Genomic DNA, 275,203 nt, shown 5'->3' with positions numbered 1-275,203 from the left:
TTTCTCTCAGGTGACAATAGTGCCAAGTGACTTTTCAGTGCTGGTAATATATTGCACTCACCAGATAGCATTACCCTCCAGGGGTATTAGACATTCACAGTTTTAGCCACTGTGTAGCTCTCTGGAGCATGCTGGATGGTCTGCACATCAAAAGCTGGCTTTATATACAGTTCATTGAAAAGACATGGGGAAATGGTAAAAACAAATGCGGAGAATCCACGTGGGTTGAAAGAGTCCGCTTGGACATAAAGATGGACAAGCATGCAACCCAGAGCCGGCCACTGATTCACATCCACAAGAGACGAGACAAAGGAGTATTGCTGTCTTTCACTGTGCTGATAGAGGTGCAGACATCAGAGTGGCAGTCCTCAGCATGCTGGGACTGTGACGTCATAAGGGGCGTGGTCAACATCTCCCGCTGACCACGCCCCTTGTGATGTCACAGTCCCAGCATGCCCCGGGACTGTGACATCATAAGGGGCGGGGTCACTGCCTATATAAGTCATTGTGGAGCGCTCACACAGCGTTACAGCAGAAAACGTGGATTCCCCTGGAGCGGGATTTTAAAAGGCACTACCATACAATTGATACAATATAGGTAAAATGTATAATTTTATTACATAACCAAAAAAACTAAATATATACAAATCAGGACAAAAAATGCAAAATACACTCAAGGCATATGGATATGGATACAAATGGAAGTGTAATGGAAGGAAAACCGTAAATGGAAGTTGGTAAGTCTCACTGAAACAACGCGTTTCAGAGAATCCTTCATCAGGGTTCATAGTGTGAGAGTTAGCATCTGGGGGATTACAAAGTCAAAGGTTAGTATTACATACAAAGATCCCCCAAAAAAAGAAAAACGGATCAGAAAACATAAACATCACTTACTTCCAATATACTAATACTACATACATATCCATGACATTAAAAACAGTTTCACGGATGTCTCCCCGGCAGTGTGCACCTGAAAATTGGTTCAAGAATATTCCTTCCTGGGCTGTGTCTCGAAAGGTTTATGTACCAGAGAGGAAAAAGTCCCCCCGATGGTGCTGAGGGTGGTCGCACCAAAAAACCAGGTGCAGCGTCTGTGTGCAGGCTGGGGACCGGAAGGCTAAGGACCTGAGAACAGAGCCATGTAAAAGGTGGGGGGAGGGGGGGTATAAAGAGAAAAAAAACAGATTTGTTATATTTATGGTGTCTAATCCTGAAGGATACGTCAACATGAGACCCATGTGTGAAAGACAAAGAGGAGGACCTACCTATTGCAGATATTCAAAGAGAAGTCCTTTAACTGATCAAGTAAGAGGAAAACTGGGAGTCTGGACTTGGAACCAAAGAGCTGTAGAAAAATGGGGGGGGCCTAGTTATAAAAGGCATAATGGAGCCTGGTTGAGGCAGACAAAGTGCAGTAAGTAAGGGAGGAAAAAACAGGCAAACACCCCAAAAAGGCATAGATGATTGAAACGGTGAATAGTCTAAATACAACCCAGAGTGTGTAAAAACTTTACTTACTTGGGCAGCCGGATCAACAAGTACAGACTGTGTATTCCAATCCAACCTGAGAGTCAGACGGAATGAACTGGCTTGTTTATATCCCATGAGGCCAGGCTACCAGCTGATTCAATAAAGGAATCAGCTGGAGAGGGGGTATGTCCCGAGCCCATCCCAACCGCCATCAGCTGACTGGTAGTCAGCTCGATGGGGGTGTGTGTCAGTTCCATCCCGCCAATGGGCCCCCTGAGAGTCGGCTGTGCCCTGCCTCCCCGCGGCGCCAGCCCAGCGACGCACCGCGCACGCGCACCAGTCAAGTTGGAACGGAAACACGGATATACGTCACGACGCCGCGGAGTGACGCGCCGCAGCCCACTCCCGCCGGCACGGCAAACCCTCCCTGGAAACAGTCAGAGACCGATCCAGGGCCGGGATGGAGGAACGTCCAAAGGCTGCTCCTCCCACGATGTCCCCAGGGGAACATCTTTGCCATGCCGGGTCTGCACACAGAACACAGTGCCCACAGAGATAACATCTCACGATTGTGTGTCTCACAGGAAGAATGGAAAAGTAAAATCTGGGAAACAGAATAATGGTTAAACTGAATGCATACATGAAATGCATAATAATAATATATGTGTATAATCGAAAGCAATTTAAGCACAAGTGAATCACATGCGGTGGAGACACCCGTGAAACCGTTACACAGGAAGACCAATAATGGGACAGAGGATGTTATATACAGTCAAATGAATCACCTATGTTCAAATAGAGGGTCCCAGTTCTGCCAAAAGATACACCCACAATAACTGCATATAAAAAAAAGGAAAATAAATAAAGACCCCAAGGGGTCAAAAACTTGTATCCATATATTGCATTGTGTATGGGTAAGGCAGCAGAGACCAACATTTGTTACAAAGAGAAAGGAGGAACATAGGAACAAAGGTCAACCAAGGATGGCTATAGAGAAAATAAAGAAAGAGGATAAGAACAAAGGAAGAATTAGAAGAGACCCTATCTCTCCATGCCCCCGGAGTCAAAGCCCTCCAAGAATGGCTTAAAGCATACTGCATCGTTAAATCCAGGGGGCTTTGTAGCTCGCGGGTTGTAGATCCACCTCAGTTCGAGCTGGAGGAGATCCTTATTCCAGTCTCCCCCCCTCGTACCCGATCCAAAATCAAAAATTTTATTTTTGGAAAGATTCCCTGGTGAACCAAGGTGGTATGCCTGCCCAATGGTAAATCAGGATCACAAGTCTGCATGCTTCGGATGTGACGGTATGCTCTATGCCAAAACTCAAGTTTGGTCTTCCCGACATAGAAGCACCCACAGTCACACCGGAGCATGTACACAACACCCTTGGTCTTACAGTTAGCGAAATGTTTTGGCCTGAAGGTACTGCCATCAGGTAAAGTCAGGTTTTTGGTAATATACATGAATTTGCAGTACCCACAGGCCCGACACATGAAAGTACCCTTATACTTGTAATGCTCGGCAAAGTTGTTTCCCTTGAATTCACTCTTGACCAATCTGGAGGCCACTGACGTGGCCCTCCTGAAGGTGAAGAGAGGACTCTCGGGGAGGAGTCTACTCAAATTAGGGTCCATAGTTAGAACGTGCCAAAATTTGCACACAGTTCTTCTAACTTCTGTATGTTGGTTGCAGTACTTAGTAATGATACGCAGGGGATTGTCCTGATTCCTGTGCTTTTGTGAGTAAATAAGTGTATGTCGAGTGTGCATAGTGGCCCGTCTATATGCCTTTTTTAAGGAAGTGCGTGAGTAGCCTCTTAGGAGAAGTCTTTCCCGTAAATTGTCTGCTTCAGCTTTGAAAGTCGCTTCATCAGTACAGTTTCTGCGCACCCTGAGGTACTGACTATACGGTATAGATTTGATAAGACTTCGTGGATGGAAACTAGAGGCATGTAAGATGGTATTGCCTGCAGTGGCCTTCCGATAAAGGCCACTGCTCAGTCCACCATCCTTATTCCTAGAGACCATAACATCCAAAAAAGGAATCTAACTGCGACTCGATGACATCGTGAAGGTGAGATTAAAGGTTTTTGTTCATACATTCTAGACACGAATGTAAGAGCTCTAAGGGGCCATCCCAAATGGTGAAAATGTCATTGATGTATCGGAACCACAAAAGGAAGTGGTTTGTATACATCGATAAGTCCTCATCATTGCGAAATGTGGTCTCCCATTCCCCCAGGTACAGGTTTGCGTAGGATGGGGCACAGCAAGTCCCCATCGCCACTCCCTGCACCTGGAGGAAATGGGAGCCATCAAAGGTGAAAATATTGTGATACAGGATGTATTCCAACAACTGCAAGATAAATTCATTATATGCCCAGTCCCCAACCTCTGATAAATGGCATTCTTAACAGCTGAGAGCCCCCCAGCATGGGGATAGAGCTGTAAAGGGCTTCTACGTTAATGGTTACCAAGTATGCATGTTCTGGTATTTCAAGATTTTCAATGATTTTGAGAAAATGAATAGTGTCTTTGACAAAGGCACGTAGCTTGATGACATGGGGCTTTAAAAATTCATCAATTAAACGACTTGCGTTTTCACTGATGGACCCTCTGCCTGATATGATAGGTCTGCCTGTTGGGTTACGACTATCCTTGTGGATTTTAGGTAATGAATAAAAGGTTGGTACAACCGGGAATTTAACTCTGATGTATTCCCAGATGGTTTTGTTGATAACATTGTTATTGTATGCTGAATCCACCAATGAATAATATTCTTGGTGGAATCTATTGACCACTAGGGATGAGCCGAACACCCCCCTGTTCGGTTCGCACCAGAACATGCGAACAGGAAAAAAGTTCGTTCGAACATGCGAACACCGTTAAAGTCTATGGGACACGAACATGAATAATCAAAAGTGCTAATTTTCAAGGCTTATATGCAAGTTATTGTCATAAAAAGTGTTTGGGGACCTGGGTCCTGCCCCAGGGGACATGGATCAATGCAAAAAAAAGTTTTAAAAACGGCCGTTTTTTCAGGAGCAGTGATTTTAATAATGCTTAAAGTCAAACAATAAAAGTGTAATATCCCTTTAAATTTCGTACCTGGGGGGTGTCTATAGTGTGCCTGTAAAGGGGCGCATGTTTCCTGTGTTTAGAACAGTCTGACAGCAAAATGACATTTTGAAGGAAAAAACTCATTTAAAACTACCCGCGGCTATTGCATTGCCGACAATACACATAGAAGTTCATTGATAAAAACGGCATGGGAATTCCCCAAAGGGGAACCCCGGCCAAAATTTAAAAAAAAAAAAATGACGTGGGGTTCCCCCTAAATTCCGTACCAGACCCTTCAGGTCTGGTATGGATTTTAAGGGGAACCCCGCGCCAAAAAAAAAAAAAAAAACGGCGTGGGGTCCCCCCAAAAATCCATACCAGACCCTTATCCGAGCACGCAACCTGGCAGGCCGCAGGAAAAGAGGGGGGGACGAGAGTGCGGCCCCCCCTCCCTCCTGAACCGTACCAGGCCACATGCCCTCAACATTGGGAGGGTGCTTTGGGGTAGCCCCCCAAAACACCTTGTCCCCATGTTGATGAGGACAAGGGCCTCATCCCCACAACCCTGGCCGGTGGTTGTGGGGGTCTGCGGGCGGGGGGCTTATCGGAATCTGGAAGCCCCCTTTAACAAGGTGACCCCCAGATCCCGGCCCCCCCCCTGTGTGAAATGGTAAGGGGGTACATAAGTACCCCTACCATTTCACGAAAAAAGTGTCAAAAATGTTAAAAATGACAAGAGACAGTTTTTGACAATTCCTTTATTTAAATGCTTCTTCTTTCTTCTATCTTCCTTCATCTTCTGGTTCTTCTGGCTCTTCTGGTTCTTCTGGTTCTTCCTCCGGCGTTCTCGTCCAGCATCTCCTCCGCGGCGTCTTCTGTCTTCTTCTCCTCGGGCCGCTCCGCACCCATAGCATGGGGGGGAGGCTCCCGCTCTTCTCTTCTTCTTTTCTTCTTTTCTTCTCTTCTTCTTCATTTTCTTCTCCGGGCCGCTCCGCAATCCATGCTGGCATGGAGGGAGGCTCCCGCTGTGTGACGGCGCTCCTCGTCTGACAGTTCTTAAATAACGGGGGGGGCGGGGCCACCCGGTGACCCCGCCCCCTCTGACGCACGGTGACTTGACGGGACTTCCCTGTGACGTCACGGGGAATGCCACAGGGAAGTCCCGTCAAGTCACCGTGCGTCAGAGGGGGGCGGGGTCACCGGGTGGCCCCCCCCCCCCGTTATTTAAGAACTGTCAGACGAGGAGCGCCGTTACACAGCGGGAGCCTCCCTCCATGCCAGCATGGATTGCGGAGCGGCCCGGAGAAGAAAATGAAGAAGAAGAGAAGAAGAGAAGAAAAGAAGAAAAGAAGAAAAGAAGAAGAGAAGAAGAGAAGAGCGGGAGCCTCCCCCCCATGCCATGGGTGCGGAGCGGCCCGAGGAGAAGAAGACAGAAGACGCCGCGGAGGAGATGCTGGACGAGAACGCCGGAGGAAGAACCAGAAGAACCAGAAGAGCCAGAAGAACCAGAAGATGAAGGAAGATAGAAGAAAGAAGAAGCATTTAAATAAAGGAATTGTCAAAAACTGTCTCTTGTCATTTTTAACATTTTTGACACTTTTTTCGTGAAATGGTAGGGGTACTTATGTACCCCCTTACCATTTCACACAGGGGGGGGGCCGGGATCTGGGGGTCACCTTGTTAAAGGGGGCTTCCAGATTCCGATAAGCCCCCCGCCCGCAGACCCCCACAACCACCGGCCAGGGTTGTGGGGATGAGGCCCTTGTCCTCATCAACATGGGGACAAGGTGTTTTGGGGGGCTACCCCAAAGCACCCTCCCAATGTTGAGGGCATGTGGCCTGGTACGGTTCAGGAGGGAGGGGGGGCCGCACTCTTGTCCCCCCCTCTTTTCCTGCGGCCTGCCAGGTTGCGTGCTCGGATAAGGGTCTGGTATGGATTTTTGGGGGGACCCCACGCCGTTTTTTTTTTTTTTTTTTGGCGCGGGGTTCCCCTTAAAATCCATACCAGACCTGAAGGGTCTGGTATGGAATTTAGGGGGAACCCCCACGTCATTTTTTTTTTTTAATTTTGGCCGGGGTTCCCCTTAATATCCATACCAGACCTGAAGGGCCTGGTATGGAATTTAGGGGGACCCCCACGTCATTTTTTTTTTTTAATTTTGGTTCGGGGTTCCCCTTTGGGGAATTCCCATGCCGTTTTTATCAATGAACTTCTATGTGTATTGTCGGCAATGCAATAGCCGCGGGTAGTTTTAAATGAGTTTTTTCCTTCAAAATGTCATTTTGCTGTCAGACTGTTCTAAACACAGGAAACATGCGCCCCTTTACAGGCACACTATAGACACCCCCCAGGTACGAAATTTAAAGGGATATTACACTTTTATTGATTGACTTTAAGTATTATTAAAATCACTGCTCCTGAAAAAACGGCCGTTTTTAAAACTTTTTTTTGCATTGATCCATGTCCCCTGGGGCAGGACCCAGGTCCCCAAACACTTTTTATGACAATAACTTGCATATTAGCCTTTAAAATTAGCACTTTTGATTTCTCCCATAGACTTTTAAAGGGTGTTCCGCGGCATTCGAATTTGCCGCGAACACCCCAAATTGTTCGCTGTTCGGTGAACTTGCGAACAGCCAATGTTCGAGTCGAACATGAGTTTGACTCGAACTCGAAGCTCATCCCTATTGACCACATCCCTCATAATTTTTTTGTACAAATTTTTATTCATTAGAATTTTTAGACACATAGAGGTGTACTGAGCATTGTCCATCAGGACAATATTGCCCCCCTTGTCAGAAGGCTTGATAACTATCGACTTGTTGTCATTAAGCTCCTTTAGTGCATGTTTATCTGCCATGTTTGTATTTGTCATTTTAGGGGAACGAATACACAATTTGTCGATCTCCCTATAGACCAATTTCAAAAACGTTGAGATATTAGGGTTGGAACTGGGAGATGGAAACTGTACTGACGTTTTCTTAAGTTTGGACCCTTGTTTTTGCTCCTGTGCCGGCCTATCCTTGGTATCCAAGGGAAGGGATAACACCGTAGGCAAGTCAATACGATCAATGAGGTCAGTCGTATCACTCTCCTCCAGGAGCGACACCAACTGATCAATGGCTTGATTTTCTTGAGGTGTTAGATCAATAGATCCCTGGGGTTTTTGGTACATATATGTTTTAGCATAAGTTTGCGTGCAAACATTTCTAGATCTTTTACAACTTCAAACCTGTCCATGTTTTCATTCAGGCAGAATCCGGGGCCTTTTTGGAGTATGCAAGCTTTGCTATCGGTCAGAATGTGGGAAGAGGGATTGACAATGTTGAAGGACATCTCAGGTCCGTCAACATCCCCAATAGTCAACTTCTCCCCACATGTGGCTAAATTCTGTTGGTGAGTTTGTTTAAAAGTGTCTCTGCTAAAGGGACAGTCTCCTGTCTATCCCCACCCTGTTGGGTGGTTCTGGACCTCGTAACGGGAGGTGAGTTTGTATTACCTACCAACGATGGCATGGGGGCGGGAACTAGAGAACTTAATGCCCCAAAAGGTGCCCTACCTGGAGCCGAGGGCATACTATGGGAGCCATCTGATGTATTGATGTTGTGGGTCCTAGATCCCTGAGGTCTATTGTCACCTTGATTAGGACGGGGTGCCTTTTTGTTCTTGGAGGAGACCTGTGAAGAAACAGATGATACACTCGAAGAAGAATTAGACATGGCAGAGTAATGGTCCTTTCGATTCCTAAATTTGTTATAATTTTTAGGCTGTTGATTCCATTTGTAGGCTCGATTGTCTTCAAAGGCACATCGATCCCTGCTGAATTACACAGCATTACAGTGGGAGAGAGCCTTGTGCCAACATCGGAAGAAGAGAAGAGGGAAGAAGACGACGCAAAAGTCCGGGACACTGCTAGCAATAGAGCGGCAGAAGATATGGAGGAGCCGGTAGAAGAACCGGACACCGGGAGAAGAGGTCGAACACTGGGAGGAGAAGAGTCTGGAGAGCGGGAGAAGTACAGGACATGGGAGAAGAGGCTGGAGAGAGCGGCAAAGTCAGAAGAAGACCCCCGAAGTCGGAAGAAGACCCCCGGAGCTGTCCAATAAATTACTTTAAAATCCTGTGTAATGTGTTTTTTTATTGACACTTTTTTCCTAGGTGAATGGGTAGGGGTACGATGTAGGGGGGGCCAGGATCTGGGGGCCCCCTTATTAAAGGGGGCTCCCGAATTCCGATAAACACCCCTGCCCGCAGACCCCGACAACCAACGGCCAGGGTTGTCGGGAAGAGGCCCTTGTCATCATCAACATAGGGACAGGGTGCTTTGGGGTGGGGGGGCCGTAGGGCACCCCCCTCCCCCAAAACACCCACCCCCCATGTTGAGGGCATGTAGCCTGGTATGGTGCGGGGGGGCCCTCGCTCGTCCCAACCCCCTTTCCTGACTGGTCGGGCTGCGTGCTTGGATAAGGGTCTGGTATGGATTTTGGGGGGACACCACGCCGTTTTTTCGGCGTAGGGGGTTCCCCTTAAAATACATACCAGACCTAGGGGACATTGTCGCCTCTGCCTCGCCTCAATAGGAAAATATGTTTTTCCTATCGCAGCGAGCGCGAGATGTAGTACCCTGCCCTTGCGTCGTATCTGGTCCATCGGACCAGCATACAGATGAACGGGCTTTCCGTTAGGAACTGAGTCCAGCGGAGTTACGACGTAAAGATTTGAAGCAGGTCCATCGGAAAGTCTGCCCGTGCGTACGCTGAATAAGAGTTTCAATTTGTATGCAGTCAGGCAGGTCCTTGCACTCTGGTTCTTCTGCTGGGCTCCCCCGCTATCTTCTGCTCTTTTGCCGCTCTTTTGATAGCGGTGGCCCGGTCTTCTCCGTCATCTCCTTCCCTGTTCTCTTCTTCCGATGTTGACACAACACTCTCTCCCGCTGTAATGCCATGCGAGCGGTGCGCAACGACTTATATAGGCATGGGGCGGGGTCACCGGGTGATGTCACCCGGTGACCCCACCCCTTATGACATCACAGTCCCAGGTCATGATGGCACTGTGACGTCATAAGGGGCGGGGTCACCGGGTGACATCACCTGGTGACCACGCCCCATGCCTATTTAAGTCATTGCGCACCGCTTACACGGCATTACAGCGGGAGAGAGCGTCGTGTCAACATCGGAAGAAGACAAGAGGGAACAAGACGGCAGAGAAGACCAGGCCAATGCTAGCAAAAGAGCGGCAAAAGAACAGAGGTTTGCGGGGGAGCCCGGCAGAAGAACCGGAGAGAGGCAGAAGAACCGGAGAGCGGGAGAAGAACAGGAGATCGGGAGAAGAGGCCGGAGAGTGGAAGAAGAGGCCGGAGAGCGGGAGAAGAAGCAGGAGAAAGCGAAGGAGTCTGAAGAGACCCCTGGAGCTGCCTAATAAATTACTTTAAAAACTTGTCTAGTGTGTTTTTTTTATGAAAGGGGGCTCCCGGATTCCGATAAGCCCCCCGCCCACATGCCCCGACAACCAACGGCCAGGGTTGTCGGGAAGGGGCCCTTGTCCTCATCAACATGGGGACAAGGTGCTTTGGGGTGGAGGGCCGCAGGGCTCCCCCCTTCCCCAAAGCACCCACCCCCCATGTTGAGGGCATGCAGCCTGGTACGGTTCAGGGGGGGCTGCTCGCTCGTCCCCACCACCTTTCCTGGCCGGGCTGCGTGCTCGGATAAAGGTCTGGTATGGATTTTGGGGGGACCCCCATGCCGTTTTTTCAGGATAGGGGGTTCCCCTTAAAATCCATACCAGACCTAAGGGACATTGTCCCCTCTTTCTCGCGCTCGCTGCAATAGGAAAATGTGTTTATCCTGTTGCAGCGAACGCGAGATGTACAGTACCCTGTCGCCGAGAAAAACATGGAATGGAAACATTCTCGCGGGCAGGTGCTGTAGCTGACCTTGTGTCATATTTGGTCCGTCGGACCAGCATACAGTCGAACAGTTTTCCCAATAGGAACTGGTTCCAACGGAGTTCCGGCGGGAAGATTTGAAACATGTTTCAAATCTAAAGTCCTTCTAATTTTCGGCCGAAAAGGTCCATCGGAAGTCCGATGAAGCCCACACACAGTCGGAAGTCCGACGGATTCGTTCCGGCGGACAAGTTCGGTCGAAAAGTCCACCACTGTGTACATGGCATAAGTCCTTCACAAGACAGGAATAGAGGTTAGAAAGTATTTACTATATGTACAAATTACAGGACGTTCCAAATATTTGCATTGAGTTTGAACTATGGGAAGGCATAAAAAAACACATATTAATGCAGTTCTGTATTCATTGAGGCCTCATTCACATGGGCACTGAGGTCCATACACTGGGAATAGGCCATTTGTTTATGCAGCTGGAGCCCTCAAGTGTGTACAGGCAGCCTTTGTAAGTCTATGTGGATGCAGTGGCTGTATGGACACAGCTGTTCATCTTAATTTTAGAAATGTGCCAGTGAGTGGCCTTTATGCTAACAGTGCATGTTTGGGGCCACTCATCCCCACGGACATGTTTGTCAAATTAGGGTTCATATAGCTGCCGCAACACCATAAACTTACATAGGCTGTCTGTACACAGCGCCCAGAGGCTCCAGCTGCATCAACGTAAGGACGATTTACAGTGTGTGGTCTATGGCGCCTATGTGAATGAAGTCTATGAGATCATTACAGTCTGTCACCAAGGAGGAAAAAATGCTTCCTTGCACTGGGACCGTCCCCTGCACTGCAAGGATTAAATGCTCATTTAGGTCAAGGGGACCATAAAAAGCAATTTTACATACCTGATCCTCCACCTCCCTAGTCGATGCCACTCTCCTCTTCTCCCCTACACTTCAGCCATGGACTGTCCTTCAGCAACCTCACATCCAAGATACCTAACCACCGAAGCATAGGGGAGAAGAGTCTGTGGGGACTGGGCTTACAACCCAAATAAATGTTATTTTATATGGCCCCCTAGACGAGTATGTAACCCTTGCAGCTCCACTGCAAGAGAACAAGTTTGTTTTCCCAGGGTTTCAGCTTTAAATGTATATGTTTCACTGTAAAGAGTGTAAGTACTAGTTTTTTACTTGGTAGCAGCCTCCCTATACAGCAGAGCACAGAATAGGGGAGGGAGTAACAGCACAAGAAGTCAACGAGTGGTGCTGTAATGCAAGGAAAATGATGGGAGTAGAAAGAAAGAGATGAGCTCATTGGTCTACAGCTTCTTCTTTCACTGTCCAGCTGTAGAGAGAAGAGGAAAGCTTTAAGTATCACTGAACCACAATGGAGAAAAATAGAGCTGTGTAAATAGAGCTGTGTAAATCTCAGTGGTGGATGACCATAAAGACAAATCCTTTGGCAGGCAAATAAGCTCCCTTATGTGTGTTTCGTCTGTGCACTTACAGTGCTTTGAAAAAGTATTCATAGCCCCTTGACATTTTGTTATGTTACAACCAAAAACCTAAATGTATTTTATTGGGATTTTATGTGATAGACCAACACAAAGTGGCACATTATTGTGAAGTGGAAGGAAAATGAAATATGGTTTTCAACATTTTTTTTACAAATAAATATGTGAAAAGTGTGGCATGCATTTGTATTCAGCCCCCCTGAGTGAATACTTTGTAGAACCACCTTTCGCTGCAATTACAGCTGCAAGTCTTTTTGTGGATGTCTCTACCAGCTTTGCACATCTAGAGAGTGACATTTTTGCCCATTCTTCTTTGAAAAATAGCTCAAGCTCTGTCAGATTTGATGGAGAGCATCTTTGAACAGAAATTTTAAATCTTGCTACATATTCTCAATTGGATTTAGGTCTGGACTTTGACTGGGCCATTCTGACACATGAATATGCTTTGATCTAAACCATTCCATTGTAGCTCTGGCTGTATGTTTAGGGTTGTTGCCCTGCTGGAAGGTGAACCTCCGCCCCAATCATTTGCAGTGATTTGCAGTGTTAGTTGACCGCCACACATAGCATTTTACTTTTAGGCCACAAAGTTCCATTTTGGTCTCATCTGACCAGAGCACCTTCTTCCACATGTTTGCTGTGTCCCCCACATGGCTTCTCACAAACTGAAAATGGGACTATGGCTTTCTTTCAACAATGCCAGATTTGCACAACTAATAGCTGTCCTATGGACAGATTCTCCCACCTGAGCTGTGGATCTCTGCAGCTCCTCCAGAGTTACCATGGGCCTCTTGGCTGCTTCTGTGAATAATGCTCTCCTTGCCCGGCCTGTCAGTTTAAGTGTCTTGGTAGGTTTGCAGTTGTGCCATACTCTTTCCATTTTTGGATGATGGATTGAACAGTGCTCTGTGAGATGTTCAAAGCTTGGGATATTTTTTATAACCTAACCCTGCTTTAAACTTCTCAACAACTTTATCAATGACCTGCCTGGTGTATTCCTTGGCCTTCATGATGCTGCTTGTTCACTAAGGTTCTCTAACAAACCTCTGAGGGCTTTACAGAACAGCATTATTTATACTGAGATTAAATTACACACAGGTGGACTCTATTTACTAATTAGGTGACTTCTGATGGCACTAGATTTTAGCCGGGGTTATCAGAGTAAAGGGGGCTGAATACAAATGCACGCCACACTTTTCAGATATTTATTTGTAAAAAAAAATTGAAAACCATTTATCATTTTCCTTCCACTTCACAATTATGTGCCACTTTGTGTTGGTCTATCATTGTTATCGTTTTTGGTTGTAACCTGAGAAAATGTGGAAAATGTCAAGGGGTATGAATACTTTTTCAAGGGACTGTAGCTGTTTGCTTACAGTTTGACTACAAGAGAAATGTATAGCCCCAAAAAAAAGTTAATCAATCACTGTTTCCTGTGTAACACTGCAGGACTATGTAGGGGTTTAACTCTCCTATCTTTGGCTCAGGACAAACAATGTGGCCCCACTGTAACCCTTTTGCTTGAGGCTCCCCAGAGTTCCTGCTTCTGACAGGGGCAGAACATACAGACATCACCCTCATAGGATCTTCAGGCAAGCCCCAGCCTGGCCTAACTAGGATACAATCCCATTATTGAGCCCACACTCTAGCCCAGTATAAGTCCCACTGTCACTGCACACAGATTCATGATCGAGCAAAATTTACCCCTTCCCAAAAGGAATAATGACAGTCCAGGCCAGAATTACCTATTAGCAACATACTTCTCATTTACTTCTGTGGCACATGCTTTTGTAACATTTCAAATACAGTAACTAGCTCTAATGGGGCAGCCCATGTCCATACAGTAACTCAAGATTTCATTACGTATTCTTTTCAACGAAGGGGACTTAGTTCAGCTTCCCTCTGCACTCTTAGGGGTATAGTCCCAGTGCTCCCCTGAAGGGGGCTGCACCACCCAGTGTGTAAAAGCACTCACACTGTGTCCATTAGTATTTACCTTGTATGAGAAGGGTTTCTTCCCATGTTTTTAGGCCTTGTCACGCTACCCACCTGTGCTTCATGCCGGCAGCAGCTAATGCTTTAAATGAGCTCTGGCGCCCGAGGTTAGTAGTTGGCTGCACACTGGGGTTGATTTACTAAAACCGGAGTGTGCAAAATCTGGTGCAGCTCTGCATAGAAACCAATCAGCTTCCAGGTTTTTTTTGTCAATGCTTAATTGAACAAGCTGAAGATAGAAGCTGATTGCATACTATGCACAGCTGCACCAGATTTTGAACTCTCCAGTTTTAGTAAATCAACCCCACTGGCCTCCTGATCATCAATACGTGACCATGAGCTTCCAGTGACAGCCTAGTCAGCAATATATATCTGTAGTAGCTGGTCCTTAAGGCTCACCCACCCTTACACCGTAAATATGTATACAATGGCTGTAAACAAGTTAAAGTGATTGTAAATGATCACTTCGTAAAACAACCTATTCAGTTTAAAATAGAAATGAAAAGCAAAACATTTGTTTACAGATACAAAAAAAATATAAATACATTTCTCCCTTTTTTATAAGTGATCACATTCACTCTGTTCTCCGCTGCATAAGACCTTCCCAGCTTAGCTAGAGAACTGACTACGCTGCCTAGCGCATTGCACTGTATCTGCAATCCATTGTGATATCCACTTTACATACCTCAAAACTGCCCCTCATTTGGAGGGACTGTTCCTCTTTTGAATCTAAGTCCCTCTGCCCCTCTTTCTTCCTCAGTTGCCCCTTATTTTGGACAGATGTGTAGGTCTCTATAATAAATGCAATGTGATATTAAAGTTTTGTTTTTTTCTGTTTGTTTAACCACTTCAATACAGGGCATTTTCACCCCCTTCTTGCTCAGGCCAATTTTCAGTTTTCAGCGCTGTAACATTTTGAATGCAACACTGTACCAAAATGATTTTTTTCCCCACAAATAGAGCTTTCTTTTGGTGGTATTTGATCACCTCTGCGGTTTTTATTTTTTGCGCTATAAACAAAAAAATATCGACAAGTTTGAAAAAAAACAATATTTTTTACATTTTGCTATTATAAATATCCCAATTTTTTTTTCAAAAAATAAACAAATTCTTTCCTCAGTTAAGGCCGATATGTATTCTTCTACATAAAAATATGGAGAAAGAGACACTGCTCTCTCAACAAGTTGTGGGATTTTAAAGGGAGGTAATGTTTGTAATGTTTATAAGGTGAGCACCAACAACAATTAGTATAAAAAATATAAATTTATTGAAAAATATCAGATAAAAACAACACAGACAAGATACATGTTTTGGTATCCTGTCTGTGTTGTTTTTATCTGATATTTTTCAATAAATTTATATTAATTTATATTTTTTATACTAATTGTTGTTGGTGCTCACCTTATAAACAGACACATTACCTCCCTTTAAAATCCCACAACTTGTTGAGAGAGCAGTGTCTCTTTCTCCATATTTTTATCACAATTAGGGACTGGGAGGAATGGTCTGTTTCTGGAAACTATCCAACTACATACTCATATGTATTCTTCTACATATTTTTGGTAAAAAAAATAGCAATAAGCGTACATATTGATTGGTTTGCGCAAAAGTTATAGCGCCTACAAAATAAGGGATAGATTTATGGCATTTTTATTATTATTTTTTTTACTAGTAATGGCAGTGATCTGCGATTTTTATTGTGACTGTGACATTGCAGCGAACATATCGGACACTTTTGACACTATTTTGGGACCACTGACAGTTATACAGCGATCAGTGCTATAAATATTAGAGGTCGACCAATATGGGTTTTTCTCTGGCCGATGCTGATATTTAGAAATCGCGGTGGCCGATGGCCGATATATGATGCCGATTTTTTGGGGGCCGATAGGTTAGGCCGATTGTTTGTTTTTTTTTTTTTTACCTTCATCTCATAAAATCTAACAGTTAGACCCCTTTCACACTGGGGCGTTTTTCAGGCGCTTTTGGGCTAAAAATAGCGCCTGTAAAGTGCCTACAAAACGGCTCCCCTGCAGTCTCAGTGTGAAAGCCGAGTGCTTTCACACTGAGGCGATGCGCTGGCAGGATGTTAAAAAAAAAAGTCCTGCAAGCAGCATCTTTGGAGCATTGTATACCGCTGCTCCACCACTCCTGCTCATTAAAATGAATGCGCACCGCTGCCGAAGCGCCTGCAAAGCGTTTCGGCAGCGGCGCATTTAACCCCTTGCTCGGCCACTAGCTGGGTTATAAGCGCCCCGCTAGCAGCCGAACGGCGCCGCTAAAATGACGATAAAGCGCCGCTAAAACTAGCAGTGTTTTACCGTCAACGCATGCCCACTCCAGTGTGAAAGCAGCCTTAAGTAATAAGTGATACAGAAATTTTTTTACATTTAAACATTTATTAAACAAAACAAACCTCCAATCAGTACAATTGTATGTAAAATTTAGGTTAAAAAAAATAAACAAAAAAAAACTATATCTTAAATATTAAACACACAAAAACAGGTAATCAAAACTTTTGGACGAAAAAAAATGGACTAACTTTACTGCTTAGTTTTTTTTTTTAATTCATTAGTGTATTTTTTTTTTAAATTGCGTTTAAAATACCGCTGCGCAAATACCGTGTGACATAAAATATTGCAACAACCGCTATTTTATTCCCTAGGTTCTCTGCTAAAAGAAATATATATAATGTTTGGGGGTTTGAAGTGATTTTCTAGCAGAAAATACAGGATTTTTACTTGTAAGCAACAAGTGTCAGAAAAGATTTAGTCTTTAAATGGTTAAACTGAGAGCTTCTACACACAGAGTTCAGTCCATTGATAAGTGTAAACATTGTATCTCTTCAGGTTCTTTTTATCAGATTTGGCAGGCTGCCCAGAGGAGGAGAGAAGTCGCTTCACAGAAGACTTCAGGCAACTTGCATTGACTTCTATGTTACAGAAGTCATTTGCAAGTCGCTCTGAAGTTATATTCGGCCATTTTTATCAGCACAATCGGCCGATGCCGATTAAATAAAAAACGCCAAATATCGGCCGATATATCGGTCGACCTCTAATAAATATGCACTGATTACTGTATAAATGTCAATGGCAGGGAAGAAGTTAACACTAGGGGGCGATCAAGGGGTTAAATGTGTTACCTAGGGAGTGATTCTACCTGTAGGGGGAGGGGGCTGACTAGGGGAGGAGACCGATCGGTGTTCATACTTGGTATGAACAAATGATCTGTCTCCTCTCCCCTGACAGGACGTGGATCTGTGTGTTTACACACAGATCCACGGTCCTGCTCTGTAATGAGCGATTGTGAGTGCCTGGCAGACATTGTGGCCGCCAGGCATTAGCATCAGCTCCTTGGTGACGTGGCGGGCGTACATGTGCCCCATATACTGCCGGGAAGCCGAGGACTACATATGACGCCTGCCCAGGATGGGAAATCACATCTGCGGATGTCATATGACAATGGGCGGGTAGGGAAGTGGTTAAAAATAACAAATATGTTATACTTACCTGCTCTGTGCAGTGGTTTTGCACAGAGCAGCCCAGATCTTCTCTGGTCCCTTGCCGGTGCTCCTGGCCCCTCCCTCCTGCCAAATGCCCTCACAGCAAGCAGCTTGCTATGGTGGCACCCGAGAGGGCTCGCTCCTGATCCGCAGCTCTGTGTGTCCGATCAGACACAGAGCTTTGGCTCTGCCCTGCCCCCTCTCTCTCTTTATTGGCTCACTGACTTTGACAGCAGCAGGTGACAATGTCACCTACTGCTGTCTCAGCCAATGAGTGGGGGGGGGAGAGTCCCTGGGCAGCCGGGGCTCTCGTGCACATTGCTGGATCAAGATGGGGCTCAGGTAAATATTAGAGGGGGTAAAGGGGGGCTGCTGCACGGTAAAAAAACCTTTAGAACCATTTTAACTACCAAAAGCATTACTGTACATTAAACCTTTCACACAAATCTTTTTAATATCACATTATTGGTTTAAAAAGCTAGAATAAAGGAAACAGTGATGAAAAAGGCACTTTTGGATTTAGGCAATGGTTTATTGCTTTTTAATATTTAATGGGCCACATAACCAGGAATGTGACAGGAGGTGTATCCTTTGCCTACACACTTTATGCTAAAGGGTGTCCCTTTTTCCCATCTCAGAAAGTTGGGGGGTATGCACTTTACTTTCCATATTTGACTGTACTGCAAGGTATTATTTGAACTCATTTGTCCCTCTGAATCACACTGTACTCAGCCTTTGTTTAAAACTGTAGTATGGTCACAGCCTTGCACAAGGCATCTGTCCAACACCCTTTAGTTTAGTGTCCTCAACAGTAATCCACACCTGCAGCCAAATACAGAAGCTTTGAACAGTGTCTGCTCTGCTCTCCCATTTATTTGCCCTTGACACGTTAGAGTCTTGTTCTGTTTAGATTTATCAGATCTAATTCTGCACAATTTTTCCCTATTCACCAGTTCTAGACAGAATCGTTCATCCTCTTACCATCTCTCCCAACATTGCACAGAATAGCTAAAATGTTGTACTACTCTGCTATACAGCTCTTAGTTCAATGTTGTAAACTGATTTTAATAGCCTTGCAAGGTTTTGGGAATAACCTCAATGCCAATTAGCCTCGCCTGCAATCTGGCAATTGAATTCTAATTAAAAACTCTTTTTATTCTAGTTATAACTACAAAAAAATAAATCATCAATACACTGTAGTCACTGCATTTAGCTACAGTATAACACCAAAAAGGTAAACATTTTATACAACATAAGATTTAAAGCAAAACAATAATATTAAAATAAGCCAAAGACATGAAGGTAAGATTTTTGTTTTTATGAAATCCAATGCCAACCAGTCCACTGTCAGACAATAGCTATATACAATAGTTATATTTTACAACATGGGATTTAACAAAAATTCTAAACAAAAATCATTGCTCTTATTTTCTTCCAGGATTTAAGCATACTGGGAATCTGTTTCTGTTAAGATGAAAATCACGTTCAAATGAAGTTTCTTGCTTTCCATAGACTTTGTGATAACATATGTGATACATTAATAAGTAATAGTCTGGGTTTTATTGTTGGGAAAGAGACTTCGAGTTTGTCACAGTGGGCCAGATGGAAATAGAAACAGATGGAAGATCATGTTTGGCATTAGCTGGGAATTCCTAAGTGTTGCTGATAGTACCAGCTGTATGGGTGACCTGTATGACATGTGACTGACAAAGACAAAATAAATGTTTTAATATAAGACAAGTTCTTTAAAAATGCTAATTTAATTGCTTACTCCAGGGTATGTCTCGATAAATCCTGTCTTTTTTATTTTACTTGCTCTGTCCCAGAAATCTAGCTTGTACAAATGATATATATGCTTAGTTATCCTTCAGACATACTTGTAGAAACACAACATACAGTAGGCCAGATAAGAAGTAACTTTGAAATGGAATGTATAGTCATTTTAAAGTGTAAATAAGGTCACTTGTTAAGGAAACCCTAACACTATTTCAAATAGACAGTGACATCACTTTAAGCAACACACACTTGTTATTACTTCTGTATAAGACCCCTTTCACACGGTCAGACCGTTCAGGTCCGCGTGTCAGTTTTTCGTCCGATCTCTCCATAGTAACTAGCGGCGCTCGACAAGCCCCTCCCCGCTCAGCGAGCAGAGAGGGACCTGTCATCCGCCGGCTCAGCAGAGATCAACGGAGAGATCTCCTGCTGAGAGGCAGATTCCGAGGCAGCGGATCCGCCTCGTGAGAATGATGCCTAAAGGCATGCAAGAATGTACAATGTGTATTGCTTTTATAACAATATTAAAGATGTATCTTATGTTCTTCACAAAAAACTTCAGCGCTCAACCCAAGGAAGATCTTCTCATTCTTTTACAATGCCAAATAAGGGAGCAGCCCCCCACCGACCGGGAAGTCCTCCAAACGAACTGCAAAAAACACATAGGAAAAAAAAAAATCACATAGGAGGGTGCAACCACCTCGTGCATTACCAAACTGCAAAAAAAAAAAAACACACACAGGAGGGCGCAACCACCTCGTGCATTACCATTGATAAGTTTATTGAATCCACAAAAACAAATAGATGCTCACTAGTTGTTAAGAAACATCAAGCAAAACTAAACTGCTCAAGCTTGGACGCAATGTGTCCTAGCAACAAATGGTTGGATGGCTGACATGTTTCGGGCTCATGCCTCTTTCCTCAGAGCTCTGCATCCAAGCTGGAGCAGATCAGTTTTGTTTGATGTTTCTTAAGAACATGTGAGTATCTGTTTTTGTGAATTCACTAAACTTATCAATGGTAATAGAATTGCTAAAACAGAGTCTTTTCTGTTTTTGGTGGAGAAGAAGAGGATTTGATTCACTGTCTGTACTTTACAGCCTCTGGGGTCACTAGGTTGAGTCTCTTGTATAATGCATGGAGGATGTAAGACTCAGACATGTTGTTAAAGTACGACTAAAGGCAAAACTTTTTTTAGTTATGAACAGAGTGGAGATGGATTAGAATACCTGACAGGTTTTTATTGCTACCTCTGCCTCTGTTAGGGAGATTCACCCTCTCTATGTGTCCTGTTTATCATTATCATTGAATGTGAAAGCAAAAGAAAATCCCAAATTTTGGGTTGTCCCCAGATCAAATAAACTGTGTTTAAAACAAAAAAACAATCAGCGCAGTCCTATAGTCATACCAAAAAATATTGCTGCTAGAAATACCCATTTCTTTTAACTACACCTCTCAACAATTATGCAATACATAAAATGCAGCGCAATCACATAAATCAACATAATATAATTATAACAAAAAAAATCAAAGTCCCATCTACAATCTCCTCTTAAGCATCCATAAAAATACACCACCAATGTGCTGTAATAGTAATCTATTAATAACCTGTTAGTAATCTATTCAGTTCCTCCAAACTCTAGGTAATTCAACCTATAAGCATCCAATACACTCACCTTCCTTATTTGGCCTCAATATGAATCAAGGTCTCGATGCACTTATTGCCCCACCATGGGCTTTTAGTTATCTGTGGCACTAAGGGATGAAACTCCTGTTTTCCTCTGACTCTCCACCAGCTTTACTCCACCTCAGGTAGGTACAGTATGAATGTAAAATAAAACGGAACCAGAAATAGTGCTTTCTGTATTGACCAGTTATATTAAAAAAAAACTCCTCAATGAAAAAACTCACCCCAAGTGCTATGTGAATAGCATTATAAAGACTTAGGAAAAAATCCACCACCAATGTGCTGTAATGGCAATCTCTTCAGTTTCTTTAAAAACTCTAGGTGATACATGCATCCACCCCATGTGCATCCAATATGCTCACCTTCCTTATTTGACCTCAATATGAATCAAGGTCTCAATGCGCTGATTGCCCTACCATAGGCTATTTAGGCATCTGTGGCCTTAGGAAATGGAACTCCTGTTCTCCTCTGTCTCTTTACCAGCTTCACACCACCTAAGGTGTTTGAGTGTTCGGGCTGAACAGTGTGGTCAGAGAGATGAACAGTTTGGTCGGAGAGCACCTCTCCCATCCACTGCTATACAACCATGCTAAATGAAGGTAAGGCATATATAATTAACTCTGATTGATAGGAGAGGGGAAAGTGTAGGCAGTGCACACAAACCAGTAACTGAAAAAACTAGGCAAAGTTTAAAAGTTCATCAAACAATTTGTCATTTTATGTAGTGCAAGCAACTTAATTACTTTCCATCTACCAAAATTCCAGTACACTAGGCAAAATCAGGTTTAGGAACTAGGAAGTTTCTCAGTTAAGATTTTATAATATGTCTACTTTTACACTGGTGACTTAAGCCAGTGTGAATTGGAGCAGCAGGAATCTTCTGATTCCTGCTGTGGCTCTGATTGGCTAGGTGCAGCCGTCAGCCCTATTCATTATAATGACAGGTTGGCAGTGGCTGCAGCTTTTTGCGACTCTCCACACAGCCGGTAATTACCTGCGATGATAACTGCTGGATGCACTCTTGACAAAGTCGTCATAATGATTAAACACACTGGAGCAGATCCAAGACAGTGTGGGCAGAATTGTTCAGTACCAAAGTTCAGGTGTGTCTGCACATATGTATTTTCTGCTTAGAGTCTTAGCGAACCAACAGTGTTTTTGTTTTTAAACAATACTACACTATGTAAGATTTTTTTCTCTTTGTTGGTGGTGTATACCCCCTGGAGTCCCGAACAGCAATCCACACAGGCAGTGGAGGATTACTTCCCAAGGCTGTTTGAGCTCATCTGCCTATCTTGAGAGAGGCAGGCATGTTTTTCTGATGAGTTCAAGTCCTATTGTCTGGTGAAGGGGATCACTGTTGATTGGAGGTGGTCATCTTGCACTAAGGCTGGATTCACACCTATGCAGTTTTAGTGCTTTTTGCATTTTGCAGATTTGCACTACAGAACGTGTTCCATAGGAAACCATGTTAAATGGACTGTAGTGCAAATCTGCAAAATGCAAAAAGCACTAAAACTGCATAGGTGTGAATCCAGCCTAAGGGTGGATTCACAGGGTGGACTGATTCATTGTCTGCATGGAATATTGACTACACTGAAGAATAAAGTTAAGGGCTGCATTAAACACTTAGTCTAGGTATACATCTATGCGGGCTGCACTTGATGCATTTTTTTAGGGTTGTTGTGGTGCATTGGATTTTGAGGCGAACCCCATGCCAAAATAAAAAAAAATTGCCTGGGGTCCCCCTAAAATCCATACCAGACCCTTATCCAAGCATGCAGCCCGACAGGTCAGGATGGGGGGGGAACAAGCGAGCGCCCCCCCCCAGAATCATACTAGGCTACACCCCATGCCCCCCTGCCCCAAAGCACCTTGTCACCATATTGATGAGGACAAGGACCTCTTCCCCACAACCCTGGGCTGTGGTTGTGGGGGTCTGCGGGCGGAGGGCTTATCGGAATCTGGAAGCCCCCTTTAACAAGGAAACCCCCAGATCCTGCCCCCCATGTAAATGAGGAGCCCTACCAGCATGCACCAGTCGATGATGTCATGGGGGTGGTGCCACCAGGTGACATCGCTGAGTGGCCCCGCCCCATGGCTATTTAAGAAATGCCACATGGTGGGCCAGGCAGACTGCAGGAGCGTTCGTCTGGAGTGGAGATTTTTTTCTTTTTTCGGGTCTGGCAGTGGCGGTGGCAGCAGATCTACATTGGGGGGGAACGATGAGGGTATGTAGCTTGGTGTGGTTCAGGGGGGGGGCACTCGCTCATCCCCACCCTTTCCTGACCTGCCGGGTTGCATGCTTGAATAAGGGTCTGGTATGGATTTTGGAGAGGGGGCCCACTCTATTTTTTTTTATTTTGGCGTGGGGTTTCCCTCAAACCCGAAGGGCCTGGTATGGATTGGGAGGGGGGACCCCACGCTGTTTTTCTCCCGATTTTATTTTTTGCAACTTTTTTTCATATTCAGATGTTATCAGTTGTTAAGGACGTGGCGGCAAGCTTCCCGGCCCGCTCCTTAGCAACCAGGTATACACAATGTATTAAAGTAAAAAAAAATGCAAAACTCTTAAAAAAATGCAACACTTGCTTTTCTGGTGCAGCTCTATTGAAGTCTATTACACACCGAACACAATCTGCTGCGGGAAAAGAAAGCCCCTGACCCTTTCCAAAAACGCATCATGTGAACGTATACCATGGGAAACCCCATGTTAAATGGACTGTAGTGTGTTTCTGCAAAATGGAAAATGCACAAAAAACACATAAGTGTCAAATGTAGGGTCAATGGCTTTTTGAAGATCACTGAGAAACGTATTAATCTTGTGTGTGTATATGGACACAGGCTGCAATTAAAGCACTTATACCTTTGTGAACAGAAGTGGAAACTGATACATTTGAATTGAAACAAAGAGTAACTTTCATTTTTTTATTGCCTTGCTGTTTGAGTATATTTTGTTTGTTTACTTTGCACAGAATGATTTGATTATTGCGGTTGATGTTTTTATATATATTTATTTGGATTTTTAAGTATAGCAGCTAATCTTTCTTTCATGTTTATCTCATTTTATTTTATTTTGTTTATTTTATTTTCTTTACTTGATCTTATATTAATATTTCAGCGTGAAGTAGTTTAATTATTATTTTTATTGTTACACGTAACTTGCACTTACTTTAGGCTGACCCACATGGTTTTACAACCCCTTCCAACAGCAAGTGTAAACAAAGCCCAAGGTTGGGATATTGAAATACATTTGAGCCTTCAAGCAATTGCAGATTATGATAAGGGTGGTTCAGGCAGTTGGCCAGGACCCATGATTGCTAGAAGGCCTATAGCCGCCTGATTGTCTGGTAAACTTCTTATGCTGCTATTTAACTGTAATTATTCATGCTGCTTCAACGCCAACTTCCTTTTATGCTCCAAGCTATTTTTTTATTTTATTTTTTCCCATATTTACATATTTATTGTTGTAGCTACAACTTACTGAGCCCACTAACTTACTGTAAATCTCTATTGTGTAGATCAGAGCAATTTTCAGGGGTTCCCTACGATCACAAATTTTTTCAAGCAATCTTCAATAGTAGAAATGTTGGGAAATGATGATCTAAATTGTTATGTTGTGGCTATTAAAAAAAAGAACAATTTGTGTTGACTCTCTTTGTTATGTACATTTTGCCCTTGCAGGCCATTTGTAAAATGGTGCTATACATAAACTGGGCACAGGCTCAGAATATTATATGGCCACTTGATGGATTAACACTTGTCAAGTTCCATGTGTCATAATGGGCAGGAAAACTGGTTTTACAGTATCGCATTATAGTTTTGCTGCAAGTATTCATTTATTTGATTTAGTGCATATGTGCTTTTAAAACTGATTAAAACCTCTTAATTAGAATTTCAGAACACAGATTTAATATTTTGTCCAATGAGGGCTTTTATTTTAGCAAATATGACCCTAATCTGTGAAAATCAATTGTTGTCACACATTGGCAGCAGGATATATAATCAGTTCAAATCAAAAGATGTATTAAACAAGACCACTCTCCCTATTAGAAAAATAAATCTTATATAAAATATGCCAAAGGTATAAAATAAATTGTCAGAAATATGTGCATGGGTAATTGGCAATTTTATTTGTAATGAGAATATACAAACAATTCTTACAGCCTTGGGGTTCATCATTTAATGTATGAATAGCTATTTTTAGAAACTTCATAATAGAGGATTCAGTGCCTCTTGCAATTAGAGCTTCTAAATCTAAATTGCAAACTGTCATAGGGAAATATGGTGTTGATAACAATTGTCATTTTTTTATATTTAACTTTTCCCACTCACATTGTAGTATCATTTTTGATATAGTTAAACAGTTAACAGTTGCTATAGGAATAGATGTATCTACCATATACACGCTGGCTTATGCCACATAGGCTGTGAAGCACAGACCCAGCATTTCTCATTTTTAATACAGAAGAACAAGACACTGGAGGAACCCAAGTAGAGTTAAGATAGAACTATAGGCAAAATGTTTCTTTTGGATAGATTAAGGGAGGGTAATAACCCCTGTCAGTTTTTTTGTTGCCAACCTTTCTCATTGAAGATATTTCCCTTCACTTCCTGTCCCATAGCCAAAACAGGAAGTGAAAGTAAATTCCTGCAAATTAAGGGATTCCCTTGGGGACCCCCAGGTCATCAGAACTAGTGTGCAAATCCACCCTCTATTACTTTTCTGGGAACAACCTAAAATTTGGGATTTTCTTTTACTTTCACTTTTAATGATAATGGTAAACAGGACAAATTGAGACACTAACAAAATAAGTTTTGTCTTTAGTTCTACTTTAAAGCAGAGGTCCACACAAAAGGGGAAGCTACACTTATCTGCCTCCTCCCCCCTTCCTCTGCCACATTTGGCACCTTTTGGGGGGAGGGGGGAGCGGGTACCTGGTTTTGACAGGTACTCGTTCCCTCTTCCGGCTGAGTTTGCAGAGGCGAACTCAGCCAGAAGTTGGGCCCCCCTCCTCCTTCCTCTTCAGCTGGCCCAATCAGAGAGCACAAAGCACTTTGCGCATGCCCAGTAGGGAACCGGCTGTGAAGCCACTCACCTTCACTGACGGTTTCTCTTAGTGAAGATGGCGGCGGCAGCACCAGATAGCCGATTGAAAAATCGTCTCAAATGAAGTCACCACTGGATTCCTGGACAGGTAAATGTTCTAATATTAAAAGTCAGCAACTACAGTATTTGTAGCTGCTGACTTTTAATTTTTTTCTGCAGGAGCCTGGAGCTCCTAGTTAAAGTAGGACCTGTACTGAGAAAAATGTGGATGCTGCAGTTATGAGCTGTTCCATCTTAAAATGTTAGTAACCTGATTGTAAACCTGATCGTATCACTTCAGTTCCCAGTCATTGTATACATATGCAGATTGGGAGTTTTAACTTCACTGGCTGCAGAGGCAACCAGGTAACTAGAATTTTCAGGAGGCAGTCTCTATTGTTTTGTCAAAGCACAATGTTTCCATTAATAAAAGACATTGTAATAAGCTTCTAATTAACATTATCAAATGTCTATGAGTATCTTTAAGGGAAAGTATGGTGTATTTTCAGTAAACACATATCGCTCTGTATTTCACTGCAATTACTTTGCTGCCTTGTCTAACCAAATTTATTTGTGACTGCAGTACTGTTTTAATGGCTGTGTATGTCTTTCAGTCCTAGTGACAACCCCCTATTTCTTTATATAGGAACAAGAATTGAGAGAGAGTCTTCTCAATGGGGTTACCTACAGAAATAAAAATGAGACAGAAATTTTAGCTCTTCAACACTCTATCCAAAAAAAAAAATTCACAGAAACACTGTATCATGCTTGAACAGCAAATGAAAAAAGCTACCTTCACACCGCTATGCAGGGGTGCTGCAACTATTGTGAAAGACTTGGGCACTTGGAGCTGAGGAATTCCATGGCATTCAAGTGGTATCCTAACAGTTTGTATTTATAAAGGTCTACAATTTTAGTGCACAGGGCAGCTAAATAACCACTGAGGGTATTGCATACACGTGGGCTAGAGCAACAAGGGGATATTATTCTCTTCTCACTAAGAGATTGAACCACTTGCTTCCAGTCATTTAAATCTTTTCAGAAGGAGAGACAGCTGAACGATATGTCTGAACATTATAGGCAAACTTTAGAATTTTAACCTCAACTGATAAAAAAATAATTTAGGCATTCTGGCTATTTTAGAAAAGATCAGTCTGATCAACAGCCATTTCTCACATTGAAAAATCTTTACAAAATGATCTTTTAAAAATATGTGAGGTTAGTAAGATTTATTGTTATCTAATAATAACTGTGTGTGCTTTAGAACTTTAAATGTTCGACATCTTGAGCAATGAAGGGATTTGTTTATTATACATCTATACACAGTTCCCTTATTATTTACTGGGGAGCTGGTTTAATTATTTGCTCTAATAAAACATAAACCTCTACACTTGATTAATCACTAAAATGTTCTCTTAAGGTTCCCTGCTAGCACTGAATAATTTAAACAATTAAAAATCCCTTTCATATTGAAGGTTGTTGTGAAATTCACTAGGGAAGGAAAAAAGGCTCAACCACTTACTATTTACTAGCCCAAGCAGTTTGTTTTTGTTATACATTAGTGGCATCTAAAATAACTTATTGTTTTATAGTCCCTCTTAATAAATAAATGCAGCTTCATTGTTTAGACAGATAGGGCTTTCATTAAAAAGCAGATTGAATATTTTATTAAATAGATTTTAATTAGGAAGAAAATAATGAACATAAATTAATATTACTTCTTGTGATACTACACTTACATAAATAATAAAAAATAGCTGAAATCGAAAAGTAAATAATAAATATGGAAAATTAAAAGCTGTTTGTTTCTGCGTTTTGTTGTTGGATGCACTGATTGAAAGAATATTGAAACTTGATTTCATTATACTTACCATGTTTTCCTTTCCTGGTTCTTCACCATGACAGCACAAGGCTGGAAAATAGTGCTGCCATGATGAGGCCCCAGAAAAGGAAAATGATGGTAAGTAAGATGAAAACAATTTTCCATATTCCTAGCACCTCCCTATGGCAGCACACATGGCCACTAAGTAGCAGTAATAAAGGGTGGGTGCAAAAATATATAAAAAAAAATTACCAATGCGTTGAAGTAAGAACTAAAGAGACAAAACAAGAATCTGCTCTGGCTTCCACATCCAATTTGTAAAAATACACAAAGATATTCTGTGAAGACAACCTACTTTCCTTGCCAAGGTTCTCCAATGGAACCCAATCCACAGATGCCCAGAAGGTTGCCACACCTCTAGAGGAGTGCTCTGATAACTGTAGAGGGAGAGAAATGTTCTTGGTCCTTGATAGGACCCAGATCCAATATAAAATGGTTCTAAATGTAGCTGCCTTGCTCTTCCTTGACCCCCGCCAGAAGAATTAATAACCTGCCTGAGTGTATTATTAATGCTGACTGGAGACCAGGCAGATTGGTGACCAGGCAGACTAGCTCAAGATTCTACCAAAATTGTGCCTGCTCCATGAATGGATGCAGATAAAAAGCAGGCAGAGTCCATTTCATGTTATGATGAACTTTGCCAACAGCAACTCTTAGGATGGTCTCAGTGATAGGGAAATTGCATATTTCATATTCCCTATTAATGTTGGCCTCACAAATATCTAAGGAAGCCTCTAATATCTTGGTTTTCCTAATTACTTTTGATGACTCATACCAAAGGAATGTGTGATTGTAAACTGCCTATATGAACAAGCCAGCCCACTCTGTGCCATTTTCCTTAGAAGGTCATACTGCTCTGAGAATGGGCTTGACCATTTCCTATACACAAGACCTATATACCTTACCTAGAACTAGTAGGTTTAGTCTCACACAGAACTGCCATCAGGCATATGTGTCTGGACCTGGTCAACGTCCATGCTGCATGCGCAGATGGGACTTAATGGTGAAACAACATCTTTAGTTAAGTATTCATATTTTCTTTATCTTTATCTGTATCTGTCATTACTTTTAATAAATGTTATACTTTTAAGTATTTGTGTGATCTTTATTTGCACATATCGAACAAAATCCCAAAAACGTGACAAAACACTCAGTACCACGTTTTCTTGAAAAATCCTGCTAAATGCCCATGTCATCATCAGTACTTGAAGCTCTAAAACCCCTTTATCTAAAATAACAACCATTAAAAAAAAAACATTAAAAAAAGGTTACTAATTCTATAGGTTCAAAAAGAGGAAAAATTAGGTTTGAAGACCTAGAGGCAGAGGCCAGGGAGGAAAAACTGACCTATTTACATGGCTTAAGCTTCAGTAGTCCTAGGGAGTTAGGCTGCTAATGGAGCCAAGGTTCAACTGGTATCAGTGAGGGTTGAAAAGGTTGAAATCCCCATCTTGATAGTGTTGTATTTCAGACCTTCATCAACCCTCTTCTGGAGTATGTCCAAGACCTGACAAACCAATGGTTACATGGAATCAAATAAATTCTGCAAAGCAAATCAAGTAAATGCTTCCTATACTCTGCAATAGGATGCATTTAAAGACCTCTTCCCTGCCTGAAAGAGCATCTTGATTACTGGCTGTGAGATTCCCTTTTCCTCTGGACTCCTCCTTTCAATCTCCAGACTGCCAATTTCAACCTGGCTATGTCTGGATGGTTTAGATCCCCATGGAATACAAGATTCTTTTTCAGTGGAGGAAACCAGGGACAATGAGGCCAGAACAGAATGATCACTTTTGCTTCTATATTTTCCTCCTGTATCATTTAGAGCAGTGTTTCTCAACTCCAGTCCTCAAGGCGCCCCAACAGGTCATGTTTTCAGGCTTTCAATTATTTTGCACAGGTGATTTGATTAGTTTCACTGCCTTAGTCATTACCACAGCCGATTCATCTGAGGGAAATCCTGAAAACATGACCTGTTGGGGCGCCTTGAGGACTGGAGTTGAGAAGCACTGATTTAGAGAACATTGAGAATCAACGGGCATTGGGCAGGTGTCTGTCACCAACATCTAAGGATCTCAGTCTTTGAAGAGAGAGAGACAAGTATTCTGGTGAGAGCACACATGCAAGTATTGGCTCTGTTTGGAACACGTGTACTCCTTGGACAAAATTAATAGACATTTTATTTATCCTCACCTGGTTGCTGACTTTATATACATGAAAGTATTCTGATGAGAGGCCATCAGATCCACCACACAGAACTCTATTGCTGTCTGTGTCACAGCTAGGAAGTATTTGTTTTGATTACCATGTACCTCAAGACAAAAAGTGATGTGAAATCCAAATGTATAGATGGCACTAGAAAAAGACTTGAGGATAAATCTTTTCATAAAGATATCTGCTCAGGTAACAACTTTCCAAGAAGGAAATTCCCCTCACTTTGTTTTCTTCTCACTTCCTGTTGTGTCTATGGGACAGGAAGCTAAGGAAAAATTCCTGACCAGAAAACAAAAAAAAAGCAACAGGTTTTAACTATTCTTTACCTAATCCAAAACTAGAAAAAACACTTTGGCTTTATATACATTTTAGCCACTTGCAAACTGCCTACCCCAGATTTAGTGCTGCAGAGCGGCCCTGCTGTGTTGGATCATTATATCTTATATCCTGTGGGAAATCCAATGTGGAGGTTTCCTGTTAGAGTTGCTTGCTCTGTTCTTGCTCACCTTAGAATCTCACACATCCTTCTATAACATTACTGTCTCAGTAGTTCCTACACCCTGAATTACATCATTCAAAATACAGATTAAAATTTACAGGAAGGTCCATGTGTAATCAACACAACAGCTATCTACAACTTGGACCTCAGGCACAGAAATTCCACCACTGGAATCCATGGAAGAAACAAGGATGAAGGAACTGGCATTGTAACTTTCCGGCACTTACCAGAAATTGGGATAGCAGGCTTGGGTGGATAAACCTTTCAAATGCTAGGCTATATTTTGAGGGTTATTATTAACAGTACATTAGTTATAATTGTTAATTGTTACAGATACAAATTAAGACATATTCAAAGTTTGCAAACGACAGTAAATTAATAATGATAGCATAATAATTAGAAAGGGCTTTTGTAACAATTAAATTGAACTCTTAAAATCTCAGCTTGGAAGCATAAGTAATTAGGTGAAATGAATAAAAACACAATTCTAGAATGTTCTTTTGAGAATGGCATTATTTACTGGCGCAGAAAGTTGGATAGTTATAATCTGAGTCTGAAGAAATGATGAGGGGAAAATGTACCATGAAAGCAATTGGTGAAATAACTGACAGTGAAACTGATGCATCCTCTACATTCTAAAAACCTTGGAAAGTAATGATCATGGGAGTCCAGGTGAATAGCGACGCTAATGAAAAAATGAATTTGGTTAAACTGCAAGCAGCACAGAATCATAAACAGAAACTAAGCAAAAGTTAAATGTTATTTTAAGCAAGGAACAGCTTACATAAACAGTAGATAAAAGTGCAAGCAATGACAAGTTAAAGCAAAACTCCAGTATGTTTATTTTCATGTCATCAGTCTGCTGCAGGCAGGATTAGGCTTTTTCCCATTCTCCTCTTTCCGAAAGATCAGACTGCAACATTGTGACACTGGGGGCGATTTACTAAAACTGGGGAGTGCAAAATCTGGTGAAGCTGTGCATGGTAGCGTATCAGCTTCTAACTTCAGCTTGTTCAGTTAAGCTTTCCCAATAATCCCTTGTTCACACTGAACGTGGGTCTGAAATCGTGTGAGTTTAGCTGAACTTGCACAATTTCAAACCCGCATTTCAGTGTGAGTTTGGGGGTGATTTGAAAGACATCTGTGTATGTTTATGCACAGATGTCTATTGAAATCGCCCCCCGAAATTGCCAAAAGTAGTGCAAGAACGCCGCACTGATTGAGACAGTGCCATTGCCGGCAATAGGCTGCGATTTGGTATGCGATTTGACATGTCAATTCGCACCAATGTGAACGGAGGCTCAAACCTGGAAAGTGATTGGTTTCTATGCACAGCTGCACCACATTTTGCACTCTCAGATTTTAGTAAGTCAACCCCACTGTAGCAATTCACAAGGTGGAAGGCTACAGCAGTCGCTAACATTTGCCAAAAACTGCACAGGTATCAGAATTTACATGAATGTGTCATCTTTAAACTCGGTCCAAGAAGTAGATTGTGACCTTAGACATCCAACCTTTTGACCTAACTGGGCCACACATAAAATACACTAACAATAAGGTGTCAGGGCTTGGCTCAGCCCTTCCTGCTCTGAGCTGGCCGCTCAGCTGTCGGCTAATTGCCAGCTCCCATCTCTCGCCACAGTTACCCAGCTGTTGTTGATTCTGCTCGTCAGTCCTGCCTACTTTAAGCTGTCCAGCTCACTTGATCTCTGCTCTTGCCTTGGTCACATCACAAGAAACCATCTCCTGTGTTCCTGTTTAAAGACTGGCTTTGATGACATCCCTTCTGGCTCCTTATCCTGCTTGCTGTTCCTCTACTTGGATCCCTGCCTTCTGGCCTGGCCGATTACCCGATCTGGTTACTGAACTCTGGCTTGGCTGACTACCCGATCCGGTTACTGGACTCTGGCTATGCTTTGACTACGTTTACTCTATTTACCTTTTTATTTTTATTAATAAACAAGTGTGATTTTACTGTACTTCTGTCTCGGTCCGGTTGATGGTTTCTGACATAAGGATAGCCGATGAGCAGAAAAAGTTGGCAGATCACAAGTTAACGATCACTGATATAGGTAATAAAAGTTTTATGGTAATAGAACTTCACTATTTCTGTAATATTTCTTATTATAAAAGTAAAAGAGAACAACATAAAATTAGTGCGATATTTGAAATTGTTTTTGATAAACGAGTGCATCAGTCTCTGGTTTGATGGATGTAGTAGCAATTCTCAATGAATTCTCAAGGTGCTCATCAGATATTTTGGTTCTAATTTTGCCCATTTTGTGCTTCATCCTTGAAGATAGTTGCTCACAAATATAGCAGCTGCCAAAAACAGATGACATGAATAAGGCGTGATTGTGAAGAGTATGAGATGTTTCTTTGGGAAGAACTTAAAAAAAAAAAGAAATTTATAAAAGAATTTATAAAAGTCCAGTAAAGAGACACTTCCAAATTTTTCTTCGGCCACATGCATACAGGGCCGCTGATAGGGGGGGAACCACCAGTCCTCCTGTAGGGGGCCCGGCACACAGGGGGGCCCAAACAGCAGAGGGAATCGGTGCGATCGGACAGAGGGGAAATTTCAGGATGCCCTGTGTGGCTCTCTACAGCATCTGAAAACTGGTTTCTCTCCTTCCTGCTGACTTTCAGCTGCTGCAGGGAGAGACACAGACACAGCTGCCGGCTTCCCTGACCCATTAAAAAAAATAATAAATTGTAACCCTGTATTGTTTTAATCCCTTGTAAAACTCAATAAAATTCTTAGAAAAAAAAATCATTTGTAAAAATTGTAATATAAAATAATTTTAAAACATTTAAACATTTTTAAAAAAATGATAAAATGTTTTTGTTCAAAAATGTAAAAAACTATTAAAAAAGGGGCCAATTCACACAGCTTCTCTATCTTTGTGTCTGCTAAGAATGATTTTAGTATATTTTTAGTGAAAATTTGGTTTTGATATATTGGGGGGGGCCTGCCAGGTAGGCTGTACGGGGCCGCGTGATTTCTAACAGCAGCCCTGCATGCATAAATGCATTTTTACAAAAAAGTCCACCAAAAATTTACATTTTTAAGTAAGGTTACAATTTTGTGTTGGGCCGCATTTGTCTTGGGTCGCATGCAGCCCCTGAGCCGCAGGTTGGTCACCCCTGACTTAGATGATGTTTGAATAAAGATGGTGTCATTCTTCTGGAAAGAAAAGATGAAGGTATTGCCAGAAGGAATACTGTGATTTCTGTTAGCGGTAATAATTACCTGTAGGCCTAGTTTATACTTGCAGTCAGGGAGCAGTAAAAAACAAGTTATTGAGCTGTGGTTTTACTGCCCAACCACCCCCTTAATATAACATGTCATGTCATGCTTTGCTTTCGCAGATGCAGAAAAAATTATACTCACTGTCACATTCGACAGGCCATACCACTACCGAATGTGATTCTTTCAAGTAAATGGGGGGGGGGCCCAATCGCTCATGCAACCGCTTGCAAGACACATGGTTGTAGTGGTGTCTTGCGGGCCTTACAAGATTAAAACAGGCAATTAGTAGGCAGCATATCGCCTAAGCTCAGCTATGTTGTTTTTAATATGAGCACAAGAGATAGTAATTACATTTAATGAGAAACATCCCTTGTGCTAGTGTCAGTTGTCATAGCTGAAATCCAAAGTACTCTGCACCCCCCCCCCCCCATAAACTTCCAGTGCTGTGGGGGTTATTACAGCTGCTGGACCTGTCAAAGCCATTTGTCAAGAGTGCTGACTATGCCTGCCATTTCCCCCCCTCCTCCATTAATAGAACCTGTACTATAGCTTCCATGAATGAAAAGCAATCTATGAATGGAGGACAGGCAGGTAAGTAAAAGTGCTTCTACGGTGCCCTATACCTAAATGAGCATTTATCCTTGCAGTTCAGGGGCAGACCCACTGCAAGGGAGGACTTTTCTTTCTTTCTTTTCACTTGGTGCAGTGGTGGCTGGGGCTCTAACTTTTTTTTTGGGGGGGGGGTAGGTCAAACCCCCCCACCATCGCTCAGGCGGTCAAACTCCCCACCCCCCCATCGCTCAGTCGATCGTCCGTCCATCGGCCCTGCACTTACCCCATCCAGGCCGTGGGCAGCTTCTGCGGCTTTCCCCTGCGTCTCCTCCTCAGCACCTCCCCCCTGCTCCCTACTAATACGGTCGCTTCTCCTCTCAGCCAATCAGGTCTCAGGACCCGCTTCCTGATTGGCTGGGTGGAGAAGCAGGAAGACAATAGAAAATATTATTTTGCTATTGACACACAAGTGGGTGGGCTCGGGGCGAGGTGCTCTGCATCCCGAGCCCACCCTTTTTTGAAGCCAATTAGAGCCTCTGGCTCCAATCACATGCTTCAAACAAAAAAAAAATCCATAGAATCCATATGTCTGTCGCCCTGCATATGGATTAGGGGGCGGCGCTCCTACTCCCCATATGGAGCGGCCACCACTGGCCTGGTGATCTGGCTAGTAACACACTTCCTGTCTAAGGGTGTCTCCATTCTTGCTGGAAGAGCAAAGGAGACGACTTCAAACATTAGCATTGTCAATCTTGGAAGTGAGTAGTGTTAAATGCACTAGCAGATTAAGGCTGGGTTCACACTAATGCGATGCCAGACATCACATGTGATTCGCATTGCATTGCTGTGCACATCACATGCAATGTCTGTGCAATGATACCGTTTGTATGGCTGAAACTGCATTCGCACCAAAATGGTGCAAGACCCCTGCGAGTCAGATGCAATGTGGGAACCCGCACAGGAATCGCACTGGTTCCCGCAATGCACAAGTGTGAACCAAGACTGAAGATGAATGAATGAATAAAAGCTGACCATTGTAACCCTCCTGTCAGTGTTAAATGGTTTGTCTTATCCCTCTAACTGACACTTTTGCTGGTCAGCTTGGTCTGTTAAAGCGATTGTAAAGTCTCTTTTTTTTTGTATAAAAATAACAAACGTGTTATACTTACTTGCTCTGTTGCAGTGGATTTGCACAGAGTAGCACAAGTCCTCCTCTTCTCAGGTGCCTCTTCTGTGCTCCTGGCTCCTCCCTCCTATTGCATGCCCCCCCCCCCAGCAAGCAGCTTGCTATGAGGCTATGTGGTCATGTGACAACTGAAAAAAAAAATTATAAAAAAGGTAAATAACTTTTATTTTTTAAGAACGTAAATGTGATTACAATGATTATATACTATTTCCTGTGTTAACACAATCTTTTATTCTAGTGTGTTAACAAATACTTTAATTACACCAGTCAATTTCCGGGTAGTTAAAATCCCCATTATTATCATCGTTCCAGCCCTTGCAGCATTTTTTGCGCGTTCTTTTTTGCAAAATAGCTCAAGCTCTGTCAGATTGGATGGAGAGCGTCTGTGAACAGCAATTTTCAAGTCTTGCCACAGATTCTCAATTGGAATCAGGTCTGGACATTGACTGGGCCATTCTAACACATGAATATGCTTTGATCTAAACCATTCCATTGTAGCTCTGGCTGTATTAAGAAAGGAGGTATGACTAGAGAGGCTACACTATATACAGCACCTCATCCCGGATTATCAATTAGGAATTTGGGAGTATAGAGGCATTATAACGGTGCCAGAGAAAAGGAGAAATAAGTGTTCAGATAAAATTACAAAAATACTTTATTAACATATATTATCACATGTAGAAATACAGGTCATTAAAATGATGGTTGCAGTTCACAAATGAGTTGATATAGAACAAATATAATCGAGTAGGCCTGGTGAGGATGGCCTTCAGAACTGGGGCTCAATTCCTACATGTTTCGCCAAGACATTGGCTTCCTCAGGGAATGGTATGAGCCTGTAGCAACATTAAAGATCTCTACATAGAAACAAAAAAACACAATAAGGGACATAATAAAAAACAAGTAATATAATGCATAAAACATAGGGTGGGGTGTGTGGCGGAGCTAGATCCCCAAGGTGGCCAAAAGCCCCCCATCCAAGGACGTACCTGAAGGCCAGACACCCAGGGCGAGGCCAGGCGAGGGGCACCCCAAACACGGGCCAATTAGGTCACACCGTATCTATGACTGCAGAGGGCATACAAAAGACCTGGCGATCAAATATAATACTGTTAAATAGTGTATGTAGATAGGAAAAAGAAAAGGGATGGGAACATAGCCAGATGAGTGGGATAATTATCACCACATCAAATCAATAGGGCTAACATAGCCGCAGTAACTTACAATTTAAAATAAGTATAATCCAAGGGGAGCGCCTGAAGAGAGTTGGAGGGATATACTCGAAAACAGATTGGAAAATACAGGTATTTATCTAAAAAATAATAATAAGAGAACCAAACTAAGTAAAGATAAACCATGGGAAAATGATAAATACATATATGGATAATTACATACACACAGGTATGTAAAAAGCAGGGACAACGGTTAGAAGGTGGCTTACCCAGAGTGAAATTGCAGGTGGACCAGAGATGCCAAAGGCGGCTACCCTGTACGCATATAGAAGGCACGGGATAGGATTGTATTGGTTTAGACAGCAGCAAAGGTTGTCACATCCTATAATAGAACAAGTGGTGTAAGCTCGGGACCAAAAGAAAACAAAGACTGAGGTAGTCAGAGGGAGTGTGGAAAGGATCAAACATACCCGGTGAGTATTCCACAATAGTGACAGGCGTTCCTGGTGTCCAGCTGGAGCGAAGGACAGGCCGGCTTATGTACGCCCCCACACCTGATCAGAGCAGCTGATCAAGTGTGCGGACGCAAAGAGAGGCTTCTGCGCATGCGCCCGCAGCGGCATCCCCGGAGCCTACAAGGTCCAAGATACACCGCGGGCGAGTGCCCGAGTCACGTGACCCGCGTCAGTGCAGCCCGTACAGGACAATGGAAGTGCGCTGTCAATTAATAGAGAGGACAGCGATTCCATGTACTAGGGCCAGATGGTAGGCGCAGGGCAAAGTGGCACGAGCATAAGCACAGGAGCCTAAACTGGCAGACACTGAATAGTGCTGCCCTGGGCCTCCATACAGTCAACAACAATGCAAACCCAGAGGCCAGGGCAAAGAGGCCTCAGCCACACCAAGCAATGGAGGGAAAGGCAAACAGGCACAGCGGGGAGAAAGGGGCAGAAAGCCACCTGGGGAGAGATAGCGCAAGGGAAAGCGCCCGGGCACAGACCCCCCTGCCAGTTCCAGCACCCTGAGGGAGTGGAAGGAGAGTCCCAGGCACAGAGCCCCGCGTAGGTCCAGCCACACATCCCAACCAGTACATATAGAATAACTGGGACCCCATTATTAAACAAAGAAAATAGACCTTTCTTTAGGGAGTAGAGACAAAAAATGAAAAATATAAGATACTCAATACGTGTATAATTGTTGTTTAGGTGGCATAACAGAGTTAACAAATAATGCAAAATAAAACATAAATAGAAGCATCTTATTGGAAATAAATACAAGTTATCCATAGCACATACAAAGTAGTTGTATAAAGAGACCAAGATAACATTCCATGGCTAAAGGGAGAAGGGCGAAGAAAATGGGAAAAGAGAAGAACAAGGGGGGAAATTACAGACTGAGAATAAAGCAAGGAAGAAAAGAAGGATGAAGGGGGAAGGGGAAGAGAGAAAAGAAAAGAGAACCAAAGACTGACCCAAAGTAGGAAGGAATTTAAGTTAGAAACAAGAGTTGTATGTTTGGGTTACAAACTAAGATAGAAATTAACAACTATTCATAATTCGATCAGGAGGTGCAAGAACTCTATAAAAAGGGTTTAAAGCTAATATGTCCATTTAGCCCGGGAAATTTTGTAGCCTGTAGAATATGGATCCACTTGGTCTTAAGCTGTAGTAATTTGTTGTCAGTGCTCCATTCTCGGGCATGTAAAGGTACATGCTCAAGTGCGGAGAACCTGACAGCGTGTGGGTCAAAATTATGTTGTATAGCAATATGCCGGTTAATAGCTGTGGTGGTGGTACGTTTAAACAGGGGTTTGATGTGGTCCCTGATACGAACCTGGAAGGGTCGCTTGGTTTTGCCGATGTAGTAAGAACCACATCGGCACAGAGCTAAGTATACCACTTCCACGGTGGCACAGGTGACTCGATGTCTGATGGTATGAGTCGATCCATTGGGAAGGACAAGTTCCCTAGAATTAGAGACAAAGGCACAAACATCGCACTTGCCGCATTGAAAGGTCCCAGTAATTCTGATCGATGACTGGGTGTCAACGGAATGGTGACTTGTTATCAATCGATCTCTCAATGAGGGAGATCTACGATATGTTATGTCAGGATGTGATCTAACATATTTGGCGATGATAGGGTCTGTGGTTAATAGAGGCCAGAATTGGTTAAGAATGTCCTTGATTTGGGCATGTTGTTTGGAATATTGGGTGATCAGCCAAACAGGCTGCTGAGTGTCTGGAGGCTTGTCGGAGAAAATTAGGTCCTTCCTATCAAATTTTTTGGCTTTATTGAAGGCTTTCTTGAGAAGAGAATGACTGTATCCTCTATTTTTGAGTCTACAATACAAATCATGTGATGCTTGAAAAAAATCAGCCTCAAGGGTGCAATTTCTTTTGAGTCTTAAGTACTGACTGAAAGGAATGCTCTTAAGAAGAGGCTTAGGATGGGCACTGCTGGCATGAAGAATGGTGTTACCCGAAGAGGGTTTCCGATATAGGGCTGTTTGAATGTTGCCATTTGGGTCCAGACTAATTTGAAGATCAAGAAAGTGAATCCGAGATTGACTGCACTCCATGGTAAATTTGAGGTTGTAGGAATTCATGGTCAAAGAGTCAATGAACAGAGATAATTCTTCTCGAGTGCCAGACCAAAAAAATAGCACATCATCAATGTACCTGTGCCAAGATAGAACTTTGGACAGGAAATGGGATGAGTTAGACATGCCGAATAGTGCTCTCTCCCACCCCCCCAGGTACAGGTTGGCATATGAGGGGGCACAACTGGTCCCCATGGCCACACCCTGTACCTGGAGGAAGTGGGAGGAACCAAACATGAAGTGATTACGTGTCAGTATGAACTTTAGAAGTTCAAGAACAAAATCTCCATATGCATCAAAGTTAGGGCCTCTCTCACTGAGTTGTTTCTCTATAACCTCGAAGCCTCTATCGTGAGGAATGATGTTATATAAGCTCTCTACATCTAAAGCGACTAGCCAAACATCTTTAGGTAAGTGTTTCCCATCGAGGATGTGGAGAAGGTGAATGGTATCTTTCACATAAGAAGACAAGGAGGTAACACGGGGAGCTAAATACTTGTCTACCAATGCACTTGCATTTTCCGTAAGGCATTGGCATCTGGAAACAATAGGCCGACCCGGTGAGTGGGTCAGCGACTTATGAAGTTTGGGTAGGGAGTAAAATGTGGGGGTTTTTGGTTCCCTAACATTTAAGAAGTTCCACGTGCTGCAATCGATCGTACCCTTTTGATATGCTGAAAATATCAGTTGGTTATATTCAAGAGTGAAATAGTCTTTAAGTGACTTAGATATGGGTCTATACCAGTCACAATTGTCAAGAATGTCACGGCACATTTGTTCGTAAAAGGAAACATCCATAACTACCACGTTACCACCCTTACCGGCTGGTTTAATAACCAGCCCCTGGTGGTTTTGGAGAGATTTTAATGCTTTGCTAAGAGCAGGCGATAGATTGGATGGAGAAGAGGGTGTCTGGCCTTCAGGTACATCCTTGGATGGGGGCTTTTGGCCACCTTGGGGATCTAGCTCCACCACACACCCCACCCTATGTTTTATGTATTATATTACTTGTTTTTTATTATGTCCCTTATTGTGTTTTTTTGTTTCTATGTAGAGATCTTTAATGTTGCTACAGGCTCATACCATTCCCTGAGGAAGCCAAAGTCTTGGCGAAACATGTAGGAATTGAGCCCCAGTTCTGAAGGCCCTCCTCACCAGGCCTACTCGATTATATTTGTTCAATATCAACTTATTTGTGAACTGCAGCCATAATTTTAATGACCTGTTTTTCTACATGTGATAATATATGTTAATAAAGTACTTTTGTAATTTTATCTGAACACTTATTCCTCCTTTTCTCTGGCACCGTTATAATCCCTCTATACTCCCAAATTCCTAAGCTCTGGCTGTATGTATAGGGTCATTGTCCTGCTGGGAGGTGACCCCCCCCCCCCCCAGTCCCAAGTCTTTTGCAGACTCTAACAGGTTTTCTTCTAAGATTGCCCTGTATTTGGCTCCATCCATCTTCCCATCAACTCTGACCAGATTCCATGTCCCCGCTGAAGAAAAGCATCCCCACAATATGATGCTGCCACCACCATGTTTCACGGTGGGGATGGTATGTTCAGGGTGATGTGCAGTGTTAGTTTTCCACCACACATAGGGTTTTGCTTTTAGGCCAAAAAATTTAATTTTGATCTCATCTGACCAGAGCACTTTCTTCCACAAGTTTGCTGTGTCCCACATGGCTTCTTGTAAACTGCAAACGTGACTTCTTATGGCTGTCTTTCAACAATGGCTTTCTTCTTGCCACTCTTCCAGAAAGGCCAGATTTGTGGAGTGCATGACTAATAATTATCCTGTGGACAGATTCTCCCACCTGAGCTGTGGATCTCTGCAACTCCTACAGAGTTACCATGGGCATCTTGGCTGCTTCTTTGATTAATTGCTCTCCTTGCCTGCCCTGTCCGTTTAGGTGGACGGCCATGTCTTGGTAGGTTTGCAGTTGTGCCATACTCTTTCCATTTTCAGATGATGGATTGAACAGTGCTCCATGAGATGTTCAAAGCTTGTGATATTTTATTTATAACCTAACCCTGCTTCCACAACTTTATCCCTGACCTGGGATAGGGCTTCACAGAATCGCTGTATTTATACTGAGATTAAATTACACACAGGTGGACTCTATTTACTAATTAGGTGACTTCTGAAGGCAATTGGTTCCACTAGATTTTAGTTAGGGGTATCAGAGGGGGCTGAATACAAATGCATGCCACACTTTTCAGATATTTATTTGTAAATAAAAATGAAAGTCCATTTATCATTTTCCTTCCATTTCACAATTATTTGCCACTTTGTGTTGATCTATCACAGTCCCGGCACTTAAAGGCTCTTTTTCCGGCACTTGACTCCCTCCCCATCAGCAGACCAGTGCTGGGAAGAGTCAGCGAGACACTAATGCATTCCAATTTCAGAATTCCCCACACATTGTAAAAGATGGGAAACACTGGTTCTATAACTTTGCTGTAGCTGCGATCGTCAGCTTTTGTGATGGGGAAGAGATTGGGTGCAGTTCTGCTGGGGGGGGCGGCCCCTGTTTTCAGGAGGAGAAGGACTGTCTTAGCCACTGCTAAAGCCAATCATAGTCCTGCTAGCCCCGCCCACCATCTGGAGGAAGATGACTCACTTGGTTGCCAATACCAATCTCAGAAAGAAGGGATTTCACTGTAATTGAGAAAACCACAATCAGGTGACAGTTTGTGGAATTACTGTTGAGCTTCTGGGAACTTTGTTGAAATTATTCCTGAACCTTTGCGTCTCATGCTACTGAACTCTTGCACTCTGTGTCCCTTTAAGCCACAGCCAGTATTCAACACAATGAAAAATCACACCCAACCACTTTTTCTCAACTGCGGGAGCCCAACTTATGATCCTGCACACAGGCCCACTGCTTACAGGAAATGCCCCTGACCTGAGCTTATAATTGCGCATCCATTCCAGATGTTTGTATGTGATATCACATACATCACATACGTCACATATCACATACAAGCACGTGGGCTGTATGCGAGAGGTGGATCAGCAGAATGAGTGCACCAGGACAGGTAGATGTGTCTCATCTCTGCTTCCTTTCACCACTCTGCATATCATGCATATCATAGATGCGAGGAGAGTACAGCGATGGAGCAGATGAGCAGGAGGGTACAGCGGTGGGGAAAATGAGCAGGAGGGTACAGAGGTGGAACAGAAGAGCAGGAGGGTACAGCAGTGTGGCAGATGTGCAGGAAGGTACAGTGGTGGAAGAGATGAGAAGGGGGTTCAGCAGTGGGCCAGATGAGCAGGGGGGGTCAGTGTTGGGGCAGAAAAGCAGGGGGGTAGAGCCGTGGGGAAGATGTGAAAGGAGGTGTATTGGTGGGGCAGATGAGCAGGGGGTTACAGTGGTGGGGCAGAGATCAGGGGAACAGAGGTGGGGCAGAAGAGCAGGGGGGTACAGAGGTGAGACAGATGGGCAGGAGGTACATTGGTGGGGCAGATGAGAAAGCGGGTTACAGTGGTGTGGCAGATGAGCAGATGGGTTCAGTGTTAGGACAGATGAGAAGGTGATTCAGTAGAAAGACAGAAGTGCATTGGGATATGGCGGTGGAGCAGATGTGCAGGGAGGTACAGTGGTGGGGCAGATGAGAAAAGGGTTACATTGATGGGGCAGGCGAGCAGGGGGGTTACAGTGGTGGACCAGAAGAGCAAGGGGTCACAGTGGCGGGGCAGATGTGCAGGAGGTATAGTGGTGGGAGGGATGAGAAGGGGGTTCAGCGGTGGGACAGAAAAGCAGGGGGGTACAGTCATGGGGCAGATGAGCAGGGGATTACAGTGGTGGGACAGATGAGCAGGGGGGTTTAGTGTTGGGACAGAGGAGAAAGGAGGTACATTGGTGGGACAGATAAGCAGGGGGTTACAGCGGTGGGGCAGAGGAGCAGGGGGTACAGAGGTGGGGCAGATGTGCAGAGGAGTGCAGAGGAGAAAGGAGGTACATCGGTGGAATACATGAGCAGGGGGTTACAGTGGTGGAGCAGAAGAGCAGGGGGAACAGAGGTGGGACAAATGTGCAGGAGGTACAATCTCGTGGGGCAGATGAGAAAGGGAGTTACAGTGGTGAGGCAGATGAGCAGATAAGTTAAGTGTTAGGACAGATAAGAAGATGGTTCAGTGGTGGAGCAGATGTGCATGGAGGTACAGTGGTGGGGCAGATGAGAAAGGGGGAACATTGGTGAGGCAGATGAGCAGGGGGTTACAGTAGTGGGACAGATGAGCAGGGGGTACAGAGGTGGGGCAGATGTGCAGGGCAGTACAGTGGTGGGGCAGATGTGCAGGGGGTTACAGTGGTGGGGCAGATGAGAAAGGGGGTACATTGGTGGGGCAGATGTGCAGGGTGGTACAGTGGTGGGGCAGATGAGCAGGGTGGCACAGTGGTGGGGCAGATGTACAGGGGGTTACAGTGGTGGGGCAGATGAGCAGGGGGGTACAGTGGTGGGGCAGATGAGCAGGGGGGTACAGTGGTGGGGCAGATGAGCAGGGGGGTACAGTGGTGGGGCAGATTTGTAGGATGGACAGTGATCTGAGTTGTGAAGGTGCATGAATTGGGGCTGATATGAGTCAGGATGTTAAATTCTCTCTTCTAAAGTAGTTTACAGCATTTACTTTATAGAAAATCCTTTTCATGATTGAGAGTGTGAAGTTGACATTTTGTTGTTATAAAATCGGCTCGCTCAATTTCTTTGAAAACATTTTTCGGCACACTATGCTCAAAAGGTTGCCTACCCCTGGTCTAGCACATAAAATCCCAATAAAATATATTTACATTTTTATTTGTAACATGACAAAATGGGGTATGACAGGGGTATGAATATTTTTTCAAGGCACTGTACCTGTGCTCAAATCCTAATAATTTATACATGTACAGTATATAACCCATCAGGTGCGAAAGGAGTGTGACCACATGTTAAATGAAAATTCTGGATGAACCCTCTGCACACTGCTACAAATACTTTCTGACAAACTTTACACAAAAACAGGGACTTTTTGGTCACATACATTGCAATATATGATTAAGCTGGCCAACTGCATCAAAGTAATCCCCCCTCTGGCCAGACCCTACTCTGCTCTGCAAAATGGAAATGCTCTAGTGCAGTGGTTCTCAACCCCAAATGATGATTTGCCAGGGGTCACCGAATCCTGGGCTGTTCCTGAAGCCCGCGCCGCTCTCCCAAGCCTTTTTGCGTCTGCCCAGCTGGGCTGTTCCTGGAGCCTGCGGCCGCCCACTCAGCCTCTTCGCACCTGCCCATTCAGTTAACGACATGGCGGGGGGGGGGGGGGGGGCAGAGACCAAAGGTCAGCTGACTGGTGAGGAATGTGAAGTGGGAGGGGCTGGAGGAGACCCTATCTCCTGATTTCAGTATAGGTGTCACTGCTATGAGACACCACAAAATCTGAGACACAGTGAGTAACACTACCTGTGATTATAGTCGCTATTAAAAGTCCCCACTACAGTTCTCAGATTAGCAGATGACCTTGATCAAGAGCACCTAAGTTGGCTGATCAGAACCCCCCCAGCACTGCCACTGAGTAATTAAATGCATAAAAATGCTTGCAAAATGTGCACCGCCTTCCATTTATATGTGTTATGTGCATTATTATCTACATTGACACGTGTTTTTATGCGAGGTAAATTGCTTTGCAGATTGTTTCCTCTGACATCACATCCTTTTTATGTTTGTGGGTTGAGAGAAAGGTTGAGGAAAAAAATAGAAGAGACAGAGACAAACACATTTTTGTTTTGGAAAGGCATTGCAAACCGGATGTCTAGTGTAACAGCCCTATTCCATGTGATTGCGCTATCTACATTGAGGAGGAGGAGGCGGATGAGGATATTGGGGCAAGCTAAATGGTGCTATTGAGTGCATTCATTGCTCACACAACGTGAGAGTAAAGGGCAGTTTTGGACCTTATACCAGGATTTACGATGTCACTCATCTATTTCTGTAAACCCTTCCACTGAGACACCTCACTAGCGAGATTTGCACTGCACACGCTCTACTTCCCCTCTAAGATGGCTGTCGTGTTGGTCCTTGTAAGGGACGAAATAACAAAAAGCTTCCTTTTTCTCAATAGACTTGAATAGCATTGATGTGCATTTACATGTATTTATGTGTGTGTTATGTTGCATTATAATGCATACAGTACATGTAGCATTTTAATGCACTGCACATGACACCAGCGTTGTTTTCTGAACAGGAAACATAGAAAACAATAGTTTTATATGTGTCCTTGCGGTGACTTGCATTCTTCCTGTGTGGTAAAACGTAGGTCATTGCAGTATGTGTAAACAGGCCCTCACTGTCAGCAGCTTGTTTAAATAGGTCACGGTTGCGTCATTTCCGGGTCCCGAACTTCTGGTTTATTGTACTGCAGCGGTGGAAAACAGACCGGCCCATGAATCCAGGGCGCCCTACAATCCCTGCCAAAGTACTAAACGCAGGTGTCTCAGTGGCGGGAGAAAACACTTTTAAATGTAAGCAGCCAATTGCCACTTGTTATGCATGTTATTTTAACCACTTCAGCCCCGGAAGATTTGGCTGCTGAATCACCGGCCATTTTTTGCGATTCGGCACTGCCTCGCTTTAACTAACAATTGTGCGGTCGTGTGATGCTGCACCCAAACAAAATTGATGTCCTTTTTTTCCCACAAATAAAGTTTTCTTTTGGTGGTATTTGATCGCCTCTGCGGTTTTTATTTTTTGCGCTATAACACAGAGGATTTCCAAGATTTCATCCCTGTTGTCGGCTGACAATACAAGCCTATTTGACTCATAGAACATATGTTCTTTTGAGTTCAAATTATCCGGTAAGCCTGCATCTACCTCGGTGGTGGCTTTATCACATTGAGTTTCTTAGCTATTCATGTGGGGATCGAAACAATTTACTTTGCACCCATTTCAATTTTTTAATTTTAGTCACATATATGTTCTATATCACATATGGTATTTATATAATTTATATATAGGTTTATTGTGGTTCGTTTGGACTAAATTTTGACCTATTTGATTTATTTGTCCGTGCTTCTGGCAGGGCTGTATTAATTAAGCGCTACACTTATGCACTTTTTTAAATAATTGCATTTATTCATGATTTGTATATTGCTGTATATGAAATTCATTTGCACAGAGCACTTTATTATGTATATCAGGTTGATTATGGTATAATCATATGTTTTCTGATTGTTAGTTGATCAATTAACTCACTAGCGCCCCCTACCACTGTCACTGGTTAAATAGAGTAGATTAGCTTATTTGAAAAACCCGGTGCTCTATTTGGCCTGCAAAAAGGAGTAAAAAATGCTGAGTTTAGAAATGAGAATGAAAGTTCTGAAATGAGATGCATTGTTGTCTATGGGACATTGCAAACAGAATAAAGCTCAATAATACAGAGTTGAGTACAGAGCAGTAAAAGAAATATAGAACATTTTACATTTGAGGGCAGTAATTTACTCGCGTGTTTAATGTTTACGCAAGTATAAGTGAGTATAAGTAAGTATATTACAATCCTGGCAATGAAGCCTCAGTAGAATTAGCATACCGTGACTCCATTCAAATTACATCAAGCAGATCATAGAAAGTTTTTTTTCCAAATTCCTTATTTCTTCATTTAAAAAATGCAGCACCCATTGAAAGTTTTTTACTCCAAGACTTAGGCTGGCCATACACTATACAATTTTCTGATTCAATTTCCTTTAGATTTACCTTCAACTATGTAGTGCAAGGGCCTGTCTGATTGCATACAAATTGAAAGGGTTTAGGTTTGACCTCATATTATATGGTTTTGGTAAATCTAAAGGAAAGTTGAACAGGAAAATTGTATAGTGTATGGCCAGCTTTATGAAGATCATACAGATGAACATCAGATAGGTCAAAAAAATCCTAGTGTGTATAGCTTCAGCAGGATATAGTACATATGGAGAATGAAAATGGAGACTGAGCATGAAGAAGAAGAGAGGGAATAACTATATAGAATATACCCTAGCTAAAAAGGGAGGTAGGGACAAAATTATTTAAAGGGAGCTGAGGGATGGAGGTAGAAGCATTAGGGGTAAAGAATGGGGAAAACAATGAAAATGTGTCTTCTTCTGCCCCCCCCCCCCCTTTTCCCATTCCTAACCCCCTCATCAGATGCTGTTGTCCCTCTTTCTCCCACTGATCAACTCTTAATCAGAATGTCAGATATTAATGGCAGTGAGCCCTTGTAGATTGCCAATTCGGGGTTCCCCAGGGCGCGGAGTCTAAGCCCCAGCCTGCTTTTTCACAAGGGTCTCTGATGGTGGGGATGGATTTGCAGTAATCTGGAACCAGGTTTTACCAGGATTAAGCCCCATTCCCCAATCCTCTCCTCCCTCTTCTTCCTGCATTCCTTTGTCCTCTATGAGAACTCCTCCATCTTCTTCTTTCTGTGTGCATTCACCAAATTCTTTCTGTACTCCTCAAACCCTCAGAGATTTGTCAGAGAACCTTACTGAACAAGCAGCACCACGAAGGCCAAGGAACACAGCAGACAGGTCAGGAATAAAGTTGTGGGGAAGTTTAAAGCAGGGTTAGGTTGTAAAAAAATATCCGAAGCTTTGAACATCTCACAGAGCAATCCATCATCTGAAAATGGAAAGAGTATGGAACAACTGCAAACCTACCCAGAAATGGCCGTCCACCTAAACTGACAGGCCGGGCAAGGAGAGCATTATTCACAGAAGCAGCCAAGAGGCCCATGGAGGAGCTACAGAGATCCACATCTCTGGTAGGATAATCTGTCCAAAGGACAACTATTAGTCATGCACTCCACAAAGCTGGCCTGAACAAAGCCATTGTTGAACGAAACCCATAAGAAATCCCTTTTTTGCAGTTTACAGGAAGCCATGTGGGGGACACAGCAAACTTGTGGAAGAAAGTGCTCTGGTTAGATGAGACCAAAATGGAACTTTTTGGCCTAAAAGCAAAATGCTGAAACATGGTGGTGGCAGCATCATGTTGTGGGGATGCTTTTCTTCAGCAGGGACAGGGAAGCTGGTCAGAGTTGATATGAAGATGGATGGAGCCAAATACAGGGCAATCTTAGCCGCTTGCTGACCAGCCGCCGCAGTTATACTGCGGCAGGTTGGCAAGACTGCGCAAATCGCTGCAGCTTTATGTCGGCTCTTTAAGACGCTATAGCAGGCGCGCCCGCAGCGTGTCCCCAGAGCCGATGTGCATGCCCGGCGGGCGCGATGTCTGCCGGGCACCCGCAATTGCTCCTGACAGAACGAGAACGGGGATCTGTGTGTGTAGGAGGAGTAGAGACAGATTGTGTGTTCCTACTAAGTAGGAACAACGATATGTCTCCTCCCCAGTCACTCCCACCCCCCCACAATTAGAAACACACATAGGGAACACAGTTAACCCCCTTGATCGCCCCTAGTGTTAACCCCTTACCTGCCAATGACATTTATACAGTAATCAGTGGCTATTTTTAGCTCTGATCGCTGTATAAATGGTCCCCAAAAAGTGTCAAAAGTGTTCGATCTGTCAATGTTGTATCGATAAAAATTGCCGCCATTACTAGTAAAAAAGTATTATAATAAAAATAACATAAATCTTTCCCTTATTTTGCAACCATGAGCAACCTCTGGAGGAATCCTAGTTGAGAAACTCTGCCCTAGACTGTTTACTGGAGCCAGTATGAATGGTGTGTTTCTGTACTGAGCTTCTGTACTTATTGGGTCTGAACCAGTTAAAATCAGTGGCCCTTGCAGGGGTAGCCCTATACATAATGCAATAGTAAATAAAAAAAAATGAGATACCTATTGGTACATAGTAATTCCAAAGACTTGCCGCCACTTCTCTTACTAAAACCTAAAACAGTAAGTAACAGCATCTTTGAGATTTGTGTATCAGAAAATGATATAAATTTCCAGACACAACGTATGCAAAGATGAACTGAAGACTGACAAGATCAGCAATAAGCCTGAAAACTGGAATAGTATTCAGGAGTCACTTGGGATGAAAATCTCTGAAAACTATGAAAGTATTTCAGAAACAATCAACAATGTACAAAGAGAAGAAAAAACATTTAATATTTTACTGTTTTAGTTTTACTTAACACAATATTTTCGACTTTCTGTTATAAAACATATCCAATAACATTTTTTTTTTTTTAAATGAAAGAGTGCTAGAGTGCTACATGATATTTCCTTGTTCGTAACCAATGCCAACTGAGGGGAGGGAGAGACAACAAAAGTAGGGCACCATGAGATCAGAGGACTTATACTGCTGCCTGCAGTACACTGCACCCAAAGGTGACATCCTCATGTCTTTTTACATCCACCTGAGAATCTGGTAAATGTATGGATTGAAGACCAAGTTGCGGCCTTGCAGATTTGAGCCATGGAGGCTTAGTGATGCACTGCCCACAAAGCACTAACAGCCCTGGTGGAGTGCGCTTTGATTTGAGAGGGTGGAATCTACCTCTTTAAACCATAAGCTTGAACGATTACTTGTCGAATCCATTTAGAAATAGTAGATATCGATGCTGCCTGTCCTCTTTTAGGAGCTTCAGGCAACACAAACAAAATATCCGTTTTTCGAATCTGAGCAGTCGCCTTTAAGTAGACCTTGACCGCTCTCACCACATCAAGAGAATGTAGTGATGCTCCTGGCACTGGAGAAGGAGCTTGTTTAAATGAAATAAATTTACTCCTTTTCTTAAATAGCAAAGGGGTACTTTCCACTAGAAATTCTTTGAATGAATTATCCAAGATATCCCAAACAGCCGTTTCACCGCAGAAAGGAAAACTAGCCAGGAGTTTTTTGCACGACGCTTCAGCTGACCGATTTTTCAACGATAGTATTCTATACATATGTACCAACCCAGCGAAAGGCGCGAGGCCTAAAGGATAGAATCTCTCATAGTGTCTATTGCAAACATAAAGCTACTAGGAGCTTGCCAGATCAGATAACCTTGGGCCAGGGCCAGTACAAGGCAGGGGCGGAAGGGGCAAGTGCCCTGGGCAGTACCATTTGCTATAGGAGGGGGGCAGGTGAAGTTCTGCCACGGCCGCCAGTGTGTACAAGTACACCTGTGTCATAGCCAGCGGCACTGTACAATTGTGTGTGCCTCCCTTCCCTGTCAGCTTCACTGTTTACTCCCTCTACGGAGGAGTCTCGTAGTCCCTGCCAGTGGCGTGACGTCACTCACAGCCAGAAGTGGGATGGGAGGACTCAGAGGAGCGCAGGGAGCTGTGTCGGCGCTGTGACCTAGAGGAGCCGAGGAGCCTGGCTCTAGTTGGTAGCGAGAAGATGTGGAAACTAGAAAGCATTGTGTGAGACAGTGTGCTATGGACTGAACTTGTGTAAAGTAAGCAGAAGAGCATATTAATAAATGGCTGGGGGAGGGGAGGAGGCTGAGGCAAGGTTAATGACCACTGCTGTTTAATTTATGTAATATGCAGCATGGACAGGGGTCGGCGAGGTGTCCCCACACGGACACTGGTCCGTGTGCGGTCCTTGCAATATGCACTGCCGCCACTGACTTTTTTTACATTTTTTATAAGACTTCTTTCACACTGGGGTGGCGGATCCATTAGTGGTAAAGCGCCGCCAGTTTTAGCGGCACTTTACCACTATCTAAACGGTACTTTTCGGCAGCTAGCAGGGAACTTTTAACCCCCAAGAAGGGGTTAAAAGCACCCATGTTGCTAGCCGGAGGTGGCTGAAGGGACGTTAATTACAATGGTATTTAATTTCTGTAATATACAGCATGGAGGGGGGTTAATATGTTGCCACATTGGTGACTTATGCATTAGTGACCAGTGGCAGTTAATTAATCCCTTTGTGCTGCATTGGTGGCACCAGTGTTAGTGTTAATGCATCTGTGACCGGTGGCAATTAACCCCCCTCCCTTCATGCTGTATATTACAAATTGGGTCAAACACCAGTGATTAAAACAAAGTCCCAATGTGATAAAAAGGTTATTTGGTAACATCCTCTACCTTCAATTGAGTGATCCTGTGAAAGTCACCTCCACCATCGCTAAAGTGCTTGCTTGCCAGATTGCATGGGCCTTCTATCACATGTGATCGCATTAGGATCAAAACAACCAATCTTGAAACACCCAATACGAGGACAATATGTGACCGGTCTAAACTATGTGGCATGTTCACCAATGCCAGGAGCATGGCGGACAAGATGGGTGAACTAGAGATACTGTTGTACAAGGAGGATTTGGATTTTGTGGGAATTTCAGAGACCTGGTTCAACAGCTCTCATGATTGGCTGGCAAACATTCAAGGGTATACCCTATACCGCAAGGATAGAGAGGGTAAAAAAGGGGGAGGGGTATGCCTATATATCAAGAATAATGTACAAGTGAATGTGAGAGATGACATCACTGAGGGAGCTAGGGAGGAGGTGGAATCCTTATGGGTAGAGCTCCAAAGGGATGAAGCTAAGGGGAAAATAATACTGGGAGTATGCTATAGGCCCCCTAACCTGAGGGAGGAAGTGGAGACGGATCTCTTATCACAAATTGGATTAGCAGCAAGGATGGGAAGTGTTATCATAATGGGGGATTTTAATTATCCAGACATAGACTGGGTGGAGGGAACCGCGCATTCATTTAAGGCTCGCCAGTTCCTTAATGTCTTGCAGGACAATTTTATGGGTCAGATGGTAGACGCACCAACTAGAAATAAAACATTACTGGATCTACTGATTACCAACAATGCAGACCTGATCACAGATGTGGAAATACGGGGCAATTTAGGTAACAGCGATCACAAGTCAATTAGTTTCAGTATAAATCACACAAATAGGAAACATGAAGGGAACACAAAGACACTGAATTTCAAAAGAGCCAACTTCCCTAAACTACAAACCTTGCTAAAAGGCATAAATTGGGATAAAATATTAGGAACAAAGAATACGGAGGAGAGATGGGTTTGCTTTAAGAGCATATTAAATAAGGGCATTAGCCAATGTATCCCATTGGGTAATAAATTTAAAAGAGCGAACAAAAATCCTGGATGGCTTAACTCCAATGTAAAAATGCATATAAAAGCAAAGGAGAAGGCCTTCAAAAAATACAAGGTTGAGGGATCATCCTCAGCATTCAGACTTTATAAAGAATGCAATAAGAAATGTAAGGGTGCAATTAGGACGGCTAAGATAGAACATGAAAGACACATAGCGGAGGAGAGCAAAAAAAATCCCAAGAAATTCTTTAAGTATGTAAACAGTAAAAAAGGGAGGACAGACCATATTGGCCCCATAAAGAATGAGTAAGGACATCTGGTTACAAAGGATGGGGAGATGGCAAAGGTATTGAATTTATTCTTCTCCTCAGTATTCACGAGTGAATCGGGGGGCTTCAGTAACCAAAACTGCAGTGTTTATCCTCATGACACAACACAGGAAGCACCTACATGGTTAACAGAGGACGGAATTAAAATTAGACTTGAGAAACTTAACATTAATAAATTCTATTGACTGGAATGGTACCAGCTGATTGGAGAAAAGCCAATGTAACACCAATATTTAAAAAGGGCCCAAAAAACATCCCTGGGAATTACAGACCAGTTAGCCTAACATCAATAGTATGTAAACTCTTGGAGGGGATGATAAGGGACTATATACAAGATTTTAGTAATACGAATTATATCATTAGCAGTAATCAGCATGGATTCATGAAGAATCGTTCTTGCCAAACCAATCTATTAACCTTCTATGAGGAGGTGAGTTGCCATCTAGATAAAGGAAGGCCCGTAGACGTGGTGTATCTGGATTTTGCAAAAGCATTTGACACAGTTCCCCATAAACGTTTACTGTACAAAATAAGGTGCGTTGCCATGGACCATAGGGTGAGTACATGGATTGAAAACTGGCTACAAGGGCGTGTTCAGAGGGTGGTGATAAATGGGGAGTACTCAGAATGGTCAGGGGTGGGTAGTGGGGTTCCCCAGGGTTCTGTGCTGGGACCAATCCTATTTAATTTGTTCATAAACGATCTGGAGGATGGGATAAACAGTTCAATCTCTGTATTTGCAGACGATACTAAGCTAAGCAGGACAATAACTTCTCCGCAGGATGTGGAAATCTTGCAAAAAGACCTGAACAAATTAATGGGGTGGGGGACTACATGGCAAATGAGGTTCAGTGTAGAATAATGCATTTGGGTGGCAAAAATATGAATGCAATCTATACACTGGGGGGAGAACCTCTGGGGGAATCTAGGATGGAAAAGGACCTGGGGGTCCTAGTAGATGATAGGCTCAGCAATGGCATGCAATGCCAAGCTGCTGCTAATAAAGCAAACAGAATATTGGCATGCATTAAAAGGGGGATCAACTCCAGAGATAAAACGATAATTCTCCCGCTCTACAAGACTCTGGTCCGGCCGCACCTGGAGTATGCTGTCCAGTTCTGGGCACCAGTCCTCATGAGGGATGTGCTGGAAATGGAGCGAGTACAAAGAAGGGCAACAAAGCTAATAAAGGGTCTGGAGGATCTTAGTTATGAGGAAAGGTTGCGAGCTCTGAACTTATTCTCTCTGGAGAAGAGACGCTTGAGAGGGGATATGATTTCAATTTATAAATACTGTACTGGTGACCCCACAATAGGGATAAAACTTTTTCGCAGAAGAGAGTTTAATAAGACTCGTGGCCACTCATTACAATTAGAAGAAAAGAGGTTTAACCTTAAACTACGTAGAGGGTTCTTTACTGTAAGAGCGGCAAGGATGTGGAATTCCCTTCCACAGGCGGTGGTCTCAGCGGGGAGCATTGATAGCTTCAAGAAACTATTAGATAATCACCTGAATGACCGCAACATACAGGGATATGTAATGAATTACTGACACATAATCACACACATAGGTTGGACTTGATGGACTTGTGTCTTTTTTCAACCTCACCTACTATGTAACTATGTAACCAGCTGTCTAATCGCAGCTACCTGTCATTCCAGGATTCGAGAAGCTCAGTGACGTCAGGTGATGGAGCGATGTGCTGACGTCACTGCGCTTCTCAAATCCCGAAAGGACAGGTAGCTGCCATTAGCCAGCCGGCTTGTTTTGAACCTAAAGCGATTACTTGTTTTTGCTGTAAGTGCAATATTTTATACCTCAAATAAAGTTTTTAAAGATTTTTACAGTATGGCTAGCAAGCCTTTTGTATTTTGGGGACTATCTGTGATATAGTTTCCTGGATGGTGGGTCCATTTACCACAAGGGGTTCCTGGGACGGTTAAAGACCCTGGCTGGGTTTAGAGGCACAAGTGTCACTGACCTTCCTTGATAGGAGGTCTGTGCAATCTGGTAAGCAAGCACTTTATTTATGTTGGAGGTGACGTCACAGGATCACTCAATTGAAGGTGGTGGATGTTGCGGAGAAGAGGAGGATCTAGGATGCTCTGTGCAAAACCCTTGCGCAGAGCAGGTAAGTATAACATGTTTGTTATTTTTATTTGAAATATGTTTTTAAAACCCCTTTAAGGTTAGTTGGATAGCCCATCTTGTACTTAAAGCGGATCTTCATAAAAATCCATATAATTAAAATGTGTGAATGAACTCTGTTTCTATCACATTAAACCTAATTGCATTTGTATTGTTTTAAGTATATTCTTGTTTTGAAATTACATTGATTCTTTCTTAAAAACGGGGTGGGGGGCGCAGTTTGCCATCTCTGCCCTGGGCACCAAATGGCCTTGTCCCAGAACTGCCTTGGGCACCTGTTTAAACTGGTCCCTCAAGGATTGACATATACCAATTACTGTCAGCACAGGCTGAGACACTCAACCTGTCAGGGAAAACAATATATGTTTTTTTAATAGGAATTCCAACTCTCCGTTGGATCCCTAAGCATTTGAGTATTGTCTGCCGGACAAGTCAAACTTTTAGTCAGAAGATATAGCAGCGTCAATTGCTGGTATCTCCCACCTTTGGTAAACTTTTTCCTCCATAGGATAAAGTGTGAAAAACTTTTTAGGAGGGAAAAAATGCTTATATGGGTGATCCCACTCAGAATACATAAGTCTTTCCAGCAATGAATGGACAGGAAAGGCATGCGCAGCTTGAGGAGGCTTTAGCGAACCCAAACAAGAAGTGGACACTTAGCTAAGGGTAGCATAAATGTGGATCGGACCAATTCAGTAAGAAACTGCACTCACAATCTCAGATTGTGAAGCTGATCCTTCCACATTTGACCCCTCAGAAGAGGAGTCATCAGCCTCTTCACGGTCCCCTGAAAGAAAACATCTTCTCCCACCCCCAGAGCCTCAGTTTTTAGGGTCCTGGGTAATGGAAGGGAACCTGTTGCATTTTATTCCATTATGGGAATGCGATTAAAGCCGCTAACCTTTTTCCAATCCTATCATGGCTGAGGAAAAAAAACTTTTTTTTTTTTTTTTTTTTTAGTAATATAGACAGGAGCTGCAGTGTTGTAAACAGTTTTAAACATTTCATGGCCCCTGATGGCTCACTCTAACCAGCCACCCCCTCTCAGGGGAGAATGCCATTGCAGAGATGAGTTTTAAGCTTTCAGAGCTTGAGGGAGTCCCTTTTAGCCCTTTTTTGGGGTGTTTCCACCTCCCCTTCTGACCATAGCCCAATGCACAAATGCAGAGGTACTACCAGAAGTAATCGCATCCACTTCTTGAGCAATAATCCAGCAACAGCCGCTGCTATTAAAGCTCAGCCTGATGCTTTTAGTAAATGTGCCAAGGAAATGCCTGTGTCACCAACCTCTTATATGCCCCTTTTTGCTCTTGTGTCCCTCCGACATCTTCAGCCAGCAAAAATTGAGCTTATAAACATACTCCTGTGCTAAGTGTTGCTGCACGCCAATGCCGCGCTAAGCCCCGCCCCTTTCACACATCGCGCCCCCCTCTCTCTTTTCAAAAAAGAGTTTTCCTGCACAAGCGCGGGCCTCCGATCCGACGGGATTGGCGTGTGTGTGTGTGTGTGTGTGTGTGTGTGTGTGTGGGGGGGGGGGGGGGGGGGGGTGTGGCGAGGAGTAGACCTGGCGACCAGCCACCGTGCATGGGCGGTGCAAAAAACAGAGCGGCATTGCCGATCTTTTTGGCTTCCCCCTTTCCAGGGAGGGGGAGAGCTTTGTCCAGGTAGGGGGTGTTTAGTGAAAGAAAATCCTCCCCAATCTTACTGGAGGTCTGAGTTGCTAGCCGGAGGAAAAGCCTGCTGCTTCTGACAAAGCATCTCTGAAGAAGCATGGCAAGGTACATGCTCTATACAGCTCCCAGTGGTGACTCTTAGGCATGACAACATTTACTTTTTTAAAGGAGACATTTCATAAGAAAATTTAAAAATTCCTTAGAAAACCTCCACTTTCCTTACCCACTGCAGGGATTTCTGTGGTAAAACCAACAGACCCAATCTTCACCATTCATGGTGGGTTCCATTACAAACCTTCAGGAACCGGGGACCCTCGGGGAACCCACACTCCTGGACCCATAAAGCACCCCGCCAGTAAAAACTTTTATGGCTGAAAATACCAAAGTACTGGATCCCGGGGTCCAGCTCTCTAAAGAGAGAAGCATTACGGGCTAAACCTAGTTTCTTCCACCACGAGGCCCAGGTACCATTCAATTCAGCCTAAAAGACACTTTGAATGGATCCGGCTGCATAGCTAGCCCCAGCAAGGATTGCTCCAGTGGAACTCAGCACAGCACATCTTTAGACACTGGCGAAAAAACTGAGGTACTCCCAGTATGGGAGGGGTTATATAGGGAGGCAACTTCCTGTTTAGGGTGTGCCAGTGTCCAGCACCTGAAGGTGGCCTATAACCCATATAGTAATTACTATGGCTCTGGGTCCCGTGATGTACGATTAAAGAAATTGCAGCTTGAGGCAGCGCCAAAGTAAATCAATGAAATCCCTGTGATCTCTTTTACATCTATGGTCGAGAAGAAGGCATCTATGACAGTGTGGCTCCATACTTTTACCCATCCTATAGAGCCTGAGGGGAGTATAGTGAGATCTCAAGAAAATGTAGAGCTGAAAAACATGTATGCCCTGTACACACAATAGGATTTTCCAATGGAAAATGTGTGATAGGACCTTGTTGTCGGAAATTCTGACCGTGTGTACGCTCCATCACACAATTTCCATAGGAATTTTCGACACACAAAGTTTGAGATCTTGCTATAAAATTTTCCAACAACAAAATCTGTTGTCGGAGATTCCGATTGTGTGTACACAAATCCGACGCACAAAGTGCCATGCATGCTCAGAATAAATTAAGAGACGAAAGCTATTGGCTACTGCCCCGTTTATAGCCCCGATGCAGGGGCAGATCCAGAGTCTAGTTTCGTGAGGGGCACTGCCAGAAAATAAGGTGTACCTGTACGCCATTTTGTGAAATAGCCAGCAAAGGCACGCGTGCTGATTGGCCAGAGGGGGAGCCAATCCAGCGGGTCCGGCGGAAGTGATGTCCGCCGGCCACCTGCAATCGCTCCACACAGAGATGGAACAGCGGTCTGCTGATGTAAACAAGGCAGATCGCCGTTCTGTCAGAGATGAACAGAGTGATCTTGTGTTCCTGCTAACCAGGATCACGGATCACTCTGTTCAACTAGTCAGTCCATCCCCCACACAGTTAGCAAGCACCCCCTAGGGACACAGTTAACCCTTTGATCACCCCTGATGTTAACCCTTCCCAGCCAGTGTCATTAGTACAGTAACAGTGCATATTTTTAGCACTGGTCCCCAAAAAGTGTCAAAAGTGTCAGTTAGGTGTCCGATCTGTCCGCCACAATGTTGTAGTCCCACTAAAAAAACACTGATCACCGCCATTACTAGTAAAAAATAAATAAAAATGCCGTAAATCTATCCCCTATTTTCTATATTTTCTAGATGCGATAACTTTTGTGCAAACCTATCAATATATACTTATTGGGATTTTTTTTACCAAAAATTTGTAGCAGAATACACATTGGTCTAAATTGAGGAAGACTTTTTTTTATAGCAAAAAGTAAAAAATATTGCTTTTTTTTTTCAAAATTGTCAGTTTGTTTATATCACAAAAAATAAAATATCACCAAAAGAAAGTGCTATTAGTGGAAAAAAAGAGGACATCAATTTTACTTGGGTACAGCGTTGGGTGCAGTGTCAGTTACAGTAACGCAGCACAGTATCGCAAAAAATGGCCTGTTCATGGGGGGGTAAAACTTTCCGGAGCTAGAGGGGTTTAGATTGAACAAAACTTAAAGGGCAGCATTTGTTTTCCATAAATAATGGCAGTATGGCACACAAGATTTTTCGATTTTACACATTCGCTAATTCTTTTACTCACTTTTATATAATATTTTGGTGCTTTGGTCACTGGTGGGGGGGAGGGGCTCCCATGCAAGAGCAATGGAGATGAGCAGGATCCGTTAGCAGGTGCAGCCGGCAGCATCAGATGACAGTGACACACAGTCACTGCTTCTTCCTGTGTTCACGCCGTGCTGTGGAGGAGAAGATGGAGGGAGGAGGTGGGTGGAGCCAACAGTCTCACTCAGGGGTGGAGAATGAAGAAGGCTCCGCTCTAAATGCTGGGGCTCTCCTCCTCCTCAGCAGCGGCTCCAGCCTCCGATGTGACTGACGTCACTGGTTGCTACATGCCAGGCGGCACAGGCCTTAACAACCAGTGCAGGGAACACTAGCCAGCGGTGCAGCTCCACCCACCTCATCCCTCCAGCGTGGCGTAATGGACATAACACAGAGTCTTTCTCTCCGCGCCGCTGATCAGCTGATTATACTGGTGTGAGAGGGAGAGACTCGGTCGGGACTGCAGTCACTGATATTTTCGGGGGGGGTAATTGCCCCGTTGCCCCCCCCCCCCCCGGATCTGCCCCTGTCCCGACGTACGTGTTTTACATCACCGTGTTCAGAATGCTTGGATTTTCCGACAACTTTGTGCGACCGTGTGTATGCAAGACAAGTTTGAGCCAACATCCGTCGGAAAAAATCCATGGATTTTGTTGTCGGAATGTCCGACTGTGTGTACAGGGCATAAGTGTTAAGCTTAAAGTGGAGTTCCAGGCTTTTTTTGTTTATTAAAAGTCAGCAGCTAAAAAAAGTTTAGCTGCTGACTTTTAATAAACAGACACTTACCTGTTCCTCGGTCCAGCGATGCGGCCGCACGGAGCCCCGCTCCTTTCCCCCTCCTCTCCTCCCGTTGCGCTCTCCCAGTGGACAAGCAATCTTCTTGGACCTGTAACATGTCCCAGAAGATTGCCAAGAGGGAGGGGTCCCCTAGGGGGAGAGGAGGAGTCGCCTAGGTGGCCCGTAGGCAGAAGCAGGAAGTGGGACAGGAAGTCCCACTCAAAACTAAGCACCCACTCCCCCCCAAATGTGGCATGTAGGGGGGTGAGGAGTGCTTAAAGCAGAAGTTCCACTTTTTGGTGGAACTCCGTTTTAGTGTTAACATTAAGCTTCTGGTTAACATTAAAGAGGAGTTATATATTTAAAGTAAATTATACTGCGCTGTGTGTTAATATCTAAAAGACATTAATAATCAAATTAAACATATGCAATTCTAGTGAACATATATAACATGCCACAATTCTCTTAACCTGCATATTTACACTATGGATTCAAGTCTAATTGGTGGAGCGGGAGAAGGATATAAGTACACAGCGTCTACCAATAGAAATTCCCTTAAGGAAGTCCCATGACCCTGTGACATAATGCGTAGGGGAGGGGCAGATGGTTTGACAAGCTGCTGAGTTTTTCTTTGGAGGAGCACGGAGTTGTTGCAGTGCTGTGGATTCATGTACTATATGCTGTATATAGTTGGTGCACTGGAGCACCCATTAAATGTGAGTGTGATATATGCATTTTAATAAACGTATGGTTTTAAAGATGTAAGCACCATTTGGAGCTCCTCTTTTTCATATATTCACTGAGCAACGGCTGATAGACACTGACAGGACGGGAAGGAGAAAGATATGCTCTATTAGTCCTGGGAGACTAAAAAGCTGTTTTTGACCGAACTTAAATGTGAGGTCACATTATTTGAGGTGAGCACACACCTAATGGGGGGGGCACTGAGGTGAAACACCAAAAGCACATTAGAGATTCTGTGAAGATAAAAGGAAGTTTTAAGTCATTATTTTTTCCCTGAAGCACCTGTTCGTTCAGTGGATTGGAACTGTTTATAGATGAACACCAATCAGCTTGAAATTCAATTATTGGCACCTATGTAGCACTTTATTTGTTCACTTGAGCACTTATAATATAAATACGCAGGTTACGAGAATTGTGGCATGTTATGTATGTTCACTAGAATTACATGTGTTTAATCTGATTATTGATGTCTGATATTGATTTAGATACTTTAATATATTACTTTGCACATTTATTTTGGGAGTGTGTTTAATGTTGCCAGCTTAGTTTATTATATATTGGCATTTTGTATAGTTGATCGCAAGATTTGATCCAATAGTCTATTAAAGAGGCGTTCCAGTCTGTAAAAAAATAAAACATTACAAGTCAGCAACTACAAATACTGTAGCTGCTGACTTTTAATATAAGGACACTTACCTAACCAGGGATCCCACGATGTCAGCACCCCTAGCCGATTTGTCAATCGGCTTCGGGTGCAGGTGTCGGCATCTGTGCGGCTTCACAGCCTGTTCCCCACTGTGCATGCGCTAGTTGCACTGCACTTTCTGAATGGCCCTTTCTGGGACCTCTGTGTGTCCCAATAAGGGTACTTTCACACTGAGGCGTGCGAGCGCTGGCAGTACAGTGTCGCTCTGCAGCGGCGCTTTGCCGGCGGGTTTGTAGCACTGCCCCATTGTTTTCAATGGGAAGGGGCGCTTTAGGAGCGGTAAATACAGCACTCCTACAGGGCTCCAAATATGCGGCTTGCAGGACTTTTTTGACCGCCCTGCAAGCGCACCGATCCAGTGTGAAAGCCCTCGGAGCTTTCACATTGGAGTGCATTGAGCGGCTTTTAGGGAGCTTTGCAGGTATTATGTTTAGCACTTTAGCGCCTGCAAAGTGCCTCAGTGTGAAAGCAGCCTTAGGCAGCAAGGGGGGGGGGGGGGGGGGGAGTAAGGACCATAAATGTCGTAGATCGGCGTGAGGCAATCTTACCCTGAAGCGGGAACGGGTACCTGTACCCCCCGAGGGGTGCCTGAAACACCTCCTTCAATTGGTCACCCGTCAGCAGGCCCAAATCCCTCTCCCATTTTGCCACCACCTTTCTAGTAGGCCCTTTAAGAAATTTGGATAATAGCATATTGTAACATTGGGAGATGAATCCCTTAGAGCTGTCAGCTGACTGAATTAAAATAAAGATAGGTGTAGGAAACAAGTGCCACCTGCCCACATCACCTTGTGCCTTAACGGCATGTTGCAATTGTATGTAGTAGAAATGCATATGAGCATAGGCGTGCGCACAGGGTGTGCCAGGTGTGAGCAGATTCCCCCTGCTGCTTGGCTTCAGAGAAATGGAAATCTGTCCCAAGTCCCTTTCTTTGTCTGAAAAGTGAAACATCAGGGGCCTGTTTAGGCCCCTGATATTTCACCAAAGCCCCCAATGGGGCCCCTAAAAAAATTGTAAAAAACAATAATAAAAATGAAATGTAATAAAAAATAAATATACTACTGACATAGTCCACTGCTCTACCGATGCTGTCCATTGCCCTACTGCCCTATATATTTATACACACACACACGCAAGTGTGTTAGAGCTTTGGGGTGCACACTCTAATGCAATAGGCTGCGCACACCTATGCATATGAGAGGGCAATGAGTACAGTGGAGTGGTGGCAAAATGTAGCATAACACCATCTTTAAAATCTGTGACATATACTGTATCCCATATCCCTTCCAGCGGGCACCATGTTATAATTTAGCTGGCTCCACATTCGGAATAAATACTTGAATAGAATTTATTTTAACCAGAGTATAGTGTTTCGTGTTCACTTTAACCTTGGCATATATCTTACTACTGTCAAAAAACCTTGCAGGTTAAAACTATATAAAAACAGCTAAGCAATAATATATCATCCAATCTTCGTATTTTCCAAAAAGAGGACTCCATGCTTACTGTAAAGTAAACGATTGTCGTTTAATTTCAGAATAAAGAATAGAAACACAGAGTAATTAACAAGCTGAACACATGAGGACCAAAGGCAGTAAACTGCAAAAAGCTTTAGCTGGGACTTATTTTGTTATCTTTGAAGAGCTTTATCAAAAGTAGTAATTAGTGAACTTTCCTATTCATGCCTCAAAAACGAAACAATTCATTGCTAGAATACTTTTATGTTTCTAGATTGATTGCTATTTGTTTCAGATTCTTTGTCTTGAATGTAAGCACACTTTATGAATTGCTCAAGGACACACGGTAATCATTGTTGTGTTCACAAGTGCAGTACATAATTAAAGTGTATGCATTCAATTTATTGGTGTGTGTGAACAGTAGCTCAGTTTCCATCAACTTATTCCTTTGAAGTGTCGCTGGGCTAATTATTTTCACATGGCTATAGACTTAGTCTTATGGCTCCATCTGCTGGTTGATATTTCTGTGTGCAAGCACATAAAGCAACTTTAACCAAATATCCATTCCTATTATAATTTTTTAAAGGACAGATTTAATTGATTTTTAACACAATATACAATACACAAAGAAGCGCATAGGCAGGAAGCGAGCTCCCGGTCAGAATCTAAATATTGGGAACACATTACAAATATTTGAAGTAGTATATGTCATGGTAAGATGGTAGGCCATCAGAAGAGTATAGATCAGGCATTTGCGATCCTACAGGCAAATAGGAAGATGTTACTCCCCCTGTTATGAATCGGGAGACAATTGGGGACCTCACAAAACAGAAAAGACGAGAAGGTTGGAGAAGGGGGGGGGGGTAGAGGGGTGACTTCTATAATGCATGGTGAGGCCTCTGGCTCATGTGGTTAAAGAGGAATTCAACTTACGTTAAAAAAATTTGCATTTTGTAATTTAATATTATTAAAAAAATTATCTCAATTGAATCTGAAGCCACTGTCATTTTAAAATTGTCAAAAAAAATAAATGTAATGCAATGTGGCCCCCAGAAATGCTAGTTGCGGTTTGGGTGATTGTCTCACCGATTTTCTCAGACGAAGATACAAATCAAATTTTAGGCATCCCTGTAATAGGAATTACATTTTTTGTGCGATACTCCCTAAGGGTTAATTACTTATATAGCACACTGAAAGTACACCAGACGGTTATAATAAACACTCTCATTCAGGAGACATTCTGGAAAACACACAGCTTTTTCTTCAGAACAGAAAACATAAACCAAAGTGGAGTTACAAAATAAAATATGAAAATGAGAAGTCATAAATAAATCCAAACCCTCCACATTACTACAAAAACCCTGAGGCCCCGTTCATTTCTTGTGATTTGGGATCATGGGCAGAATCGCAGTAAGATCCCAAATCACAGCAGGGCGTGCAATGTGCTCTTGGGTGCCATTATTCTTCAATGGCACCCCAAACGCGATTGTACCACAATTTCTGCTCATCAAGATCATGCGGCAATCATGCCAAACCGCGCCTTTAAAAGTTCCATGAAGCTTGGCGCCCAAAAAGAAGCAGGAGATTCTATTCAGGCCACTAACGTATACAGGGCATCCAATGGAAGTGAATGGGCTGGCCGTATGCAACACGCAAAATCTTGTGAATCGCTCATCACCCAAAAAGGAGTAGGAGCTTGTCTTTTTTTTTTTTTTTTTTTTTATGAGCATTTGAATCAAAACATAATCAAGAGAAAACTTTGCTTTGGTTTAAAGAGAGTAAAGAAGAAGAGAGAGCAGCGAAGAAGGAATTGGGAAAAGTGGATGATGGGAAAGAAAATAGTAAAAAAGGTAGGAGAAAAGATGGTGGGAGGGGGTTGCTGGCATGCATGTCAATACATTGAAAAAGGTTGAGTTATTGAGATTTAAATGGCCAAGCTTGATTGAAAGACTTAAGGAGTTTGCATTATAAGGTCCTTATAGGAGGAGGTGGACTGAAACTTTATCCAGGAAGCCCAGGTTAGAGAATGTTTCTTGGAAGTACCTCTAATATTGTGGGTAATACTCTCCATAAGGTGTACTTCATCAACCATATGTAGCCATACTTTTATAGAAGGGGTTGTTGGTTGGCCCCATAAAGAAGGAATTAAAGCTTTGGCAGTGTTCAAAAGATGAGGAATGAGTGAACGTCTGTATAAACTTATGGGAGTTTTCGTAGCATGGAAAAGGATAGTCCATGGGTCATTGGGTATATCGACATCTGAAATCTGTAAGATCAGATCGCGAAAGGCATCCCAAAAAGGTCAAATGAGTGGGCAAAACCACCAGATATGTGCATGAGTAGCTTTGTTCCCACAGTTCCTCCAACACAACGGGGAACAGGTGGGGAACATTTGGTGTAATTTAGCTGGGGTGTAATGCCACCTGGTAAGCAATTTATAGTTGACCTCTGACATTTTTGAGGCCAGGGAGGAGGTATAGGCTAATTGTAGGATCTTATCTTTTTGGTTGTCAATGAGGGAGGAGTTTAGGTCTATTTCCCATTTAGTCAAGAAAGGTGGAAAGTCGAGATTTTGAAGAGCAATAAGAGCTTTATAAAATAGAGAAATATCATGTAGAGGGGGGTCTTTTGGCTGAAATATTTCTTCTATAACTTTTAAATCGCGTATATCCCTAAGCGGATTAGGGAGGGAACTTAAGAAGTGTTGTAGTTGGTGGTATCTCCATTTATCAAAAAATGTGGCAGGTTTAGGAGCAAGGATCATTTGTAATGGTTTAAGTGCGTTGCCATGAAGAACATGATGTAACAGGAGAGGCTCTTCCTATCCCCATGATTTAAAGCCAGGGTCCAGTAAACCCGGTAGAAAATATTTATGGTTGAGGAGAGATAATAGAGGAGAATCATAATTCCATGAGAATTTTTTATGCAGGGCATCCCATATATCTAAATAGGATATGGTAAGAGCTGAGGTAGTTCGAGCAAAATTCCTACAAGAACAGTTGTACCCATAATTTCGATTTGAAAGCATATTTCCAGCCAATATCAGCCAATCTGGACAGAATAACCACCTGATAATATGCCTTAAAATTAGAAAGTGCCAGACCTCCTGAGCATTTGGAGCAAAACAATAGTCCTCTAGATATTCTGGGATGACTGTTCTTCCAAATAAATTGGGAAATCATGGTTTGTAAAATAGTGAAGAACCCCACTGGTACACCTAATAGGAGCATTTGAAAGATAAATAGGATGCAGGGTAATATATTCATTTTAATGATATTTACTCTCCCCAACCATGTGTGTGATAAGTTGGACCATTTTCGTAAGTCATCTCTAATCCTATTTAGCAAGGGGATATAATTATGTCGAAAAAGAGACTAATTGTAGCTAGGAAGGGTTCTAAGGTAATAGCAAAGAGGAGAGGGGACAGGGGACAACCCTGCCTGGTACCATTATGTAAGACGAAAGGGTCACTCAACGTTCCATTAATTCTAATTTGTGCTGTGGGGTTAAAGGGATGAGATACGATGAAACATCTTAGGTCCCAATCCAAAGTGTCGTAAGGTCATCTTATGATAGTCCCAGTCCACCCTATCAAAAGCCTTTTCTGCATCAGTGGAAAGGAGTAGGGTGGGCTGGGTGCATCTTTGAACATATTGGATTGGGGAGATTGCTCGAAGGGAATTGTCTTTTGCTTCTCTGTTTGGTATGAAACCTGATTGGTCGGCTGAGATCTAGCTGGGTAGTAGGGGGAGCAAGCGATTTGCCATTACAAATAATTTAATGTCAACGTTTATTAATGATATTGGCCTAAAACTGTTACAGAGTGGGGTCCTTATCAGGTTTAGGAATGACAGATATGAGTTGAAAGGGATTCTGGGCGTAGGCCTGAAGAGTGAGAGACAGAGTTTGCATAAGCGGAGAGGCGAGGGAGTAAAATGTTGCTGAATGTTTTATAATATAAAATAGTGAACCCATCCAGTCCAGGGGCTTTACCGGATAGGGAAGACTTCAGTGCGGCCTGGAAGTAGGAGCTTGTCTTCAGGCAACAAACACATATAGGGCAACCCATTCCAGTGAAGGGGCTGGCCATATGTGACATACAAAATCTCGTAAATCGCTCTCATCACCCAAAAAGGAGCAGGAGATTATTTTCAGGCAACGAACGCATACAGGACAATCCATTGAAGTGAATGGGCTGGTCCTATGCGACATACAAAAGCTTGTGAATCGCCCTTTGAAAAATGGGTAGCAGGAACGCTTTTGCCGTGATGTGATATGTGAACAGGGCTTGATAGCAGTCCTGTAGGCAAGAAGTTTTTTCCTTTATTCTTATAACAGTCTTATTTAATTCATCAATATATTCTTTGAAATGAGAAACAGTGGTCAGCCTCCAGTACCTAGTGATCAGTGTTCTTCTCCCTGATATAATTTCTTAGGGCATGCTCACACTTATGTGGTGAGCTGCGCTTTTTCTGCATAAGAAAAGAGCACACAGAAAACAATGGTTTCTGTGTGCTCAGTTCACACTTCAACACAGCTGTCAGCAGCTCTAGTGCGGATTTTAGCATTTATCTGCACATAAAAGCAGTTGAACTCTGCAAAAATTCACAGTAAACCAACGCAGCAGGAAGTAAAGAACAAAAAAAAAAAAAAAAAAAAAAAAAAAATGATCGATTGGCTTACATCGTTTGAGCTTCCTGAAAACGAACATGAAAAAAAATACAACTAAAGGCAATATTTAAAAAAAAAAAAAAAAAAAAAAAAAAAAAGGATTTACAGATATTAGAATGCAGTTTTCAAACTATTGTCAGGAGTGACAGGCATAATCATTAAAGCAAAATGTGGAACAAACACTTTTAAGCGTGAACATGGATAAAAGACCCATCACCCTAAATATTCTTTCTGTAGCCCCCTGTATGATGAGGAAATTTAAGTTGACCTTGGTTCCTAGGGTAACAAAGGTTAAGCGGCATCTAGATGTAATCTTTAGGTATGAACAATTGATGACCTACAAAGATAGCACCTCTGAAAAATTCCATCATAGATGGGAACCTTGGCAACAGTACAGGCTTACCTTCACGTGAGAATGTATCATTGTTTACATCAGACCTTAATACTGTTATTACCTCTTAAGGTTTAGAATTGTACCAAAGAGGTCCTGTGTGTTGTCACCCTTTGAACAACAGAAACATGTGATATTCTTCTTATTTGTTATTTTATGTTTTTACACATTTTCTGGTATATATATATATATATATATATATATATATATATATATATATATATATATATATACATACACATACATATACATACATACATACATACATACATACATATACACATATACATACACATACATACATACATACACACACACACACACAGCACTGTTTGGCACAATAGGGCTCTGGTTATTGTCAGCTGTGAAAAATGTATGTACACTTCTTTTTGACTATTCCGTGCCCAAGTATTGCTGATGTGAAAAGATGTTTGACGTTAAGCTGCTCACTAGATTGTGCAGTTGTCATATTGCGCCATTTATCTTCTGTTTTTGTATGCCATCGATATCGTTTTATCAGGGCCGATACAGATTTGTTTAGCTGCCTTTAAAGGCCGCTATCAGGTGTTGATATTATGTAGATTTAAACTTTATCTTTACACTGTCCTTTTTAATTTTTTTTTTTTAATCACCGTTATTGCTGTCAAAAGGAATGTAAACATCCATTGAAATAAGCATTGACAAGTACTCTTTATGGAGAGATTGGGGGTCTATAAGACCCCCAACCCCTCCTCTGCACTTGAAAAAGTATTCAAAACCTCAAAATTAGCGTTTTTGAATACCTTCTATTTTTTTTTAAACTGGCGCCTTTAGGATGCCAGTAATCCGGACGTGATGCCATGACATCACTTCCGGGTTAATAGATCCGAGACCCTAACAAAGCCGATCTAGCTTTGTTCGGGTTTTCGGGCAGACGTGTCAGCTGGCCATTCGGGCCTCCCAGTGGGACGGAGCGGCATCTCCCCTCCAGCTGCTTGTAATAACAGCCAAGCAGCTGCTGAGCCGCAGCGGTTGTTATTACAAGAAAGCTAACTGCCCGCTCTAAAGAACGGTACCGGGGTAATGCCTGCAGCTGCACGCATCACCCCGGTACAACCACTTGAAGCAATATCAGTAACATTGGTAAGTTTGTGACCGATACTTCAAAAAAAATAAAAAAAAAAGTGAATATCGGCCACACCGATAATTGGTCGACCCCTAGAATGTGTTTCAATAAAAATACATTTAAATTAATTTAAAACCGCAGGTAAATGCACAAAAAAAAAAAAAAAACGCAACTAAAGCAGGTGAATGCAAATTAGTTTTTACCTGCATTTTTTTTCTTTTTATACACACACTTGTGAACTTGCCCTACTTTACACACATCTACTATGTAGAAGCCTTGGTTGTTTTTCTAGTAAACACAGAGTATAACCTGAAGAGTGAAGTGAAAAGCTTGAAGCCATTGCGGAAGCAATTACAATTTGTATAGTTGCTGCATTTTACAATGCTCCAACTCCAACCAGTTTACGCAGCGCTTTACAACATGAGGGCAAGACAGTACAATTACAATAAAGGAGGGCCCTGCTCATTAGAGCTTACAATCTAATAGGGAGGTTATGCAAATTAGCATCTGATTTTTCAGGTAATTATAAAACACATGGGCAGCAAACTATTTTGCCATATGGAAGGTACAGATTTTTCTTCAACGAGCTGCAGTACTAGGCCTCAGTCACATGGGCGTACCTATCCGTACATCTGTGTCCCACCAAAACAAAAGTAAAAAAAAAAAAAAAAGGGAGAAGGAGGGAGGGGAGAATAGGTTTTTTTTTTTTTGGGTGTGTGTGAACTTTATGTAACGTGCACAAAGTGACACATTATTCATGTTACTGCAAAGCAGCAGTGTTGTGCTGTGCAGTGACATGTAAGGCCATCCAGAGAGGTGCGATATTGTGCAAACATGTTGCAAAATATTGCACAGCTCTGAAATGCAGAGAAACTGGTGTAAATCCATGAGAAATAGGCTCTAAAAACTGCATTAAAATCAGGAAGAATGAGGTGTGCAGCGCAACGTTATAACGTCTCCAAGTATTTGTCCATACAAGTAATGTTCCTAGCTTAAATTTTTTTGGTGTATTGGAGCAATTCTAGATTTGGTTTTGGCAATGGAAAGAACAGGTATGTTTTTAATGCTATAGCGATAATCTTATGCCTTTTTATATAAAAATTAAAAAAGAAACCCCAAAACACAGCACTTAATATATACAAAACATTTACTAGCCAGAGACAGAGCTTTAGAATCTCACCAAAGCTTAACATGTGTGCGATATTTTGCCCAACAATGCTAGCCTTATAAGCCCATTGGGTCTAATCACAGTTTGCCCTTCTTGTGCATTGATTACATTAACACTTGTGTTGCGCGTTAACGTGTGTTCCATTGGGGCTCATGGATCCGTACACTAGCGTAGACGTCTGTGTTTACCCACCTAGAAGGTACAGCTGGTTTGTGTAGCCAGCCTGTTAAAATCATTATAACAGAATGTTGTGCTAATTCATAGCAACCCAATGTTATGAACTGTATAACACAAATATGTAATTTAATACATTTAAAAAATGACAGTATCTTGAATACTAGTACACCATATAAAAAAAGTCCCCATAAAATGTGACAAAATATTCATAAAGTCCAATGTGAAAAAATAAGTGCCCAAAAGAAAAAAAAACAAAAAACAAAACATAACTACATCCACACAATGGGAATCTTGAGATCCCAATGATAGTAGTAACACCTCCACCAGATAGCACAAATATGAGCTTACCAGATGGAAATTACCCGATTAAAAGAGAAGTTGGACAGGCATTGGTATTATGATTTCACATAGTACCTGGAGTACAGGAAAACCTCATAATGACCTTGTGGGAGATGGTGGTGAGAAAATGGTGCAAGACTTTAGATCAGAAGAGAAAACAAACTGGAGCAGGAGCTAGGCTGAGATAAATTAGTGCCTATCCCAAAGGTAAATATGGGTTTTGGTTAAAGTTGGCACTTAAGGACATTTTAAGAACACCTGTACTTACAGAAACATGCAAGCTGTCATTGCTGACCTACCGCAGAAAGTTCTACTTACCTGGCTGTCTCTGGCTTCAATACTTCTAGTCACTGCCCTGAACTGAGTTAACATTCGGTAAACCAAAAAACATGGAAGCCATTGGACCCATAAGGAAGCCAGGCTTGCATCTTTAGAAGGCAAAGTAAGCAATGAGTCTACATGGGGGGTTATTTACTAAAGGCAAATCCACTTTGCACTGCAAGTGCACTTGGAAGTAAAGGCGCTGTAGATCCGAGGGGGATATGCAAGGAAAACAAAAAACAGTATTTCAGTTTGCGCATGATTGGATGATAAAATCAGCAGGGCTTCCCCTCATTTCAGATCTACCCCTAAGATTTACAGCGACTGTACTTCCAAGCGCACTGCAAGTGTAAAGTGGATTTGCCTTTCATAAATAACCCCCATGGTGTCTCAGTCCTGAAAAATATATACTATGTTCTACAGCAAATCCTTGATATACAAAATGATGAATAAAGGGAACATCACTGTACATACAGGTCATTGCTTTTTTGCAAGACCCAACAATTATTTTTACCCATGGACCCCTGTGAAAACACACACATGCAGATTGGTCATATTACATTATACACCATTTTCATAAATTAAGTAAAGTGTGAACCAAGACCAAACATAGGGGGGAATTCATAGAATTCTGTTGGTTGCTGCATCGAGATTGTCACAGTCAGTTACATGAATCTGCCAGTGCTAGGCACCAAGGTCAAAGTGCCCATACTGGACCTTTCTTTCTCAGTGCGCTCCCTTCCTCCTTAGCCACTGAGCTGATCACATTGCTGGGGGCATGGCCGAGGAGTTTTGTAGCAGGGGTGGAAGGAGCCTGATGGGGAATGAAGAGATTAGTTCCCCATTAGGTCCGCCTGGCTATCGATAGACAGCGTATGTCAGTGGGCAGTTTCATAGCCACTATTTAGTCCAATAGCAGCCTTAGAATCCACCTACTACCATGCAAAATCAATCAAAAGTAAGGCACACCCAACAGTTAAATGGGGCTGGGGATACGGCACTGTGTGGACAAATGTCACGTACATGACAGTTTCCCAGTACAGACATGCCCCCCCTCTGAGCACTGGCATACTTCCATACACCAGCTCGAAGCTGGTCTTAATTACCGCCAGTTTCCTAATCTGCGAACTGGCGATAATTTTTTAAGACTCTGTTCATGCCATAGCAACAGGTTCTTACCATGGCAGTAGTAATAACCACCTGACTTTGCCACCAGTGTCAGTAATGTTACCAAAACTGGAGCAAATGCTTGTTTGAATTAGGCACAAGTAGTTCTAAAGCAGTGGTTCTCAACTCCAGTCCTCAGGGCCCACTAACAGGCCAGGTTTGCAAGATAGCTGAAATACATCACAGGTGACATCACTTGCTGCTCAGTGATTGCTGTATTCTAGTCTGCAACTCCCCAAGGTAATACTTAAAATCTGGCCTGTTGGTGGGTCCCGAGGACTGGAGTTGAGAACCACTGTTCTAAAGAAAGCTACTGTCAGAAAAGTACCATTAAGGCCTCATTGAATTTCCCTGATAATATCTCTGTCACAAATCTAACTGAAAAGAAAATTTCTATAGACAATGTTTTAGAGGAAAAAAAAAATGTATTACATCTCGAATAGAAATAATTTGTATAAACAATATTAAAACATTTAGCTAATTTTGATTTTGGTCAAATATTGGCATAATAACGTCCTCGATTCATATACTCTCTGTATGATAAATTTGCACTAGCTGCATTATAAGGAATTCGACCAAATGGTGCCCGATCATTGAAACACGTATCAAACACTTCATCCACAGCTTTTTCTGCAGTCTCTCGGCTGACTTTTCTCGCAGCTAGAATGGACTGAACAGCGTGTTCCCGAACACATGCCTATATTGAAAACAAATATTACCTGGATTTTAGTAAAATAAACTTTATTCCAATCATAAAAAAAAAAAAAAACTTCTATAGATTCTGAAGACAGTGGTGATTAGCTTTCTTAATCCTGAACTTTGTTTGTGAAATGCAGAGGGATAGTAATACTCAGATTTGCTGCTCTCCTGCAGAATATTTCATTGTGTATGCCCTACCTTTTTTGGGATCTGGTGGGTTTTGGGTAAGTCTGGGGGATCCATGCAGATGTCAAAGAGCAAAGTGAAGATCTGCTTTAAAGTGATCCTGTCATGAGTGAAGTATTGGGGACTGCCATTGCTGACAATGTTCTAAAGTACTTGTTGCCTTTGCTGGCATTAAATATTTTTAAGTCACAGAGCCCAAACATGCATGCTGTAAATGAGTGTCAGAAGGGTTAGCATTTAGCCCTTTCCACTGTCGATAAACAAATAATGGAATGTCCAGCACTGAGTATGATGACAATGGGAAATGCTTGCATGTCCTGGTGTATAGGTCACAATGGCTACTATGGGTGAAGATCGACTGGATAGTAAAAGCAATGTCCGTAAAGAACCACTAGTGCTCAGAGGGACACCTGAGTATATTGATTCTAGAATTGAATGCCAACACCCAAAAATAATTTATTGTAAAAAGGTAATGTGTATAGAAGTGGTCTAGTTATGAAACAGCAATCAAGAACAATAGTTGGATAACACAAGCCAGCAATCTGTCCATCCATGTCGGACTTGAAAAAGCGTCATTAGCGGTAAATGCGCCATGCTAGGAAAAGGCTCTCCACTGACTCTGCTTGCAGTTCAAGCCTCAAGGCTGTTACTGACCATCGGAGCTGCCTCAGACGACTTCTGGCTCTGAATGACATTACTTCCGATGCGCTGTCACCGACACCTGAGACTCCTGCGACCATGGTCTTTGGCGGTTTAATTCCATCATATGGGATTCCATACACACAGCTCTGAGCCTGACATCCCCAAGGCTAATTTATTCTACATTCACCATGATCTACTGCATGCTGTCAGCCATCATCAGCACATTCTGGATCTTGGAGGTTAGTTTTGGCAGTTAATTTTCTTTGCCCATACAATTATTTAGAGTCCTTTCAAACTGAGGCAGTTTTCAGGCGTTTTAGCGCTAGAAATAGCGCCTGAAAACTGCCTTCCATGCCACTCAAATGTGGAAGCCCGAGTGCTTTCACACTGGGGCGGGGCGCTTGCGGGACGTTAGAAAAAGTCCTGCAAGCAGCATCTTCGGGCTCCCAAAACATCCCTGCCCCTTGCAATAAATGGGCAGCGCCGCAACACGAGCAACGCTTTTCGCTAATGCACGGGCGGCCCCAGTGTAAAAAGGGTCTTATGGATTGTTTGCTTGTGTGTTCCAACTATTGTTCTTGATTGCAGTTTCATCACTGGACACATTATCTTTAACAATAAACTATCTTTTGGTATTAGAATAGATTGACTATAAGCTTTGCATAGGAATCCCTTAAGGTTAAAATCAATATATCAGGGTATCCCTCTGAGCGCTAGTGGTTCTTTACAGATATTGGGCTCCAATCACAGAACCAGATCGCATGCGGTATTTAGGCGTTTTCCCAAATACCAAATGTGATCCTGAAAATGTCAATTCACTACTTCTTTTTGCAGTATTTACTGCAGTAGGCTTTCAACACGTTCTGAGATATGCTAAAGCTCACTAAAGTTTACAGTAGCCTGCTTGCTGCTTGTTTGAATTAACAGCACTTATATAAGGATATGTGTTTAACATCCCAAATTGGAACTGAAGGGCTTCAAAGAAAGCTGCATGAAGCTGGCTGAAGGCTTTACACACTGCTCTTATACAAGCAAAGCCCATATGTACAAGGCCTTAAACAGGTATTCCAACTAAGACTTAATTTGGTTTTAGTAGATCTTCAGAACTGCATTTTTTTAACAGTTTTATATCTTTTGGAGACTTTGGTGGTCATCCTTCTGTGCTTGAGTACACAATCCTGAACATCTGTCATGGCCACTACTACAGTGCACCGTTCACTACCTAGGATCTTTTACTTGTACATAGGGAAAATTAAAGAAGAGTGGGAACACCTTAAACTAAAAAAGCAGGCAGAAATAGAAACAAGAATTATAGCAGGGGAATCATGCGTTATGAGTAGTCACCAGACTTCAACTATAACTGTATATCACTATTGATTTAAATATCCCCAATTATTCATTTCCCCCTTTTTTTTTATTATAAATATAGGGGAAGTTAAAAATTGAAACACAAGAAGAATAATCCTGCTCCGTTTTAAGGCCTATTGCAGGTCCTGTTAACTTGCTTTTGTCAATTGTGGTCAGAATTGTTGACTACATCAGAAGTGGCACCAATAGCTATGATTTGCTGCTGCGTTAATGTCTTCTACACTTGGTACTAGAGAGTGTATCTGGGAGGAAACTGAACAGAGAAAAACTTCGGAACAAGACAGTACGGTCTATCTAGCATGCTGAAATTAAAAGTCTAATCTTTTTTATCATATACAGTATTCTATTGTGATCTAAAAGTATTCAAACAGGCTAATGAGCTGTGCTACAAATACTATCATGAGAAGACCATTAGTGGATGCAAGCCCCCCCCCTCTTTATTTATCCACATCTCTTCCTTGATATTATGTCACCTTTATAAATACTTATATCTGTACCATGTGATTTCTTTATTTTATTTTTTTACCCGTGTTTTTGTACTAGTATGTATAATTTATCTGATATAAAAAAATGCCTCGTCTCTAATTCATAACAGGCACTCACTGAATGAGGCCGATTTACTAAAGGAGTTGAGAATCTTCACTCAATAAAATTGTGTAACTATTTACTTCAGTTATTTAATCATGTGGTTAGCAAGTTCCTAAGAGGAATTTGCCTTACACATAATTAGATAATAAATTATGTGAATTTTCACTTCAATTAAGTGAAGATTCTCAACTCCTTTAGTAAATTAGCCCAAACACCTATATGTAAGCGTTCTAAACAAACTATAAAAAGTTCTATTGTATACCCGGTCACCTATCAATTAATATTTCAAATGCCAGTAAAGAAAGTTACTAGGTGAAAAAAAAAAAAAAAAAAAAGTGGTGGTTCAGTCAATTAGATTAATTAAATGAATAACCCATACCAAAATATCGGACTAATCCTTCAGTTTTTTGGTGGAATTTCCAACATTATTGCCCTAGTAACTTAGAGTCATGTAATGATACCTTTTCACCTTGCAACAAATGAACCTACCTGGTGATGCTCTTTTACCCCAAACTTTAACCTTAACATTTCATTAGTAAGGGAACAATCTCCACTGAGACTGGCAGCTCTAATCTGCAAAGAGCAAAAAAAAAAAAAAAAAAAAAAAAAAAAAAAAAAAAAAAAAAACACACATCAAAATAAATCAAATTATAGTCAGGAATTGTAGTCATTTATTTTTTTTGCATAATATCAGGATTCACTCAGATGTCTGACTTGCAGCTGGCTCAGCCTCTCGGTGTGCAGCAGAGAGTTTGAGCCAACCGCTCCCACCCCTTCCCCAGCTCCGTTCTCCAGTGAGTGCTGAAGGGGCAGAGCACAGAGTGGTGACCGAAAACTGAGCGATCAGCAGTCATATGATCACTTAGTTCTTGGGCTTAGAGTTGACAGGGGACAGCTGTAGTAAACACAGCAATGCTGCAGCCATAGAGGGGAGTACGCATTATGTTTTTTTATTTCAAAACTTCTATTTTAACTGCAACATAAAGCCGACCTCCAGCTATGATCTGTTTTGCACACTTACATTGGTCCAGCTTGGAACAATGTGAGCATGCACATTTCATTCTTGAGGGACCTCTGGGAAAGCGGACACAGTAACTGGGACGAATACAGTAATACCATTAATCTTAATCAGTCCTGTGCTGACCAGCTTTTTTCAATGAGTACAAGGTGTTGTCTAATTTGACAAGATGGGGAGAAGGGAAGGTGAAGTCCCAAAAAAAAAAAAACAAAAAACAAAAAACACAAAACACACAACAGCAGTGCTCTTGGCAGAATAAAAACAATTTTGAGGTTTTTTTAACTAGCATTTAGGTGCTTTTAGCATTTTTTTCTGCCAGAAACCAGTTCAATACCGGGCACTTTCACCCCCTTCCTGCCCAGGCCAATTTTCAACTTACAGTGCTGTTGCACTTTGAATGAAAATTGCGCAGTCATGAAACATTGTACCCGTATGAATTTATCATGTATTTGAGATGGATATAGTGTTTTCACAATAAGTAATTTTTCTTCTTCGCTAATGTGCACTGATGAGGCTGCAATGATAATTAGTGTAAAGAATGTACTGAAAGCCTTGCTGGTTATCGGCTCTCCATTCCTTACACGGACACAGCTGTAATTAGACACAGCTGATCACATGGTAAAATGCTGCTGTGATTGGCTCTTTACTGCGATCTGTGATTAGCTGTTCGAAGGACACATCGGTCACAGAGCGCGCCCAGTGGGCAGGGTTCTGGGATAAACTAGAGAGCAACGCTGTAGCCATCTTTCAGCTATAGCGCAGTAATGAAGCAGTTAAAATATGCCTCTAAACATCCCAACGTGCATGGACACATAGGATAACATTGGTTGCTTCTACATTCAAAACGCTAAACTCCTCTAGAAGCAGAGTTTAAGCCAGTGTACATGGACCTTTATTGTATTGTAGTAGTAGTGCCGACCACAACAGTAGTCGTCAGCTTCCCCAGTGATCCCTCAGGTATGGAATATGCTTACTTATACTGTACCAAGCTGGACCAATGAAAGTACGCAATAAAGATCATACCTGGAGTTTAGCTTTAATTGCATTAAAAACCTACCTCAGAACAAGCCAAGTGTTGAATATTACTTAAGAAATCCACATGGGCACGACAGTGATCAAAAGCATGAATCAGCTCATGTGTAACCACATTGTTCATATGCGATTGACTGTTAATGGTATTTTGACATAATACAACCTGTAAGAGGAATCAAAAAAGAGAAAAAAAAGAAAAAAAAAAGAAGGAAGAAGTTAAAAAAAAAAAAAAAAAAAACACACAACATTTTAGGCAAATGCTCAGAAGAAATGCAATTTAGTCTTATTTGCAAAATATGTGTTACAAGGAAACCTGAAACAATACAGAGGAAGATAAAACGGCAACTTAGCTTGAAGCGGAACTCCACCCAAAAGGGGAAGTTCCACTTTAAGGCCTCCTCCATGGCTCCGGTTTATGAAATAGTGCTTTTGGGGGGGGGGGGGGGGGGGTTGGGACAGTGGGTACCCATTTTTGACAAGTATCCACTACCTTATTCGCTCTGATCGCCTTAGGCGATCGGAAGTAGAGGTTCTCCGTTCCCCCCTCCCTCCCGAAGCCATCTGGGACAAATGACAGGTCCCAGAAGATTGCGGGACCAGGTCAGAGAGCACAGGGCCACTTGCACATGCACAGTGGGCCCCCCACTGTGAAGCTGCAAGCTGTCACAGCCGGGTTCCCATAGTAAAAATGCCGGCGCCGCTGAGGGAGGACACAGGGAGAAAACTGGGGCGAGTACAGCCGTGGCCAAAAGTTTTGAGTCTGACACAAAAATATTCATTTTAAGAAAGTCTGCTGCTTCAGTGTTTTTAGATCTTCTTGTCAGATGTTACTATGGTGTATAATTACAAGCATTTCATAATTGTCAAAGGCTTTTAATGACAATTACATTTATGAAAAGTCAAAATTTGCAGTGTTGACCCTTCTTTTTCAAGACCTCTGCAATTCACCCTGGCATGCGGTCAATCAACTTCTATGCCACATCCTGACTGATGGCAGCTCATTCTTGCATAAGCCATGCTTAAAGTTTTTTTTTAGAATTTGTGGGGTTTTTGTGCACCCATCTCTTGAGGATTGACCAAAAGTTCTCAATGGGATTAAGGTCTGGCGAGTTTCCTGGCAATGGACCAAAAAGTTTGATGTTTTGTTCCCCAAGCCATTTATTTATCACTTTTGCTTTATGGCAAGGTGCTCCATCATGCTGGAAAAGGCATTGTTGATCACCAATGGATGGTTTTTGGATGGTTGTGAGAAGTTTCTCTTGGAGGATGTTTTTGTACAATTCTTTATTCATGACTGTGTTCTTAGCCAAAATTGTGAGTGAGCCCACTCCCTTGCCTGAGAAGCAACCTCACATATGAATGGTCTCAAGATGCTTTACTGTTGGCAGCACTCATTTATTTTTCTCCAGATGCCCCAAACAATCGGAAAGGGGAGTCATCAGAGAAAATGACTTTACCCCAGTCCTCAGCAGTCCAATCCCTGTACCTTTGGCAGAATATCAGTCTGTCCCTGATATTTTTCCTGGAGAGAAGTGGCTTCTTTGCTGCCCTTCTTGACACCAGGCCATCCTCCAAAAGTCTTCTCCTCACTGTGCATGCAGATCCACTCACACCTGAGCAAGCTCTGCACTGGTGGTGCCCCGATCCCGCAGCTGAATCAACTGTAGGAGACGGTCCTGGCGCTTGATGGACTTTCTTGGGCGTCCTGAAGCCTTCTTTACAAATGCAGTGGAAATGTTTTTTATGGAATTAAGTTAATTTTCATGGCAAAGAGGGACTTTGCAAGGAATTGCAATTCATCTGATTACTCTTCATAACATTCTGGAGTATATGCAAATTGCCATCATAAAAACTGAGGCAGCAGACTTTGTGAAAATTAATATCTGTGTCATTCTCAAAACTTTTGGCCACCGCTGTACACTGCTGGATCGTGGGACAGGTGAGTGGCGCTGCTTATTAAAATTTAGCAGTTATAGTTTTTGTAGCTGCTGACTTTTAACTTTCACTTAAGAGACTGGAGCTCCGCATTAAGGCCGACCATACATGGTTTGAATCTCAGCTGGTTACTGTGTGCAGGGGATGGTTTTATCACATCACACAGCTCTGTTTATTTCGCTAGAATTTTATGTGAAATGCACAGTGACAAATCCGGTGTATTAAAGTGGAAGTCCATGCTAATACTAAAATCCCTGCATTTATAGCCACCAACATTCTAACACTAACCTATATAGCCCTGAAAAGATAAAAGTGCTATACATACCTTTTCTGCAGGTGATCCGACCCGATCTCCAGCGGCAAAAGCTCAGATCCCACGCTGAGCTGTCAGCCGCGGCTTCGTTGTGTAGGCGGTGCAGAGGACACGTTCGTCAACAAAAGCCCTATAGTAAGTCTATGGGTGAAGTCACATCGCATTCATTTCCCAGCCGTTGTCGACCATGTCCTCTGCAGAGCTTCCGCTGCTGGAGATCGGGTCGGATCGCCTGCAGAAAAAGGTATGCATAGCGATTTTATCTTTTCAGGGCTAAATAGGTTAGTGTTAGAATGTTGGTGGCTATAGATGGAGGGATTTTAGTTTTAGCCTGGACTTCCACTTTAAGCCTGCTGTGCAGTGACATGTAAGGCCATCCAGAGAGGTGTGATATTTTGCAAACATGTTGCATAATATTGCACAGCTCCGGAATGCAGTGAAACACTGCATTGTGGCGTGAACATGACACACAGAAAACTATTGTCTTTTTTGTGCGTCATTGCAGATACCTGCATTTTTTCTCATGGATAAACAGGTAACTGCACATAGTGTGAACGGGCCACCTAGGGACCAAGTTTTTATCCTTGGCTGCAAACAGTAGCTGTATGAATTATGTCAGCGCTGATGACACAAATTACCTCAGAGGTAGCAGAATCAAAGCCCCCGGCTACGTTTTTATCACAGTCTTCACAGGCAAAGTGTCTATCCACGTAGGCTGTACTGAAAAAAATAGAGGTTAATCATAAATACCACAGTCAGCATTTTAATAGCCTGAAAAATGGACAATGTGGTGGAAACTACACATTTACAGGCTTAGAAGATTTTGGAAAAAAGAGTTACAAGATCTGTGACAAGGAGTGTATTACATAGCGAACTACTTGATTAAATGGTGAAGTCTAATTGGAAGAAATTACAGTGGAACTATACTCCCCTTCAAAACAGCAAGCCCCAGAGCTCCCTGCTGGCCGCTTACACCTTCAGCCGGCTTCCAGATAATTGATCACCAGCTGCTTTCATTGGCCATGTGTATGTGGAAAGGATGTCCCTCCCACACATGGGTGGGAGTTCTGTCAGTTCGGCATTGCCGGATTTTTACAATGAAGTGCACATTTTTAATATTTGCCATAAAGTTCGACTTTAAAGAAAAGTGGAGCTGAGATAACACCTGACAGAGTAAAAGGCAGAGAGATGTTTTTCAATATATGGAGCACTGGTTACAGTGGAACAACATTAGGTGGAACGAGTGCATATAAAGTGATGTGGAAAGAGCTGTTTTTGGGTTGCTGATCTATAGTTGTGTAGTTTGGAAAAGTAAAGATGGCCATACTCAGCTCAAATGTTGCCCAGTCCTTGCTGAATTGCCCGAAATTTGAGCCACAGGAGGGTCTGGTGGTACCACCTGGCCCGATTAAAAAAAAAAAAAAAAAAAAAAAAATTTACCCGGAAAATCAAAAAGGAGCCAGGATGAAAAATGTCAACCAAACAGCAACTGCATCCTTTCAGATGCAATGACTGTTTGGCCATGCAAGCAGTTGGGGGCGTTGCGACTACCTAAATACAATTGCTGGCAGCGGACAGTTCTCTATACATGCTAAACTAGTAGATTTCTGCCATTCAGAATGTGAGAACTACTAAGCATGTATCGTTGGCGCCTAAGACCCATCACTACAATTAAACACAAATCACTAGGGCACATGTCAGCATTACCAAATTTTGCTAGGAATATTAAAATGTTTGACCCGCCACCTAAATAGAACATATTTTTACTGGCTACCAATCAACATTTTGGGCACTTCAGGACATTAGAGACTGCAAATAGTCTACTGTTTTGAAAATGACAAAACCACATCTGAAATAAGATTTAAAAAAAAAAAAAAGGGAGGAGGAGGAGGATATACCAGTTTACTTGTTCTTAGAATAGTTTAACAAATAAAGAATGAACCTTACCAACCAGCTTGTTTCATGGCATCTAAAAGCATTTTAACTTGTGGATCTAAAAGGAAAAAAAAAAAAAGAAAGAAAGAAAGTTACATTTAACCATGATTATGCGTATACACAGACAAAGCGTCAAAGCTTTAAAATGCAAATATCTTGTAAAAGAACCTTCCTAGTGGGTGGCAAGTCAAATCTTTGATGTCTTGCAAAGCTACAAGCACTGGTGCTATCCAAAACTTTCCTTGCTGGATGCTGTGGTTCTTCCCACTAGCTTCTACGTTTTACTATTGCATGCATTCCACAGTCACACTCAAAGGAAAGTCGGAGTTCCCCTTTGATCAAGAGTAGGCATAGTACGATTGTAAAATCAGTACTTGGACACAGAGACTGTAAAAGCTAATTAAAGAGGTTGTAATCCCTTAACCCCGTGCTGCCCCTGGACTGACGTGGAGACGGCGGCGGCTGCTTCCCCGCCCAGTCTCCTTCGTGTCCCGGCTCCATCGGTCAGGCTTCCCATGCATCTCCTCGCCATCACGGTGGCTGTACGTCTCCTCCCTCATCCTCCCCCCTCCTAGGCCACTAAGATGGCTTCTCCTTTCGGCCAAACGGGAAACTAGTCTCACGATCTGCTTCCTGATTGGCCGGGAGGAGAATCAGTGCGCAAATATTCATTCGCTATTGTCACACAACTGGGTAGGCTCAGGGCGCAGCGCTGAAGACATGCAGCGCTGAAGACCTGAGTGGAGAGAATGGACACCCCCCCCCCCCCCCCCTTACACAGCACATACAGAAAAAGGCTCAGCTGAGGCTGTCAATCACAGATTGTGCTGGAGCTACCCTCTCTGGGGATCCTGTGAGAAGTGTCTCATCTAGATAAGAGAGAGATCACACATAGTGCTTTGGATTGAAGCATACACATATTATAGAGCAATATGCTTTCTTTATTTTTTAAATCAGGAGTTTACATGCACTTTAAAGTGTGTCTAATTTAACACTAGTTAAAGCTTTTGTTTGGTTCTAAAATACTTCTCAAACTCTTCATGCTGAAGAAACCTTTGGACAAACTTTCATCATGTTTACTGTTATCTTCAAAAGTGAAAGAAAATCTAAAACTTTGAGTGGTCAGCAGAACAGGAATATAGGTTAAATATTTCGATGGGGCACTAGTTCTGGTGACAACCACAAATTTCCTCATGTTAGAGCAGGGATCGACAAATCCCATTCCCAGGCATGAGCAATTCCTATTGCCTGACACCCTGAACATGCATTTTAGGGCCCGGCAGGTGGTTGTCGACCGCAAGGTGGACTACTTTTCAAAGGGTGTCTATTGACGTCCGCCCAGAACCCCGCCAACCTGCGCACCCCCCAGGGCATGCATCGGGTGCACTCCGTGATCGAGGTAAAGGTAATCAGTGTGGCCCTTTACCATGTGATCAGCTGTGTCCAATCACAGCTGATCACATTGTAAACAGACTTGCCAGTTATCAGCAGTACTTTCCTCATGCGCTGTCATAGGATGAGGAAAGGAGAGCCTGTAACCGGCAATTCTGACAGGCACATTTACACTGATGGGCTACATTGATAAGCCTATGAGCAAAAAAAAAAAAAAAAAAGATTACTTATTTGCAAACTTAACAGAAACTAAGAAAAACGTATTTTAAACAACATTTTTTGTTTAGCAAAAAATAAAAACCCCAGTGGTGATTAAATACCACCAAAAGAAAGCTCTATCTGTCGCAAAAAAAATGATAAAAATTTCATATGGGTAGAGTTGCATGACCAGGCAACTGTCAAAGTGTGACAGAGCTGAAAGCTGAAAATTGGCCTGGGCAGGAAGGGGGTGAAAGTGCCTAGTAGGCAAGTGGTTAACATCTAAAAACAAAAACACACTTAGACCCCCATTCACACGGGCTGTCCAATCAGGTCCACCTGTCAGTTTTTCAGACGGACCTGATGGGACCATCTATTCACCCCATAGAGCTGCAGATGTCAGCAGTGACATTTCCGCTGCCACCCGCTGCTATCTGATTTGATCCTGTCTGCCAAATCCAGATAGATGGTGGTCCAATTTTCCATCCGTCTGGCAAATTGGATGTAAATCGGACAGGCTGTTCGTTTTCATCCAATTTTCCCATAGAGGAGTGCGGGACTGGAACCGTCTCCACTCTGCACTGTTTGCAGACACGGACCTGTCAGTTGTCTGCTCAGCGGATTGATCCCCCCACTCAGCAAGCGGAGTCTGTCAAACAGATCTGCCCTGTGTGAAAGGGGCCTTTAGCTCTGCTGCTTAACCGCAGCAGAGCTAAAGTTTTTTTTTTTTCCTTCTTCACATACCGGCACCTCTGTGTATTCTCTGTGTATAAACCTGTATCGTGCATCTGTAAAGATACACATCAGGGCTATATAGGAGAAGGGTTTTTGTCATTGAAAATAAACCTCTCTTAGCAAAATAAAAATAAATAAAAAATAAATAGATACAAAATAAATAAATAACACTGGCTCCTAACTTTTTTTTGCTGGCTCCTAGATTCAAAGTAAATTTTCAAGCCCTGTGGAATTTTATCACACTTCCTGTTTTGTTTATAGCACAGGAGGGGGAACTCTTCTCAATGGGGAAAACAAAAAACAAAAAACAGACAGGGTTATAACACTTCCTTAAACCAGCCATATATGGATCCAAATCCCTGCTGAACGGTCTAAATTTCGATTCATGTATGCAAATTTTTTCTACTCGATCAGTGTAGCCAACTACAGCCTGCAGTACTGATCAGTGTATTCTGATGGCGAGGTAGTCTATGTGCTGTCAGAATACAATAGCTCAGTGGGGAGAATTCTCCCATCCACATTAAGCATGTCTATGGGTGAACTGTCATTTTTTTTTGTTCAACCCGCTGGCTAAACGACTCTATGTGCAGCCCTATTCTATCCAAAAATAAAAAATAAAGTTGTTGCAGGAAATTTTGCACTGTTATTTTAACTGACAATTGCGCAGTCGTGCGACGCTGTACCCAAATTAAATGTAATTTTTTTTTTTCAACAAATAGCCTTCTTTGGGGGGTATTTGATCACCTTTGCAATTTTTATATTATAAACAAAGACTGACAATTTAAAAAAAAAAAAAATTTAAAAAGCAAATTTCTTCACAAAATTTCGGCCAATATATATTCTACTACATGTTTTTGGTAAAAAAAAAAAAAAAATATATATATCAATAAGAGTAAATTGATTGGTATACGTGAATGTTATAGCGTCTACAAACTATGCACTGTTACTGTACCAATGAAACTGGCTGGGAAGGGGTTATCTAAGGCAATCAAAAAGTTAAATGTGTGCCTAGCCAGGGTTTGTGTGTACACAGTGTGGTGCTTTCATTGGGGAAGACATTGATTCTAGTCCCTGCTTTGCAGAGACACAGGATCATCCCTTTTCCCCTGTCAGAACTTGTTACATTGGTAAACACAGAGAACTGAAATAAGCCTTGTTTACATAGGCATATCTCAGTTCTCTGTGTTTTACCCATGATTACCGGGTATCAGAAGTGCACCATCTCCTGCACACCTGACAAATTATGACCTGTGGCTGTGTCTGTACAGCCGCTGCCTCTCTATTCACTTCCATGGACAGTCTGCACACAGCTTCAGCCACACAAACAAAAGCCTTGTTCACAGCGTCTGGGTCTGTGAATGGGGTCAGATACAATCCTGCACCTGAATATAAACAAACACATCCTACAGCCGTCGCCAAAAGTTTTGAGAATGACACAAATATTAATTTTCACAAAGTCTGCTGTTTCAGCGTTTTTAGATCTTTTTGTCCAATGTCATTATGGTATACTGAAGTATAATTACAAGCATTTCATAAGTGTCAAAGGCAATTCCAAAGTTTATGCAGAGTTAATATTTGCAGTGTTGACCCTTCTTTTTCAAGACCTCTGCGGTTCCCCCTGGCATGCTGTCAATCAACTTCTGGGCCAAATCCTGACTGATCACAGCTCATTCTTGCATAATCAATGCTTGGAGTTTGTCAGAATTTGTGGGGTTTTTTTGTTCACCTGCATCTTGAGGATTGACCACAAGTTCTCAATGGGATTCAAGTCTGGGGAGTTTCCTGGCCATGGACCCATTTCAATGTTCTGTTCCCCCAAGCCACTTAGTTATCACTTTTGCCTTATGGCAAGGTGCTCCATCATGCTGGAGAAGGCATGGTTTGTCACCAAACTGTTTTTGGATAGTTGGGAGAAGTTGCTCTCGGAGGATGTTTTTGAATCATTCTTTATTCTTGGCTGTGTTCTTAGGCAAAATTGTGAATAAGCCCACTCCCTTGGCTGAGAAGCAACCCCACATTTGAATGGTCTCAGGAAGCTTTACTGTTGGCATGACACAGGACTGATCGGAGAAGAAAAAGGTGACTGCTACTGACAAGGTTCTTTCCGGATGCCCCAAACAATCGGAAAGGGGGTTCATCAGAGAAAATGACTTTACCCCAGTCCTCAGCAGTCCAATCCCTGTACCTTTTGCAGAATATCAGTCTGTCCCTGATATTTTTTCCTTGAGAGAAGTGGCTTCTTTGCTGCCCTTCTTGACACCAGGTCATCCTCCAAATGTCATCGCCTCACTGTGCATGCAGATCCACTCACACCCGCCTGCTTCCGCCTGAGCAAGCTTTGCACTGGTGGTGCCCGATCCCGTAGCTGAATCAACTGTAGGAGATCGTCCTGGCACCCTGAAGCCTTCTTCACAAATGCAGTGGAAATATTTTTTTATAGGATTAAATTAATTTTCATGGCAAAGAGGTACTTTGCAATTAACAGACTTTGTGAAAAATTAACGTTGGTGTCATTCTCCGAACTTTTGGCCACGGCTGTAATGACAATAAGAGGGCACCATCCTCTAAAAATGACAATAATAAATACATACTAAAATGAGGGCACTGACCCTTTAAGTGTAAAGAAACACAGTATGTGGAGAAAACCCAAAGGTAGGCGCTGGCCTTTCTATAGAGGAGCCATTGTCTACTTTTGTTTTGCACATACAAGACATAGTACAGTAAGGAATGGATAACACAAGACAAAACACCAGGGGGCACACACATGGCACACTTACTTTGCTGCATAGCCGCCTTCAGCCTGTTCTTACAGGTATACTTTAACAAGCAGAGCTTGGACATTATGGACTCCTTCTTGGGATTTCTCCTGTCCCTCTGTGGGAACAGATTGTAGCCATAGTCTTCATCAGTCGGCTTCTCTTCTGCCATGATCACCAGTCACCCTGTACAAGACACTGCTATGTAAAGCACGTCACTACACACAGACCTGACCTTCAGGCACACAGAGATGACATCATCTGTCAGAAGCACCGCCGCCATCTTTATGTAGGGCACGGCATTCTACACATGAACGCAGCAGAGAGCCGGAAGGGAGGGACTGATAATCATGTGATGGGAATAGGTGGAGTTACTGTATAGAGTTTGTACACAAGCGTACTCGCTCACGTGCGCCCCCTTCACTGGTGCTGCAGTCCTAAATTGGAAACTGACAGGTTGGGGGAGGAGTAGCTATGTGCTGGGACTTGTAGTCCTACAGAGACAAGAACTAGGCAGGTTTAGTGTGCTGGGGCTTGTAGTCCTACAGAGACAGGGAAATATAATGTGCTGGGACTTGTATTCCTACAGAGAGGAAAGTATAGTGTGCTGGGGCTTGTAGTCCTACAGAGACAGGAAAGTAGTGTGCTGGGACTTGTATTCCTACAGAGAGGAAAGTATAGTGTGCTGGGACTTGTAGTCCTACAGCGACAGGAAAGTATAGTGTGCTGGGACTTGTAGTCCTACAGAGACAGGAAAGTATAGTGTGCTGGGACTTGTAGTCCTACAGGGAGGAAAGTATAGTGTGCTGGGACTTGTAGTCCTACAGCGACAGGAAAGTATAGTGTGCTGGGACTTGTAGTCCTACAGGGAGGAAAGTATAGTGTGCTGGGACTTGTAGTCCTACAGCGACAGGAAAGTATAGTGTGCTGGGACTTGTATTCCTACAGGGAGGAAAGTATAGTGTGCTGGGACTTGTAGTCCTACAGCGACAGGAAAGTATAGTGTGCTGGGACTTGTAGTCCTACAGAGACAGGAAAGTATAGTGTGCTGGGACTTGTAGTCCTACAGCGACAGGAAAGTATAGTGTGCTGGGACTTGTATTCCTACAGAGAGGAAAGTATAGTGTGCTGGGACTTGTAGTCCTACAGAGACAGGAAAGTATAGTGTGCTGGGACTTGTATTCCTACAGAGAGGAAAGTATAGTGTGCTGGGACTTGTAGTCCTACAGAGACAGGAAAGTATAGTGTGCTGGGACTTGTATTCCTACAGAGAGGAAAGTATAGTGTGCTGGGACTTGTAGTCCTACAGAGACAGGAAAGTATAGTGTGCTGGGACTTGTAGTCCTACAGCGACAGGAAAGTATAGTGTGCTGGGACTTGTAGTCCTACAGAGACAGGAAAGTATAGTGTGCTGGGACTTGTAGTCCTACAGAGACAGGAAAGTATAGTGTGCTGGGACTTGTATTCCTACAGAGACAGGAAAGTATAGTGTGCTGGGACTTGTAGTCCTACAGAGACAGGAAAGTATAGTGTGCTGGGACTTGTAGTCCTACAGAGACAGGAAAGTATAGTGTGCTGGGACTTGTAGTCCTACAGAGACAGGAAAGTATAGTGTGCTGGGACTTGTAGTCCTACAGAGACAGGAAAGTATAGTGTGCTGGGACTTGTAGTCCTACAGAGACAGGAAAGTATAGTGTGCTGGGACTTGTAGTCCTACAGCGACAGGAAAGTATAGTGTGCTGGGACTTGTAGTCCTACAGAGACAGGAAAGTATAGTGTGCTGGGACTTGTAGTCCTACAGAGGCAGGAAAGTATAGTGTGCTGGGACTTGTAGTCCTACAGAGACAGGAAAGTATAGTGTGCTGGGACTTGTAGTCCTACAGAGACAGGAAAGTATAGTGTGCTGGGACTTGTAGTCCTACAGAGACAGGAAAGTATAGTGTGCTGGGACTTGTATTCCTACAGAGAGGAAAGTATAGTGTGCTGGGACTTGTAGTCCTACAGCGACAGGAAAGTATAGTGTGCTGGGACTTGTATTCCTACAGAGACAGGAAAGTATAGTGTGCTGGGACTTGTATTCCTACAGAGAGGAAAGTATAGTGTGCTGGGACTTGTAGTCCTACAGCGACAGGAAAGTATAGTGTGCTGGGACTTGTAGTCCTACAGAGACAGGAAAGTATAGTGTGCTGGGACTTGTATTCCTACAGAGAGGAAAGTATAGTGTGCTGGGACTTGTAGTCCTACAGCGACAGGAAAGTATAGTGTGCTGGGACTTGTAGTCCTACAGCGACAGGAAAGTATAGTGTGCTGGGACTTGTAGTCCTACAGCGACAGGAAAGTATAGTGTGCTGGGACTTGTATTCCTACAGAGACAGGAAAGTATAGTGTGCTGGGACTTGTAGTCCTACAGAGACAGGAAAGTATAGTGTGCTGGGACTTGTAGTCCTACAGAGACAGGAAAGTATAGTGTGCTGGGACTTGTATTCCTACAGAGACAGGAAAGTATAGTGTGCTGGGACTTGTAGTCCTACAGAGACAGGAAAGTATAGTGTGCTGGGACTTGTATTCCTACAGAGACAGGAAAGTATAGTGTGCTGGGACTTGTAGTCCTACAGAGACAAGAAAGTATAGTGTGCTGGGACTTGTAGTCCTACAGAGACAGGAAAGTATAGTGTGCTGGGACTTGTAGTCCTACAGAGACAAGAAAGTATAGTGTGCTGGGACTTGTATTCCTACAGAGAGGAAAGTATAGTGTGCTGGGACTTGTATTCCTACAGAGAGGAAAGTATAGTGTGCTGGGACTTGTATTCCTACAGAGACAGGAAAGTATAGTGTGCTGGGACTTGTATTCCTACAGAGACAGGAAAGTATAGTGTGCTGGGACTTGTAGTCCTACAGAGACAAGAAAGTATAGTGTGCTGGGACTTGTAGTCCTACAGAGACAAGAAAGTATAGTGTGCTGGGACTTGTATTCCTACAGAGAGGAAAGTATAGTGTGCTGGGACTTGTAGTCCTACAGAGACAGGAAAGTATAGTGTGCTGGGACTTGTAGTCCTACAGCGACAGGAAAGTATAGTGTGCTGGGACTTGTATTCCTACAGAGACAAGAAAGTATAGTGTGCTGGGACTTGTATTCCTACAGAGACAGGAAAGTATAGTGTGCTGGGACTTGTATTCCTACAGAGACAGGAAAGTATAGTGTGCTGGGACTTGTAGTCCTACAGAGACAGGAAAGTATAGTGTGCTGGGACTTGTAGTCCTACAGAGACAAGAAAGTATAGTGTGCTGGGACTTGTATTCCTACAGAGAGGAAAGTATAGTGTGCTGGGACTTGTAGTCCTACAGAGACAGGAAAGTATAGTGTGCTGGGACTTGTAGTCCTACAGCGACAGGAAAGTATAGTGTGCTGGGACTTGTATTCCTACAGAGACAGGAAAGTATAGTGTGCTGGGACTTGTAGTCCTACAGCGACAGGAAAGTATAGTGTGCTGGGACTTGTATTCCTACAGAGACAGGAAAGTATAGTGTGCTGGGACTTGTATTCCTACAGAGAGGAAAGTATAGTGTGCTGGGACTTGTAGTCCTACAGCGACAGGAAAGTATAGTTTGCTGGGACTTGTATTCCTACAGAGACAGGAAAGTATAGTGTGCTGGGACTTGTATTCCTACAGAGAGGAAAGTATAGTGTGCTGGGACTTGTAGTCCTACAGCGACAGGAAAGTATAGTGTGCTGGGACTTGTAGTCCTACAGCGACAGGAAAGTATAGTGTGCTGGGACTTGTATTCCTACAGCGACAGGAAAGTATAGTGTGCTGGGACTTGTAGTCCTACAGCGACAGGAAAGTATAGTGTGCTGGGACTTGTATTCCTACAGAGACAGGAAAGTATAGTGTGCTGGGACTTGTAGTCCTACAGAGACAGGAAAGTATAGTGTGCTGGGACTTGTATTCCTACAGAGACAGGGAAGTATAGTGTGCTGGGACTTGTAGTCCTACAGAGACAGGAAAGTATAGTGTGCTGGGACTTGTATTCCTACAGAGACAGGAAAGTATAGTGTGCTGGGACTTGTAGTCCTACAGAGACAAGAAAGTATAGTGTGCTGGGACTTGTAGTCCTACAGAGACAGGAAAGTATAGTGTGCTGGGACTTGTAGTCCTACAGAGACAAGAAAGTATAGTGTGCTGGGACTTGTATTCCTACAGAGAGGAAAGTATAGTGTGCTGGGACTTGTATTCCTACAGAGACAGGAAAGTATAGTGTGCTGGGACTTGTAGTCCTACAGAGACAAGAAAGTATAGTGTGCTGGGACTTGTATTCCTACAGAGAGGAAAGTATAGTGTGCTGGGACTTGTATTCCTACAGAGACAGGAAAGTATAGTGTGCTGGGACTTGTATTCCTACAGAGACAGGAAAGTATAGTGTGCTGGGACTTGTAGTCCTACAGAGACAGGAAAGTATAGTGTGCTGGGACTTGTAGTCCTACAGAGACAAGAAAGTATAGTGTGCTGGGACTTGTATTCCTACAGAGAGGAAAGTATAGTGTGCTGGGACTTGTATTCCTACAGAGACAGGAAAGTATAGTGTGCTGGGACTTGTATTCCTACAGAGACAGGAAAGTATAGTGTGCTGGGACTTGTATTCCTACAGAGACAGGAAAGTATAGTGTGCTGGGACTTGTATTCCTACAGAGACAGGAAAGTATAGTGTGCTGGGACTTGTATTCCTACAGAGACAGGAAAGTATAGTGTGCTGGGACTTGTATTCCTACAGAGACAGGAAAGTATAGTGTGCTGGGACTTGTAGTCCTACAGAGACAGGAAAGTATAGTGTGCTGGGACTTGTAGTCCTACAGCGACAGGAAAGTATAGTGTGCTGGGACTTGTATTCCTACAGAGACAGGAAAGTATAGTGTGCTGGGACTTGTATTCCTACAAGGAGGAAAGTATAGTGTGCTGGGACTTGTAGTCCTACAGAGACAGGAAAGTATAGTGTGCTGGGACTTGTAGTCCTACAGAGACAGGAAAGTATAGTGTGCTGGGACTTGTAGTCCTACAGCGACAGGAAAGTATAGTGTGCTGGGACTTGTAGTCCTACAGAGACAGGAAAGTATAGTGTGCTGGGACTTGTAGTCCTACAGAGACAGGAAAGTATAGTGTGCTGGGACTTGTAGTCCTACAAAGGCAGGAGGTAGGAAAGTGTAGATGGGGCTTGCAGTAAATGAGCTGAGTAAGGCTAAGGTCACACTAATGCGGTGCAGGAAACACTGCAATCCATGCGCATTTCCCACATCACGTTCAAATCGCACTGCCCTTGTGATCTGCAGTGGGTATCAGTGCAATCATAACAACACCCCAAACTGTAGTCCTAACAGGTGTCTCCAAACTTTATAAACAAAGGGCCAGTTTACTCTCCTTAAGAGCCCTTTCACACTGAGGCGGTTTGCAGGCACTATTGCGCTAATAATAGCACCTGCAAACCGACTCGAAAGTGCCGCTGCTTTGATTCCACACTGGAGCGGTGCGCTAGCAGGACGGGAAAAAAAGTCCTGCTAGCAGCATCTTTGGAGCGGTGAATGAGTGGAGTGTATACCGCTCCTGCCCATTGAAATCAATGGGTCATCGCGGCTATACCGCCGGCAAAGCACCTCTGCAGAGGCGCTTTGCGGTGGTTTTTAACCCTTTCTCGGCCGCTAGCGCGGGGGGGTAAAACCGCCCCGCTAGCGGCCGAATACTGCCTGTAAAGCGCCGCTATTGTAAGCGGCGCTTTACCACCGGTGCGCCCCCGCCCCAGTGTGAAAGGGCCCTTACGGAGAAGTTCAGCCTGAGCATTTTAGGCTGGGCTTCTCCTATGAGTTACAGGAGTGCAATACGTTTTGCACTCCTGTGATCTGTTTTCAGCGGGGAGTGGTCTGAAGTCCGCTCAACGCTGACGTCACCAGGATCAGTCGAGACAGCGTGTCATTAAAAACTCTGGAAGTCTGGATCCACGAGGTGCCTGGACTGATGACTGTCTCAGCGAGCCGCTGAGACAACTGCTCCCCGCCCCCCCACAGCTCAGCACTCCAGTGAGTATGGAGGAACAGAGCAGGAGAGATTCTGACTCACCGTCAGCATCTTTCCTCTCGGGGAGCTGAGAGAACCGAGCCATCGGTGGATTGGTTCTCCGTGCAGAGATGGCAAGGGACAGCTGCAGCATCCGTCTGATGCTGCATCCACCTAGGCAAGTATGAATAGCAAAAACCCCATACTTCTCTTTTAAGACTTTAGGGGGGCCAGACTGTGGACAATAGGAGCAGAAAAGGTTCCAACGTCAGTGGGAATAAATCATGCATCATCCTTGGTGTCAGTGGGAGGAATTGTGCCCCATTGTTGGTGTCAGTGGGAGGAATTGCGCCCCATTGTTGGTGTCAGTGGGAGGAATTGCGCCCCATTGTTGGTGTCAGTGGGAGGAATTGCGCCCCATTGTTGGTGTCAGTGGGAGGAATTGCGCCCCATTGTTGGTGTCAGTGGGAGGAATTGTGCCCCATTGTTGGTATCAGTGGGAGAAATTGTGTCCCGCTATGGGAACAATTACTAAATAAAAACAAATGAAATTGTAAAAAATTTGCGGGCTGCTACTGTAGTGCAGTGTTAAAAACCCCAAGTGAATAAAGTGTTATACTCAGCGCTGCTCCAACAAACAATAAAGTGCTATGTTAGTGTAATCAATACAATAAAGATTAATTAACAAATATAAAGTGCTTAGTGCAAATATAGTGCAAATATATGACGTGCAATCATATAAAGTCCCTCCATATATATGGTGTGCTGAACTTGTGCAACTTGTAGTGTGCAGATCCTGGTGACACTCCGTGCTATTTCACAGAACGAAACCAAATGGATATACCAATTACAGTCATCGACACCGACAGGGTTAAATGTAGATCTAGATGTAAATTGTTTTATAATTACGAAGCTGTAATTTTTAGTATTAATATTAACATCATTTTTTAATTTTCAATTTATTGTTGGTAGTAAAGTTGTTCTTAATATGCTATTGGTTTGCAATTTGTACTGTAATGTATTTGTAATTATGGGATAATGTATTTACTGTAAGATATTATAAATATGGGACTAATATGGATGCTGCTATATATTTATGGTAGTAACCACGTAAAGAAAAACATTATTGCAGTGATCGCATGTTACCTATTAAGTATAAGCAGTTAACTACTATACTGTATGTCATTTGTGATATATTGTGTCAATGTGGGGCACCATGTAGGAACACTAATGCCGCGTACACACGATCGCACATTCCGACATCAAAATCCATGTTTTTATTCCGACGGATGTTGGCTCAAACTTGTCTTGCATACACGCGGGCACACAAATGTTGTCGGAAATTCTGAACGTCAAGAACGCGGTGACGTACAACACGTATGATGAGCTGAGAAAAATGAAGGTCAATAGCCAGTGCGGCTCTTTCCGACAGAAAATGTCCGATGGAGCCTACACGGTCGGAATGTCCAACAACAAGCTCCCATCGAACATTTCCCGTCAGAAAATCCGACTGTGTGTACGCGGCATAAGAGGGTGGTTCCCCATCTTTTAATAACATAGATACCCAATACGTATACCGCAGGAGTGCTGGGATGGAAACTAGGTCACTTCCTGCGGAAATAACAGATGACCAAGTACATCACATACATTGATTGAGGGCTCCAATGAGTACCAAGATGGCGACGCTGACAAGGGTCATGACCTCACACACTGCACACACAGCCTTGGGTGTATTGGGAAGAAATAGGAAGCCATTGAGTATACTACAAACACTGTAGCAAAGTCTATAGGAGTACTAAGATGGCGGCAATAACACTTCAGGCGGAAACAGGAAGTGATTGAATTTATACTGCGCACATAGTGAGAGTAGTGGGAGTCGTTGGGTGTAGTAGGCGGGACTTAATACATAAAAGGTAACCCAGTCACGGGCGCCCCCAGCTTCTGAAGATGCCCAGTGGGAGGGGCGAAACACATCAAGCGGAGGAGACCTAGTGACGGTTGTTTGCACGCCAAGGTGCCGATTTTTGCATGTTTTTAAATCTTTGATGTAAGTGTAATGATAGTTGACTTTTAACAAATAAATCTAGCAGTATTACACTATACTATTTTCTCTCTTCATTGCCATTCATCCAAAATATGGATATACAATTACTGGGAGAGTTGGAAAGGTGATACCATCACCCGTACATAGGATATACCTGACGTCTCACAGCTTATCAGTGGAAGAAAGGTGACATCCTCACCTATACACAGAACACACCCAGCAATCCTAGTCATTGGTGAAAGGCAATACTCCAACCCATATACCAGTTTATTAAAGATTATTGTTGGTGAGTGGGGACCCAGGAGGGGAGCGCGGAGTGTCACCAGGATCTGAACATTACAAGTTGCACAAGTTGTTGCACATTGTTGGTGTCAGTGGGAGAAATTGTGCCCCATCAATGGTGTCAGTGGGAGGAATTGTGCCCCATCAATGGTGTCAGTGGGAGGAATTGTGCCTTGTCATTGGGAGGAATTGTGCCTAATTGTTGACATCAATGGAAGGAATTGTGCCCCATTGTTGGAGTCATTGGAAGCAATTGTGCACATTCATTGGTGTCAGTATGAGAAATTGTGCCTCATTGTTGGGGTCCTTGGGAGAAATTGTGCCCCATCATTGGTGTCTTTGGGAGGAATTGTGCCCCATTGTTGTTATCTGTGGACAAAATAGTGCCCCAAGGGCCAGATAAAGACAAGCAGAGGGCCACAGTTTGGAGACTACTGCTCCGATACATTTGCATGAGAGCTTATTCTGCTGAAAAACAACAGACTTACTGTTACTGGCAGGATCACCAGGTGAAAAGTAAGAAAGTCTAAGAATTGGTAAACTGAAATATAATAAATAAATATAATACATTTTTGCACTGCTTTCCAGCTGAAACCCCCATTCAGCTTGGAAATTGCATCTGTTTTGTTAATAAAACTTAGTCTTGTGCTTTTCAAATTGTGGGAAAGAATCAGGAATGTTTGCCTTCGTACATGTGGGCTTATCAGAGGGGGCACATGTGTATGTTCCCCTGCACATAGGGTTACAGTTAGGTGTGTGCCCAATGCCCTGTACACGCCATAGGATTTTCAGACAACAAAACCGTGGATTTTTTTCCTACGGATGTTGGCTCAAACTTGTCTTGCATACACACGGTCACACAAATGTCGCAAATTCCAAACGTCAAGAACACGGTGACGTACAATAAGCCTGAGAAAAATGAAGTGTCGTAAATTCCGACGGAAAACGTCCGATGGAGCCTACACAAGCTCCCATCGAACATTTGTTGTCGGAAAATCCTATTGTGTGTACAGGGCATTAGTGTACACTTCATGGTGCGAGTATGGCTATACTTGGTGTCAAATAAGCTGAGTCCTGTCTCAGCTCAGTGTTGATTGGTCCTTAGCAGTAACTTGTTTCCTGATCTCCAGTGGTCCTCATTCTCCTCTAGATTCTGCACGCACTTCTGACACTCATTGAATCTGACTTGCTGCCATCAGCCTTGGTCCAGTCTCTTGACCTGCATTCTGTTCCTGTAACTTGGAGCTCAGCAGCTGCCGACCCTGGCCTGTTCTCCTGACTCTGACCCTGTACCTTGCTGGCCGTCTGCTGACCCTGGCCTGTTCTCCTGACTATGACCCTGTACCTTGCTGGCCGTCTGCTGACCCTGGCCTGTTCTCCTGACTATGACCCTGTACCTTGCTGGCCGTCTGCTGACCCTGGCCTGTTCTCCTGACTATGACCCTGTACCTTGCTGGCCGTCTGCTGACCCTGGCCTGTTCTCCTGACTATGACCCTGTACCTTGCTGGCCGTCTGCTGACCCTGGCCTGTTCTCCTTACTATGACCCTGTACCTTGCTGGCCGTCTGTTGACCCTGGCCTGTTCTCCTGACCATGTTCTTATCTGCTGTTTCTGTAATGTGCTGGCTGACTGTGTACCTACCTGCTGTTCCTGTACCTTACTAGCTGACCATGTCCCACATCTGACACACCATTTATCAGTGTGCCGTTTGCTTTGCTCCTGGCCTCTTTGCACCAGCACAACCAAATTCTAGTAGAGCTGGTTAAGCATCACATGTTATTGTGCCATCTGTTAGGCTTTGCAGGAGGTGCTTAAGATATATAGGAAAGACCAACCTTACAAACAAAATGGTAACCACCCCATTCTAGAACTGGCCTTTGAAGCAAGGAGCACATGGAAGGGCGAAGCATGAAAAAAAAAAAACACAACAAACAAAAATTTCCAGCTCACTAGCCAGCCTACAACAAACCAAATTGTCCTCATATTTCCACATTTGGAAATATATGTATAAGCTGCAGGGCCACGTCAATGCACCCTAGTATATTGCAGTCCTAACTCTATACATTTTGAAAGTCTCTAAAGTTGAAGAACATATAAAATAAATGGATAGATTCAACGAGGTTTACCTTTTTCAGAAAAAATAATAAATACACATTTTTTTGCAGGTAAAAAAAACGTGCAGTTAATATTTTTGTTGCAAAAGCCCGTCAGGCTAGGTTCACACATGCAAATTGGATGCAGATTACACTGCATCCAATTCGCAGAACATTTGAAAATATGTTCTTTTCAATGGTTCTGGTTCACATATGTGCGTTGCATCCGCAGTCCGCATTGCACAAAAAACGTGTGTGTTTTCTAGGCAGTGCGGTGCGAATTGCAGGCCCATAATCTTCAATGGGAACGCATTTGATTCGCAGATGTGTTCTGTTGTGAACAAGAATTCTCTCTCTGGTCAGCTGATCCGCAGCTACAAAAGGAGAGGAACCCCTGAATGAATCATTTTTATCTTTGCAGGGAAACTGAAGCTGCAATTCGCACCGGACTAGTGTGAACCCAGCCTAAAGCAGTTCACCAGTGATCAGCAGATTGCTGATGCCATGCAGGTTTCCGGCAGATCAGTCAGTGTATAGGCTTGCGCGAAGAAGCCGATACACGCTGGATGGAAGAATGCATGAACTACCAGAGTGCCGCGGTAATCCATTGAAAACTACAAGCCGATAGCTTCAAAGGCTGCCTTTTCCACAAAGCACTGTGAATAAGTGACGCGGGGAGGGGGGGGGTACGCATGGCCATGTTTTTTTTCAAAAATGTGACAGTTAGTGGGTGGAAAATATCCCCTGCTAACTGGCACAGCGGGGGCCTTGTTTCTGCCTCTCTCGGTAATGATCGGCGGGTCCGGTGGACATCGGGTCAGCCGGACCCCCCCCCCCCCCGATTGGCTCCCAATGTGCCCAATCAAAGCAGCAGCTGATCGCTGTATGTGATTCCACGTAGGAGAGCCGCCTCCCCGCAGTACATATGCGTGGGGTGGTTGGAAAGTGATAGCAGCAAATGGCAGCGAAGGTGTCCAGTGCGTCCTCTCACCTCTTTGGCCCCCTCAGGTACTTTACAGGGACAATACAGGAAACCTGTACAGATACAAGAAAAAATACAAAATTTAAGCAATTTATTGCACATGAAAATCAAAATTATGGAACAAAATATTTTTAAATATACAAAAAAAAATATGTTCACAAGAAAAAGTAAACACAGTCTCACACTGGAGGGTGCTTATATATTATTTAAAGGTACTTATATAGCGCTGTCAATTTACACAGCGCTTTAAATATACATTCACATCAGTCCCTACCCTCAAGGAGCTTACAATCTAATGTCCCTAACTCACATTCATACCTAACTCAGGGCCAATTTAAATAGAAGTCATTTAACCTACCAGCATGTCTTATATATAAAAATAATCCCAAAATATAGAAAAGAAATCATTATAAAACAAGAAAATTGAAAACTGTATTATTGATCAGATTTTTCTTTAGATGTCTGAAGCAGATCTGCTCCGGTTTTTAAAATCTCTGTATGCCATATTTGCATCATTTTTACAGTGGGGGATTCGGCCAAATGGTTCATGATCCTTAAAACACGAAGTAAACACTTCATCCACAGCCCTCTCTGCTGCCTCTCGGCTGATGTCTCTTACAGCCTGTATAGAACGAAGAGCTCGATCTCGGACACAAGCCTGTTTAAAGAAAATAGAAAGAGGGTTTAAGTCCTGGGAATATCATATGCATATGTACCTATGCTAGCTATGCATATAACAATATGGTGATTTGATTAAAGAATCGGATCTTTCAGAAATCAATTGCACTTTTATCAGCAAGCAATCCTTTTTCCTGAAAAGTAACATATTGTTCCTAGTAAAAAAATCCAGCCCTAATTGAGATTTTTTTTTTGATCCTCTGCTGGTGCTCCTGGCTCCACCTCCTCAGCGAGTGCCCTCATAGGAAGACACTTCTTATGGGGACACTGGTGTGGGCTCGGTCCTGAGCCATGCTGCCTGTGTACATAGACACAAACAGCGTGGCTCAGGCCCGCTCCCTCGCCACAGGATTTGACTGACAGCAGCAGAAGACAATGGCTCCTGCTGCTCTCAGGTACAGCACATTCAGGTAAATATAAGGGGGTGTGGGGAATCTTGTGGCACAGAAGGTTTTTTTTACCTTACAATGTTACTAAACCTAAAAACTTTCTTTACCTTAATGCATTGTTTGCATTAAGGTAAAAAAACGTTTTCAGTTTCTCTGTGTGAAGGGTAAGAGCGGGGAGAAGAAATCAGCACTGTGCACGGCTTTATCTATTCTCCCCTTACTTCCGCTTCACACAGAACTCGAGTAGCAGGAGCCATTGGCACTTGCTGCTGTCAAATGCAGTGAAGAGAAAATGGGGGGGTGGGGCGCCCCAAGTCTCGCTGTGTAAGTTTATGGAGCCTGCAGACTACGCTCTCCCCATAGAGGCTGGCTGTGGTAGTCCCTAAGAAGCAGCCAATATCGCTGCTGGGAAACCCAGAAGAGGAGGATCGGGGCCACTCTGTGCAATACCACTGCACAGAGCAGGTAAGTATAACATTTTTTTTTTTTTTATTAAAATAACAAAAACAAGTTTGACTTTAGTAACACTTTAATGCAGAGAATGCATTAAGGTAGAAACCTTAAGCCTTTAAAATCACTTTAAAGTGATTCTAAAGGCTCGTTTATTTATTTATTTTTTAAACAAACATATACTTCCCTCCACTGTGCAGCTCGTTTTGCACAGAGGCCCCGATCGTCCATTTCTGGTGTCCCCCGGCAGCTATAGTGGCTCCTTCCCGCATCAGAAAACCCCATAGGAGAAGCTCTCTCCTGGGGGGGGTTACCTTGCGGGCGCGCTCCCGAGTCGAGCATTTGCGTAGGAGCGGGTACCATTAAAATCAATGAGCTGTGACTTGTCGTGCGACTCTGTCACCTGGTCGCATGACAGGTCACATTACCACTGTTGCGACCACAAAGTTTCACGATTTAGAGTGCGACTTTGATGCGACTGAGTGCAGCTTTGATTCAACTTTACACTCTCTGGATCAAAGTCACATCAAAGCATTGCAGGTACCTTTCAAAGTCGCATAGGTGGGACCGGGTGCCCCCCATGTCCATCTCCCTTCTCCTGTGCACAGCTATACTGTATATGTGCCCTCCCAACCCCCCCCCCCCCATGTCCTGTGTGGATGGGGCTTTATATTTCTTTATTTTGTCATTAATTGGTATGTACAATGAAAGAACACTGGGCAGGAACCTATGATCAGCTCCTCCCATCCTGTATATGCCCACTGGCTGCACAGGAACAGTGTCCCTCCCAGGAAGTGATGCCACTAGCTTTCAACAACCACACCCACTGGCTGATTTTACTCTCAGTAGGAAGTAGAATTGAAGTCATGTGACAGCACTGAATTCTGCAAAATAAAAGAAAAACTGGGATTTTTCCCATTTTGAGACATAAGGCTGAACTCAGCTCACATTAATGATTGCAGGGGAGAATTTAAGTGTTAGAGTGGACTTCCACTTTAAGGAGTTGGGAATCTTCCCTCAAATTGAAGCTACATTCACTCTAGATACCCAAATCATGTCCAGATGAAATAAACAGGATATTTCCTTTTCTTGGTATTAAAAAATTAAAATGAATATTCGATCAAACTATTAAGTGGAAATTTTTAACTAAAATAAATCAGCTCTTTTTATTACTTGGGCATACAACCTGGTTGCCGAATCCAGGGACAGGGATTAGTCGTGTTCCAGGCTTGTGCTCTTGTGAATGATGGGTTTGTCTTCAATGCCCGGTCATTCACAACACAAGCCATCAGCTACTACTGCAGTCCCTCTCCCTGGAATAGCAGGCAGGTGGTTCTGGGCTCAGTAGTCTTACCTCCACATATAAGGCAGAGGGATAGAGCAGAAGCTAAACAGGACTGCAGATGCTATTCCCCTTTTCTGTGTGTGTGTGCGTGCAATAGATGGCAGAGCTGTAGATGATGTCCCACGTGTGTGTGCGCATTGTGATGATGGAAGATTAATCACTGCTATAGCCCCATGCTGTGATTAACGGGTGGAGGTTGCAGTGCTGTAATTCCCCAATGGGAATGCTCATAAATTGGGCATTTGCATGGGGTGGAGTTTACAGCCAGCACAAACTAACATAAAGAGATGCTTATATTGCATAATGGGGCCACGAATCACGAACCTGGTGGATTCAACAACAATTTTTAAAGTTCCGGTGACACTTCAGCCAAAAAAATGTATAGCCAATTAATTTAAAAGATACAAAATAACAATACCAGCATTTGCTTCTAGATGTAGCTTCACTCAGTAAGAAGCAGCACAGTGTTAAGGTCATCATCTTTCTCTACCAATAAGCATGCTTCTATTAGCACATGAACTGACCGACTCCCTGTACTGTTTTTTCCTTTCCATACTCCAGCTCTGCTATACATGGACTAGGGGATGACACCAGGCTAGATTTAGGTATTTACATGGCTTGCATTTAAATATGTATTAATAACTGAAGAGCTGCATTAAAGCAGTATTGAACCCAGAACCAAAAATCTGATTTTGCCAGGTACCTGCCCTCACACCCGTTCTGGTTGCCTTAGGCGGTCGGAAGCGGAAGCTCTCCCTCCCAAAGGCTTCTGGGATAACAGGTCCTAGAAGACTTCAGGCCCAGTCACAGAGTGCAGCGCCGCTCGCGCATGCTGCAAGCTGTCCCAGCTGGGTGGCCGTAATAGAGATGCCAGCGCCGCCAAGGGAGGACACGGGAAAACAAAGTGCGGGCAAGTGCACCGCTGGACCGTGGGACAGGTGAGTGGCTGTTTATTAAAAGTCAACAGCTACACTTTTTGTAGCTGCTGACTTTAAACAAAAATATGACTGTTCAGTCTTCATTCAACATATCTGTTATATAGTTACCATAATCAGTAATGTAAATTGCTCTTATTGGTAGGCTTGGAGTATTCATTTCCACCAGCATTCTCCAAAGAACAGTCCAGAAAAAGGTTGCAAGATGGAATTTCTGCAATCCATTAAAGAATATCTGGCATAGATCCCAGTAGGTAATTCCAGATACACAAAGGTGATGGTAACCAGGACCTCTAATTTAGTCATGGTAGTCTGATGGATCAGACTGGCAATCCCTATTTAAAGTAGAAGTGATTACTAGTACTAAATACAAATAGTTATTACTTTTACCGCTACTTACTACTTTTCAAACTGTTAATATTGAATTGTGACTATATTTTAATTTTTTTTTTGTATTGGAACCCCGCTTCTAAACTGTCTGAAGCTTTTATCATCTTATCATAATTACATTCCAAACCATTTTATTAGGCCACTATGGGTAGTATGGGGGAGTACAAAATATAGACAAAACGTATTGTTCACATACCTGATGATGCTGTTTAAATCCAAAATTAAATCGGCTAATCTCATTGCTTATGGAACAGTCTCCACTAAGGTTAGCAGCTCTGATCTATATAAAAACAGAGAAGACAAATACGGTATTTGCAAAAGCAACTGCGGCTGATTTACAAAAAACTGAAGCACAGCAAACAGAAATAAAAAAACTGAAGCACAAGCCAGTAGCAGCCAGGTTTCAAATAAAGCAATACATCTGATTTCTATGAGCATCTGCAACGATTTTCCCTGCTTGAGCTCTTTAACATGAGCCCTTTTGTCTTGCATCTAGACAACAATAATGCTTGTTTTATTTAAAGAACAAATATTCACTTTTCATGGCACAGTAAACCTGTACTGTGAACATATGTAGGCTGCCATTGCTGACCTCGTCCAGAAAATGCTGGAACCTGGATGACATGCTTATGCAATGGCTTCAATGTTCTCTCAGTCAATGACCTAGTATGAAAATCAATGGATCGGACTTCACTTGCTGCATACTTGCGCTTGGTCAGTGACACAGAAAGTACTGAAGCCAGAGACAGCCATGCCGAAGTGGGTTCAGGTTGCACAAATGTGATATTAAAACTATAGGTGGAGCCCACTGGGTGCTTTTTAGCTCTCTCAAGAATGTCTCCTTGTGACGACATCTCCTGGTTATATTCCCTGGCTCTATTCTTACTCCATTCAGAATTTTTTTGCATTATCTATACATAAAATAAACTAACACTGCAGCAAAAAAAAAAAAAAAAAAAAAAGTGAAAGAGGATGAGGCGGTGGGATCTGGTTATTTTATTTATTTATTTTATTATTTCAGGTACTTATATAGCGCCATCAATTTACGCAGCGCTTTACATATACATCAGTCCCTACCCTCAAGGAGCTCACAATCTAAGGTCCCTAACTCACATTCATACATACTAGGGACAATTTAGACAGGATCCAATTAACCTACCTGCATGTCTTTGGAGTGTGGGAGGAAACCGGAGTACCCGGAGGAAACCCATGCAGGCACAGGGAGAACATGCAAACTCCAGGCAGGTAGTGTCGTGGTTGGGATTCAAACCAGCGACCCTTCTTACTGCTAGGCGAAAGTGCTACCCACTACACCACTGTGCCGCGGTTTTACTTTCCAGTAACTAGCAAAACACTGATATCTCAGCTTTGCCTGGAATGGCCTATTAGAATGGAAATATGGAAAATACCATGGCTAACCTATGTGCATGCTTCAGAATGGTCATTCAGACTGTAGCTTCAATACATAGCGACTCACTAAACCAGAACACATGAGTCAGACTTTTTACACATCACTGGCTGTAGTCTCATTCTACAACCCCTGGCAAAAAAGTATGGAATTGCCACTCTTGGAAATTGTTCATTCAATGGGAAGGAAGGAAGGAAGGAAGGAAGGAAGGAAGGAAGGAAGGAAGGAAGGAAGGAAGGAAGGAAGGAAGGAAAGAAAAGAAAGAGAAACTGTAGTCAATTGCAACTGTTTTTGCAGATCAAGCAGAGGAATAAAACATGGAATCACTCAACTTTGATGAAAATTGAATGGACTCATGAAAAAATAAATAACAACACTTTAGTACAGCACTAGTACTGTGTTGCACCACCTCTGGCTTTTATAACAGCTTGAATTCTCTGGGGCATGGATTTATCAACAAACAGTATTCTTCATCAATCCGGCTCCAACTTTCTCTTATTGCAGTTGCCAGATCAGCTTTGCGGGTTGGAGTCTTGTCATGGACCATTTTCTTTTATTTCCACCATAGATTTTCAATTGGATTGAGGTCCAGACTATTTTTAGGCCATGCCATTAATATTATAGGTCTTTCTTGAAGGAATGTTTTCACAGCTTTTGCCCTATAGCAAGATGCATTATCATCCTGAAAAATGATGTCATTATCACCAAACATCCTTTCAAATGATGGGATAAGAAAAGTGTCCAAAATCTCAATATAAAAACTTAGTAATCAAATCTTCAATAAATGCACGTCATCTCCCCCATACCTTTACCTGACATGCAACCCCATAGCAAGGATTGTGGAAATTTACATGTTTTCTTAAGGCAGTTGTCTTCATACATTTCATTGGAATGGCACCAAACAAAAGTTCCAGCATTATCACCCCGCCCCAAGGTAGATTCAGGATTCATCACTGAATATCACTTTCATCCAGTCATCCACAGTCCATGATTGCTTTTCTTTAGCCCGCTCTAACCTTGTTTTTTTTCTGTTTAGGTGTTGGTTTTTCGTTTGGCTTTTCTGTATGTAAATCCCATTTTCTTTAGGCGAGGTCTTACAGTTCGGTCACAGACATTGACTCCAGTTTCTGAACATTTGTTCCTCATTTGCTTTGTTGTGCATTTTCTGTTTTCAAGGCATATTGCTTTAAGTTTTCTATCTTGACGCTTTGATGTCTTCCTTGGTCTACTGGTACGCCTCTCTTTAACAACCTTTCCATTTTACTTGTACTTGGTTGAGATTTTAGACAACGCTGACAGGGAACAACCAACATCTTTTGCAACATTCCGTGATGATTTACCTTCTTGAAGAAGTTTTATAATCCTTACCTTTGTTTCAACTGATATCTCTTGTGTTGGAGCCATGATTCATGTCAATCAGGTTGGTGCAACAGCTCACCAAGGTGTGCAAGCATTCTTTTTTTAACTGCAGACATAATACGATGCAGATGTTTGTTTTAGAACTGCAAAAGTACATGGTGATTCCATAATATTTTCCTCAGAATTTAGTGATACTACATTTTTTTTTCTTCTACTTGATGTGCAAAAAGAGGTACAATTGACTACAGTTTTCTTATTTTTTAGGTGTTTCTTAAAGCCAGAAGGTTGGAATGTTGAATGAAAATAGTTTTGAGGCATGTATGCGATTAGTTTTTTCTACACCATTAAACAATTGAATGAACATTTTCCAAGAGTGGCGATTCCATACTTTTTTTTTTACAGGGGTTGTAGGTTCGTGACTAAGTAGGGTAGAGGGAGCTGACAAATGGAAAGTATACACATTTAAAAACTCATAAAAAGTCCGGAGTAGCAGCTACCATATTTCTATGGTCACAGGCTCCCTTTAGAAGAAAAGTCTTAATAATCACGAATACCTTTGTGAGCGAATATATTAGTGTGAGATATTTTCCCCCATGGTGTGTTTTTGTTGTAGTTTGACAGTACTGCTTTGTGATACATGCAAAAACAATATACACTACATTTACTCACTTTGTCTCCTTTTTAAATTGTATTTGGAAACAATTTATTTTGTTTTTCTAAATACATATTTGTTGTTTTCTTCTGGTTGCTCCAAATTGTGATCATACTTAGGAGGCACATTTATGATCTTTTCAATGAATACAAAAAAAAAAAAAAAAAAAGGAGAAAGGGAGAAGGGGATGCACTGCATTCACTATAACCCTACTGGGAATTATTACAATATTCCCTATATTGATGCGTCCTTTTTAAATTTTCGCTCTAGATAGCGTAATATCAAACAATGGTATTTTACCTGGGAAGATTCGTGTGGCCATTTTTTCCCCAAAATGTAAATTATCAGTGTTGTAGAATTGGACTGAGAATGGTGTGTGCACCACTGTTACATTATTTGTATTTATTTAACTCATGTACTTTCTATGAGGATCACTGCTTAGAACAGCAGACAATATTGATCAGCAACTAGCAACAATTTTATTAATCCAATATGGAGTCTCAAATGATTACAATTATGCAGGCTCATACCAGAGCAGTCAGTTTTTTTTTCGTGCAACTTTCTGGATTGCATGAAAAAAAAAAAAAAAAAAAAGCTGTAGTGTGTACCCGGCTTAATGTTGGGTCTATACAATGAAATTATAATGTCAAATTTTCTTGTTATCAGAAGATTTCCTTTAAATGTTCAGTGATGGAAGAACGCATACCTCGGAGCAGGCTAAGTGCCGTACATTGTTAAACCAGTCAACATGGGCACGACAGTGATCAAAAGCGTGAATCAACTCATGTGTAACCACTCTGTTCATGTGGGCTTGGCTTTGTATATTATTCTGACACAACACGATCTGTATGGGAAGAAAATAAAAGGTTAATTACATGTTTTTGGGTATGAAATGATTTTCAGTAAAAGTGTTTAAACAAAGGTTTAAAGTGGAACTTAAACCATCGATTTAGGAGTTTCCATAAAACAATTACATTCCTGGCATGGCGGGTATGTAACTGTCACATGGGTTGGGCATTCAACCAAACTGTCAAACTATCAAATGGCTGGTGTCACAACTGGTCACATGTACAGCATCATGACAGTTGAAGATCAAACAAACAGAGGCCAAGATGGTAACTTCCTTACCTGAAAACGATAGGAGGGTTTAGTTCCACTTTAATATGATGCAAGCACGTAATAAAGCAGTGTACAACAGGTAATCCTTACTCCTGTTTTGAAACCTTGCATATTGGTCTACTACATTCAGGGAATTAACCCAACCAATTTCTCTTTCCCAGCTACATTCAAGTAATACCATGAATTATAACAGTTAATAGTGTTCTTATGTCAGCTCTCATCTGAACTGTCAAGCTGCTAAATAGTTGGTGTCATAACTGATCACATGTGCAGCACATTGGCAACTGTAGATCAAACAGAGGCAAAGATAGCAGCTTCCTTGGCTGTAAAGGCTAGGGGGGATTAATTACGCTTTAAGGCTGGCTTCACATCTGTAGCTTCCTGAATCGACAGCACACAATTTACTTTTATTGACACCTTAATGCATATTCATTTCAATGCACGACAACACATGGGAACAAAATGGTGAATGTCCATTTTTTTGTGCATTGTGGTGCACTGGAAGTCAATTCTATATACAGTTGTGCTCAAAAGTTAACATACCCTGGCAGAATATGATTTCTTGGCCATTTTTCAGATAATATGAATGATGACACAAACATTTTTCACTCATGGTTAGTATTTGGCTGAAGCCATTTATTATCAATCAACTGTGTTTACTCTTGTTAAATCATAAAGAAACTACCCAAATGACCCTGATGATTTTGGCCTGATAACATACACACAACACACAAGTTGACACAAAGGGGTTTGAATGGCTATTAAAAGATAACCATCCTCACCTGTAATCTATTTGCTTATAATTAGTGTGTGTATATAAAAGGTCAATGAGCTTCTGGACTCCTGACAGACCCTTGCATCTTTCATGCAGTGCTGCACTGAAGTTTCTGGATTCTGAGTCATTGAGAAAGCAAAATAATTGTCAAAGGATCTGCTGGAAAAGGTAGCTGAACTGTATAAAACAGGAAAAGGGACATAAAAAGATATCCAAGGAATTGAGAATGCCAATCAGCAGTGTTCAAACTCTAATCAAGAAGTGGAAAATGAGAGGTTCTGTTGAAACCAAACCACGGTCAGGTAGACCAACTAATGTTTCAGCCACAACCGCCAGGAAAATTGTTTGAGATACAAAGAAAACCCCACAAATAACTTCAGGTGAAATACTCTCTGAAAACATGTGGTGTGTCTGTTTCAAGATGCACAATAAGGAGGCACATGGTTGAGTCGCCAGAAGAAAGCCATTACTACGCAAATGTCACAAAGTATCCCGCTTACGATACGCCAAACAGCACTGAGACAAGCCTCAAACCTTCTGGCACAAAGTCATTTGGAGTGATGAGACCAAAATTAAGCCTTTTGGCCACAACCATAAACGCTACATTTGGAGAAGAGTCAACAAGGCCTATGATGAAAGGTACACCATTCCTACTGTGAAACATGGAGGTGGATCGCTGATGTTTTGGGGATGTGTGAGCTACAAAGGCACAGGAAATTTGGTCAAGATTGATGGCAAGATGAGTGCAGTATGTTATCAAAAAATACTGGAGGAACATTTGCATTCATCAGCCAGGAAGCTGTGCATGGGACGTACTTGGACATTCCAACATGACAATGATCCGAAACCCAAGGCCAAGTCGACCTGTCATTGGCTACAGCAGAATAAAGTGAAGGTTCTGGAGTGGCCATCTCAGTCTCCTGACCTCAATATCATTGAGCCACTCTGGAGATCTCAAATGTGCAGTTCATGCAAGACAGCCCAGAAATTTACAGGAACTGGAGGCTTTTTGCAAAGAGGAATGGGCAGCTTTACCATCTGAGAAGATAAAGAGCCTCATCCACAAATACCACAAAAGACTTCAAGCTATCATTGATGTTAAAGGTGGTAATACACGGTATTACTGGGGTATGTAAACTTTTTTGATCAGGGTCATTTGGGTAGTTTATGTTGCCATTAGGATTTAAAAAGAGTAAACACAGTTGATTGATAATTGGCTTCAGCCAAACACTAACCATGAGTGAAAGAAAAGTTTTTGTGTTATTCATATTCTCTGAAAAATCATAAATTCTGCCAGGGTGTGTAAATTTATGAGCACAACTGTAAATGGGCAAAGTTAAAGTGAATGTTAAGTAAAAAAATAAATAAAACATCACACATATGCCTCCTTTAGCCAGCCCTCCAGCGACCAGATCACTAATCAGGAGAGCTGTGCTGACAGAAGAAAAAAGCCTGACTCCTCAATCAAGGAAGGCTGAGGAAGTCAGTAATGGGGAAAAGATCAGCGCCAGGGAAATGACAGCCAACACTATTGACTGTTCTGTTTGCTTTATTATTTTTTTTTCTCTTTTTGTTTTTTGATCAATGGATTATGATATACATGGCTTTTTAGATATTTAGATATGCCCAGGGTTCTTCTTTATTACAAGTTTGTAGGCATGTGTTCCAAGACAGTGCTTGCAGAAGGAAGTTAGAAGAAAATCCGTGACAAATGTCACAATGGCTGTACAACACTTTTTATTGGATAAAAATGTGTTTACGAGAAAGGAAAACTGTATAAATATTTGCCAAGTGCCTGTATCAGATAAGGTGCAACTATTTTCTCACATTTCCTGGTTACATGATTGCTATTTTAAAAGGAAATTAAGGTTTAATATGTTCACTTACTTCAGAAGTATCTGCATCAAAACCTCCACTTACTGATCCTTGGCAGTCTTCACAAGCAAAATGTCTGTCCTTGGAAACTGCGCTGAAAAGTGTAATACAATTGGTTATTATTATTCAGGTTTTATACAGCGCCAACAGTTTGCACAGCGCTTTACAACATGAGGGCAGACATTACAGTTACATTACAATTTGGTACAGGAGGAATCAGTGGGCTCTGCTCGTTAGAGCTTACAATCTAAAAAGGAAGAGTCAATTGATACAAAAAGGTAATAGCTGTGGGGGGGGGGGGGGGGGGGGAGGGTGAGCTGATGGAGGAAGTAAAACAGTGTTAGTTAGAAGCAGGATATGCTTCTTTGAAGAGAAGATTTTTCAGTCATTGCCTAAAGATGGATAGATTAGGGGACAGTTGGACAGATCGGGGTAGGGAGTTCCAAAGGATGGGAGAAGCTCTGGAGAAATCCTGGAGGTGAGCATGGGAGGAGGAGACAAGGGAGCTAGAGAGCAGGAGGTCTTGGGATGACTGAAGAGAGCAGCTTGGTTGGTATTTTTGGACTAGGTTAGTGATGTAGCTGGGGGCAGAGTTATGGATGGCTTTGTAAATTATTGTTAGTACTTTGAATTTTATTCGTTGGGTGAGTGGAAGCCAAATGGAGGGATTGGCAGAGAGGGGTGGAGGACACTGAATGGTTGGTAAGGTGGATGAGTCTTGCAGCGGCATTCATTATGGACTGAAGGGGGAATAGTCTATGTAAAGGTAATCCAATGAGGAGGGAGTTGCAGTAGTCGAGGCGAGAGATAACCAGGAAGTGAATTAGAAGCTTGGTGGTGTCATTAGTTAAAAAGGGGCATATTCTGGAAATGTCGCGGAGGCTAAGATCACAGAAGAAGAAAAATAAAGAAGAAAAAGAAGTTATGAGAACTTTTCTGTGATCTTGTGGAATATGAAGTTTCCTAGGCTCTATTCACGTAGCTATTAGCAGAGCTATAGGTTTTAGAACATTTTTCCATGAGCAGATTTGGAAGTGCTAAGCCTGTTATTCTCATACATGATATGACCTCTTCATTTAGATTCAGTACATTTTCTATAGTATACCGTAATTATGAATTTTACAGACACACACTAAATGTAGCAACCCTTTATTACAATGGGATATGAATGAACCCAACCGTTTTTTGTTTTTTTTTGCAAGCATTATTAAAACACAATTAGCATTATTTGATCATACTGCAAGTGGCAATAAAGCTCACTTAGCTATAGTTATAAGCAATATACAATGGCCATTTTAATAAATGATGATTTGTGATACATTAGTGCTTATCACAGTTTTTGGTGAGGTTATTAAATCAAGTCTTATTGATCCATGACAGTTTTACCCCCATTTGTGTATTTAACTTAAGAGACTTACCAGCCAGATTGTTTCATGGCATCTAAAAGTAACTTGGCATATGGACCTAATGAACAACAAAAATAATATCTAAATGTATGACATAATATACAGTATTCTACCATTACTGACTGTGTAATAGGTAAATGTAAAGGGGTCTTTCCTTACAGAACTTAAAACTCCAAGCTTGATGGAGGTTCCGGATCAATCAAATAATTGCTGTAGTGTGGCAGATTTCTACTGCCTAGTGGGGTCCCAACAGGTACAAGGATTACTAGCTTGTATAGATTGAAAGGATAAGAGCACCAAGCCACAGGACTTCTGCTCCATTCATACTAGTGCAACTTGTCATGCGACTTCGGACACAAAATATAGTAGCCCGTTGATTTCAATACCACCCATTCCAATCTATGCAACTTAAAGTCACAGCACTACTTTGATACAACTTTCTTGCGCCTTGAGTGCCAGAGAGTGTACAATTTGTTCAGATTAACCACTTCAGCCCCAGATTTTACCCCCTACCTGACCAGAGCACTTTTTACAATTTGGCACTGTGTCGCTTTAACCTCCCTGGCGGTATGATTATTTCGGATTTTAGGTGCTGAAAGCGGTACCATTATTTTGCATGGAAATTTGGCGTTTTATATTGCAGGTCTGTAATTCTTAACAATAACACACTTAAATCTGTCCAAACAAGAGTCTAGTAGATATCCCGGGTATGATAAAGTTTGAAACACAAAAACATAAATTATAATATAATAAATAAAAATAATTAAAAAAAAATAAAAATAAATAGTAATAAAATAAATTTCCCCACGATTCACTATCGCTCAATTCTGCAAGTGTTCTAATTTACTATCGCTGTTTTCTAGCTGGTCTAAAGCCATTTTTGACGTAAAGGGACACTTTTTGGTTGCTATGGACAATCTCCAGTTTCCAGGCAGAAAGAACAGTATATATATCATATAAAACTGCATGCAGGGCATGGGCCAAAGTACTGGGGACAAAAGGGATGTGAAATAATTTCATACAGTACTGTAATCTGTAAGATTACAGTACTGTATGTGTTATGATTTTGATTTTTTTTAATTTGCCGCCAGGCTCCGCCCCCGTGCGTCGCGACGCTCGCAGGGAACGGAGCCTGGCACACAGAGGCTTCGGGCAGAGGACGGAGCCCGCGGACACTGCGGGGGACATCGCAGGATCCCGGGGACAAGGTAAGTAAAGCCACACCAGGATCCTGCGATGTAATCCCGAGTGTGGCTCGGGGTTACCGCTAATGGTCCTGATTTTTAACCCCGAGCCACACTCGGGAAAACCGCCAGGGAGGCTAACTGACAATTGCGCAGTTGTTTGACACTGTACCCAAACTAAATTTGTGCCCTTTTTTTCCCCCCACAAATAGAGCTTTCTTTTAGTGGTATTTGATCACTTCAGCAGTTTTTATTTTTTGCGCTATAAAAAAAAAAAAAAAAAAACACACCACGACATTTTTGAAAAAATTGAATAAATAAAATAAATCACAATAAGCGTATATTGATTGGTTTGCACAAAAGTTATAGTGTCTACAAACTATGGGAAGGATTCATGGCATTTTTATTGATTTTTTTTTTTTACTAGTAATGGCGGTGATCTGCGATTTTTAGCGGTACTACAACATTGCCACGGACAGATCGGAGACTTTTGACACTTTTTTTGGACCATTGGGATTGATAGAGTGATCAGTGCTATAAAAATGCACTAATTACTGTGTAAATGTCACTGGCAGGGAAGGGGTTAACACTAGGGGGCTATCAAGGGGTTAATTGTGTGTTCTAACTGTATGGGGATAGGATTGACTAGGAGAGAAGACATATCGTTTTTCCTACTTAGTAAGAACAAATGATATGTCTCCTCTTCTCTGACAACACAGGGATTTGTGTGTATACACACACACACACAGATCCCTGTGCTGGTGCTCGTGATCACGCATGGCCGGCGTATCCCACTTCCAGCAGGATAATGTACCATGTCACAAAAGCTCAAATCATTTCAAACTGGTTTCTTGAACATGACGATGAGTTCACTGCACTCCAATGGCCTCCACACTCACCAGATCTCAATCCAATAAAGAGAAAGTAACAATGTTGGCGCCGCAGAGAGGAGAGGGAGAGGAGTGAGGCTTTGTGCGCCCGCATCGCTGGACCATGGAACAGGTAAGTGTCTTATTATTAAAAGTCAGCAGCTACACTTTTTGTAGCTGCTAACTTTAAAATGGGTGGAACTCCGCTTTAATGTGAAAAACCCTGAGGGTTTACAACCCCTTTAACTGGGACACCAAAACCTGACAGGTGTCCTAATCTCTCTGTACTCCATCCAACAATCTGGCTTCAAATCTACTTTAAAAAAATAATGTTTCCCTGATTTCCTGTCTGGTGATCAGGATAGGAAGTGAGGAGAAATCTCTCTAACAGGGGGCAGTATACACCCGATGATGGCTCTAACCCTTCCCTGCTCTACTGAAAACTAAGAGAATGTATGTGTGGTTATAGACTTGAAGAATATATAGAATATCATGCTGGAAGTCCCATACTTGTCTCCATAGTAACATTGAGCATGTTGTGACACGTGGACATGGCTGGATGGTGTGCCTCCTTCTCGTTCTCCCAGCTCTGCCTCTCTGGGATCACAGGGTACCCGTGTCCTGCATCTGCCGACCTGCCTTCCTCCATGGGGCCCCCTCTGTCACCTTTACAGCTGTCTCATGTCCCCATCTGGCGAGGGGGCCGCCATGATAACACGTCACTGGAAGCGGCCCTGGCGAGTGCTTTTACGTCATCGGGTCCATTGCAGCCATCTTTCATATGGGAAGAAAGGGAACCGTAAAAGACAGATGTAATGATTATTAATGCGCCGGTGTTCTGTCATAATTTCCAATCTATCAAAAACACCTGATGTATTGTCAGATAATTCTTCAGTACACGAAAAAAAAAAACAAAACAAAACCGAGATGTCAGCTCTGGGGCCCTCTCACTCCTCCAGCTTCCGGGTGTCGGGTGAAGCATCTCCATGGTGACGGTGGTGACGCAAGGCACGCTGGGAAGTCGTGTATGGGAAGTGAGGAGCGGTAGTTGCAGGTAGGTGAGATCAATGCATGGCTCATGTGGGGGGTTCGGGGTGATAGGACAGGAGGGAAATGGGGGGACCCCTAAGAAAATGATAAGAGCTTGCCTGCCTTAAGTAATGGCTATCAACAGAGTCCTGCATGGGAGAAGAGGAGTGCAATCCTCCATCCATGCAGCCAGCATGCCCTACACTGCTATATTGAGGATGAGATTCATTGGGGCTTATTTACTAAAGCTGGAGAGTGCAAAATCAGGCTCACTTCTGCATAGAAATCAATCAACTTCCACTTTTTATTTCCAAAGCTTAATTGAACAAGCTGAGGTTTGAAGCTGACACTAATTTTGCACTCTCCGGCTTTAGTAAATAAACCCAATTGAGTCACAATGTTATGTGAAATTAAAGCTAAAAGTAAAGCATTTACATACACAGCGTATTGTTGCGGCTGGGATGACAGATGTAGTATTATTATGATTATTCAGGATTTATATAGCGCCAACAGTTTACGCAGCGCTTTACAACATGGAGGCCAGTACAAGGCAGTGACAGGCTGACAGGAGACACCTCTGTCCGACCTTCGCATGTATCAGGGACAGATGTCTGACCCTGGACTCATCTGTGTGGGACCAGGGACCGGGCATCCATAGGTAATCACTGGATGTGTGGACACGTGCGAATACCAGCGGCGTCTGTCATTGCTTTGTATAAGCTGAGTGCCACAGCTTTCCACATACATCTGTCTTCCCATCCACAACAATATGCTGTACGTATGACTGAGGCCTTAAGCCCCTTTCACACCAGCGGACCAATCGGGTCCGCCTGTCTGATTTTCAGGCGGACCCGATCAGACCACCATTCTCTTCTATGGGGTAGCGGATGTCAGCGGGCATGTGTTCACTGACATCCAACCGGGTATCCAATCCGGCAAAATCCGCTGAAAACAGACGTATGGCGAGCGGATCGGATGGAAAAGGACATGCAGTTCATTTCCATCCGACCACCCCATGGAGGAGAGCGAGACTGTGTCCGTGTCTGCTCTGCATAACAGAGCGGACGCAGACTTTTCATTCCCCCACTCAGCAGAGAGATCCCTCGCTGAACAGGCGGATTCTGCTCCATGTAAAAGGGGCCTTAGATACTTTTGCCAAACAAAAAAAAACAAAACTCGTATCTACTAGCAAATTCTTATATTCTGCACACTGACTGCGACATATGTATAGTACAGTGTATATTCCTGGCATCTTAAAGTGGAAATAAACCCCCCTATCCTTTACAGCCAAGGAAGCTGTCTCTTAGCCTTTGTTTGATCTGTAGTTGTCATGGTACTGCACATGTGATCAGTTATGACACTAGTCGTTTGACTTGACAGTTTGGTTGTGCACAAGCAAATGCGACAGTTATTCTTCACAGTATACCTTCAATGCAACTATTTTGGGTAGCAAATTGGAACTAAACCCACTGATATCAAATGGAACTTAAAGTGATTGTAAATGATCACCTTGTAAAACAACTCATTTAGTTTAAAATAGAAATGAAAGGCTAAACATTTTTTGTATAGATATAAAAAAACCCAAAAAACATTAAAAATACCTTTTTTCCATTTTTTTTTTATAAGTGATCACATTCTCTCTGTTCTCAGGTGCATAGGAGCTGGAGGGAGGAGAAGCTGCAGCACACTGAGATTCCCAGTGAATGGCTGTGCAGCAGGGGCATTTCAAGACAAGACTGATAATTGGAGGAGAGTACACTGAGTTCCCAGCATAGCTAGAGAACTGACCACGGTGTGCTCTCATGTCTAGTGTGGTCAGTTTTTAATAGGAAAGCAGAGGGACTAGCAGGAACACCAGAGATTTCACATAAAATAAACAATACAAAGAGAAAAGAATACTTTCACCTACAAGTACATGGTACAGCGCGCACATATCAGTAATATGAAGTGTTTGGGGTAACAAACACTTTAATTCAGAAAATTAAGTCCTGATAGATCCCTTAAGGCTGGCCACTTTTGCAGGTATAGCTATGTAATACATTCAAGATAAGTGCCTATACTGTTTAAAATCCAGTAATGCACAGTCTCGGCCTGCTCTGCACATGCTCATTTGCTCTCTATTCTCAGCAATGTGCCTAAAATCAGATCCACTGGAGGCTGATCAGCTGACAGCTTTGAGATTTACTGTTGCTGAAGGAGGAAGAAAGCAACAGGAATGACAAAGACTGTGCCAATGAAACAGATAAGGGAAGGTGAAAAGGAAAGCAGAAGATGTGACAGGTCAAGCTCTGCTGTTACAGAGACACAAAACAGTTAAACATTTAGCCTCGGTTCACACCAGAGGCGGCACGACTTGCAGGTCGCCTCACCGAGGCGACCTGCACACGACTGCCCGGGCGACTTGCAAAACGACTTCTGTATAGAAGTCTATGCAAGTCGCCCCAAGTCGCCCCCAAAGTCGTACAGGAACCTTTTTCTAAGTCGGAGCGACTTGCGTCGCTCCCCTTAGAACGGTTCCATAGCACAGAACGGGAGGCGACTTGTCAGGCGACTAGGTCGCCTGACAAGTCGTCCCTGTGTGAACCGAGCCTAAGGATGGCTCAGACGTATTTGCAGCTCCACATGCCCAAGCCCACCAGAAAGCTCACACTGCGCAGCTCTAATCATAGGCAGTGAGACGTTTTCTGATCAGCAGCTGCAGAGATCAGGAAATGTCTCACTGCCTGTGATTAGCGCTGCGCAGTTTGAGCTTCCTGGCGGGCTCGGGCATGTGGAGCTGCAAACACACCTGAGCCCATCATTATTAAACATACAAGGATAGTGTCTTAGGCTTCATTCACACCTAATCATTCTTCCAGAATTGCCGCAAACGCGTTTGGGATTCCATTATTTCTTAATGGCGCCCCAAACGCAGGGCGATTTTGCTGGGACTGTAGAGCGACAAATCACACTACAATCGCGGCATTGTAAATGCTCCTGGCTCTGTGGCTAGATTTGGTGCATGAGCTTCTTTTGGAGCAGAGGGAGGCCCATTCAAATGAATGATGCTGCTCCAAAAACGCTCAACCAACAAACAAAAGAAAGCAAAAAGAAAACAAGCGGCTGCAGATCACTCAGGTGTGAATGAAGCCTTATCTCCCTGGTATTCTCTCCTTTCCCTTTAGGCTCGATTCACACCTATGCATGTTGCTTTTGAGCGTTTTTGGAGGTTTTTTTTTCATGCTTGGCACGTTTTTGAGCAGCGTTTTTGTAGCGTTTTTGCAGCGTTTTTGCCGCGATTTGCGTTTTGCGTTTTTTTTTTTTTTCTTTCATTTTTTTTTACAGTCTTAAAAAAAAATTACAAAAAAAAAAAAATAAAAAAAAAACTGCAAAAACGCTGCAAAAACGCTGCAAAAACGGTGCACTTGCGTTTTTGATGCTTGTCCATTGAAATCCATTACATGCAAAACGCTGCTTTTTGCATGAAAAAAAGTCCCCGACCCTTTCCAAAAACGCAGAGATACAAAAAAGCATTGATGTGAACATGTTCCATAGGAACCCATGTTAAAAAATTCCCATGCATTTCTGCAAAATGCAAAATGCATCAAAAAACGCGCTAGTGTGAATGGAGCCTTAGTCAGCATTGTTATGCTTCTGCCAGCCTTCCTCTCTATCTCAGCCAAGACTTACAATCAAGCTTGGGAAATGCTCATATTTTATCTGAAAAAGTGACATGTAGTTTTTGAGATATAGGAGGGGGGGTTACTAGGAAGTGATTGGTTTGAGCTTCAACAAAATGGCAGCCTCCAACAGGAAGAAACAGGAGCAACGCTGGAGGTTATTTACAGCACACACTGATTTTAGTAGAATAATTATTCATTGGAATGTATGTGCTTTTTTTTTTAAAAAAAAGAACATTCATTTTTATCAAACTGTTATGGGTAAAGTTCAGTTTTAACTGTTTCCGAAACAGTTAAACTGAAACTAAACCCTCCTATTCATTTCAGCCTAGCTTCTGTTTGATCTGCAACTGCCATGGTGCTGCACGTGTGATGATCAGTTATGACAGCAGCCATTTGGTGGTTTGACAGTTTGGTTGAGAACACAGGCAAATGTGACAGTTGCATTCCCGGCATGTCAGGAATGTAACTGTTTTTTTGAAACAGTTCCATTATAAATTTAAAGCATACCTTGATATATAACTGTTACAGTTACTAGTGTGCTTATGTCAGCTCATGCATGGAACTGTCGAGCCAGCCAATGAGTGGTGTTTTAACTGATCACATGTGCAGCATAATTACAACTGTAGATCAAAGGCTAAAATTGCAGCTTCCTTCCTGTAAAGGATAGGAGGATTTAGTTGTGCTTTAAATCAATGAGTTTAGTTCCCTTTTAAAGAAGCCAGGGATGGAGCTTGTTGACGAGATAATGTAACTCCAGAGTGTATGTGTGGGGGTTACATCATCACTGCCCGCTCAATGGGTAAAGAAAGAAGACAGCAGATCAGGAAGAAGAGGAAGCGGGCATGGCACCAGGGACAAAGTAAATGCAGGAGCTTGGAGAAAAGCACACATTTGTTTACACTTGCTGTCGGAGGTGGTAAAAATAGGCAGTTAAGCTGTGGTTTTAACACCCCCTTATGCTGGCTGCAAAGGCAGCCCTGCGGGGTTGCACACATGCCACGGAAGAAAGTATACCCATGTTACGCTAATATTTATTTTGCAACAGGTGGACTATGCCTTTAAAGCGATAGTAAAAAAAAAAAAAAAAAAAAAAAAAAAGATTTTCCCCTGCAAGGTAAAGGCATAATGTGCTTGTATGCATCACATACTAGCACATTATGAAAGGCGTACCTTGAAACAAAGCCCTCCAGCAGCGTCATGTCACCGCTGCAGAGGCTTGCATCTTCAGTCTTCTTTCTGGATTCCCGGGTTGACTGGCCCAGCTGCAATGATGTCGTAAGCCAGTCCAGTTCAAAATACTTCTGATTCGCATATATGTGAACCGAGCCTAAAGTATATTTCCACTTTTGTAGCTAAATTTGGATAACATCTACTTTATAGTTGTTACATGTTCCCATAAACGCAACATAACTTTAAAAAATATTTACAAATTATTCTTTACCTTTTCAAGTGCTTTTTATTGCATAAAAATCTTACTGAGCTTTTTCCCACTTTGTAATGTTGAAGAGAGGCCCGTGGAGTAATGTTTAACATAATTAACCCTGTTTGTACTGTGCTGGCAATGCCATATTATCAGTTGTAAACTAGATTTGAATGCTATAACCCAACAAAGGGTTTAAGGCTCCATTCACACCAGTGTGTTTTTTCATGCTTTTTGCAGAAATGCAAGACATGTTTTTAACATAGGTTCCTATCAATGCATTTTTGTGCTTCTGCGTTTTTAGAAAGGGTCAGGGACTTTTTTCAACGCAAACTGAGCTTTTTTGGTTCAATAGACTTCAGTGGAGAAGCTGCAGAAAAGCATGTAGTGAGTTTTTTTAAATCTGCCCCCCCAGAAAAAAAAAAGCATAAAAAAATGCAAATTGCAGCAAAAAAAAAAACTGTAAAAAGCACTGTTGAAACGGTCAAATGCAGCATGCATAGATGCGAATCAAGCTAATGCTAATGTAGTTTAAACACTTGCCTACCGCCGTATTGTAAAATGACGGCGGCAGGAACCCTTCCTCCCTCCGGGCGGACGTCATATGACGTCTTTGTCTTCCCAGCATTGTGGAGAGAGCACGCGCGCCGCATCACTGGGGACCCGGTGCGCGTGCCCGGCGGCCGCGGTGTCCGCCGGGCACCTGCGATTGCTCATCACAGAGCAGGGACGTGGATCTGTGTGTGTAAACATATGTTCCTTGTATATAGGAACACCGATCGGTCTCCTCCCCTCATCAGTCCCCTCCCCCCACAGTTAGAATCACTCCCTAGGACACACATTTAACCCCTTAAGCTCCCCCCTAGTGTTAACCCCTTCCCTGCCAGTGACATTTATACAGTAACCAATGCATTTTATAGCACTGATCGCTTTATAAATGTCAGTGGTCCCAAGATAGTATCAAAAGTGTCCGATCTGTCCGCAATGTCACAGTCACGATAAAAATCGCAGATTGCCGCCATTAGTAGTAAAAAAAAAAAAAGTTAATAATAAAAATCACTTAATCGCTTATTGCGATTTTTTTTTTTTTTTTTTTACCAAAAATATATAGAATACATATCGGCCTAAACTGAGGAAAAAAATGTGGTTTTTTTTTTTTTTTAAATGGGATAATTATTATATCAAAAAGTAATAAATATTGTAATTATATTATTATAAATATTTAATTTAGGTACAACGTTGCATGACCGTGCAATTTTCATTCAAAGTGTGACAGCGCTGAAAGCTGAAAATTGACCTGGGCAGGAAGGGGGTGAAAATGCCCTGTATTGAAGTGGTTAAAAAATTTGCCCTCACTTTGTTCCTAAAGCTGGTCCTAGACCAGTGGGTTGACCAAAAAAAAAACTTTGTTGAACTTGATTCCCCCATCCACATTGAGGATTTGTATTCTGACAGAGGGGAGACTTTCCTACCATCAGAATACACTGATCAGGGCTGCTGGCTTTAGTCTATAGTGCTGATTGAGCAGCAAAAAAAAAAAAAAAAAACAGGGCACTTGTTGATTGGTAGATTGACTTCTGTGTAACCTCCCTGCCCATACATGGACCAAAATTCAGCTGGTCCCTGCTGAACTGGCCTAATTTCGATCCATGTATAGCCACTTTTACCTTCACATTGCCGTCTATTTCAAGCAACAGGAGCTGCCATATAGTCCTATGTATAATCCTGCTACAAATCATACCATCCCTGAACTGAATGTTGTTTGTCTACAGCTCTCCAGATGTCTCAGCAGGAGCTCCAGAGTAGCTACGGAGAATGGTAGCTACTACAGATTTCTGCTCCAAAGTGTGGCAAAGCTATAAGGCTGATGTCAGAGAGGTGACTCTGAATCGAGTGATTTATCAACGTCGCCAGCAAAAGGATTGCTAAGAGTCTGCCTGTTTGCTCCCTATTGAATAGCTACCTCTGTAGCTCAGGCAGGGAGATGTCATTCCCATCACTTGCAGTCGAGTGTGAACAGCATCCAGGACAGCGACACAGTGACATCACACTGCATCTGGTTACAGAGGGATCGATTCCATAGGGACATACAGACAGTCTCCTTAGCATTCCTGCTTTTGGCGATTTGTCTTTAGTGGCAAAATTGCCCATCTGACATCAGCCTAAGGCTATTTTTTGTGGTTGCGGTCTCCTGGAGACAATCTGGAAAGGGCTTTTGCACACAGCTGTAATGAACAGCATATTGGCACATACAGAGTAAAACACCACTTCTATTGTGGTATCTGGGAGCAGCAGATGCAGCGCATTTTCACCCTTGGGAATGCATTCAAGAAAATGCTGAGCATGAATATATGCACTTAACCGCCAGCACTGCACATAGCAGCAAACTGTATGCAGCTCCAGTACTGATAACCAATATGGTTGTATCGTTTTTTTCTGAACACATAAACAGATTTAATGAGTTGCTAGAAGCATAAACATTAAATGAATTTGACTAATTTAAAACTTCTAACCACATGGTACATTTATTTGCTTTCCTTTGCCAAGGATTCTTTTTGTTGAGTGACACCATCCACCATGTCTTCACCGAATAAAGCTCTTGAGCTGCAGTTACAAATGAGACAAAATGCAGAAGAGCTTCAGGATTTCATGAAAGAGTTGGAGAGCTGGGAAAAGGATATAAAAGAAAAAGATGCCTCTCTGAGAATAGAAACTGGTAAAAGTGAAGCGGTGAGTACGGAAACAACATGCATTTGTATCATAGGCGCATCCATTTAGAACAGCCTTTCTCAATGAGGGTTCCATGGAACCCTAACTACTTTGTCCAGGTGGATTATACCTTGTTTCCTTTCAGGACAAATTGGACTTTCATTTGGTGGTAAATGATAATAGATATCTCCTGATTTTTTTTTTTTTATATATATATTATCAAAGGAAAACTGGACCAAATAGTAAACAAATATATGATATTATTTTTAATTTAGCTGCATATTTTTTACTATTGTCATAACTTAGCACCAAAAGAACAACCAGAAATAAATTCCCCTGCTCCTGACGATCTCAGTGATGCCACACACTGTATGTGTATGTTAGTTGTTGTTTGTACCCATAGTAGGAACCAGAAACAATAGTTTCTATTCTCAAAGGAAAACTTGCCCAAAATAGTAAAAAATATATTTTTTAAAATTTAGTTGCATATTTTTTTACTATTACCATAGCCTACTACCAAACGATCTCAGTGATGCCACATATGTGTATGTTAGTTGTTGTTTGTACCCGTAGTATGGCCCAGAAACAATAGTGCACATTTTTTTCCTTGTCAAAAGAAGTTTATTGAGTATACAATATTATAAAGATACATAAAGTAAGTTTACAAGGATCTATAAAGTAAGCTCATTGTTTTACAGTAGGGATTATATAGGTAAATATCATGAAATTTCAAATATTAAACATTGGGTTCACGTAAACCTAAATTAAAGATATATATCATTTCCTTAGTTACTTTTGTAGGTATTTAAATGATTTATACCTACTATATATATTGTTTACAGGTAGAGTGTATATAGGTCAAATAAATTCTGATAATGAGCTTTAATCGTAAGGTGGAGAAAAGGAAAGAGAAGGAAGAAAAAGGGTAGAAAGGCAGAGGTATGGTCCACAAGGTTGTCCCGCTCGTCAGTTTATTATTCTTTTTAGTTCTCTTTGAAGCCTTAGAATGGGTGTCTCTGTAAGTCATTTAATCTGTTACCATGGCAACAGGACAGAGTCATTGAAATTTGACAGGAACTGTTGTTTTATCCAAGGATGCCAAAGTTTTTCAAATTTTGGAATTTGATTTTGATCGATGGCTACCATCTTAGCATGGGACATTGTATTATTCATTCTGTGAATTGTTTCTGTTAGTACCAATGTAGGAGATTTCCATGCTTTGGCCACTGTTTGTTTTGCAGCCGTTATTAGTTGGATCATAAGTTTGAATTGAGAGAGTGTTAACCATTCCGGTTTTAGATTAAGTAAAGTTATATATGGATCTGGTTGTATTATTTTTTAAAATATTTTAGATGCAATCACGAAGACTTCCTTCCAGAAGGTTTGGATTACTGGGCACGTCCACCATATGTGTAAATGTGTGCCTATTTCTGGGCATCCTCGAAAACAAAGAGCTGAGGTATTAGGTGAATATTTTGCCACTCTAGCGGGTACAAGGTACCAGCGAGTTAGGACTTTATAATTTGTCTCCAGTGCTAAGATGTTGGGTGAGGATGACTTAGATGTGAGCCATATGTTAGACCAGTCCGTGTCTTCTAAAGTTCGTCCCAGGTCCTCCTCCCACCTCTGAACGTAAGAGGGTCTATTAAGATTTGCTACTCCATATAATTGATTATAAAGTGATGAAATTGTACCTTTAGCAAATGGATCTTTTGTACAGATTGATTCAAAAATGGATAATTGGGATAATGGTGTATCCCCCTTTAGGAATGGTGTATAGAAATTTTTGATTTGGAGATATCTAAATATCTCAGAGTTTGGTAGATCATATTTTTCTCTAAGCGATGGGAATGAAAGGAATGATTTAGATGCTATGAAGTCATTTAGTGTCTGAATGCCTGATGTTGTCCAAGCTTTAAAAGAATTTGGGTAGATCCATGCCGGATAAAAGGCCGGATTTCTGATAAAAGAAAGGAGAGGATTGTGTGGAGATTGTAACTGATATTTGGTTTTTAGTTTATCCCAGAGAGATAAGAAGTGTTTAGTTATGGGATTATGAATTTTAAAGCGGTCTTTAGGATCAAGCCATAACAAGTTTGATATTAATAGAGGGTCATTTTCTGAAGCCTCTATAAATACCCATAATGGGATTTCCTGTTTTGCATGGTATTTGGACAGGCTGGCCAAATGTGCTGCTCAGTAGTAGTTAGTAAAATTAGGGTATCCCAGGCCTCCTTTATTTTTGGGAAGATGTAGTGTGTGTATAGGTATACGTGGTTTAGAAGAGCCCCATATAAATGAAGTTGCTCTTTTTTGTACTATTCTCAAAAAATAGGAAGGAATTGGAATAGGGAGGACTCTGAATAGATAAAGCAATTTGGGTAGAATAGTCAGTTTGATTGCATTAATCTTCCCTATCCAGGATAAAGGAAGTTGCGACCATTGTTTTATTAGATTTGTGATTTGTCTTAATACAGGAGGATAATTGGTTGAGAATAAGTCAGAATGAGATGCTGTTAAATGAATTCCAAGATATGGGATTGATTTTTCTGCCCATGTGAATGGGAGTGCAGCCCTAGCCGGGATCAATTACATGTTTGTGAGCGAAATATTAAGCACTAGGCATTTCTTAGGATTAATCATAAGGCCGGATAGGGCTGCAAATCCATCAAGAGCTGGTATTAAGTTAGGACCAGAGACCTGTGGTGATGATAGAAAAAGTAATATATCGTCTGCAAATATACATAATTTGTGTGTAATACCTCCTACTTCAATGCCAGTTATAGTTTGGTTTGTTCTGATGTATTGGGCCATGGGTTCGAGTATAAGGGCAAATAATAAGGGAGATAATGGGCAACCCTGTCGGGTACCTCTTTCGATATTAAAGGCATCAGATTTGTATCCAGCGTATTTTATATAGGCTTTGGGTTTATTATATAATGCTTTGATCCATGTTAAAAAGTGGGGTCCAAAACCCCATTTTTGTAATGAATATTGCATATATTGCCAGGATACTGTGTCAAATGCCCTCTCAATATCGAGAGATAGAAAACATAAAGGGATTTTCCGTTTTTTAGCAATATGTGCCAATAACACTGCCCTGCGTTTATTATCGGCTGCCTGTCTATTTGGCATGAAGCCTACTTGATCTCTATGTATTAATTTTCCTATAATGTTATTGAGGCGTTTTGCTATTATTTTTGCTAATAATTTAATATCAAGGTTTAACAGAGAGATAGGCCGATAATTCACACAGGAAGTATCATCAGAAAGGGGTTTTGAGATCATACAAACAATTGCCATTAGTGTTTCTTGCCGAAAAGAATGTCCTTCTAGAAGTTTGTTAAAAGTTTCAGTGAGAATGGGAGAGAGTATTTCTGAGAATGTTTTATAGTATAAAGCCGAGTAGCCGTCTGGGCCTGGTCTTTTGTTAAGTTTTAGGTCTTTTATGGCGTTAGCAACTTCATCTATAGTTATAGGCTCATCCAAACTGCTTTTTTGATTCTGAGACAACTCAGGTAAGGTTATTTTTGAGAAGAAGGATTCAGCCTCTGTAGGATTAAATTCATTGTTTGTCTTGTAAAAAGTTGCGAGATGTGAGTGAAATTTATGGACTATTTTAACTGGATTACAAGTATAAACATTTTTTGATCATTTCAAACGTATTGGTTTGAAAGATTTGTTAGTTGAATTTAATGCCCGAGCCAAATATGTACCTGGTTTGTTTGTATTCATGTAGAAATTGTGTTTGGAGCGTTTGAGGGATTTATCAACTGACTCAGTGAGAAATAGATCGTATTCCAATCTAGATTTTTCCAGATGAGATTTTGTACTCTGAGATGGATTATCTTGAAATGATATGTAGGCTGCATTAAAATTGAGTTCTAGTTTTTTTGCTAGATTTTTGCGTTCCCGTTTAAATAGTGCCATTTGTCTTTGTATTGTACCACGCAAGACAGGCTTATGAGCTTCCCACAGTGTTATTGGGGAGATGTCTGTTGTGTTATTAATTGATATGTATTCCTTTAAAGCTTGTTCAATGGCCATCTGATGTAGTGGGTGTTTGAGCATTATGTCCGGTAAGTACCACGTTGGGTCATGCGCTTTTGGTATGGCTGAGGCTATAGTAGTGTATACTGCATTATGGTCAGACCACGGAATCGTAATTATATCTGATGCAATAATTTCTGGTATCATTCCTATTGTTAGAAAAATATGATCTATTCTGGTGAAGGTTTGATGAGGGTGCGAGAAATAAGTGAATTTCTTTTTCATTGGGTTACTTTCTCTCCACGAATCTACCAGATTGTATTTGGAAAGAAGTTGAGAAAAAGGTAATCTAGAGGTTATTTTGGATGGTGTAAAAGGTGATTTATCTAGAAATGGGAGGAGGACCTGGTTCGAATCCCCGCACATTATCACTGTTCCTATTTTGTGTGTATTAATCACTTGTAATATATGTGAGAGGAATGGTGTAGGTTGTTTGTTAGGAGCGTAGTAGGAAATCACCGTGATTGCTGTATCCATTATATAACCCATGAGTATCAGGTATCTACCTTCTGGGTCTTTAATTTCTGATGATAAGGTGAATGGTGTGGATCGGTGAAATGCAATTAGAGTACCCCTTTGTTTGGAACAGGCAGAAGCCGTGTAAATTTGTTGATAAAAAGGAGAAATATATTTTGGAGTAGAATCTTTGGTGAAGTGTGTTTCTTGGAGGCATACTATGTGAGCCTTCTTGTTATGGAAAGTACGGAAGGCTTTGGTCCTTTTTTGAGGGACATTTATTCCCTGAACATTCAGGGAAAGTATATTCAGTGGTGCCATGGCAACAGATCAAATAGTTTTGACTTACTTTTTGTTATGCAGAGCTGACTGCGCAGATCAACCTGTGTGGACTGAAGAGATGAAAAGATAGAAAAGAAACCAGTGAATTCTGGAGTAAAGAGTAAACAAAAAACATATGAGATTAGATGATACATTGTATAAATTATTTTTTGCAAGTAATCACAATTTACCCGTGAAAGAGAATAAATATCTCTCTCAGGGGAATAAGTGCCTTCGTCACACTCCCACATAATATGGTTGAGAGAATGAGGAGGGCTAATGGGGGTACACGGATCTTCCGCTTACAGGAGAGAAGTGCTATGTCAAAAGACATCAAAATGATGATTCATTAATTGGAGTGCAGAATATAGTTTTTGTTGAAATTATTTATTCCAGGGTGGTTGTATATGGTTAGTCTTGCTCTAGGCTAAATAATTCAGTTAGAAAGGTACTGTTAATAACTTTGGTATTGATGAAGATAGTTTGAATTATTTTGGGATTTTAACCCTTTTAGAGTAAACAATTACATATTTTATTCATATGTAACTGTTTAGATATGTTAACTCATAAAATTGAGGTTGTATTGCTTCAGATTAGAATAAACAAAAACATAGTTCTAGGAACTAGTTAGGTAATAATATATTTGTTTTAAGAAAAAGCTTCCATTACTTCTGGATTATTGAACATATTTGTCCTAAAAAGTAATAAATCTATTGTTATTACCTGAAAATATATAACTGAACAAGAATTTCCTTATTTCACTTATATATTCTAAGGCTATATGAATCAGAAGTAACAAGAAATAAAAACTGGAATGTAACTTGATCCCATACAGTGTGTGACTATCAGAATGCAGTTTTACATTCAGTTATAAATACAGGTTTTTTATAGAGAACCATCTCTTAGTATAATAAATTAAGAGATATCAGGAATTAGGATGTCAGTCCATTGAATCTTCTTGGTCCATGGATGATGTGGCATAACGGCCTCTTTTGTGAGAATGATGATTCCCATTTTGTTCTGAAATTTTCTGGGTGCTGCCTGAAGGTGAAGATGACGCCATTTTTCTGCGTGTGGGAGTGTTGCTGCTTGTGGGTTCTGTCAGATTTAATTTTAAAAGGGTTTGTTGTAGTTCATCTGCTGATCTGCTTCTGTAAATTGTACCTTGGTAGTTAAATCTGACTGAAAAGGGGAAGCCCCATTGATACATAATGTTGTGGCATTGCAGTTCCATTAGTTGGGGTTTCATGGATCGTCTTTTAGTAATAGTAAGTTGGGATAGGTCAGCAAAAATTTGATAATTGTGTCCTTGAAAATTAAGTTCCTTTTTTTCTCTTGCAGCAATTAGTATTTGTTCTTTCGTTCTGTAATAATGAAATTTTGTGATTATATCACGTGGGGGTCCATCTTTCTTTTTGGCTGTGAGGGCTCTGTGTACTCTGTCCAGTTCTAAACGTTCAATAGGGATATCTGGCTTTAGTTCTTGTAATAGAGCAGTAATAGTAGATTGCAGGTCTGTCACAGTTTCAGGTATTCCCCTTATGCGCAAGTTTGAACGTCTGGCTCTATTTTCGTAATCTTCGAGCTTAGTTTGAAGTATTAAATTCTCTTCTTTTAAGTGTTCCAATTCTGTTATATTTTCTTGGGTTGTAATTTCAATTTAATCAATTTTTATTTCTAAGGCTGCGGTGCGGTTTCCCAGCTCTCTTATTTCTTTGGTTAGGCTGTTTGTTATTTAGCCTGAGGTTTGTTTTAAAGCCTTATGAAGCATCTTTTCAAATTGTAATAATATTACTGGGGATGCTGAGGAGGCTTGTGGAGAAGTTTGTGAGAGGATTTGTTCTGTATCTGACTCAAATGGAGAGTCTTGCTGTGACATTTTCTGTCTGTGAGAGCGCCCTGATGCTGTATCTTGTGAGGTGACTGGAGCTGCTTCAGCTGCAGTGAGTGCCTGTGAGCTCTTTGTGAGGTGATTTTTATTTCTGCCACGGTTTCCTCTCAGTACCATATTTCCTGCCCAAACTTTCACAGTTTGTTCCCTGGGGCAAAAAGGTTCAAATGGATACCTTTTAAGCCTGCAGGCTCCGCTTTGTCCTTCTCTTCTCTCCTCAGCGGTGTGGAGCTCTAACAATGCATGTCGGCTCCGCCTCCTGTCCCGTGCACATTTTTTTTATCCTACCTACAACACTCTGACACTGCTACTCTTTTAAAAAATGCTTTTAAAAAAAAATCCTACCCAAAATATACTGACCCTGACCTTTGACACTCACACTAACTCTGACACTGACCTAGATCAAGCTTAACTTTGATCTGGATATTTTTTTATTTATTTATTTTTTACACACTTTTGTTTGTTGACTCTGCAAGTAGAGAAAGATACATTGAGCCTAGGAGCACACTGAAAAGAATCCTGGTTCTGGACGGCCATCCTTGATTAATTCGGCAAACCACTTGGACCCTCAGTACTGAGAGACACTCAGATAAAAACCATGAAAGAGGAAGTGAATTCACAAAGTGTCTGTCTTTTAATGGGCGGACATACAGCTTATATGGGATACAGATCAAAGGACAGGGGGTGGGGGTCTATGGACAGGAAGAGACAGGCTTTGAGGTACAGATACTAGAAACAGTAAACTGGACACCTGGTCATTTAGTCATAAAATGAAGCTGATTTCCTAAAGATAAACAGGACATGCATACTTGAAAGGGCTTGACCATAATTACACACTATAGGGTGTATGCTAATATACAGACATTCTTACACAATCATATACTGAAATAGCAGGAATAGATCAAATGATGGGAATTAGTCCTTATGATTCATTCATATTATTACATACACTGACATCGGGAATGAAATTGTGTGAACTTGCACGATTTCATTCCCGCATGTCAGTCCCGACTTCAGGGGCGATTTTAGGGACATCTGTGCGGGTTTCTTCACAGATGTCTATTGAAATCGCACCCCGAAGTCGCCAAAAGTAGTACAGAAACTACTTTTGGGAATCGGTGCGGCGCCGCAAAGTCGGCATCGCACCGATTCGAACGGTACCATTGCCTGCAGTAGCTGCCGATTTGGCTTTATTTCACATGTCAAATCGCATGCCAAATCACTGCAATGTGAACCAGGGCTTAGTCACATAGTTAATCAGGTTGAAAAAGACACTAGTCCATCCAGTTCAACAAACAGAGGAAAAAAAAATGCACAAATAGAAAACCTTCCTGTACACTATTCTATAACTGCAGCTGATCCAGAGGCAGGTAAAAAATAAAACAATAAAGCATGGTCCAATTTGCTCCAGCAGGGGAAAAATTTCTTTCTGATTCCCCAACATGCAATCCAATATTCCCTGGGTCAACTTTACCTATAAATGTTAGTATCCAGTTATATTTCTTTATCGTACATCACAGGACACAGACGGTTATTGTAATAATAACTACTTGGGTTATACTCCACCTATAGGTGAATGGACACTGGTAGATCAATCAGACAGGAAGTCCTCCCCTAAATAACCCCTCCTACACAGGAAGCACATCAGTTTTTTCGTCAGTGTCTGTAAGGAAAAGTTGCCAAAGATGGATGGTACCCGAGCTTCATTGGAAGGAGAGAAGATTGCTCGAGGTTTGCCTGTAATGCAACCCTGGACCCTGCGTAATGGAAACCTGTGCAGTGTTTGTTCTGATCAAGGTGCTTTCCTGCAGGTTGCTATACGGGTCCAGGGGAGTGCATTTTTGCAGTTTCTCTTTTTTTGAAAGAATAAAAAGAGAGATCTGACTGTCTGTTCTCCTGGTGGCCACTGGGCGTAATGTGCTTTTTAATCATGCTATGTACTTAGTCATGTGGGCTGCGGTTTCTCCTCCAGCCACTAGAGGACGCAGACTCACTAAGTATGGCCTATTTTTATATAGGCAGGAAGTGGAAGGGTGGCCATGATGTCATGTGGCAACAGATTCAGCAGGGCCTCTGGAGACATAGCTGCAGCCCATGGATACTAACAAAGTGTGAGTACTTACTTTGGGAGAACTGTGTGACAGACAAGTCATGATTATATGCTGCATATTTACTGCTTATCTGGGGGGACTGTGCAACTGTAAGTCGATACACCCCTGGATGGTTAGCAGTTCACTTTAAAGTGTTGTTGACTGCTCTGTAGGCAGGTGCAGCGTAGTATACATGCTTGCGAACTTGTTGCTTAAATGCATGTTTAAATATACACATTTGGAAAAACATGACCATGGGAGCATTTTAAATTTTAAGGAGTTGTATCTCCAGTATAATGTGCGTTTGGTCGGTAGAAGCTTATTTTTTTCGCTGTTCTGAAAAAGCATAGAGGCTGCATTGGATACATATGTGCTTGCCTAAATCCTGCAGGACTAGTATGGGGCCAAATGCAGTTAAGCAGGTGCATGCTTGCAAACTAGCTAAAATGCATGGTTGCTGAAATTTACGGTTGCTAAAGAAACATGCTTTTACATATTCGCATAAATATACATGGTTATACATGTTTGTATAAAGATGCATGGTTGCACAAAGATGCATGTTTATTCATGTTTGCATAAATATACATGGGTATACATGATTGCATGAAGATACATGATTGCATAAAGGTACATGGTTGCATAAAGATGCACATTTATACATGTTTGCTTAAATAATCATAGTTATACATGCTCGCATAAAGATACATGGTTACATAAAGATGCATGTTTATACATGTCTGCATAGATACGTGTTGCATAAACACATGCTTGCCTATTGCATAAATGCATGTTTCCATGGGCACGTATTGCATGAATGTGTGTTTACAGGAATGCATGCTTTCCTATTTTGCCTAAATGCATAGTCGCATAAGCACATGCTTACATAAATGCATGCTTCCATAGATGCATATTGCTTAAACACATGCTGGCATGTTTTTATTTGTACTACATACGCATGTTTATTTACATTAGGCTGTATACATATGTACTTGTTTTCCTGGGACTACATACATATGTGTGTGCTTATTTGCCTAGGACTACATAAATATGTGCTTATTTGCCTAGGACTACATAAATATGTGCTTATTTGCCTAGGACTACATAAATATGTGCTTATTTGCCTAGGACTACATAAATATGTGCTTATTTGCCTAGGACTACATATATATGTGCTTATTTGCCTAGGACTACATAAATATGTGCTTATTTGCCTAGAACTACATGCATATATTCTTATTTGCCTGGGACTATGTGCATATGTGCTTGTTTGCCTGGGGGTACATGCGTGTGCGCTTGTTTGCCTGGGGGTACATGCGTGTGTGCTTATTGGCCTTGTACTGCATACATAAATGTATGAATGGCAACAATACTTGTATACCTGTATGTTTGCATACCTAGGCACTTGCATGCCTGGGTACTTGCAGACCTAAGGCGTTGCATAGAGGTAAACCAACATTTTTTAGGCCTGCATCCTTGGAGGACTGTATATTAGGTTGGCTAATATAGTTTCTGCGTTATTTACCTGTTATACCAGTTAAATGGTTCCAGAAAAGAGAGGCAGTCGGTAGAGGCAGGGGCACCGCTCTCAGTTTCATGGATCTGGCGGTGTCCACATCTCCCGATGGACAGTGGTGTCGGGTGCATCTGAGCCAGTGTGGTATTCAGCATTGCAGTGTTTCCTGATCTTGACTGTCCTTGCAGAGGCCACTTTTTGAACCAATCAGGGGATTCTGTTGGTCCTTTTATCTCGGAAGGTGGCTTCTTTGGTTGCTATCACTTGACTAAGTGGAGTGTCAGGGTTGGCGGCTCTTTCATGCAAGGAGCCAGTCTTGGTATTGCATCATAAGGTGATGTTGCGTCCTCATCCATTTTTTTTTTTTTTTTTGCCTAAAGTGGCTTCTTGTTTTCACTTGAATCAGGACAGTGTCTTGCCTTTTATTTTTCTCCTAATCCACAGTCGGCAGGAGAAAGATCGCTACCTACTCCAGAGGTAGTTCAGACGCTCAGGGTCAACTTCAGTTGTCGGCACAAGCCAGGGGTCCTAGTTTGTGCTGCCAGAAGAGCCCAGGAAGGGCAGGCGGCATCCAGGTCAAATATTTAGCAGTGGATCTGCCAGTTTATCAATGATGCCTATGGTTTAAATGGCAAAAAACTCATTTTTTTTCTGGGGAGAGATTCTCTACCAGGTGTGGGGGAGTATCTTGGTCCTTCCGTCATCGGGTGTCAGTGGCCCAGGTGTACAATACCACTATTTTGTCTTTGGTTTATACATCTACAGGATTTTTACCAGGTAGATGTCAATAACGTAGAAGATACTGCCTTTGGCCTCAGTGTATTTCAAATAGCAGAGTAGGTCCTTCTCTGGTGGCAGTTTCTATGATGGTGTCTCCCTCCCCTCAAGGATATTGCTTTAGGACGTCCCAAGTAGTTATTATAATAATGGGCTCTGTGTCCTGTGATGTACGATAAAGAAAATAGGATTTTTTCTACAGCTTACCTGTAAAATCCTTTTCTTGGAGTACATCATAGGACACAGAGGTCCCTCCCCTCTTTTTGGGAATATATTGCTTGCTACAAAACTGATGTGCTTCCTGTGTAGGAGGGATTATATGGGGGGGGGGGGGGGGGGGCTTCCTGTTTGATCTACCATTGTCCATTCACCTATAGGTGGGGTATAACCCAAGTAGTTACTATTATAATAACTGGCTCTGTGGCCTGGTATGTACTCCAAGAAAAGTATTTTACAGGTAAGCTGTAGAAAGAATCCTATTTTTGTGCATTTAGGAAAGAATCCAGGCCTTTTTTAAAACATTCTACTGAGCTGGCCAGAACCAGCTCTTGAGGAAGCCTATTGTACATTTTCACAGCTCTTACTGCAAAGAGACCTTTGCATATTTGGAGATTAAATCTCCTTTCCTCCAGATGTAAAAAGTGCCCTCTTGTCCTCTCTGATGACCTCTCTGGAGGCACTGATTGGCAACACTGATGGGCACCTATTGGCAGCACTGATTAATGCACCGATAGGCAGCACTGATGGGTACTGATAGGCGGCACTGTTGAGGCTGCACTGATGATCAGTGAAAAAAGAGGGGGAGGGGTGGGGCAGACAAAGGGAGGATCAACCACGGTGTAGTTTGAATGAGATATAAAGCTTTATTAGTGAAATACAAATCACAGATCACTCCAGCCACGGCGGTTCTAGAGCCCCCTGAGTGGGTGACGTTCTTACAATGCAAAAAATCATGAATAAATACACTGTAATAAACAACGTTGTCAATGATTAAAAAACGCTAGACCAACAATGCGGCTACGTCCCTAGAAGCAGCCATACTCACCTCTTACGAATCCCTACAGTATCCCACCGCCTATCTCTCAGAGGGAGGGAAAGCACTAAAATCCTTGAAATGACTTTACGAATTCTTAAACTAACTAAAATGCTGCCAGACACTGAACATCGTATCTACTCCCCAAACACTCCATTATGGGGGAACCCAAATCTACAGGAATTCGCCCGTAGGACAGATGGAGAATACTGGTCGAAAAAAGGGGTAAAAACCATAATGCATTTATTCTCAAACAATACGTTTCGGTCATTTGAGGAATTTCGCCAGGACTACCAACTGCCACGCACAGCCTATTTTCTTTATTTGCAAATACGCCACACAGCAACCACCCAGTTTGGGTTGCGTAATATGACTGTTCGATTATCTCCGCTAGAGCAATTATTAATAGATCCCTCCCATGACAAATTAATCTCCACATATTATAAAACTCTACTCCACACTACAACGCGCAGACTTAGTAACACGCTCACTAAGTGGAAAGCTGATATCCCTGAGCTGACGGAGGATATCTGGCAGGACATACTTCCCCTCCAGGTCCCCTCTGTCATCTCTTCCAGGGACAGGGTCATACAGACCAAACTATTATATAGAGCATACTTCACGCCATCCTTATTATTTAAACTTAAAAAACTACCATCGGCAATGTGCTCCAGATGCAGCATCATGGAGGCCACCTTTTTCCACTTGATGTGGGAATGCACCGAGATCAGGCGGTTCTGGTCAGGGGTCACTGCTTTTGTCAGTTCCTTGACTCAATTGCCTAATATCTGCAATCCCCTGAGATGCCTACTAGGATATGTGGATGATGAGAGTATATCCAAAAACAAGCAAACTTTCTTGAGAATTGTGTTATTTTATGCCAAAAAATCTATTACCATTCACTGGAAATCACAATCCCCACCTACGATAGCATTCTGGCTGACCATGGTTAATCAAGCCATACCATTATACAAATTAACATACGAAGCCAGAGGATGCCCAAAAAAATTTCACAAAATATGGGGTCTGTGGACTAACTCTGAAAACACTATCACACCTGCCATATAAAGCTAACAAAGAAATTCCAGTCAATGATACCAAGTTTATTAATAAAATTAAATAGACATATACAGCTGAACAATATGAAAACATGTATGCCAAATGTATACCATTGTCTTACACTCTGTACTGCAATGAGCAATGTTTGCTCGAAATATGTGTATTTATGTTCGTATGTTTGTCTTGTACCACAAAACCAAATAAAATTTACCTTTAAAAAAAAAAAAAAAACGCTAGACATTAGCCCCGCCGGTCCAGTATGAGAGCCCCAACCCAGGAAAAATTGAAGACAGTAATAATACTCTTATTGATGTAAATGTTCAAGAGTGGATCTTACTGTATACATGTAATTCGGAAGGGACAAATGTGATTTCCTTGGGTTAATGTAACAGAGACCATTGATGCAAGCAGAGACTGATTTAAGGCATTCCTGTTGAATCATATGCAGTCATAGTATAGACGTATAGCAATCAATACAGCTCCGGATTTCAAATGGTTTAAGGTAACCCCAATGTGCTAACTCACAGCAACCCTTTTCAATATGGCATAAATAGCTGAGGAGACCAAGCTGGTAAAATAAAGCACAGTGAAAACATCAGGGACAGTAGTACCAATTAGTCTCAGTTGGCTGCTGTAAGTAAGCTGCAGCTCAGCTAGATGTCCGTTATTGCCATCTTGGCTAATGATGCTAACGATTTTATTTCCGGTCTCCGAGTTTCAGTGGTGAAGTTCACCAGTTCTGAAGAGCACTCCTTCAAACAGTGTAAAAAGCTGTAGAGAACACTGTGGACCGTGTTAAGCTCAAGGAGGAAATAATTACTCAGGAAGAGTTATGTTGGTCAATCTCTGTAGCAGCTGCGAGTGTACACATGAAGAAGGAGGAGAGGAAAGATGTTAGTCCCAATATGGGCGTTCTTACCCCTGTTGTGCCGTGGCTCCAGCATCAGGACAAGCTTTCACTGCCGCTGTGCGCTGCTGCAGTTGTCCATAGCGGTGGTTGTAGAAACCGGAGTGATACCAGGATGGTGATCCAAATTCGTTGGCCGTCAATTTACCCGGAGGGGTATAGGAGGTACATCCGGTTCATCACCAATGGAGCAGAGCTACAGTGGCCTGTAGGTGAATATCAGGTCAAATATTCAGAGTCCGGGCTTTCGGCATAGATAGTAGAACTGCACAATTAATCGTCAAGAATCGTTATCGCGATCTTGACTAAAGTGTTTCACAATTCTTTCTATACAAAGAATTCTCTCTGCTCTTTTGAAGCCACAGCCCTCAAAAGAAAGAAAGGAAAAACTGGGCAGTCTGCCAAGAATCAAAACATTCTTTATCAGTTGAACTTAAGTATAAACATTGTAACAATTTGTCAATGGAATAGACTTTGTGTGTAAGTGAAAAAAGTTTAACCACTTAAACACTAAACCTTTTTCTGACATTTGTTGGTTTCAAGTTAAAATCCTTTTTTTGCTAGAAAATTACTTAGAACCCCACACATTATATGTATTTTTTAGTAGAATTTTTTTGGGGAAAAAATTACTTTAATGAATTAAAAAAAAAAACTAAGCAGTAAAGTTAGCCCATTTTTTTTTTCGTATAATGTGAAAGATTTTACGTTGCGAGAATTTTTCGAGAATCGTGATCTTTTTATCCTAAGCAAAAAAATTGTGATTCTCATTTTGGCCAGAATCGTGCAGCTCTAATAGATAGTGAATAAACACCTTGCTGGCCCGGGTGGGGAGGTCATAGAGGAGTGCGGGGGTATGCTAGCGTTGGCATACGTTGATGCGTTTCGTACAATTGGACGTGTACATCGTCTGGACGTTGTAGGTGGATAATTCTGATAATCATTGTAGATGTCCCCTTTCACACTAGCCAGTTACTGGCTCTCTCTTCTCATGCTGTTAGCATAAAGAAAGGAATGCCGATAACCGGCAAGTGTGTTTACATCGTTATCAGCTGTGATTGGACACCGCTGATCATCTGATCAAGAGTCTCTGTGATTGACTCTTTACCCTGATATGTGATCAGCTGGGGGGGTGGCTCTGGGAGGACGACAGACGCCCTCCCAGAACTGGACCACTGCGCTGTAGCCGTCAATCGGGCGGCAAGTGGTTAAGGAGAATAACTCTACACCGTGTTCACTACATGGACCACTTATGTATTTATACATGTTGACCTACCCAGAACCCTGGATAGGCACCTGGCTCAGCCTCTCGGTCATCTGCCAAGAGCCTGAGCCAACCTCTCACCCCCACAGAGCTCCAGTAAGTGCTGGAGGGGCATAGCAGAGAGCCGGTGACTGTAAGTCAAGGCTCTCTGCTCAGAGCGGAGGGGAGAACTGAGCGATCAGTGGTGTTTGAATGCTCAGTTCTCACTACAGACCCAGTGGGGATCCACCTAGGTAAGTATTATATATATATATATATATATATATATATATATATATATATATATTATACACAGTGGGGATGGAAAGTATTCAGACCCCCTTAAATTTTTCACTCTTTGTTATATTGCAGCCATTTGCTAAAATCATTTAAGTTAAATTTTTTTTTCCTCATTAATGTACACACAGCACCCCATATTGACAGAAAAACACAGAATTGTTGACATTTTTGCAGATTTATTAAAAAAGAAAAACTAAAATATCACATGGTCCTAAGTATTCAGACCCTTTGCTCAGTATTTAGTAGAAGTACCCTTTTGATCTAATACAGCCATGAATCTTTTTGGGAAAGATGCAACAAGTTTTTCACACCTGGATTTGGGCTTCCTCTGCCATTCCTCCTTGCAGATCCTCTCCAGTTCTGTCAGGTTGGATGGTAAACGTTGGTGGACAGCCATTTTTAGGTCTCTCCAGAGATACTCAATTGGGTTTAAGTCAGGGCTCTGGCTGGGCCATTCAAGAACAGTCACGGAGTTGTTGTGAAGCCACTCCTTCATTATTTTAGCTGTGTGCTTAGGGTCATTGTCTTGTTGGAAGGTAAACCTTCGGCCCAGTCTAAGGTCCTGAGCACTCTGGAGAAGGTTTTCCTCCAGGATATCCCTGTACTTGGCCGCATTCATCTTTCCCTCAATTGCAACCAGTCGTCCTGTCCCTGCAGCTGAAAAACACCCTCCACAGCATGATGCTGCCACCACCATGCTTCACTGTTGGGACTGTATTGGAGAGGTGATGAGCAGTGCCTGGTTTTCTCCACACATACCGCTTACAATTAAGGCCAAAAAGTTCTATTGTGATCTCATCAGACCAGAGAATCTAATTTCTCATCATCTTGGAGTCCTTCAGGTGTTTTTTTTTTTTTAGCAAACTCCATGCGGGCTTTCATGGATCTTGCACTGAGGAGAGGCTTCCGTCGGGCCACTCTGCCATAAAGCCCAGACTGGTGGAGGGCTGCAGTGATGGTTGACTTCCTACAATTTTCTCCCATCTTCCGACTGCATCTCTGGAGCTCATTCACAGTGATTTTTGGGTTCTTCTTTACCTCTATCCCCAAGGCTCTTCTCCCCCGATAGCTCAGTTTGGCCTGACGGCCAGCTCTAGGAAGGGTTCTGGTCATCCCAAACGTCTTCCATTTAAGGATTATGGAGGTCACTGTGCTCTTAGGAACCTTAAGTGCAGCAGAATTTTTTTTTGTAACCTTGGCCAGATCTGTGCCTTGCCACAATTCTGTCTCTGAGCTCTTCAGGCAGTTCCTTTGACCTCATGATTCTCATTTGCTCTGACATACACTGTGAGCTGTAAGGTCTTATATAGACAGGTGTGTGGCTTTCCTAATCCAATCTAAGTCCAATCAGTATAATCAAACACAGCTGGACTCAAATGAAGGTGTAGAACCATCTCAAGGATGATAAGAAGAAATGGACAGCACCTGAGTTAAATATATGAGTTTCACAGCAAAGGGTCTGAATACTTAGGACCAGTTTTTCTTTTTTTTTTTCATAACATTTTTATTGAGTTTTTCAAAATCACCAAAAATACAGAGTGTACAATACAGTAAACGAAGGTACAGGTGAGTGGCATGTACAAACATACAATTGCAACAAGGTACTCTAGCAAATGAAGGTAGCAGACACCGACCACCGATGTAGAGGAATACTTAAAGAGAGGTTTCTGTGGTAAATGCTACATGTGGTCGGAAGATGCGCGATGTACAGGGTAGGTTATTGGGGTACGTCAACGGTGAAGTAGTAGGACGAAAATAACCATAAGTCTATCTAATGTTATCTAAAGTGACGCATTGTGCGCCCAAACATATGAAAGGAATAGTAATGTGTAGAACGGGAAACTTATGGGGGAGACTTCCACACCGTCTGGGTTCCACCCCTACTCCGTTCACCCCTAACGGGACCTTCACTGTGAACGGGGCGGGGTGTGTAGGGGCTCAGAGTTTGCGTCCAATGGAATGACGGTGTGTCAAGATTAGGTTGTGGTTCCCGATATCAAGTCTAATTGAGGAGGTGATAAGGTTGGCCGATGTTTGATAGTGATGCCGAGGGCGGTGCTCATACTTATGAGGTAAAATGTAGGGGAATAACGGTGGAACCGGTATGTGGAGCAACAGAAGTCAAGGCCTTGTCAGCTTGACGTGGTGAAGGAAGTGTGAAGGAAGGGAGGGGGGCAGGAAAGGGGGTGGCGGGTGAACAAGGTGGGGGGGCCAGTGGTGGAAGACAGTTCTATGTAGTTAGGGTGCAGGTATTGACGCAGGCGGTGAGGTGGTCTGAGTGTGGGATTGTCGGTAGTGGGACCAGCAAGCCCAGATAATATTATGTTTGGTAGGGTTGTCCTTAGCTTGACAAATAAGTTCTTCCATAGCTGATATTCTGTCCACCCTACGGATCCAATCTTTCACTGTGGGGGGGGGCAGGGTTTCTCCAAAGGGCGGGAATACATTGATTGGCCGCATTGATGAGGTGTAGAGTCAGGGAATTTTTATAGGAGCTATAGGGCTTGGCGGTGTGGTGTAATAGGTAACCAACAGGGGCGAAGGTTGGTGAGTACGTGGTGATGTGGGATATCAGTCGGTGAATTTCTGACCAGAATGGTTGTATAAGGGTACATTCCCACCAGATGTGAAGTAGGGTACCGCGGGCCGTATGACATCTCCAGCAGGTCGGGGGGATAGTGGGGTGAAAGTGGTGGACCTTGTCCGGTGTCCTATACCATTTGGAGAATAGTTTATATCTATTTTCCTGAGTGGCAACATTAATGGAGCCCTTGTGCATGAGGGTGAATATGCGGTCCCAGTCAGACGGGGTGAGATCAATTGATAAGTCGTGTTCCCATTGTCTCACTATTTTATCTTCCTTTACCTCGTGTCGAGAAAACAAGAGGGAGTAGGTTGTCGAGATTAGGTGGGCTTGGGGTTCTGTGCTGGAATAGAGAATTTCGAGCGGTGTGAGTTCTCTGTGCCAGAGGGGGTGGCGTTGGTGGGATTGGAGGAAGTGTCTTAGTTGTAAATATTTATAAAAGGGTATGTTGTGGTTGGGCAGTTGTGCCGTAAGAGTAGGGTAGGGTAGTAATGTCCCGTTATCGAAGAATTCATGAGCTCTGGCTCGTGAAGAAGGTGTTTCAAGGGTTGGGTCTTTCAGTGTTAGTCCTGGGGGGAAGTCTGGGTTATCTACCAATGGGGTCATAGGGCCTGGTGCGGGGCTAAAAGCAAGCCTTTTAGACACTAATTTGAGTGTCGATAGTGTGGTGCCAATGAGCGGGTGAGCTAGTAAGTCTTTGGATACGTGTCTGTGGTCGGTCCACGGCAAGTCAGCTATGGGGATGTCTGTAAAGGAGTCCTCAAGTTGGATCCAGTCTTTGGAGGAGCGGTGCACATGCCAGTCTACCAGTCTGGTCAGTTGACAGGCCCAGTGGTACTTTTGAAGGTCTGGAAGGCCTAGGCCTCCCAGACGTTTGGGGAGTACCAACCTCTCCCAGCTAAGGCGTGGGCGTTTGGTGGCCCACACAAAGGACCTGCAAATATTTTTATAGGAGGAGAAGAAGGAAGCTGGTATCTTAATTGGTATGGCTTGAAGTAGGTAGAGGAGCCTGGGTAAAACATTCATTTTGATCACTGCTATTCTACCCATCCAGGAGAAGGAGCCCAAGTGCCATTTCTGTAAGTCACCCTGGATGGACTGGAGTAATGGCAAAAAGTTTTTGGTGTATAAATCCTTTAAGTTGGTGGTGATTTTGATGCCAAGGTAGGTTATTTCGGAATATTCCCAAACAAACGGGAAGTTAAGCTTACATAGATTGACAGTTTCCATTGGCAGGGTTACATTGAGGGCTTTAGACTTGTCGAAATTGATTTGTAGGTTGGATAAGGATTTGAAAAGTGCGAAGTCAGTAAGAAGGTTGGGGAGTGTCGTAACAGGGTCAGTAAGGAAAAGTAAGATGTCGTCGGCGTATGCTGCCATTTTATATTGAGTACGATGGATGTCTATGCCTCTAATAGTGGGATTTAGTCTCAGTTTACGGAGCATGGGTTCCATGGTCAGTATAAAGAGAAGGGGAGAAAGAGGGCAGCCCTGGCGGGTCCCATTGGATGCAGAGAAGGCGTCCGACAGTCCCCCATTGATCCGGAGTCTTGCTGATGGAGAGACATAGAGGGCCATGATCATTTGTAGCATGCGGGGAGGAAGTCCAATCGCACGGAGTGCGGCCTCCATGTAGTCCCATGCTACCCTGTCGAACGCCTTCTCTGCATCCAACGAGAGGAAAAAACCCTGTGTAGAAGATTTAGTTAGCCAGTGGTGAATGTTCAGGGCTTTTGTGGTGTTGTCTCTGGCTTCCCGGCCAGGGACAAAACCCACCTGTTCAAGTGAGACCAAAGTTGGTAAAAAGGGGAGAATGCGATTAGCTAATGCTTTGGCGTACAATTTTAGATCCACATTTAGTAGTGAAATGGGGCGATAGTTGGTGACCAAAGTGGGGTCCTTCCCTTGTTTAGGTATGAGCGTGATATGGGCTTCCATTAAGTCATTGTGTGCAGCCGAGGCCGGTGTGAGGTTGTTGAGTGCTTTGGTCAGGTGTGGGAGGAGAATGGTCGGGAAGGATTTGTAATAGCTGGCTGAAAAGCCATCTGGGCCTGGGCTCTTGCCCGTTTTCATCTGTTTTAGTGCATTACTGAGTTCTTCGTTAGAGAGGGGGATGTCTAGAGATTGTGCTTCTTCGGAGGAGAGCGGGGTCGGGCCGAATTTTGTTAAAAAGTCAGTAATGGCCGTTAAACGGTTAACGTTAGTGTCGGTGGTTTGGGATTTAGGAAGGTTGTAAAGTTTAGAGAAGTACTGTATAAATTGGGACGAGATTCCTTCATTAGTGACTACTGCCTCGCCTCTGGCGTTGTGAAGTTTATGAATGGTGTGCGATGCCCTTTTGGTTTGAAGGGCCCTCGCCAAAAGTTTGCCTGCTTTGTTGCCAAACTCATAATATAATTTTTGCGTCAAAGCGAACTTGCGCTTCAGTTTGGCATTTAACACATCCAAGAGATCTTCCCGAGCCTGAGACAGTTCGGATAGTACAGAGTTAGCGAGGGAGGCTTTGTGTTTTTGTTCGAGTGTGCGGATGTGTGCGGTTAACTCAGCAATGCGGGTGGTTTGTAGTTTGTTTCGTTGAGCCGCCATAGCCAACAGTTCGCCTCGAACTACACATTTGTGCGCGGCCCAGGTAACTGTGGGTGCTGCGTCTGGTGAAGAGTTCTCTTTGAAAAAGTTTGATAGGCAAGTGGTCAGCCTTTGAATATTGATCTCGTCAGTGAGTAGTGAGTTGTCAAGGCGCCAGATATGCATTTTTGGGCGAGGTGAGGGCAGCTGAAGGGTCATGGAAATGGGGCTATGGTCCGAAAGTGTGGCTGGGTCAATGGTAGCTTTGGTGAGGTGCGACAGGTCGTTTTGTGAAAGAAAGAAATGGTCCAGTCTGGAGTACTTGTTGTGGGGGGCGGAAAAGAAAGTAAAGTCTCTGTCTTTGGGATGTAGCATACGCCATGTGTCATGAAGCAGTAAGTTGCTGAGCTGTTGTTTGATCGCCCTCAAGGCCCTGTAAGGTAAAGAGGACGTACCGTTCGACGTGTCGTCCGTCGGTGTCAAGGGGACATTGAAATCACCACCAAGAATAAGTGTTCCTGTTTGGAAGCTGGAAAGTAGTTGAAGGGTATTGCGGAAGAAGGTAACTTGGCCCGTGTTGGGGGCATATATGTTGGCTATCGTGAGGGGCACAAGGTGTAGAGTGCCTTTCAGAAAGAGGAAGCGTCCCAGCGGGTCTCTTTGGACATCAGTCACCTGAAAGGGACAATTTTTCGAAATGAGGATGGATACCCCTTTGGATTTTGCCTCCACGTTGGAGGAGTGGAAGGCTGTGGGGAAGTGTTGGTCTGTAAGTTTAGGGATGGAATCGGTGCGAAAGTGGGTTTCTTGTAGGAGGGCAATATGTGCTTTAGAGCATTTGAGAGAGTATAAAAGTTTAGATCACTTTTGGGGTGTATTAAGGCCCCTAATGTTCAGGGAATATAGTTTGAGAGAGTGGGGTGGAACCTGTCTAACCACCGGGGGAGAGTTCATAAGTTGTGGGTTCGCCATGGGCGGGGTGTGTGTGTGTGGTGGGGGGGGGGGTGGGGGGGCAGAGGGAAGGGATCGGGAGGGCAGGAGTGAAATAAGGTTCAGAGGTGTGAGTGGAGAGGGTTGATCTGAGGAGGTGTGGAACTGAATATCCAACAGCCTCAAGGGTCTGTGATCGGGATGGTACGGAGCGTGAACGGCGCGCGAGTCCCTGTCAGGGGGGCCGCACACCGATGTAGCCCCGTGTGGGGGTTGACCTAAACCGAGACAAGGAGAGACCAAGAAAGGTATGGGAAGTGAGTGGGAGTATGAGCAGCCACCATAGGAGTGGTGTATAGCAGCCGAGAGAGGTAATGTATTCATGTATTGCTAAGCCGTGTCTTGTGAGTATGGTGATTGGGGGTACAGGGTACAGGCAGTGAAGCTGTAACGTTGTAGCCCTATCCTTTGCTCTGGAGGCATAGTGATTGGGTCAACAGGCAGGGGATAGAGTGTGGGTGGGAGATACGTTAGCCCGGGGACCAACCCCCCGCCCCAACCCCTAGAGGAGCCGACTACTAGGGGAAACCCCTCTGTCTATCGGGTAGCGGACTCCAGTCGTAGGGGAGGGCTGCAGCGGGAGGTGGGTGTCCGGGAGGAAGGATGTAGAGCGGTGAGGGCACAGCAATAAGTGCAGCTGCAACATAAGGGGTGAATCACCCCCACATCCCCCCTCAGGTTGTAGCATCAAACCTTGAAGTGTGTCCCCTTTAAAACTATAAGTAATGCGTAAGTAGGATAACAACACAAAAAAAAAAAAAAAAACACAGTGAAAAGGCACATGGCATAAGAACCTGCAAGACATCGGGACGTCATCTGAAAGTTCCAGTTGGGGCTTGCAGGCACGGGAGTTCTGTATGGAAGGTCCAGTTGTAGCCGGTAGGAGGGGCATCTTGCAAGCTGGAGGTACAGATCGGGTGTCCTGCAGGCGCGTGGAGGCCAGGGAGAGGCGTAAGTCCGGTTGAGGCGACCTCAAGGCGATCCATCCAACAGGAGCGAGGTAAGAGGCGAGTCGCTTGATTCCTGGAGAGTCCATGTCGGGTGTGGTATTAAAGTTCCAGGGTGTCTACTTGGGTGTGCGTAACTTTAGTGCTGCAGTAGAAGATTGGGGGCGGTGTCAAATGCCGCTATGCATCCTGGTGAATGTAGTATTTGGCTGAGTGTTTGAGCAGTGCATTGAATACTTGGTAGGCATCCCAGTTCGTGAGAGGTGGTAGGCAGGAGTGTGCATGAGGCGGTAAAATCCGACCCAGAAAGTCGGCTGAGAGGAGTAGGCATCACACAGGGGGTCTTCAGTGTTCTGAGGGCATGAGGGGGGGCACAACTTTCACAGTCAAAGCCCTAAGCTGAGGAGAGCAGAACTAGTGTTGAACAGTCAAAACAACAAAAGGGAAAAAAGAAGTAAAAAGAAAATAAAACTTCTGAGATGGCGTCAGCGTCCATTAGGTGCTGATGAGCAGTAGTGACTCTTTCAATATGGATCAGCGGTCCCTGCGCGTTCTTCTGTACCACGGTGACGGTGTGGGGCTAACGACCCTGGGGCCACTGTGGTAGCCAGATTGGTTTCTGAGGGTGGAGGGTGAGCGTCTCCTGCGGTGGCTAGATGGCTGGGCGTCCATGGGTTCCTCTCGTAGTATGTCACTGTGTGAGGCTATGGGGCGGAAGGCTGCGTACCAGTTCGGTACAGGAACCTCTGGGATGCCAAGCGTGTCACAGAAGTGAGGCAGGTCTTCAGGCACCCGGAGGAGAGCGGTGCGGCCGTGTGCTGTGGCCGAGAGGCAGAAGGGGAACCTCCACTTGTATGGGATGTTTTTCCCTCGTAGAGCGTCCAGCAGGGGTTTCAGGTCTCGCCTGTGTTGCAGAGTGATACCCGAGAGATCCTGGTATATCTGAATGGGAGCCCCTTCATGTAGAATTTGTTGTTTCTCCCTAGCTCGCTGCATTATTTCCTCCTTCAGCCTGTAGTCCACAATGCAGCAGATTATATCACGGGGGGGATCATTCTCCCTGCCTTTGGGACGGAGAGCTCTGTGGATCCTTTCCATGACAACAGGGGTCTGTGGAGGCCGGTGGAGTAGGCCATTAAAGATGCTCACCACAGCATGCTGGACATGGTCTCCCTCAATGGATTCCGGCACACCTCTGATTCTCAGATTATGCCTCCGGCCCCTGTTGTCAAGGTCTTCGAGATGCCTCTGCATGTCTCTCATTTGCATTGTGTGGTGATCTATGCTGTCAGCGTTGGAAGTGATAGCTGTGTCATGGCGGTCAATCACTGTCTCCACCACATGCACCCGGTCATTCATGGCTCGCATATCTAGCCTGAGCTCTGATACAGCGGCCGCGAGAGCAGCTTTTATATCGTCCGCGATCGATCTGAGATCCTGTAGATTTATCGGAGGATGGGGGGTGAGAACAATCCCCCCTTCTCCCCCTGCAGTTTGCGTGTAGCTGGCTGTCGGGGAAGTAGTGTCCTGAGGAGGCAAGGGCAGCGGTTGTGAGTGAGTGGTTCCGTGGCGGGACGGCGCCATATTGCCTCTCCCGGCCCTGAACATCTCCGGGATATTCTGGGTTTGTGACCCAGTGAGATCTCTGGGGGATCGGGAACGAGATGCCGACGAGTTCCTGGATGCTGTCCCCATGCTGTGAGCTAAGTATGTGGAGTAAATACCTCAGAGTTTAAGTAGCTTCTCCTATGGCAGACGGAGCTCTGGGATTATGCGTCCTTCTCCATGTCAGGTCAGGCCACGCCCCCTCCAGTTTTTCTTTTTTAATAAATCTGCAAAAATGTCAACAATTCTGTGTTTTTCTGTCAATATGTTGTGCTGTGTGTACATTAATGAGGAAAAAAAAATTAACTTAAATGATTTTAGCAAATGGCTGCAATACAACAAAGAGTGAAAAATTTAAGGGGGTCTGAATACTTTCCATCCCCACTGTGTATATCTATATAGATATAGATATATAGAGATATAGATATATAGCTCTATCTATATCTATAGATATCTATCTATCTAAATTTTTTTTAAGCCCATACTGCTCTTTTAACCCTTGTAGTGCGAGGGTACCTATAGTGTAAGGTAGCATTTCTGTTCTCCCTGCATATGGGCTTTAATGTTTGGATAGCTATAAACATCCCATTTCATTTACTTTATCACTGTCTGTGGGCTGACGGCACACTCTAGTGGTTAAGAGATAAGGATTATTGAGCGAGGGAAGGATTATCCACATTTAGTTTCCACAATTGAGTTTATTTATAAAGCTTAAACAGTAACAGTGAGGAAGTGAGCGCTAATCATGAGAATGCAGCTGGCACTTAAAGGTGAACATACAACGTTCAAACAAACAATATAAACAACAAAAGTGCAGCACTGAGCAAATGAAAGGTATAAAAAGCCCATAATAAAGTCCCATGTAAATCCCAAACTGGCTTTGTTGAACCTCCAGGGATCCAAAAGGACAGTGCAGTGTGCCAAAACACTCACCAGAAAGTGAATATATAATTGCCTGAATATCCAATGTAAATAGCAGTGCTCCTTAGTGATGACAACCCTTCACCAATCATATGCACTCACCAGAGATACAGTCCTTGAAAGCCTTGTATCAGTGTCTTGGAGCTTGGCATCCTTACATCACCTACCATTTCAGATTTAAGGATGCCAAGCTCCAAGACATTGATACAAGGCTTTCAAAGACTTTATCTCTGGTGAGTGCATATGATTGGTGAAGGGTTGTCGTCACTAAGGAGCACTGCTATTTACATTGGATATTTAGGCAATTACCGGTATATATTTACATTCTGGTGAGTGTTTTGGCACACTGCACTGTCCTTTAGGATCCCTGGAGGTTCAACACAGCCAGTTTGGGATTTACATGGGACTTTATTATGGACTATTTATACCTTTTTAATTTATAAAGTTTAATACTGAATAGTTTTTGGACTGTAACACAGTGTCCTATGCTTAATGATGGAGCTTGGATAGGCAGCCAGAGTGATACTATTATGGCTAGGATAGAATAGAGTGTTGTGCTTGGATCCATTAAGCAGAGCCAAGTAAGCCAGAGCCAAGCCTAGTAACTAGAATAGAGTGTTGTGATGGATCCATTAAGCAGAGCCAAGCCAAGCATTGGTGTGAGTGCTTGAGCCAAAAGAGGCAGGGGGAGGATAAATGATTATGTCCTATTGAGTCTGCAACAGGCTCTTTTCCAAAACTCTAGCTTATTAGGCATACTTGCACTTCCATTTAGACTTTGTTATATTGACAGAATGTACCAGATAGGGGCTAACTATGTGACACGTCATGCTCCTAATATAAAATGGGCAATTAAAAGCTCTGGCTCTTTCAAACACATTTTTTATAGTTTTGGATAGGGTGGGGGAGTCACAGGAACAGAAAGTCACAGCAAACAAAACATTTACAGAAACTCTAGCCCTTCCTCACGTTAATAAAAAAATTATATTTGTCTTTGTTCCACTGGCAAGATTCTTCTCACTAGGAACCGCCAATCTTTCCCCAATGTATCCAAAATGAAATGCAAAGGGTTGTCTGCATGAGTTCTGCAGTTGTTGTCTGCATTCGTTGTTCTGCAGTTATAGGGGAGATACACTCGCTGTCCACTTTATTAGGTACACCTTGCTAGTACCGGGTTGGGACCCTTTTTTTACCTTCAGAACTGCCTTAATTATTCGTGGCATAGATTCAACAAGGTCTTGGAAACATTCCTCAGAGATTTTTGTCCATATTGACGTGATAGCATCATGCAGTTTCTGCAAATTTTTCGGCTGCACATCTATGATGCGAATCTCTCATTCCACCACATCCCAAATGTGCTTTATTGGATTGAGATCTGGTGACTGCGAAGGCCATTGGAGTACAGTAAACTCATTGTCATGTTTAAGAAACCAGTGGTGAGATGATTTGAGCTTTGTGACATGGTACATTATCCTGCTGGAAGTAGCCATCAGAAGAGGAGTACACTGTAGTCATAAAGGGATGGACATGGTCAGCAACAATACTCAGGTAGGCCGTGGTGTTTGAATGATGCTCAATTGGTACTAAGGGGCTCAAAGTGTGCCAAGAAAATATCCCCCACACCATTACACCACCACTAGCCTGAACCGTTGATACAAGGCAGGATGGATCCATGCTTTCATGATGTTTATGCCAAATTCTGACCCTACCATCTGAATGTCGCAGCTGAACTTGAGACTCATCAGACCAGGCAATGTTTTTCCAATCTTCTATTGTCCAATTTTGGTGAGTCTGTGTGAATTGTAGCCTCAGTTTCCTGTTCTTTGCTGACAAGAGTGGCACCCAGTTTGGTCTTCTGCTGCTGTAACCCATCTGTTTCAAGGTTCAATGTGTTGTTTGTTCAGAGATGATATTCTGCATACCTTGGTTGAAACAAGTGGTTATTTGAGTTACTGTTGCCTTTCTATTATCTCAAACCAGTCTGCCCATTCTCCTCTGATATCAACAAGGCATTTTCGTCCACACAACTGCTGCTCACTGGATATTTTCTCTTTTTGGACCTTTCTCTGTAAACCCCAGAGATGGTTGTGCATGAAAATCCCAGTAGATCAGCAGTTTTTGAAATACTCAGACCAGCCCATCTGGCACCAAAAACCATGTCACGTTCAAAGTCATTTAAATCCCCGTTTTTCCCCATTCCGATGTTCTGTTTGAACTTCAGCAAGTCGTCTTCACCACATCTAGATGCCTAAATGTGTTGAGTTGCTGCCATGTGAATGGCTGATTAGCAATTTGTGTTACCAAGCAACTGAACAGGTGTATCTCTAAAGTGGTCAGCAAGTGTAAATGTTACGTGTTAATTGGAGAAAATATAAATAATTGCCTCACATTTAATATAAATATTGGCACCACACCCCTACAATATGCAATATACAACAAATAGAGAGAACTGGGATTTTAAAGGTGCAAAAGAGTGACACAAAATTTATGTAAAAAGTTTTACATTTTATTTAGAAAAGTTGATAAAAACATATTTGTAAAAAGAGTTTACATTCAAAGTACTGAAACAATCTTTAAATAGTGCAACCGAAGGATTAATTTCTCAACATGTTTCACCACACATTGTGGCTTCTTCAGGAGAGTAGTATTTATCAGGCACTGTATGCAGGTCTTTCAAAAAATTGAAATAGCGGATTGAATGCAAACTCAAATAGTTAAGTTACTTAAATCGGGAAGCAAACCCAGCCGGAGGATCAGCTGATGACCACAGAGGGTAAGTAAAATCGCATTTTTAACTGATGGAAGAAGTCCTGTAATAAAGGACTGGCTTGAAACCAAAAAGTCCAAGTTGTTTTACTGTGTTCTTTCCAAGACAAAGCCCCAGGATCCAGCCTGAGAGGAGGAGGATGTCATTTTCTTTACATATCATCTGATCCAGGTTTTTTTGTCCTTTTCCTCCCCCTTTTTTTGGGGTTTTGTCTTGGAAAGAACACGAATAAGGGGGACATTACAATATACTTTTTGCAGTGGTTTGTAATTTATCATTTATTTTTTGAAAACATTTATAAAAATACAATTTTGAGAGAGAAATTCTGTAGTAAAATGTCGTTCTTTTTACAGACATTACCACCTATCAGAAACAAGGACTACAGAAAAAAGAAAAAGAGCAAAAGCAAAGATTCAAATGAAAATAAACAAGAAAACATCAAAAACCCAAAACGAAAGTTACTTGATTATGAGTACTGGGACAAGATGGATGTGGTAAGTTTAGATTAGTGTAATGACAAATCTATTCCTTTTTTCTCCAATTCTTGTACATGATAGATTTTGACGTTGATGAAAAAAATAGATAACTGGTAAGATGTTTGTGTTGTGCACAGCGTGTCCTCTGCTAAAAGTTAAAGTGACACTAAACAATATCTATTATCTTCCCAAAAAACCCATACACATCCCCTACCTAATGGCCCTGTAATCTTTTTTTTTTTTTTTTTTTTTCTTCATGAATATGTTTATTACTGTGTTTTTCTGCCTCCTTGTAATGTCCCCCATGATCTTCAAACCTCTCTTTATTTCCATCTCACTTCTGTCTGTTTAGAATGAGCAGTGCATGTTAGTGGTCATGTGCACTGCTGTGTGCACACTACAAATCACATAGACCCTTGTCCTAAACTAAGTTTCTACGTACAGTGGGTCATGGAGAACAAATGTAGCCACCATGTAACGCAGAAAAAACATTTGGAGGAGGCTGACAACAATAAAAGGTGCTTTTTAATCACTTCCGGACAGCCTTCTCTAGCTTTACTGCTACAGTGTGGCCTTTGTGCGCTGGATTATGTATATATACGTGATCCAGCGCTGTGAAAGTCTGGGAACTTTCTTTTGCATCTAGTAGCTGAAAAAAGTGGTGGGGAAGCAAAATGGAAGGTAAGTATATGCTGTTTAGGATGGAGGCACTACAGTGGCTTTAGGCAAAGCATAGGTTCACTTTAAGTATGATAGGTAATTGTTCCTGCTACCATATACAGTGCATCCAGAAAGTATTCACAACGCTTCACTTTTTCCACATTTTATTATGTTACAGTCTTATTCCAAAATGGATTAAATTCATTATTTTCTCCAAAATACTTCAAACAATACACTATAATGACAATGTGAAAGAAGTTTGTTTGAAATCTTTGCAAATTTATTAAAAATAAAAAAAAAAATAAAAAATCCCATTTACATAAGTATTCACAGCCTTTGCTGAATACTTTGTTGAAGCATCAATTACAGCCTCAAGTCTTTTTGAGTATAATACTACAAGCTTGGCACGCCTATTTTTGTGTAGTTTCTCCTATTCTTCTTTGCAGGACCTCTTAAAGTGGTTGTAAACCCTTACAGACCACTTTGACCAACAGGTAAGCCTAGATTTAAGCTTACCTGTAGGTCCAAAAAATATCTCCTAAACCTACACGGAGCAAAAAGACAGGCACCGCTGTCTACGGCGAATGCGCTGTACACAGCGGCGTGCAGGCGCACTGAGCATGCCGCTGCTAATGGTGATATGCCGTTAGTGGCGGCTCCCGTGCGCATGCATGGAAGCGATGTAATCGCGGCTTCAACCAGTCACAGCGCCGGAACCACGATACCCGGAAAGAAGATGGATGCTCCGTAGCAGAGGGGACAGCGGTGACATCGCAGGCTCCTGTGTCAGGTAAGTGACACATAATGGGCTACTATGCAATGCATAGTAGCCCATTATGCTTTACCTTTGCAGGGAAACAAAGAGGAAGTAAACCCATCAGGGTTTACTTCCCCTTTTAAGCGCCATCAGGTTGGATGGGGAGCATCAGTGCACTGCCATTTTTAGATCTCTCCAGAGATGTTCAAGTCTGGGCTCTGGCTGTACCACTCAAAGACATTCACAGAGATGTAGCCACTCCTTTGTTATCTTGGCTGTGTGCTTAGGGTCGTTGTCCTGTTGGAAAATGAACCTTCACCCCAGTCTGTGGTCCAGAGCGCTCTGGAGAAGGTTTTCATCAAAAACCACCACCATGCTTCACTGTAGGGATGATATTGGCCAGGGGATGAGCAGTGCCTGGTTTCCTCCAGATATGACGATTACCATTTATGCCAAAGAGTTCAATCTTTGTTTCATCAGACCAGAGAATGTTGTTTCTCATGGCCTGAGAGTCCTTCAGGTGCCTTTTGACAAACTCCAGGTGGGCTGTCGTGTACCTTTTACTGAGGAGTGGCTTCCATCTGGCCACTCTACCATACAGGCCTGATTGGTAGAGTGCTGCAGAGATGGTTGTTCTTCTAGAAGGTTCTCCTCTCACCACAGAAATGCTGAAGCTTAATCAGAGTGACCATCGGGTTCTTGGTCACCTCCCTGACTAAGGCCCTTCTCCCCCGATTGCTCAGTTTGGCCGGGCGGCCCTCTCAGAGGAAGAGTCCTGGTTGTTCCAAACTTCTTCGATTTACAGCTCATGGGGGCCACTGTGCTCATTGGGACCTTCAATGCTGCAGAAATTGTTCTGTACCCTTCTCCAGATCTGTGCTCCGACATGCACTGTTAAAGCAGTAGTAAACTCAGGCCCTATGCACCTAAATTTCAAAGAAGTAATTGTCTTAAAACATTCCCCCGCAAATTGAAGCCACATAGGATGTTACTTTCTTTTATTTTCCTACCTTATGCATATGCTCTTTTCCTTTTTTTTAGTGGCGCTTTACCGTTTTAATGGTGCTTTTCGGCTGCTAGTGGGGCGCTTTTAACCCCCGCTAGTGGCCGATGAAGGGGTTAATAGCGCCTGTGTAGCACCGCTCCTGAAGCGCTTTGCAGGTGCTTTGGCGGCGCTGCCCATTGATTTCAATGTGCAGGGGCACTTTAGGAGCAGTGTATTTCAAATTTATTTATAATGGGAAGCACTTGTCTCTCTCCACAAAGGATACATCTCTGCGACACATTACAGTGCCTTTTTTTTTTTTTTTTATGGCTAGTTCTTTTTGTATTTTGTTATATGCAATGCTGAAATAAGAAAGTAAATGGTAACAATGTGTGACTAGCTGCAAGCGTGTAGAGTACAGTCCAACTCCAAAATAAATCAATGTCAGTGAAACCACACCTAGCTCATAAATCCATGTCTTTTGCATTGAATTTGGCATTAGTTCATTTAATGGCACTGTAAGCTTTGCACATCACAATCGATATAGATTTAAAAACTGGAACATCATAAGGTCACTGCAATGCTCGGTGGGTGACACTCGGTGTAAAAGATTTGCATTGCACTACCTACAAACCGCTGCTTGGTTCCATGGTGGTCCTCGTCTGGTTAGACAAGTGTAACCCTTCTCCCTCAAAGTATTTCCTTCTATCTGCTGTACCCTAAGCAATTGCTATTTGAGGGAGAGGGTTTACACCCAGCCTTTTGGACAAGGAACAATTTTTAGAAAATACGTGAAAAATATTTTATTTATTCTGTGACAAAACTCAGACTCTATGTAAGAAACCATAGATGGAAGCTGATGTTTCTTTCTTGAACATCACAGGACACAGAGCCTCAGTAATTACTGATGGTTATATAGGTATCACTGGTGATTGGACACTGGCACACCCTAACCAGGAAGTTCAACCCCCTATATAATCTCTCCCCCTTGCAGGGATACCTCAATTTTTACGCCAGTGTCTTAGGTGATGGACGTGTAAAGATGTCCTGTGCTGAGCTCCAAAGGGAATATCCTATACCCTATACTGTGGCAAGCCAGGCGAACCGGATTCCAAAGTGTCTTTTCTCGGCCGAATTGGATGGTACCCGGGCCTCGTGTCCGAAGAAACGAGGTTTTACCTGTAACGCTTCTCTTTTTAGAGAGTTGTACCCCGCATATTAGAAAATGGTTTTTCTAGCCTAATTTCTAGCCGGGTGCTTTACAGGGCCAGAACTGTGGACCCCCCTATTCGTAAGGGGCCCCAGTCTCTGACGGTTTTTTCAAACGGAGCCCACCGTGAGAGGTGAAGATTGGGTCTGTACAACAAACCCTGCGGCTGGATAAGGTAGGGGAGATTCCACAGAATTTTTTAATTCTAGTAGGTTTCTCCTTTAAGGTAAATGCGTGCTACGCCTATTGTGACCACCGGGGACTGCCAAGAGCACAAACCTTCTCATGCTGATGTCTGTCTCAAGTGTTCGATGCTGCACAAGCTCCTCCGGCCGGCTCCAGGTAGGATGGATATCCTCAGGGATATCTCCCCCCAGACTAGGGGGAGGGCGCAGGTGATCTGTAAGGTGGTTAGACACACAGGCATTTTCACCGCCGCCGCCATTTGCACAGGGCAGGCCCACCACTACCGGCCTCTCTCCTTCCTCCCCCTCCCCCAGCCTCCTCCAGGTTGGTTCAGAAGGGTCGGCTAGCGCGGGTAGCGCTCGGTTTTTTCAAAAAAGGGGGGGGGGCGCAGTAGAAGGGGGGGGGGGCGTGGCGTCAGCACAGCGTGCTCAGACGCCCACAGGACCGGCTGCAGGCTGCAGGCTATTAAAGGCACTGATTGCAGGTGCTCTAAGCCTTCTGGAGGGACACAGAGCTGACAGTCGCATAAGGTGGGACACAGGCATTCTCCTAGGCAGCATTTACTAAAGTAACACCAGACTGAGCATTGAGTAGCACGGCTTTTAGCCAGACTACATCGCTCAGCAGTCAGTGTTCATCTTGTGATACCTCCACCTTGTTGCTTTGCACTATGGGTAGAAGAGTTTCAAGCACCCCAAGAACCAGAGACTAGGGGATCTCGTTCAGGTTCTGAGGGCCCCCTGTCTGCAGCATTCTCCCCCCCCTGAGGGGCCAGGGAGAGCCGTCGGGGTCAGGGGCTATACCTGCTTCTGGCACTTCAGCCCCTGTATACATTACACAGGAGGTTTTTTCCTCAACCATTAATGGTCTAGAGGAAAGATTAATGGCTGTGATTACGTCTTCACTTGGTGGAAGAAAACGCACAAGGCCTTCCTCTGTTCCCCAAGACCCTCAGGAAGAGGAGCTCTGGGATAAAGGAGAGGAATCCCTTTCAGAGGATCGGGATGGGTCGGATGATTCCGCTTCGGAGGAATCAGGTGGAGAGGGACCCTCTGCGACTTCCCAAGAGGAGAAAGTCTTAGTGCAGATCCTTACTGGATTGGTCCGCTCCATATTTAAGTTGCCCATATCTGAATCCGTTAAAGAACCCTCTTCTTCTTTAGGGTCACTGAAACCTCCTCAAACAGCACAGGCTTTTCCTGTTCATAATTTACTTGAAAAGCTCCTTTATGCTGAGTGGGATCACCCAGATAAACGTTTTTTTACGCCGAAAAAGTTTTCAACACTTTATCCTATGGAAGAAAAGTTTATGAAAATGTGGGGAGTACCGGCCATTGATGCCACCATTTCCTCCGTAAATAATAGTCTGACTTGTCCTGTAGACAATGCTCAGATGCTCAGGGATCCTGTAGATAAAAAGATGGAATCCCTATTGAAGGATGTTTTCTCCTTAGCAGGCTCAGTGGCTCAACCTGCAGCAGCAGCGATTGGAGTCTGTTAATACCTAAGAGACCATATTAAGCAGGTCATCAGGGTTTTACCTGAACAGCAGGCCCAGTGGTTGGCTAACCTTCCAGCGGCCTTATGTTATGTTGTTGACGCCATCAGAGATTCTATCATGCAAACCTCTCGTCTGTCGCTGGGGTTAGTGCATATACATAGAGTCCTATGGTTGAAAGGTTGGTCAGCCGAAGCACCACGTAAGAAGCTCCTGGCTGGGTTTCCATTTCGTGGTGAAAGGTTTTGGAGAAGACTTGGATAACTATATCAAGAGAATCTCTTGTGGGAAAAGCACTCTCTTACCTGTTAGGAAGAAGAGTAAGCGTCCCTCTTTCAAACGGACTCTTTCCCCAGCGCCGGGGGCTTCAGCCTCCAGGCAGTCTCGACGGCCTCCTCCATCTGGGTCCAGAGACAAGAGTCAACCCCAGGGACAGAAGAAGTCCTGGGGGAAGAAACCTACTAGGCAAAACACTAAGACCTCTGCATGAGGGGGCGCCCCCGCTCGCTCGAGTGGGGGGAAGACTGCGACAGTTCTCAGGGCTCTGGCAGGAGGATTTCCAGGACAGATGGGTAATCTCCACAGTAACCTTAAGGTACAAGCTGGAGTTTCAGGAATTTCCTTCTCCTCGTTTCCTCAGGTCAAGTGTCCCCAGAGATCTAGAGAAAAGGCAGTCGCTCCTTCTAGCGTTAGAGCGACTTTTGTCGCAGGAGGTCATTATGGTAGTTCCCGTGGAGGATCAAGGATTGGGTTTCTATTCCAACCTTTTTACGGTCCAAAAACCAAATGAGGATGTCAGACCCATTTTGGATTTAAGGGATCTGAACCGATTCCTAAGGATTCAATCCTTCCGCATGGAATCAATTCGGACAGTAGTCTCCACCCTGCAGGGAGGAGAATTTCTGGCATCGATAGACATCAGAGATGCATATCTGCATGTGCCCATTTTTCCTGCTCATCAGAAGTTTCTGTGCTTCGAGATAGGAGGACGCCATTTCCAGTTTGTGGCTCTGCCTTTTGGGATAGCCACTGCACCTCGAGTGTTCACAAAGGTCTTGGCTCCTCCTCTGGCCAGATTAAGGGCTCAGGGTATAGCTGTCATAGCATACCTAGACGACCTGCTCCTGATAGACCGGTCGGTAGCCTCCTTGAACGGGAACTTGAGGACCACAGTCAAGTATCTGGAACACCTAGGTTGGATCCTCAACCTAGAAAAATCTTTCCTAAAGCCAGTAAGAAGACTGGAGTATTTGGGTCTGATCATAGATACAAGCCAGGAGAAGGTATTTCTACCTCAGGCAAAGATCACTGCCTTAAGGGAGCTGATCCTGGCAGTCAGGACCAAGAAGGGTCCCTCTGTCCGCCTTTGTATGAGGCTGCTGGGAAAGATGGTGTCTTCGTTCGAAGCGGTTCCCTATGCTCAGTTCCATTCAAGACTACTGCAGCACATTATTCTGTCGGCCTGGAACAAGAAGGTTCAGGCATTAGACCTTCCGATGTATCTGTTTCATGCAGTGCATCAGAGCCTCAATTGGTGGCTCATACCCAAAAATCTGCAGAAGGGAAAATCCTTTATGCCGGTTACCTGGACTGTGGTAACAACAGATGCCAGTCTGTCGGGTTGGGGAGCAGTTCTGGAACAGTCTGCGGTTCAGGGGGTATGGTTCAAGACCGAGAGGACCTTACCCATCAACATTCTGGAGATCCGTGCGGCATATCTTGCCCTAAAAACCTGGACTATCAGGCTACAGGGTTGCCCGGTCAGGATCCAGTCCGACAATTCCACAGCAATGGCTTATGTCAATCATCAGGGAGGCACCAGGAGCCGAGGTGCTCAAAAGGAGGTGAATCAGATCTTAGTCTGGGCAGAGAAGCATGTGCATATCGGCAGTTTTTATTCCGGGGATAAAGAACTGGCAGGCGGACTATTTAAGTCACCAGCAGTTACTTCCAGGGGAATGGCTTTTGGGCCATATGCCAAAGATGGGGGGTTCCAGATGTAGATCTCTTTGCATCCCGATTCAACAAAAAGATAGACACATTTGTGGCAAGGACAAAAGATCCTCTTGCACACGGGACGGATGCATTGGTGATTCCGTGGCATCGGTTCTCACTAATTTATGCATTCCCGCCTATTCTGCTACTGCCACGACTCCTTCGCAGGATCAGGCAGGAAAGGAAGTCAGTACTTCTGGTGGCCCCTGCTTGGCCCAGAAGGACGTGGTATGCGGAAATAGTAAGGATGACGGTGGGTTCGCCGTGGACACTACCGGTACGCCCAGACCTGTTACCTCAGGGTCCAGTGTTCCATCCTGCTTTACAAACGCTAAATTTGACGGTTTGGCTATTGAGACCCACGTTCTGAAGAGTCGTGGGCTTTCAGGTCCTGTGATATCTACCTTGATCAATGCAAGGAAGCCAGCTTCCAGAATAATTTATCATAGAGTCTGGAAAGCTTATATACCCTGGTGTGAATCCAGGGGTTGGCATCTCAGAAGATATGTGATTGGTAGAATCCTTGATTTTCTACAATTGGGATTAGAGATGAAGCTGGCCTTGAGTACCATCAAGGGCCAGGTCTCGGCCTTATCAGTATTATTTCAACGGCCACTTGCTTCGCATTCTTTGGTCCGAAACTTTTATGCAGGGGGTGACGCGTCTTAATCCTCCGGTTAAGGCGCCCCTAAACCCCTGGGACTTGAACTTGGTTCTGTCTGTGTTACAGAAACAGCCTTTTGAACCAATACGTCAGATTCCTTTGGTCTTGCTGACAAGGAAGTTAATTTTTCTGGTAGCCATCTCTTCTGCTAGAAGAGTATCAGAATTAGCAGCTCTTTCCTGTAAAGAGCCTTATTGGATTGTACACAAGGATAGAATGGTACTGCGCCCTCATCCTAGTTTTTTACCGCAGGTGGTTTCAGATTTTCATCTAAACCAAGACATTGTTCTACCTTCCTTTTTTCCAGATCCCTGTTCTCCAGAAGAAAGATCACTACATTCTTTGGATGTAGTGAGAGCAGTTAAGGCCTATCTGGAAGCGACTGCTCAGATTCGCAAAACGGATTTTTGTTTGTGCTGCCAGACGGTCCCAGTAGAGCACAAGCAGCATCCAAAGCTACCATTTCTAAATGGATTCAACAATTGATCATTCAAGCTTACGGTTTGAAACAGAGGATTCCTCCGTTTCAGATCAGGGCACATTCCACAAGGGCTATTGGTGCTTCTTGGGCAGTGCATCACCGGGCCTCTTCGGCTCAGATCTGCAAGGCCGCAACCTGGTCTTCAGTCCATACATTCACCAGATTCTATCAGGTGGATGTGAGAAGGCATGAGGATATCGCCTTTGGGCGTATTGTGCTGCAGGCAGCGGTACAGGGTCCTCAGGTCTGATTGCACCCTACTTGGTTGTGGTTCCCCCCCCCCCCCCTCAGATAGCATTGCCCTGGGACATCCCATCAGTAATTACTGAGGCTCTGTGTCCCGTGATGTTCGAGAAAGAAAATACGATTTTTAAAAACGGCTTACCTGTAAAATCCTTTTCTTTCGATGGACATCATGGGACACAGAGGTCCCGCCCCTCTTCTAATACACTATATTGCTTGGCTACAAAACTGAGGTATCCCTGCAAGGCGGAGGGATTATATAGGGGGTTGAACTTCCTGGTTAGGGTGTGCCAGTGTCCAATCACCAGTGATCCCTATATAACCATCAGTAATTACTGAGGCTCTGTGTCCCGTGATGTCCATCGAAAGAAAAGGATTTTACAGGTAAGCTGTTTTAAAAAATCCTATTTTTCTGACTTCAGTTCTGGAGCAGAAAAGCTCTCATTACTTCATTTTGTGAATGAGGCCAGTGCTCTGGAACTTGTATTCTGCATAAGAGTCCAAAAAGGAAACTTCTGTTTTAGGCATCTTTACCAAGTGTTTTTGTCTGAGAATAATCCTATTTACAGCTGAATTCATAATCTGTATGATTTTTTTCCAGGACAAGGCACTACAAGAGATTGATAAGGAAGACAACACAAATGAATCGATGTCCACAGAGTCTGATTCTGGAGATGACGATGGAATCCTCATCGACAAGAACAGAGCTCTGACAGAGAAGGAAAAGGTAGGGCTCAATTACATACCCTGAATCACCCACTGTCATCTGCTAAAGGAATGGTCATAATTGCTTAATGAGAGAGAACTGAGATCTGTGATGGAATTGAGACACGTAGAAGTCTGATTTCTATGGGTAACCTTGCTAAAACCTGTCTGGTTATACTTTCTCAAAACTAGAGATGCATATTCCCAAAATACTGGGTGAACTAGTAGCCACTGACCTGCAGTTTTCACAGTACTGTTTCACTCTTGCAGCATTAATTATTGTATTTAAAGTTAAACAGGACTGAAGTGGCTGATTGGTGGATGGTTAAGTGGGGCAGTCCCCTTTATTACGGATCAGAATAAAATTGGAGGTTTTTTTGTGTGGTTTTTTTTTTTTTCTTTTTGAAAAATGGGCAGTCACTTACTGTATGAAAACCCAAAGAACTTCTGGTATTTGCTGTTTTTTATGTGCAAAATATAACACTATTGAAATGATTTTGTCCAGGACAAGGCACTACAAGAGATTGATAAGGAAGACAACACAAATGAATCGATGTCCACAGAGTCTGAGTCTGCTATATCTGTTGGATATGTGCAAAAAGTGTACCTTGGCCAAAGTATCCGTTTAATGGACCACTATGGACAGCAAAATATAATGGTTTATGGCTCAGTATAAAAACACCTCTAGGAACCTCTGTCCTGATGAAGCTTATTCATTTGTACAAAAGATAAGCCATTATTCCAACCATCATATTAATTTATAGCAATACACATTATCATGCAAAATCTATAATAAAGAAAACCCCATAAGTTCCAATTCGTTGTATCCACTGGTTAGTCCTAAATATAAAATGTATTCTTTTAGTTTTCACACAACAATGGTTTTTCAAAATCTGCAATAGAGGGCAAATGAGAAATGTCAGTGATAAAAATAGTTAAACCTTTTTTCATTCATGGCACCCTTTAAGAATATGCAGATACTTGAGATACCCCATCTAAAATTGGGGCCCCATCACCCCTCCCATCCCTTTCACATCAGCGTTGTCACTCCCCCAACCCTTTCATCAGAGTCCTCAGTCCCCCCCCCCCCCCAATTGCACATCAAGGTCCTTAGGCCAACTCCTTTGCGGAGTGCTGCTGTGGCATCATGACAGTGGGCAGGAGATGGATCCCTGAATGCCACCCGCTCTGGAGTAGCGCTATGTTTCTGTGGTGTTGACAGCTGACCGTTCTGCACCTTGTAAATGCCTGACATTGTACAGAAAAAAACAGATGCAGCACAGCACCCCTGATGAGCTTAGGTGGCACAGGCACCCTTATTGAGAAACGCTGACCTAAATAATTCTCATATCTACTCTTACAATGGCTATAAAAAGTCTACATATACCCCCTGTTAAAATGTCAGGTTTCTGTGATGTAAAACAATGAGACAAAGATAAATCATTTCAGAACCTTTTCCACCTTTAATGTGACCTATAAACTGCACAACTCAGTTAGAAAATAACCTGAAATCTAAAAATCAAAAAATAAAATAATGCAGTTGCATAAGTGTGCACACCCTCTTATAACTGGGGATGTAGCTGTGTTCAGAATTAGGCAATCACATTCAAACTCATGTTAAATAGTCGGTACACACCCGCCATCATTTAAAGTGCCTCTGATTAACCTCAAATAAAGTTAAGCTGTTCTAGTAGGTCTTTCCTCACATTTTGTTAGTCACATCCTACAGCAAAAGCCATGGTCCGCAGAGAGCTTCCAAAGCATCAGAGGGATCTCATTGTTAAAAGGTATCAGTCAGGAGAAGGGTACAAAAGAATTTCCAAGGAATTAGATATACCATGGAACACAATGAAGACAGTCATCATCAAGTGGAGAAAATATTGCACAATAGTGACATTACCAGGAACTGGACGTCCCTCCAAAATTGATGAAAAGACGAGAAGAAAACTGGTCAGGGAGGCTGCCAAGAGGCCTACAGAAACATTAAAGGAGCTGCAGGAATATCTGGCAAGTACTGGCTGTGTGGTACATGTGACAACAATCTCCCGTATTCTTCATATGTCTGGGCTATGGGGTAGAGTGGCAAGATGGAAGCCTTTTCTTACAAAGAAAAACATCCAAGCCCGGCTAAATTTTGCAAAAACACATCTGAAGTCTCCCAAAAGCATGTGGGAAAATGTGTTATGGTCTGATGAAACCAAGGTTGAACTTTTTTGGTCATAATTCCAAGTTGAACAGGGGCCTTAGTCAAGGTAGAGGGAATAATGAACAGTTCCAAATACCAGTCAATATTGGCACAAAACTTTCAGGCTTCTGCTAGAAAGCTGAACATGAAGAGGAACTTCATCTTTCAGCATGACAACGACCCAAAGCATACATCCAAATCAATAAAGGAATGGCTTCACCAGAAGAAGATTAAAGTTTTGGAATGGCCCAGCCAGAGCTCAGACGTGAATCCTATTGAAAATCTGTAGGGTGATCTGAAGAGGGCTGTGCACATGACATGCCCTCGTAATCTGACAGATTTGGAGTGTTTTTGCAAAGAAGAGTGGGCAAATATTCCTATTTAAGATGTGCCATGCTGATAGACTCATACCCAAAAAGACTGAGTGCTGTAATAAAATCAAAAGGCGCTTCAACAAAGTATTAGTTTAAGGGTGTGCACACTTATGCAACCATATTATTTTATTTTTTTATTTTTACTTCCCTCTACCTAAAAGATTTCAGTTTGTTGTTCAACTGAGTTGTACAGTTTGTAGGTCACATTAAAGGTGAGAAAAGGTCTGAAATTATTTATTTATCTTTGTCTCATTTTTTTACCTTACAGAAACCTGACATTGTAATATTCACTGTATGTGCAGTTTTACTATAGTACATATTTTGGACTCATGTTTTAATAACTTTTAATGCAGCATAAAATGTTTCAATACAAATCAAAGGCAAACATCAGTATGTAGGGTCCAGGATCCAGAGGAACTCCCCATCCTCTGCATTGTGTAAAAAGGCTGTTTGATGCTGTCTTCTCTCATCCTCCCCTTCTTCCACTGTCCCCAGTCTATCTCCTGATAGAATAGAGCCTTGGAGTCACTACGCACATGCTCAGTTTAGTGTGTATTGCTAGAGAGTTTTTTTCTTCTTGGGGCAATCAGCACTGTCCAGACAGAGGGTCGGGGGTCCTGCAGCCTCATAGGACAGTCAGAGTAGAATAAAAACTCCTCCTACAAGCTTTAACCAGTGCTGGGCACTGATAGAAGTCACAAGACTGCTATATACTGTTGATGAGAAAAGGTATTTTTCAGTTTATATTTACTAAAATAATTGCATTTCCATGTTCTGTGTACTGTGGGAGACCAGATATAGTGAATGCAGGGTCCTGGGTTTAGTAACACTTTAGGCTCTGTTCACACCTAGGTGTTTTTGGGCGTTTTTCTGCTCCAAGCCTTATCTCTAAAAATGCCCTACAAGACAAGCATTCTGTCACCTAAAGCAAAACGCCCGTCACTCAAAAGAGTACATGAGCTTCTTTTTTTGGCAGATTATAGGCGTTTTAAAGCTTTTATATTGGTGACCTTTTGACCTTCAAAACGCATGTACAAAACCTCCTGAAAAACGCCTGTAAAATAGCAACGCCTAGATGTGAACGGAGCCTTAAGGTAAGAAAAACAGCATGACTTTAAGACCACTTTAATCAAGTGCATTTGAATGGACAAATAGGTAAATAGCATTACATGATAGTGGATTGTTTTATACAATGAAGAAAACAAATCTTTATGCTAAAATTATGCTAAATTGCCATTGCTTTGTTTTAGGGAAATAATTATTTTAGAGCAGGAAAGTACGATGAAGCTGTGCAGTGCTATACAAAAGGCATGAATGCAGATCCGTATAATGCAGTATTACCAACCAACAGAGCATCCACGTTCTTTAGATTAAAGAAGTAAGTCTTCACACTATTTTTATGTACAATAATTGATAATATGGTTTCTGTAGTTCCCTAACATTTACATATTTTTTGTTTTACAGATATGCTGTTGCTGAATCGGACTGCAATCTGGCTATTGCACTAGACCGCAACTATTTAAAAGCTTACGCTCGAAGGGGCGCTGCTCGTCTTGCTTTAAAGAATTTGCAAGGAGCAAAAGAAGGTTGTTTAATCGATACTCTGATCTTATTTGTTTTACTTTATGCAGTTAAAATTACATATAGGAATAAATATACTGTAGAATGGTGCATGCTGTTATGGGGGTTTAGTGGGATTTTCCTTAAATTTATACAATTTTACCTTTAGATAGTCTAACCATGAGAATACACTTTCCTGAAGATCTCAGAGCTTTCTGTTATTTCTGTTTAAGAAATCCTGATTGTTTTAAATTACTTCCCTGAAGTCTTACGTTTGGTTTGTTATAGATAATGACCACTGTTGCTTCTTTTTAAATGGTTTGTGACCATTGTAGGAAATCGCTGACAAATTACTTCTGTTGCTTCTTTTTTTTTTTTTTTTTTTGGTGACCTGTCACCTAGACCCTGCCCAATCCTGTATATAACATTGTGGTCACTCTGGCTCTTTGAAGTAATTTAATGACCACATGGTATCAGCTGCAAATGCCATTTACACAAGTCACAATACCCTATTAGTAACATTTTGCATGTTCTCCTTGATTTGATGTGCAACATATCTATTATTGTTTGCTAGTAATCATTTACCGCTGAAACTTTTTTATATGACCATCTGCAATTAATATATACAGGATATTTACCTTTGTTTATTAGATAACATCTTTAAATTATGAGGTCTTTTATACTAAATGAATTATTTTATTTCACAGATTATGAAAAAGTTCTGGAGCTTGATCCAAATAACTTTGAGGCCACGAATGAACTTAGAAAAATTAACTGTGTAAGTCTAAATTGTTACTTCTGGGGTATGATATACTATAGTTGTAATATAATAAAAAAAAACTATAAGGACCAATTAATTAAATCATAACACATGCAGTATTTCATTGAAGCATTCACAGAGCATTTTGCCTTCACTACATACAGGACAGTGATAACCATTTGACCCTATAAAAATAGTCTATAATTTCTCCTTAGAACAAATAAAACATTCTGCTGGATAGTGACCTTAAAGGGAAAGTCCACCCTAACACTAAAATCTCTAACTCTTCAGGCATCCATGATCTAAGACTAACCTATCTGGCTCTGTAAAGAAGAAATCGCTATACATACCTTTTTCAAAACTGCTCTGGTCCGGTCTCCAGCGGTGGAAGCTCTGCAGAGGAAACAGGCGACAACTGCTGGGAAATGAATGGAAAGTGACGTCACCCATAGAGTTACTATGGGGCTTCTGTTGTCTGCTGCCTCTTCTGCACCCGACTCCACAGCGAAGCTGCCACTGACAGCTCAGCATCGGACCTAAACGGCTTTAAAAAAGTTATGTATAGCGATTTCTTTACAGGGCTAGATAGGTTAGTCTTAGATCGTGGATGCGTGGGAAGTGACGTTTGCTGCTGGGTCTGATTGTGTTCTATTGTCATGGAAACAAAGAAATTGGACAGCAACATCATTTCCAGCTGTAACGTAAATGCCTCGACATGCCCACTGGCAGGCTCGTGCATCACTGTGGAGCTGACAGCGATCATGTGACCTGCAGTTTGAAGTTTTACAGTACAGCAGAGGCAAAAATCACAGTGCATTTAACCTTGATGTTATCTGTTTATATCCATGTTGATTTAGGTAAGGTTTACAACTGCTTTAAGGGATCATGTATTTTAATTCTTGTGTTTAGGAATGTATTCTTCATATAGGGCCAAGTTATCCAGAACTTTGAAAACAAACCAAACAGCACAGAAGTGGCAAAAAAGGTCTGTACCATTGCAGTCAATGGTATGGTCTCCAGCTATGCCCTTTTTTTGTAGCTTGCAGCCTTTCCTAATATTATTTTCCTGAATATTTTATATATTAATGGAAGTTGAGTGAATAAATTGTGAGTGGTTAGTCACCAAAGCAAATGCTGTATATTAGCCACTGATGCATGTGAATGCAATGAAAAAAAATTCAAAGCAAGAACTGACATAGGGCTGGTCAATGTTGAGTATAGCTATGCATCTTTCACTCACTTTTGACCACTTCCATTCTTAAGACAAGATAATGTCATCTTCTGGGCTTCCGAAGTAAAAGAAAACTGGTCCATATTTAAACTGAACCTATTTTCATTTTAGGAATTACAGGCATCTGGTATTTCTCAAGAGCAAAAGAATGAAGTAAAAAAAAATGAAATTGTTTTATCAGAAGAAGATAAAAAAGCCATAGAAACCCAGAAACTGAAGCAACAAGCAATCGTGCAGAAAGACTTGGTATTTTTTTTCCTTGCTTTACAGACCTCTTACTTATTGTAGAAGTGAAGCAACCTAGCACTATTATTTTATTGTGGAATACTGTATGTAAATTCCCTTAGTTTGGTCAACATTGTAAACAAATGTGGTTTATAATCTGGTTTATGTAGTGTGTGTAATGCCTCACTGTAGTTGATCAAATTAAAGTGGTTCTAAAGCCTTAAATGGGTTGTAAACCCTCAAGGTTTTTCACCTTAATGCGTTCTATGCATTAAGGTGAAAAACCTTCTGTAGTGCAGCACCCCCCCCCCCCAGAGACCCCCTTTTTATTTACCTGAACCCGATCATTCCAGCGACGGGGACGAGCACAGCAGCTCCAGACACTGTCTCGGGTCCTCATTGGATAGATTCATAGCAGCAGGAGCCATTGGTTCGCGCTGCTGTCAATCAAATCCAAAGACACGGGGGGCGGGGCCAAGTCTTGCTATCTGTGTCAATAGACGCAGCAGCAGGACTCGAGAGCGCGCCCGCACGAGTGTCCCCATGGAAAGCGGCTCTCTGTGGGGCCACTCAAGAAAAGGAGGAGGCAGGAGCCCCACTGGGGGACCCCAGAAGAGGAGGATGGGGGCTTCTCTGTGCAAAACCCTTGCACAGAAGTGGTAAGTATAACATGTTTGTTATTTTGAAAAACCAACCTTTACAACCCTGTTAAGGTTTTTCACCTTAATGCATTCTATGCATTAAGGTGAAAAAACCTTCTGTGCTGCAGTCCCGTTCCCCTCCCCCCTTTTTTCTTACCTGAGCCCGATCTGATCCAGCGATGTGCTCTCGCCGCTATCCCTCTCCTCCTTGAAAAGATTAATAGCAGTGGGAGCCATTGGCTCCCGCTGCTGTCAATCAAATTCTGTGACGTGGGGGGCGGGGCCGAGTCCTGCTGTTTGTGTCAATGGACGCAGCAGTGGGACTGGGGAGCGAGCACTCACGGGTGCCCCTATGAAAAGCGGCTTTCTGTGGGGGCACCCGACGAAGAGGAGAGGCCTGGAGTGCCTGTGGGGGACCCCAGAAGAAGAGGATTTGGGGCTTCTCTTTGGAGAAGCATTGCACAGAGCAAGTAAGTATAGATATGTATGTTATTTTAATACAAAAAAAAAAATTAAAACACTTAAATAAGGAGTCCAGGACAGGTTAGAATTTTATTGGTGGCTGTAGGTCACCTCAAACAGTTCCTAAGTTAGGGCATTTCATACGCGACATGTATCTTCTCTACTAGCTTATCTTCACAAAAACTGTGGCAGATAAAAGAAGAAAGACCCCTCAAGTTATCAGATACATTGAGTGGTAAAGGAGAAACGTTCCTAAAACCAACAACTAAGCAATCAAAAGCAGGAAAAATATTTGATCATTCAAATGAACCCAGATATTGAAGACACTTGTGTGTACACAGGGTTTGTGAACTCTTATAAAATATGGCTCTAGAGTTGAAAAATAAGAGTGATTAGAGAGAATGCAGCATCCATAGGATGCTAGAGGCAATGTACCTTGTGTCAAAGGGAGAAACCGAATTGTAAAAATGAGGAACTATACAGGATGCTAGGCACTGAAGAGATACAGTAGGCAGTGAAATGTACATTACACTCAGCTAAATTGTCCTACCTATCCAAGGCTTCTGTTTTTTATCCAGACATTGGTATAGTGCTGTAGTGCAGCCCATTCCTTTTGTTAGCAAGAAAAGCATTCCAAATTAGCTGTTTGCTTTCTCTTGTATACAGTAAATGAGTACTGTGTTAGCCATTGATTAATGTAGAAAGTTTGGCGGTTATAAAGAAAGCCTGATAAGTGAAGTTGTCAGCACTTCGTTTCTTACTGCTACCTATCAGATTTATCCTGCTTTGGGAGTTTAAAGTTTATTGTTGGTACATCAAAAAGGAAGTTACAAAGTTCACACTTCAATAATCCCATCTTACATATGGGGAATTTCTACTAAATAGCAGTAGCAGTTTCTTTTCTCCTGTATTTTCACCGAGAATCCCAACAGTAACACACTTCCTTAGAGTGACTCCACTCTGGATAGAGGTTAGAGGAGCAACTGAGACACCCTTGGACAGCATCATTGTCAACTTGTGTTAGATGGACTTAAAGTGGTTTTAAACTCTTACCAGACTACTTTTTACTACAGGTAAGCCTATAATAAGGCCTGCACGGTTTAGGTGATATCCCCTGTATCAGCATGTGCCAACGTCATCGCCACATGCGCACTGAAGCAGTGGGACGTTCGTGCCGTTGCTTCAACTAGTGTGCTGTTACCGGCAGCTCCTGCGCGCATGTGCGGGAGTGACGCCATCGCAGCTCCAGCTAACCACAGCACCGAAGCCTGCGATACCCTGAAGTAACACCGGCGATGTCACCGGCCAGAGCGGTGTACAGGAACGCTACGGGGGCTTCGATCTAAGGTGAGTATTTCATAATGAGCTAGTATGCGATACTGTATGTATGTGATACTGCTGGATTTGGACATATTATCTTTTGACCTATTTGGGTGTTCATTCTACCAAGATCTGCACATATTTTGGATTAAAGCTTTCTACGATCTGCAAAGTGTCATTTGGATTGAGTTACTGTCTGCTACTTCTGCTAGGCTTGTGAGTTATTGTTATTTTGCCACAACTTGATAAGTTGTAGAGCTCACACTTGCAGTTCTTAGGGAGGCAGCACAATTAAAGTGCTACATTTTGAAAATGAAAAGTAATTTTATAAAACATTAAATTACAATCTGGCCTGTGTAAGAATGGTATATGCTATGTACAGTCAGGTCCATAAATATTGGACGGGCTTCACAGTGCAGATGGACAATGACCCGAAGCATACTGCGAAAGCAACCAAAGAGTTTAAGGGAAAAAAGTGGAATGTTATGCAATGGCCAGGTCAATCACCTGACCTGAATCCGATTGAGCATGCATTTCACTTGCTGAAGACAAAACTGAAGGGAAAATGCCCCAAGAACAAGCAGGAACTGAAGACAGTTGCAGTAGAGGCCTGGCAGAGCATCACCAGGGATGAAACCCAGTGCCTGGTGATGTCTATGCGTTCCAGACTTCAGGCTGTAATTGACTGCAAAGGATTTGCAACCAAGTATTAAAAAGTGAAAGTTTGATGGATGATTGTTAATCTGTCCCATTACTTTTGGTCCCTTTAAAAAGTGGGAGGCACATAAACAAACTGTTGTAATTCCTACACCGTTCACCTGATTTGGATGTAAATACCCTCAAATTAAAGTTGAAAGTCTGCAGTTAAAGCACATCTTGTTCGTTTCATTTCAAATCGATTGTGGTGGTGTATAGAGCCAAAAAGATTAGAACTGTGTCAATGTCCCAATATTTATGGACTTGACTGTATATATTTTTTAATTTGCTATGTTTTCTAAAGCTGACCAATGTGTGCTTTACTGTCAGTGAGTGTTAAATGGTTTGTCTCAACCTTCTAATTGACACTTTTGCTAGACAGCTTGGTCTAAACCACCTAGCATTGTAGCTTTGTGTCATCCTGCTTCTTCGGGTAGGGGGGGTGTGCGTGAGCGCTGGCTGTGCTGTGGTTAGTCACAGCACAAGACAATCAGCGGGTGCTGGCCAATGGATGAACTTGGAAGCACCTCGCAGTACACACACAAACACTGGTTAGGCACACATTTAACCCTTTGCCCTAGAATGTTTAACCCCTTCCCAGTCGGTGTCATTAGTAAATTGATAGTGTATATTTTTAGCACTGATCACTGTATTAGCGTCAATGGTTTCCACAAAGTGTCAGTTGGAAAAGCAGCTGAAGTAATGTATGAAATTAGTTTATTGTACACTGTGCTTTCTTGTATGAATGTTTTCATTGAAGGGCAGTTCAGAAACAGGCTTAAAATAATTGTAAATGTTTTTTTTTTTTTTTTTTTTAACATAATAAACATGTTATACTTATCCTTACCCTCTGCACAAAACCTCTGCACAGAGCAGCCCCAATCCTCGTCTTCTGGCGTCCGGCACTCCTTCTCTTCTCCGAGTGCCCCTATAGCAGTGATGGCGAACCTTGGCACCCCAGATGTTTTGGAACTGCATTTCCCATGATGCTCCACTACACTGCAGAGTGCCTGAGCATAATGGGAAATGTAGTTCCAAAACATCTGGGGTGCCAAAGTTCGCCATCACTGCCCTATAGCAACCTGCATGCTATGGGGGGCACTCATGCAGACTCAATACAGAGCCATACTGTGTGCGTCTATTGACATACACAGTGCAGCTCAAACCCCCCCCCAGGCTGACACAGTGCTGGATTGAGATGAGGCTTGGGTAAGTATTTCAAGGTGGCTGGGGGGAGCTGAAATGAAAGGGTTTTTTACCTTATGCAGCAAATGCATTAAAGTGTTTGTTAAGGCACAATGTTTTTTACCTAAAACTTTCTGCCCCCTAACTAATACTTATCTGAGCCCCATCTGGATCCAGCGATGTCCAGGAGAACCTTGCCTCTCTGAGGACTCGCACTCCTGATTTTTCTTTTTGCAGCATCGGGAGCCATTGGCTCCTGCTGCTGTCAATCACAGTCAGTGAGCCAATCAAGAGACGGAGGAGGCGGGCCAAGTTACAGCTCTGTGTCTGAATGGACACACAGAGCAGTGGCTAAGCGCCCGTGCCCCCATAGCAAGCTGCTTGCTATAGGGGCAGGAGGGAGGAGCCAAGAGCGCAGGCATGCGACCCGAGAAGAAGAGGATCCAGGCTGCTCTGTGCAAAACCACTGCACAGAGCAAGTAAGTATAACATGTTTGTTATTTTCTTTTAATTAAATAGGAGACTTTATTATCACTTTAAGGAAAAACACCTTTTACTTATACAACCACTATGGAGAAATTGCACCAATGACAATCTCTGGCCTTTAAATGGGTCGTAATAGTTTTTATTTTATACAAATAATTTATCTTTTTTTTTTTGTTGCATACTTGTTCTGTTCATGCTAAATAAAATGCTGTTTGAAATGTTACAGGGCAATGCTTACTTTAAGGAAGGGAAATATGAGGCTGCTATTGAATGTTATACTCAAGGAATTACCGCAGACAGTACAAATGCACTACTACCAGCAAATCGAGCCATGGCCTATCTGAAAATTCAAAAGTAAGTATTGTATATTAACAACTGGAGTGGAGAAACTACTCCACTCCCACTTGTTATTCTGTGTGGAATAGGCTACAGTATGGTTAGATACTAAGCAGCAATGTAAAAGGTCTACAGAGACACAATGGAGTTGTCTTTCCCTGCTCTGCTGTTCATGTGACGAGCATTGCTCGGGTTTATACCACCCAGCAGTGTAATTTATCTTTTAACAAGCAACATGGGAAAGAAGCCTACTCTATTCCTTCCAAAACAGAATAGCTTATTTTGAGTTGGCCTTAAAAGATTAGTATGACTTTTTGGCTACTTTTACACTGAGGCGCTTTACAGGCGTTTTAGCGCTAAAAATAGTGCCTGTAAAGTGCCTCTCATGTTACTCCAGTGTGAAAGCCTGAGGACTTTCACACTGGAGCGGTGCGCTTGCGGGACGTTAAAGTCCTGCAAGCAGCTTCTTTGGGGCGCTTTAGGAGCAGTGTATACACCGCTCCTAAAGCGCCCCTGCCCGTTAAAATCAATGGGCAGCGTCACCGAAGCGCCTGCAAAGCGCTTCTGCTGTTAGTGAGGGTTAAAAGCGGGCGAAAAGCTCCGCTAAAACTACAGTAAGGCCCGGTTCACACTGATGCGAGTTCATAACGAATGCGATGCGTCAAAAACACTTTAAATTCGCATGTCATCCCTAAAGTCATTTTGACGGTCGTTCACATATATGCCTTGCGATTCCTCTACGGATGCGATTAAAAAAAAGGTCTTGTGCGAGTTTACTGCATTGCGAATTTAGTCTCCATAGACATCAATGTAAATCGTTCTTGAATTGCATTGATGGTTCACATATGTGCGAACTCCACCACACTACTCTCCACAAAAACCAGGAAGTACACAGGAAGTTAACACCTTTTTTTTTTTTTTTTTTACATTATGATTCTGTTGGCTTGAACATCAATCGCAGCTATGTCCAACTCCTGAAATTTGCGGTAAAATCGCAGTAAATTCACACCTCACACAGGACAAAAAAATGAACAAATTCACAGCGCAGCAGTGTGGTGAACTGAGCCTAAAGCTCTGCTAAAAATATCGGTGCTTTACCGCCGACGCCCCCACCGCCTCAGTGTGAAAGTGCTCTTTAAAAAAACAAACAATCATACTCACTTAGCAATAAAAGATGGTATCTGGCGTTCAATACAATAGCTCACTTCACTTCACTTGCGTCAGCAAGAGAATGAAACTTCAGGAGTAAAAAATAATCACAGCTCCTTCAACAGATCAGTGGGTGATCCAGCCAGTATGCAAAGGAAACTGAGTAGCAGGGCTTAAAAACTTGTAACACTTTATTTGTAAACAATCGTATCACTTACAGGGAGGTAGACTATAGTAGGTTTACCGTGCAGAGAGATGATGTGTCAACATGGCAAGATAGAACAAAAGGATTGATGTGATCAGTATGCTCAGGACTAAGCTCAAGACCCACCAGATGATGGTGATATCAGCGGCATATGTGGCTGCTCTCTATGCATGTCCACACAGTACAGCTCAACCCAAGGTGTAAGAGGGGGTGAGCAGCAACATGTTTCAAGGGCTCAGCCCCCTTTCCCAAGCCTGCCCAACAGGGGGAGAAAGACAACTTTTAAGCCTGGCTAGAGGGCGGGGGGAGCACTACAACACCGATCCTAGCTGCAGCATTCCCCTGCCACAACTAAGACCGAGAACTGAGCGATCAAACACTGCTGATCACTCAGCTCTCGGTCTTCAGCCTGCAGAGAGCCAGTGACTATCATCTCTCTGCTCTGCCTCAATGCTGTGGCGGAGGAGGGAGTGGCTGGCTCATACTCTCAATGGCTCGCTGAGAGGCTGAGCCAGCTGTCGATCCAGGCATGTGAGTGGATCCCACTGTCAGGAACTTTCTTGAGCCTGGACCGGCTGAGTGACATCGGACAACAGTGGGCTTTAGCTGTCGGCTGGAAACAATTCACAGGAGTGCAGAACAAACTGCACTCCTGTGATCTATAGGAGAAACGTAGCCAAAATAGTTTTGGCTATACTTCTAGTTTACATTTTTAATTGGTTATAACCAGAATTTTTTATTTTTTTTGCAAACAAGTCTTTCTAACCCACCAACCAACATTAGTAATATGCACTTTGCTGTGTGGACTTTGGTTTACAGTAAACAAAGAATTGTTTGAAAGGTCAGTCATTTATGTGTATATGTGTGCTGCAATCTCATTAGTATCTTCCAAGGTCAAGGTCATTTTACTTCACTAAGCAATCGCTGAGCTTTTCCAAGAATTTCCAAGAAATCCCTTTGGAGATCTTTGTGTGAATGGTGTGACATTTAAGTATCTGTTAATACAAACAAAGGTCATAGCAAAGTTGACTGTGAATCAATACCTGTTTTCCATTTTGTGCTAAAAATGTCTGCCATAGCAATTTATCTGACAAATAATTTTGGTAAAATATACATTGCTACTGCTTTCCAGTGTTTTGTAAAATACTATTCTAATACAAATTGCAATAAAACAGTATCTTGGGTGTTATTTTAGATACATGGAAGCAGAGGAAGACTGCACACAAGCCTTAGCTCTGGATACAACATATGGGAAAGCTTATGCCAGAAGAGGGACTGCAAGGGTAATGCTTGGAAAGCTGAAGGAAGCAAAAGAAGGTGACTAATAAAGAGCTGACTGGCATTTAGATACTTGATCTGTTCATAAGTTTAGTCATATACTTTCATGGATGACATCCCTGTAATACCAGAATCAGCTAATTACTTTGAAGTGGTTATTTTGGGCAGGTAGTTAAAGGGTAACTCCACTTTTGTGAGGGGGAAAAAAATAGGTAAAAAAGAATAATCATATAGCATATACATCTGCTACACAAGTCATATTGTAATTGAATGTTAATAAAAATTATCTTTCCTTTTCAATCTGCACTGCTGTCATTTTCTGTAAAATGCAATACAATATGGCTACCTGGAAGTGTTCTGTACACAGGTGGTGTACAGAATGCCCCCCAGATATGTAATGTCCTGCTTATGTGATTGGCTTACTGATTTTCCCAGAATGTGACCTGGAAAGGTTATGTGTGCCGCTCAGGCCCAATAGAGAGGGGGTATGTAAATGGTACATCCACAGCTGCTGTCAGGGGATGGAGGGAGCCCCTTTTTCTTGAAAATCAAGAGAAAAAGGGGTAGCCCCTTGAAGTCGCACATGTAAGGTGTCCTAGAGAGGTGAAAGGAGTGGCAACCTCAGCCTGGACTCCGACCAGGCCACACCTCCAACACTTTTTACTCCCCCCCCCCCCAGAAGCTTAGTCATGGGGAACCATGACTAAGCTCCAAGGGGTAGCGTGAAACCCATTGGGGGAGTGGCCTGGTCGGAGTCCAGGCTGAGGTTGCCACTCCTTTCACCTCTCTAGGACATTTAAGATGTGCGACTTCCACGGGCTACCCATTTTACTCTTGATTTTCCCGGAAGTCTGCACTAAGATGCAAGTCAGATTTTGGGAATCCCCTGCAACACAAATGTAATTTTTAGTGAGATACCGCCAAAGGAAAATCACATCTAAAGAGATGCAGACCCTGACACTTTCTTTATTACGACCCTGCAGGTGCAGCAGCTGATAGATAATTATAAAATCACTCCCATTCACATTCACTTTGCATATGGACACACAAACAGGAATTTTTTTCAAAATAACAAATGGTAGGAAACTGCAACTAAGTTTGTTAAAATACTTGCAATGTACATTGATCACCCAGAGAGGAATGTTTTTTTTTTTTTTTTTCTCAGCAAAAATGGAGTTACCCATAAAGGGATCCATACCCTTTGGCTGAGGTTGTTTTTTGTGGAAGCCAACTGTCATTTTGTTTATTTTTCTCCTCAGATAATACACTGTTTACTTCTAGTAGTTGTAATTGTCTTGCCAATGTATGTTTTTTTGTAAGACTTATTATCTTCTATAAAAAATTTGGAAATGTTTTAATATGTTGACATTTCTAGATTTTGAAATGGTTTTAAAACTGGAGCCTGGTAACAAGCAAGCAGCATCAGAACTGGCAAAAATATCTCAGGCAAGTATGTTGATCAAAAGCTGTTATTTGGGTGAGGGGCATGCTATAGAAGTTACAGTATATTTTGTTTGTGTTGTTCTTACATCCCAGATTCAAATGCTTGATCTTTGCAAAAGTCTTCCATTAGTCATCTGACTGAATATTTTGTAGCTCTAGTGTTAATAGGTTAAATGTCCTTATTGGCCAGGTGGTCAATTTTTAAAGGAAAATATTCCAATCCAGAAATAAACTTGAGGATTGAGCATTCATGAAAATATGAAATGCGACTCTAACATGGTTGAAAAGCAAAAATAAAATAATAACTCCAGACTACAAATAACACCAGTAACTGAACTTTTACTGTCATACATGTAAACATAGCAGTGCTAGTGCCAGTTCACACAGGGGCGGCTTCAAAGTCGTCCGACTCGGAAGCCGCACCCTACAATGCAACTTCAGCGCGGCTTGCAAAACGACTTCTGTAGAGAAGTCAATGCAAGCCGCTTTAAAGACGTCCCAAGGTAGTACAGGTACCTTTATTCTAAGTCAGAGCGACTTGAGTCGCTCCTATTACAATGGTTCCATTGCAATGCATAGAGCGTGACTTGTTGCCCCTCTGTGTACCGGCACTTAGAGGTGTTAGCTATTGATCAGTGGAAACATTTGTAGTTAAGTGATACCTTTTATTTTTTGGCCTACTGGTGTTAAAGATGCAAGCTTTCGGAACCCCCGTAGATCCCTTTTGCGGACTGTCCCAAAAGTTTGCATCTTTAATAACTTAAAGATGTTCTTCACCCTAGAAACAAAAAAAAATTAAAAGTCAGCAGCTATAAATACTGTAGATGCTAACTTTTAATAACAGGACACTTACCTTATCCAGGGATCCAGCATGGTCCTCACCTGAGCCGGGTCTTTGGCCGTGTTCCAGACCAGGCGCTGACATGTTTCCTTTGGGAAGCTAGCTGTGACTGCTTGCAGCTTCACAGCTGGCTTCCCACAGTGAATGTGTGAGCCGTGCTGCACGTTGCGAGTGGATCCACAGCCTTTTTGGACCTGTGACGTATCCCAGAAGGCTGCGGAGGAAGGAGGGTGGGGGAACGAACTTCCGCTCAGATTACCGCGGGGACAAAAAAATAAAATTCTGGATAAGTATATTGTCAACTGGGAGTTGATGGTGGGGGAATAGTGGCCACTGGAGACCCCAGCATATAGAGCCATAGTAGTTACTATGTTGGTTATAGGCCACCTTCAGGTGATGGACACTGGCACGCCCTAAAACAAAAAGTCCACTCCCTATATAACCCCTCCCACTACTAGGAGTACCTCAGTTTTTTTCCCCAGTGTCTAAGGTGTTGGTCACGAGTAAAGGTGTGCTGTGCTGAGCTCCACTGGAACAATCCTTGCCGGGGCTAGCCATGCAGATGGATCCATTCAAAGTGTCTTTGGCCGAATTGAATGATACCCGGGCCTCGTGTCCGAAGAAACAAGGTTTTTGCCTGTAAATGCTTCTCTTTTTAGAGAACTGGACCCTGCGATCCAGTACTTTTGGTATTAAGGCCATAAAGTTTTACTGGCGGTGGCGCTATTACAGGTCCAGGATTGTGGGTTTCCCCGAGGGTCCCCAGCTCCTGAAGGTTTGTTAACGGAACCCACCGTGAAGGGTGAAGGTTGGGTCTTGGTTTTACCACAGAAGACCCTGCGGCGGGAAAGGTAAGTAAAGTTTTTTCTAAGAAATTTTAGAATTTTCTTGTGAATGTCTCCTTTAAGTTAGTGAATGTTGTCATGCCTTTGTGTCACCACTGGGGGCTGTATAGAGCTCATACCCTCTCATTCTTCCTCAGAGAGCTCACGTTGTGTCCGGAACAGCAGCTTCCTTTCCTCCAGCCAGCAGCAGACCTCCGGTAAGTCTGGGGGGGTTTTCCTCCCCATCAGACACCCCCCCCACCTGTGCTATTTTTTCTTCACGAGGAAGAAGCGCCAAAAAAAAAAAACGACACGGCGCCGTACTTTGCGGCTTCCAGGCTCCCTCTTTGCCATTTTTCCCCCTCACTATACGATCCCATAGGATCAGAGGCTCGCGCAGGAAAGCTCTTTTTTTAAAAAGAGAGGAGGGGTGCACAGGCGATGGAGGGGGGCGGGGCTTAGCGCGGCGTTGGCGTCCTCCAACGTCCAGCGTGGGAAAGTGTGTTTAAAAAGCACCATTTGTTACCGATGCAAGCTGCAGAGGGACACGAGAGCAAGGGTGGCATGAAAGAGGTTTGGTGACACAGGCATTCCTTTTGACACATTTACTGTTGCATCAGGCTGAGCATTAATAGCAGAGGCAGGGCTGGACTATTGCTCAAGCTGTGGATGCATTCCTTCTGGTAGTACTTCTGCTTTTTGCATCGGGCTATGGTCAGAAGGGGGGGGGGGGGTAAAAGCACCTCAAAAAAGGGCTCTAGAAAGACTTCTACAGCCACAAGAAAACCTAGAACCATCTCAAAAAGATGGCACCCTCCCCTGAGAGTGATATGGCTGGTCAGAGTGAGCCATCAGGGACGTTGGGTGCTCCTAACACTGCAGCCCCTGTATATATTACTAAGGAGGTTTTTTCCTCAACCATTTTAGGCTTGGAACAAAAAATTGATGCCTTAATCGCATCCCAGAGTGGGAATAAGCGTAACAGGCCTCCGTCCATTACTAAGAACCCCCAAACTGAGGAACAGGGGGCGAGAGACGACGATTTCCTCTCAGGGGACCAGGAAGAGGCTAGTGAATCCTCTTCCGAAGAGCCTAATATGGAAGGATCAGGTGCACAAGAAAGGTTGTTGGTATAATCTCTCACTGAATTGGTCCGCTCCACGTTTTTGCTGCCAGTAGCGGAGTCAGTCGATGAGCCCACTTCTGGCTTAGGTTCGCTAAAGCCTCCCCAAACTATTCATGCTTTTCCTATCCATTCATTACATTCTGAGTGGGAGCACCCAGATAAACAGTTTTTTCCTCCAAAAATGTTTTCAACACTTTATCCTATGGAGGGAGAGTTTAATAAGAAATGGGGGATTCCAGCAATTGACGCTGCTATATCCTCTGTGAACAAAAACTTGACTTGTCCAGTAGACAATGTTCAAATGCTGAAGGATCCAACAGATAAGAAGTTGGGATCCAACAGATAAGAAGTTGGAATTCCTTTTTAAAAACTATATTTCGCTGGCAGGTTCAGTGGTTCAGCCTGCGCTGGCAGCGATCGGGTGATCTCAGTCCTTAACTGCTTGCCGACCGCCGGCTGTCAGTTGACCGTCAGGCAGCGCAGCTCTCATTGCGGGAGGGAGTTATATGACGCCCTCGCTTTCCTGGACCACCAGGGGGCTCCCGCGCGCCGCTGCCAATCGCGCGTGCCCGCCGTGTCACTGGGCACCTGGTGCGCGTGCCCGGCGGCCACAATGGCCCACAATTGCCCGGTGACACAGCAGGACCGTGGATTTGTATGTGTAAACACACAGATCCATGCCCTGTCAGGTGAGAGGAGACCAATGGTGTGTTCCCAGTACAGAGAAACACTGATCGGTCTCCTCCCCTTGTGAGTCCCCACCCCCTACAGTTAGAAACACTCCCTAGGAACATAATTAACCCCTCGATCATCCCCTAGTGTTAACCCCTTCCCTGCCAGTCACATTTACACAGTAATCAATGCATTTTTATAGCACAGATCGCTGTATAAATGTGAATGGTCCCAAAAATGTGTCCGATATGTCCGCCGCAATATCGCAGTCACGATAAAAATCGCAGATCGCTGCCATTACTAGTAAAAAAAAATAAAAATAAAAATGCTATAAATCTATCCCCTATTTTTTTACCAAAAATATGTAGAAGAATACGTATCAGCCTAGACTGAGGAAAAAATTTGTTTAAAAGAAAAAAAATTGCATATTTATTATAGCAAAAAGTAAAAAATATTGTGTTTTTTTCAAACTTGTCACTCTTCTTTAGTTTATAGCGCAAAAAATAAAAACTGCAGAGGCGATCAAATACCACCAAAAGAAAGCTCTATTTGTGGGGAAAAAATAATAACAATTTCATCTGGGTACAGTGTTGTATGATCGCGCAATTGTCATTCAAAGTGTGACAGCGCTGAAAGCTGAAAAATGGCTTGGGCAGGAAGGGGGTGAAAATGCACTGTATTGAGGTGGTTAAAGGACCAGTTTAAAGAGGTACTCAAGATTATTCCTTATCAGCAGGCCCAAGATTTGGCCGGGATATCAGAGGCGTTATGTTTTACAGTTGACGCTATCTATTCTCCGGGCCTATCAGCTTCTGCTAGGGCTGGTACATGTACGCAGAATTTTATGGTTGAAAAATTAGTCAGCCAAAGCGCCATGCAAAAAGCTCTTGGCCAGTTTTCCATTTCACAGTGAACGGTTATTTGGGGACGATCTGTATAAGTACATCCAAAGAATTTCTAATAAGTTAAGAAGAAGTTTAAGTGTTTTTCTTTTAAACAAGCTTCTTCTCCAGTGCCAGAAGCATCAGCATCCAGGCAGTCACAACGGCCTCCACCGTCAGGTTCAAGAGGTAAACCTCAGGGTCAAAAGAGGCCCTGGGTGAGGAAACCCACAAAACAAAATACTAAAACCTCCTTATGAAGGGGCGCCCCTGCTCGCTCGAGTGTGGGGAAGACTTCTGCAGTTCTCAAGGGTCTGGCAGGAACAGTGTCGAGACAGATGGGTGGCTTCCTCAATATCTCTAGGTTAAAAACTAGAGTTCCGAGAGTTCCCGTCTCCTCGTTTTCTCAGATCAAGCGTTTCCAGAGATCCAGTAAAAAAGAAGTCTCTCTTTCTAGCTTTGGATCATCTCTTGTCTCGAAGAGTGAAATCGGTGGTCTCCTTGGAAGAGCGAGGATTAGGGTTTTATTCAAACCTTTTCACGGTACCAAAACCAAACGGGGATGTCAGATCCATTTTACATCTCAAAGATCTAAACTGGTTTTTGAATATCCGCTCTTTACGCATGGAGTCAATCCGATCAGTGGTCTCCATTCTACAAGGTGGAGAACTGCTAGCGCCAATCGACATCAAGGATGCTTATCTCCATGTGCGTATTTTTAGCGCTCACCAGAAATATCTACGCTTCTAGAGAGAAAATCTTCATTTTCAGTTTGTTGCTCTGCCTTTCGGTCTAGCTACTGAACCTCAAGTGTTTACAAAGGTCCTGGCTCCTCCTTTAGCCAGATTAAGGGCTCAAGGTATAACGATTCTAGCTTACTTAGACGATCTACTCTTGATAGATCAGTCGGTAGCCCACTTAAACCAAAGTTTGGTCACCACAGTCAGGTACCTGGAATATCTAGGTTGGGTTCTCAACCTAGAGAAATCCTCCTTAAAACCATCAAGATGATTGCAGTACTTGGGTCTGATCATAGATACAGCCCAGAAGAGGGTGTTTTTGCCCCAGGAACTGATTCATTTGGTCAAAGCAAAGAAGAATCCTTCTATTCATCTTTGCATGAAATTGTTGGGAAAGATGGCTTCATTCGAGGCCGTTCCTTATGCGCAGTTTCATTTGAGACTGCTGCAAAACAGTATCCTCTCAACTTGGAACAAGAAGGTCCAAACTCTGGACTTCCCAATGCATTTATCCCCCAAAGTGCGTCAAAGCCTCAGTTGGTGGTTGATATCCAAGAATCTTCAAAAAGGAAAATGCTTTCTACCAGTTACCTGGAAGGTGGTAACAACAGGTGCCAGCCTTCTGGGCTGGGGAGCAGTCCTGGAAGAAGCGTCTGTCTCAGGAAAATGTTCCAAATCAGAAATTACCTTGCCCATCGATATTCTAGAGATTCGGGCAGCATGCCTGGCCCTGAAGGCCTGGACGCTCAGAATACGTAATTGTCCTGTCAGAATCCAATCCGACAGTACCACAACAGTGGCCTGTATCAATCACCAAGGGGGCATGAGAAGTTGTGCGGCCCAGAGAGAGGTGAATCATATCCTATCTTGGGCAGAAGACAACATTCCTTGTCTATCGGCAGTCTTCATTCCAGGAATAGAGAATTGGCAGGCGGGCTGACTATTTGAGTCGCCAACAGAGGTTCCCGGGAGAATGGTCTCTTCACCCCGACATCTTTATGTCAATATGTCAAAAATGGGAAATTCCGGACGTGGATCTGTTTGCGTCCAAGTTCAACAAAAAGATCGAAACTTTGTGTCAAGAACAAGGAATCCAATGGCATGCGGAACAGATGCCTTGGTTTTTCCGTGGGATCAGTTTTCACTGATCTATGCGTTCCCTCCTGTTCTGCTGCTTCCGCGCCTTCTTCGCAAGATCAAGCAGGGAAGGGAAGGAGGTGATTCTTGTGGCCCAGGAAATCTTGGTATGCAGAGATCGTAAAGATGGCGGTAGGGGACCCATGGACCTTACCACAGGGCCAGACCTTCTCTCGCAAGGTCCGGTATTCCATCCTACTTACAAACGCTAAATTTAATGGTTTGGCTATTGAGACCCACATTCTGAAAGACCGTGGGCTGTCAGGTTCAGTAGTTTCTACTTTGGTTAATGCTAGGAAACCAGCCTCCAGAGTCATATATCATAGAGTCTGGAAGGCATATGTCTCCTGGTGTCTATCCAGGGGTTGGCACCCCAGAAGATATGTCATAGGTAGGATCCTTGAATTTCTACAGATGGGATTAGAAATTAAGCTGGCCTTGAGTACTATCAAAGGCTAGGTGTCAGCCCTATCAGTGTTTTTTCAACGGCCACTTGCTTCACACTCTCTGGTTCGTAGCTTTATTCAGGGGTAACGCGGATTAATCCTCCAGTCAGGTCACCCCTGAACCCTTGGGACTTGAATTTAGTCCTGTCGGCGTTACAGAAACAGCCTTTTGAGCCGATATGAGATATTCCCTTGGTCCTTTTGACACGGAAATTCGGGGGTTTTTTGTTGCCATATCTTCTGCAAGAGGAGCATCAGAGTTGGCTGTTCTTTCTTGTAAAGAGCCATATTTGATTTTTCATAAGGATAGGGTTGTATTACGGCCTCATCCTAGTTTCCTACCGAAGGTAGTGTCAGGTTTTAAGTTAAACCAGGATATTATTCTGCCTTCATTTTTTATAGAACCTCGTTCTGTGGAAGAAAGGTCGCTACATTCTCTTCATGTAGTGAGAGCAGTCAAGGTCATTTTGAAGGCGACCGCTCAGATTCGTAAAACAGATGTTTTGTTTGTGTTGCCAGGAGGTCCTAAAAGAGGACAGGCAGCGTCAAAATCTACTATCTCTAAATGGATTTGTCAAGTGATTGTTCAAGCTTATGGTTTAAAAAGGAAAATTCCACCTTTTCATATTAAAGCACACTCCACCAGGGCTGTTAGTACTTCCTGGGCAGTGCATCACCAAGCCTCCATAGCTCAGATCTGCAAGGCTGCAAATTGGTCTTCAGTCCATACATTTACCAGATTCTATCACGTAGATGTAAAAGGTCATGAGGATATCGCCTTTGGGTGCAGTGTATTGCAGGCTGCAGTATAAGTCCTCTAGTCTCTTAGTGCCCTACTTTTGTTGTGTCTCCCTCCCTTCAGTTGGCATTGCTATAGGACATCCCACATAGTAACTACTATGGCTCTGTGTCCCATGATGTACGATAAGAAAATAGGATTTTTAAAACAGCTTACCTGTAAAATCCTTTTCTTTGATGTACATCACGGGACACAGAGGTCCCTCCCTTCTTTGGTATACACATGTATTGCTTTGCTACAAAACTGAGGTACTCCCAGTAGTGGGAGGGGTTATATAGGGAGTGCACTTTTTGTCTTAGGGCGTGCCAGTGTCCATCATCTGAAGGCGACCTATAACCCACATAGTAACTACTATGGGTCTGTGTCCTGTGATGTACTTCAAAGAAAAGGATTTTACAGGTAAGCTGTTTTAAAAATCCTATTTTTTCAGCTTTCCTTTAACTACATTTCATATGGAAATGGATAATAGTGGCCCGATTGCTAGGAACGCAACCCATACTAGGCGTTGAAGAGTGATAATGTGCTGCATATAGAATACCCTACAGAAATTTTTACCAATTTGCTATTTTGCATAGAGAATGCTATAAAACATTAACTGGGTATATCTCTTCCAGTCATCCCCCGTGTTCTTTCTTTCAGGGACTACAGTAAGCTAGGAATATCTGCCCGTGCTATTCTGATTTTAGCTTTGTGTGTATAGTTAACTTTTTCAGCATTTACTACAAAAACATCTTGGAAATCTGTGATTTGCCAAGAAAATTCTCTATTTTCACCATTGGTTCCCTTGAATGATTCGCTACTTGCATTTCCTAAAGGTGAGGGAATCAAGGTTTTGTGGTAAATGGGACTTGATCTTGTGAGCTTTCAGACAAAGAATATTCTTTATGAATGCAGCAAAAGATCTGATAATATATAAATATATATAATGATCCTGCGCAAAACCTTAATGAACAAAGTGAAAAGGTGATCACTAAAATGATAGGTCATTCATAGGTCTTCACAATAGACAAAAGCAGAACTTATCATGTTGACTGTAGTAAGCTGACATCCATTCAATGTGCTCACAGAGCCCTTACCTTTAAAGGTAGAAACAAGTGCCTTAATCCAAATGGATAGTCAACATGATACGTTCTGCTTTTGTCTATTGTGAAGACCTATGAACTGTTTTCATCATCATTTTTATTTGCTATTCTGGGACTTTTTTCCAATTTTTCTCATTTTTATATATGGTTTATCATTATTGCTGGGATTTGTTTTTTATATATTTTTTATATATTGTGTCACCATGACCATATTTTTTCCACTATGATCATATCTATTACTTAGTTTGGCAATATCCTCACTGTAGAGTTTAATACTCACACATTCACATATTTTTCACCGATTTTTTTACACATTCTTTTGCACATTAGTTTTTAGACCATCTAGCAGTTGCATGTGTTTTAGCATTGTTCATTAAGGTTTTGCGCAGGATCATTATATTTATATATATATATATATACACTGTATGTTTTTTGGGTGATTTGTGATCACCAAGAGATTTTGCAGCAACTCCATCTCACTTGTATTTAATAGCGCAGAAGTCCTTTTATTTATTATTATTAAAAGATCTGATGAGTATTCGTGGTGAAGGATAGAAAGACCAATTGTTTACCATTTTATAAATCCCTCTCCAAGTCTTTCTTAGTAATTTCTTTTAGTCTTTGTAATGGCATCTCCTTGAACAATGTATATATTTATGAATTCATTTACTGTTCTAGGAACTTGGTGACAAAATAGTAATGCTTAGCCAGAATGATCTTGCCAGTCAAAGTAAAGGGAAAGATCAAAGGAAATATGTAAAACCAATCGAAAAACCTGCACATCTGAGGTCTACGGTAAGTGCATAATATCTCACTGGGATGTAACATGACGCGCTTGTGTTTTATATTTTATTTGTATTATACGGTCATGTGTTTCAGAACATTCCTTGTTTTCTCCTTCAACTAAAACCTGTCTGGGAGTGATTTATAACAGAGACTAGAAGACAAGTGGCAAATATCAAGTGGTGTCAATGCAGGGCAGATTGTTACGTTTCACTAGCACTGACTACCAATGTGCGAGGGGGTGGGGTGGGTTGGGGTAAATTTTGCTGTCACTGACTCCATTGACTATTCACTCCCACTGACTACACTGACCACCACTGCAGGGGCAGGGGTTACAGTCTCTGCTGCTGTAATGTTCTCTAACGGCTGGGGGGGGTAAAAACATTTGCACTCACCACCAATATGGGGAAAGGGTTAAAGGCTAAGTTCACGTTTAAAAAAATTATAAATGCACATTTTTTATGCAGGTAAAGCAAAAGTAGTAGCCGGCAACTCCAACATCTCTATGAATTTCTTTATTTCTTGCACAGGAGTAGATGAAATGCTTACATGTTTCTTTGAGTAGCCTTGTTCAAAATATATGCATATATTATTTTTTTTTTCTTAGGAGGCTGCTGAGCATTGCACCTATGATCAGATAATGGGTGCAGTGCCCAGGTCCTGCAGACACTCAGTACAGCTGTATGCCCATAGCTCCCATACAGGCAGACAGTTGCTGAAGTCCAGAAAGCATTGATGAACTATGAGAGCGCTAAGAAGTGCCCTCACAGTTCATTACTACAAGTCTTCTGCCGGTGGACGATGGGACTTGTAGTTCATTTGTTCACAGATCTGTGTAAATGAATGATGCTGTTGTGTGGAGGGAGCCCCACATAGTTGCGCCTTATTTAAATTGTGACAGCGGTGCGGGGAGAGGATCCACCGTCCGCTATCACAATGGGGGATCAGAGAGTGAGTGGGACTGCTAAAACCTAAATACGGGTTTAATGAGTAGCATGTTACTAAAGATGAAGTTATCTTTTAAATAGCACACTGCTACTGCTCACTAGTGCTTGAGGTGGGTTAACAACACGGCTAACAGGCCTCTACGCTTAAGTCCTGAAAAGGGCAAAACACATCTAAAGAGTTCTCTACAGGCAGAGCAAAGGAGCTGAAGCGATCTTTTATCCATCTCATTCACATTTATGCAACAGGGAGTCAGTGTCTGTGTGCAGACAGCCACCATTTTGTTGAAGCACTTCTACTAGAGTCATCATTGCAGTCACTAACACCAATACTGTTGATCATTACAGTGACTGACAAAAGTGTTGGGGTTATTGCTGCATCCACTGACACCAATGCTGGGATTTTTTATTGTGGTTACTAACACGAATGCTGAGGTTAAATTCAGACATTGACAATGCTGTGGGGGTTATTATTGCAGTCACTGACACCAATGCTGGGGAATATTGTTGTGGTCACTTCCACTATAGTTACATATAGTTACATATATAGATACATAGATGTTGAAAAAAGACACAAGTCTATCAAGTCCAACCTATAAATGTTGGGAGTTATAATTGTGGTCACTGACATCAGTGATTAGGATTTTCTTTTCACAGCCACTGACACCAATGGTGACTCCAACTTTCTTTTCAGTGTGCATTGTGGTACATTGCACAAAATGAAGCAGGACCAAAATTTTCTGACAGTGAGGTGCGTTAAAGCCCATTGATTTAAAATGTTGAACCCTGTGTTGTACCTTTAGGATCCTGCAGCTGGTCGCAGCTTACAGAGCAGCTGTGTGGGACCAGTCATAGTGCTGGAGGGAGCCTGGTGGAGCTAGGAGTAAGATATCCTCTGTCCTCTGTCCCTAGACTGAATGAGCAATTAACCTTTGCAGTGCAGGAGCCCCTACTGCAAGGGTGACTTTTTACATTTTCCTGGAGTTGGTCTTTAATTTTCTGGGAAATTGAAGAACTTTGCTTTTCTATCAAGAAGGGTCAACTTTCTTTACTCTCCTCTCCTCTTATCTGCCCTATTTTTGTAAATGAGCCCAGTGTTTGTTATTACATGGTGAGTTTAATAGTTTAAGTTCTTATTTTTCAGTACATATTGTATGCTGCCATTTTCTCTGTCCACATGCACACATGAAGACATTATGCGGTTCTTTAGGCATTTGTAAAATATTTGTATCCTTTATATGTAGCTGAAAAAGCTAAAAATATTTGACAAATTACCTGCAAAACTGTACTGTAATATATATAAATCTTGTATAGCGCTGTCAATTTACACAGCACTTTGTGTGTGTGTGTATATGTTTATGTGTGTATGTATATATGTATATGTATATATATATATATATATATATATATATGTATATGTATATATATATATATATATATATATATATATATATATATATATATATATTTTGTACATTTATATCAGTCCCTGCCCTCAAGGAGCATTCAATCTAAGACCCCCAACTCACATACACATACAAGGGCCAATTTAGATTTAAATTGACGGCGCTATATAAGAACCTGTAATAACAAACATGGGGCTTATTTACAAAAATAGGGCAGATAAGAGGAGAGGAGAATTAAAGAGGTGAGACTCTATTTGTGATTGTGGATGGCCCACAAAAAGGCCTGCTTTGCCACTATTTCTGGTTCTTTGTTTCCCTACTGGGTAGTTCTCGGCTGGTTGCATGTTTTCTTCTGGTTTCCATCAGTGAACATAAGAGAAGATGGGATTTTTTGCCCCCCATAAAACCCCTTTTCTGAGTTAATTGATATACACAACACCCATCCCCTTTTTGTTTTTTTTATTGTTTTTTTTCTTGTACTGGCCTTGTGACAAACTGAACTGCCTATAGCAGAGAGAGGCATTGTACCAACTAGAACTGCCCATAGGCGGTGCTATGTTTTTTTTTCCTGCCTAGTCTCCTACATCGGTAGTGAACGCAATAAATTCTATGGTCACGAATAAGCTGAAGCTGTATCCTTGAATTAACTCAAAGAAAGGATTTTACGGCGAGTATAAAAAAAACAGTTTTTCCTGACACACAAGGGGTAATATAAGCTGCTTTAAAGTGATTATAAAGGTTCAAGTTTTTTTCTTATCCTCATGCATTCTGTGCAAGAAGGTAAAAAAACTTTGTGTTCAGCAAGCCCCCCTAATACTTACTTGAGCCCCATCTCAATCCAGTTATGTCCACGAGAGCAGCAGCTTTCCCGAGTCTCTTCTCACTGGCTGAGGCAGCAGTGGGAGCCATTGGCTCCAGCTACTGTCAATCACAGCCAGTGAGCCAATGAGAGAGTGGGGATGGGGCTGAACCACGCTCTGTCTGTGAGTGTGTGTGAATGGACACACAAAGCAGCAGCTCAGGAGCGCTTGCTATGGGGGCACTTGGCAGGAGGGGCCAGGAGCACCGGTGGTGGACCGGATGAAAGGAGGATCGGGGCGGCTCTGTGCAAAACCACTGCACAGAGCAGGTAAGTATGACATGTTTGTTATTTAAAAAACAAAATCTGTCTGATTTAAACATTGTGATTGTCACTCAGGTGTTGTTGAGACATTTACACATGATTTGAAGTTGAGAAGTCTTGAATACATACATCTAATGTTAGCTTATAAGTATAAATGTTTTTTTAAATGTCTATGTCACTAAACATAGTTCAATAATGGCACATAACATCCTCTGTTTTGGCCACAGTCCAGTGTTCTGAGTTTTTGTATCAATTCCCAATGCAACCTCTCTTTTTTATGATTTCAAATTTCAATTATGATTGTATTTTCAGTCATTTCGGTTACCCATTTTAAAGCTAACTCTTATGCCCTGTACACACGATCGGACATTCCGACAACAAAATCCATGAATTTTTTCCGATGGATGTTGGCTCAAACTTGTCTTGCATACACACGGTCGCACAAAGTTGTCAGAATATCCGATCGCTCTGAACGCGGTGACGCAAAACACGTACATCAGGACTATAAACGAGGCAGTAGCCAATAGCTTTCGTCTCTTAATTTATTTTGAGCATGCGTGGCACTTTGTGCGTCGGATTTGTGTACACACGATCGGAATTTAACCGATCGGATTTTGTTGTCGGAAAATTTTATATCCTGCTCTCAAACTTTGTGTGTCGGAAATTCTGACGGAAAAAGTCTGATGGAACCCACACACGATCGTAATTTCCGACAACACAATCTGATCGCACTTTTTCCGTCGGAAAATCCGACCGTGTACAGGGCATTAGGGTATGCTATACTTTGGCTTTAATTCAGTGCTGAGCATATTAAAAATAATTGTCAGAAAATGAAACATTATTTTTTCTTTATTTGTACTTGACACTCATTTTTTTTTTTTTTTAAATGTTAAATGCCATGGAGTGTTCTCATATCTCAGTATGTGGCCTTTTAGTCATGGAAGATGCAAGGCAAAAGCCAATTGATTAATGGTTTTTAAAGTGTGAAGGGCTAAAATCAATATGGACTTGGCAAAAGATCTTCTCTTTATGGAAACAATTGATACAATATTAACTACAAAGGAATTTGTGATAAATATACCTCTGTGAAATACTTTGTAGACTATAAACAAGCGCGCGCGCGCACTCATATATATACAGTATCTCACAAAAGTGAGTACACCCCTCACATTTTTGTAAATATTTTATTATATATGTGACAACACTGAAGAAATGACACTTTGCTACAATGTAAAGTAGTGAGTGTACAGCTTGTATAACAGTGTAAATTTGCTGTCCCTTCAAAATAACTCAACACACAGCCATTAATGTCAAAAACGCTGGCAACAAAAGTGGGTACACCCCAAAGTGAAAATGTCCAAATTGGGCCCAAAGTGTCAGTATTTGGTGTGGCAACGATTATTTTCCAGCACTGGGCATGGAGTTCACCAGAGCTTCACAGGTTGCCACTGGAGTCCTCTTCCACTCCTCCATGATGACATCACGGAGCTGGTGGATGTTAGAGACCTTGCGCTCCTCCACCTTTCCGTTTGAGGATGCCCCACAGGTGCTCAATAACGTTTAGGTCTGGAGACATGCTTGCCAAGTCCATCACCTTTACCCTAAGCTTCTTTAGCAAGGCACTGGTTGTCTTGGAGGTGTGTTTGGGTCGTTATCTTGTTGGAATACTGCCCTGCGGCCCAGTCTCCAAAGGGAGGGTATCATGCTCTGCTTCAGTATGTCACAGTAATGTTGGCATTCATGGTTCCCTCAATGAACTGTAGCTCCCCAGTGCCGGCAGCACTCATGCAGCCCCAGACTATGACGCTCCCACCACCATGCTTGACTGTAGGCAAGACACACTTGTCTTTGTACTCCTCACCTGGTTGCCGCCACACACGCTTGACACCATCTGAACCGTATAAGTTTATCTTGGTCTCATCAGACCACAGGACATGGTTCCAGTAATCCATGTCCTTAGTCTGCTTGTCTTCAGCAAACTGTTGCTTTCTTGTGCATCATCTTTAGAAGAGGCTTCCTTCTGGGATGACCGCCATGCAGACCAATTTGATGCAGTGTGCAGCGTATGGTCTGAGCACTGACAGGCTGACCCCCCACCCCTTCAACCTCCTCAGCAATGGTGGCAGCACTCGTACATCTATTTCCCAAAGACAACCTCTGGATATGACGCTGAGCATGTGCACTCAACTTCTTTGGTCAACTAATGGCGAGGCCTGTTCTGAGTAGAACCTGTCCTGTTAAACCGCTGTATGGTCTTAGCCATCGTGCTGCAGCTCAGTTTCAGGGTCTTGGCAATCTTCTTATAGCCTAGACCATCTTTATATAGAGCAACAATTCTTTTTTTCAGATCCTCAGAGAGTTCTTTGCCATGTTGAACGTTCAGTGACCAGTATGAGAGAGTGAGAGCGATAACACCAAATTTAACACCCATTCACACCTGAGACCTTGTGACACTAACGAGTCACATGACACCGGGTAGGGAAAATGGCCCAATTTTGACATTTTTACTTAGGGGTGTACTCACTTTTGTTGCCAGCGGTTTAGACATTAATGGCTGTGTGTTGAGTTATTTTGAGGGGACAGCAAATTTCAACTGTAATACAAGCTGTACACTCACTACTTTACATTGTAGCAAAGTGTCATTTCTTCAGTGTTGTCGCATGAAAAGATATCAAATATTTACAAAAATGTGAGGGGTGTACTCACTTTTGTGAGATGCTGTGTGTGTGTATATATATAATATATATCCAATGTATAATTAAAATATGTTTAAGCCTTGTCTGAAAAAAGACAGGTACTGCTGCATATACTGTAGGTGTTTTCTTTTAGCTGCCCCTACACAGCCTATGTAGGCAGGAGCCCCCATTTACCTTTATGGTGGACACTGAAAGTTAGCTTTGCAGGACATCTCAATTAGGAATATAACTATTTTTAGTCTGGGGGCTGCTGTGGTATGCTTAAAGTGGTTGTTAAACCACTCTGTTATCTTTACACAAATGTCCCTGTTAGCTAATAACAAGTGTCCCAGTGTTTGTGCTTTATAAAAAAAAAAAAAGGCGCTATATAGCTGATTTCAGAGTGCTGCTTGGCGCTCACGTGACCGGCTGGCTCTCCCCTCTCCTGATCTGACAGCTAGAGCGGGTGAGGCTGAGAGTCCCTCGCTGACGTCAGCCAGGAGGAGAGAGCCGATCAGTCACGTGAGCGCCACGCGTCGCTCTTAAATCTGGTATATAGCAGCATTTTATTTATAAAGCACAGACACTAGGACCCTTGTCATTAGCAAACAGGGACATTTGTGTGAAAATTTAAGTCATTTTAGCAGGGGGGGGGGGGCACTTGTAAGAGCTGACAGGCATGGGGGGGGAGGAGAGAAGGACACAGGAGATCTGTGGCTGACGGAGGCACGTAAACTGACCACTGTGTCAGGGCTCAGCAGCCATGATAAACTGTGGTCAGTTTACAGGGGGGGGGGCAGAGCCAGGTATTTCAGGTGCTACAGGGGACAAAATTGATTACACAGCACAAGCACTGTGCTGCATAACATGCTTTAAAGGAACAGGATCAATATATATATATATATATATATATATATATATATATATATATATATATATATATATATATATATATATATATATATATATATATATATATATATATATATATATTTTTTTTTTTTTTTTTTTTTTTTTTTTTTTTTTTTTTTTTTTTTAGGGTAACAAGCACTTTAACTGTGTGGGCTTTCACCTGCTATTTCCCCTGTACACTTTAAAAGGTTATAAACTTCCACAGCAAATGGTACAGAGACAAAACGACAACCAACAGTTTTAGGCTACAATCTTCATGTAAAAATCAGTATTTTTTTGCTAGAAAATTACTCAGAACCCCCAAACATTATATATGTATATTTTTTAGCAGAGACCCTGGAGGATAAAAAGGCGGTCATTGCAATTTTTTATCTTGCATGATTTTTGAAATGTAATTGGAATAAATACACTTATTGTGTTTTTTTGCATTAAAATTCATTATATAACTATATTTTTCATTTAACTATAAAAGATGATGTTACGCCAAGCAAATAGATACCTAATATGTCACGCTTTAAAATTGCGCACGCTCGTGGAATGGGGCCAAACTATAGAACTTAAAAATCTCCATAGGCGAAGCTTTAAAAACATTTTTTTACAGTTCCAGAGCTAGAATGATTGCTCTCTATAACATTTACGACAATACCTCACGTGTGGTGCAAACAACGTTTACATATGCAGGTGCACGAGGGGATGAGGACGCTTTAAAAAACTTTTTTTTTTATTTTATTTTTACACTGTTCCTCTTATTTGACCCCAGATATCTCCTCTACCCTGGAAATGGCGAGGTGAAAAAAAAAACAAAAACATTGATCTCTGCTTTCCAGGAAAAAAAAAGTGGCAGTGTTTACATCTGCCAAAACCGAGTGACATCATGACGTTGCTTCTGGCCTCCCATAATCATAGAGGTGGCCAGGGACCATCCGGTCCACAACCAGCTCCATGGTAACCCGCCGCCGGATCGTATCCCGGCTTCTCAGATCAGATCACACGGTAGAGCCCGGAGAGGTGCCGCTGAGTGGTGGTGGGGGGGGCGTCCCCTCCTGCTGCCTGTAAAAGCAATCCAGAAGCTATTCAGCCACTAGGATGGCTTTACCACTGTAGGGAATTGCCGACTGAAAATAAAGATTTCTTTATCGTACATCACGGGACACAGAGCACCATAATAATGACTATGTGGGTTATACGCTTACCTTTAGGTGATTGGACGCTGGCAACCAATAGTAAGACAGTTCCACCCATATAACCCCTCCCACACCAGAAGGACCTCAGTTTTTTCGCCAGTGTCTTGAAGGTGATGGTCACGGATATTGAAGCTCTTCAGTTTCTTCAAAAAATGTCCCACTGAGGACGTTATAATCGGATCCATTCGGATGGCTTACTAAAGCTAAAGTGGATGGTACCCAAACCTCGGCTCAAGAACGAGGTGTTGCTTGTAATGTGTCCTTTTTAAGTGCTGGACCCTTGTTAAAGGTTGGTATTTCTGGTCTACTTTGCCCAAGAAAACCACAAAGGGTGCTTTACAGGTCCAGGGGTGTGGACCCCAATATATGGGGGACCCGGTCCCTGAAGGTCCTTAGAGGCGCTACAGCCGTGATGGGGGAAGATTGGGCCTGGCAAGACAGGCCCTGCTGCATGGGATGGTGAGTACTCCCCTTTGGGGTTCTTATATATATACAGATATGTATTTTCCCCTTTTGTTTTAAAAAAAAAAAAAAGAGACATTTTTTGCCAGGATAGTCTGATCCGGTGTCCAGGGTTACAGAGGCCGGTTGGCGCGCATTTAAAAAAAAAAAAACAATTTGCGTGCGAGTGCGCATGCGCGTGCATGCGCCGCTAGTGTGCGCGTGCGCCGCTGCGGTCCACGTCATGGCGCCGCGTGCGTCGGGACGGCGCAGGCGGTGGGCGGATCACTGGCCACTGATCCGCGCGCTCGCTTCCATGCTAAGGTGTTTTAAGCATGGAGCTCCTGGCGTGTGCGTGGAGGAGGCAGAGCGAGCGGTGGGCACGTGAGTCGGATGGTCTTGGACACTACGGTGACAGGTTAAAGACTGGTTGTAATTTGTGGGGAGTACTCCTTGTTTATTTCTCGTGTGTAAGCTATGTCTTCCAAAAAAATGAGGAACAGGGAACAAGGCAAGCCCAGGGGTAAGAGTCCCTCCACAAAAAGCAGGAGACCAACCCCATATTGATGCGGCCTCAGTTTTTACTGAAGGACCTGTGGTTTCTGACCTTCCTGAGCCATTGCACTTGTCAGGCATAGTAGCCACTACCAATGTGCCTGCCTCGGCTTGTGTTACAAAGGATGATTTGGCATCTGCCTTAGCAGGTCTTGAAGGCAAAATAGCTGGCATGATTGCCTCTGTAACACAGGGGGGAATGAAGCATAATAGATCTCCCTCCTCCGGGCCTGGGCCAAGTGGTGAGTCACTAGAGCCCCAGGACTCTTATAGCCAGATGGGTCCAGGTAACCTGGAACCAGAATGGGCAGAGGATCCAGAGGAGGTGGTCATGAAGGACCAGGAGGTAGGAGAGGCTGAAGATTCCTCGGCTGAGGACTCTGGCTCTGAAGAGCCTATTTCAGCCTCCCATTGCCAAAAATTGTTTATCCAATCTCTAATGGAGATGGTACGAATTGGGTTTAAATTACCCCCGGTTCAGGAGTCTGCACTCTGGGATCAGAGCATAAACAAATTTCCCAAGCCTTTCCCTTGCATCCGTTGCTGGAGCAGGTGATTTATGCGGACTGGGAGCATCCTGACAGAATATACTTACCTCCCAAAAGGTTTTTTATTTTATACCCCATGGAGGAAAGGTTCAGGAAGAAATGGAGCACACCTTTGGTAGACACTGCCATATCTTCTGTAAATAAAAATTTAACCTGTCCAGTGGATAATGCCCAGGTTTTCAAGGATCCGGCTGATGAGAAGCTAGAGTCCTTATTAAAAGCCTCCTTCTCGGTTGCCAGTGCAGCAGTTCCGCCTGCTGTTGCAGGCATTGGAATTTGTCAATCCCTAAAGGATCGCTTTAAGAGGTTAGTGAAGAACATAACTTGCCAGAAGGAATCTTCTGAGGAACTATCAGAGATCCCTCATGCCTTGTGTTTTGCGGTTGACGCTTTAAAGGACTCAATCCAACAAATGTCTCGTTTTGCGTTACTATCAGTTCATATGCGCAGAGTATTGTGGCTAAAGAACTGGTCTGCTGAGACACCATGTAAAAGGCTACTTGCTGCGTTTCCATTTCATGGAGAGCGCTTGTTTGGCGAATATCTGGATAAATATATCCAAAAGATCTCTGAAGGAAAGAGCGCTCTGCTTCCTATTAAAAGGAAGGGGAAGCAGCCTTCTTACAAAATTCCTAATCCCCCAGGGCCTGGTGCCTCTTCTCCTAAGCTGTATCGACGGCCTCAGCCGTCTGGGTTTAAAAGACCTCAGGGTCAGAAAAAACCCTGGACCCAAAAGCCGTCCAAGCCCAACTCCAAATCTGCCTTGTGAAGGGGCGCCCCCGCTCTCACGGGTGGGGGGCAGGCTTTGGCTGTTTGGGGAGGCCTAGGAATAACTGGTTCAAGACAGATGGGTCATTTCCACTGTAAAATACGGTTACAAAATAGAGTTCCGGGAGTTTCCCCTGAACCGCTTTCTACACTCAAGGGTTCCAGCAGATCCGAAGAAAAGAAGATGCCTACTCCTAGCTTTACACCATCTGCTGTTGCAGGGAGTAATTGTGGAGGTCCCGCACGAGGAAAGATTCAAAGGGTTTTACTCAAACCTATTCACCGTGCCAAAACTAAATGGGGAAGTAAGGCCCATTTTGGACCTCAAGGCTCTCAACTTCTTTGTAGACGTCTGATCTTTCCGTATGTAATAGGTCCGTTCAGTAATAAGGTCCCTGAGAAAGGGGGACTATCTGGCGTCCATAGATATCAAGAACGCGTACCTTCATGTGCCGATCTTCGGTCCTCACCAAAGGTTCTTACGCATCGCTGTACAGGGCAGCCATTTCCAGTTTGTGGCACTGCCCTTCGGTCTTGCCACGGCTCCCAGGGTCTTCACAAAGATTCTGGCCCCAGTGTTGGCTTCCCTAAGATCTGTAGGGGTTTCCATAATAGGATATCTGGACGATCTACTTCTAAGGGAATGCTCTCGCCCTATGCTAGTTCTAAACATATCAAGAACAGTACAGGTTTTACAACGCCTAGGTTGGGTACTGAATTTGGACAAGTCAGCTCTTTGTCCGACCCAAGCCTTGGTATATCTGGGTCTGGTCTTGGACACTGCTCAAGAAAGAGTATTTCTTCCGCCCTTAAAGGTCGTCTCCATAGTGGAGCTTGTACAGAAGGTGAAGAAAGATCCAACACTTTCTGTTCGGCTGTGCATGAGGTTATTGGGCAAGATGGTTGTCGGCTTTCAGCGCGGTGCCATATGCACAGTTCCACTCCAGAATGTTTCAGAACAGTATCCTGAAGGTGTGGGACAAGTCTGCTCGAACCTTGGATCAGCCTATGGTTCTATCTCCACAGGTTCTATGGAGCCTATCTTGGTGGTTAAGAACCAGCAACTTAAGGAAAGGGAAGTTTTTCCCGCCTGTGACCTGGAAAGTGGTGACCACGGACGCCAGTCTTCTCGGCTGGGGAGCAGTCCTAGAGTAAGCATCCGTTCAGGGAGTATGGTCCCAGACAGAGAGGACTCTGCCCAACAACCTCTTGGAGATCCGGGCTGCGCGTCTGGCCTTACGATTCTGGATGTCCAGGTTGCGGGGTTTTCCTGTCAGGATTCAGTCCGACAACTCCATGGTAGTGGCATATATCAACCACGAGGGAGGTACCAGGAGTCGGGCAGCCCAAAGAGAAGTAAATCATATACTGACCTGGGCAGAAGAACATGCCGTTTCTGTCGGCAGTGTTTATCCCGGGGGTGGACAATTGGCAGGCGGATTTCCTAAGTCTCCAGAAATTGTTACCAGGGGAATGGTCCCTGCATCCCAAGGTTTTTCTACAGATTTGCCAATACTGGGGGACCCCAGATGTGGATCTGCTGGCATCCAGATTCAATGCAAAACTAGACATGTTTGTATCCAGGACCAAGGATCCGCTTGCTGTCGGGAGACACGCGTTATTGGTTCCTTGGGATCAGTATTCCCTGATATATGCCTTCCCTCCAATCCAGATTCTGCCGCACTTACTGCGCAGGATACGGGAGGAACAGAAGCCGGTGATCTTAGTGGCCCCAGCGTGGCCCAGGAGGTCATGGTACTCGGAGATTGTGAAATTGGCAGTAGGGGACCCATTAGTCCTTCCTTGCCGCCCAGACCTGTTGTCTCAAGGGCCCATATTCCATCCTTCTTTACGGTTGCTGAATTTGATGGCCTGGCTATTGAGACCAGACTATTGAAAGACCATGGTATTATGGATTTAGTCTTATCCACTTTGATAAATGCTAGAAAGTCAGTTTCTAGAGCTATCTATTACAGAGTATGGAAGTCATACATTTCTTGGTGTGAGAAAAGGAAATGGAATCCTCTTTGGTGCGAACCTTTGTGAAGGGAGTAACGCACCTGAGGCCACCGCTTAAACCACCTTTATGTCCTTGGGACCTAAATTTGGTGCTTTCAGCCTTACAGAGTCAGCCCTTTGAACCTATTAGGCATATTCCTTTTGTCCTATTGACCAGGAAGTTAGTTTTCTTAATAGCTATAACATCGGCTAGAAGGGTGTCAGAATTGGCCGCCCTTTCTTGCAAGGAACCTTTCATGGTTCTTCATCAGGACAGGGTGGTCATGTGTCCTCGTCTAGATTTTCTACCAAAGGTAGTTTCCAAATTTCATTTGAATCAGGATATCATTTTACCTTCCTATTTTTCCTAACCCTAAAACTAGGGAGGAAAGGTCGCTTCACTCACTGGATGTGGTGAGAGCGATAAAGGTCTACTTAGAGATGTCAGCTCCCTTTCAGAAAACTGACTGTTTTTTTGTCTTGCCTGAGGGTCCTAAAAGAGGACAGCCGGCAACAAGTTCATCTATATCCAGGTGGATTCGCCAGACTATTGTCCAGGCATATGGATTAAAGCGCAGGGTTCCACCCCGGGATTTAAGAGCACACTCCACTAGAGGGGTTAATGCATCATGGGCAGTACGCCAGCAGGTGTCTATGGCTCAGGTTTGCAAAGCAGCCGTTTGGTCTTCAGTTCATACGTTCACCAGGTTTTACTTGGTGGATGTGAGATCTCAAAATGAGACTTTTTTTTGGCCACAGCATGTTGCAGGCTGCTTTATAATCTCAGATCCGTTGGGTCTAGGGATGATGTGTCCCCCCCCCCCTCAGATGCATTGCTTTAGGACATCCCACATAGTCATTATTATGGTGCTCTGTGTCCCGTTATGTACGATAAAGAAAAATGGATTTTTAAAACAGCTTACCTGTAAAATTCTTTTCTTGGAGTACATCACGGGACACAGAGGTTCCTCCCCTCTTTTCTGGGATCGTCATTGCTTGCTACAAAACTGAGGTCCTTTCGGTGTGGGAGGGGTTATATGGGAGGAACCGTCTTACTATTGGTTGCCAGTGTCCAATCACCTAAAGGTAGGCATATAACCCACATAGTCATTATTATGGTGCTCTGTGTCCCGTGATGTACTCCAAGAAAAGGATTTTACAGGTAAGCTGTTTTAAAAATCCATTTATCTGGATGATGCCTGAAGCTGAAGCCATCAACTATATATCTCCACTTTAAGTCCAGGATGTCATATGATACCCTACGGGCAGGAAGTGGTTAAAAAGATTGCTGAGACCTGGACTAACTATTGAAGAATGCAAATAAGGGTTGCAAAGGATCAGCTATTATTTGTCACTTGATGAATATGCCCTTAGGACTTGGACATTATTCGTGTACATCACACTGAAGATGGACCAGAGAAAGTAAGGAGAGAGTGGTCGGAGGAGATCAGAAATATAATGATAAACCAGCATGTCAAAGGTAAAGGCTGTAAAACCATCTCCAAGCAGCTTGATGTTGCTGTGACTACAGTTGCAAATATTAAGACATTTGGGGTCCTTGGGACTGTAGCCAACCTCCCAGCATGTGGCTGCAACACGACCTCAGATTGAACAGAAGGATAGTGTGAATGGTAGACAAAGAACAAAGAAAAACTTCCAAAGAAATACAAACTGAAGTGATAGGTCAAGGTACATCAGTGTCTGATCACACCATCCATTCTTCCTTTGGGCTCAAAGGAAGAAAAACTAGGAGGATTGTGCTATTAAAAGGAAAGCATAAAATAGTCACACTGAAATTTGCTAAAATGCATGTTAACAGGCCACATTGGTTCTGGGCGAATTTCCTATGGACAGATGAGCAAAGCTGTAGCCTTTTTGGCAAGTAACATCAGTTCTATGTTCACAGATGAACGTAAGAAAATAATACCCTATCTACTATATAACATGAACGAGACTGTCATGGGGTGCCTTGAATCTATGCAGGGCACAATAAAATCTGTTGACTAGCAACTAGCACAGAGTTAATAAAGCTGTGTCTCAGTCACAGATCTCCAACAGGGTAATGACCCAAAAGGGAGCTTAAAGCACAAAACATTGTACTTTTTTGAAGTCGTGTTCAGTTAGCTGAAGCCTATCGAACATCTATAGAAGCAGCTGTAACATGCAGTCAGAAGAAGTCTCCCTTCAAACCTGAGACCACTGGAGCAGTTTACGTAAGAGGAATGGGCCAATCTACCTGTTGGCAGATGTAGAAGTCCCATTGAGAGCTACAGATATTGCTTGTTTGCAGTGTTTGCCTCTAAAGTTGTGCAACAAAGTATTGGGTCCCATAATTTTTGTTAATGTCGTTTTCTTTAGTTTTAAGATCTAAAATATTATTTTGAATTAAAAATCAAAAGCAAAGTCTGATTTTATTAAAGTGGTTCTAAAGGCATAAGGTTTTTTTATCTTTATGCATTCTATGCATAAAGATAAAAAACTTTCAGTGTGCAGCAGCCCCCCTAATACTTTCCTCAGCCCCATCTCAATTCATTGATGTTGCATGAGAGCCTCGGCTGTCCGGGGCTCTCCCTCGTAAATGGCTGAGACGCAGCAGGGAGCGCCATTGGCTCCCGCTGCTGTCCATCAAAGTCAGTGAGCCAATGAAGAGAGAAAGAGGTTGGGGCCAAGCTGCGGCTCCTTGACTAAATGGACACACAGAGCAGTGGCTTGGCTTGGGTGCCCCCATAGCAAGCTGCTATCTGTGGGGGCACTCGGCAGGATGGAGCGGCCAGGAGCGCCAGCGAGGGACCCGAGAAGAGGAGGATCTGGGTTTGCTCTGTGCAAAACCAATACACAGGTAAGTATAACATGTTTGTTATTTTTAGAGAACAAAAAACAAGACTTATATCACCTTAAATATGGAATAAACAATTACTTTGGTGAATAAGGTACCACCATCTTGGATTTGATGTCTTACCCAGAAATATCACTCAACTGACCCTAGTCCCAGTTGCCAGGTCATCAGGGAGATCAGATTTGGCCTCCTGAGTACACATACATGTACAGACAAAAAACCTTCCAGGGACACAGATTACATGGCAATTGTGTGTACACATGGATCTAGTTTTGGCAATCACAGCTAGCCTGTGCCCAAGAGCTTGCCATCTAGTGATGTGTTTATACAAGGGCTGTTTTTCTGAAGGTAGCTCTACACAAATCAAGTGATCCGGGATAATCACTATGAGTATGTCTGTGCCAAGATCAGATTGCATGAATCAAGCAAATAGGCAGACCAGTTATTTTAATTACAATTTGGGTAGTTTATGAAACATATAAAACATTGTGACACTTGTAGGCTGGCTCTTAGATTTTTAAAGACTTCCAGTTCTGGGTGAGATTTGTCCAGGCCTGCTGTATAGTATTACCCTCCCCTTCTCATATGGCAGCTACATAAAATGTAAAGAGGTGAAGGAAGGGGTGAAAGAGATGGGATAGCACAGAGGGGGTTATTTACGAAAGGCAAATCCACTTTGCACTACAAGTGCACTGAAAGTGCAGTCGCTGTAGTTCTGAGGGGGGACATGCAAGAAAAATTAAAAAACAGCATTTTTGCTTGTACATGATTGGATGATAAAATCAGCAGAGATTCCCCTCCGATCTACAGCGATTGCACTTACGAGTGCACTTGTAGTGCAGAGTGGATTTCCCTTTAGTAAATCAACCCCAGAGAGTAATTAGACATTCCTGAGAGGAGAGGGCTGGGCCAGGAAATTAGGGGCTCATGCCCCCAGGATGTTCAAAACGCAAGCGCTACAGCAGCACTAAAAACGCCAGTTTTTTTTAGTTTAGCCGCGTTTTTAAATTAGCGTTTTTGCGCGTTTTCCCATGTGTTTTTGGATGTTAGCGTTTTTGGATCTTTTTTTCATTAAAAACACTCCCTGTAATGTAAAAACGTTAAACGCGGCTTGACAAGTTTAGATACGTTTAGCCATGTTTTTCGTTTTTACAGCTTGTTTTTTCTGCTCTTGGAAGCACAGGCTGTTGTTTTTCTTTACTGCTTCTAAACGCTTATGCCTCGAAATGCCTCTGACAGTTTGTGTGCTTGGACACATAGGCTAACATGGAGGGGCTTTTAGAGGCAGTTAAAAAAAAAAAACATCAAACGCCCCTACAGCAGCTGTAAAAACATTCTGTGTGCATGGCAGATAGTAGAACGGGATTTTTCATTCAGCTGACAGGGCTTTCAGGTGGAAGTGATTTATAGCTGCTCAATCCCGTGCACAGCACACACCCCTCCACTTCCCAATGCGCAACTGCCCAGATTTTGTATTCTGGACAGGGCTGCTGTTAGAAATCACAGGGCCTCGTACAGCCTGAGAGTCTCCAGTCGTCGTCCCCACCCCATATTAAAATGATAAGTTCATTTAAAAAAAAAAACACTAAAATCATTAGCGGGCAGCAGGGGGAATCAAATCGTGGGCAGGAAAGGTGATCGTGAGGGGGGTGGGCAATTACATGAACCGATTCCCTGTGTGTCTCTCCCTTCAGCAGTTAAGACTATGGGAGGGAGAGAAGGAAAAGCCAGCTTTTAGCTGTTGCAGGAAGAGACACCCAGGGGATCAGTTCCTCTAATTGCTGCCCTTTACCAATCACCCCCCTCTACTGCCCATATCCAATTGCCCTGCTGGCCTTGGCCCCATACAGGAGGTCTGGTGCCTATCCCCTTATCAGCGGCCCTGATTCTGGACTCTGAAACCAGCATAGCAGGTGGAACGGAGGGAGATCAGTGAACATCTGTTTGCTCAGAATCCACTCTGGTAAATGAACAAATAAACAACGCATATTATGTCACTTCTGGGTTCAACACTGTCATCTCCTGGTTGCTGTGGCCAGTAAAGCAGCTAATAGAGCACACTCTAAAAAATGAGAAAAGGATTTTTAAGGCTTGGCATATTATGTATCTATTTACACATTGCAACCTCATCTGTATGTCTTAAAAACATTGGGTAATATACCAAAGACCAAAAGCTTGCACATAAAAGAAGTTCTCTATGAGTGCGTACATACATTTTTAAATCTTTGAAGTTTTTTTGTTTTTTTTTCACTATTACAAATGAATAAACATGCCAAGTGGGAGGGAACTGTGCCAATGAATAGCGAATCTTGGAGTAGTAAAACGTTTTAACAATTTCACAGATACATTGCAAGTGAATAAAACATAGTTTATGTAAAGACAAAAACGCTGCAAGCAGGCATTTGAAATACTTGATTTTTTCTGAATTTTTGTAATTTGGAGACAGGGACTCTATAAAAGGGAAGTATCGTGTATTTTCAATAAGCCCATGTTATTAGTGCAGTGTTTAGGCACCTTTGATATGACTTTCTCATATAATAAAAAACTGTGCACTGTAAATTACTTTTTTTTATCGGTTTCCCTTTAGAAACCTTTAAGGAGGATGGAGATTGAAGAACTTGGAGGCATGGCCATAAATCCAGTAAATGTTTTGACGGAAAATACTCCCTGTAATGTGAAAATTGTCAGCCAAGTTGAGGAGCCTCAAAAAGAAGATTTGAACGTTCAAGAACAAACGTCGACATCGCCTGATATTCCCAGTGCTAAGATCATAAAGATAGAGGAAATTGGTGATGCACCAACCTTGCAGTAAGTTTTCAATGTGTGTCCAAACACTTGTCCGTTTTCATGCTGATGAGCTTGATTAGGAGCCAGTGAGAAATAATTGTGATTTACAGTACATTGTATTTTTAATCAACAATCAAGTTTTTATTTTCTTTAATATGGACCCAGCCCTCTAGTTTCTATTCGTATCCTGCTGGAGAGATAGGGCACACAGATCTGAGCAAATACACAAAAATGGGGAAAATACTAATGCCCTGTACACACAGTCGGATTTTCCGATGGACAATGTCCGATCGGAGCGTGTTGTCGGAAATTCCGACCGTGTGTGGGCTCCATCGGACATTTTCCATCGGATTTTCCGACACACAAAGTTTGAGAGCTTGCTATAAAATTTTCCGACAACAAAATCCGTTGTTGGAAATTCCGATCGTGTGTACACAAATCCGACGGACAAAGTGCCATGCATGCTTAGAATAAATAAAGAGATGAAAGCTATTGGCCACTGCCCCGTTTATAGTCCCGACGTACGTGTTTTACGTCACCGCGTTTAGAACGATCGGATTTTCCGACAACTTTGTGTGACCGTGTGTATGCAAGACAAGTTTGAGCCAACATGTTTTGTTGTCAGAATGTCCGAACGAAGTCTGACCGTGTGTAGGGGGCATAAGTGTTACTAAACCCAGGACCCTGCATTCACTATATCTCATCTCCCACTGTTCACAGAACATGGAAATGCAATTATTTTAATAAATATAAACTGCTAAATACCTTTTCTCGTAAGCAGTACGTAGCAGGCTTGTGACTTCTTCTATCAGTGTCCAGCCGAACACTGGTTATTAAAGCTTGTAGGAGGAGTTTTCATTCTCTCCTGACTTTCCTATGAGGCTGCATGACCCCTGACCCTCTATCTGGACAGTGCTGATTGGCCCTGAGCTGATCACATGCACACACCCCCCCCCCCCCCCCAAATAATTCTCTAGCAATACACACCAAACTGAGCATGTGCAGAGTGCTTCCTTGGGCTCTGTTCTATCGGCAGATGGATTGAGGACAGTAAAAGAAAGGGAGGATTAGAGAAGACAGGATCAAGCAGCCTTTTTAACACAATATGGATGATTAACCTCTTAGGTTCCACAGTGAGTATACTAAGCATTCTTTACTGCATAAACAGACTGATTTTACTGTTGTGGCTTTAGTAACACTTTAAAGCAGGATTCCGGCCGTAAAAAAAAAAAAAAAAAATTAAAAGTCAGCAGCTACAAACACTGTAGCTGCTGACTTTAAATAAGTACTTACCTGTCCTGGGTGCCCGCGATGTCGGTCGACCCGTCCCTCGGCTCTCGGGTCCCGGCACCGCCATCCTAGGTAAGGGAAACAGGCACTGGAGCCTTGCGGCTTCACTGCCAGTTTCCTACTGCGCACGCGCGATTGATGCGGCGCTCTGTGAATGGCCCCGTGGTGTTCTGGGAACACACACAGTTCCCAGAAGACAACAGGCCGCTCACCGAGGAGCAGAACACGCCGCGGAAAAAGAAGAGGCAGATTAGGAAGACTGCCTAGCAACAAGGGCTTATGTAAATTTAAAAACATTTTTTTTTTCAAATTTTTTTTTTTTTTTTTTTTAGGATTTTTGGTGAATTTCTTTTTTTTCAGGGTGGCCCTCCACTTTAAATTCCATGTAACGTGTCCCTGATGGAATAAAAACAGCTTAGCCACCAAGTTGCATTAAAGTACAACAAACCTATATGACAGTCTAAACAAGTCCCAGATCTAGTTACCATATGATGAACATGCCTCATAAAGTAATAGAAAATACTTCCTTTACCTCTCCTGATTGAGACAAATCTTTCCTCATTTGTCTCATGCTCCCCCCTCCAACGACTGCAACTCACACAACAAGAGGGTTTCAGCAACAGAGGCAATACTGTCAATTCAGAAACCAGTGGGGAAGGTCTAGGCGTGACCAGATGCTGAATAGCAAGCTACAGATTTGTGAATCATCAGCGACAATGCTGATAAGCCACAAGCCCTGCAACATGTTTTCATCCAACTATCATACAAGTAAGCACAGCCTACATCAGAGTGACAATTCTGCTCTGAGTTCAGGAGCAGTGCAGCATTGTTACCACACCATGACAGGAAGCTGCATTAGGTAGACTTCACTGGCGGGGCTTTGCAGGGGGAATAAGTGAAAACTGGAAGTGCAGATGCACTTATAATGAAGTACTGCAGGACTTTTTTTTTTTTTTTTTTTTTTGGGAGGCCAAAGTTCAACTTTAAGATTTTTGTTATATAAAGCTACTCAGGTTACTAAAATGTTTAATTAGTGTTCATCCTAAACATTATATTCAGCTAAGGTAATTTTTCTAAGAATTTTACAAAACATTAAAGGGGTTGTAAAGGTAAAAATTTTTTCACCTTAATGCATTCTATGCATTAAGGTGAAAAAACTTTTGACAATACCGCCGCCCCCAGCCCCCCCGTTTTACTTACCTGACGCCTCGAATCTTCGCTGCTCGTTCTCGTCATCTTCATTGCAGCTCAGCCTGGTCGCTGATTGGCTGCAGTGGATGGATTGAAAGCAGCGCAGCCATTGGCTCGCGCTGCTGGCAATCACATCCGATGACGTGGCGCGCCGGGGGGCGGGGCCGAGTGATACAGCGAGCGGCTATAGCCGCCGGCTGTATCACGGGAGCGCGCCCACAAGCACTCACCACCATGCGAGGGAGCTCGCATTAAGGTGGTTAATGCTTGCGGGGAGGAGCTGAAACAGCCGCCGAGGGACCCCAGAAGACCAGGTTCGGGGCCACTCTGTGCAGAACGAGCTGCACAGTGAAGGTAAGTATAACATGTTTGTTATTTTAAAAAAAAAAAAAATCTTACCTTTACAACCCCTTTAACTGTTGGCATACCCATTGAGCTCTATTATTTTCTTTACACAAATAGAGCTTTCTTTGGTGGTATTTGATTACCACTGGCTTTTTTTATTTTTTGCAACATAAAAGGGTTAACATCTAGGGCGATCGAGGGGTTAAAAGTGTGGCTAACTATATTTAATGTGTTTAAAGTGTGCTGCTTTTTACTAAAGATCTCTGGTTCTCATCTCTGTACAGAGCTCTGTATCGTTTACCAACACATCCCCTGGCTGTGATTGTACGCAGACGATCAGCATGTCCCACTTGTAAATCATTGGCCGGGACTTGCTGACAGGATCCTGCTGTGTACAACCACAGCGGGAGCTGGGTGGGGGCAAGCATGCAATGGCCCTACACCTAGAGGTAGGCAGCGACGTACGGGTACGCTTGCCCGCAGTGCATGGTGGGCGGAAAGTGGATACTCACACTTTAAATATTACTGTATTTATAAGTGAAATTTAAAATCTCTTTTTACATTAATGCCGCGTACACACGAGCGGACTTCTCGTCGGACTGAACTCCGAAGGACTTTACAACGGAGTTTCGATGAAACGGACTTGCCTGCACACGATCCCACCAAAGTCCGATCATTTCGAACATGATGACGTACGACCGGACTAGAGAAGGAAGTTCAATAGCCAGTAGCCAATAGCTGCCCTTGCATCATTTTTGGTCCGTTAGACTAGCATACAGACGAAAGTTGTTTTTTTTTGTTTTTTTTTATAGGAATCAAGTCCGTCGGAAAGATTTGAAACGTTCTATTTCTAAGGTCCATAAGATTTTTCGACAGAAAAGGTCCGATGAAGCCCAGACACGATCGGAATGTCCGACTGATTCGTTCTATCGGTCCTTTTCTGCCGGAAAGTCCAGTCGTGTGTACGCGGCATAAGAGTCTATGGAGGAATTAAAGCGCATCCAGAGGTTTCTATGCCTAAACAGGTCCCAAGTCCAGTTACTGTTTGATTCAGAAGGGTCATAAAGTAAATAGCAATGCCCATAAAGTAAAAAGTACCATCCAAAACACAGAATACCTGTGTTCCAGGCATTTGAAAGCATAGGATCCTAACTGTGAGTACCACTTGGTACAGTGATCAGCCGCAGCCAGCCATACACTAAACACCGCGCCTGTCCCTCCTGGGTGAATTAAAATGCCGGAAGGGATGCTCAGCAGCTAGACGGCCTTGTGTGCAAGAGGTCTTAGCAAAAACCGTAACGTGTGTTGATTTGTTTCCGTTCCATTTTGCATATTTGTTATTGATTGTACACAATGAATTGCATTATTTTCATGCTTCTGGATAATAGGTATTATTAAGCTGTTACATGCCATTATACATCATTGCAGTGATGTTTTGCTCACAGGTCCTATGGAATATTACTATAATTTCTGCAATATTGTGTGCTAAATATACATCTTTTTAGAGAGCTATTTTTGGAATGGAGGATGGTGTAGTACATTGTGTGATTGCCACAGTAACAGAACTTGAAAGTCATTCACATGGATCATCCATTTAATTAAATCCATTTCTGCTGCTCGGCAGTCTGTGATTTTCCTTTTTGAAGTTCAGGAATGCCCCTTTTCTAATGAAAATGATTGTGCTTTTATTAGATACAATAGCTAGAGCAATCGCAAGACTGAGTGCCGTGTTTAGATCTAAGATGTATATTGTTTTACATAGACAACATCACAAAAATACATCTTTATTACTTATGAATTGTATGAAAGACATTGGTGCATTACCGGTTGTTTACTGCTCATTTTGTTTCATAGAAGTATGAGCTAGTCTTTGAATCTTCATTCTCATATATAATTCAAAATTCAGACACACTATGGATGTTGCTTTTGACGGTGTATTATAAAGCTTCAGCTGTCATTATTGTTTATACATGTGATGTCTAATAGTTCTATATAATTTACATTAACAATGCAAGTTGAAGATTTCAAAGAATATTACAGTCCTCCATGGCAGCACTGTTATTTTCATGTACCTGTTTAGTTGTGCTTTGTATTAGGCTGAATCATCTACCAGGTGACGCGCACACTTTAAATAACGCCAACCAAACATATGGTTGTGTTTTAATTTTCAATTTTTTTTCCTGAGATTTCAAAATGGTTATAAAGTCATAGGAGGTTTTTTCCTTATCTTATTGCATTCTATGCATTAAAGTAAAAAACCTTTCAGTGCCTTTTTCTCTCCCCCCCCCCAAATACTTACCTGAGTCTTGTATCGATCCAGCTCTGTGCTTGTCTTCAGGTCTTCTCTCCTTTCTCTCCTCTCTCACGGGTTTGGCTGAAAGCTACAGGAGCCATTGGCTCCAGTCGTTGTCAGTAAATCCAGTAAGGAGGGAGCAAGGGATGGGGCTGAGCTGCGCTGTTTGTGTCAATTGACACACACAGCCACTCACAGCCCAGCTCCGGGGAGAGCCCGCATGTGTGCCACCATAGGAAGTGGCTATGGCGGCACTCGCAGAAGAGGAGGAGCCTGGAGTGCCAGAATGGGACCCCAGAAGAAGAGGATCGGGGCTGCTTTGTGCAATACTCTGACCCGTTGTTGACTCACCGACAGTCCCATTCACTTTAATGGGACAGCTGGTGATGCAGCAGTGACCCAACAAGGTGAGGGACGTGGCGGAAGCAGGTGAGTGGATGGCGCTGCCATGATGGATCTGAAATGACAGGTGCTCTTTAAATGTAAGGACTCGTTCTTGCAGGTACTTTAAATCTTAAATATTTGCAAAAAAAAAAAAATGAAGGTTTCTTATTTAGAATAATAAGCTGTCAGGTCAGTAAAACAGAGATATCGGAACCGATTTTAAGTTAGTCACACATAGTTGGAGAACTACTCAAATTCTTTTATTTAATTAAAACAACAACATTATATTACCTGCTTTACCCATAGGTAGAGGAACTTCATTAAAGTGGATATAAGCCCACTCTCATCATTTATCAACTACTGCCATAGTGCTTATCTATAAGGATATACATGCCTCCTGCGTGTATGCTTACCTGTAAAATATCTCCCCTGTGGGTGGGTCTGTTGTTCGTTGCTTGGTGGGCGGAGTCGTGATGTCAGTAGACTCCCCGCCCACCTCTACACTCCGCTTGGCCAGCCAGTATCGCGAGGATGACCCTCACGCCAGGGGAGTCTAAAATGCGTGCACAGGAGTGGCAGAGCACATTTTGTGAAGAAGCAGAACGTGCTCATTGCCCCATGTCTCTCCTGCGCATGTGCACATACACAGCCGTCTCCAGTGGAGATCTGGAGAAGAAAGGAGGGGGGATGTGAAGTACACAGAATGCCTCTCGCGCTCATGCATGAGGTAAGGAAATCACCTGTCAGCCACAGCAAGGGGGAATAACGGACACCTATTTCTCTGTGTGTCTGTTTTTATCTCACTGAAAAAAGATAAGAGGATTGCTCAGAGCTGGATTAACTCTTCGTGGCAAGACTGGGCACAGATGACATGACATGCTATATTCTACAAGATACAAGTCTTAATTAAAAAAACATTTTTTCTTTCTCGAACATCACGGGACACAGAGCCACAGTAATTACTGATGGGTTATATAGGTATCACTGGTGATTGGACACTGGCACACCCTATCAGGAAGTTCAACCCCCTATATAATCCCTCCCCCTTGCAGGGATACCTCAGTTTTTACGCCAGTGTCTTAGGTGATGGACGTGTAAAGATGTCCTGTGCTGAGCTCCAAAGGGAATATCCTAAGATCCTATACTGGGGCAAGCCAGGCGAACCGGATCCATTCAAAGTGTCTTTTCATGGCCGAATTGAATGGTACCCGGGCCTCGTGTCCGAAGAAACGAGGTTTTACCCGTAATGCTTCTCTTTTTAGAGAGCTGGACCCCGCAGATCAGAAAATGGCTTTAAACTTCCTAATTTCTGCCGAGGTGCTTTACGGTCCCAGAACTGTTGGAACCCCCTACTGATGGGGGCCCCAGTCTCTGACGGTTTTTTCAAACGGAGCCCACCGTGAGAGGTGAAGATTGGGTCTGTGTAAACAGCACCCTGCGGCTGGATAAGGTAAGAGGAGATTCCACAGAATTTTTGAGTTCTAGTGGCTTTTCTCCTTTAAGGTAAATGCATGCTATGCCTATTGTGACCACCGGGGGCTGCCAAGAGCACAAACCTACACATGCTGACTCTGTCTCAGGTGTTGTAATCGCTGATTATGTCCCAGCATCTCAAAGCAGGCTGCAAGCAGGTAAGGTGGAAAGGGGGATTTGTCATGTTTGAATGTTCCCCCCAGGCTAGAGAGGGGCCACAGGGGTCTAGAAAGTGGTTATACCACCCGGGCTCTGCGGCCTAATGGCCACCATCTCTCAAGATAGCCGTTCAGGCAGATCTTGTTACCAGTCTCCCTCCTTCCCCCCCCATCCCCAGCCTTTTCTCCAGAAGCATGACAGGAGAGTCGGCAGTGCGGGAAGCGCTCGTTTTTTTCAAAACTCGAGGGGGGGGGCGGTAGAGGAGGGGGCGGGATGTCAGCACAGAGTGTTTAGACTCCCACTCAGGCCTGCTGCAGGCTATTAAAGGCACTCTGTATAGGTGCACTCAGCCTTCTGAGAGACACAGAGCTGACGGTCGCATGTAAGGTGGGACACAGGCATTCTCCTAGGCAGCATTTACTGAAGTAACACCAGACTGAGCATTGGGTAGCAAGGCTTTTAGCCAGACTACATCGCTCAGCGGGCAGTGTTCATTTGTATACCTCACACCTTGTTGCTTTGCACTATGGGTAGAAGAGGTTCAAGCACCCCAGGAACCAGAGACACTAGGGGATCTTGTTCAGGTTCTGAGGGCCCCCTGTCGGCAGCATCCTCCCCCCCTAAAGATGGGCCAGGGACGGCTAGCCAGGGAGAGCCATCGGGGTCAGGGGCTACACCTGCTTCTGGCACTTCAGCCCCTGTATATATTACACAAGAGGTTTTTTCCTCAACCATTAATGGTCTAGAGGAAAGATTAATGGCCGTGATTACGTCTTCACTCAGTAGAAGAAAACGCACTAGGCTTTCCTCTGTTCCCCAAGACCCTCAGACAGAGGAGCTCTGGGATAAAGGAGATGAATCCCTTTCAGAGGATCGGGATGGGATGGATGATTCCTCTTCGGAGGATTCAGGTGGAGAGGGACCCTCTGCGACTTCCCAAGAGGAGAAAGTCTTAGTGCAGATCCTCACTGGATTGGTCCGCTCCACATTTAAGTTGCCCATACCTGAAACTGCTAAAGAATCCTCTTCTGCTTTGGGGTCACTGAAACCTTTCCAAGCAGCACATGCTTTTCCTGTTCATACTTTACTTGAAAAGCTTATTTATTCTGAGTGGGATCACCCAGACAAACGTTTTTTTCCGCCGAGAAAGTTTTCAACACTTTATCCGATGGAAAAAAAGTTTATTAAAATGTGGGGAATACCGGCTATTGATGCCGCCATTTCCTCCGTAAATAATAGCCTGACTTGTCCTGTAGACAATGCTCAGATGCTCAGGGATCCTGTAGATAAAAGGATGGAATCCCTATTGAAGGATGTTTTCTCCTTAGCAGGATCAGTGGCCCAACCTGCAGTAGCAGCGATTGGAGTCTGTCAATACTTAAGAGACCATGTTAAGCAGGTCATCAAAGTATTACCTGAACAGCAGGCCCAGGGGTTTGCTAACCTTCCAGCGGCCTTATGCTTTGTGGTTGACGCCATTAGAGATTCTATCGTGCAAACCTCCCGTCTTTCACTGGGGTTGGTGCATATACGTAGAATCCTATGGTTGAAAAATTGGTCAGCCGAAGCACCATGTAAGAAGCTACTGGCTGGGTTTCCATTTCGTGGTGCAAGGTTGTTTGGAGAGGACTTGGATAACTATATCAAGAGAATCTCTTGTGGGAAAAGCACTCTCTTACCTGTCAAGAAGAAGAGTAAGCGTCCCTCTTTCAAACGGACTCTTTCCCCAGCGCCGGGGGCTTCAGCCTCCAGGCAGTCTCGATGGCCGCCTCCATCGGGGTCCAGAGACAAGAGTCAACCCCAGGGACAAAAGAAGTCCTGGGGAAAGAAGCCTACTAGGCAAAACACTAAGACCTCTGCATGAGGGGGCGCCCCCGCTCACTCGAGTGGGGGGAAGACTGCGACAGTTCTCAGAGCTCTGGCACGAGGACTTCCAGGACAGATGGGTAGTCTCCACGGTAACCTTAGGGTACAAGCTGGAGTTTCAGGAATTCCCTTCTCCTCGGTTCCTCAGATCAAATGTTCCCAGAGACCCAGAGAAGAAGCAGTCGCTCCTTCTAGCGTTAGAGCGACTTTTGTCGCAGGAGGTCATTATGATAGTTCCCGCAAAGGACCAGGGATTGGGCTTCTATTCCAACCTTTTTACGGTCCAAAAGCCAAATGGGGATGTCAGGCCCATTTTGGACTTAAGGGATCTGAACCGATTCCTAAGGATTCAATCCTTCCGCATGGAATCAATTCGAACAGTAGTTCCCACCCTGCAGGGAGGAGAATTTCTGGCATCAATAGACATCAGAGATGCATATCTGCATGTGCCCATTTTTCCTGCTCATCAGAAGTTTCTGCGCTTCGAGGTAGGAGGGCGCCATTTCCAGTTTGTGGCTCTGCCTTTTGGGATAGCCACTGCACCTCGAGTGTTCACAAAGATCTTGGCTCCTCCTCTGGCCAGATTAAGGGCTCAGGGTATAGCTGTCATAGCATACCTAGACGACCTGCTCTTGATAGACCGGTCGGTAGCCTCTTTGAATGGAAACTTGAGGACCACGGTCAGGTATCTAGAACACCTGGGTTGGATCCTCAACTTAGAAAAGTCTTTCCTAAAACCAGTAAGAAGACTGGAGTATTTAGGTCTGATTATAGATACAAGCCAGGAGAAAATATTTCTACCCCAGGCAAAGATCACTGCTTTGAGAGAGCTGATTCTGACAGTAAGGACCAAGAAGGGTCCCTCAGTCCGCCTTTGTATGAGGCTACTAGGGAAGATGGTGTCTTCATTCGAAGCAGTTCCCTATGCTCAGTTTCACTCAAGAATGCTGCAACACAGTATTCTGTCGACCTGGAACAAGAAGGTTCAGGCATTAGACTTTCCGATGCACCTGTCGCATGCGGTGCGTCAGAGCCTCAATTGGTGACTCATACCCGAAAACCTGCAGAAGGGGAAATCCTTTCTACCGGTTACCTGGACGGTGGTAACAACAGATGCCAGTCTGTCAGGTTGGGGAGCAGTTCTGGAACAGGCTGCGGTCCAAGGGGTATGGTCCAAGACAGAGAGGACCTTACCCATCAACATTCTGGAGATCCGGGCGATACATCTAGCTCTAAAAGCCTGGACTATCAGGCTACAGGGTTGTCCGGTCAGGATCCAGTCCGACAATGCCACAGCAGTGGCTTATGTCAATCATCAGGCAGGCACCCGGAGCCGAGCTGCTCAAAAAGAGGTGAACCAGATCTTAGTCTGGGCAGAGATGCATGTGCCATGCATATCGGCAGTTTTCATCCCGGGAATAGAGAATTGGCAGGCGGACTATCTAAGTCGCCAGCAGTTACTTCCAGGGGAATGGTCTCTGCATCCCGATGTCTTTTGGGCCATATGCCAAAGATGGGGGGTTCCAGATGTAGATCTCTTTGCATCCCGATTCAACAAAAAGATAGACAGATTTGTGGCAAGGACAAAAGATCCTCTTGCATGCGGGACGGATGCGTTGGTGATTCCGTGGCATCGGTTCTCACTGATTTACGCATTCCCGCCTATTCTGCTACTACCACGACTCCTTCGCAGGATCAGGCAGGAAAGGAAGTCGGTACTTCTGGTGGCCCCCGCTTGGCCCAGAAGGACTTGGTATGCAGAAATAGTAAGGATGACGGTGGGTTCCCCGTGGACCCTACCGGTACGCCCAGACCTGTTATCTCAGGGTCCAGTGTTCCATCCTGCCTTACAAACGCTAAATTTGACGGTTTGGCTATTGAGACCCACGTTCTGAAGAGTCGTGGGCTCTCAGGTCCTGTCATATCTACCTTGATTAATGCAAGGAAGCCAGCTTCCAGGATGATTTATCATAGAGTCTGGAAGGCTTATCTAACCTCGTGTGAATCCAGAGGTTGGCATCCCAGGAAATATGTCATAGGTAGAATCCTTGATTTTCTACAGATGGGATTAGAGATGAAGCTGGCCTTGAGTACCATCAAGGGCCAGGTTTCTGCTTTATCAGTATTATTTCAGCGGCCACTTGCTTCGCATTCTTTGGTCCGAAACTTTATGCAGGGGGTGATGCGTCTTAATCCTCCAGTTAAAGCGCCCCTAAACCCCTGGGACTTGAATTTGGTCCTGGCTGTGTTACAGAAACAGCCTTTTGAACCAATAAGTCAGATTCCTTTGGTCTTGTTGACAAGGAAATTAATTTTTCTGGTGGCCATCTCTTCTGCTAGAAGAGTATCAGAATTAGCAGCTCTTTCCTGTAAGGAGCCTTATTTGATTATACACAAGGATAGAGTGGTACTACGCCCTCATCCTAGTTTTTTACCGAAGGTGGTTTCTGATTTTCATTTAAACCAAGACATTGTTCTACCTTCCTTTTTTCCAGATCCCTGTTCTCCGGAAGAGAGATCTCTACATTCGTTGGATGTAGTAAGAGCAGTTAAGGCCTATCTAGGGGCAACTACTCAGATCCGCAAGACGGATGTTTTGTTTGTGCTGCCAGAGGGTCCCAATAGAGGACAGGCAGCGTCAAAAGCTACCATTTCTAAATGGATTCGACAGTTGATCATTCAAGCTTACGGTTTGAAACAGAAGATTCCTCCGTTTCAGATCAGGGCACATTCCACAAGGGCTATTGGTGCTTCTTGGGCAGTGCATCACCGGGCCTCTATGGCTCAAATCTGCAAGGCCGCAACCTGGTCTTCAGTTCATACATTCACCAGATTCTATCAGGTGGATGTGAGAAGGCATGAAGATATAGCCTTTGGGCGTAGTGTGCTGCAGGCAGCGGTACAGGGTCCTCAGGTCTGATTGCACCCTACTTGGTCGTGGTCCCCCCCCCCCTCAGGTAGCATTGCTCTGGGACATCCCATCAGTAATTACTGTGGCTCTGTGTCCCGTGATGTTCGAGAAAGAAAATAGGATTTTTTAAAACAGCTTACCTGTAAAATCCTTTTCTTTCGAAGGACATCACGGGACACAGAGGTCCCGCCCCTCTTCTAATACACTATATTGCTTGGCTACAAAACTGAGGTATCCCTGCAAGGGGGAGGGATTATATAGGGGGTTGAACTTCCTGATAGGGTGTGCCAGTGTCCAATCACCAGTGATACCTATATAACCCATCAGTAATTACTGTGGCTCTGTGTCCCGTGATGTCCTTCGAAAGAAAAGGATTTTACAGGTAAGCTGTTTTAAAAAATCCTATTTTTCGGGTTTGCATCCACTTTAAAATATTCCCAAACTGGGTCTCTTTTACGCCAGCTGCCATTTTGCTCAACAAGGGAGGAATAAAGCACTTGAAGCTATGTGCAAAAAGATCACAAGGTTTATAAGCTGTTTAGAAAGTTTCGCTTTCATTTTTACTGCTTGCCCTTCCTCCTCACACATAGAGCCTGGTACAGATGCATTTCTCTTTAAACAATCATACATTTTGTGGTGTACATAGATTTGCAAAACAATGGGATAAGGGAATATTCCTGAACTCTGTTTTATTTCAGGGTTACTGTGAGATTGTGTGAATGCATCCATGCAGTGCATGTTATCTCAGCTTGCAGAACTTGGATTCATTAAAAGAGTTGACCAAAAATTTTAACCACCCTGCTTTACAACCGTTTGAATTCCTTTTGATCTTTTGTCTTGCAGAAGGCATGACTGACTGCGTTCATACCCTCCTCATTTCACGCACTGGTCACTGGTATACCCTCCGCACTCTTATTCTGCACAAACTACCTGTTTTCATCCCCTCCAAACTTTACATACTGGCCCTTGTGATACCTTTCACACTCCTCTCCTGTCTATAATGCCTGCGATCATGCCTTCAGCACTCTTCTACTACACATAGTAATCATCATCATACCCTCAATCTCAATCTCCTTTCTTACACATTGTGCCTGCGCCATTTTCTTCACACTCGTGTCTTGCACATAATGCTCACCATCATACCCTCTGATCTCTACTGCACATACTTCCTGCCATCCTACTCTCTGTACTTTACATATTGGCCCCTGTTATTGTAGGATATTCTGTGTGTATATGGGTATATATATATATATATATATAATGTGTGTGTGTATGTTATACCTTTATACCTTCCACACTCCTCTCCTGCACATACTGCCTGCTGCAATACCCTGTGGACATCTCTCCTGCATGTATTGCCTGCCATCATACCTTCAGCGCTCCTCTACTGCATATAATGGCCACTGTCATATTCCTTCACTCTCCTGTCCTGCATATTGTGCCTGTGTCTTGCACATACTGCCCACTGACACATTTTCCACACTCCTCTCCTGCACATACTATCTACCATCATACCCTCAGGATTCTTCTACTACACTTATTTTCTGCCATCCCACCCTCCACACTCCTCTCCTGCACATACTGCCTGCCCTCTAAACTCCTCTTTTACACATAGTGCCCACCGCCATACCCACTGCACTCCTCTCCTGCACGTACTGCCTGCCATCATAATCATACCCTTCACAGTCATACCTTCAACACTCCTCTTGTGCACATACTATTTGCCACCATACCCTCTGCACTCTCACAACCATATTTATGATTGCTTCACAAAATGACACATCAAAAGTGTATATAAACATATATAGACAAAAATCTTCCATGTCATGATTATTAAAAACCACCAAGGGGATTGTGAACCCACCATAAAGAAAGTGCATCATATGAGGTGTTCACAGTGTGAATCCCATCACCAAAATAAGTAAAGTGCATGGTTACCAAGTACTGCACCTGTATGAGGCAAAAAATAATCACTACAGTATTGTGATTCCAACAGCCAAACGCTCCACCTGAATAGTTGCAAGATTGGTTTCCTTTGCCTGAGAATCCACTGGCATCAATGCACTTTAATCACAGGGGTAGTTTTCTGATTTTTCTCCATGCCTCAATACTCAATGCTGTATCACATGAACATAAAAGAGGGAGAGAGCCTCATAGTGTAGTGTTTATTATATAAAAACAAGTTTACAAAGTAAAATAATATAAAAACCTGGCATTAATTCACTCACATGCATGCTGCTATCTAGCTCCAAAGACAACAGCTTGTAATGTCAATAAGTCAGTGCAACAAACTCCGCCCATCATGTTTAATCCAAGACGACGTCATCGGGGGCCCCTGATTATTCTGGTGTATTCACAATCTCACTGGTGGTTTTGAATAATCAAGACATGAAAGATTTTTGCCTATGTATATTTACCTTAGGTTGTAAGCTCCTTGAGGGCAGGAACTGATGCGAACATACAAATTAATATATACATATTTAAAGTGTAAATTGATGATGCTATATAAGTACCTGTAATAATAATATATACATTTTTGATGTGTTTTTTTGTGAAGCACACATAGGATTTCGCATTATGTGCTCTTATTGTAACACTAGGTGTTTTTTGAACACAGGAGTTTCATTTTATAATGTGCCCATGTGTCCATTTTATAATTGGAACATTTGTTGTCTTGTTTTGAATACGGGAGTTTTATTTATTTATTTATTGTTATACTTTGGGCTCGTTTAGACATGCAATGAAAATTGAACACCCATTACCTCTCCTATTGCATTAAGACAAATTAACGGCGCGTTTGTGGTGCGTTTTTTCAGTGTTTTGTAATCAGAGCAGGCAGGCTGTTCACAAGGTCCATCTGCTATCAAGGTGCTTGGCTGAGCAAGTTTTCCACCACTGCCTTTGGTTGTGCTATGTATGAAATTATAACAGAGCCTCCGACAGATCACATATTCTCATGTAGTTGGCAAAATACACAAAGCGGCTCACCTGTGCAGCTAGCACCTGATTGTCATCTGCTATTGCCTCTGTGTGGCAAACTTTCTTTACCTGGCGCAGTGAGAGCAGTTAGCAGCCTCCACCAAAACAGCTCTGATTGGGTTTGGCTGCCCCCTGCAGACCCCTTTCATAAAACAGATATACTGTCCCACCAAGGGAGCTCCCCGGCCTAGTCTGTTCCTAGCTGTATATCTGTAGTGTAATATCGTCTAAGACAGCGCTCTCCAAACTTTCTAAACAAAGAGCCAGTTTACTGGCCTTCAGATGTTGGGTTGGCTGGACTGTGGCCACCAGGAGTAGAAAATGCCCCAAAGTCAAATGTTTAAGTCAAGTCATATAGTTAAGTATGTAAATAATGCCTCGGGTTTGGTGATCAGTGGGAGTAAAAGAAAATTACAAAGCACCTGTGGCCAGTAGGAGGAGAAATGGTGTCCCATAATTGATATTGGTGGGAGGAATGGTGCCCCATCATTGGTGTCATTAGGAGGAATAGTACCCCATGATTGGTATCAGTAGGAGGAATCGTGCCCCATTCTTTGTGTCAGTGGAAGGAATTATGTCCCACCTTTGGTGTCAGTGGAGGAAATAGTGCCTCATTGTTGGTGTTAGTGGGATGAATAGTGCCTTATAACCGTGAAAGGAATAGTCCCACAAGGGCCGGATAAAGGCAAGCATAGGTCCGCAGTTTGGAGACCACTGATCTAAAACCTTGTTTCAAGAGATTTGGAGTTAAATTTGGTGATCTTGTTACTGTACTGCTTGCTGGAGAGCAATCTGAATTGCATGCATCTCCCTACTTCTGCTTCACTCGTTCTGTGGATCTTTGCTTGTGAATCTCTCTTGCTGTTTGTTTTGTATTCTCCACACCTGCTATCAGAGGGGCAGCTCGGTCATAACGAAGCAAAGCCCTGTTCCTTTACCAATATGGCCGCCTCTACACAGTGTGGAACAAGGCATGGTAAGTCGGTAATGGGGAAAAGATTAGCTGCAGGAAGTCTCCAGGCAATAATGGCAACTTGTCATTTGGACTATGCTTGCCTTTTTTGAGAAAATCTTCCAAAATTCATGTTCTTCAAGGCCTCCAGGAGGAGGTTTTCCCCTCAACAAAAGGTATAGTTTACATTTGCAGTCAAGGGGGGTGGGGCACTAAAAATAGGCAGTTGAGCCTTGCTTTTACCATCCCCTTAAGCTGCAAAAGCAGCCAGACTGGATTGTATACATGTGGCCGCAAAAGTAATACCCTTGGTCACAATTGAACATAACCCAATCAAGTGAATGAGACCACTCTGCAAACATTTGCAGTGGTGTGGGCTTTACAGAATTAAAAAAGGCTGGCCCCCTAGCTGCATGTCAGACACCCTCTGAAAAGTGATCCCATGTGGGTCGCTCTAAAGAAGGTGGCGCAGGTGCAAATAAGCCTTTGGAGTCATAAAAACCTTGCTTGGCTCTGCTTAAAGTGGTTGTAAACCTCAGACATGTAATTTTAACAAAGCATATCCCTCTATAGTGTGTGCTTGTCTCAATCCAGAGCACTACGTATCATTTCTGTCCACTGCTTTGCTTTTCTTTTACTTGAACTTTTAATAATAATGGTTAACAGGACAGATTGAGAGTGTGAATCTCCCTAATGGGGGCACAGACAACAGTAAAGCCTGCCAGAGGTTCTAATCCCTCTCCACTCTATCCAAAACGGAAAAAAAAAAGTTTTGCCTTTAGTTATTCTTTAACCGCTTGTTGACCGTATAACTTACATATACGGCAACAAGGCGGCTCTGCTACACAGGGTCACATAGTATACGATCCTGCTCTTCCAGGTCTGGGGCACGCATGTGCGCTGCCGACGGCCCGCTCCCGCGGTGATTATACACAGCGGGAATCGCAGACTTGATGTCCACCAGCACTTGCCAATCATTAGGCAGAGAGCCAGAACGGCGATCTGCCCATGTAAACAAGGCAGATCGCCGCTCTGTCAGTAAGGAAGGCAATGATCCTGTGTTCCTGCAAAGCAGGAATGCAGATTTATGCCTTCCACTAGTAAAAGTACCTCCCACACAGTACACAAACACTGGCTAGGCACACAGTTAACCCTTTGATCGCCCTTGATGTTAACCCCTTCCCAGCCAGTGTCAGTACGGTGACAGTGCATTTTTTTTAGCACTGATTACTGTATTAGTGTCAGTTAGTGTCTGATTTGTCCGCCACAATATTGCAGTCCCTCTATAAATCGCTGATTGCTGACATTACTTGTAAAAAAATTAAAATTCCATAAATATATCACATCATTTGTAGACACTACAACTTTTGTGCAAACCAATCATTATATGCTTATTGGGATTTTTTTTTTTACCAAAAACATGTAGCAAAATCCATATTGACCTAAATTGATGAAGACATGACATTTTTTAAATGTTTCTATTGGGTATGTTTTATAGCAGAAAGTAAAACATGTTGTGTTTTTGTTTTCAAAATTGTCAGTTTTATAAAACTCACAATAAAAGCCACAGAGGTGATCAAATACTACCAAAAGAAAGCTCTATTTGTGGTAAAAAAAAAAAGGACATACCGCATTTATCGGCGTATATAACCTTAATTTTAAGAGGGAAGTTTCAGAAAAAAAACTTACATTCAAAATAAAGAATTTTGAAGCAAAATAAGGGTCAGTGCACATCAATGCAGCCTTATCAGTGCCCATCTGCAGCCTTGCCATTGCCCATCATTGCAGCCTAATTAGTGCCCATCTGCAGCCTTGCCCATCATTGCAGCCTAATCAGTGCCCATCTGCAGCCTTGCCCATCATTGCAGCCTAATCAGTGCCTATCTGCAGCATTGCCCATCATTGCAGCCTAATCAGTGCCTATCTGCAGCATTGCCCATCATTGCAGCCTAATCAGTGCCTATCTGCAGCATTGCCCATCATTGCAGCCTAATCAGTGCCCATCTACAGCCTTGCCCATCATTGCAGCCTAATCCATGCCCATCTGTAGCCTTGTCCATAATTGCAGGTAATCTGTGCCCATCTGCAGAGAGCCATATATCCTGTGTGCTTGGCTCGGCGCGCAGTCACGCCCAGTCCCGCCTCTTGGCTCGGCTCCTATGATGAACAGAACACCGCTCCAATGCCGGGCATCAACACTAGGAGCCGTCCAGGGGCGTGATGCCGAGACGAGTACGCAGGAGATCCAGCTCTGTGTATTTTGGTGGCACTCGCTTTGAGTCAGCCCCATATCGGCGTATAACACGCACACACGATTTTCCCCCTATTTTAAGAGTGGAAAAAGTGCCTGTTATGCGCCGATAAATACTGTAAATGTTATTTGGGTACAGAGTGGCATGACCGCGCAATTGTCAGTTAAAGTAACGTAGCTCAGTTTCGCAAAAAATGGCCTCGTCTTGAAAAGGGGGTAAAACCTTCTGGAGGTCAAGTAGTTAAAGAAGTGTTATCAGTAGGTCTGAGGTTATCCATATACTGCAAAGGAGAATCTTGTGGAGGAAAGTAATAGCAAGAATGGCGACACCTTCTAAATTTCCCAAAGAAATTGGTGATTGTATCTCAGGCCAAATAGTATTGCTGCTCATGTAAAGATAAACAAGTCATGGTTGGTTTAGAATACATCGTGGGTGCACAACCTGTGGCCCTCCAGCTGTTGCAGAACTACATGTCCCATGTGGTACTGTAAGGCTGACAGTTACAAGCATGACTCCTAAAGGCAGATGCATGCTGCGACTTGTAGTTCCGCAGCAGCTGGAGGACCACAGGTTGAGCACCTATGGCTAAGATGAATGAACTGACCCTGAGTCTGCAGCACATTGCACCATAGGCAATAGTCTTCACCACTTTGATTTGCCACTCAGGATTTTATTATGCATTGGTGGGCCTCCCGTCATCCTTCCGACCCAGAAATGATGCCAGTCAATATGGGTGAAGAGAATATGCACATTTCCATATTCTAACCAGCCGGAGCAGGCTGCCATATCGTGTGTTGTGGACTGGGGAGAAATGTGAGTTGGGGAAGTGGCTGCTGTTGCTATGCAGTCCAGCAATCAGTTACAGTGTAGGATAGCGGGAAGGATGCTGTACTGCTCTAAGTGCTCAGTGTCATTTCTATTTTTAAAACAGTAGGCAAAAAAAAAACATTCAGACTCGCTAATCACCACACTGCCAGTGCGTTACCCAGAGGAGAACGACACAACCAGGCTGACAGGCTGCATTTTTCAAAACTTGGTATCAAAAGCTAAGAATTAATAAAAAAAAGATCTTTACACTGAGAAAGAGAAAAAAAATCGGTGATGTTCTTTGTTATACTAAGGTATGCAGCTAATGTCTTTGTCACACTGCTAACAGAATATTCAGCCAATATTTTACTGTTTGGTTTCAGCGATAGAATTTAGCACCTGATAGGTTATGTCTGGGTTTTTAGGAGTTATGTTTAGCCCTTTGACTGCCTAGAATGTATACCCCACTTGAGCTCCGGAAGATTTTACCCCTTTCATGACCAGGCCATTTTTTGTTATTCAGCACTGCGCTACTTTAAAGCAGAGTTCCGCTACACATCCGCTACACATCATGTTGCTGACTTTTAATATTAGGACACTTGCCTGTCCTGGAATCCAGCGATGTCGGCACCACAGCCGATATTTCCATTGGCTCTCGGGTGCTGCAGCCGCCATTGTCTGTAAGGGAAAAATAAAAGGGTTCAAGTGTAAGTCCAGACAAAACTGTTTTGTTGTAGTTTTGGACAGAATGGGGAAGAATTAGATTGGTGGATTGCTTTTGGCATTTGACAGGCAGATTAGAGGCAATATATCTCCAACTCTGAGCCAGTTTTAACCCTTGAAAGGCCGTAGCACCACATCTGCCAGCAGTACTGTATGCCTGACGAATGTGACCTACAGTTTATTTTTTTTTAGCTGTACTATGACCACAGCAGTATTAACCATGGTAACTTGCAACTTGGCAGTCAGGGTGAGGTAAAACCGTGGCTTAACCACCTATTGGTACTGCCCCCTTGTAAATAAGGCCTGGAAGACTGCCCCCCCCCCCCCCCCCCCCCCCCATTTACTATAATGTGACAATGATTTTACCAGACCACACAGGAAGACAAATCTGCAACAGGAACACATTTTGAAATTTCAGCTTGAGCTAATGAGTTCTGTAAAGGGTGTTTTCAGCATGATAGCAAAAAATAAAATGTGGTCTGGTGCCCCCAGTGGTGCACCCTCCATCCCTCCTATATATCCAAAAAAAAACACGAGTTGTAAGTATGGGGTTCCCTATGGTGGCCCCAGAGGTTTGGATTGCATTATACTCTATCAAGTGTGCAATACACCTTATATTGATGTTTTACTTTACAGACATTAAATATGTGGATCGACTCCTGAGGAAGTTAGCGTTGACTTGCGAAATTCGTCAATTTTTTTTTTAAGATGCAATTTTTCATTTAATCATGTCTTGATATATTGAACTTTTAATTATGTATGATATGTATTGCTATGAAACCACTACAAATCAGCTTGATATTCATCTGTGTTCTATGTAATGTGATGAGGATTGTATATATTCATTAAGAAATTGTTAACCATGTCTACTATGTATTTAGTGGTTGTGTGTGTTACACCTCATTTAAAGTCCCAGGGCAAACTCATGTTTTTATGGTTTCAGCATGAGGTATGGGGAAAGTGATTAGTGTTACTAAACCCACACCAGTAAAATCAGTGTGTATATGCAGTAAAGCATGCTTGTTATGCTCACTGTGGAACCTAAGGGGGTAATCCTCTGCATTGTGTAAAAAGCTGTTTGATCCTGTCTTCTCTGATTCTCTCCACCTTCCACTGTCCCCAATATAGTTCCTGATAATACAGAGCCAGGAGACAGGGCTGCACATGCTCAATTTGTTGTGTATTGCTAGAGAATTTTTTTTTTTCTTGGAGGGTGCATGTGATCAGCACAGGGCCAGTCAGGACTGTCCAGACCGAAGGTCAGGGGTCCTGCAGCCTCATAGGACAGTCAGCACAGAATGAAAACTCCTCCTACAAGTTTTATGAGACCCTCACAAGACTGCTATATACTGCTGATGAGAAAAGGTATTTAGCAGTGTATATTTACTAAAATAATTGCATTTCCATGTTCTGTGTACTGTGGGGGGGAGCAGCTATAGTGAATGCAGGGTCCCGGGTTTAGTAACACTTTAAATATGTGAAAATCAGCTGTGATAGCAGCAAAGAAGTTTGCATAATATTACTACAACTGCATGCATTTAATAGCCATTTTTCTTTAGGCCAGCATAACACACCTTTTTTTTTTTTCCCAAATAGAGAGTAACTTGTTTAGATCTCACCTTACTACTTTACATGTTAGGTCAGAAGGCCTGTTGCATACCACCATGTGTTTAGGGTATTTTATTCTGTTCTTGCCTAGTCCTTGATGTGTGTTTAAATAATTTGTACCTGTCAGCGAGCTAATATTGATCTACTGTTATCCGTAAAAGCATAAGGTTCTTTTTTTTTTTTTTTTTCTTCTGCTTTTCACTTTGGGTATTGGGAAATTTTTTAATGAAATAATGTGCATGTAGCCTTAAATGTATGTGAAGCCAAAACTTTATTTTTTTAATTTTTTGTTTTGTATTGAGTCGGGAAGGATAAGAACTCCTGTCAGGTTTTAGATTCCTTCAATTCCTGCCTGGTAAATATACCTAGAAGTGAGGGGAACGCTCTCGAACAGCAACACAGACAGAAATAAAAATGCTTAATTTTACGTTAAGTAGGGGGTGCCAGAACCTCTGCCAGCTTTTTATTGTTTTCTGCTTCCCTGCTTCAGATTTCTACTCACTTCCTAGCTGGGAAAATGTCCTCAGAAAAGAAAGTGAGGGAAACCTCTCTGATGGAGCCCCAGATAGCAGTAAAATCTGACAGAAAATTCTAACCTTCCTCCGCCCTATCCAGAACCAAGAAAAAATAGTTGGGTACACATACGCTTTAACAATCTCTGCAGCAAATGCTAATTTACTTGTCATTGTAGAGTTATTAATTTGTACCTTTTACATACAGTGTAATTTATCCCTTTTTTTTGCAATTTTAAGGAGCAATACAGACAACCATGTTCCGCCTCAATCACTGCTGCCGAAAGTAATAAATGACGTGCCACCATTATTGCCACCCATGACCACTGACGTTCCAGGCGTCCCTACAAGTTCATTTCAGCTTGAGTCAGATTTCAGGAGCCTGAAGGGCAACCAAGAAATGTTATACAAGTATATGAAGGTAGGTAAACATTACCTGTGTTTGTTACATGTTTTTTGAAAAACCAAAAAAAGCCTTAATATTGTAATTATAGTTGATTATTGTACACTGAAATTGCTTTCATTGTACACTGTGCGCTTCTCAAAATGTGCATTTGAAGCTGCAGCAAATCAAAGAGCGCAAATAGAGCCCACCAAATTCCTACAGTGGAGGACATCCAGCACCATCTAGCTATGTTGACTGGCAAGTTATCACATCAGCACATCTGTAAGAACACCAATAGAAAAGATTCTATTTTCAGGTTAAACATTTAAAAAACATATATATAGTTATTTATTACAGGTATTATAGCACCGTCAATTTATGCAGCGCTTTACATATACAGTATATTGTACATTCACATCAGTCCCTGCCCTCAAGGAGCTTACAATCTAAGATCCTTAACTCACATTCATACATACAAATACTAGGGCTATTTTAAAAAGGCGCTAGTTAACCTACCAGCGTTTCTTTGGAGTGTAGGAGAAAACTGGAGAACTTGAAGAAAACCCACACAGGCATTGGGAGAACATGTAAACGCCAGGCAGGTAGTGCCGTGGTTGGGATTTGAACCAACAACCCTAGTGCTGGTAAGCAGAAGTGCTAACCATTTAATCCTTGCACCTCCCAAAACAATTTATTTTCATTTTATAAAAATATAAAAGCAGCTTCCACACTATGCACTCACTTTAATTTTTTTACCTATAAATATATTCGGTCAATACGCACCTTCTCCTTTAAGAGGCTCATTAACCACTCCCTGCCTTGCCTATAGTAGATTGACGGCCGGGAAGTGTTTCTGTTATCCTGACTGGGCGTCATATGACGTCAGTCTGACACGCTGCATCTCCGATCGTGGTAACGAGCCTCTGACAGTGGCTTCTTACCACGTGATCAGCTGTGACCAATCACAGCTGATCATCACATGAACCAGGAATTTACAGTAAACGGCATTCCTTGGTTCGTGCTGACAGGGAGAGCCGATCGGTGGCTCTCCCTGTCAGAGGGGGGGTCTGTGCTGATAATCAACACATGCCGCCTCATCAGTGCCCGTCAGTGAAGAAGAAAACAACATTTTATAACCGAAACAAAGAAAAACATATTATTTTTTCAAAAATGTTGGTATTTTTTAGTTTGTTTAGCAAAAAATATAAACCCCAGTGGTGATCAAATGCCACCAAAAGAAAGCTCTATTTGTGGGAAGAAAATGATAAAAATGTAGTTGGGGTGCAGTGGTGCATTACCACGCAATTGCCTTTCAAAGTGCGACAGCGCTGAAAGCTGAAAATTGTCCTGGGCAGGACGGGGGTGAAAGTGCCCGGTATTGAAGTGGTTAAAGTGGTTGTAAAGTCTCGTTTTTTTTTTCTCTCTAAAAGTACAAAACATGTTATACTTACCTCCTCTGTGCAGTTGGTTTTGTACAGAGCAGCCCTGATCCTCCTCTTCTCCGGTCACTTTTCGGCTCTCGTGGCCCCTCCCTCCTGTTGAGTGCCCACACAGCAAGCAGCTCGCTATGGGGGCACCCGAGTCGAGTCACAGATCCCTGTGTCCATTCAGACACAGAGCTCCGTTTTGGCGATGCCCCCTCTCTCTCCTGATTGGGTAACTGACTTTGACAGCAGCGGGAGCCAATGGCACCGCTGTTGTGTCTCAGCCAATCAGGAGGAGGGTCCCAGATGGGCGGGAACTCGTGGACATCGCTGGAGAGAGATGGGGCTCAGGTAAGTATGAGGGAGGCTGCTGCACACAGAAGGTTTTTTATCTTAATGCATGAATGCATTAAGATAAAAAACCTTCTGACTTTACAACCCCTTTAACTCCTAATCTTCTACAATCTCTTGATGGGACCATGCACCTCCACTTCTCCTACTCGTTGTCCACCTCTGCAGACAGTAATATTGACTTTCCCTTTTGTGTATAATTTTCTCCTTTGATCCCAATTTTATTAAGTATTAAAATGTCACTCGCCATTTGCTGTGCACTGGACTGGTGCTTCACAGATGAAAAAAACGCATGCACTATCCCCTTAGGGAATATAACTGAACAAACACCTCTTACTCCTTATGTGGAAAGTCCTGATGTCAGTGGCTCCGCCCCTTACGTGTTGTGCCACTATCATGTGTCTTCCTCAGAGGGTGTGGAGCACTGTGACCTCCTACCAGCACTTATGTCTTGCTTTGTTGATATGATATGCTGCTACGGCAACCACTACTTAGGCAGGTTGCTGTGATGTTTTCAGGAAGCTATGTACAGCACCCTGTCAGACCTTCCCACTAGCCATGATCTGCCCCAATAGCATAGAGAAGCATAAAGACCTAGTGGTCATATCTCTGGGTCTAAAATAAGGCATGTAAAAATGTAATCGGCACGCTGATGGGGGGGGGATTAGGGATGAAAAAATATAAGCAGAATAAACTTCAGCTTCAAGGTACATCTGATTGATAAAAAAAATAAAAGAATATAAGTTGTAGGCACTTACCTTTGGCAGCTTGCCAATACCTGCAACTATGCCTAACTCCTAGGTTGTTGTGAACTGCAAAGCTTTAACACTTACTGTACCCCCCCCCCCCCCAACTCTCAAACATTTTTACTGCTTTATAACCATGATGGGCAGCCTTATTGGCTACTAGGAATGTGTAGGGGGCAGAAAGGGGTGGGCAAGCTTTGACACAACAAAGAAATATCTTAGGATTTGCACTTGGGTATATCCTGCGTTTTGGGCATAGCAGTAATGGGTTTTAGGGGCCTAAGGTTTAAAGTGATCCTAGAAATCGACATCTTAATATTGTTGCAGTTACATTTTAGTTATGACTTATTATTAAATTTGCATAATACATAAATATCATTTTGTTTCTTCTGTTTGATTGTAGCAAATTGAACCATCCATGTACACTAAAATCTTCCAAAAAGCATTGGATCCAGATGTGTTTAATGAAATGATAAAGATCCTACGGCTTAAATACATCGAGTAAGCAAACGTTTTATCTTTAATAACACATACAGTTCTTACAGTTTTATAAATGCACCGGCAGGATGCCCACTGCACCTGTAAATCTTTAATTGTTGATAAATCATGTAATCTATATAAAGCTTATGTCACCCCAACATGTCATATCCCTGATATGTGCCTGCTGTACCATGTACTTGTGTTTAAAAATTATCCTGTTCTCTTTGTATTGCTTCCTTTGTGTGAAATACTTGGTGTTTCTACCAGTCCTGCTGCTTTCCTATTTCCAGCCGACCATGCTAGGCATGAGAACACATCCATCCCAGTGTGGTCAGTTTTCTGGTTGTGTTGTAGAACAGCCTGCCTGTCCTCCAATGATCAGACTGGCGCTAACACGCTCACCCGATTAGCCATTTACTGGGAAGACCAGTGTACTGCTGTCTCCCTACCCCCGCCTCTCTAAGTCCCCTATGCAGCTGAAAACAAAGATTATGTGATCACCTATAAGAAAAATAAAAAGCTCTTTATAATGTTTTATATATACACAATATCTCACAAAAGTGAGTACACCCCTCACATTTTTTTAAATATTTTATTATATCCTCTCACGTGACAACACTGAAGAAATTACATTTTGCTACAATGTAAAGTAGTGAGTGTATAGCTTGTATAACAGTGTAAATTTGCTGTCCCCTCAAAATAACAGCACACAGCCAATAATGTCTGAACCGCTGGCAACAAGAGTGAGTACACCCCTAAGTGAAAATGTCCAAATTGGGCCCAAAGTGTCAAAATTTTGTGTGGCCACCATTATTTTCCAGCACTGCCTTAACCCTCTTGGGCATGGAGTTCACCAGAGCTTCACAGGTTGCCACTGAAGTCCTCTTCCACTCCTCCATGATGACATCACAGAGCTGGTTGATGTTAGAGACCTTGCACTCCTTCCGTTTGAGGATGCCCCACAGATGCTCAATAGGGTTTAGGTCTAGAGACATGCTTGGCCAGTCCATCACCTTTACCCTCAGCTTCTTTAGCAAAGCTGTGGTCATCTTGGAGGTGTGTTTGTGGTCGCTATGTTGGAATACTGCCCTGCGGCCCAGTCTCCTAGGGGAGGGGATCATGCCCTGCTTCAGTATGTCACAGTACATGTTGGCATTCATGGTTCCCTCAATGAACTGTAACTCCCCAGTTCCGGCAGCACTCATGCAGCCCCAGACCATGACGCTCCCACCACCATGCTTGACTGTAGGCAAGACACACTTGTCTTTGTACACCCGCCTGGTTGCCGCCACACACGCTTGACATCATCTGAACCAAATAAGTTTATCTTGGTCTCATCAGACCACAGGACATGGTTCCAGTAATCCATGTCCTTAATCTGCTTGTCTTCAGCAAACTGTTTGCGGGCTTTCTTGTGCATCATCTTTACAAGAGGCTTCCTTCTGGGACGACAGCCATGCAGACCAATTTGATGCAGTGTGCGGCGTATGGTCTGAGCACTGACAGACTGACCCCCCACCCCTTCAATCTCTCCAGCAACGCTGGCAGCACTCATACGTCTATTTCCCAAAGACAACCTCTGGATAATGACGCTGAGCACGTGCACTCAACTTCTTTGGTTGACCATGCCGCGAGGCTTGTTCTGAGTGGAACCTGTTCTCCTAACCAGCTGTATGGTCTTGGCCACCGTGCTGCAGCTCAGTTTCAGGGTCTCGGCAATCTTCTTATAGCCTAGGCCATCTTTATGTAGAGCAACAATTCTTTTTTTCAGATCCCCAGAGTTCTTGGCCATGAGGTGCCATGTTGAACTTCCAGTGACCAGTATGAGAGAGTGAGAGCGACAACACCAAATTTAACACACCTGTTCCGCATTCACACCTAAGACCTTGTAACACTAATGAGTCACATGACATCGGGGAGGCAAAATGGCTAATTGGGCCCAATTTGGACATTTTCACTTAGGGGTGTACTCCCTTTTATTGCCAGCGGTTTAGACATTAATGGCTGTGTGTTGAGTTATTTTGAGGGGACAGCAAATTTACACTGTTATACAAGCTGTAGACTCACTACTTTACATTGTAGCAAAGTGTCAGTTCTTCAGTGTTGTCACATGAAAAGATATAATAAAATATTTACAAAAATGTGAGGGGTGTACTCACTTTTGTGAGATACTGTATATGTGTGCAAAAAAAGAGCGTAAATTTAGGAAAAAAAACAATATTTTTTACTTTCTATTTTAACCACTTCAGCCCTGGAAGATTTTACCCCCTTCCTGACCAGAGCACTTTTTGCGATTCGGCACTGCGTCGCTTTAACTGACAATTGCGCGGTCGTGCGACGTTGTACCCAAACAAAATTGACGTTCTTTTTTTCCCATAAATAGAGTTTTCTTTTGGTGGTATTTGATCACCTCTACGATTTTTATTTTTTGCGCTATAAACAAAAAAAGAGCGACAATTTAAAAAAAAAAAAAAACAATATTTTTCTATTTTTGCTATAATAAATATCCCCCAAAAATATATAAAAAAAACAATTATTTTCCTCAGTTTAGGCCGATATGTATTCTTCTACATAGTTTTGGTAAAAAAAAAATCGCAATAAGCGTATATTGATTGGTTTGCGCAAAAGTTTTATAGCATCTACAAAATAGGGGATAGTTTTATTTATTTTTTTTATTAGTAATGGTGGTGATTTGCGATTTTTATCGGGACTGCGACATTATGGCGGACACATCGGACACTTTTGACACATTTTTGGGACCATTGGCATTTATACAGCAATCAGTGCTATAAAAATGCACTGATTACTGTAAAAATGTCACAGGCAGGGAAGGGGTTAACACTAGGGGGCGATCAAGGGGTTAAGTGTGTGCCTGTTTTCTAACTGTGTGGGGGAGGGACAGACTGGAGGGAAAGAGAAATTGTGTTTCAGTTGAGCTAAAACACAAAGATCTCTCCTTTGCTCCCTGACAGATCAGCGGTTTGTTTGCCTTGTTTACATTGCTCCCTGTCCAATCACAGTGGGAGCGGTGTGCGTGCGCCCCCTACACCGCGTGCACAAAATCACGTACAGGTACGTCATTTTGCACAGCCATGCCGCCTGCCGCAGTATATGTACGGTGGGCGGTCCGGAAGCGGTTAAAGTAGCTCTAAAGGCTCAGGGTTTTTTACCGCTATACATTCTTTGCATGAAGATAAAAACCACCTCTGTGCAGCAGCCCCCCCAGCCCCTCTAATATTTACCTGAGCCCCATTGCGATTCTGCGATGTGCACGAGAGCCTTGGGTCTCCGGGGATTCTTCCTCTTCCCGGCCATTGGCTCCTGCTCCTGTCAATCACAGCCAGGGAGCCAGTGAGGAGAGAGGGGGACAGATGAATGGACACGCAGAGCAACGGCTCAGGAGCGAACCTGCTTGGGTGCCCCCAGAGCAAGATGCTTGCTCTGGGGGCACTCGGCAGGAGAGTCGGCCAGGAGTACCAGCAGAGGACCCAGGAAGAGGAGGATCGGGCTGCTTTGTGCAAAACCATTGCACAGAGAAGGTAAGTATGGCATGTTTGTTATTTTTTTGGTTTTTTTTTATTGCCTTTAATATCACGTTACGATGCATATATGACATTTTTATCTCAGATAGACGATTTAACCGAAAATCTCCAAATTATCTCCAAAAAGTTATTACCATAACAAGAGTATTTCTGTTTTCTAGAAATGAAGATGCAGCGAAAGTTCTGGAAATTTTACAAAGATTGTCTGAACTTAGAAGATTTGATATGGCAGTGATGTTTTTATCAGAAGCAGAGAAAGAAGGTAAGCTCGCTTGCGCTCTCTGTCTCTCGTTTTCTCTCTTTCTTGTTTTCTCTCTCTCTCTCTCTCGTTTTCTGTTTTCTCTCTCTCTCTCTCTCTCTCTGAGTGTGTATATATATATATATATATATATATATATATATATATAGTGAGTTTACTGCCCAGATATTTATTTCATATACTTAGCAATGAAAATATTTATGTGCCACAATTACATTTGTTGTTGGAAGTCAATATAAAGTAGAACTATAGGCAAAACCTTTCTTCTTATTTTGGACGGAGTAGGGGAGAGTAGAGATGGGCCGAACACCCCCAGTTCGTTTTGCACCAAAACATCCGAACATACAGTAGCAAAAGTTCAGACCTGAACTTTGAACCCCATTGATGTAAATGGGACCCGAACTAGAAAAATCAAAAGTCCCCATTTTGATGGCTTATATGTAAGTTATTGCCCATAAAAAGGGTATGAGGGCCTGGGTACTGCCCTGGGGACATGTGCCAGTGCAAAAAAACTTTAAAAAAAGATTGTTTTTAAAAGAACAGTGATTTATTGATGCCTAAAGTGAAACACTAAAAATGAAAAATCCCTTGAAATATAGTGCCTGGGGGACCCCTTAGTCTGCCTTTAAAGTGGCGCATCTCTACCTTGTATATAACCTGCTGCAGCAAAACTGACATTTATAAAGAAAATAAATGACATTTAAATTTCTAGCAATACATTACCATTTCCTGCAATAGAAAAATGTAAACAAAAAGCAGTGGGGGTCCCCCAATCCATACCAGGCCCCCAGATCCCGCCCCCCCCATGTGAGTATGGAGTACATAGTAACCCTACCCATTCACCAAAAAAGTGTCAAAAAGAAATAAAAACATGCACACACAGTTTTTGACAATTTCTTTATTAAAAATAAAAAGAAACAATGTCCCCCAGTGTAGATCTATCATCAATCATGACGCCACAACCGGACCCGAAAAAAAAAAAAAATAAACGCTCCACTCATATCGAAGGCTAACCACCTACTGCAGGCTCTGCCGTTTGACAGTTCTTATATAGGTAAGGGGCGAAGCCACCTGGCAACGTCATGAGACACACCAGGTGGCCCCACCTTTTATCTATTTAAGAACTGTCAAATGGTGGAGCAGGTAGATGGCGGTTAGCCTTAGTCTTGTTTTTTGTGTGGTTTTGGCAGTGCAGCGGGTGCATACTCATTCATATAGGGAGAGCTGTCATCTGGGGGCCCCTTTGTTAAAGTGGGCTTCCAGAATCTGATAAGCCCTCTGTTTGCAGACCCCCACAAGCACAGCTTAGGGTTGTCGGGAAGGTGGCTTTCCTCATCAACATGAGGGCATGTGGCCTGGTATGGTTCAGGAGGGGGGCAATCGCTCTCCCCCCCCCCCCCCTCCTTTCCTGGGTTGCCAGGCTGTATGCTCAGATAAGGGACTGGTATGGATTTTTTCAAATTCTGGCATGGGGTTCCCCTTAAAATCCACACCCTAGTATAGATTGGGGGAGGAGGCCCACACCTTTTTTTTTTTTTTGCTTTTTTGCTTTGCCGGCAATGTTTTTTTTTTTATTCAGCTGTCAGTAGGGAAGCCCATTGACAGCTGATGACTCATCTGTTGTTAAGGATGCAGCGGTCGGCTTCCCGGGCCCGCTCTTTAACGGCAGCTAATTACTGTGCCCTGATTGGGCAAAGCTTAATCAGATATGATCATCAGATAAGTACTTATCTGATGATCATATTTTCTACATCTGAATGCTGATGAAAAATAGCACTTACTAACCATAAAGCCTGTCATACAGTAACTCAATATAGAGAGGTCCTATAAATGAGCAATCTAAAAGTGTTCTTATAACTTGGAGTATACAGGTAGGTATAAGAAGATGAAGAATTCTGCATTGAGAATAGAACCATTAATTACATAATGCTGTTATATTGTTTTTTTTTTTACTTTTGTGCTGTTTATCTTTCACAGATGTCCGTGCCCTGTTTCATTATGTAGAACAGTCACTAAAGACAAGTGATTCTTTTGATGCTCTAAAGAAGAAATATGGCATTTGAGAATTAAACCAAGAAATGTATTAAATGCAGTTATTAAGATTAAATCTTTTTGGCATATGTAATGGACTCTGTATAAATCCTGTACAAAATAAATCAATTTTTTGTACCTTTTGTGAATGTATTTATGTTGAATATGTATTTTATTTTTCATAAAATGGCAAAAGTAATGCAAAACAGTTTGGGGTACAGAAATAAATAAAGGGGAGAGGTGGTAATGAGTACAAATATTCACCTGAATACAAAATGTTTGCACATCTGTAATATCATTAGAGTCCAGATAACAAGGGCTAAGCAAATAATCTTCAAAACAATAATATATGAGGAAGAAGTAAGAAAGGAAAGAAGAAAAGAGAAGAGATGGTAGATTTATTTTTACAAATAAAACCAATGTTAAGTCAATTCGGTGTGAATCATAGCCTATATTTTCAGCAAAAAAGTCCGGTTGGAGGCAAGAAATGTCCTGAAAAACAAACACTATCAAGTTGTAAATAGTCTACCAAACTTATCCGAAGTGGCGTAATGCATCCATATATATCACAGCTTATTATGCTTTACCCAGTTATCAGTTTCTTTGGCTTGCTTCTCCCCCATTAGCATAAAATCATTCAAAAGGTCAACCCAGGCAGTGGTCTTCCAGATTCGAGGGATAAGCTGCCAAGCAGCCGATAGGAAAAAATGGAGGAGATTCGATTTTTGAGATCTAATGGACCCAGGGAGATTAGACAGAAGTGCTATCTTAGGCGAGGGTGGAAAAAGAGTCATCATACATCTCCATTATATATTCAAAATATCCATTTCCTAAATGGACGGATACAGTTGCACTCCCACCATACATGCAAGTAAGTACCTCTCATCTCGTGGCAGCGTCAGCATAAATCTGAAGAATTTGGAAATATATGACTCAGTGAAACTGGATCTCAGTACCATCTAGATAATATTTTAAAGCAGGAGATTGAGGATTTATGTGTGAACAAGAAAGCGGTATGCCATTCCTCAGGGAATATATCTCCATCCAGTTCCCTTGACTACGCTTTTGTATACGTAGGGAGAGTATCGTGTGTGAGACATGATCTCCTTGTAAATTTGGGATAATGTTTGGTGAGGCACCCTCTGAAGGGTACACCGTCCTTCAAAAGCAGTTAAGGGTCTATGTGTTTGTCCCAACACCTGTAAAGTGCTACAATATTTGGTCAGACTCGGTGTGGTAAGCCAATGTGAGCTATTGGAGAAGTCGCACTCGGCTGAAAGAGGCCAGAAGTAGGATGTACAAATGTATGGGCAGTAGGCCAAGAAGACCTTTCATAATAGGCATATGTGGAAGCCTGACTACCATCCAGTAACACTGGGTTATCAAAAAGGGGAGTTAGAGCCCTTTCACACTGCTAGCGCAGCCACATTAGCGGTAAAGCACCGCTAGTTTAATGGCGCTTTACCGATGTTATGGCGGCACTTTTTGGCCGCTAGCTGGGTGCTTTCAACCCCGCTAGCGGCCGAGGAAAGGGTTAAAACTGCCCGAAAAGTGCAGCTGCCAACTGATTTCAATGGCAGTAGCAGTTAAGGAGCGATGTATACACCACTCCCGCACCGCCCCAAAGACGCTGCTTTTTTTTGGTCCTGCAAGCGCACTGCCCCAGTGTGAAAGCACTCGAGCTTTCACACAGAAGAGGCTTGAGAGGCGCTTTTCAGGCGCTTCACAGGCGCTATTTTTGGCGCTAAAATGCCCGAAAAGCGCCTTCATTGTGAAAGGGGTCTTAAAGGGCTGGGATCCGTGCTTAAAACAAGCCCATATAGGGAGATGGTAGTGTGTCAGTGAGGCACTGTGACTCACGGGTTCGGTAGTTTACTCTGCTGAGCCTGGTGGAATGAACAGCTGCCTCTAACCCTGGAGCTCCTAGAGGCAGGCGGTGAGCCCATTGAATGCAGGATCAATGGATGTAGACGGCAACGACCAGCACACCCGGAAATGACCGCTGCAGTCAGGACTCGTAACCGCTTGTCGGGGGAAGCGCTAGGAGTGGGCAGAAGTGTTCCACTGTGGAGACAGTACTGTGCGGGCAACCAGCGAGGAAGTCCATCGATCTGGCATCCTTTGGGCTCACCGCCCACCCCCAGGAGCTCCATTTTTTTCAATAAATGATTGCAGCTTTAAACTTCTAATCTGTCTACCTACTTACTGGAACAGCGCTCCCTCTACTGAATTTTGTGAGTTCTAAACTGCCCACTATATAGCGCTTCTATACACACACAGGAGCAATGGGGGAAATTGCATGCGATTCAGACAGGAATCGTGACACGTTCCTAATCAAATTGCATGCGATTTCTTGCAGTGCGATTTGCACCCATTCGTTTTGTATTGACGCAAATCGAATCACAAAGAATCGGTTTTGGTATCTGGAGCATTGGGTGAGTACCAATACTCACTCAAAAGCTTGATATCGTTGCATCCTTACCCTGCAAGGTAATATCATAATGTGCAACACACAATATATAAGCACTGTGCTTTAAGAGTAGTTAAAATAAACTTCACTATGTGTACAAATAAATATTTGAACTACGCGAACAATAATATCATGAATGTGTTCCCAAACACAGCTGACCTCTAATGAGTACTCGCAAATCACAAATTGAAGATTCACGTGATATTCAGTATCTCAATTAAGTGAGTACACCCCTCACATTTTTGTAAATATTTTATTATATCTTTTCATGTGACAACACTGGAAAAAATGACACTTTTCTACAATGTAAAGTAGTGAGTGTACAGCTTGTATAACAGTGTAAATTTGCTGTCCCCTCAAAATAACACACAGCTATTAATTTCTAAACCGCTGGCAATAAAAGTGAGTACACCCCTAAGTGAAAATGTCCAAATTGTGCCCAAAGTGTCAATATTTTGTGTGGCCACCATAAATTTCCAGCACTGCCTTAACCCTCTTGGGCATGGAGTTCACTAGAGCTTCACAGGTTGCCACTGGAGTCCTCTTTCACTCCTCCATGACGACATCACGGATCTGGTAGATGTTAGAGACCTTGCGCTCCTCCACCTTTTCGTTTGAGGATGCCCCACAGATGCTCAATAGGGTTTAGGTCTGGAGACATGCTTGGCCAGTCCATCACCTTTACCCTCCGCTTCTTTAGCAAGGCAGTGGTCTTCTTGGAGGTGTGTTTGGGGTCGTTATGTTGGAATACTGCCTTGTGGCCCAGTCTCCTAGGGGAGGGGATCATGCTCTGCTTCAGTATGTCACAGTACATGTTGGCATTCATGGTTCCCTTAATGAACTGTAGCTCCCCAGTGCCGGCAGCACTCATGCAGCCCCAGACTATGACGCTCCCACCACCATGCTTGACTGTAGGCAAGACATACTTGTCTTTGTACTCCTCACCTGGTTGCCGCCACACACGCTTTACACCATCTGAACCAGATAAGTTTATCTTGGTCTTCCATGTCCATGTCCTTAGTCTGCTTGTCTTCAGGAAACTGCGGACTTTCTTGTGCATCGTCTTTAAAAGATGATTCCTTCTGGGACGACAGCCATGCAGACCACTTTGATGCAGTGTGCGGCGTATGGTCTGAGCACTGACAGGCTGACCCCTCACCCCTTCAACCTCTGCAGCAATGCTGGCAGCACTCATACATATATTTCCCAAAGACAACCTCTGGATATGATGCTGAGCACGTGCACTCAACTTCTTTGGTCGACTATGGCGAGGCCTGTTCTGAGTGGAATCTGTCCTGTTAAACTGCTATATGGTCTTGGCCACCGTGCTGCAGCTCAGCCATCTTCATGTAGAGCAACAATTATTTTTTTCAGATCCTCAGAGAGTTCTTTGCCATGAGGTGCCATGTTGAACTTCCAGTGACCAGTATGCGAGAGTGATAGCGACACCAAATTTAACACACCCAGGGCCGGACTGGCCTACTGGGAAATTTCCTGGTAGGCCACCTGCCGCTTTGATCTGTGGCTGCAGCGCTCCCCTCCCGCCTCCTCCTCTTCTTTGTCACACACAGCGGGAACGCTGTGCATCACGGAGCTGGGTCTGTGTGTGTTGGCGGCACTGTAACAAGGTTCCGACCCCGTAGACCGGCTTGTGTGATAGCAGATTGAATCAGTGTTCTGTCTGTCACAGGAGACGGTCTAGGGGGCGGGACCTTGTTACGGTGCCGTCGACAACACACACACAGACCCAGCTCCGTGACACACAGCGGGAGATGCCTGCTGTATGTGTGATCCAGGGCAGGCAATGGTGAGGCTGCATTCATGAACAGTGGAGCTGCAATGATGGGCACAGTGAGGCTGCATTGATGGGCACAGTGAGTCTTCAATGATGGGCACAGCGAGGCTGCAATGATGGGCACAGTGAGGCTGCAATGATGGGCACAGCGAGTCTTCAATGATGGGAACAATGAGGCTGCAATGATGGGCACAGTGAGGCTGAATTGATGGGCACATTGAGGCTGCGGTGATGGACACAGTGAGGCTGTGGTGATGGGCACAATGAGGCTGCATTGATGGGCACAGTGAGTCTTCAATGATGGGAACAGTAAGGCTGCAATGATGGGCACAGTGAGGCTGCAATGATGGGCACAGTGAGGCTGCAATGATGGGCACAGTGAGGCTTCAATGATGGGCACAGTGAGGCCGCATTGATGGGCACAGTGAGTCTGCAATGATGGGCACAGTGAGGCTGCATTGATGGGCACAGTGAGGCTGCAATGATGGGCACAATGAGGCTGCATTGATGGGCACTGTAAAGCTGCATTTGATGGAGACAGTGAGGCAGAATTCATGAGCACCGTAAAGCTACATTTGATGGGCATAATGAGGCTGCATTTGATGGGCACTGGTGAGGCTGCATTCATGGGCACTGTAGAGCTGTATTTGATGGGCACAGTGAGGTTGCATTTGATGAGCACTGGAGAGGCTGCATTGATCTCTTGTATCATGTCCGAAGTCTCTGACCATCTCTTGTACCATGTCTGCAGTCTCTGACCATCTCTTGTCTAACATAATGTCTGCAGTCACTGAGGGAGTCTGGAGAGGAGTCAAGAGTGGGAGTGCTGCCAGAATGGGGGTCATGGGAGAAGTCAGACGTGTGTGGACTGTGGAGAGGAAACTATGGGATAAAACCAGTGCCACCAAGCTAGAACCAACTGACTGAGCCCTGCGTGGTGCACCTGAGAGGAGGTCAGTGACTGCGCCGCCAGGCCAGTCTGAGGGGGGTCACTGATGTAAGGGGGGAGTGAATACAATAATGTAAGGGGGCACTGATATAAAGGTTTCCCCTTATATCAGTAACCCCACCCCTGTACCTTAGTTTATTCTTTCTGTGGAAGGTCGTCTCTGGTCACCAGAGTCCCTGGTGCCCCCCTTGATGAATGACCACTTTTAACTGGAATTTGCTTATATATATATATATATATATATATATATATATATATATATATATATATACAGTGTATATGTATATATATATATATATATATATATATATATATATATATATATATACATACATACATACATACATACATACATATAGATATAGCAATATGTGCTTTCATATCTGTCTTCTCTATATATAATACACTCTTTAAAATGCATGTTTTTCCCTTTCATCAACAAGAAAATAATAACGTTATGATGTTGGGCTGGTATAATAATGCTATGGGGCTGGTATGACATTTTTTCCAGGGCTGGTTTTTATTCCCAGTCCGGCCCTGAACACACCTGCTCCCCATTCACACCTGGGACATTGTAACACTAACGAGTCACATGACACCAGGGAGGGAAAATGGCTAATTGGGCCCAATTTGGACATTTTCACTTAGGGGTGTACTCACTTTTGTTGCCATACATTAATAACTGTGTGTGAGTTATTTTGAGGGGATAGCAAATTTACACTGTTATACAAGCTGTGCACTCACTACTTTACATTGTAGCAAAGTGTCATTTCTTCAGTGTTGTCACATGAAAAGATATAATAAAATATTTACAAAAATGTGAGGGGTGTACTCACTTTTGTGAGATACTATATATCACTCCACCACATGTGATGCATGCAATCCACTCTCCAAAATTCAGGAAACTCACAGACTCACATTGCCTTAATTTTGCTAATAAGCAATAACGCATGTGAGATGCATGGATTCCAGCTCTTGTAACAGATTACATATATGCACTTCACTTCCTTAAGGAGTCAATCAGGCACCATAACAAAAAAAAGAAAGCCGCTAATAGTGTAAAACCATATGACCAATAGCTTTATTCACTCGCCAGTTAACCTCCCTGGCGGTATGATTATTTCGGATTTTAGGTGCTGAAAGCGGTACAATTATTTTGCATGGAAATTTGGCGTTTTATATTGTAGGTCTGTAATTCTTAACAATAACACACTTAAATCTGTCCAAACAAGAGTCTAGTAGATATCCCGGGTATGATAAAGTTTGAAACACAAAAACATAAATTATAATATAATAAATAAAAAGAAATAATTAAAAAAAATAAAAATAAATAGTAATAAAATAAATTTCCCCACGATTCACTATTGCTCAATTCTGCAAGTGTTCTAATTTACTATTGCTGTTTTCTAGCTGGTCTAAAGCCACTTTTGACGTAAAGGGACACTTTTTGGTTGCTATGGACAATCTCCAGTTTCCAGGCAGAAGGAACAGTATATATAACATAAAACTGCATGCAGGGCATGGGCCAAAGCACTGGGGACAAAAGGGATGTGAAATAATTTCATACAGTACTGTAATCTGTAAGATTACAGTACTGTATGTGTTACGATTTTTACTTTTTTTTTTTAATTTGCCGCCAGGCTCCGCCCCCGTGCGTCGCGACGCTCGCAGGGAACAGAGCCTGGCAAGGAGAGGCTTCTGAGGAGGACGGAGCCCACGGACACTGCAGGGGACATCGCAGGATCCCGGGGACAAGGTAAGTAAAGGCACACCAGGATCCTGCGATGTAATCCCGAGTGTGGCTCGGGGTTACCGCTAATGGTCCTGAATTTTAACCCCGAGCCACACTCGGGAAAACCGCCAGGGAGGCTACAAATCTACTCACAAACATCCAAGTATCAATGCCCATCAAAACCACAAATATGGACTGTCAGGTATAACCCCACTCCTCAGCTGAGTGATCGGTGTCTCTCCCGGTCCATTCCTCTGTGACTTCCACCGCGTTACTTCTGGGGACCCTGACGTAACTTCCAGTTGCCGTACGATCAGACCCTAATGTTTTGTCTATCAACTTACTCATAGGCTTTTGACACCATAGCACTGGTGGAGTAGACTGCACTTTATGTCTATATGTGGCTTGTCTTATTCATTTATATCTGTGCATATTTTTTTGTGGATTCATTGTACTGTATCTGATTACTCATTAGAGGTCAGGTGTGTTGTCAATATCATAATGTGCTAGTATGCATCACATACTAGCACATTATGGGAGACTTAATTTAAAACAAACTCCAGCAGCATGCTGACAGGGCTTCGATCTTCACCTGGTCTTCCTTCCGGGTTCGCAGGCTCTGGCCATTTGAATGGCTGAGCCACATTTACATCACTCCCGCGCATGTGCACGGTAACCACGGCCTTGGCACAGTGCTCTTGGCATGCCATCCCTTCAGAACGCAGTGGGTATGTGCCAGTGATCTCACCGGCTGCAGAAGTAGTGAATATCTCCTAAACTGTGCACCTTTAGGCGATATTCTTTGTACCCACAGGTAAGCTTTATTATAAGCTTACCTGTAGGAACAAGTGAGCAAGCATTGTTTATTACCACCTTAGGGCTCACTCTTCTAGGACTGTGAGCACTTTTTGGGTATTTTGCCATCAAGCCTCATTTTCCCAGGTTTGATTTGCTGCCACCTGATCTTCTGTTCATAGGTTCCCCAAGCTCTACCAGGATGTTTCTAACTTCTGGTCTAATGCCGCGTACACACGATCGGAAATTCCGACAACAAAACCGTTGATTTTTTTCCGAAAGGATGTTGACTCAAACTTGTCTTGCATACACACGGTCACACAAATGTTGTCGGAAATTCCGAACGTCAAGAACGCGGTGACGTACAACACGTACGACAGGACTATAAAAAGGAAGTTCAATAGCCAGTGCGCCCAGGGCTTTTTTTCTCTGAGAATAGGTGCAGGGACTCCCCCCGTCTGAGTCACCCCTTGTCTCTGCCCCTACCCACCTCTGACCACTTCCCTTGATTCCACCCCTTATCCACCTACCAGTACTGCCCCTTTTAGAGAATACGGAACCAAATACCATTTTGTGGTGCTAAATCATTTGTATGGAACATGTTAATGATAAAAAGAAAAGCAGTAAAATAGATCCCCTGCAGCCAGGAATAGAATTCCAGCAATAGATCCCCACACAATAGACTCCCCCAGCAACAATGGACTCCACCCCAACAATAGATTCCCTGCAGCAACAGTGAACCCCCCACAACAAAATATCACACCCAGTAATAAAATATCCACCCAAGCAACATTAGACCCCCCCCAGCAGCAACAACAGATCTCCCAGCAGCCAGCATCAATAGATCCTCCAGCAGCCAGTAAAAATAGACCTCTCCCTCAACAGTAGATCCCTTCCAGCAACATAAGACCCCCCACCCCCAGCAACAATAGATTCCCCATCAACAATAGACCCTCGCACAAAATCAGATCCCCACCAGTGACAATAGATACCCCAGCAGCCAACATCAATAGACCCTCCAGTACACCCCACACCCCATGCTATTACATATATTCAGTGCTGGAGGTGCCAGAACTGCGTTCCCCCGCATTCCCGCTGAAAAAAAGTCCTGAGTGCGCCACTCGTACTTGATTCCGAGCATGCATGGAATTTTGTGTGTCGGACTTGTGTACACACGCTTGGAATTTCCGACAAGTTTTGTTGTCGGAAAATTTGAGAACCTGCTCTCAAACATTTGTGTGCGGAAATTCCGACAGCAAATGTTCGATGTAGCATACACACAGTCGGACTTTCCGACAACAAGCTCACATCGAACATTTCCCGATGGAAATTCCGATCGTGTGTATGCGGCATCAGATCCTTTAGGCGGCTTATTAAGCTGTAAATCGTCCCCAGTTCTTGTTGGATCTGTAACCTCTTTCCAAACTGCGATTGGATGCCCTGAAGGTTGCAGACTTCCTGTACTCACTATAAAAGTCCATTGAGGGACACAGGTCCCACCTCCCTGTGTTTTATCATCATGCTCTTGGTACTGCTTTACTACTAAACTGATGTATGCTGGTAGTGAGAGGGGTATCCTGGCTTGGCCTACAGATTTTCGTTTGTCATTGTCCAATCCTCCTGTAGGCGACATTCTAATCTGACTCCTTCAGTGCATCCTGAAAAATCTATTATTTTATGAAACAAAAATGCAGTGCATTTTCATATTGAACTAATGCACCTTTGTATGATACCTTTTACATATCTGCACATTTTACTTTATTTTGTAGTTAAAATTATAATATTAGATGTACAAGGCCCCTAAGGGTTATCTGACCCCGCATCACCTTCAGTATCACCAAAGCTTTCCCACCGACTCCTTATCTGGTTCATTGAGGCTGGGTTCACACTGCTGAGCGGAGCGGCTCACAGCGGGAGTCCGGTGCGTCCCTGTTCACCATTTCAGATCTGATTTCGGTCTGAATTTTTGGCTGAATTCAGACCTGAAACAGACCAAAAGACGCACAACACTCCTGTGCAATTTTTTTTTGCAGCCGTCCCGGAGCTGTTTGAACTGGCTCCATTGAGAGGTGGTCGCAGTCTCCTGACATGCAAATTAGATGTGGGGAAACCCGCATCCAATTCACAATAGTGTGAACCCAGCCTGAATGGTACAAGCAGCAGCCCTGTTATGTGCACCTGTGCTCAACGGTTTTGCCAAGTGGAGTGCAAAGTATCAACCTTAAGCCTCGTACACACAATCAGATTTTCCGCAGACAAAACCGCTGACTTTTGTCCGAAGGGCGTTGGCCAGGAACTTGTCTTGCATACAAACGGCAAGGAATTGTCAGCCATAAACACGAACGTAGTGACGTACTACGTGGTTTTTCAGCTCTTTAGCGCCACCCTTTGGGCTCCTTCTGCTAATTTCGTGTTAGTAGAAGTTTGGCGACTGTTGATTTGCGCTTTTCATTTCGCGCTTTTCAGTTCGTTTCTGAACAGCCGTTCGTCAACCAGCCATGTTGCGGAATTGGAGGAGATAACGTTATGTCATATGCCTTTGCTGCCGGAGCTCCAGGAGAATAATTCAGATGATTTTTGGAATTATCTTCGTACGACGGACCCCTGCTTTCACCAACTCTTGGCATTGTTGACCCCCTATATGAGGAAGCCGGACACATATTTTTAGGTTGAATAATGATTTGATTTGGTATATTTTCTATATTTTTGTATGCAAAGAATGTACTTTTTGGTTAAGTTCTATTAGCAGATAGCATGTCTAATTTTATTTGTTTTCTTTTTTTAATGCATAATAAAAAAATTGTGGAAAATAATACTTGGCTGAAAGTGCAGTAGTAGTTTGCACTTGTAGTGCAAAGTGGATTTGCCTTTAGTAAATAACCCCCAATGTGTTTTACTTCAAATGAGAGGAGTAGGCAGTTACATTTTAAAAAATACAATGTAAAATTAACAAGGGACACCAACATAGTTGCATCTTTGATCTTAAAAACTACAGGATAATGGTGTTGTGGTAACTTGCACCAAAAAAAAAAAAAAAAACATAATAATATTATTCTTGATGTCACTGGAAAAAAAAAAGCCTTTGAAAATTCGTTTGCAATAACTCCATCAGTATCACCAGAAAAGCAGCTTCATTATTATCCCATTAAAGAAGAAGAGAATTGTATGTGCATTTCGAGATTTCATAATTTGCCACGTCACGAACGTTAATTCTTCATTATGAACGCTAGTTTACAAGACCGACCGCTTCTGGCTCATCTTTGCTTCCGAGCATGCGTGTTTGTACTTTGGACTTTTGTCCAACGGACTTGTGTACACACGCTCGGAAAATCTGACAACAGACATTTGTCCGCGGAAAATTTTAAAGCCTGCCATCTGTTTGTCCGCGGAAAATTCGACAACAATTGTCCGATGGAGCGTACAAACGGTTGGATTTTCTGCCAACAGCCTGTCATCACACTATTCCCGTCGAATCCGATCATGTGTATGAGGCTTTAGACTGTAGCCACTGCACTCCATGTAGGAGATGTGGATGCATGGTCAATGGTGGCATAGTCTGAACAAAATTGAAGAGAAGGCCGGTCATGTGATGTGAATTTCGAACCTTTGAGGGGTATGCAGGTCCAAACAGTCTACTAAACGGTTCTTATTTTGTCACCTTGATAAAGTTGGAAATTCACATGACATTTGTTTCAGAGTAAACACTGCAAAATCACTTGGAAGTGTTATCCTTCTCTTTAGTTTTAGCAATAAAAGTCCAAATGCAGCAGAATACAGGTGGAGTTTCTTAAGCGGTTGTATAAAAAAAAAAAAAAGATAAATTAGGTCATATTCCAAAAGCATATCCTGTGATTTGGGAATGGGGTAGTTACTGGCTACAGAAGGGGAAAACAGGTGTGTGAGTGGAAAATGTGATGTCCAGCATCAAGAAGGCTCTGTTTTTGGCAAGTATTTGAGGCTTGCAAAGGAATAAGAGAGTATTGTGGGAGCAGTGAAGCTCTGACTCCCAGTAGACTCAAGAGAGAGAAGAGTGACGCTTTGATCAGGTAAAGAGAGTCAGGGTTGTCATTCAACAAATTGGCGAGGCACTAGGAATACAGCAGAATTAATTGTGGTAACTAATGAATGTCTTGTCCACAAAGAAGGAAGCATCTTGGTTAGGATGTACTAAAGAAAGTGACCCTGGATATGAGGAGCAAAACATGTCTGTTAACACGTTGTTCATTAGTAAATGTGAGGGGTTATTTCCCAGTTTAGTCAAAATTAATAATGAATTACACACCTGGGACAAAGTATCTGCAACATATAAAAAAATTACCTTTATCATTCAGCACTAAAGGATAGATGCACTTTAAGGCTCGGTTTCCACTAGTGCGACTTTTCATGTGACTTGGGACTGAAAAGTCACATGACAAGTCGTACCCCATGATTTCCAATGAGTACCGTTCATATCTGTGTGACTTCAAGTCGCAGCGACTTCAAAGTAGTCCCTGCACTACTTTGGTCCCACTTTGATGCGACTTGAGGTCCATAGACCTCAAGAATACACAGGCATTGCTTTAAGTCGCGGCAAAAAATTGCGCGACTTTGGGGTTGCAATAGTGGAAACAGATCCTTATGGCTAACCTTACATTGGGACCATGTTACACCTGTATTTAGGGTAAACCATGGTGCAAATAGGACCACCACCCCTACCATGACAGAATACAGGGATTCTTCTCAAATGCAGCATCTGTCGCTTTTAAAATATACGCGGCTGTGTGGGTGGATCTATGAATAAATGAACTACGCAGCAGACAGACTTGTAGTTTTCAATGGAACATGAGTGAGATTTCCACACTGGTAGTCTATTGTTGCTTTCTCAGGCTCTCTAACTGAAAGCCTGTACCTTGGTATGGACATAGAGCTAGAGGAAGAGTCTGCAAGTACCTAGCTTTGCAACGGTGATCCACTGATCACTGTTGCAATGCTTTGCAAACTGAATGGTAATAAAATCTTCTTTTTTTTTTAAATATATGTGCATATATTATTTTTTGTAAAAGGTGGACTTAGCCTTTAAAGCCACCTTCACACCCCTTTACATTGCAGTTAACTATGTATTGCCTTAAGACATGAATGGGGTTGCACTGCAGTGTCATTCATTTTTAATTTATCTTGCAAACCCATTCCAATGCATGTATGCTGAAAAATTATCTTTGCATTGTGGCACGTTGCACAAAATAAGTGCAGTTTTTTTGTGCATTGTGATGTCTTGGCAGACTATTCAAAAGGTTTAAAGGGGATCTAACACAAAGTGAACTTATCCTTTCTTGTCCCCTTTCCTTTACCAATACTAGCCCACCCTTCCCAGTTGCATACCTACTTTGATCAAACAACTTCCTCCATTTGTTTATATTCTCTGCCAAAAGTTCTCAAGTGCACCTGCACAGTAGATGTTCATAACTTTCCAGAAGGCCAGGGGCGGCTTTTTTTTGGGGGTGCTGTGTGGGTGCTGAAAGCATAAGTGGTGGTGCTAATGTGGCACGCGTCGCCCTCTTGTGGGTGTGGTCAAAAGTGGGTGTGGCCAAAAAGTTTGTGTTTTTTCATTGTCTCTCCCATTGTATAGCTAAAATAGGACCTTCGGGCACACATAATTGATTGTGGGAGTAAAACAAGCCCAAATGGAACCAGCGATGATAAACCCCAGCATGTATAAGGGCCAGCAATGACAACCCCTAGTACATGTTAGGGCCAGCCAGAACACCCAGCACAGCACAACAGCGAGCGGCATACAGTGGAGGTCAGTGAGCAGTACACAGCATACAGTGGAGGTCAGTGAGCAGTACACAGCATACATACAGTGCAGAACAGGAGTGACCCCCTAGAGTGCAAAGAGAAAGAGAGTGACACCATAGAGAGAGTGCCCCCTTTTAGAAGACCCAGAGCAGGAGAGTGCCCCCTTTAGAGGGCCCACAGCACAACGGTGACCCCATACACAGTGTCCACAGCAGGAGGGTGACCCCATACACAGTGCCCACAGCAGGAGGGTGACCCCATACACAGTGCCCACAGCAGGAGGGTGACTCCATACACAGTGCCCACAGCAAGAGGGTGACCCCATACACAGTGCCCACAGCAGGAGGGTGACCCCATACACAGTGCCCACAGCAGGAGGGTGACCCCATACACAGTGCACACAGCAGGAGGGTGACCCCATACACAGTGCCCACAGCAGGAGGGTGACCCCATACACAGTGCCCACAGCAGGAGGGTGACCCCATACACAGTGCCCACAGCAGGAGGGTGACCCCATACACAGTGCCCACAGCAGGAGGGTGACTCCATACACAGTGCCCACAGCAGGAGGGTGACTCCATACACAGTGCCCACAGCAGGAGGGTGACTCCATACACAGTGCCCACAGCAGGAGGGTGACTCTATACACAGTGCCCACAACAGGAGGGTGACTCCATACACAGTGCCCACGACAGGAGGGTGACTCCATACACAGTGCCCACGACAGGAGGGTGACCCCATACACAGTGCCCACAGCAGGAGTGTGACCCCATACACAGTGCCCACAGCAGGAGGGTGACCCCATACACAGTGCCCACAGCAGGAGGGTGACCCCATACATAGTGCCCACAGCAGGAGGGTGACCCCATACACAGTGCCCACAGCAGGAGGGTGACCCCATACACACTGCCCACAACAGGAGGGTGACTCCATACACAGTGCCCACAGCAGGAGGGTGACTCCATACACAGTGCCCATAGCAGGAGGGTGACCCCATACACAGTGCCCACAACAGGAGGGTGACTCCACACACAGTGCCCACAGCAGGAGGGTGACTCCACACACAGTGCCCACAACAGGAGGGTGACCCCATAAACAGTGCACACAACAGGAGGGTGACCCCATTAACAGTGCCCACAGCAGGAGGGTGACCCCATACACAGTGTCCACAGCAGGAGGGTGACCCCATACACAGTTCCCAAAGCAGGAGGGTGACCCCATACACAGTGTCCACAGCAGGAGGGTGACCCCATACACAGTGTGCACAGCTTGAGGGTGATCCCATACACAGTGTCCACAGCAGGAGGGTGACTCCATACACAGTGCCCACAACAGGAAGGTGACCCCATACACAGTGTTCACAGCAGGAGGGTGACCCCATACACAGTGCCCACAGCAGGAAGGTGACCCCATACACAGTGCCCACAGCAGGAAGGTGACCCATACACAGTGCCCACAGCACGACAGTGACCCCATAGTCCAATGGTGCACTGTTATGGGGACACCTGATCATCATTTGGGCACTGTAAGTAGCAGGCACAGGCACTCCTGATCTGCGTGGCATTCTAATGATTGCAGTACATGTCTCCAAGCCCAATGAGAGGGCTGATATCAGAGGATTTCCCTCAGTGTCTACTGCTCAGTCCAGATCAGGCCCCTCAATCAGTGTAATGCAGCATGCTGCTATAGATCAGAGGACTGGAAAGCCCTCCTCCCTTCCAGGCTCAGCAGCTACAATAAAAACAGAACTATGCCTGCAGCAGTGATCAGCCTCGCTCCTCCTGAGCCTTCCTCCTCGGAGCACACCATATGACACACACACCCCTCTTATCCTCTGACACTGGCAGGCTCAGTAAGGTGCCTTTCACACGGACGGCTATTCTGCCGCAGTTAAAAGCATGTTTTTTTTTCTGTGAAATTCAAGACACCAGGCACTGCGATCAGCTGCATTTGTACAGTGCGATTAGCTGCGGTTGCCATTTCCATATCAACCTGACAGGGTACCGACTCATACTGAATGGGGATCCGACTTGGATTCCCGCCAATATCAGGCACTGTGTTTGGTATGAATATTGAGGGGGAACTCCACGCCAAATTTTAAATAAAAAACCGGCATGGGTTCCCCTCCAAGAGCATACCAGGCCCTTCGGTCTGGTATGGATTCCAAGTGGCACCCCCTACGCCAAAAAAACATCCCGGGGCATGATGGGACTGTGACGACATAAGGGTGGCCACGCCCCATGCCTATATAATTGGTTGCGGACCTCGCTCATGGCATTACAGCGAGAGGGAGCATCGTGTCAACATCTCTGGAAGAGAAGTGGGAAGAAGGCGTCTCAGAAGACTGGGCTCCTCCACTAGCAAAAGAGCGGCAAAAGAGCAGAAGATATCGGAGGAGCCCGACAGAAGGTAGAAGGCATCGGAGAAGAACCAGAGAGCGCAGAGACGACAACGGAGAGAGGGAGAAGAGGCCTGAGAGACCCCCGAAGTCATAAGAAGACCCCCGAAGTCAGCAGAAGACCCCCAAAGTCAGCAGAAGACCCCCAAAGTCGGAAGAAGACCCCCGGAGCTGCCTAATAAATTACTTTAAAAACCTGTGTAGTGGTTTTTTTTATTGACACTTTTTTTCCCCAGGTGAATGGGTAGGGGTACGATGTACCCCATACTCATTCACATAGGGGGGGGCCGGGATCTGGGGGCTCCCGGATTCCGATAAGACTCCCGCCCGCAGACCCCGACAACCAACGGCCAGGGTTGTCGGGAAGAGGCCCTTGTCCTCATCAACATGGGGACGAGGTGCTTTGGGGTGGGGGGGCCTCCTTGCCCCAAAGCACCAACCCCCCCATGTTGAGGGCATGCGGCCTGGTACGGTTCAGGAGGGGGGGGGGCGCTCATCATCCCCACCCTCTTTCCTGACCGGCCGGGCTGCATGCTCGGATAAGGGTCTGGTATGGATTTTGGAGGGGAACCCATGCCGGTTTTTTATTTAAAATTTGACGTGGAGTTCCCCTTCAAGATTCATACCAAACAGTGCCGGGCATTGGCGGGAATCTAAGTGGGATCCCCGTGCTTGTCGCTCATTGGGAAAGGAAAAAACATTTTTCCTTTCCCGATGAGCAGCTCGGCGCTGTTATCCTCAGCTGACACAGTGCACTGCGATTACCTGCGGTTATGTGTGGATAGCTGTGCTAAATCTCTCCTGGACGCAGTCAATTCTATTTTTTCTATCCGCACCAAACTGCATGTAATCAAAACACAGCTAAACGCAGTGTGTGAATGGAGCCATAGGAAAGCATTGTGTGCTTTTAGCTGCGGTAGAAAACTAGAAAATCCGCAGCTAAAAGCACCATTCTATCAGTCCGTGTGAAAGGAGCCAAAGCCCTGCAGACTGCAATGCACTGAGTGCAGCAGCTCCGTTCTGTTCCCTCACTCCTCCCCCCACCATATAAGGAAACACAGCTTCTCTCCTCCTCTCTCTCCTTAGAATACCTGCTCCCTCCAGGTTCCTGGGGCACTGCACAGGGCTGGGCTCTCTCTGCTGCTTCCATCCAAATTCTTCTTTTGGCGTCAAATGCAGGAGACCAGCACTGGATCAATCCGCCACTGATGCAGGCTCCTCACCACCCAGCCCCTGCCGGGTCTAACTGATCATTAGCAGCTTATTCGGCTGTATCCCTGCACTTTACAAAAGATTCCCTAGCCTCTTGCAGACAGGATTCACAGCAGGTACCAAATAATTTGTTTAAAATCTTGTGACTGTACTGTAATACCTCTGCGGAAATTTTGGGGGTGCTATGAGGGTGCTTGAAGATTTTTTGGTGGACTTTCAGCACACCCAAGCACCCACCTGGCGCCGCCAGTGCAGAAGGCCATGTCCTGTGGCCAAAGACACTTTGGAGACAACCCAAAGAAGAAGGGAGGGAATATAAGTGCAGTTTGTCCTGCAAGTGTTCTTTTCCATTAATTATTCTGAAGCCTAAGGCCATTTTTACACATGCGGACCGTTTGTTCGTTTTTCATCCATCCTTTCACGGATGAAAAACAAACATCAATGCATCTCTATGGAAAAATGGATATAAATGGATGATCATAAAACAAATAAGTGCAGCGCAAAAAAGAAACTCATAAATAAATATTAAAAGTCCATATGCTCTAAACTAATATATATAATAAGTCCATAAGATCAGAACTGTATTAAAATACTTCTGGGTGCACACAGGTCAATCCCTTTTCAGCAGATGCAGTAAGTAAAAACATGAGGATGCGCTTACCAGACCAGGTGGACCCCTTAATTACAGGGGGTCTTTGGAACGTATATGGACCAATGGCACACTGCTCAGCTAGATGTCATCTGCGGGAGGCAATCATCCGATGTCCCGGGATCCGAAACAGGCAGGGAGATCCATGCATTGATAACAGGATAAGCGGCAGACCAGGCTGACCCCTTAATTACAGGGGGTCTTTGGAACCTTAAATGGACCAATGGCACACTGCTCAGCTAGATGTCATCTGCGGGAGGCAATCATCCGATGTCCCGGGATCCGAAACAGGCAGGGAGATCTGTGCATTGATAACAGGATAAGCGGCAGACCAGGTGGACCCCTTAATTACAGGGGGTCTTTGGAACCTTAAATGGACCAATGGCACACTGCTCAGCTAGATGTCATCTGCGGGAGGCAATCATCCGATGTCCCAGGATCCAAAACAGGCAGGGAGATCCGTGCATTGATAACAAGATAAGCGGCAGTATTCCCCCACAAAAAAAAGGAAGGAAAGAATCTAAGAGCGATCCGTTTAAAAAATATTTCCAAAGAATTTATTTCAAAGTAACAGACACAGGGTAAAAGCGCTCAACGGCGCCGCAATGAATATGAAGGCTCTCCTTCAGTGGATACAGTCTGTTCGCGTCTGAACAGCTGTTGCTTGAGATGGCAGCGGGTGATGTCGGCCGTGATGCTCCGCCCCCATACGCGGCGTTATGTCACTAAGGACTTCGTCAGCGAGGGTCTGACGAAGCCCTTAGTGACGTAACGCCGCATACGGGGGCAGAGCATCACGGCCAACGTCACCCGCTGCCATCTCAAGCCGACAGTTGTTCGGACGCGAACAGACTGTATCCACTGAAGGATATACTGCCGCTTATCTTGTTATCAATGCACGGATCTCCCTGCCTGTTTCGGATCCCGGGACATCGGATGATTGCCTCCCGCAGATGACATCTAGCTGAGCAGTGTGCCATTGGTCCATTTAAGGTTCCAAAGACCCCCTATAATTAAGGGGTCCACCTGGTCTGCCGCTTATCCTGTTATCAATGCACGGATCTCCCTGCCTGTTTCGGATCCCGGGACATCGGATGATTGCCTCCCGCAGATGACATCTAGCTGAGCAGTGTGCCATTGGTCCATATACGTTCCAAAGACCCCCTGTAATTAAGGGGTCCACCTGGTCTGGTAAGCGCATCCTCGTGTTTTTACTTACTGCATCTGCTGAAAGGGGATTGACCTGTGTGCACCCAGAAGTATTTTAATACAGTTCTGATCTTATGGACTTATTATATATATATATATATATATATATATATATATATATATATATATATATATATATATATATATATATATATATATATATATATATATATATATATATATATATATATGTATATATATATTAGTTTAGAGCATATGGACTTTTAATATTTATTTATGAGTTTCTTTTTTGCGCTGCACTTATTTGTTTTATGATCATTAATGAGGCTGGTGTTATCCTTTAGTGTTCAGCTTGCATTTTCTACTAGGTTTAGTTTGCGCTGATTGTATTCTGTTTTTTATTATAAATGGATGATCATCCATTTACATCCGCTTCCGTCAACATATGCTTTTTGAAATGAATCAAAACCCTATTTTTCTTCCGTTAAAAAAACAGATGTAAATGCATGAAAAGATGGCTCCAGGACTCAAGTGGTTAAAGACTAGTTGGCAGATGTAAAAAACGGATGGAAAACTGATGACAAACTGATGTAAAATTCGTCTTTTTCTTTGAAAAAAAAACATGCCTGAACCAATCAAACGAACAGTCTGCATGTGTGAAAGGGGACTTAAAGTGTCACTAAATCCACAACATGGCTGTGTTACATGCTGTACATACTCACTCAGTCACTATGAGATTTGTTTTCTGTATTCTGCAAAAAACCTGGTTGATCCTGCTGCTTTCTATCTCCACCCTCTGTTCTTGTCCCCAATTCAGCTAGGCATTTTGCAGCTATGATGGCAACTCTGCACATGCTCAGTTTTCAGTAGCTTTCTATGCTGATTGTTTCCTCCCTATCACATCTGAGCAGCCCATGTGACTATAGAGTCACACATGTGGGTGTATACACAGTGCTAAATGACAGCCCACTTCCTCCCTCCTAATCCGTGCCCACTAACCAGCTAAACACAATGGGGGAGGGATATTACATGTAGATTAATGAAAGCTCCACCGCCCTCTTATTCACAGATACAGGATGGAGGGGTGTGACACATCCTGTGATTGGAAGAAATCCGCCCACATCATGTTATTTCCACAAAATAATAAAGATTTAATTTCAAATATAAATTTATATGACAATGTAAAACAGTTTACTTATGTTATTTATGTATTTTTACTCTGTATTCCAAAGCCTTTTTTAAATTTTGAACATGTGACCAGCAGCAGAGCACTAGAAGCTCCTCCTGCTTAAGTTTCCCTACAGACAGGCTGGGAAAGATCTAGGTCATGTGACATCTGTATATCGATAAGAAAGAGGGTACTTAAATTTTTTTTTGTTTAAATTATTACAGTGCCATCACCCACATACAGAAATAGAAGGGACTATGTAAATTAAACAGTGTGTGTTTAGTATCACTTTTAAGAAAACTAAAGAAAAAAAAAACATTTACACTTGGTGTTAACAAGTTAAAATCATTTTTTTTTGCTAGAAAATTACTTAGAACCCCCAAACATTATATATATTTTTTTCAGACACCCTCGAGAATAAAATGGCGGTTATTGCAATACTTTGTCACACCATATTTGCGCAGTTGTCTTACAAACGCAATTAGCCCAATTTGTTTTATATTGTGAAAGATAATGTTACGCTGAGTAAATTGATATCCAAAATGTCATATTTAAAAATTGTGCCCGCTCATGGAATGGCGACAGACTTTGACACTTAAAAATCTCCATAGGTGGCGCATGCGTGGAGCCTGAACGAGCGGACATGCAGGCTTAGAGCTCCGCTCCAAGGACATTCATGCCGGAGAACTACAAGCCCGCAGCGGCTCCACAAACGATACCCGCGATCACCCCTAGCCTCACAGAGTCCTCCGCTATTTCAAACATGGTCCTGGGGGGCCCTAAAACCAAATATAAGGCCGGTAACATCAAGGACACTCTGTCCAGGCTGTCTGCCAAGATGGCGCCGCCAGCTTCCTCACAGCCCAGCACACCGCGCTCTATCAAGCCACAGACACACAGCCTGAAGACACAGGATTTTGACGGTGAGTCTGATTCTGACACTGGCAGCTCTCAGTTAGTAATTCAGTCTAGCATGTTCAAACAATTCAAACGAATGCTACAGAAAGCCCTAAAGCAGACATCAGACCACATAACTGACGAACTGACCCACAATATTAGAGAGCTGGGTCAGAGAACTGCAGAGCTGGAAGTGCAGGTAGATGAAATAGAAAACCACACACAGCTTTACACCACTGAATTTGAAAATATCAAAGAGGAGAATTTAGTGCTGCAGGCCCTTTTAGAGGACCAAGAAAATAGAGATAGCCACTCTACTCTACATATCAGGGGGATCCCTGAGACCATTCTTGATGCTCAGAACATCATGATTGCCCTCTTCCAGGAACTACAACCTGCCATCCCCATTGAGAGGCTAGAGATAGGGTGCATAGAGCCCTGGCCCCGAGCAAACCTAATGGCCCACCCAGTGACATTATAGCTAAATTCCACTACTACCGCGCTAAGAAACAGCTGCTCACATCAGCCAGAGGAAAAAATTCCCTCACCTTCCAGGGCCACACATACCAGCTCTTTGCAGACTTCTCCCCACTCACAGTGGCAAAGAGACGTGCACTCAAACCCCATCTGCAAGTACTTCAACGCAACCAAATCGCATACCACTGGGGCTTTTCATTCTCGAACCATTTCACCCATCTTGAAACCAAATATGTTTGTCGCTCAGCAGAGGAGCTGCAGGCAGCCATGATGGACCTGGGCCTCGTGGATCACATCTAACACAGGGACTCATCTTGTAGGTGCTCGGCCTCTCGTTCCCCACAAAAACAAGCAGTGGCCTGCTCTACTCATTTGCCTTCCACACGTCAAAATCTCTACAAACGCGGTCGCTTCGATAATCTGGCACCATCCACTGAGGATTCGATGGACTGACTTCACCCCAGAGCTCAGATTTGTCTTCAATAAAACCCCCCAGCAACCCATACTGGTTGTTGTAACTCTCTGACGACAATATAGCAGAACCCGGCCCATGGACCTGAGCTCCCCTCCATTGATTTCCCCCGGGAACTTTTCCTGCACCTATCCTAATGCCACAAAAATGTCGATATTACCAAAATTCTTATACCTGTTCAGAGTACTCCCCATATCAATACAGTCATATTTCCTACAACTCACGCAGCAGAGAGTTATGTCCTACATTTGGGGTACTGCCAAGCCCCGTATCCCTAAATCAACGCTCTACCTTACTAAACTGAGCTGTGGGTTGGGCATACCGAATTTCTCTTCTTACTATTATGCGGCACAACTCGCACAATAGCCCAAATATCATGCAACGGTGGAAACATCCCTGTGGGTTGCTATCGAATTGATCAAATGTGACCCCACCTCTGTGGCCAACATGTTGTGGCTCCAACCCAAGGATAGAGCTCACCTCTCAAACCTCATTAATAAAAACTCCCTGGACATCTGGGACAAATTTAGGGGCTCCCGCAATCTCCAATCCCCACACAACCCCCTTCTTTCCTTCCTCAGGAATCCAGCCTTTTACCCTGCTTGGGAATCCCCACTGTCATTCACAGCCTGGTCTAATGCAGACCTGTTTCGACTACATAAACTAGTCTCTACCAATGCTATTCATACATTTCCTACGTTATGCAAAACTTTTGAGCTCCCCAGAACTGAATTTTTTCACTACCTGCAAGTTAAGAACTTCTATATGCCCTTCCTCATAACAGGTTCACAGATAAACCAAATGTCACAATTCAAATGCATTTGTAAGAGCGACCCACACATCAGAGGACTGATTTCACTCCTATACCAACACCTTAATGCACTCCCTAATGAAGCACTACCGTCTTACACCACCAAATGGACACAATACATGGAGCGCACATTCGAGATCGCAGACTGGTCCAGTATATGGCTAGCCACCAAATCCTTCTCCCCAAATTGCTTGGCACTAGAGACCAATTACAAAATTCTAGCATGATGGTATCTAGTAACAGCTAGAATAGCAAAATGTGTCCCATCCTATTCAGGGACGTGCTTCCGGGGCTGCCCGGCATCAGGTACCCACATCAACATATGGTGGCAATGCCCGGTAGCCCAAGAATTATGGAAAAAAATATTTGCTATGGCCTCCAAAGCCTTGGAAACCAGTATTTTTCCTGACCCAGCCACAGCCCTTTTGATTTTTAAACCGGCCGAACTCACCCAGTCTCAATTCCGACTACTTATCCACTTTACCACTGAAGCCAAACAAACCATAGCCAAGGCATGGAAATACCAGACCTTGGTTGTGGCTGAAGCCAAACACAGGATGAATAGAGCCCTTATCTTTTCCATAAGATTTGGCAACCTTGGGTCAAACACTACTTACCCCCTGATTTCGATGAGTCGTTGTTATTGCCTTGTTAATTAACTTGCCTCACCATCTACTAGGTGCATTTCCTGACTGCGGACCGCACTACCATCGTGGGAGACTTTCTCTCCTCCTTTTCTTTTCCCCTCCCTCTCATTTTCTTCTTCACGTTGATCTACTGAGTGCAGGCATGATACAACGACACTTGCCTCCCATGCACTCATGAGAAATTGTGGCCCACTTCAACCCCGCACTTCGGCCTCTTCCCTCTATACTTTCCTTTCTCTATCTTCAACCACATGGCCCATAACTATGGGATATCCACAAATCTTCCAATCTATAGCTTATAGCTAGAGATGAACACATATCACTTCATCAGCTGTTATGATCTTTACCATTTTCTCTTAGGATTACCATATTACATGAATGAGGGTGGTAGTGCGAATAGCACAACACTTTTGTACCTCCTATAACACACCTCGAGTTCTAGACGAGGACAATCTGTTGCCTGATAGATGTGCCCTCACCCGTTCACAGCTTGATCCCATGAGGGGCAAATAGGTGGTCTGGAGGCACATCCCACAGTGTTCACTGAATGCTAGAGGGCCCTCGTTCCAGCTCTCTAGGTCATCCTGTTTCATTGACTATCTCTATGGATCATATCCTTAATGTTCACTTCTAGACGTATAAGCTCATGCATGCTACTGTTCAAAGTGAATGTATCCCGAGTAACTGTTTATAAACTTTTCTGTCTTTCTTCTGTATACCTCAATAAAAATATTGAACAGAAAGTTTATAAAAGGCAAAAAAAAAAAAAAAAATCTCCATAGGCGAAGTTTACCAGTTACCGGTTTTGAGTTACAGAGGAGGTCTTTTGCTAGAATCATTGCTTTCGCTCTAATGATCGTGGCAATATGTGTGGTTTGTACACAGTTTACTTACTTTACTTTACTCACCTTTACCGTGACTTACGTATGCGTTCACTTCTGCGCAAGGTGGGAAGGGGCGCTTAAAAAAAAATGTTTTCTTATTTATTTTACTTTTTATTTTTTATTTTTACACTGTCCCTTTAAAAAAAATGTTTGGAACACTTTTATTCCTATTACAAGGAATGTAAACATCCCTTGTAATAGAAAAAAAAAGCATGACAGGACCTCTTTAAAAAGAACTCAGATCTCACATTTACACTTATTTCCAATAAATAAATAAATAAATAGTCTTTTTTTTTTTAATAAAAAAAAATTTCCCCTTTAGGACCATTGGGCGGAAGTGACGTTTGAGGTCGCTTCCGTCATCCAATGGTATGGAGTCGAGTGGGGGCCATCATTCCCTCACTCATCTTCATGCCTCTGAGGGGAGAACATCGGATCATCTCCGCCGCTACCGACAGCTCTGGTAAGCAGCGGAGATGACCAGGACGTGGCGGGAGGGGGATGGGCACCTCTCCCACCGCCGATAAAAGTGATCTTCCGGCAAATCCGCCGCAGAGACCACTTTTATCTGAAAGTGGAACGCCTGCCATTTTTAAAAATACCGGGGTTATGGTAGCTATCTGCTGCCATAACAACGGTATTCAAAGTCAAAGTACTGACATATAACGCTGGCGGGCGGTCTGGGAGTGGCTACGTTTTAATGCAGACAGGCTGGGAAAGATCTGGGTCATGCGACAGCTGTATATCGATAAGGAAAAGGGTACTTAGATGTTACAGTACTAAGTATAAAATTGATGCGCTTTAAATAAATAGTGCACAATATGCTGCTGCGACTAAGCTTAAATCCAGGAATAAAAAATGCATACATGTGAATAAAATAAATAAATAACTATGGTGCTAATACATGTGTTAAAATTGCCAAAATAAATCTTCAAATTGGTGATGTGACGGTGAATATAAATAAAATAATAATGACACTCTGAGTACAATGTCCAGGCAGAGATAAATAGTGGGAGAAAGTAAAAATAATTAAACAGTTCCTTCCCTTAATCCAGATTGATTGACTCACTGGGTTAGATCGTTTGTATCAGGATATTTAGTTTTTCTTGCATCCCACTTCAGCCATAATACTGCTGGTGATTCAGTAGATAGTGCATAAGCAAAACAGGGACAAGAGATACACTCACAAACTCCGGTCTATTAGAAGCATTCAAATAAGCAGATTGCAGTCAGCCGCTGTGGACGAGGTTTCCCATAGAGAAACAGCTGCTGTTAACCTTCAGGTGTATTGCAGCACTGAACGTCCTAAGCTCCTCCCACGCGTTACATCACTGACACGTGACTTTTTCAAGGATAAACCCAGGAAGCCACGGCCTCTGTATTTAAGTCCTATGGCATTGTGGTTACCATGGAGACAGCGCTGTGTTTATTGGATCATCATACTGCTTTCTGCTACTAATGACATGTAAATATTTTGGCTTAAGCCTTATTTAATTGTTTTACAAATTATTAAAAGGGGAACATATATTTATAAATACAGGTTTGCAAACAAATATAGAACACTTCCAGATAAAAAATAAGAACATAAAAATGGACCTAATTAGTGCGGTCACGAAACTCCCTCCAGTGGTAAATAGTGTTACTACACATTCAATGTTAACACCTCAGATCGCATGTCATTACATACTGCGATAGATAGCAAAATCACTAATATGTATGTGTACTTCCACAAGTAAAATACCAATTGATCCATATTGTGTAGTTACTAGCAACATATTGGATAGGCCCGTATTACACTCACATCCACTAGTGAAAATTATATAAAAAATATAAAAAAATTAAAATAAAAGATTAAGGTTACATTGTTGCGCCACTAGTTCGCCATTGCAACAATGTTTAAAAAAAAATTATATTGAAAAATTAAATTAAAATACTAAATAAATTGATATACATAATTGACTAGATGCACAACCCAAATATTTGATACTATACACTCATTTACAGTAAAATCAAATATATGATCCCTATGATATTAAAAAATTAATAATAAAAATAAATTTTATTTAAAATAAATACTAAAATAGACTATCGTTATTATGATATTAAGTGTAAAGAGACAATAAATTTACGTACCAATTAATACCAACAAAAAAAAATATAAATTAAAATTTAAAAATTAAAAATTAATATATATGTAATAAATGTTTAAAAATTAGTAAGGCATGTTTTGAGAGTATCACGGAGTATTAAAAATCTGATATGAAGCAATTAAGATCAAATTCTATGTTTAAGCCATTTGGCGCAAGAGTCCCCATCTGGAATATCCATTTAGACTCGCTTTTACTGAGTTCCCTTATCTTATTTGAGCCTCTCTAATGTGGCTTGTATTTCTGAATCGCCCAAAATTTCAACTGTTTGGGGTCACTATTGTGGTGCATAGCAAAATGTCTGGAGACATTATGCTTAGGGAAAGATTTTTTGATGTTCTGGGTATGTTCCCTTATGTTACAGTGCCATCACCCACATACAGAAATAGAAGGGATTATGTAAATGAAACAGAGTGTGTTTAGTATCACTTTAAGAACTAAAGAAAAAAAAAAAGACCAAAAATACAAATTTTGGCTGTTGTGTAAGAGTGCTCATATAACGCAATGTGGTTGATTTAATAAGGGAGTAGAGCAAGGGTAGGCAACCTTTTGAGCATTGTGTGCCGAAAAATGTCCCACCACTGTACCACCCTGCACATCTGCCCCACCACTGTACCACCCTGCTCATCTGCCCCATCAATGTACCCCCTTTCTCATCTGCCCCACCAATGTACCCCCTTTCTCATCTGCCCCACCACTGTAACCCCCTGCACATCTGCCCCACCACTGTACAACCCTGCACATCTGCCCCACCTCTGTACCCCCCTGCTCATATGTTCCACCACTGTAACCCCCTGCACATCTGCCCCACCACTGTACTACCCTGCACATCTGCCCCACCTCTGTACCCCCTGTTCATATGTTCCACCACTGTAACCCCCTGTACATCTGCCCCATCAATGTTCTCCTTTTCTCATCTGCCCCACCACTGTACCTCCATGCACATCTGTCTCACTACTGAATCACCTTCTCATCTGTCCTAACACTGAACCCATCTGCTCATCTGCCGCACCACTGTAACCCACTTTCTCATCTGCCCCACCAATGTACCTCCTGCACATCTGTCTCACCTCTGTACCCCCCTGCTCTTCTGCCCCACCTCTGTCCCCCCTGCTCTTCTGTCCCACCTCTGTTCCCCCTGCTCTCCTGCCCCACCACTGTAAACCCCTGCTCTCCTGCCCCACCACTGTTCCCCCTGCTCTCCTGCCCCACCACTGTAACCCTCTGCACATCTGCCCCACCAGTACACCTCCTTTCACATCTGCCCCACTGCTCTACCCCCTGCTTTTCTGCCCCAACACTGAACCCCCTGCTCATCTAACCCACTGCTGAACCCCCTTCTCATCTCTTCCACCACTGTGCCTCCCTGCACATCTGCCACACCGCTGTACCCTCCTGCTCTTCTGTTCCACCTCTGAACCCCTCCTGCTCATTTTCCCCACCACTGTACCCTCCTGCTCATCTGCTCCATCGCTGTACCCTCTTCTCATCTATGATATGCGGGATATGCAGAGTGGTGAAAGGAGATGAGACACATCTACCTGTCCTGGCACACTCATCCTGCTGATCCACCTCTCGCATCCAGCCCACGTGCTTGTATGTGATGTATGGGATGTCACATACAAGCATCTGGAATGGATGTGCAATGATGAGCTCAGGTCAGGGGCATTTTCTGAAAGCAGTGGGCCTGTGTGCAGGTTCATAAGTTGGGCCCCCGCAGCTGAGAAAAGGTGGTTGGGTGTGATTTTCATTGCGCTGAATACTGGCTGTGGCTTAAAGGGACACATAGTGCAAGGGTTCAATAGTAAGTGACGCAAAGGTTCAGGAATAATTTCAACAAAGTTCCCAAAAGCTCAACAGTAATTCCACAAACTGTCACCTGATTGTGGTTTTCTCAATCACAGTGAAATCCCTTCTTTCTGAGATTGGTAGTGGCAACCAAGTGAGTCATCTTCTTCCAGATGGTGGGCGGGGCTAGCAGGACTATGATTGGCTTTAGCAGTGGCTAAGACAGTCCTCCTCCTGAAAACAGGGGCCGCCCCCCAGCAGAACTGCACCCAATCTCTTCCCCATCACAAAAGCTGACGATCGCAGCTACAGCAAAGTTATAGAACCAAACAATGTTCCCCATCTTTTACAATGTGTGGGCGCAGTGCCTCCCCCTCAGTGCAGGTGCGGTGTGGGGAATTCTGAGATTGGAATGCATTAGTGTCTCACTGATACTTTCCTGCACTGGTCTGCTAATGGGTAGGGAGTCGAGTGCCGGAAAAAGAGGCTTTAAGTTCCGCTTGTGGCACCAGTGCCAGGGGGTTGCCTACCCCTGGAGTAGAGCATGTTCACTTTGTAAAGTGCACATTTACTTCACTCAGTGAGTAAGGAAAACTCGCAGGGTGCTTGCTTGCCAAGTATAGAAGCAAGCACAGTTGATACTTTTTATTCCACCAATGTTGCAGAAGTCACCTTGGAGATAGTAACTACAGTATAGTACTATGTAAACACATGCCTGGGAAGATCTATTCTCATCCTAATAACAGGACTTGTGAACAATGTGTTTTCTTTTTAATTGAAACAAATTGGTTACTGAATAGACCAATAATGTGTTTCTTGTAATTTAGTTACTTTACAGCTGACTGTATCAACTATGGGCTTTGAGACAAGTACAAACACCCATGAAAGGTCTTCTATCCATATTAAAAAAAAAAAGATATATAGAGATACAGCTGACACATAAAACTGCTGGAGATATCACTTAACCAATATACATAAGGCTGCATTCACATCTGAGCAACATAGAAATGTGCAAAAATTATGTTGAACCACATGTCACACTTGTGCTGCCATTATTTCGTACGAAACGCGAGTAGCAGTCTCACATTTTCTGTGCAAAAAACATTGAGTCGCCAAATGTGCTTGGCTTATTGCCAAAAGTTGGTACTTGAGCTTCTTTGTCACTTTTGGTGTGCGACAGGTAGCCTATTCAAGTTAATAAGCCATCACACCAAAAATACACTTAAACGTGCGTCGCTACACTCAAATGTGAATGTAGCCTTATAAACTGTAACCTTTGGGCTTGCCCTCCACTTCCACTGACAGTTTCTTTTTCCCCGCCATCTTTTCTGATGCCTCTTCCAGTCCAGCACCTTATCTCTTCAGTCATTGGGCAGCTGGTTATGTAAATCCTGCACAGGTCCCCTTGAGTTACATTATCGCTCCACCTGGTTTCATTCTCAGCTCTCCTTTCCAGTAGGAATCCTCTATACGTGCGCCAGCCAGGGCCATCTTTAACGCAGGGCAAAAGGGGCAACTGCTCCAAGCCCAGTCATTCTTGTGGGGCCCAAAGCAGCTGACCCTTGAGCCCGAACTGCCCGCAAATAGTTGATAAGTGGATTTGGGAGGTCCCAAGATCACCGCCATTACTAGTAAAAAAAAATAATAATAAAAATGCCATAAAACTATCCCCCATTTTGTAGACGCTATAACTTTTGCGTAAACCAATCAGTATACCCTTATTGCAATTTTATTACCAAAAATATGTAGAAGAATACATATCGACCTAAACTGAGGAAAAACATTGTTTTTTTATATATTTTTGGGGGATATTTATTATAGCAAAAAGTAAATAATAATGTGTTTTTTTTTTTTTTCAAAATTGTCGCTCTTTTTTGTTTATAGCGCAAAAAAAATCACCAAAAGAAATCAAATACCTCCAAAAGAAAGCTCTATTTGTGGGAAAAAAGGGATGTCAATTTTGTTTGGGTGCAATGTTGCACGACTGCGCAATTGTCAGTTAAAGCGACGCAGTGCCGAATCGCAAAAAGTGCTCTGGTCAGGAAGGGGTAAAATCTTCCGGGGCTGAAGCCAGCCATGCCTGCAGACTGAAACCTCATAGGCTTATATGGTGCCATGCCAAAAAGCAGCTCTAGTGTCCACTGTCCAGGATGTCCCCATACAAGTCTATGAGGGCTCAGTGCTCAGTGGGTATTTCCTGCCTAACTAACAACAAGTAAGATTATATTTGCATTTAACCTATTTTTTTTTGTTTTTTTACCTGTAAAAGCCTCTCTTGTATAGATATCCAAAAGCCCTGAGTCTGTTACTGGGTGTGATTATAGCTCTACATTGGTCCTCTTTGCACCTCCCCTGACAGCTGTTATGTATGCAGGGAAGAGGAGGGTAGAAGGAGCTGGGCCAGCACAGAAAGTAATCAGACACTCCCAGAAGAGAAGAGCACGATGATGTGCAAGGAGTTAAGAGCCCTTTCCTGAGGAAGTCTTGATTTTTCTATGCTTTTATCTGCAATTTTTCAAGTTGGTGATGGGGTCTCTCTATGCTGCAGTACGGTTCCCAAAACAATATCGAGTCGAGCTGAGCACTGCTCAGCCATTCACAGGAAGCTTTGCATTTTTATGAATGAATAACAAGGCTTCAACAATATCGAGTCAAGATGAGCACTGCTCAGCCATTCACAGGAAGCTTTGCATTTTTATGAATGAAGAACAAGGCTTCCTCTAATTGGGTGATGTGGAGAGGAAGGTGGATGAGGTCACAGTCTATACCTTCTTTCATAAAAATTCAAGGATTTCCTGTGAATGGCTGAGCAGTGCTCAGCCCGACTTGACTTTGTTCCAGCAGCAGAAGGAAAATCCCTGTAATGCTGCTGGAACACAGTGCTGTATACTGTATGTAACTGATGTGCCACACAGTTTATTCAGAGCTGATAGCAGCCGTATTTCTTAGTAACGGAAATCGTTTATACTAGGGATGCACTGATACCATTTTTTTTTAGAACAAGTACGAGTGCTGATACTTTTTTCTTTAGTACTCGCCAATACCAATTACCGATACCTACCGCAACTGTTTTGTTTTCACTTCAGCTGTCAGCAATGGTACAAAGCATTAAAAGTTATTTACAAATGAAATAAATAGTTTTTTTATTAATTTTGCGCTTTTTCAATCTGAAATGTGTAAATATATGTTAATATATATATGTACAAATATTAACTAACAAAGCAAACAAAAAAAAAAAAGTTTTAATTGTTTATCGTTTATAAAATGAAAAAATTACGTGAAAAAACACAAAAAAAACCAGGAATATAATAATTAAATAGAGAATAGGGAGTTAATTAAGGCTGATTAAAGAAAATTAAGGATTAATAAGGGGTTAAACAGAGGAATATTTGTTCATCCCTTTGATCTGCAGATGAAGAAACAGAAACATACCAAAAGAAACAATGTTTCTTTTTATTTTAGTGTTTCAGGGCTGAGCAATGTTGTTAGTAAACATTCCTGGCTGCTGTTTTTTTTTTTTTGACAGCTCCAATTACCGGACTTCTTTAACACTCCAGCTGTCAACAGGGGAGACCCACTGACAGCTCAAAGAATCGGGCCTGAAACTATTGGTTTCAGGTATTGGTGCATGTGCATGAGTACCGATACTTGTGCAAATACTCAGTATCGGCACCGATATCGATACTAGTATCGGTGCAACCCTAGTTTATACAATACATGGGCACCCGCATGCAGATCACAAGAGTAACGCATTCACCTGCAGTGCAGGAAACATGCATGGAACATTCCTTTCCCGCACTGTGTTTTGGTATGAACTTGCTATAAAGTAACAAAAAACCTGGCATTAGGCTTTAAAACAAACAAAAGCCCGTTGACACAAATCCTTACTATGCCTACTAAGATCAAATCAAACCTGGGTACAACTGGGAGTATGCAAGGGGAATTTGAAGTTCAACTAGTGTTGTATTATCATTTTTTTTATATTAATTTGTTTCAAAATAAAAACCCAAGGTAGAAATATTTAAAATGTGCATCCAGCCAATGCTTTTCTTTTAGTTTTGAATAGAGTGGAAAACAATTAGAACTCCTTTTTTGCATCTTACTATTTTCTGGGACTCCATTAAAAATAATTCCTCCACTCTTTTCAAAGCTAAAAGAACGTTTTAGTTGGGCCTAAACTTGAATGCATTTATATGGGTGCATGCGTACATTGCTGCCGTCAGATGCATATTTTTCTGATTTTGATTTTACAGATCTGAACTCAGCGTACGTTTACTGGTTACTGACTTTAGGCACTGTGTGCATAGGCCTATAAAAAACAATAAAACTGCACTTAGATCTGTGAAAAAAAAACTGCAGTACTGATATAACGCTGCATTTTTTGGTGGCCATGTGCATGAGCCTTAAATATACTTTCCCAACACAAACCAATATTTCTGCTGAGTTTGTCTAACATATGCTGTTTAACAGAAAGCTGATGTCCTGACAATTTAGCAATCGGTTAAGGAATTTGCTAGTGTCTGACTGGCTATTGTAAGAAATAGTCCATTATGGGTTTAAAAGAGAAGTATGGGAATTTTATTTTTCCCATAATCATACTTACCTAGGTGGATGCAGCATTGGTCTGATGCTGAATCTGTCCCCTGCCGCCACTGCACTGAGAACTGAGCGATCGAACATCACCGATGGATCGCTTCTCACAGCTCCCCGAGCGGAGAGCTGCTGCCTGTCAGTCAGCAGCTCTCCTGCTCTGCCCCCCACCCCACCCCCACGCTCACTGGAGCACTGAGCTGTGGAGGGGTGGGAAGTGACCATCTCAGGCTCTCACCGGCTCGCTGAGAGGCTGAGACGGCCATCAGTCCAGGCACCTGGCGGATCCAGACTCCCAGAGTTGGGATGACGCAGTGCCTGGACTGATCTCTGTGACGTCAGCAGAGAGGGGACTTCAGACCACTCTCTGCTGAAAATGGGTCACAGGAGTGCAAAACTAATTGCACTCCAATGACCCATAGGAGAAGTCCAGCCGAATGAGCTCAGGCTGGTCTTCTCCTTTAACTTTTTCTAACCTGACCCAAAAGGGACTGATATATAAAGACTCAGGGCCCAAAAGGGGAAGCTCTGCTTGTTCCCAACCCCCCCCCCCCCTCCACTGCCACATTTAGCAATTTTTGGGGCAGGGGAGCAGATACCTGTCAAAACCAGATTTCTGCTCCCACTTCTGGGTAAGATCACCACACAGTGATCGCCGCGATCTACGAAATCTCCTGCCCCCCCCACCCCCCCCGCTGCCTTCTGGGAGACACACAGGGCATGCGCAGTAGGAAACAGGCTGTGAAGCCGCAAGGCAGCCTGTTTCCCTTAGTGAAGATGCTGGCACCTGGTCCCAAAGCCGATTGGCTCGGGGTGCCAACATCGGGGGTTACCTAGACAGGTTAGTGTCCTTATATTAAAAGTAAGCAACTACAGTATTTGTAACTGCTGACTTTTCTTTTTTTTTTACAGACTGGAACTTTGCTTTAAGTGTTCCATTGCAGTGTGTTAATGCACACACATTATGGCACTTGCCAAGCTGCATTACGTTATCTCAATCCATTCAATGCTGAATGGGCTGACAATGCACAACATTTTTTTTAGCAATGTAGCACACCACAACACACATTTTAAATGTTATGGTGCATTGAGGTGCATTGTACTCCACTGTACAATGCATTAAGGTGCCATTCTCACCGCACACAGAGAGCTGGTGGGTTGCCATGCATTGTGATGAATCTAAATGGGCCCTAAAGCCTTTGCCCATAGCAACCAATCTGTGTGTTTGATATATTGATTATAAGAAACATCTATACAATAAAATATATGATGTGGCACTCTATGACATCTAAGTTTCTCCAAACTATGATACATCTATACAAGGGGATACTTATGAAAAGATCTGGAGAACCTTAAAGTGGTTGTAAAGTCTTGGGGCTTTTTTACCTTAATGCATTCTATACATCAAGGTAAAAAAGCTTCTCTGCTGCATGTGTTTCCCCATGTGAAGCCCACTAGTGTATTCTTCCAGGATAAGGTGCTGCTGGCTACCTAGCATGCACCTCCCAATCTCGTGCATGCACTTAAAGCACAAGACATGGCGCATGAATTGTTTATCGGGTTGCCATCACAACAGTGCTTATCACCGCCTTGCATTGCGTCATTTACTGTTTGGAAATAACGCGATGCTAACAGGAGGCGATACCCACTGACTCTTGGGAATGATGACACACAACTCCCAGGAGCCAAGGCACCAAAGGAAACGATGTACCTCGCCTCGGCGGTGCTAAACAAGAAGAAAACAGTTTACAATGAAAACAAGGTAAATCAAACCAAAAAAATGTCCAATGTGGTTTTAACTTGAAGCGGATGGTGCCAACATGGACACGTGGGTGGAACTCTCCTTTAACAGTAAGGCTCCTTTCACACTCGTAAATCGCAATCAAAGTCGGACCAAAGTAGTACAGGGATTACTTTGAAGTCGGTGTGACTTGAAGACACACAGATATGAATGGTACTCATTGTGAATAATGCGGTATGCAAGTGCCTTCTGTTTTGTGTAGCCACAGGTCAGAATCATGGAAGCCAAGCAGTGTCAGGCCAGACCTATGGCTACATGATGGATCTCCAGTTGCTGCAAGCTTACATTTTTGTGTCATTTTACACTGATTCTTTTTTTTTTTTAATGAAAAATGTATTTTTTTTTAAATAACACAACAGTAATCAAATAAGCATGCAGTTGAGTGAAAACGTCACAGCACAGAACAATGAGGCTCCGCATGAGAATGTCTTTGCACTGATTCTAATCAAAGAAGATATTCCTAAAAGATGTATTGCAGCCTCAGAACTCCTCCCCTTAGATACCTGTATATGCATTGTAATTGTGTCTCCTGCTGAACTCCTACCTAATATATTACTGTGACTTAGGCTTCATGTACACGGGACGTTTTAAAACCTCTCCTGAATGATGTAACTTGACAGATAGTAACCGACGTTTAAAAACGTCCGTGCGTTTAGAAGCATTTTTTGTATTCCAAATAGATTTTTGACTATCTCCATTAAAAACGCCTATAAACGAGACACGGCTAAAGGCAAGTTACCACGTTTACACACGTTTACAAGCTCTTACAGGCATTTGGCGTTTCAAATGCCCCCTGAACATCCGTCCGGAACGCATTTTTTTTGCTTTCCAAAAAATGCTTCTAAACTCAACTGCCTGGAAACAACTATAAATGACCCTGTGTGCATGTACTGATAAGATAACATAGAGGACAGTTCAGAGGCAGCTGAAAAAAATTCCCAACTGCTCCTAAGGCCTCATGTACACTGCTGCTTGTAAACGGACGTTTAGCAGCAGTTGGGCATTTTTTTCAGCTGCTCCTGATCTCTCCTCTATGTTATCTTATCAGTACATGTACACAGGGTCATTTATAGTCATTTCTAGGCAGTTGGGTTTAGAAGCATTTTTTGGAAAGCAAAAAAATGCGTTCAGGACAGATGTTCAGAGGCATTTGAAATGCCAAATGCCAGCTTGTAAGCGTGGTAACTTGCGTTTAGCCGCGTTTCATTTACAGGTGTTTTTAATGGAGATACATTTTTGACTATTTGAAAATAAAAAAATGATTCTAAACGCGAACGCGGCATACAAACGTGGCAAAGCGGATGTTTTTAAACATCAGTTACTATCTGTTAAGTTAAATTGTTCAGGAGACATTTTAAAACGTCCCGCGTACATTAATCCTTAGCGTCCGTTTACCAGCAGCAGTGTACATGAGGCCTAAGACCTCATACACACTATTAGATTTTCTGCAGATTTTTGTCTTCAGATTTACCAAAGCCATATAATATGAGGTCAAACCTTAAGGCCCCATACACACTATTAGATCTTCTGCAGATTTTTGTCTTTAGATTTACCAAAACCATGTAGTGAAGGGCCTCCCTTATTGCATACAAATTGAAACTCTTAAGATTTGACCTCATATTTAATGGTTTTGGTAAATCTGAAGACAAAAATCTGCAGAAAATCTAATAGTGTGTATGGGGCTTTATTTAATGCTGTGTAGCTATTTGTACAACTGCTTGCAGAGGTATAAGTTCAACAGAAAAATATTTTAGGGTTGTCAAAGTGTCAGATAAAATATTTCCAACTTGAAACATAATAACAACACAACAGTTAAGTTGTAAACGTTGCAATTTTCTTTATTGCTGTGTTGTGCTTCATATCTAATAAAAGCATGCAAAAGAGCATACCAGCTCATATGCATTTCACAATTGCACAAAGGTGTTTCCTATTTTGTGTGTAAAATCTGGTAAATCCTTAATATTAACACGCAAAACATAACAATCAGAGGAATTTGAATACAGATTTGGAAATTAGGACAATCGCATTCCTTAGCTAAAAGTAATTTTTTTTGTTAGACAGATCATAGATCTAAAATAATACTCTCACAACATAAATGACCCCTACACCTTCCTCCATGCTATGATGCTGTTCGTTTTTTCCAGCAGTCCCTCTTTGCTATAAAAGTGCTTGTGCCTTGATAGTAAACAGATTGTAATACCATGAGATTTCCCTATAGATATACGATGATTAAGCCCCTATTTAATAAGGTTGAGCTTAGTCATTAAAGTGATAATAAACTCAAAAACAAAAATCTATTATATTGCAGCTTACTATTTCTTAGATGTGATTGCTACATTAGTTTTTTTAATGCTTTTTTTTCTTTATTTTTACCTGTTGATTTAGACAGCAAGTCTGTTATTTTTCATCTTTTTTTTTTACCAGACAAAACTGTCCAGACAATGTGGGAGTTAAAGGTTTGAAACAAACCATTTACCGATGACAAGGTACTTTCAATGGTCAGCTTTTATTCGTTTATGTAAAACCTATATCCCAAAAGAAAAAAAGTGTTGCTGGAGTTTAATTTAAATTTGTTAGTCGAGTCCCTCTAAATATGCCACTCTAACACTGCGGTCTCCCCGGACTGATGTCTAAAGGTGTCTCCATTGATCCTCTATCCAAATTGGAGACTACTACATACAAGTATTGATTTTGTTTTAAATGTGTTCCTTTGCTTTTCTAATCGTTAGTGGGGCCAAATCAATGTTCGTTTTTTACCACAGTGACGGGAAAATTTGAAGGAGCAGAATAGTACAAAAATTTTTTGTAGGAATCTCGGCCAAAAATCTATATGTGTATGGCCTGCAAAAGACAGCAAGAGTGGTACAGGAAAAAAAGCCTAAAAAAACTAAGACAGCCACCATATTTAAAGCAGGTGTAAAGGCTCAAGGTTTTTTTTACCTTTATACATTCTATGCATGAAAGTAAAAAAGCTGTTTTCTGCCCCCCCCCATACTTACCTGAGCCCCATCTCGATCCAGCGATGTGCACAAGAGCAGCGGCTCTCCCGGGTCCCTTCCTCTTCATTAGCTGAGATAGCCACTAGCACCCATCACTTTCAATCACAGCCAGTGAGCCAATGAGGAGAAAGCAGTGGCAGGACTGAGCTGCGCTTCATGTGTGAATAGCTACACAGGGCAGCGAGTGGTCCCATAGCAATCTGCTTGATATGGGAGCACTCGGCAGGATAGAGGGGCCAGGAATACTGGCAGGTGACCTGAGTAGAGGAAAATCAGAGTTGCTCTGTGCAAAATTAGTGCACAGAGCATGTATGACATGTTATTAGAATAAAAAGCTGCCTTTAATATCACTTTAAGGACTGGTAAACTGCAATATTTAACATTTTTGGTTTTGAGTTTAATACTGCAATAAAGTGTACTGCAAAGAGTAACAATGATGTGAAAGTGCAGCCTCCTATAGCAACCAAGCAATGTCAGTTTTCTGCAGTAACATTGTGAAAGATACATTTAGGTTAGGTTCTCTGGATGCTTTTTAATATCAATAATAAGGCTGGTTGTTTCCACATTTAGTCAAATGATTAATCAACCCTAAATATAAAAGGTAATCAAGAAGGTGGGTTCACTTTGCCAGCCCTAGTCTCCTTGCCTAGTACTGTGGATGTTGCACTTTACACAATGCTATTTTTTTTATCAGTAATAATATTTGTTTCCACATGGGACACATTTGTTACAAATGATCAATCAACCCTAAAAAGTCACTAAGAAGGTGGGTTCACTTTTTCAGCCCTAGGCTATGTCCTTGCCCAGTACTGTAAATGCTACACTTTGCCCACTTCTCTTTATGCCTGTGAATAAGACCATTTGTTTCTACATAGGACACATTTGGTCAATTGGTCAAAACCCTAAATTTAAAACGTCACCAAGAAAGTGGGTTAACTTTGTCGCTCCAAGGCTTTTTCCTTTTCTAGTACTGTAGATGGTGCACTTTACCCACTGCTCTCTATGCCTATTTGTTTCTGCGTAGAACACATTTGGTCAACTGGTCAATGAACCCTTAAAAAGTCACCAAAAAGTTGGGTTCACTTTTTCTGCCCCAGGCTATTTCCTTGCCTAGTACTGTAGATGGTGCACTTTGCCCACTGCTCCTTATGCCTATTTGTTTTCACATGGGACACATTTGGTCAACTGATCAATCAACCCTTAAAAAAAGTCACCAAAAAAGTTGGGTTCACTTTGTCAGCCCCAGGGTGTTTGCTTGCCTCGTACACATCTGTAGACTTCTGAAAGCTTCCGACGAATCCTGTTCCATCAACTCTGGGGTTTCTTCCAAAATTTGCCCTGGGATTCTAAAGCTCAAAGTACTTTGATTGACCAGCAGCCTAGAGGCGGTGGATGTTGGGAAGCTGTTTCTTCTGTCCACCACACAGCTAGTTCTTTGAAGGAACTGAAGAAAGTTCTCCTCTACAGACCCCTCATGGCTGGAGAGGCCTAGCTGTTCATCCAAAGACTGTTTTAGGAAACATTTGGGGATCCTGGCAAGTTCAGTTCGTATCTGCCTGTTCAGGCAGCCATAAAAGAAGGGGTTGACCGTAAAGGAGGTATAAGCAAGCCACTTGACAATGTTCTCCCATTTGGTTCCAGTTCCAGAGGCTTTGTAGGAGTTGTTCTCTAGGGCATTTTGGACATGATAGACGAAGTAAGGAAACCAGCACATGACAAACTGGCCACCTATGATCATGAGGGTGAAGGCTGCTTTTGCTCCCCCCAACGTCCTGTCTGGGGAACCTCTATGGGACCTGTCCCCTGGCATGATGTTGGTTCTACTGCCAGTGGAGTTGGACCTCTGGCGAGGACTTGCTGCCCAGGAAGGTAGAGGTCCATGTTGCATGGCAGCTATCCTGGCCACCTTGAAGACGTTGCAGTAGACTGTCACTATGATGACCAGAGGCAACACAAAATACACCAAGACGAAGAAGGTGACGAAGACTTTCCTGTGCCCCCCCGCATTCCTCTGCAGGGAGCACCGGGTGGCATTCACCAGGCTGGCATTGTTGGAGCCACTGCCGGCCGATGGTAAGAAGGGCACGGTGGACGTCAAGGACGCCTGCAGCCAGATGAAGATGAGGACGGAGATGGCCAGACCCAAGGTCATCTTGACTTCGTATCTCATGGGGTGTACGATGTAAAAATACCGTTCGATATGGATGGCAGACACGGTGAGGATGGACGCGCTGCTGAAGCAAACCTCCAAGGAGATGTAGGCTTGGCACAGGCTCTCCCCTAACGGCACCTTACCGGAGCTGGCCACCATCCCCAGCGGCATCACCGTCATGGCAGCCAAGGTGTCTATAATACACAGGTGGACGACGAAGAGGAATTTCCGGAGCTGGGGCGTCTTCAGGATGACGGCGGCCACCGCCACGTTCCCCACCACGGCGCCCAGGTCCAGCAGAAGCATGAAGAAGAGCCCGATGTACCGGGGGATGGAGTCCGCCACCGCCTCCAGAGCCGAGAACGAGCCCGACGAGCAGTTAGTGCTTCCATTAACGCACGGGTGATCGGCCATCCCCATCCAATGCAGCCTAGCATTGGTCATCTTCTCCACTCAGGAGCATCTCTCACCTGAAGGTGGACCTTTCATGGCACGCAGCATCCCCTCTTCACACTGCTACCAATGTCCTACTAATGCCGTACCTATCTCCAGCCCCACAGGCGTGTATAGGGGAGTGCTGGCTCCCTGCACAGACTCTGCCGGAGGAGGAGGAGGAGGTTCTCAGCATCCATCTCATCACACTTGACGTCAGGTGACAGCATCTGACCGTTCTTCACATGGAATGTGACCCTCCTCACATAACATCTACGATCCAGACTGCTCTTTTCTATCCCCCTCCCTCCCCCTTTATTTAACGGGGTGACAACGCTCTTCCTTCTGCAGTCAAATGACTGCAGAGTTGTCACCTGGACAGAGTAGATTTAAAAGAGACGTGTAGGGTTTGTGTTATTTTTCAAAATCATACTTACCTAGGTGGATGCAACATTGGTCCACCACAGGTGTTCTGTCAAAACAGACAACTCGCAAAATCTCCAATTACGTCACTTCCGGTGACTCTTGGCTGTTTTCACAGAACACCGGCAGCGTATACACTATAGTACATGACGACTTGCCTGTTTTCACAGAACACCGGCAGCGTATACACTACGGTACATGACGACTTGCCTGTGTTCACAGAGCACCGGCAGCGTATACACTACGGTACATGACGACTTGCCTGTTTTCACAGAACACCAGCAGCGTATACACTACGGTACATGACGACTTGTCTGTTTTCCCAGAACACCGTACACGACGACTTGCCTGTGTTCACAGAACACCGGCAGCGTATACACTACGGTACATGACAACTTGTCTGTTTTCACACAACACCGTACATGACGACTTGCCTGTGTTCACAGAACACCGGCAGCGTATACACTACGGTACATGACGACTTGCCTATGTTCACAGAACACCAGCAGCGTATACACTACGGTACATGATGACTTGCCTGTGTTCACAGAACACCAGCAGCGTATACACTACGGTACATGACGACTTGCCTGTTTTCACAGAACATCGGCAGCGTATACACTACGGTACATGAGGACTTGCCTGTTTTCACAGAACATCGGCAGCGTATACACTGCGGTACATGACGACTTGCCTGTTTTCACAGAACACCGGCAGCGTATACACTACGGTACAGGACGACTTGCCTGTTTTCACAGAACACCAGCAGCGTATACACTACGGTACATGACGACTTGCCTGTGTTCACAGAACATCGGCAGCGTATACACTACGGTACATGACGACTTGCCTGTTTTCACAGAACATCGGCAGCGTATACACTGCGGTACAGGACGACTTGCCTGTTTTCACAGAACATCGGCAGCGTATACACTACGGTATATGACGACTTGCCTGTTTTCACAGAACATCGGCAGCGTATACACTGCGGTACAGGACGACTTGCCTGTTTTCACAGAACATCGGCAGCGTATACACTGCGGTACATGACGACTTGCCTGTTTTCACAGAACACCGGCAGCGTATACACTACGGTA

The 275,203-nt window shown here is 43.1% G+C and overlaps 4 protein-coding genes across 8 annotated transcripts; 1 reads left to right on the top strand and 3 right to left on the bottom strand.

Moving 5' to 3' along the window:
* Positions 1-72,101: 72,101 nt before the first annotated feature.
* On the bottom strand, positions 72,102-86,815 carry LOC141132026 (mitochondrial inner membrane protease ATP23 homolog). Of its 3 annotated transcripts, none has more exons than XM_073619974.1 (6): positions 86,515-86,807; positions 81,425-81,470; positions 80,116-80,197; positions 77,255-77,392; positions 75,669-75,752; positions 72,102-72,393 (listed from the first exon to the last, which is right to left on the bottom strand). In XM_073619974.1, the coding sequence occupies exons 1-6, from the start codon at positions 86,663-86,665 to the stop codon at positions 72,190-72,192; spliced, it is 705 nt and encodes a 234-aa protein (XP_073476075.1). In that variant the 5' UTR covers positions 86,666-86,807; the 3' UTR covers positions 72,102-72,189. The 3 variants fall into 3 exon arrangements, with proteins under 3 accessions (XP_073476075.1, XP_073476077.1, XP_073476076.1); XM_073619976.1 differs by having other exon boundaries at positions 80,116-80,192; positions 86,515-86,610; XM_073619975.1 differs by lacking the exon at positions 77,255-77,392 and having other exon boundaries at positions 86,515-86,815.
* An 11,190-nt stretch (positions 86,816-98,005) lies between these two features.
* LOC141132025 (mitochondrial inner membrane protease ATP23 homolog) lies at positions 98,006-113,531 on the bottom strand. Of its 2 annotated transcripts, XM_073619971.1 has the most exons (6): positions 113,281-113,531; positions 110,730-110,775; positions 109,324-109,405; positions 106,249-106,386; positions 102,320-102,403; positions 98,006-98,594 (listed from the first exon to the last, which is right to left on the bottom strand). In XM_073619971.1, exons 1-6 carry the CDS (start codon positions 113,417-113,419, stop codon positions 98,391-98,393), a joined length of 693 nt encoding a protein of 230 aa, XP_073476072.1. In that variant the 5' UTR covers positions 113,420-113,531; the 3' UTR covers positions 98,006-98,390. The 2 variants fall into 2 exon arrangements, with proteins under 2 accessions (XP_073476072.1, XP_073476073.1); XM_073619972.1 differs by lacking the exon at positions 110,730-110,775 and having other exon boundaries at positions 113,281-113,402.
* Positions 113,532-113,672: 141 nt separating this feature from the next.
* Positions 113,673-233,616, top strand: RPAP3 (RNA polymerase II associated protein 3). Of its 2 annotated transcripts, XM_073619969.1 has the most exons (18): positions 113,673-113,824; positions 121,429-121,611; positions 149,960-150,100; positions 159,363-159,488; positions 163,276-163,403; positions 163,490-163,611; positions 164,293-164,363; positions 165,688-165,822; positions 170,818-170,945; positions 173,477-173,598; positions 174,935-175,005; positions 176,826-176,885; positions 184,229-184,345; positions 202,311-202,531; positions 224,496-224,676; positions 227,565-227,662; positions 231,345-231,445; positions 233,420-233,616. In XM_073619969.1, exons 2-18 carry the CDS (start codon positions 121,459-121,461, stop codon positions 233,503-233,505), a joined length of 2,061 nt encoding a protein of 686 aa, XP_073476070.1. In that variant the 5' UTR covers positions 113,673-113,824; positions 121,429-121,458; the 3' UTR covers positions 233,506-233,616. The 2 variants fall into 2 exon arrangements, with proteins under 2 accessions (XP_073476070.1, XP_073476071.1); XM_073619970.1 differs by lacking the exon at positions 176,826-176,885.
* A 36,324-nt stretch (positions 233,617-269,940) lies between these two features.
* On the bottom strand, positions 269,941-273,994 carry LOC141132023 (G-protein coupled receptor 61-like). Its single transcript, XM_073619968.1, has one exon. The coding sequence runs from the start codon at positions 273,693-273,695 to the stop codon at positions 272,328-272,330; it is 1,368 nt and encodes a 455-aa protein (XP_073476069.1). The 5' UTR covers positions 273,696-273,994; the 3' UTR covers positions 269,941-272,327.
* Between the last annotated feature and the right edge of the window lie 1,209 nt (positions 273,995-275,203).

Source organism: Aquarana catesbeiana, linkage group LG03 (assembly GCF_042186555.1).
Source record: "Aquarana catesbeiana isolate 2022-GZ linkage group LG03, ASM4218655v1, whole genome shotgun sequence".
In the NCBI taxonomy this organism is placed as follows: Eukaryota; Metazoa; Chordata; class Amphibia; order Anura; family Ranidae; genus Aquarana; species Aquarana catesbeiana.
The sequence above is the reverse complement of the archived record's forward strand: the minus strand, read 5'-3'. Positions and strand labels throughout refer to the sequence as shown.

Coding starts and splice junctions, on each gene's coding strand:
- LOC141132026 (XM_073619974.1), bottom strand. CDS start 86,665: ATGGCAGAAGAGAAGCCGACTGATGAAGACTATGGCTACAATCTGTTC. Junction 80,198..81,424: donor GCCATGAAACAAGCTGGTTG/GTAAGGTTCATT, acceptor TATTTTTTTCAG/TACAGCCTACGTGGATAGAC. Junction 77,393..80,115: donor TTGATTCTGCTACCTCTGAG/GTAATTTGTGTC, acceptor TTCCTCTTACAG/GTTGTATTATGTCAAAATAC.
- LOC141132025 (XM_073619971.1), bottom strand. CDS start 113,419: ATGGAGGAAGGCAGGTCGGCAGATGCAGGACACGGGTACCCTGTGATC. Junction 106,387..109,323: donor TTGATGCAGATACTTCTGAA/GTAAGTGAACAT, acceptor CTTCCCATACAG/ATCGTGTTGTGTCAGAATAA. Junction 98,595..102,319: donor GATTTAAACAGCATCATCAG/GTATGTGAACAA, acceptor TTCTTTAAACAG/GCTTGTGTCCGAGATCGAGC.
- RPAP3 (XM_073619969.1), top strand. CDS start 121,459: ATGTCTTCACCGAATAAAGCTCTTGAGCTGCAGTTACAAATGAGACAA. Junction 159,489..163,275: donor CTCTGACAGAGAAGGAAAAG/GTAGGGCTCAAT, acceptor GCTTTGTTTTAG/GGAAATAATTATTTTAGAGC. Junction 175,006..176,825: donor AACTGGCAAAAATATCTCAG/GCAAGTATGTTG, acceptor ATTCTTCCTCAG/AGAGCTCACGTTGTGTCCGG.
- LOC141132023 (XM_073619968.1), bottom strand. CDS start 273,695: ATGACCAATGCTAGGCTGCATTGGATGGGGATGGCCGATCACCCGTGC.